Source organism: Lepus europaeus, chromosome 6, assembly GCF_033115175.1.
Source record: "Lepus europaeus isolate LE1 chromosome 6, mLepTim1.pri, whole genome shotgun sequence".
NCBI classification, from domain to species: Eukaryota; Metazoa; Chordata; class Mammalia; order Lagomorpha; family Leporidae; genus Lepus; species Lepus europaeus.
The window spans coordinates 93,250,302-93,480,686 of NC_084832.1; the positions used below are offsets into that span (position 1 = coordinate 93,250,302).

General features: G+C 41.6%; 2 protein-coding genes and 1 pseudogene across 8 annotated transcripts; 1 reads left to right on the forward strand and 2 right to left on the reverse strand.

Annotated features, from left to right (window-relative positions):
- Positions 1-47,935: 47,935 nt before the first annotated feature.
- Positions 47,936-187,241, reverse strand: CDK8 (cyclin dependent kinase 8). Of its 6 annotated transcripts, none has more exons than XM_062194579.1 (13): positions 186,988-187,241; positions 120,376-120,451; positions 103,287-103,397; positions 97,215-97,355; positions 69,687-69,744; positions 67,236-67,367; positions 59,844-59,957; positions 57,329-57,398; positions 56,508-56,580; positions 53,163-53,260; positions 51,687-51,765; positions 51,406-51,564; positions 47,936-49,188 (listed from the first exon to the last, which is right to left on the reverse strand). In XM_062194579.1, exons 1-13 carry the CDS (start codon positions 187,113-187,115, stop codon positions 49,063-49,065), a joined length of 1,365 nt encoding a protein of 454 aa, XP_062050563.1. In that variant the 5' UTR covers positions 187,116-187,241; the 3' UTR covers positions 47,936-49,062. The 6 variants fall into 6 exon arrangements, with proteins under 6 accessions (XP_062050563.1, XP_062050562.1, XP_062050561.1 ...); XM_062194578.1 differs by having other exon boundaries at positions 59,844-59,972; XM_062194577.1 differs by having other exon boundaries at positions 51,406-51,561; positions 59,844-59,987; positions 186,988-187,240.
- Positions 159,045-159,592, reverse strand: LOC133761782 (male-enhanced antigen 1-like; annotated as a pseudogene).
- Positions 187,242-213,639: 26,398 nt separating the features above from the next.
- Positions 213,640-224,690, forward strand: RNF6 (ring finger protein 6). Of its 2 annotated transcripts, none has more exons than XM_062194572.1 (5): positions 213,640-213,966; positions 214,608-214,690; positions 216,194-216,396; positions 217,843-217,938; positions 221,729-224,690. In XM_062194572.1, exons 3-5 carry the CDS (start codon positions 216,204-216,206, stop codon positions 223,489-223,491), a joined length of 2,052 nt encoding a protein of 683 aa, XP_062050556.1. In that variant the 5' UTR covers positions 213,640-213,966; positions 214,608-214,690; positions 216,194-216,203; the 3' UTR covers positions 223,492-224,690. The 2 variants fall into 2 exon arrangements, with proteins under 2 accessions (XP_062050556.1, XP_062050557.1); XM_062194573.1 differs by lacking the exon at positions 213,640-213,966 and adding an exon at positions 214,147-214,482.
- Positions 224,691-230,385: the final 5,695 nt, after the last annotated feature.

Genomic DNA, 230,385 nt, shown 5'->3' on the forward strand with positions numbered 1-230,385 from the left:
TTGAAAGAGTTACAGAGAGAGAGAGAGAAAGAGAAAGAGAGAGAGAGGTCAGTCTTCCATCCATTGGTTCACTCCCCAAATGACCACAACAACTAGAGATGAGCTGATCTGAAGCTAGGAGCCAGGACCTTCTTCCAGGTCTCCCACGTGGGGGCAGGGGCCCAAGCACTTGAGCCATCCTCCACTGCCTTCCCAGGCACATTATCAGGGAGCTGGATCAGAAGTGCAGCAGCCGGGACTTGAACTGGTACCCATATGGGATGCTGGCACTGCAGGCTGGGGCTTTACCTGCTGCACCATAGTGCCAGCACCATAGCTTTTTCATAATATGTATATTTCATGAACATTTTGAAGACCCCCTTCCTGTGTATGGATTTAAATTGTTTTGCACCAAAACAAGCATATCTTTCAATTCTATTTTCTATGAACTTTTTGAAGAGCCCTTTTTAAATTGCACATACAAAATTATACATAACATGTACGTATATCATCTGCCTGTCTACTTGTCCACCTGTAGCGCCTGACAGTGCTGTGGCAATTCTTAACCCTTCCGTCGGAGGCCTGTGCTTGCTTCTCCAGTATGTCACCTTGACAAAAATAACGTTTCCCCATCCAAAAAGAGGCCACAACAATCATTATCCAGGCAACTAGAGCCATTTTTCTTCCCAGTGTTACCTTTCATCTCCTCACGCCTTGATGAGGCACAGATAAATACATGCAAATAGACTAGAATGCATTTCATTAATGCTGGATTAACAGGGACAGCCTTTTGCTGAACAAGCCCAGGGCAGTTGTGGCAATAGCTGCCATAACCTACATGCTGGAACAGAAAGAGATCAGGCAGAGGAGGAAGCGTCCAAGAGCTTAGATGTCCCTGGAGCATGACATGGGAATGAACGTGCATTTAGGACTCCAAAATCCCACAACAGCTGCTCAGAAACACTGGTGCCCGTGAAAATCCACCCAGTGTAATCCAGGGTCTTGGTGGAATTCATGCATGAATTGTGCAGGCCAAACAAGGACTTGCTGATATCAAAGCGGCACACCCAGGGAGGCAGGGGCTCTGCTGTGCTCTTGGAAAAGCAAAAACAGGTGCAGGGGCCTGCAGCCCGCCACCATGCCGTCCGCAGGACACTGTGAGTGTGCCTCCCTTACGCACCGGGGAGCTCTGTGGGCCCAAGGGGCTGTCCTTGCCCACACAGTGCTGTGTCCTCTTCCCTCCCCTGCTTCCACCGAAGGAGCAGCAGTGTCATGCGGCCCTATCAGTAGGACATTCTGTCAAAGGCATCGCTGATAAACAGGGAGCAGGAAGAAGAGAAACCCTGTCCCAACCTGTCTTTGAGTCTCCCTGGCTGGTCTTCACAACCACTCCCTCAGCTCCCAGGAGCGCCCAGCCCCCGGGGGGCATCTCACCTCTTCAGGGGGAGTCACCTTGCTGTTTATCACTGGTTTCACAAGCCTCGCCTGTCAGTTGTACTGTGTGTCAGATAGTTAAGGAGAGCTTGGCACTTCCTGTCTGCAAATCAAGTTGGGAGACTTGGAGGAGGTTGGTGCGGGGACTGGGTCAGCCACACTGGGTGCAAGTGAAGGCCACCCACGTGGTCCAATGGCAGGAGTCTCAGAAAAGCCTCCCTTTCCTGAGATATCTTTCTCCACAGTCTGAGTTCCCACCATTGTGGTTATTTTTCCAACCAAATTTCTTCAGAAAGCTACTCTGTACTGGAAAGAGTAAGTAATTAGCCCAGTAACTCCATGAAGAGCTGTGTTGTTCCAGTTCTCCTGTCAGATTGGGGGCCAGCTCTGTAGTGAAGTGGGTAAAGCCAATGCCTGCAGTGCTGATATCTCATTATGGATGCCAGTTCTAGTCCCATCTGCTCCACTTCCAATCCAGATCTCTGCTTTGGCCTGGGAAAGCAGTGGAAGAGGGCCCAAGCCCTTGGGCCCCTGCACCCACGTGGGAATACCCAGAGGAAGCTCCTGGTTCCTGGCTTCAGATCGGTGCAGCTCCGGCTATTGCAGCCATCTGGGGAGTGAACCAGTGGATGGAAGACCTTTCTCTCTTCCTGCCTCTCCTTCTCTGTGTAACTCTGACTTTCAAATAAATAAAATAAATCTTTAAAAAAAAAGATTTCATCAGTAGATCCAACAGAGACCTAAGATAGGTAATTTTTGATGAGCGGGGGGTAGCCCTGCACCTGTACAGAACGAGGAGCCTGAGCAGGTAGCTGTGGGGAGCAGGGGGAGGGCGCGTAGTAGAATCCATGACAGTGGGCTGAGGGTCTCTGGAAGAAGCAATGCTTGCAGCAAGTGATGTCACAGAGGAAATGCAGGAAATCAGGCAAAAAAGCAGCACAAATCCTCTTTGAAAACCAAGTTGTTTGCATCACCAGAAATCATCTGTCAGTTGCTATGCTCAGGATCCACCCACAAGAGTACAGCGGATCCAACCTCTGGCTCCCCTGAAGCTGGCCATCTCAGAAAGACACGGGAGCAGGAGCGGAGAGCAGGGAAAACGTGGAAACACAAACGAGGGATAAACACGCAGCGTGGGCAGCTGTGAAACGTTCGGCAGGGAAATGACCCACAGGCGAACCCCTCTGTCAATCCATCCTTCATCCAGGGGCTGGGAGAGCTGTCATCAGACAGACAGGAGGAGGGAAGCCTACAGCACCGGGAAGCCAAAAACGAGGCGCTCCTGGCACAAAGGGGAGGTGACCGGTGACCAACGGTGCCGAGAGGGCACAGCCACAGAGGAAATGTCGTTTTGCAAGGCAACGCTCCTGGAGGTCTCCCTTGTACACTCATTCAGTTTTGTCATCGGGTGTTGCTTTTTTTTTTTATTATTTTACTTTTGGATTTTGCATGGATTCCTTTTGTAACAACAAGAGTACTAATGATCTTACAGCGGCAAAAACCTCTAAGAGGCAAACCTCTAAGAGGAGGGTACAAGGTTAGGAAGTCTAAGCAATGGCTGAAGATCGCTGCTAGACTAGACGTTCCAACACGGAGAGTGGCAGCTCAACTGAGTGTGCAGCCAGGGAAGGCTTTGGGCAGTGATGGCTCAAGTAGTTGGATCCTAACCATCCACCTGAGAAACCCAGATTCAGTTCCTGGCTCCTGGCTCCAGCTCTTACAGACATTTGGGAAGTAAACCAGCAGATGGGAGATTCTCTCCCCCCTCCACACACACGTTGCATATAGATGATTTTTTTTAAGATTTATTTATTTATTTATTTATTTGAAAGTCAGAGTTATACAGAGAGAGAAGGAGAGGCAGAGAGAGAGAGAGAGAGAGAGGTCTTCCATCTGCTGGTTCACTTCCCAGTTGGCTGCAATGTCTGGAGCTGTGCTGATCAGAAGCCAGGAGCCAGGAGCTTCTTCCAGGTCTCCCGTGTGGGTGCAGGGGCCCAAGGACTTGGGCCATCTTCTACTGCTTTCCCAGGCCATAGCAGAGAACTGGATCAGAAGTGGAGCAGCTAGGACCCAAACTGGCGCCCATATGCGCCGACAAGGCACTAACCCGCTGTGCCACAGCGCCGGCCCCGAAAATAGATAATTTAAAGATAACAAAAGGTTAGTTGTGTGAATGTACAGTGGTGGAGGCCAGGGTGTCTAATCGGATAAAACACCCAACAAGAAGGGCTGGGGCACAGTTGTTACATGAAGTATGTCTCAATAGAAAAGTGTTAAGAAATAAGGACTCTCCCCCTACAGACACAAAACACCGCTAAATTGCAGGTTGTGCCAAGTAGTGCAACCTCACTGTTGGGGTGGGGGTGGTGTGTGGCAGGTGCTGAGCATACCGGAACCTCCTCCTAAGCCTTCCCTCCCACTGTCCATCCTGGTCCAGAAACCAAGGAATTGGTGGGGGAGAGAGCGCGTGCTGCGGAAATGGTTCAAATTAGAAGCATCTTAGGGAGGTGCCGCTGTGTGAATTCTCAGCAGTAAGGCTGCGGTAGTGCCTTACTGCGCACAAACTCCTCTTCTCACAGCTGGGGAGGCAGGCGGTCCTAAAGCAGCAAGGTGTTCCTTCAGCAGGCCTCGCGGGAGGGTCACGGACGCACCTGCTCCGGGATCTCTGGGCTGCCTGCAACCACGTGCTTTGCCCCGTCCTCCACCTTCAAAGCCAGCAGCGCAGCATCGCCAAGTCGCTCCTCGTCTGGCCTCTACCCACTCTTGCATCTCCTTGCCTGGTTCCCCCGCCTCCTTCTCGCCTCAGTAAGGATCTCTTGAGATGTCCCTGGGCCTGCCTGGTTCCTCTAAGATGAGCTTCCCGTCTCAAGGTCTTTCATCCTTCCTGTCACGGGTTCAAGGGGAACCAGCATTTTGGGGGGAACCAGCAATGGAAGAGATCTCTGCCTTGCTCTGCCTTCTGAATAAATAAGTAAATAAATTTTCTTAAAAAAAAAAAAGATGAAGAAAGAGCTAACAAACTTCTCAAATCAGTTAAATGCCAATTCCATATGCCAGCATTGGAAAGAAATTAAATCAAAACTAAAAAAATACACTTGGGGAAAAAAATCTTAACCACTGTAGTGAGGTGTAATGAACACATAAAAAGCCACAGATATGTAGTGTCTACAACTTGCTGTGTCAGGAGACAAGCATAAACCTGTGAAGCCATCAAACCAACATCACTGTTAATGCCACAAACCTGTCACCTCCGAAACGTTCCTCCTGTCCTCTCCTCTCCCCCTTTTCTCTCCACTTGTGAATACAAGACCTATCCTTTCAGAAAATGCCAAAGGTAGAGCATCATCCAGTGTTGCCAGAAATAAGGCTAGGCTTGCTTGTGGCTGAAACTTTGTACCCTTTGATCAACACCTCTCTGCTTCTCCCTTCCCCCGGGCCCGGCAGCCCCCACTCCTTCCGTGTCCACTTCCACTTCCCTGTGTTTAACTGTGCTACAGTCCACCTGCAAGTGAGATCATACAGCATTTGTCTCTTGGGCCTGCAGTATGTCCCTCTAGGTCTTTCCATGTTTTCCCAGATGGCAGGATTTCCTTCTTTTTAAAGGCTGAATACTATTCCACTGTACGCAGATAGCATCTGTTCATCCGCTCATCTCTAAGTGGACGTCTAGGTGGAGTCTGCTCTTGGCTACTGTGAACAGTGCTGTGATAAACATGGGAGTACAGACAGCTCTTCGACATACTGACTTAAATTCCTCTGGATACGTGCCCAGAAGTGGGACTGCCGGATCAAAGGGTAATTCTGTTTTGGATTTTTTTGAGGATCTTCCATGTCGATTTCCACAGCGGCGGCGTCCATTTACCAGCTGTGGACAAGAGCTCCCTGTCCTCCACACCCTCATCAACCTTTGCTGTCCTCTTCTTTTTTCTTTCTTTAAAAATAGCCACCCTGACATATGGGAGGTGTTATTTCCTCGTGGCTTTGATTTGCATTTTCCTGATAACTTGTAATATTGAGCACTTCTTTTCCCTGAAAAACCATGGACAACAAAAGATCTCTCTCCTTTTGCTTAAAGGCAAAGCTTCCTAGGGGAGGGGCTGGGCTGCTTAGCGCACTAACAGCCTGTAGTAGTTCTCTGCTTCTTTGCATACCTGTTGCACAATTAACTTGTAACGTCCTAATAGCTACTTTTGAAAAAAAAAATCTCCTAAGCATTTCCAGGGTCCCTGGTAAAACTGGACAGAACCAGCTCACAGACCAACTCAGACCCACCAGAGAGCACCTTCTGATTGGCCATCAGGTTCAAGGCCACACTTCCACTCTACGTGCTGCCTGTAGAGAAGTGAGCTGTCAGGGCACAAGCTCAAAGGATTTTCCCCCTCCCCTTCCTCTGCACCTCTTCCATTCTGTTGCTTTGCTTCACCCAGTTCCTTCCTAATTACCCTAACTCCATAATTTCCCAAACCTCTCCCTGTACACAGAGACTGACTGGGGCCTTGACGTGGCTTGCGCCTTTCTCCTACAGGTCTGTGGCACAGATGTTCCCTTTCTGAGAAGGTGAATCCAGTGTCTTTATAACTAGTAGGGTTCATGTGAGCAGGGAGCCCTATCCTATAACAGCTGTTGGCCGTTCGTATGTCTTATTTGGAGAAATGCCTATTCAGGTCCCTTGTCCATTTTTAAATTACGTCACTTGTTTACTTGCTATTGAGTTGCAGGAGTTCCTTATATTGTATATGTTAGATATGCATCCCTTGTCAGATCTATGCTGTGTAAATATTTTCTACCATTCCAAGGTTGCCTTTTCACTTTGTTGATTGTTTCCTTTGTTGGGAAAAAGCTTTCTGGTTCGATACAGTCTGACTTGTCTCGCTTTGCTTTTGGTTGTCTTTGCTCTTGATGTCATACCCCAGAAATCACTGCTTAGTTCAATGTCTAGAAGCTTCCCCTGTGTTTTCTCATTTTTATATACAAATATAGCATGTTTATAACTATGTAAATTTTATGATGATAAATATATTTTATATGATATTTAGAAGTATGATCTATTTATACATCAATAAGAGGAAGACAATATAATTTATATGCAACTAGAAAGTCACACCTTCATTAACACATGGCATTTCTTTGGGTTGTAGGTCATGCCTTAGGACTTTTATCACTGCCTGTGTTAAGGCTTAGGGGGTTAGCCCATGAGTTTTACAAATCCTCCCAAACATAATTCCCAAAAGAGCAGCTCAGCCATCTGCAGTGAAAAGAATGGAACAAAAGGGTGCATTAGGGATCTGAGTGACTTCCTGCTATTGCAGACCCTGGGAGATAGCAGAGATGGCTCAAGTAATCGGGTCCCTGCTACTGCTCTGGGAGACAGGGACTGAGTTCTCAGTTCCCAGCTCTAGCCATCACAGACATTGGTGTGGATGGGGAGGTGGAAGGGGGGGAGGGTGGAAGGAAGAGGATCCGTAGTGGAACTTCAATCCTCACCACCCCAACCTCTACCTCTTACATTAAAAAAAAAAGAGTTTGAGCAAACACAACCCCAAAATATAACATCCTCTTTGTTTTCCTGCACTGGAGAAAATGAACCGTCCACCAATCACAGAGAATCACTGGAGTGGGAAGCTATGATTTGAAACTTGGTGCTGGGGAGACTATAACCCTAAGATCATATTTGAAGATTACTTTCTCCGGTGAGATATTTGCAATTTGCTCTTCCCTGATCCTCCTATGATACATCCCTGGGCCTTTCAGAATATTTCTTGAATGGCAAACGGTGTTCCAATAGAAGCACCTGCTATTCCCAGTGCACGTTACCTTCATCACAGGTTTTATTAGAGAGTTCTGGTCAGGTTCACGCCCACAGGAGAAAAGAAAGTACAAGAAATGGTGGGAGGGAAAGAAAAAAGAGAAACGGACAGAGAGGGCGGATGTCTGGCCAGCTCTGGGGCCAGGAAGCAGGCTGGATGTAAAAAGCCTCTCTCTGTGATCCCTACTCTCACATCTCTGACCGGGTTGCTGCAAACAAAGGAATTTCACAGCCTTTCAGGGCTGATTGCAGGAGAGAGCTACCAGCTGGTTGCTATGCTTCAGGCAGAAGTCCCACAGGCTCCTTTGCAAATGTCAGGAATGTAGGACCTACTCCCAGACAAACATCCCAGGAAAGACATTCAAAGGGCAGCTGAGGACACTTGGTTCTATTCCCTTTGCATCAATAGCGTCTTTGACTAACACACTTAGCCCTCTGCTGCTGAGAGTGCCAGCGGGGGATTCTTTGCAACTCTATATGATACAGCCTTGGTCCCTAAAGAAAAACCTGCTTTTCTTTCCTTGGAGGATAAACAGTGTGGTCAGTGGACAAGGGAGGGATCCCAGTTCCCAAAGCTCTTGGATTCAAAGGTCGAGGAAGGGTGATCTTTTTTTTTTTTTTTTTGATTGACGGCTTCAGTTAAGGAGATTTTCCCTGCCTAGCTCAAGATCAACTTGGAAATAGGACATGCTATGAAAATCAGCTAAAATGACATGGCATAGACAGGAATAATAGTCGTACCAGAATCTAAAAGGTAAGGTGGGCAATGAGACTTTCTGAGCATGCCCCTGGCACTGTCCCCAGGAAGGAGGTGGGGTAACACAGTGTCTGATCTGCTTGGCAGTCTTATTGAGAGTTAGTAACTTGGCATTCTGGTGAAGTGGCATGAACCAGCGGACCAGGAGTGAATAGATCTGGGTGGTAAGAAAATTCCTGAAGCTATTTTTTAAAGCCAACCCAGCATTAAAAGTAATGGTCAGATACACTGAGCTGTCACACGGTGCCAGGGACTGTGCGAAGAGCTTCATGCGTGATCTCATTATTTGTACAGCACTGATATTTACACCACCACCACCATCATCCCCATTCTGTAGATAATGAACTTGAGGTATATGGAAGTTAAGCAACATGCCCAGAGACATTCATTGTCTCTCAAAGCTCTGTGTGTTAGCAGCCTGGTACTCAAAGTCTTATGCTAATAGTTAATGGATTACTGTTGATGGATTAAGGGTGGAGGCTTAATCCAATTGTGGTGTCTGAAGGTGGGGCCTTCAGGAAGTGATTGGGATGGATTATGGGATTAAGTTGCTGCTGAATCACAGTGGCCTTGTTAGGAGGGACACACGCACATTGTGGACAAGCATGCTCCCTGTCTCTTTCTGCTGCCTGGCACAACAGGTGCTCCTGCCCCTGTGCTCATTCCACCATGCTGTGCCCTCATCAGATGCCACACCGTGGGCAGCCCGGTCTTGAGCTGCTAACTCTGCGCCAGAATAAACCTTGTTCTTTCTGGTATTGGTTATAATGATGAAAATCTGACTAATGCAGACAGCAGCCATTGAGTGGTAGAGTAGGAATTCGAGCTCATTGTTTCCTTGGCTGCAAATCCCACTTATTCCATCACTGATTGAGAGAGTCCAAGTGATGTGGCCCTGGGGCTCAAAAGAGCAGGGTCTAAAAAAGAGCTCCATGGACCAGAGTTCAAAGCTCCATTCTGCCAATGAGTTTCTGTGAAACCTGGGATGAGCTCTTGCTTTTTCTGAGGATGGTTCCCTTGCCTGGCAAATGAGGGTAGCTAATAGTATTTGCCCCGTGGGTTACGGCGAAGATCGAGCAGAGCAGCCCGGGGAGCTGCCTCTTCCTGCAGCGTCACGTCTGCAGAGCTCCTTGCTGAGATGGGAGGGGGAGGCTCGACCGCGACTTTGGTGGATCTGAGCACAGCAGGCTCTCCTAAACTCTTTCATGAGAGTCTACAATTTCCCTCTACTCTTGCACTCTTCTGTGGGTAACTTACCCCACACCACTATTTCTCTGATTTAGTCTTTTATTAAGACGGATATGATGATTCGCTTAGTTTCCTGCGGCTGATACAGCAGACTTGGTGTCCTTGAATAGTACAAACTTATTTTCTGCTGGGTCTAGAGCCCAAAATCAGTTCCCCTGGGCCACAGTCAAGGTGTTGGCGAGGCCAAGCTCCCTCTGCAGGCACCAGTGGATAGCTGTGCCTCAGGCAGAATGCTGCCAGCAAGGCTTGGCTTGGGGCCCCATCCCTCCAGCTTCTGCCTGTGTGGTCATGCTGTTTCCCTCTTGTATGTGCATCAAAACTCCCTGTACTCTTCTCTTACAGAGATACTTGTGATGCCATTTAGGGGCCACACAGATAATCCAAGATAATCTCCCCATCTCAAGAGCCTTAACTTTATCATAGCTGAGATGACCCTCTTTCTAATAAGGTAGCATTTACAGGTTCCAGAGGGTAGGGTTTGAGATCAAGGGCCATTATTCAGCCTGCTACGTTGAGGTCACCTACATGCTGCTTTTGCTGGGATGGGAAAGAAGAGGGAAGGCCTGAAATATGAGGATATTTCAAAAAGTCCATGGCAAAATGGAATTAAAAGATTAGTTTATTTTGGTGCAAAAACAAAAAACCTTGAAATCCATGCATAGATTTTTTCATAATAAACTGAAGCAACACCTTGACAGTAGGGACTCCATTTTGGAGCACCTGAGACTCCGCCTTGAGAAAGCACCCTCCCCACACCATGCCTCCCAACCCCACCATGAGATTCTGGTCTGAAACTGAGATCTAAAGCACTCAGACAATAGCAGTCCACTACATCACACTTGGCAACCTGCATTGCACTTGGCAAAGCATAGAAACCCCCTAGCATAATTGCTTAAGCTTGGAAGCGGATAGGCTGCACCTGGGTTAATGATAAAAATGCAATTTGTCTATGTCCTACATATTATTTAAGTCAATACCTGTATTAATGTCAAGATTATAATTGCAATTGTTACGACTGCAACTAGTATTGTTAAGATTATAATTGATATTAGTTTCGCATAGGTTTTAGGTCAGCTTGACCCCGGTAATCATGTATTCCCCCTGATCCTAGCAGCCATATATTCCCCTCCCGATTTCGTGGTTTCTGCTTGTATAAACCCTGTTGTTTTGGGCTTCAGGGTCAAGAGTTCTTCAGGGCATGAGCTGCTCTCCACTGTTGGCGATAAAGGACTGTCAAATTGGATCAACGTGTGGTGTTTCTCTGTTTGCACTTGCTCAGGCACAACAACATGGTTTTCATGAACCTTTTGAAGATCCCACATATATATGGGTTTCAAAATTTTTGCATCCAAAAAACTTACTTTGTAATTCCGCTTTGCTACAGATGTTTTGAAGTGCCCCTGTAAGCAGCTAACAATATACCAGATGTTTGGGGTTACACAACCAAAACAGCGGATTCCACTTTTAAATCTGAGAAGTTTGAAGGCAAATTAAAGAGAAAAGATAGCTCCAGGAAGATTCTGCCATAATCTGCAAACAAGGTGGGAGGAACTGAAGACCACACTGAATTCACAAATACTGAGGGAAATCGTGCAAGAAGGAAAAGAGCAATGACTCTCACCGGGAACAAGGAAAGTGTAAGGGAAAGCACGAAGCTAAACTTGGAGAGGTCAGATGTCATCTGTTCTGGAGGAGTGGAAATTAGAGTAATTTTCGCGGATACAAGTTGGGCACGAACTAGAAATAAAGGTTCCGCAGCAGGACAGTGAGCAGTGTGAGGCTAGATCCACTAGCGGGCATGGATCTCCGCGGTAGAAAGCCTTGATCATGAGATCAGATCATTCAGATTTGACTCAAAAAGCAACAGGGATCCCTGGCAAGTTCTTGAGAGAGGAGGACTGGCATAACCCTGCGCAGGGTGGTCTGAGAGATGGGACTCTAGAGGGTCATCGGGGGGCTTCAGACACAATTCGAAGTCAGGTCGTGGGGTAGAGATGGAAACCATGGGCAGTAGAGATGCTCAGAGACAACGTCACAATAAAGGATAATCAGGCCTGGAAGGGTGACGGTGCATGTAGGGAGGGGAGGCAAGACACAAAGCCAAGTTCTCCAGGAAGGGCGTATTCCCCCTCCAGATGCCCCCTTCGCCTTCCTAGCCTCTGGGAACTGCAGAAGCAATACGATGGCTGCACTGTACCCTGTAACAACCCCAAGGCAGGCCAGCTTGCTACACTTTTTTTTTTCCCCAATAAAAGAATATATTATGGTAGTCTTTTTACAGACTTTGTTTAATGGCTAGCTGTTCAAACAATAAAGAGTAGAAACAGATAGGAGTCTCAAGCTGTTTGACTCTAGAGTGCCTTTTTAAATTATTATTTTCTAAAAGATTTTATTTTTTTTATTTGAGAGGTTGAGTTACAGAGAGAGAGGCAGAGACAGAGAGAGAGGTCTTCCATCTGCTGGTTCACTCCCCAGATGTCCCCAATGGCTGGAGCTGTGCCGATTCGAAGCCAGGAGCCAGGAGCTTCCTCCAGGGCTCCCACGTGGGTGCAGGGGTCTAAGGACTTGGGCCATCTTCTACTGCTTTCCCAGGCCATAGCAGAGAGCTGGATTGGAAGAGGAGCAGCTGGGACATGAACCAGTGCCCATATGGAATGCCGGCACTGCAGGTCAAGGCTCAGCCTACTATGCCACAGTGCTGGCCCCTAGAGTGTCTTTTTTCTTTTTTTAAATTTATTTGAAAGGTAGAGTTATGGGGGAAAAGGGGAGAGAGAGAGATCTTCTATCTGCTGGTACATTCCCTAGATGGCAGTAACAGTGAGGGCTGGGCCAGGCTAGGCTGAAGCCAGGAACCAAGCGCTTGTGCCATCTTCCACTGCTTTCCCAGGTGCATTAGCAAGAAGCTGGATCAGCAGTGAAGCAGTTGAGACTTGAACTGGTGCCCACAGGGGATGCCCGCACTGCAGACAGAGGCTTAACCCACTCCGCCACAGCACTGGCCCCTCTAGAGTGTCTTTGCACTTTATTCTCTTATTCAATCATCCATCCATCCATTCAACTAGTAATTGAGAACTGCAGTGTTCTGTCACTGTTGTAAGGGCTAGGGATATCATGGGAAAAGATACAGTCTTTAACCTCAAGGAGTTTGCAGTTTGGTTAACAGACAGGCAAGCAACTCTTATTCAAGCTCACTGCTTTCTGGAAAGTGGGAGAGAGTATCACAGGAATGCAGCAAAAGGACCCCCAACGTGTGCTGTGAGAGCCAGGAAGAGCTCACAAGAAGGAAGGGCTTGGTGGTGCCTGAGACTGGAGGGACCAGGAGGAGTTGGCCAGGCACAAGTAGGGTGGAGTCCATCCAGGAGACAGCCCAAGCGGCAGGTGGGAAGAGCTGGGTGAGTTCAGAAGGGAGACTACTGAAAGGCAACCCCCAGGGGGCCAGGCATGGGGGGAGGGGCAAGGGCCAGAGCCTGGGGTCACTGAGACAGGAGGAGCCAGGAGCCGGCCAGCTCTGTCCTTCATGTCACCCCACTATGGAGGTCCTATTCGGACAGCAACGGATGTGCTCAACTCTTGATGTCAATCCGGTTAAACATGTCTACTGGGGGACTTTTGGGGGTCATCTATGTCCTTGGAAGAAAGCCTGCAAGTAAGCTGTTTGTCTTCCAAGGAACCACAAACAAGTGCTAATTCCACCAAGTGGTAAATGTCCTAGGAAACTGCTCTGCAGCCTCCCAGGCAGGACTTGTTTCCAGGCCCGTCCCTCAGTGGAGGTTCCTGTTCTTTCTCTCGGCATCGGCGAGACTACACTCCATGTGTAGCAAAGATCCCCGAGCTGCCACGCTGAGTCGCCTCAAACCCCGAGATGGGCCCACACCACCAGAGCCTCTCATCTCTGTCATCCTAAGTCACCGGCCACGCTGTGGGCTTTGGGGTATCCTGGCACTCCCACACCACGCACCATGCTGTGCTTCCTTCTCCCCCATTTCTTGGTATTGCTCTCTCCCTCAGGCCCTGTCGTCATTCAGACCAATTACGCCATCATCTTCCACCTCTCCACCTCCTACCCTTATCAGAAATCTGGCCAACACCACAAACATCCCCTATCCTCTTGATCAAGCAAAGAGCCCATTTCCCTTTTTTTGAAAAAAAAAAATTATTTATTTATTTGAAAGAGATACACAGAGAGAGGAGAGGCAGAGAGAGGCAGAGAGAGAGAGAAAGAGAGGTCTTCCATCCGATGGTTCATTCCCCAGTTGGCTGCAACGGCCGGAGCTGAGTGGATCTGAAGCCAGGAGCCAGGAGCTTTTTCTGGGTCTCCCACAAGGGTGTAAGGGCCCAAGGACTTGGGCCATCTTCTACTGCTTTCCCAGGCCATAGCAGAGAGCTGGATCAGAAGAGGAGCAGCCGGGTCTTGAACCGGCGCCCATATGGGATGCCAGCGCTTCAGACCAGGGTGTTAACCCACTGCGCCACAGCGCCAGCACCCCCATTTCCCTGGACACCCAGGCATCTTTGTTCCTGCAGCAGGCAGGTTCCCGTGCTCCCTCGTCCTTGTTTCGGAGCACCGTGTGTACAGGCTCCTCCGCGTTAGTCTGGTCTAGCTTTGCTGAACATCCGGCTGACTCCTCAGACCTTTTCTCCCTGCTCTCCTCCACTCCCTGAAGCCTTCGAGGCCTCCCTCGCAGTTCTCCTCTCTACCCACACCATCCTCATGGAAAGACCCACGGCAACATGGGCACCGCGACCATCTCTCTCCTTCACTTGGGTCTCCTGTCTCCATGGCCATAGTCTGGATCTTGGCAGCACCGGAAACTCCCTTCCCTCTGAACTCCTACTGAAGCATCCTACTCTCAACCCTAACCGCCTGTCATCCTGCTCCTGTACCAAGGCGTCTGCTCCCATGCCCCTGGGGGCTACCTACACCTCTGATCTCTGTTCTCCAACATTCATTTTACCACCGCAGCTCAGCTTTTTTTCATCCAGCCTAGTGCCCGAATCCCGTACTCCCTCCACCCTGTCGATAAATCTCTCTGTATCGCCATCACCTTGCCTCTCCACCACATCCTTCTATTAAGTTCACATCTTGAATGGACCCAACAACCTGTTCTCCTGTTGCCACACACAGACAACACAAGAGACGTATGCCATTCAACCTCTGGTGCCCTTGTCAATTCCCTATTAGTTCTGTTCTGGATACCAGGCAATGGCCATTCCAACTTCTAGGTCTTCCCTCAAACCAACAGAAAAGTTAGTCTTCAGCTATGAGCCTCCTCAGCTTCTTGGCCTCCTCCCAAGCATCAAAATTATTTGTATCTGAACTGGCCTCTCTCTGCTTCCCACGTTCCCAGAACACACAAGGTGTCCTCTTCCTGTTTCCACTCTTCCTTTCTTCTTTGGGAATAAGACTTCTATTCATTGGGCCATTCTTCTGTAGTTTCAGCCTTTTGTACTCTACAAGCTTTTCCTCAACAGCCTATAAAATTCACTCTCTCTCCAACGTTAAAAAACAAAGCATGTTTTGATCCTACATTTCTCCCTGCCTTCCTATCTCTCCCTTCTGCTTTGCAGCCAAACTGCCTGTCCGCTGTCTCCACTTCCTTCCACCTCACTCATCTGTTTGTTCTCCGACTTCAAGTTCTGCTGTCACAACCTCACAGCACCCACTCTGTTACATAACATCAACAGCCTCCCATCTGAGGATTTCAATAGACTCTGGTCTTCACTCTGACCTTGATGTGGCATTGAACAGCACCGACCACCTCTTTGTCCAAAAGCTCCCTGTTCCCTGGCTGCTCTGATCAGACTACTCTCTCCCGGCTCACTTCCCCCTCGTTGGCCCTCCAGTCTCAGCTTCTGTTGGAGCTTCCCATCATCTGCTCACCCCTTTCATGATGGCATGCCTTCCTTGCCCATCTGGTGGGTGCCCTGGGAAATCCCATCCATTTCCCACCTTCACTGCCACCTCAGGGTGGATCCCTTTGAACTGAGCATCCAGTCTAGATCTCTCTTCTGAATTTTGTCTCAGGTACTGAATTTTCTTTTACATGCTCCACTAGAATGAGTCATACACAACTCAGTATGTCCCAAATGGAACTCACCTCTCCTTCTCAAACTTGCTCTTCCTTTGACAACTGTCACCACCATCCACCCGGTCACCCAGGCAGAATCCAAGGAGCCTCCATGGACTCCTTCATCTTCCTATGTAGCAGCCTCACCCACGTTCTGTTGACTCTATTCCTTCCCCAGTGCTCACAAACCTCCCACTATAGCACTGAATTCCACTGAGCAAAATCGGATTTTTTATCTGAATGTCCAATGTAGCTTTATAATTGGTCTCTCAGCTTTCGATCAAGCTGTCACCGCCTTTGAATCTGCCTTCCTCCCTGCTTCCAGATATTTAGAAGACATGAAAATGAGTCCTGAACATTTTAGTATGTGGTCTGCAACCCTTCAAGCTTTGCCATCATCTGCATTTGCATCCTCCCAAACTCTACATTTCAACCAACCACTTGGGTTTGCTGGAGTAAGTCTACTTCCAGCTCCTGCGGTTTTGTGCTTCTCTTGCTGCTTAGAATTGTTTTTCTCGCTTTTACCACTTGGCAAATAACTACCTCTCTTTCAGGACTTGGCCTGCATCCCATGTAACCTGTTCTCCTGCCTGGCTGGAAGCACCCTCCCTGGCCTGGGTACAGATCTCCGTCAGAGCACTTGCAATACTTCCTTGCACTTGTTTTCTTATCACAAGCACTCATGGGCAGGAACTATGGCTGATTTCTCTTGATATTCCCAAAATACTGCCAGGCATGCAGAAGCTTTCAATAATGTTTTGTGGGGTCAGCGTTATGGTACAGCAGATTAAGCTGCAGTCTGCGATGCCGGCATCCCATATGGGTGCTGGTTTGAGTCCCGGCTGCTCCACTTCAGATCCAGCTTACTATTAATGCACCTAGGAAAGCCATGGAAGATACATCAAGTATCTGGGCCCCTGACACCCATGTGGGAGACCTGGATGAAGTTCCTGGCTCCAGTTTTTGCCTGGCCCAGCCCTGACAGTTGGGGCCATTTGGTGAGTGAACCAGTGGATGGAAGATCTCTTTTTCTCTCTGTCTCTCCCTCTCTCTGTAACTTTGCCTTTCAAATAAATAAAACTTTATGGGGCTGGTGCTGTGGCATAGTGGGTAAAGTTACTGTCTGCAATGTCAGCATCCCATACGGGCACCGATTCGAGTCTCAGCTGCTCTGCTTCAAATCCAGCTCTCTGCCATGGCCTGGGAAAGCAGTGGAAGATGTGGAAGATGGCCCAACTCCTAGGGCCCCTGCACCAGCGTGGGAGACCCAGAGGAAGCTCCTGGCTCCTGGGTTCGGATTCGTGCAGTTCTGGCTGTTGTGGCCAACTGGGAAGTGTACCAGTTGTTGGAAGACCTCTCTCTCTCTCCCTGCCTCTGCCTCTTTGTAACCCACCCTTTCAAATAAATAAATCTTTATTAAAAAATTTTTTAAAAAATTTAGCTTTCTTGACATACAATTTTTTTTTCATTTTTGACTAAATAATGCAGTGTGTTTATTTATTTATTTATTTATTTTTTTGACAGGCAGAGTTAGACAGTGAAGGAGAGAAAGGTCTTCCTTCTGCTGGTTCACCCCACAAATGGCTGCTGCGCTGCACCCATCTGAAGCCAGGAGCCAGGTACTTCCTCCTGGTCTCCCATGCGGGTGCAGGGCCCAAGCACTTGGGCCATCCTCCACTGCCTTCCCGGGCCACAGCAGAGAGCTGGCCTGGAAGAGGGGTGACCGGGACAGAACCGGCACCCCAACCGGGACTAGAACCCGGGGTGCCGGCGCCACAGGCACAGTCTTTTTAATTTTAACTATTCTAGTACATGTGCAGTGGTATCTCATTAATGTATGATGATGAGCAACTGTTTGTTTTTAAAGATTTGTTTATTTATTTGAAGGTCAGAGTTACGCAGAGAGAGGAGAGGCAGAGAGAGAAAGAGAGAGAGATAGGTCTTCCATCTGCTGGTTCACTCCCCAGTTGGCCGCAGTGGCCGGAGCTGAGCCAATCCGAAGCCAGGAGCCAGGAGCTTCTTATGGGTCTCCCATGTGAGTGCAGGGGCCTAAGGACTTGGACCATCCTCTACTGCTTTCCTAGGCCACAGCAGAGAGCTGGATCGGAAGTGGAGCAGCTGGGACTCGAACCAGCACCCATATGGGATGCCGGCACTGCAGGCGGTGGCTTTACCTGCTGTTTTTAAAAAAAGATTTATTTGGGGCCAGCGCTGTGGCATAGCAGGTAGAGCTGCTGAATGCAGTGCTGGCATCCCATATGGGCACCGGTTGAGTCCTGGCTACTCCACTTCCGATCCAGCTCTCTGCTATGGCCTGGGAAAGCAGTGGAAGATGGTCCAGGTCCTTGGGCCCCTGCACCCTCGTGGGAGACCCAGAAGAAGCTCCTGGCTCCTGGTTTTGGATCGGTTCAGCTCTGGATATTGCAGCCAACTGGGGAGTGAACCAACTGATAGAAAACCTTTCTCTCTCTCCTTCTGTGTAACTCTGACTTTCAAATAAGTAAGTTAAAAAAAAAAAGACTTGTTTTATTTATTTAAAAGGCACAGTAACAGAAGACAGGGAGAGATAGAGAGAAAAAGAGATCTTCCATCCACTGGTTCACCCCCCTAAATGCCTGCAGCAGACAAGGTTGGACAAGACTGAAGCTGGGAACCTGGAACTCCATTCAGATCTCCTACATGGGTGGCAGAGTCCCAAACCTTGCCTTCCTAGGATAGAAGCTGGGTGGGAAACGGAGTAGCCAGGACTGGAATCAGTACTCCAAAGTGGCATGCTGGTGTTCTAATTGGTGGCTTGACTTGCTGTACCACAATGCCTGCCTCTTCATCCTTCCATGTTGTAGACGCAAGCTGTTTGTCAAATGCATGTTTTGGAAATATTTTCTTCCAGTCTGTGGCTTACTTTTCAATATTTTAGCATTGTCTTTGGAGGAACAAATGCTTTAAATTTTGATGAAATCTTCTTGATCAATTTTTGGTTTTTGTGTCCTATTTAATAAATAACTGCCTACTCCAAGGTCATTAAGATTTTTCTCCTATGTTTTCTTCTGGTAGTTTTATAGTTTCCACTTTTTATTTACCTCTTTGTTCTGTTTGTTGAAAAGATTAACCTTTCCCTATTTTTTTTTTTTTTTACAGGCAGAGTGGACAGTGAGAGAGAGAGAGAGACAGAGAGAAAGATCTTCCTTTACCGTTGGTTCACCCTCCAATGGCCGCCGCGATAGGCGCGCTGCGGCCGGTGCACTGCGCTGATCTGAAGCCAGGAGCCAGGTGCTTCTCCTGGTCTCCCATGCGGGTGCAGGGCCCAAGCACTTGGGCCGTCCTCCACTGCACTCCTGGGCCACAGCAGAGAGCTGGCCTGGAAGAGGGGCAACCGGGACAGAATCTGGTGCCCCAACCGGGACTAGAACCCGGGGTGCCGGCACTGCAGGTGGAGGATTAGCCTATTTAGCTGTGGCGCCATAAGCTTTCCCTATTAAATTACCTTGGCAACTTTGTCAAAAATCAATGGCTATAAAAATATGTGTCTGTGAGCTTACCACTCTATTTCCTGGAACAGTAGATCAGTCGTTACACTGATGCCACATTATCTTGAGCACCGTTGCTTCAGAATCAGGTAATGTGAGTCTTCCAAGTTTGCACAGATCTTCTAGTACTTATTTTTTTTTTTCCAGGCAGAGTTAGACAGTGAGAGAGAGAGACAGAGAGAGAGTTATAGACAGTGAGAGAGAGACAGAGAGAAAGGTCTTCCTTCCGTTGGTCCACTCCCTAATGGCCACCAATCCGAAGCCAGGAGCTGGGTACTTCCTCCCGGTCTCCCATGCAGGTGCAGGGACCCAAGCTCTAGTACTGTTTTTATTATTCAAAGTTCGTTGCATTCCCATGCAAATTTTAGAATCCCCTTTTTGATTTCTATACAAAACAGCTTGCTGATATTTTGATCAATATTTGTGCTGCATTGCATCTGCGCAGAACTTGGGAAGAGCTGATGATATTTTTAACTATGTGAACTCCTATATACAATGTATTTAAACCCACTCATTTGAAAGCACTTTATAGTTTACAAAGCAAATTCATATGCTCTAGCCTATTTGATCCACCTAGTCACCCTGTTGGGTTGAAGGGAAATGCCAGCCTCACTTTGTGAATGAGAAAATAGACTTTCCGGAGACTTGACTTTGGTCAACTAGTGGGGTCGTGGTGGCGCCACTTGGATTGGCTTTTTCTCTTCCTTTCCACAGTGTCTCTGACACTGAATCCTGCAATTATTGATCTGCTGTAGCTGAAATGCTGGCAGGAAGGCTGAGACAGAGAACACTTGGCAAGGCAGCAAAGTCAACCCTACCCTCTTCCTCCTTTAACTTCGGTGAAGAGGCATTGAGAGCTACAGGCTCCTCAGCTCTAAGAAATCCCAACTCAGAGGCTCTAATCTTCTTGCAGGGCATCATCTGGCCAAGATGCAGATGCTTCAGTCTCACGCCCTCTGTCCCCCCAAGGTTTTGACCCAATGGCTTGGGGCATCAGTATTTTATAAAAGCTTCCCAGGCGAGCCTGACATCTAGTTTGGTTTGCAATTGTGACTCTGGGGCCTCCAGGGACAGGAAGAACAGGCAGTCAGAGCAGAGATTTGCGAGAGGTGGGCAAGGAGGGAGCAGCCCTGGGCCCGGCATCCCTGGCAGGAAGCAGGGGAGGAAGATGAGAGAACTGGGTGCAGGGTCTTGCCAGCGCCTCGGCAGAATCAGAAGGAGATGCTAAAAATATCACAACCCCTCTCCCCGGGGCTGATCCTGCTTCCTTTATACACGTCCTTACCCTTGTGAGCTGTAAGAAATCCAACTGTCACGGAAGCCAGAGGCATTCCTAACTGGAAGAGATGAGAGATTATGTTCAATTTTCTTATTTCAGATGCAAAACTTAGGCTATGGGACTGAAGACAATGCTTTCCACCCGGTTACCTGGGTCAGGACTGGAACCTGGTGCTCCCGGATCCCTGGGGCTCTGCCCGCGGGGCCTCAGCCATCACTCACTGTCTTTCTTTAACCAGCGCTCCCTGGGCCACAGGGGCTGACTCTGCACTGTGGGCCATGAGGCCCGGGCTCCCAGACCTTGCTGCTGCTGAGAAAAAACCCAGAATATAAAGAGATTCCTGGGGTTTCCAAGAATCCCCGTCTTTGGAGTGGAGATAGGACGGATTCCCGCCCATGCATTTATTTCTCTTCCTTACTCCCTCTGCTCCCTTCTCGGGCCTGTTTAGTTTTTTCTTTTGTGTTTGTGAACTGCAGGCTCTGGACAGGCTTGCCACTGGGGTCTTCGGGAATTCCCAGGCTAATGATTATCATCTGCGAATTGTGCTTCTGGAGAGACCCAGAATTCCTCATGCAGAATTAGGAGTAAACAATACAAAGTTTTAGAATTATGCAACCAAGGTTTGTTTCTCATTACCACGAGAGAAGATACAGACTTCAAACACCAGTCATCTGAAGATCACGGAGAAGCAGAGAGCAAGACAGGTATTGTGGGCCGCACGAACACGAAAAGGGCAGAAGCGGCCACAGCTCCAGTGGAGCCATCCCCGCAGGCAGCCAGGCGCCGGGTGGGCGCTGCCCAGACCGGCCCAAGTTCAGGGTGGCCCCCAGCAGACTCCGTGAGCCACTGGGAGCCTGCTGCTAGAGGCCCTCGGCTCGAGGCACCCTTGACCCCTCAGTCCACACCTTCTTCTCTGCTTTCTTTCCTGTTCAGCGCTTGCGCCAGGTTTCTCCAGTCCCATGGCCCAAGAACGTTCTCATGGCCCGCTCTCTGTGTCCAGCTCCCCTAGTGCCAGCTGCCCTGGTTTCCACCCCTCTCAGTACCTCCTCTCCTCTCACTGCCTGGACCAGGGGTCCTGAGCTCTTGTGGGTTCCGGAATAGTGAGGGGTGAGCATCGCAGACATGAGGGCACTGGACTTTAAATTCCCTCCTGCCTGGTACTGATGCGTTGCTGGAATGAGAAGCCCTGGAGGCAGAACCACTGGCTTCTGGGAATTCCTGAGGGCTGGAAGCCCTCCGGCCTCTGGACTCTGGCCTTTTACATCCATGCACAGAAATGAAACTTCTCCACCTTCCCACACAGTGTACACACACGAACACACACACACACAGAAACCAGAAAACAGATCACATCCGTACAGCTACAACATTCAGGCTTATATAGAAACCAATACTCAGCCATAAGAAGAATGAAATTCTGACATTTGCAACAAAATGGGTGCCACCGGAGATCATTATAGAGAGCATAAAAGTCCGGCACTGGCGCTGTGGTATAGTGGGATAAGCCTCTGCCGGAGGCGCCGGCATCCTATGTGGGGGATGGTTAGCATCCTGGCTGCTCCTCTTCTGATCCAGCTCTCTGCTATGGCCTGGGAAAGCAGTGGGAGATGGCCCAGGTGTTTGGACTCCTGTATTCATGTGGGAGACCTGGAAGAAGCTCCTCCTGGCTCCTGGCTTTGGATTGGCCCAGCTCTGGCCATTGTGGCCATTTGGGGAATGAACCAGAGGATGGAAGATCTCTCTCTCTCTCTCTGTCTGTAACTCTACCTCTCAAATAAATAAATAAAATCTTTAAAAATTTGTATGATGTCACATCATTTGATATTTAGTTGTAAATAGTGCTTCACCAAATCATACCATGTAAATGGCCATATACTCTTCATTCCTCACGTTAAGACAAAACACACACACACACACACACACAAAGAACTGAAGTTCAGGTTGAGGTCTGCACTGCCCCTTGCCTCCTCCCTACACGCTCACTCAGCTCCCTCCCAGCCTGCTGACACCTGTCTTCCCAGTCTGCCCCACCCAGATCCCTGCAGTCACGATGTGCCAGGGAGGCTACAGACTCCTCCCCACCGCAGCCTCCCCTTCCACCCAAGTGCCTTCTTGGCACCACCTTCCCAAAGGCAGCCCCCACAGCCTGTATGCCATGGTAAACACCCACCCACATTCCCTTCTTCCAAGTCCAAGGTCCCTCTTGCATGCCCAGCCTGGAGCCCCCGGTTCCCTCTGCTGCCCTGAGTGACCCTTGCAGCTCTGGCTGTCTGGCTGGGCTGAGCTGAGCTGTGAGGCTCTGGGCAGACAGGTGGGCCAGCCCCAGCCTCATGTGTTCAAGTCTGCCCTTGGAAACTCTCGGCTAGGGGCCTCAGGGTTTGCATGTCATAGAAGGAAGAAATGTAGGAGCCCTGCACAGTGGCCTCAGGTGGTGGGGACAGGCGGGTGCACACATGATGATATCCTGGTGTTGGTGATGTAGCTCACAGGCTGCCAGCCTGCAGGGCTGCGGTGGGGCAGGGGGACCGCTCTAGGAAGAAGAGCAGCTGAAAGCTCGAGCGGAAGTTTTCAAGATGAGGAGGACGGATTGCGGGCGTGGCATGGCAGGCAGAGGGGTTGTGTGCATGAAAGGCCCGCCCTGAGAGAGCCTGGTGTGCTGTGCTGTGCTGTGCTGTGCTGGGGGAACCGCGGTCGTAGCTTTGGCTGGACCTGATGTGCGGGGGCCATTGTCCTGCCCGGCCCGGAGGCAGCCCCGGGGGCCTGCCAGGCTCCAGGCCATCACAAGGCCGCCCTCCAGCGTGGTGCACTCGGGAACACAGGGACCTCTGGCTTCACAGATAAGCAAGCACACACATTGTTTACAACCAAGGGCTCACACAGGGAAGGAAAGCTGACATCTCTGGGGACAGCGGAGGCTGCAGAGCTGAGACAGGGCTCTGTGTGTCCCTTCCTTAATCTTGTCCTTAGGGCTCTAAGAGTTACAAGGATCGCTCCAGGCACCTTAGCGGATGGAAAAGGAGACCAGGCCCTGCTTGCTCCTTGGTGACAATGTTGGCACAGAACTCAGGCTCAGAAGGATGAGGCCTGGGGTCATGGAAGTGGCCCAGCTGGCCACGGGCCTCCTGGTAGTTTCTCCCTGGTCTGCTTGCTGCCCCAGTGCCAAGCATGTGCTTAGTGAGGGGAGATGAGGAGTGGGGGTATCCTGCAGCCCGAGTCCCCATGACCTTCACCTTTTGGGGGTGGGGCAGCTCGGTGCACGGTCACAGAGGGTGCTCACGCCTTACCCCAAACACAGCAAAATGGGTTGAGTGCGCAAGAGCTCACAGCACTCAGCACGGCTGCAGAACAGGCATTGCCCTTAGCTTCTCCTGCAGCCGACTCAGCTCCTCCTATTTTTTTTTTTTTTAAGAATTATTTATTTATTTGAAAGTCAGAGTTAGAGAGAAAGAGGGAGAGAGAGCACACTTCCATCTGTTGATTCATGCCACAAATGACTGCAATGGCCAGGGCTGGGCCAGGCGGAAGTCAGGAGCTTGGAACTCCATCCAAGTCTCCCACGTGGGTACAGGGGCTCAAGCACTTGGCCATCTTCCACTGCCTTCCCAGGCACATTAGCAGGGAGCTGGATTGGAAGTGGAGCCTCTGGCAGAGGTGAGTATTACAGGCACAGCTTAACACACTGAGCCACAGCGCCGGCCCCCTCCTCTCTTCCTTCTGTCCCTGATCCACAGTGCTCAGAAATCACTGGAAGAACTGGTTGGAAAGCAGATCGCGAGGTGGGCTGGAGAGTCTCTGCTTTGAACAAGCTTCAGGAGATGTGGATGCCCTGACCCAGAAGCAACGCCCTGTCCGCCGGGACACCCCAACAGCCAGGCCAGGCAGGACCTCTCGGAGACTGCAAAAGACTAAGGCCATACTTTTACACTTTACACTTTCATCATCCAATATATTTAAAAATGAAGAAATGCCAAAAAAAAAAAAAAAAAAAAAGAAGCAGTTCAAAAACCATTGGCAAGCTTTAAATGTTCAGTTTAACAAATTAACGTATTTGTCATGCCTGCACAGATGTAATGGAAAATAATTGTGCCTGTCAAAAAGTAATTACTGCACTGAGAAAAAACATTAATTCCTGGAGCACTGTGAGAGGGTGGTCTGGGAACAGGACACAGTTTTCAGGCTGAATGGTGAACATGGCTCTCTCTCATTAGAGACTGAATGCATAACTTCATTTATTTTTTAAAAAAGATTTATTCCATTTATTTGAAGGGCAGGATTATGGAGAGGGAGAGATGGAGAAAGAGGTCTTTCATCTGCTAGTCCACTCCCCAAATGTTCACAAGGGCCGGGGCTGGGCCAGGCCAAAGCCAGGAGCCAGGAGCTTCTTCCAGGTCTCCAACATGGTTGGCGGGGCCCAAGCACTTGGGCCTTCTTCTACTCCTTTTCCTGGAGCATTAGGAAGGAGCTGGATCAGAAGTGGAGCAGCTGGGACTTGAATCGGCGCTCACATGGGATGTTGGCATTGCAGGCGGCAGCTTAACCCATTCTAACACAATGTCAGCCCCGTGTCACTTTATTTCTTAAGTAATGCAGAAAAGACTGAAATGGAGGCTCCTCCAGCACGGGACAGCTGGGCGGCTGTGCTGGGTCTAGCATATACCCAAGGGGCTGGTGCTCAGAGACCCGGAGGCCAGCCTTGCCACCAGGGCCTGCCATCGTCACCCTGGTTTAGAGACAGCTTCTTTCCTGATGTCTAATTGCTGCAGGAATCCCTATCCTGTTTCATGCACAGGGGTGTGGTTAGACCCCGTGGCCTCACCTGGGTGTCGCAAGACATATCACAGTGCATGGCAGAGATTCCTGTGGAGCAAACTGGGATGTGGGTCTGGAGCTGAGGGGAGCGGAGGCTGCCTCTGGGTGCCCGGCCACCCTTGGGGACAGCGTTGGCCTTGATCCCACATGTGGAGGACTCTTTTCAAGGAATCCCAGAAGTATTACAGAAAGGGATGACTTTGAATTGTGAGAGTTTTCCTTTCAGGAAAGGGATGATGATAACATGTCTTTGAGTATGAAGCTAGTTCAGCACGTGCTATGGTTTGTCCCCCCATGCACGCGTGCTGAAGCTCCGTCCCCTGTGTAGTGGAGCTGAAGTGGTGGAACCTTCTAGAGGTGGGGTTTGGTACCACACACTGGATCAGGGGGGTGCCAGCATCACAGTGGATTAACACTGTCTCTGCCAGGAGTGGGGCGATTCTGCTAGGAGCGGACTGGTTCCCGGGACAGTGGGTTATGAAAGGAACAGACCTTTCCCCTCCCAGGCCTCCTGCTTCCTTGCTCACACACAAGTGCCCCTCTGTGCATGGCGGGTTCCCTTTCTGCTTCTCTGCCATGTGGTGATGCAGCCATGGGGCCTCGTGCTGGCCTCGTGCTCTCAGGACTCCCGAATCATGAGCCAAAGAAACCTCTTTTCTCTATAAAGGGCCCCCCGTCCAAGGTATTTTGTTATAGCAACCAGAATGGACCAAGTCAACATATAGCATACTTGCATATTAGACTTGCAACCTAATCCACCCTGCTCTCTCTCTCTCTCTCTCTCTCTCTCTCGCTCTCTCTCTCTCTCTCTCTCTCTCTCTCGTTGTATCCCTGGAAGCTAACATGATGTGTGGCTCATAGCAGGTATCAATGAATGAGTAGAGTTCTAAGAGCAGTCCTATTAGACTTTAATCTCGCAGCTGTGCCTGGAATTTCCTTTTGAGAGCTCCAGCTGCCGCATTGGGACAAAGCCGCCTTAATCAGCTCAGCTCCGTGTCCCTACTGGCAGGGCAGGCAGCTTGGGCCCTGATGGGCTGGGGTCATCTTTTCTGATGCACACTCCATCAAGACATCTATCCCCCCGATACATGCAGGCTGCCACCCTGTCCACTGACTGTGCTTGTCCCTGAAGCAAATCGTCTAAGCTTCTACTTAGGCAGACCATGCTCTGCACAAGCCCCAGCCCCAGGCTCTCCACCCCTAAGGGCCAGGGTTGCCATGAACACCTGCTCTCTCCTGGGTCTTTCTGCCCCAGGTTGCACATGCCATGAGTATTGTCCCCCTGTGACTGTCTCTGATGGCCAAGACAACAACATCTGCCTCGGATGTCACCTTCTGGAAGTTTCTGAACGCTTCTTGTGCCTTGCCCGTCCCATTTCCCGGGCAGGGCTGAGCGGGTTCTTCAGTGCGTAGGCTGTCATGACAGCAAGCCCTTGCAGCATCTAAAAACCATTTTCCCTCAAGCCGCAGCTTGCTGGCGGCTCCCACCCTCCTGTGACTGCTCTCCCTGCTGCTTCCTCCCGGCCCCGGGGGCTGGTAAATAAATCAAGTGCTTCCTGGTGGCCTGAGAAAGCAGGTTCTGTGTAAGGATAAGAGCATCATTTAGCCATAATCTAAGATGCAGCAGAGGCTTTGGCTTGGCCTGAGACAAACCATTTCTAAACCAGGCACTGCTATCTGAATGTCCTCGAATCTCTTTCCAGCACAGGGACAAGGCTGGGATTGTGCAGCTCTTGAGTAAATAAATGAGCTCAGAAATGAGTGTGAGAGGGCTCGGCCAGCGCAGAGCATGCTTGGAATGCACCACCAGGAAGTAAATGTTACCTCTGTCTCGGTGCAGAGTGGGAGGCTTTCATAAACTCTCAGGGGCATGAAATAAACACAGAAGTTAAAAGATGGGAAAAAATGAAAACAAAGGCGTGTGCGTGCATTCGCAATCATCAGAAGGCCAAGCTACCCAGGCAGTTTTCGTCTCCTACTGCAACCTGATAGATACCAGTTCACATTTCATCAGATATTTTTCTGCAGGAAAGATGCACATTTGTAAGTCATCAGCACGCAGAAACAGCAGCAGTGGGTGAAGGACCCCAGACCTGGCTTGCCCAGTGCTTTCTGTTGCAAACAGCCACAGGTCGATCAGAAGAGCTTAGACAGGAAGGACACTGATTTGCTTGTGCAGCTTGAAACTCCAGAGGAGGACAGGCTTTCCATGTCCACATCCAACCCTTGGCTTCTAGTCGTCCCTTTGCTCCTCTACCCTTGACATCAGCTCCGTCCCAAGACTGCTGCTCCTGTTCCCTCCTTCCGGCACTGCTGTAACGGACCGTGCAGCTTCAGTAGCTCACTGCAGAGGTGAGGATGCCTGCTCCAGGGGCTCATGGGCCTAATGTGAGTCCTGGTTCTGCAAAGGGCTCTCATCTCAAGACCATGGAAGCTTCTTTAGATACCATGTCCCTTACCCGGAAAATGGAAAGAATCCCAGTTGTCCCTGTCCCAGGACCGTCATGAACATGAGATGAGATGGGGAGATTGGCTGGCATAGGACAGGCATTTACTGAATGCAACAACTCATGCTTTAATAAAAAAGTTTATTTAGGAAAAAGAGAGAGGGGGAAGAAAGGGAGCGGGGTCGGGGAGAGACAGCCCTCCTTCATCCACTGATTCACTCCCCAAATGTCCCCAGCCCTGGTGGGGGGCTGAAGTGGGAACTTCAATTCAGGTCTCACATGTGGGTGGCAGGGACTAATCACTGAGCTCCCAGGGTCTGCATTAGCAGACAGGGTGAGTCAGAGGCCAGAGCCAGGTATCAAGCCCGGGTACTCCCATGTAGGGCATGGGCATCTTAACTGCTAGGCTAGACATGCACCCTAAGAGCCCATCCCTGGTCTTGGGACTTGGTGAATGTGCACCAGTGTCACGCACTGTACTAGCTTAAGGTCCCAGGGTTACTGGAATACAGACAAGTAGGCTTATCCTCACCCCTACAGTGGGGCAGAACCAGGGCATTGTCAGACTGGTACCTGGGAGATGAGAAAGAGAGAGAGAGAAGCAGGAGAAATCAGGGGAAAGGTGACACCGGCCTCAGGTACAACGAGGGGCTCTTAGGTTCCTTTCTGTAAAGCACAGATGTGGCATCACGTTTAATTTTTTATTTTTTTGACAGGCAGAGTTAGACAGTGAGAGAGAGAGACAGAGACAGAGAGAAAGGTCTTCCTTCTGTTGGTTCACCCCCAAAATGGCTGCTATGGCCAGCGTGCTGCGCCAATCCGAAGGCAGCAGCCAGGTGCTTCCTCCTGGTCTCCCATGCGGGTGCAGGGCCCAAGCACTTGGGCCATCCTCCACTGCCTTCCCGGGCCACAGCAGAGAGCTGGACTGGAAGGAGAGCAATTGGGACAGAATCCAGCACCCTGACTGGGACTAGAACCTGGGTGCCGGCGCCGCAGGTGGAGGATTAGTCAAGTGAGCTGCGGCGCTGGCCAACGTCACATTTAATTTCAAGTCACCCCAAGTTCTCTAAGATTACAGTGGGGGGCGGACAAAGGGTGCTGCTGCCTCCCTTCGAGAACTTGTCTGGTGCAGAGCCATGCAAAGGGACAGGAGTAGGGGAGCTTATTTTCCTGGTTACTTATTTCTGGGCAATCTGGGGGCAGGTCTGTCACTCACTGTGCTTAGACACGGTCAACACTTTGAGTAGATCTCAAAAACTGGAACGGCTAGGTAGTTTCTCCTAGGAGGAGAAAAAGAAGTGCAGGGATCTAAGCTGTGTCCCATTCCCCCCTTCACCCTCCTTCCTGTCAGTACTCTCCCTGCGTCCTTCCTAGGGGCGGGGTGTGTGTGTGGGGGGAGCCAATGAGAAACTAGCCTTAAACATCATCTTCTCGGGTTAATTTGCCTAACCAACATTTAACCATCAATGCCCCCCTCTGCCAGTCCCAGTGCCAACAGTGCCATTGGGCACCTCCCTTGTAAGACTGAGTCCCTGCCCCTGAGAAGCTCTGGGTGGTGGGCAGGTCACGGCAGCAGACAAAGGGGTGTTGTGGGCTCCTGTGGGTCCCCACAGGCTGTCTTGGGGGCTTAGCTCATCCACACCAACGGGCAGAGGGACTGTGTCCAGGCAGCAGCCTCAGCTCTGGGAGTGCCCTCCGCGCCTACCCTGCCCGTTTCGGTCCGCTCTCCTCCCGACTCCAGGGGCTTCACAGGGAAAGCCAGAGACACGGGGAGCAGGACTGCTTTGCCAGGCTCTGCCGCAAGAGACCCAGCTCAGGGCAGAACATGGTTCACTGCTCCCTTCTGGATCCTGTTGTTCTCCCCGACAGGAGCTAATGCCTGCGTGCAGTCTGGGAATCACACGTCATCGTCCTCACTGAGTGTGAAACACCCAGGAAGAAGCCCCACTCTACAGGAAGACCACTAGGCAGCCCCTCAAGTCACGCTGGCTGAGACAGACCACGGCGGCGCCAGCACACCTGCCCTGAGGAAAGCGGCGAGGAGCCCTAAGGCAAGGCCGTGGGTTCCATTAATCTTTTAAAAATCCTGTCTTTCAAAGTGCTCACCTTGACACACAGGCGATCTTCTTTCCTTACAGAGGGACCCAGAGGTGGGAGGGGGACTGGGCGCAGCGCTGATGCGGCGCTGGGCCGTGGGGGGCCGGGCTCCTTGGGAAAGGCCTGCACGCACTGGGAAAGGACGCGGGGGTTCTCCGGGGATAGGAATGCGTTGGGAGAAACGCCTTTTCCACCAGGGCCTAAAGGACGGCTGGGCCTCCCCAGGGCAGCGCCTCAAAGGCAGAAGCTCTGTAATCTTCCCCAGAGCCAGGGGTGTCAGCTGCCAACAGCAGCTGCTTCTCCGTCAAAGAAGAAGAAGAAAATCACTGGATTTAAAAAGGCGGCGAATATTTTTACTGCGTGGAAAGGGCATCTCCAGCACATCTGGGCGAGATCTTAACCTCACCAACTGCTTAATCTCAGATTCTCATGCTTCCGAGGGATGTTTTATTGCGTTACCTCCAAGTTTTATCACTTTATTTCCAATTTGTATCCTTAGGGATAGAACAAAAATGATTTTCTGAATCATGGGAAATGATTCAAGCTGGGTACAATTTGATATTAACTGAGGACATGCAGGAGCCACAATGGAACAGGATGCTTTTTCATAGATTTGAAAATGGGATCCAAAGTGGCAAATGGTTATTTTTTTTCCCTTAATTTAATAAAATGACAGGATAAGTTAAGTTATTAAAGATCTGACACCCCACCAGGATTCTGAGGTATTGGCTAAATTGAATTACTCGCCCTCAATAAAACAGAAGGGGAAAAAGAAAGCATTGAGGTTATGATGACTAAGAATAAATGAAGAAAACATGTTTAGTTTTATGAAGAAATTCAGTCCTTCGGCTTTCTTCTTCTTTTTTTAAACAGTCAACTGGATTCCAGGGAAAGGAATATTTCTCCCAAGATACTACAGTTTGCCATTTAAACGGCCTCCTAGGCATTTGTGGCTTAGAAAACACCTGTAATTCGTGCAGTACGGATGGTCATGATAAGGATGACTTTTGCTTTTGAAAAATGTTGGATCAGAGACATACACCTAAAACCAGGAAGAGAAAAGTGAAAACTCACCAGTCCAAAGCTGTGTTAATGAAGACCACAACTTAATTAGTTACGTGCCTCCCAGCCTAAGAATGGAACTGGCAAATCCAGGCACCTAGTAAGGTCACCCCTCTGTATCCAGGGGGCCTTGGTTCCAGGGCCCACTCAACGGTACCAAAGCTTGCATGTGCTCGTGTCCCTTAGATAAAGAACAGTGTAGTACTTGCACAGAACCTATGCATCCACTCACAGACTTTAATCGTTTCTAGATGATTTCACACCTATTACAATGTAAATTCTGTGGAAGTAGTTGCTATGCTGTAGTACCATGTCCAGTACAGAAGCCATTTTTTTCCCCAGAGATGTTAGGTCCACAGTTGGTTGAAGGCGCTGATGCAGAACGCAGGGCTACATAGGGACTGCTGAGCTTTGTTCTGAATTAATTTTACCTCCAGCCAAGAAAAAATACTTGGAAATATATTCAGGACTGCTTCTGGTTTTACATTCTTAGGAAGAAAGTAAAGGTGGAGATGACTACTAATGTCTATGTACTCATTTAAATGAGATTCTTTCAATATCATTCATTACTCAAAATGCTGCCGATAATGCTGATAGTTGAGGATGACACAGTGGTTCAAAATAGAAAAACAGGATAGATGAATTTAAGATAAACAATATTTTTTTTAAGTGTAATGTGTTCTGTGAAATGTTTAGGGGGAATTATTGTGCTAAATTTTTTCCTTTTACCTAAATTTAACTAGACACCTGTATTTTATCTTGCAATCCTAGTCTAAAATGACCTTGAAATGTTAGTTTTGGATGATTATAGAGGTCATCTAATGGGAACGGATGTTTTTAAAAATAGACAAAGCAAAAGAACAGGCTTAGTGTCTAGCCAGTATTCTTGGCAGTGTACTGTACTCAATTGTTGGGTACATTGTAAACAAGGCTTATAAAAACCACTTCAAGTGCTTTATATATGGCAATTGCCAAGCAAAAAAACAAAAACAAACAAACAAAACAAGACACAATGACCAGACAATGACTGGTTTCCTATAATGTGAAGGAATACTTGTGACCTGGGTAGAATTTCCAGTGATAGCAACATACACAAGAAGCCAAACAGTGCTGCATCTTGGACAACTTTGATGGCACAAACTCAGAAAGAGAATTGACAAATTTGCTAAAAACAAAGATGCATGTCAGCGCTGGAAAAGAATCATTCTATCTCCACTCCTTCCCCACCCCCTCCTTCTTTCTTTTTTTTTTGTTTCTTCTCTCTCTCTCTCTTTTATATTCTGAATCTTCTTACTGAGAAACTAGAAGATCACATTATATATCAGATTGTCTTATGTTTGGAGGGAAAAACATCAGACAATTGTGGACTTATATCTATACATTTCAGGAAAATGTATTTTCTTATCAGAATCACACTTAGGTATACTTCAGTGCTAACAAATCTGTGAGTCAACTTACAATTTTATCCATCTAACAAATCGGGACCAGTTCTACCCCTTTCTCTTAGACAATCAGAAAATCTGAAAAAATACATCGAAACACAATTTTTCAGACGTCAGACAAGAGGTAGCACAGCACTGTCATCCTTGAGAAACAAACAAGGTGAAGTTTGCTATTGCATGAACTTATTGCTCGATTTGTAGGCTGCAGGGCCTGGGGTGCATTCTCCAACCTCCTGCTACCACACTGACAGTGAAATCAACTGCAATTCACCAACCACATTGTTCCCTGGAAGCTGCAAGTGTTCAAATAAACTCCAGGGCTCCAAAATAGTCACTTTAGACTGCTGTCAGTACAACTCTTGCCCAGGTGAAGAGATGGATTTTGGGCAACTTCTAATTCCGTCATATCTCCCGAGATCACTAACCTGGAGACTGTTCATAACAAGGAGGAGAAGAGTTAGTGTAGCCTTGGGGCAAGAGAGAGTGTAACACTGTTCTTCTATAAACACGAAGTGGTTTTGATCATCCTTATTGATGGAGCTTGAAAATAATGCATTTGCCACATCAAAAGCCACAAAGTGCTAGAGGCTTTGTTGATCTGATTTAGTAAGGGCATCACATCTGGCACAGTAGCTGCAAGTGGAGCTACTACTTGGTTCTGTTCACCTCAAATTTGCATTAATCCACTGCATACTCTAACCCTCTGACTTTTACATCATGCCTTGGGTTAATAATTGGCTGACTTCAGAATGTCATTTCATTTTTTCAAGCCTTCCAAAGCAATTAACAAAAACCAGCCAATTCTATAATCTTTTTAATACCATCATTCCCATACTGTGCAAGGGCTCCAGCGGCTGCACAATGCAACGTGTCACCTTTCACCTCTGTCTCATCCCAAACCAACAGGGAAAACCTTAGTACTGTGATGAGTTCTTTATTGCTGACTACTTTTTTTTTTTTTAAAGATTTATTTCTTCATTTGAAAGGCTCAGTGGTAAGAGAAACAGAGAAAGAGATCTTCCAGGGGCCGGCACTGTGGCACAGTGGGTTAACACCCTGGCCTGAAGCGCCGGCATCTCATATGGGCACCGGTCCCAGACTCGCCTGCTCTACTTCCAATCCAGCTCTCTGCTATGGCCTGGGAAAGCAGAAGATGGCCCAAGTCCTTGGGCCCTTGCACCTGCGTGGGAGACTTGGAAGAAGCAACAGCTGCTGTTCTCTCTGGACCTTCTGCAAAGCCTTAGAAAGTGCATTGCCAAGCTGTTCTGCTCTGGGAGTCAAAGGGGGAAGGATTTTGCCACTGACTCCTTTAATTGATTGGTTAAGAGTAACTCCATGGGCATTTGCTCTCCACCCTATCCTGATTGTTTATTTCAGAGTTCAGAGTAGACACTATACCCTGAAATATCCGAGATGTAGGAGAGGACACAAACTTGACATAGGCCCAAGGCAAAGCACCTGTCTTCACTTGCTCTAAGGACAGGTAGAACACATCACCCTAACAGTGGCTACAGCAAGAAGGGAGCAGGTTTGAAGAGACGCACAAGAGAAGCCCAGTATAACTCAGCATAGTGCTATGGTTTTGAATACAGTTTATCCCTCAAATCCATGCATTGGCGATCTGGTCCCCAATATAATGTTTTTGAGAGACTCTGGGACCTCTGATAGACATTTGGGTGGTGGACACCAAGGTCAATTATCCTGAAAGTGGGCTGTTAAAAGCAAGCCTGGTTTCTCCCCTCACCCTCTTGCACACAGGCTCCTTTCGCACATGTCAGTTTGTCCTTCCACTTTCTGCCACGACTTAACGCTGCGCTAAGCTCTCACAGACGCGGCCACCCAGATCTTGAACTTCCCAGCCTCCAAAACTGTGAACCCAGATGAAGATGCCTTTTCTTTATAGGTTACCCAGTCTCAGATATTCTGTCACAGAAAGCAGACTAAGCGAGAAAACTGGTGCCAAGAAAGAGGGGTGCTGCTATAATGATACTCGAAAATTTGGGAGTGGCTTTGGAACAGCGTAATACATAGGGGAAGAGTTAGGAGGAACAGGCTAGGAAAAAGCCTGTCATGCCAGAAGCAGAGCACTAAGGAGATTCTGATGAGGGCTTAGAAGACCAGAAGGAGGAAGCAAAGTCTGGCCCTTCTTAGAGATTATTTATGTGGTCGTGAACAGAATGCCGTTAGAAATGCGGCCAATCGAGGCCATCCTTCTGAAGTCTCAGATGGACACGAGGACTGTGTTACTGCGAGCTGGAGTACAAGCCATCCTGGATCTGCGGCTGTACTGCCTGTCTACCCCTTAGGGGTGTATGGGAGGCAGAACTTAAGAGTGGTGAACTAGGATATGCGGCAGAAGAAATTTCTAAGCAACAGATGGAAGGGGCTGCATAAGTACTGTAAACCATCTATCTGGAGTTCAGGGAACAAATGAATGATTACAGACAGAATTTTAAGTAAAAGGGAAAGCAGAGCAGAAGCATTTGGGAAATCTATAGAACAAAAAAATGGCAAATGTGTGGCCAAGTGACCATTTATTAAAGAGGTCAGAAAGAACACATAGGAGGGAGCCAGGTGCTGTCAAGACAATGGGAAAATGGCTCTGAAGGCCTCTGCAGGTCCCGAGCTCTGGGAGGGATGAATGGTTTTGGACGACTAGCTTGGCCCAGGGGTCTCTCCATGAGCTCACCGCCTAGGGCCACCTCATGCCTCTGCTCCCCACACCAGGGACAGTCAAGGCTGCTCCAGCTAGGGCTCAAGCAGCCCGGGAGCAGGAAGTCCTGGAGGCATTCATGAGTATGTGGTGGTAACTATCCTGGTGTGAGCCCCCAGCTAGCGTTCAAAGGATGTTATCATGGGAATGGAGCCTCTGTCAGGAGCCCAGAATGTCAGTGAGCAATGGAAGCCTAAGAAACCCACAGGCACCAGCAGGCCAACTTCAACCTGAGGGAGCAGTAACATGGGCTGAGCCCAGAAATGCCATGGGCAAGGGGCTCCCGAAAGCCACCCCAGCGGATCAAGGAGGCAGCATCAGGAATGAACAAGGACTCCGAAGCTTTAAGGCCTGAGGGCTGCACGCCTGGGTTCTGGACTTCCTTTGGCCTGGTTACTCCTTTCCTTCCACCTAGCTCTTGCACACTTGCTCCTTGTGTACATGCTTGCTTGTCCACTGGTTTCCACCATGCAGGGAAGACACCTAGGCCTTCAGTGGAAGCTGAGCCGTGTGGCCACCTAATCTTGAACTTCCCAGCATCTGGAACCACAGGCCAAAATAAGTCTCGTCCCTTTAGAAGTTACTCAGTCTCAAAAATTCAGTCATAGCACAGAAGATACACTAAGACACACAGGGAAAACCTTTGATTAACACTAAATCAGAGAAAATTGCTAGCTGACTATTTTAGCATATGTTCTGCTAATGAAGAAAGCTGACTGCAAAAATAAAAAACATACTGCATATTAATCAAGCTGATTTTAGGGTCTATTAAACCAGCATCAGCTTTTAAATCCATTACAACGGTTGCATGTGCTTTTAAGAAATTATAGATAACAAATAAAACTCAAATTCTTCTGTGCTTTGCAATCTAAATAGGAAAGCATGGTTTAAAAACTTTACTGTATTATTTTTTAAAATTTTTAAATATTTGTTTGAAAAGTGGAGTTACAGAGAGGGAGAGAGACAGAGTGACACAGAAAGATTTTTCATTTGCTTGGCCGGCGCCATGGCTCACTAGGCTAATCCTCCGCCTGCAGTGCCAGCACCCTGGGTTCTAGTCCCGGTTGGGGCGTCGGATTCTGTCCCGGTTGCTCCTCTTCCAGTCCAGCTCTCTGCTGTGGCCTAGGAGGGCAGTGAATGACCCAAGTGCTTGGGCCCTGCACCCACATGGGAGACCAGGAGAAGCACCTGGCTCTTGGCTTCAGATCGGCGTGGTGCGTCGGCCACAGAGAGCCAACTGTGGCGGCCATTTGGGGGTTGAACCAATGGAAAAAGGAAGACCTTTCTCTCTGTCTCTCTCTCTCTCTCTAACTCTGCCTGTCAAAAAAAATAAAAAATAAAATAAAAAAAAAGATTTTCCATTTGCTGGTTCAGTCCTCAAATGGCCACAACAGCTGGGGCTGGGCCAGGCTGAAAGCCTGGAACTCCATCTGGGTCTCCTACATGGGTGGCAGGAGCTCAAGGACTTGGCCATCTTCCACTGCCTTCCCAGGCACATTAGCAGGGAGCTAGATCGGAAGTGAAACAGTGGCAGTCCCCATGCTTACCAATGTCATCTCTGGCCCTTCTGCCCAGGACACGTTTTTTGTTTGGTTTTGCTTTCTTCTGCCTTGCTTTGCTTCCCCCCCCCCCAAAAAAAATATCTCTTTTAAAAAATATTTATGTATTTGAAAGGCAGAGTTACAAAGACAGGAGAGGGAGAGGGAGAGGGAGAGGGAGAGGGAGAGGGAGAGGGAACTATCTTTCCATCCACTGGTTCACTCCCCAAATGGTTGCAATGGGGCTGGGCCAGGCTGAAGCTTTTCCAGGAGCAATAGTAGGGAGCTGGATAGGAAGTGGAGCTGGAACTAGAACTGGCACTGATTTAGGATGCTGAAGATGCAGCAGGCGCTCAACCTGATATACCACAACACTGGTGTCCTTGCTTGCTTTTTAAATTTTTATTTATTTGAAAGGCAAAGAGACAGAGGGAGAGAGTGGACCTTCCTATCTGTTAACTCACTCTTCAAGTGCCTGCAACAGCCAGGACTGGGCCAGACTGAAGCCAGGAACCAGGAACTCAATCCAGGACTCCCACTTGGGTGGGAGAGATCCAACTACTTTGTGATAGCACCTGCTGCCTCCCAAGGGACGCATTACCAGGAAACTGGAATGGAGGGAGGGACTGGAACTAGAACCGTGGCACTCGGATATGGGATGTGAGTCTCAAGCAGTGGCTTAACTGCTGTGTCGAATGCCCACTCTCGTGTTTTGTTTTATTTCCGGGGGATGAGGAGGGGAGAGAGAGAGATGGAGAGACGTGGTGCAAGTTACCACCCACTGGTTCACTTCCCAAACACACAATGGCCGGGGCTGAGCCAGGCTCAAGCTCAGAGTTGAAAACTCAATCCAGGTCTTACGGCAGGAATGGAATTACTTGAGCCATCATTGCTTCCTCCAGAGACTACGTTAGCAGGAAGCCAGAATCAGGAGCTGAGCAGGAATTCAGGCACACTGATATGGAATGCGGGCATCCCAGTGGCATCTGAACCACCAGGCCAAACATGTGCCTCTATCCAGGGAACTTTTTTGCACTCAGGACACAGTGGCCACTTTCCTGAGTATAACCATCCATGCTTATTGCTTTCTCAGAGGCCTGGAAGCTGAGGGCCTTGGTTGCTGATTGAATATGATCAGGCTCCACCCTCTCCAAACATCATTTTCCTCATCTGTAAAAAGGGGGAAAAAGAGGGTTTCGCTGTGGCTCAATGGGTAAAGCCACCACCTGTAGCACTGGCATCCCATATGGGTGCCAGTTCAAGTCCCGGCTGTTCCACTTCTGATCCAGCTCTCCACTATGGCCTGGGAAAGCAGTAGAAGATGGCCCAAGTCTTTGGGCCCCTGCACCCATGTGGGAGACCTGGAAGAAGCTCCTGGCTCCTGGCTTCAGCCTGGCCCAGCCTCATCCTTTGTGGTCATTTGGGGGAGTGAACCAATGGATGGAAGATTCTCTGTGTCTCCCTCCCTCTCTCTGCTGAGAAACAAGTTAATAGTTCTTAGTCTTCCTGTAAATGTTTGAGCCATTAATGGCCTCTAATGTTATGTGTTAATTATGTGTGTATCCTGACCGTGCAAATAACTGACATTCCTGGAGTGCTGGAGTTGAGGGACTGTGGTGGGCTTCAGTTTTCTTTGGTCATAAGTCCCAACAGGCTAACAGAACACCAAGCACTGGGTAAATAGCTAACTGATTTAATTCTATTGCTTGCTCTGTGAACACTCATGTTAGGAGAATATTTAGAGCTGCCGCTGGGTGAGATGGCTACTGTGAGTTTAATAATATCTTGGAAAGGCAGGAGTCCCTAACCTTTGTAGAACTTAAAACATAAGTTAACAAAGACTACCATATTCAGAGGTACTTTTAAGTATTTTAGCCCTGGGGTTATCTCAGCTCTAGCACCCACTTCTGCTCATACAAAACGTGTTGTTTATTCATGAAAGGCTGGCAATCACCTGGTCAGGAAATGACCTAGCGAGTTGAACTTACAAGCTGGAACCCAGTCTTTCTGTAGTTTTTAATGATGTGTGGGCCCAGTGTGGTGGTGTAGCGGGTAAAGCAGCCATCTGTGATGCCGGCATGCCATATTTATTTATCCCATATAAACATATAAAGCATATGGTTTGGTGGCCGGCACCGTGGCTCAATAGGATAATCCTCCGCCTGTGGCGCCGGCACACCGGGTTCTAGTCCCTGCACTCCCATGGGAGACCAGGAGAAGCACCTGGCTCCTGGCTTCGGCGCAGCGCCAGCCGTAGCAGCCATTTTGGGGGTGAACCAACGGAAGGAAGATCTTTCTCTCTGTCTCTCTCTCTCTCACTGTCTAACTCTGTCAAAAAAAAAAAAAAAAAAGTGCCATGTGACTACCATACGATACGATCAAGATTCTACCGAAAAGCCATTTTTACTGCTGAGTAGTACATTCCAGCATCACTGTTGAAAAGACTATTCTCTCTCCGTTAAAATGCTTTTATGCTTTTGGTGAAAATCCAGTGCCTATATATGTGTTGCTCTCTTTCTGGACTTTAATTTTGTTTCACTAACAAACGCCCATTTTTTTCTCCAATACAACACTGTCTTTTGATGACTACAGATTAAGTCTTAACATCAAGTTATCCTCTCATTCCTTACTCTAGTTCCTTTGATTCACAATGTAATTTTTTTTTAAACAGTTTAAGTGATTTCTACCATGGGCTGGTGCTGCGGCGTAGTAGGCTAATCCTCTGCCTGAAGTACCAGCATCCCATATGGGTGCCAGTTCGAGTCCCGGTTGCTCTTCTTCCAATCCAGCTCTCTGCTTATGGCCTGGGAAAGCAGTGAAACACGGCCCAAGTGCTTGGGCCCCTGCACCCACATGGGAGACCTGGAAGATGCTCTTGGCTCCTGGCTTCAGATCAGACCAGCGCTGGCCCTGTAGCCATTTGAGGGGGTGAACCAGCAGATGGAAGACTTCTCTGTCTGTAGACAGCTCATAGCAAGAGTCTCAGGTGATTGCTGACGTCATAAATAAGAATGCCAATTGTTAAATCAACAACGGGAGTCACTGGGTACATGCTCCCCTCATAGGATCTCTGTCCTTAATGTGTTTTACTATGAAACTTAAAAACACTACTAGTCGAACAGTACCCTATACCTTGTGCGGTTGTGTGAATGCAGCCTGTTGAAATCCTTGCTTAGTATATACTAAGTTGATCTTCAGTATATGAAGGTAATTGAAAATGAAACTCGATAAAGGGCGGGATGGGAGAGGGAGAGGAAGAGGGGAGGGCCACAGGAGGGAGGGAGGTTGGGGGAGGAAGCCACAACAATACAAAAGTTGCACTTTGCAAATTCACATTTATGAAATAAAAAAAAAAGAAAAGTTAAGTGACACTTCTCAAATTTACAAACTCCTTCTCAGCTATTTAACTTTAAAGGATAGGGCTGTGTAATCTTATGAAAAAGAGTCTTAAATTTGCCTCACTTGTATAAAAGTGTAATCATATATCTTCCAAATACATGAGATACATTTTCAAAGTTTTTAATTATAATAGTAATTCTAAAATGAATTAGATCACATAATTTTCATGAATGTTGCATGCAAATACCCCAGTAAAGAATCCATTGGATTTTATTTACTTAAGCTTTACATTGATACTATTCTAAAGACCCTTTAATAAAGTTTATAGGAAATCCCAAGACAAAATGGAGCATTAACTTGGTATAAGCCTTTGTTATTCTTTATGGGATGATATTCCAACTTATACCTAGTAACATACTTAAAACATACAACTAACTTTGTTTGAAGGGCTGTGAAATACAGTAAGTAGTGGGAATTTGCATGGATATTCCAAAATAAGGTTTTAGCTAATGAGTAGCTGAGTGCTTGGCCTTTAAATATAACACAAGGCAGAGGGGTTGGTCTAGAGAGACCTAAAGGGTGGCATGGAAATATTTTAAAAAATGTGAAGTAGAATTAAGAGAGAGAAAAGAAATTAAGAAAAGAGAAAAAAAAAATCCCGGAAAATGCATAAGACAGATATAAGTACACAAATATGTGTCATACTCAAGTCGAACAGTAGATCTTGATAACCCAAAAGGCAAGCAATGCAGCATATAACAGTGCATCTGAAAATGAATCTTGATGTGAATGGAAGGGGAGAGGGAGCGGGAGAGGGGAGGGTTGTGGGTGGGAGGGAAGTTATGGGAGGGGGAAGCCATTGTAATCCATAAGCTGTACACTGGAAATTTATATTCATTAAATAAAAGTTAAAAAAAAAAAAGACTTCTCTGTCTGTAACTTTGCCTGTCAAATAAATAAATAAATAAATAAAATCTTAAAAAAAATTTCTACCAGGCATCCCCTGGGATTTTGAATGGCATGTGTTGAATTTATACGTAATTTTAAGAAGAAATGATAATTTAACAATATTAAAAATTAAGTTAAATTTAAAAATATACAATCTTTCCTTTAGATATGCTTTTATTTCTTTCATCAGTGTTTTGTGGTTTTCAGGTGTGTATCTTATCCACATTTCAGAAGATTTGTGCTTAAGTATTTCTTGGCTTTTGTGGCTACTGTACATGGTATTTTAAGAAATTTTCAACTTCTAATTATTCATGGCTAATACATACCAATGTCATGATTCTTGCATCTCTACCATGTATCCTGCAACCTTGCTAAAGTCACTGGTTCTTACAGCTTCCTTATAAATCCTTTGGAATTTTTTTTACAGGGACAAAATATTCCTTCCTAAGTCTGAATGCCTTTTACTTGATTCAATTCACTGTGAATTGATGGAAAAATCTCATGTGTCTCAAGAAGCTGAAAACTGAACAAAGTCTGCAGCACGATTTTCAGAAATGACTATAACAGAGAGAACTAGAAAAATATAGACAGAGATGATTTCTGTTCAGTTTTTCCCTAAGTTCAGATACAGCAACAGGTGATGAATGCACAGTGTGTGCCAAGAGTAGGCGACTGGGGATGAGTCACAGGAACACAAAGTCCCTGTCCCTGGGGAGATAAACAATGAAAAGATACACAAACAACAAAGCACGCATGTATGCTAGGTAGTGATCACGGCTCCAAAGAAAGATACAGTAATAGCAGCAGAGCCACTGTGGTTGAGAGGAAAGGCCTCTCCGAAGGGGTGATATTTGTGCAGAACTCAATGAATTGAGAGTCAGACAAAATCCAGGGAAAGGGAATTCCAGGCAGAAGGTTCTGTGAATCAAAGCCCAGAGGCAGGAACAAGCTTGATGGTTTCAAGACACAGCAGGGAGGGTAAGTAATGGGAGGCTAGCCATCCCAGGGAGAAGTGGTAGACAACGAGAAGGGGGACATTTTAGGCAGTGTTGAGACATGTGCCTCACATTGAGGGATGATTTAATCTTTAAGAGATCAGCAACACAGTTTGGAAGACTCCAGAATGGTGTGAGTAGAAGGCAGCAGAGAGGCCAATTAGGAAGCTGCATGATGTTGAGATGATGATGGCCAGGGAGGGAAGATGGAAGATTCTTTTACTTGGCAGTCATTTGGAGCAGCTGGTGAGGACAGTTGCACAGCTAATGAAGATGTGCTGGCTCTCGTTTATCCATCAAGCAGTCTTCTACGGCAACAGCTGAGTATCAGAGGCATTTCCCATGTTCTCTGCCACTGGGGAGTATGGCCACAGACCCAATGTGCATCAGTACACTCACCTATGCTTTCTTCCCAGGGTGTCCAGGTTATCCACAACCTATAATGCTCTTTCTGCCTATTTCTCTAAACTTACCTCTCAACTCAGCACAAGAGTTTAATTAACTTCCAACAATACACTAAGCTCACTTGGGCAGCAAGATCTTTATAACTCGGCTCTTCCTTTGGGCAAAGCTCTGGTCACATTTCACATATTTCAATTTTCTGTCCTTATTTCTCAAGTCTAAACTTAAATGTCACTTACTTGTAACTTTTCAACTATCCTACTTAAAAGTGGTCCTCAAAGACATTCTCATTCATTTCACCTCATTTCATAGATTTTATCATAATGTAATATTGTATTCTTTTCTTTACTATAGTGAAATGCCTGAGGCAAGCTACTGAGGAAGAGGCTGACTTGGCTTTATGGTTTGGCAGCTCAAAGTACAAGATTGGATGGTCCCACTGGTTTGCCTCAGGTGAGGGCCTATCAGTGAATGGCATCATGGCTAAGCCTGTGTGAGAGTGAGAGATAACACTGCCAGACGGGAAGCCAGAGCAGGGGGTGGCTTGGGTCAGGCTTGATTTTATAAGAACTCAGTCCTGCATATGCCCTAAATAGCACTCTGGCCCCACAATCAGCCCTTAAGGCATTCAGATCTGTCTAAAAAGCTCATGAGAACATTTCAGGCATGGAAAGCCAAGACATTGTGGCAAAAAATGACCTACATGAAAGATCTTTGTGAGTTTGAGTGAGATCCCAGTGGAAAAAAGGGGCCATCAAAGAAGGAGGTACCTTTCTCTGAAGGGAGGAGAGAACTTCCACTTTGATTATGGCCCTGTCTAAATACTGATGGAGTTTGTGGACTCAAAGGCTTCCATAGCCTTGGCAGCCCATGACAAGAGCCTTGGGTGATCACTGATGTCATCAATAAGAGTGTCAATTGTTAAATCAACAACAGGAGTCACTATGCACTTGCTCCCCATGTAGGACTTCTGTCCTTAATGTGTTGTACTATGTGAATTAACGGTATACTAGTATTCAAACAGTACTTTATACTTTGTGTATCTGTGTGGGTGCAAACTGTTGAAATCTTTAGTATATAGAGTTGAACTTCTGTATATAAAGACAATTAAAAATGAATCAATGAAGAATGGGGTAGGAGGTGGGATGGGAGTAGGGGTGAGAGGGCGGGTTTGGGGGGAAGATCCACTATATTACAAAAGCTATGAAATTTATATTTATTAAATAAAAGCTTTCTAAAAAAGAAACAAAAAAAGAACTCAGTCCTGTGAGAATTAACTTGGATACAAAGGAACTACTTGACACCTTTCTGCAGATGTCCCCCACTAGGCCCTACCTCCCAACCTCACTCACCACATTGCAACCCAAGCCTCCAACACATGAAATCTTGGGGGACCAACTCAACCACGCTGATATTATCATCACTTTCTGTGGCTTAACTATTTTTCATTGATCATTAAAATATATTCTACTGGAGGATAGGAAACCAGCATTTATTGTTCTTTGCTGCAGCCACAACACACAAGGTGGCACCTGACATATTGTAGGTAATGCAACAATGGAATGAAGGAATAACTCACATTCTTTCTAAGATTTGGGAGCTTCCCTAAAACCTCTTATACCTACCTTGGGTGGTGTTTGCTCCCTGAAACCTCAACTTCTGGGGAATATTAAGGCCCAAAGAATAAAAACAGAGATCTCTCACCTTCACTTGATTTCCAGGGACCACTTGCATTTTCATGGCATGACTGCCCATTAGAACGACCCTTTCTTTATTGATGATGGCATAAAAATTAATTCACAAATGGAATTCAATACAGTGATCAAGTCTGAGCATATTCTATCTTTTAGGAATTAATTAGGCCTTGAGGCATGACATGGTCCTTACTTTGTTCAGTCTTAAACGTTTGTTGCCCCGCTCTTTTGACAATTAGGTTTTGACATGACCACAGCACTTACTTATCCTTTCATACTGCCAAGCTGTTGGTATGCCTTGTGTTTGCTTCCAGTTTTACCAATGAGAACCCCATTTTTTCATGCAATGTTTAAAGTAATTATTTTTATGATCTTTCAAAAAACCAAGTACATATTACAGTGCATGGCATGTACTGATGTCTTTTTAGCAAGCTAAAAAAAATTCTATGTGTAGCTATTTTTAAGAGTGGTATCTAGGTTTGGTAAAGAAAACAAGAATTCAGTTATCTCATTTTACTGTCACAAAGATCAAGTAACATTCGAGGTTCATTACTCAGGTAACTAAATGAAGAGTAATTTTGTGTTTTTCAAGGCTACCAAGAAAGATAAATTTGTTTTTTTAAGTAACATACTTGGATTATGGTTAGCATCATTTTTAATATTTCTGGCATTTTAGGAAAGAACAATGAATATAGGTTGGGTTCCATACTGGGGGATTTTTTCAAAACTAAAAGACAAAAAAAGAAGAAAGCATAAAAGATGTACATAGAGAAACAGTAGCACTGATAAATGTGAATAAAGTATAAAGTAGGGGCTATTGCTAGATTGTGTGTATTTTAGAAAATGTGGACATCACTCATTTCCATATTTTAAAAAATATTCTATCATCAGTTATCTGAGAACTTACATGTGGTGTGAGATACTTGGGAGCTTCACAATGTTTCTAGAATATGCAATTAAAGGATAAATTTATTTTATTCCAAGTTTTTGAAATCCATGCATATTTTTCATAACACACATTAACTATGAACTTTTTGAAGAAGATACCTCATAAAACTTATTTTCCAGAAAAATAAAGTCTTTTTTTTTTTTGGTTATGCTTAGTTTGAGATCCTATTGCCACCCAAACATAAAGTTGCATATTCACTCATTCTTTCATTCAGCAGATTTTTCCGAGGATTATTGTAAGCTGCTCCTCTAGTTGCTGGGGCTACGGTGATAAAGAAAGAATGCCCTCCTAGAAGGAGGAAAAACAATTAACAATTAACAAGGAAAAACAATTAAAAACAGGTTACTGACGGCGAGTGCTGAGTAGGCAAACAGCAAGCCAAGCAGAAGAGAGACGGCTGGTGTGCAAACATTGTGGAATGGCTGCAACTTGATAAGAACGGAAAGAGAGAGTCTAGAACGAGACGATGTGAGCAGACCTGGGGTGAGGGATTTAGGCAAGAGCATTACTGGAGAGAGCACATGAGGCAGACAGAACTGGCTGTACAGGTGTTGAGACAACAGCATGCTTGGCAAGACAGTGGAACAGCAAGGAGCATGGGATGTGGAATGAGGCAGATGGAGGAGATGGCAGCAAAAACGAAGAGGGAGGCCAGAACACCCCAGGACTTGTTGGGCACAGCAAGGATCTGGCTTTTCCTGAGACAAGATGCACTGCAGTGATGCAGGCAGTGTTGTCACTGTGCTGTTAAAAGGCTCACTTAGGCTGCTGTGTCGTGCAGCTGCAGTGGAGGGGAAGAGGGGGGTGCAAATGGGAGCAGGAGATTACTGGATCAGTAGGAAAAGAGATGTCTGTGGCTTGGCACAGGGTGGTACAGTAAAGGTGGTGTGAACATTTGAGGTAAAGTTGCTCTTCGACTTATAAGGAGGTTACATCCCACCCCCTTAAATCTATCATAAACTAAACAAACAAAACAAACAAAAAACTATAACTATAAGATATACTGAACCCCCTAACATCCTGCCATTCTAGCTTAACCACACTGTATGCTGTACAGTACTGGTTGTGCTCCCTTGTGACCATGGGATCAAGTGGGGCCCAGCACCCAAGAGAGGATCTGATTGCACCCCACTCACTGGGAAAAACCCAAATTCAAAACTCAAAGCATTGTTTCTACTGAATGTATATGACTCTTGTAGCATTTTAAGTTCAAAAAATTTTAAGTGGAGCCATTGTAAGTCAGAGACCAGTTTTATATTGTAGAGGGAGAGCTGGTAGGTTTTGCAACTGAAATAGATGGAAAGTACATGTGAGATGACAGCACCAAGGCTGCTGCCTGGCCTGGGCCACTGGGAAGGGTGGGCATCCACTCAAGATGGTACAGAATGGAAGAGGAGGCTGGAAGGTGGAGGCGCTGGTCTGAGTGGGTGTGGACACATTTAGTCTAGACAATGAGCAGTAATGAATCAGATAGGACAGGTAGGTCTGGAATGAAAATCTGGAAATCATCAGGCTTTCAAATTCACAAGCCAATTATGATACTATCTAGAGAATAAGTGTGAATGCAGAGGTGAGGTCTGAGACAGCCCTGCTTTCTGGGAGCTTCCATTTTACTGGGAAGAAACAAAGTCTTAGAAAACTTAGATAGGGGCCAGCGCTGTGGTGTAGTAGGTAAAGCCTCAGCCTGTAGCACTGGCATTCCATATGGGAACCAGTTCAAGTCCTGGCTGCTCCACTTCCGATCCAGCTCTCTGCTATGGCCTGGGAAAGCAATGGAAGATGGCCCAAGACTTTGGGCCCCTCTACCCACGTGAGAGACCCAGAAGAAGCTCCTGGCTCCTGGCTTTGGATCGGCACAGCTCTGGCTGTTGCAGCCATCTGGGGAGTGATCTAGTGGATGGAAGACCTCTTCCTCTCTCTCTCTCTGCCTCTGCCTCTCTGTAACTCTGCCTTTCAAATAAAATAAATACATTAAAAAAAAAAAAAAAAAAAAGGAAAGAAAACAGATGTCACTGATGACAGATGCCTGATAATGAGCACAATGTAGAAAATAAAGCCAGGGAATGGGATTGAGCAGGCTAGCAAGAATGTGGAAGTAATTGTCATTTGTCACAGATATAATTAAAATACAAGAACCTGGAGGTCAGGGAGAAAGCAGGCTAGACAGTTCAATTTGGTGGTCACCAATGTCTAAAACCATGAAACTGCATGGGATCACTCACTAGGGAATAAAGCGAGAACCGAGACCTTGGGTACTCTTTGTTAAAAATCATTTTGCCTTTGGAAATTCATCTAGGAAGAGGAGGTGGTATATCCATATGGCAGTCCTCTTTTAAAGCCTCTTAACTGCACTTTTGGCACAATCTTTAGGCCAGCTTGGAAGGGAGTGACCCAAGAGCTGTTTTTCTTAACATATATTCTTCAGACTGCTGCCTCAGTGAAGACTCCATGTTCCGTCCTAATTCTACGGCATCAACGTCTGGGACTCAATTCTGAGTGGGAGATACTCCAGACAAGTACCACACTCACTGAAGCTTGAAAACCTTTGCAGTGAAGGCAGGGAGGAATCTCAGAAGACAACTGGAGTAGAAGTGAAGTAAAAGGGCACGGTGAGGGGGTAAGAGTGACAGAAGCCAAACTGTGGAAGGTTCTGGCTCAATGTGGTGGTCACGGGAGAGCTCCTGCGTTCTCAGTTCTCAGAACTGGGCCAGAGAGAGAGAGAGGGGAAGAGAGAGAGAGAGAGAGAGATCCTCTATTCACTGGCCACAACAGCTGAATCCAGGACCAGAGGCTCCCTCGGGGTCTCCCAGGTGAGAGCAGGGGCCCAAGCGTGTGGGCCATCTTCTGCTGCTTTCCCAGGTGCATTAGCAGGGAGCTGGATGGGAAGTGGAGCAGCCAGGATTTGAACTGGTGCCCATGAGATGCTGGTGCTGCAGGTGGCAGCTTTACCCACTCCGCCACAGTGCCAGCCTCATGAATTAAGTTTGTAAGAGTTTTTATGGTGTTGTTGTTTCTTTTGTATTTTGTGCTAAAGGAGGAGGAAAAAGAATTACTTGAGAGAATACTGTGGGTCCAAGCCTTCTGAGAGTAACCCAGACTAGGTCAGGCATGACTCCAGAGGTTGAAGGCTCATCTTCGTATCTTTCAAATCAAAGGCATCTCTTTGTCTTATCTTACATTACAGTACCAAGTATGCCAGAGAAGCAACCCATGCCCAAGACCCCAGAAACTACTCCGCTGGGGATGCAGAACACAAATACTGCTATGAAAGCCACTAACCAGACTGATTCAAAGGCCATTTGTCATGGGACATTTCAAAATTAAAACAAAAACCTCTGTTCACATAAAAAATACAGCTGACTCCAAATTTTGATTTATGAAAAATAAATTTATTACATAACACCTTGTTTTTTTTAACAATGTTCAATTTTTTTATTCAGAATACTTGTGTCATTCATGTAAAATAGTTTGATACAGTACATTGTATGTTATAGGTTTTTTTTTTTCCTCAAAAATTCTAAGGCTCGCCTACTCCTTCTCCTTTGCTGAAGTAAGGGCACCCTAAACAACGTGCGGACAAGTTTTAAAAAAGAAAATTAACTGAACAAAATTTTAACAGCACTACACCAACCAGCTTTAAAATCAGGACAAAATATCTGAATTGGATGCCGCACCTTTTTAAGGGAATTATCATTCATGCTTTTTTCATCTTAAAGCATGCTCACAAATCAGCAACACCAACAGGAAAAATAAAACACTGTCTATGACAATCATTTTAGTTTGTTTGCTGAACCAAACAGGTTTATATCAATGACAACATATTTAATTACTATCAAATAGCAGCTTTAATACCAGTCAAGTCATAGATTGAAAATAAAAACAAACTTATAAATTGGAAATTAATCTTTGGGAGTCTTGAAACCTTTCTGGAAAACTGTGGCTTTTTGTACTTTCAAAAAAATCCAAGCAATATTCTTGGTCAAAAACACTGATTACAATGTAGAAAATGAATCAACTCGCTGATAAGACACTAAAAAGAAAGGTGTACCAAAATAATCTCACTTTGAGCTTGGTTATTTTGTTGAGTTAACGTATACTGCATGTTTCAAGTACCAGTTAAACTTTGTGTCTGCGTGTGTACTATTGGTCAGATAATGTTGTTACACTGAAAGAATTCACCACATACAACAACAAATGCTTGCCCCTAGCACATTTCACAGCTTCAACTGCTACAGACTGTCACTGAAAAAAATGCATTGGTCAGTCTGAACCATGTCAAGTAAACTATGGAAGTAGCAAATCCACAACACAAACTGTGCTAGCACTTTCTCTTCAAGTCTAACTCCAAAATAGGTACAACTTGGAAGCCACTACTCCAATCTGTGAAAAGTGGTGGAACTTGGCTACTGGACATTTTGAAGATGTGGTTGTACAGTACATTCTCACGGCCCATACCAGGTTCCCGCGGAGAGCTGCACAGTCAGCCCTGCAGCATTAGCAACAGTGCATGGACAAGATTCCGACGCAGCTCAGTACCGATGTGTCTGATGTGAGTACTGTGGAGGCTGCTGGGAGGTAGCTGAGTACCCCATGCTGCTTTGGGGCTGTGATGTGCTTGGTCCAGGGTTGGGATAGGCAGCATGTGGATTGGAACGCTGCAAAGGAGATGAGGGAGAAATGTGACTCATGTAATTCTAGGAGTAGCTGGACCCCCAAGCCAGCAGCAAAGCTGAGGTGGGGTTGAAGGGCTGTCATGTTTTAAGGAAGTCAGGATTTAAAAGTCATGTGCTAAGGACTAGCTTCGGAATTCACATGACAAATATCTCATATCTTTTCACAACAGCTTTTCTTTAGGAAGGCCAGAAACACTGCATAAATAATACCAAGCAGACCCTTATCACTAAGCTGAAGAAATAGAATTATTTTGTAAAGCAGGAACCCCTTTCAGGCTGCTTTGTATCTACTGGATAAATAATAACTAATTTTTTTGAGATGTTCACACAAGAACTTAACGATGTACACATTAGGAAATCCAAAAGCAGTTTATATGCTCCTTTCTTCAACAGAAAACCCTGCCCCAACATCCATGTGGGACTAAAGAATCACAATGAATATGACAAGGAAAGGAACCAGAGGATCAATTCCTTTAGTACTGACATATTTTTAAGCCTGTTAAAAGCTACCTTACCTTGTTACCTGAATCTTACCTTCTGCTACATTTTTATAAACAGAAGTAAAAACACAATCAATGAAATGTAAGAGCAGTGGTATTCCCAATTCTCAAAAAGGCACAAAGGAAGAGTGATAGAGTCTCTAGTTCCCTCATTTTTATCTATCAGATTACCATTTCCATACCCATACCTCTCTATTATTATCTTCTAAGACAAACACCATAAAAGAGTAACCATAATGTATTACTTCTTTCAAAGCATATTTAATAAATTATATAATTTTAGCAAAGATAGCATTTTGCACATAAAATGCTATTTTTAAAACCACTCAGAAAATCATCCCCAACAGTAACACCAACAAATCAGCACGACATGGTCCTCTCAGTTTCAGAAATCAAGGTCAGGGCATTGCTCTGCTTCATTCTAAGGAAGTCATCATCTTAGAGCACAAAAAGAGATGCAGCCTTCCCTCCCAGACTGGGGGAAAATAAATCAGTGCTGGAGCCAACACCAACCCCTCAGCTGCCCTGGTTCCCTGGGCAGCTAACTGGAAGAGAATCACTACTCAGACAGACAAGGACTTCCATGCTGTGCTGTGATCCTCTCCCGTAAGCTTCTCAAACAAACACCTTATTCTTGAAGTGCAGTGGGAGGCACAGGGAAACTTATCAGATCTCCTTGGCTCTTTCTATAGATAACTGGTGACATTTTCAGTGTTCTTCCCACACGGAAACCCAGTTTAGTTGGAAAATGGGGAGAATAAGCAGAAGAGAGAGGGAGGAAGTATACAATTTTCAAAACAGGTCTTTCCACAAAGGAACTGACACTTGGTGGTTAGGTCTAAGTCTGAATGCTGGGCCAACCACTGCTGGCTGGGTGACACTGTGCAAGTTATTTGACCCCTGGGAGCCTCTGTTTCCTGATGTGGCAAAGATAACATTTAACTCCCAGAGTGCTAACCATGGAAGGAACCAACGTATAAGAACTGGCACACAGGAAGCACTCGGTCGTTACAGAGCATTGCCTGCACCACCATCACCCCTTAAGAAGTGTTTTTGTAAGCTATGAATACTACTAAGAATGTTAATGATAAAACTAATAAGTATCATTACTAAGTGCCTATGTAAGGTCACTGTGCCTTAGCCTACATATTTCATTTAACCCTTAATATAACCTCACATTTATCATTACCCATATTTTCACAAATGAGGTCACTGCATATCTGAATCATTCACTCAAGGTTACAGACATGACTGACAGGGCTGGGATCTGAAAGCCTGTGCATTTAAACACTATGCTGTATTGTTTCAAAACAACAGATAGCATTTATCAAGCTTCTACTATAAGCTAGGAGTTAGATAACAGCAAGTCCAGTTCCACAACACCTGCAACTTGGATTTTACTAGCCTCATTTTACACACGAAAATACAGAAGCCAGGAGATACTCTATTACTTATCCAAGGTCATACAGTTAATAAATGGCTTAATTTGAATTTGATCATTCCCAGTCCGTCCGGTTCAGAAGTCTAGTCCCTCCCTACTATATCACTGTTGGTACTTTTCCATGCCAGTAATATTTCTTACCAATGTGTTTCCCCAACAATACATACATCAGGATTTCTCAATTACATCCCATTTTCCAAAGGTCATGAACCCAAAGGCAAACACCAATAAGGGAGGTCAATAATAAATCTGAAGTACCTGATAGTCTGAGGTCATGATTAGTCCACCTGAGGTAGTGGTAGGAGGAACAACTCTCACTTTTTTCAAAGGGGGTCCCTGTGTGTGACTGCTGTCTTGGTTCCCTGGGTGGCCAGTTCCATTGGTGTGGTTATTGCCCTGCTGCTGCTGCTGGTTCTTCTCAATTGGTTCAACAGAAAAACAAAGTTCAACTCAGAAAGAGAACAAAATACATCCATGCCAGAAAATATTATGGAAGCACCCATGAAACAAGAAGCTGCTAACTGTACTTTAATACTTACTTTGTCTCCTTTGTCATCAGGTTCTTCTTCTGTTAAAAATTCACGTTTTGGGTAAGGGATTTGACAACCGGCAAAAACACTAATCACAAGAAAAAAAAGAAAAAAGATTTCTGGTATGCTAACCAATACATCAAATGGTTCATTAAACTTCAGTTTAATCTTCTAAGATGGTCTGTCTCCATATTTGCAAAAATAGCACTTTTCATGCAACTGTGACCAAAAAATGCATCTTTTCTTCTAACCAAGTGATATGACAGCAGGTCATCTGAGGACTTTTCATTGTATTAAAATAATCAATAATCATTCAATATAACTCAACTTCCTTCTTTTATCCCAGCATTACTCTCAGCATAGCCAAGACACAGATTTCAGCTAAGAGGTGTTTTACACATTTCAATTTTTGTTTTTCCTGCACCAACTAGAGAAAACAAAAGATGGTACAGGAAATACAAATGTATCTGTACATGATACTTGAAATTTTGGAATGCAAAACTCTAACTGCAAACAGTCAACAATCCAGTGAGTCTGAAGAAACTATAACATGCATGATTAATCTGTCAATGAATAACTGTATTACTGCTGAAACTAATGTGATCAACAATTCATAAAGCAAGAGTTGAGCAGGAATTCCTCTTAATGATTGTCTTTAAATGACACCTCCATAGGCAGAGTTCAATTTTTGCTTATCCTAAGAATTCCCTTGGGTCATCATCTAAAAGCAGTGACTACAGTTGATAACTAAAATAAAAAAAGCTCGGCCAGCGCTGTGGTGTAGTAGGCTAGGCCTCTGCTTGTGGCGCTGGCATCCCAAGTGGGTGTTGGTTTGTGTCTGACTTCTCTTCTGATCTGGCTCTCGGCTTATGGCCCAGGAAAGCAGTGGAAAGTGGTCCAGGTGCTTGGGCCTCTGCTTCCGCAAGGGGAGACTGGGAGGAAGCTCCTGGCTCCTGGCTTTGGATCAGCCCAGCTCTGGCCATTGCAGCCATTTGGGGCGTGAACCAGCAGAGGGAAGATCTTTTTCTCTGTCTCTCCCTCTCTTTGTGACTCTGCCTCTCAAATAAATAAATAAAATCTTAAAAAAAAAAAGAAAGAAAGAAAGAAAGAAAGAAAGAAAGAAAAAGCGTGCTCCAACAGCTCCATCATACTGGTAAGTTAATACATGGATCACGACAGCCACTTGGCCTAGAGTTAAGATATCAGTTAATATCCCTGCATCACATATTAGAGTGCTTGGGTTTGAGTCCTAGTTCTGCCTCAGATTCCAGTCCTGCTAATCCCATCCTTGTATGCAGCATTGATGGCTTAAGTGGTTGAATTCCTGCCACTCATACAGGAGACCTGGACAGAGATACTGGCTCCCAGCTCTGGCCTGGCCCAAGCACAGCCGTTGCAGGCATTTGGGATGTGGCTTCTCTCTAATTTTTTGTTGATAAATAATTTTCAAAATTTTTAGAACATAAAAAAATATAGATCACTTACTCTGATGTAGGCAGTGGGTCTTCCAGAAAATAGGGATCCTGCATAGCCTGTTCTGAGGTAATTCGCTTTATTGGGTCCATGGTAAGCAACTTTTGAAGCTGAAATCACAAATCATAGAAGCATTACTGCATTCTTTCTCATAATTACCTTTTAGCACCTATGTGTGAGAATGTGTTTTTTTGATGAATATCACTACAATTTACACACCCAAATTAAGAACAAAAATCCTAATGATTAAATGTAATGAATTAATTCACATTATAGTCATTCCTATTATCTCACTTGGTTCTCACATAAGTGGTAAATAAATTTATGTCTTCTGACTTTTAATCAGTGATATTTTTCACCCATGTTATCTAAACTGCTTTCAGCAATTTAGAACAAGACAAACGTTCTTGTAATTTCTATTAAAGGGGAAACTATCATAATACAAGTAATATACTATCTATAAGCAACTATTTAGATAAAAATTAATTAAAACCAAATTAAATTTTAAAAATCCATTTCCTAGTCATACCAGTTACATTTCAAGAGTTCCAGAGCTGCACCTGGTTAGTGGCTACGGTATAGGGTTCTGCAGACCATCACAGAAGGTTCTATTGCACAGCACTGTACTAAACTAATAAGTATGGTGATATACAATTTGGGAAGTACAGAGTGGTGGTTTTAAGTAGAAGACTCTGGAAGGAGATTGTGTAGTTCAAATCCTGAATCAACATTTGCAAGCCAAAAGATGTTGGACAAGTTATTTAACATCTCTGTAACCCCATTTGTCAAATGTAGATTAAACTTAATCACAGGTTTGCCTTCAGGATTAAATGAATTAATATACAGAAAGCAATTCCAGTGTTGCACGGCACAAAGAAAGCACTATGTAAGTATCAACTATTACTATTGTTGCTACAATAGAAATGTCACTCTAATATGAACATTCAGTACTTTTAAACAAAACATAGTTCACAGAAGACTCTATGACCTAGAATATTTAATTCTAATGTATGACAGAAGAGATTAAATTGTAATCTCTTAGTTTACCCTCTTTGATCTAATGCAGTAGTTTTCAGATTTGAACATCCATCAGAATCACCTGAAAGGCTTTCCTAAAACAAACTGGAGTTTTTGATTTAAGTCTGGGCAGTTGCCCAAGACCTACACTTCCAAGTTCCCAAGTGATGTTAATGCTACTGGACAGGGCATTTATTGGTTTATTCGAAAACCAATACACTAGCAGATACATCTGGACTTAAAAATGCAGATAAGGGGCTGTTGTGGGTAAAGCAGCCACCTGTGATGTTGGCATCCCCATAGGTGTGGGTTCATTTCCCAGCTGCTCCACTTCCAATCCAGCTTCCCACTAAAGGCTTAGGAAAAGCAGAGGAAGATGGCCCAATTGTTTGGACCCCTGCCACCCACATGGGAAACCTGGATGAAGCTCCTAGCTCCTGGCTTCAGCCTGGTCCAGCCCCACATGCTGTGGCTTTTTGAGGAGTGAAGGAGCGATGGAAGATCTCTGTCTCCCTGCCTCTCTCTCTAACTCTACCTTTCAAATAAATACATCCTTTTTTAAAAAAATACAGATAAAATGCTGAGATGGTGAGATTCAAATTTAAATGATCTTTCAATGGAAGCACAATTTTATTTTTAGGATTGAAAGGGGAAAAAAAAATCTGGACTTCTATTTAAAGTACCCAATAATTTTAATGGATTGTAATAGAGTCTCAGATGGGACCATTCAAGGTTATCAACAGTTAAGATAGGTCATGCCAGGATTAATAAACAAAACAGTTAAAACAAGACAGGTATACCTCTAGATTTTCAGTGGTGATGGTTTTGAGTCATTTCAGACTTTAATGAGAAGTAGGGAATTAGGGAAAAGTCAGAGAAATTCCTCTACATCATGACTTTTAGTCTATCACCACTATCATTATTTTGTTAAAATAAAAAAGTCTAATTTTGAAGGATCTAACTTAACCTTCCAATTGTCCTGTCTTAAGTACATCAGAATAAATCATTTGAATAGTCAGTGTGTGGTAATGTGACAGCTTAAGCATTGCTTTTTAAATTACTAATAAAATATGAAATATATGATATAAAATATGACATGATAAAATAAGTAGAAGTTGTAAAAGCAGAAGTAGAGGGAGACAATAAAACAGAAGCCGAAGCAGAAATACAAGAAATGCTTGCCAAGTGACCTGGTTGCAATAAAGGAAACATTTCATGTTTTCAAGGTAAAGGAATTTCCATTTAAAAATACTTGAGGGGCAGGCATTTTGCCTAGCATTCAGGTTCCCACACCCCATATCAGAACACCTAGGTTCCATGCCTGCCTCCAGACCCTGACCTCAGTTGCCAGCTAATGCAGGCCCTAGGAGGCAGCAGCGAGGGTTCCAGTAACGGGGCCTCTGCCACTCACATGGGAGAGACCAGGTTGAGTTTCCAGCTCCTGGCTCCAGCCCAGCCCAGTCCCTGGCTGTTGCAGGCATTTGGGGAGTGAATTAATAGATGGGAGCTCTCTCTTGAAATCTCTACACTGTCTGCCCCCTCCCACCTGCCCCCACCAAAAAAAAAAAAAACTTGGGAAAAAGGATTAAAAAAATTTCAAGCCAAGCAAAATATAACTTGTTTCTACAAATTCCCCTCTATATGTTATAAAAGTTTTTTAAAAACATAAAAGTGAAAAACATCTTGGTGACAACAAAATTTTACTGCAAACAAATTGAATTTGTCAATCACTGAATATCTCATCACAAATTACCTTGCTAATGTTCAGATTCATACAGATTCTAGGTCAAACCACCTTTCCATTACACATAGAGAAATACTGCATCTCTCACACTCTTCCAGAAAAAGCATGTAATACATACCATCCCTGAAGCATATCTAATGCACAAGTTTATAAAAGTATTATGGGAATTAAAAATTTTGTAAACATTCTTTCAAGAGTTGAAATACCAAAAAGTCTGCAGAAATTATTTCAGAAGGTGGAACTGGTTTGTTTGTTTTTTTTTGTTTTTTTTTTTTTTATACACCCCTGAGATTTTTGAAATTTAAAAATAACAGATGAAAAACACTGAATACAACTTTCAGTGCTCTTCACAGAATTGTCATAATTACTATCTTTAGAAAATCTAATATGACAAAACATTAGTCTGTCAGGTCATAATACAGGTTTGGAAAAGCAAATTTTTTTTTATGTCTTTACTAACACAAGATCTTTGCATTTATGATTAAAGTACTCCAGGAGTACTAATCAACCATATAAACTAACCCAAAAAAGTCTCAGGTGGTGCTAGTCAATTGGGGGAAAAATGAATTTCATTAGTATTGTTATTTAAAGCTTACCAAGTGGAATGCTTTACTATCTGGTTTAACTTTATGCTTTTCCATATACTTGATAAGGCTGCAGTTGGTATACCTGAAAGAGAAATACTATGAAATATCTGTATTAGATGTGAGGTTAATTTTACATTGGCTCAAGTCCTTCCAAAGAGAAGTACTCTGATCATAACTGATCAGCATACAAAAAGCATTAAATCAATTTTATAACTCATTCAATATGCATACTAGTCACTTTTTGAATGGATGCCAATGATTAAATGCAAGATAATTCCATGAATAATATATACTGCGTAGCTGTTTTTCACATGAATCACATCTTAATTATTTTAGACAACATCTGGGTCAAAAGTTTAACTCAGCCTTACCAGTAACTTTAAAATACCTTTGCTGTAGGTTTATTAACCAAGCTGTCCCAACCATTGGCCTTGCTTTGTAAATAACTGAAATAATAATTCTCCTGTATTAAAACTTGCTTCAAATGACTATACAACCTCGGTGCGAGGTGAGTAACTGCTAAGGTTTATTTTAGTTCCTTACTTCTTTAGCTGTGATATTTTTCACTCATATCTAGCTTCCAGAAAGCAGTAAATAACAGAAAGAAAAGAACTGACTTTCCCCTCTGTATCTAAATTGGCTCTATTAGTCATTTCTTCGTATAATATTTAAGCATCTTATGAAGACTGCTATGAAAAATATTTACCAGAGTAAATAAATCAAGTTACTTATTGAAGTAATGTTATGTTGATTATGTTGAGTGTTCTATCTTAAACTGAGTATTCTGGAGAAGCAAAAACCAACAAATGTCTATTTTCTTTCCAACTTACGTATTTCTTCTGAAATCTTTCATTAATGTTGAATGTTCGGGCATCTTTTTTATATCTTCCCAATCTTTATCTGTGAAACACATTGATAAATTTTTATGTTGCCTAGGTTCCTATTCTTCAGAATTTCAATATAAATTACCTCCATTTTCACTATATTTCCTGTTCTTTTAGCCTCTCTGTAAGCTCAGAGTTCAAATAAATGTTCAGCTACAATAAACATCTTGAACTGTAAATACAATTCCTCATCCCCTCAAATAGCTTTTATATCTGTTCATCTTTTAAATTTTTAAATTATTTGCTTTCTATATGGTTTATTGTAAGTTGCCTCAATTACTATAACTAAGAAGGAATGTTATAAGTATTTCTATTTATTATTAAAAGTCCTATTTCTATTAGTACAATAATTTATTTTTTCCTTTTCCACCACATTTCTTGGCAAATCAGCAATCTTTTCAATGAGAAAACTAAGCTCTTTTCCCTCAGTGGCTTTCAGACATACTTTATGATAGCATACTACCTTCACCTTCTTAAACACATTTCCTTATTTACATCAGCAATCAATGTAGCCAGTAATAACTGTTTGCAGTAGAACTGGATAGGACGGAACTAGTAATATTAATAATCGGCTGGTATCTTGGCTTTTTTTAAAATTAACATTACCTAACACTAAATAAAAACTCCTAGTTACTAAATAATTTTTTTTTGGTTGTTAAGTAAAACAAATGTTGTTAAATAAACTTTAAGAACAAGATGTTTCAGCCAGGTTTGCTGGCCTTAAGAGTTGCTCCAACAACTCATGCCAGATCACCTGCTTTCTCCATCAATACCAAAGGCTTTTAATGAAAGCCCACTAGGCAAGCAGCACTGTGACAAGCACCTTGAAAGCACCTTTCACTTTTAATTGGCCTTTCATGGTTTGCTTTTCTTTGAAGTCACTGGTAAAAATATTTGCTAACTGTCCTCCATAGACATCACATAATGTAAACTAAATGTCTACTTAAATTCCTAGATGGAATTTCCTCCTTACTTTTTCCTTGCCCCGATTTCTCTATTTTGTCAATTCCTCAAAGTAGAAATCTTGAGATTATCCTTCCCAGTGACACAAAGCTGTGTCCTCCATTTTCCTTCCGTGCTCTTGCTGCCTGCAGTATTGCTACAGCATTGCTACAGCAAGAGGCCTGTTTCCCTGACTGCAGTCACCTCTCTGATTTTTACACACCACTGCCATACTGATCTTTCTAAAACATGAATCACATTCCTTGTACTCAAAAACTCATCGTAGATTCTCAAATTTCAGCTTATCAAGTCTAAACTGAGCCACCTTCTTCAAGGACCCTTATATAAACAGCCCACCCTAACTGTCGAGCCCATTAAGGATCCTCTCCACTATGGGCCCTCACCACTCCCACCCTCTCCTAAGCTACATTCCTGTGGGCCTCAGAAATAGTGGACAAATTCAGAAGCAGGAAGTAAAGGCCATTCTTCTCTATCTGCTCAGAACATAGCTATTCTTTAAACATTCTACTTATAGCAGTACAATGTAAACCACACCAGGGCAAGAATCATGTCTGTTATATCAATGTTTTACTTAAGACAGTGTTGACACATGGCAGTTACTCATAAATATTTAGCGAATAAAAGAAATTCCATCACGACAAAGTCATCTTTCTAAAACTGTTGATAAATTGTGGAGAGAGGTAACCCTCAGATATTTTGGAGAAACCCTCAGGTATTTCTGTATTTGTCTTGGGTTACAGTGATTTGAGAAATATTCCTAATGAGAAAAAATTTCTATTAAGTACTAAATGATTCAAAATTATTGGTGTCTTTTAAACAATTTGCCATTTTACTGAACCTCTGGGGAGTTTCTGGTGAATGAAGAATCACCACTCTGTGGTATACCTAGAGACTGGGCTGTAGCTGGAGAGCTGCCATGCCAGGAACTGGACACCTGAGGACTGTTTCCCTGCTGTGAAGCTCAGGGCTGCAGCTGGTGGAGTGCAATGCCTTAGCCCACATTGTGACTGTTCCAACACAACACTTTTAGTGATGAGGGTTAGCGAGCAAAAATGTCCAATATACTGTCCATAGTGCCCTAAATAATGTTCAAAATTTGTAGTCAAATGTCAAGAAGTAGCAGTATTAAATGTGCTGCAATAAAAAAAAATTCTACTACTGAATTTGACTTATAGTTTCTACTGGTAAGAACTAAAAACACCCTTCTAATATAGATATTGCAAATATTGTACCATATTAAATATCAAACAACAAAACAAAAGCAAAACAAAACAAAAAATACTCAAATTCAGAAAATCCATAAATATTTTGCATGTTAATACTCTTGTGAATTCTACAAATTTTGCTATTTCTGTCAATCTTTGATAAATACAAGTAATAAAAACAAAGCATCAAGTACAAATAGCTTTCATCAACTAAAAATATACATCTTTCCAATGAAGATATCTAAGTTCAAACAACAGTGATTTAAAAACAAAAACAAAAACATAATGTGTACCTGCAGGAAATCCCATTACATTGAATATTCTGTCCAGCTGGTCATGGTGATAAGGATTACTAGTTTTGATGTCCTCTTGTCGACAGTGAAATATTGGTTCTGACGTTAGTAGTTCTGCAAATATACACCCTATAGCCCAAATATCTTTAAAATAAAAAGAAAAAAAAAAAGAAAAGAAAAAAAAAAGGAAAGGAAAAAAGAAAAAGAAAGGAGGAAAATAAAGTGGTTCTTTCCAAAAGAAAATGCATTTTTATTTTGGTGGGGAGTCTTTTTCTTTTCTTCCCTAATAGTCATATTAGTTCCTAAGCAATTATAATTACTAAATATCAGGGAACATTGTTTGTAAATAGCCCCCACACTCCCATTCCCAATTCTTCATTCCCTACTATACCTCCATCCCACCCAGTGTTTCCACTATAAAACTAATAAAACTGATTAGCTGGATTTTGATGAGTTTTAAATGCCCCAAACATTACCTTATCTACAAAATAAATACAAAGCTGCACACAAAGCATGGGAACCACAAACAAACAAAACTAAACAAAAACTAAACAGAAAATCCAAACAGCCTTTCAAATTGGGCCCTTGCCAAAAACAATAAGCACAATTTTTTGTGATAAAATACTTGTCTTTATCTTGTTTATTTAGTTACTAATTTGTAAAGTCTAATAATTACCCTCCTGTTAACACTCTTAGCAAGGTGCAATTCCAACAAGAAAAAAGACAATGCCTGACCTAAAATATTCTAATGAAATACATTTCCCTGTGAACAGTTTATCTTTCAAAGTATTTTTTATGCCACAGCAGTGTCAGATTTTTTAAGTATTTACAAAGAAACATAAGAAAATGGGGAGCAAAATACTACCTTTAGGCCGGCGCCGTGGCTCAACAGGCTAATCCTCCGCCTTGCGGCGCCGGCACACCGGGTTCTAGTCCCGGTCGGGGTGCCGGTTCTGTCCCGGCTGCCCCTCTTCCAGGCCAGCTCTCTGCTGTGGCCAGGGAGTGCAGAGGAGGATGGCCCAAGTGCTTGGGTCCTGCACCCCATGGGAGACCAGGATAGGCACCTGGCTCCTGCCATCGGATCAGCGCGGTGCGCCGGCCGTAGCGCGCCTACTGCGGCGGCCATTGGAGGGTGAACCAACGGCAAAGGAAGACCTTTCTCTCTGTCTCTCTCTCTCTCTCACTGTCCACTCTGCCTGTCAAAAAAAAAAAAAAAAAAAAAAAAAAAAAAAAAAAAGAAAAAAAAAAAAAAACTACCTTTAGATTAAGTATGAGACTAAAAATTCATAGGAATTATTTACATAGGCCAAATGTATTTCTTTGTATACAAAAAAGGCAACTTTCTTTCATTCACAAGATATAGGTTTACTTTCATTCACATTAAATTTGAAATCAACATAACTATTAAATTGGTATATTAACAAAATCAATATACCAATTTAGAATTTAAAGTTGAAAATATCCCACTTCTACTCTTAGCAAAACCCTAAACTATGTTAACTTCTCTATGCTAAGTCTAATGTGCAAACAGTCATCCTATTCAGAAGTGGTTTTGGAATGATCTACAATACTGATCATCAATATAAATAAGCATTGGGACAAATTAAAATTTTTTCCATGAAATTTTTGAAGGCCCCTCATATATATGGATTTCAAAATTTTTGCTGTCAAAATAAACTTGTCTTTGAATGCCATTTTCCAAACTTTTTCAAGCCCCTTTATAGGCCAAGCTCTTGTTTTTAGTAAAAGAAAGTAAATGGAGGGGAGAAGCAGTGCTGGGTTGTAGCGGGTTTAGCAAAGCAAGCATCCCATATACAAGTGTCAGTTCCAGTCCCAGCTGCTCTGCTTCCAATCCAGCTTCCTGCTAAGACACCAAGGAGGGCAGCAGAAGATGGCCCAAGTACTTGGGCTCCTGCCACCATGTGGGAGACCAGGATGGAGTTCCTGGCTCCTGGCTTTAGCCTGGCCCACACGTGGTCATTTGGAGGAGTAACCAGCTGATGGAAGATCCATTTCTCTCTCTCAAATAAATAACTGGGAAAATTAGTTTTTTAATTATTATTCTTATATGAGTAACCCATATAAATTTGATCTTTGATAATCCCAGTGGCCAGGTAGACAAGCGAAGCAGGATCACCAAAGGGATGATAGATCATTTTGTATGTTTAAAGCTCTACTCATCCTATACCCTAAAGACATTATAAGCATTTATCTGGTTAGCTATCAAAAATTCCAATGACAAAAATAAAATATGAAGGAAGATGAGAGGTAAACAGTTTAGCTATCATTAATAAATACTATCCTGTTTTTCTAATAAAAAGTCAGGTAAAAGTAGGAAAACAGTTTACTGAATCTTGCTTGATCTCACCCTAGCAACCTCTTTCTTAGTATTTCCTATTTTCTCTCACCTTTATCAGGTTTACCATCCTTTCCTTCTTCAAAATCCTGACCCAGACATTAATCATGAACTTTGAGTCAGCTAATCAGGCTGTTACTTCAAATTTCTAATTCTTTGCAAATAAGTCTCCCCTTCCTAATTTGCCCCCCACCCTGAGACTGTGCCAAATTCACAGAAAAGTCTCTCTTCTGCTCACTTACCTGCCTAACTCCTGACAAAAAGACCTTCCAGATTAGAAACAAATAAATATCTATTTCTCAAAATCTATGCTGCTTATGTATAGCCACTGAGCTAAGCAGACAAAGGAGATGGGCACTGGCAAGCTTCATGTACTCAAACTGGGAGAGGGGAATTATCAAAGTTATTGTAAACAACAGGTGTACTAACACCAAGTTTCTATCTTAATGAGAGAGAGTAAGTTTTCATTTTCCCTGTTTTACTGTATATTTCCCACACTGCAGAATGCCATATGTTCTGTGGGCATCCAGCTATTTGAGGACAAACACCTGAGTTTCTCCAAATTACCATGTGATTAGTAAAGTTTTTTAGACTGCTTTAGTGACAATGACTTAGAGATTGATACTCTTTCAGTCTCTGCCCAAAGTCCACCAAGCAAACATAAAAATAAAATACTGAAAATGGAATTTAAAGTCTGTCCCTGAAATTACAATACTTACTAGACTATTATTTCTACTCTTTGGTGTAATGATTCAGGCAGGTTGTAGTTCTGTACACTGAATAAATGACCACAGCACTGTAATCTTTCTGTACTAGAGGGTAAGCAGATGTAAGTTTGAACTGTTCAGACCAGATTATTTTCCCCAGGTTTTGCTTCTTGTAGCCTTCAGCTTAATTTTATCCACTGAAGCCCAGTAACAGATTTAACTTTTCTCTATGATGTTGCTAAAGTGAATATATGGATTGTATTCAGCAAATTATACGTATGTTCAACCATAAAGGTTCTTCCACTGACTGCTCCTACTACAACTATGAGATAGTTAAGTTCCTGCCAAGTGCCTTTAATGGTGGTGTGGGGGATTTGCTGAGCACTTTCTTGGGCCTTTAGGATATCTGTGTGGGTAGCAGTGGGGAATGGGACTGTGTGGTGAAGACTGGAAGAGAGAAAGAAGTTCATTTTATACTTCCCGATTCTTACTTTTAAAAACTTGTATTAAAAATGGTGTATGAATTCTCTTACTTTCAAACAAAGAAATAAAAAAAACAATCATAGTAAGATACCTACATTATAACTTTCTGAATCAATGTTTTGATAGAAGGAAAGTATTTTCCAAGACTGGTATTGGCCAAGTAAGGTGTACACTGGCTGGTGGGGATGAGTGGAGATCAGCACTATTGAGGAAATGGCCCTGACTATGGTTTCAATCAGTTGCAGCCAAGTCTGTTGCCCCTGTGACCGTCCTGGCTCCGAAGGCAGTTGTTTTTCTATAAAGCCATGGACCTTTCAGGGTCGAAGGACACCTAAGACAGGACTCAGGCTATATTCTCATTTTCAGAAAATGAGGCAAAAGGACAAAATGCCTTGCCAAACAACAGCACCCTACTGCCCCATCTTCCATGACAGATAACAGTTCAATTCAGACTGGCAGTCCTTTTGACTTTCATAGTTCAAATATAAAAAAATGATTTTATGCATTTATTCATACCGTTTTCTCAACTGAGTTGTAAACCTTTTAGGAATGAGGTCTATAATTTGCATTCAAATAGGTTTCTCCTAAGTTTTAAAGGACTTTCTCCCAAATTACACAGCCACTGGAATGCGGGAATCTACCTTTCTAACAACTAGTGGTTTGGCTTTGTGACACACATCCTGTATTAAAAGTGCTGGACAGTAGGACATCCTAGTGAATAACAGGTTATACAAATCTTCGTAATGTTCTCAGTATCAGTTTCTTCAGAGAAACAAAAAAATAACTAAACAATAAGCTATGGTCACAAGCTTCTGTGATTATATTTTTTATTCAATTTACTCAATTTAAACGAATTCATAGTTTTAGGTGTTTAGTAAACGGAAGCAAAGACTTTATTTGTATGGTCTGTTACTATATCTTACCAAAAGTAACACAGCTTTTAACTATTCATTTCGTAGGTCAGAAAAATAGTGGTGTACTGTGTTAGTTTACACTGGCATCTTCAATGCATTTAGAGCACACTTGCAAAAAAAGATATCCAAATGTATGTTGAGGTACTAACATGTATTCAAAAATAAAATTAGCTTAAATGATTTGTATATTTCCTTCTGACATTTAAAAAAGTAAAAATTGCATTTTGGAATAAGTTTATATTTACAAAAAGTTGAAAAGATAGTACAGAGAATTTCCACATCTTAATGACTTATCTATAAAGTAAAATGTGATCTCAAAGCAGGTGTGAAGATTAGTGAACATAAAGATTTTTGGAAAAGATGCTGGATTCAAAACAGGAGGGAATGATCACAACTATTTCTCCTTTTCTGTTCTTGAGTATACATTAAATAACAACAAAGCAGTAAGAATGCAAATCCACACAGTAAGAAAAAAGAAGATTCTCAGGGACAAGATTCATTCATTTGTTCAACAAAGACAACTACATACCAAGGCACTGGTTGATAATGGTGAACAGCTAAGAGAAGGCTATCTGTTTTAGTGGCTTAGAGATAGCATTTGGGTGATGAAGACAACAAAGTGGTAGTAAGTAGAGGAAGAGGGAAGGCAAGGAACTATTTCAGATTGTGATCAGGAAGTTCTGTCTGAAGAGGTAGTTATTTTGATCAAAGCCTGAATGAAAAGAGAAAAACTGGATATGTGAAGACCTGTTTTAGGCAGAAATGTATAACAACTTTCCTGAAGATGGAAGGCAGACAAAACAGCACAAAGGCAGCCTTAGTCCACAGGATTCATGCTGAGTGAAGATCAGATTTGTTTTCTACAACTCTAGAATGATTTTGTACTTGGAAATACCAACTACAAGGTGTGCATTTTGTTTGTTTGTTTGCTTTGTTTGTTTGTAAAGATTTATATATTTATTTGAAAGGCAGAGTTACAGAGAGGCAGAGAGAAAGGGGGAGAGAGGGGGAGGAAGGGGAAGAAAGAAAGAGAGAGAGAGAGAGAGAGAGTCTTCCATCTACCATTTCACTCCCCAGATGGCCACAATGGCTAGAGGTGCACCAAATCAAAGGCAGGAGCCAGGAGCTTCTTCTGGTCTCCGACACGGGCGCAGGGGCCCAGGGACTTTCCAAGGGGCCACTGCTTTCCCAGGCCACAGCAGAGAGCTAGATCGGAAGAGAAGCAGCCAGAACTCCAACTGGCACCCATATGGGAGCCCAGCACTGCAGGCAGCAATTTTACCCGCTATGCCACGGTGCTAGCTCCAAGGTACACATTTTGAAAAGGTGATCTTCCTGTCCCACTCTCTATCATCAATCTAGGATGGTCAAAGTTGGAGGATTCTTGAAGATTTTGGACATCCTCAGAGGAAGGATCTGTAGTCCTGGCATTTAGGGTTTCCCCAGGTAACGGTGGTTCTCTGTTGGATCCCCAGTCTACATGCCTCATGATCTCTGTACACAACATCCTCAGGAGGGTTTTTGTAACCTGACTCTTAAATACAGAGAGACAGTCAAAGGATATGAAACAGTAGAAGTGAGAAAGCAAGATACACAAATGAAAAGAGGACCTATAAAGAAAACAGATAATAATTCTGACAATACTACAAATTGCAAAAAGCACCATTAGTCACTGTGCTAACAGATATTTGAGAAGCTTTCCATAAAACAATACCACATACTATGAAAAAGTCATCATCAGGGAACAAGAAGGGGTTTATAGAAATAGAAAAGACAGAAAAATATGAGAAGAAAAATGGTACAAAAGGTCAGTCCAAGAAGTCCAACACCTGGCTACCCCAAGTTTATGAAAGAGAAATAGAAAGCCCTGGGGAGGAAACCAAAGGACTACACAGAGAATGCTGCACAAATATGTGACATGAACTTCAGACTAAATGTGCCCATCAAGTAGCCAAATTACATCCAAATAGAGGATCCAAATATATATCCAAATATAGGATGAGAAGTCCTATCTGTTTTTCAAAAAGAAAAGAATCCCTAGGTAATCTACCAATAATTGAGAACAAGATTGGCATGAGCTTCAATAGCAGCTTTGATGCCAAAAGACAATGGAGGAGTACTTGATCAAACTGGAGAACACACAGCAAGCTAAGGAGGCAATAAAGACACACAACTAAGGAAAAAAAAGAAAGGTGAAGCACAGAAGAAAAAATAATTTGATAAAACTTGACCAAACACAATGAAACAGAGTAAAGATGTCAGTAATGGAGAGGTGGTGCAAGGACCGTGGCAGCTGAGCACTTCATTATAGTCTATAACTTACAGAATACACACCAGGGACCACTATTAGCAAACAGAGAAGAAAATATAAACACTGACAAACTGAAGATGATGATATTATTAATGGAGCTCAAAAATGGAAATGGTAGAGAAAGTATAAGAGCACCAATTTCCTAATTCTTTGTAATGGAGAGGTACTATAAAATATGCAGAAGTAGATTAAAGTATCCTAAATGTCTAAATTTCTTTTACATAATCCTTTTCCTTTAATTTAAGGGAGATCTTTTAGAAGCTGGTATTTCTTCTGGTAAAAGAAGCATTTGTCTGAAGTTCAAAGATTTCAAAATTTTACTGTTTTATTTCTCTTTCCAAGTAAAATTAAATGTAAGACTTTTACATAAAATAAACATTTAATAAAACAGAATGCATAGTATGATCCCATTTATTAAAAAAAGCCCAAGTATCTATATTTTAATACAGAAAGAGATGTGTACAAAGATATATGCCTAAGGCTAACTATAGTATTTCCAAGTAGTAGAATTTTGGGTTAGTTTTTGCTCTTACTTTTATAATTTGCTACATTACTTTATTTTAAAATATAGAGCAATATATAACTTTCAGAAAGTCATGAATTTTAATTAGTTTTACTCACCAATAGCTTTGGTATAATGTCTTGCTCCAAGAAGTAGTTCTGGGGCTCGATACCAGAATGTTACGACCACTGGATCCAAATCTGCTAAAGGCTTCAAAGGTGAATTAAATAATCGGGCAAAGCCCATATCAGCTGTAAAATAAAAAACAACAGTGCTGGTAAGTAAATAGATTTCTACAAGTCTAATTTTAGCACTGTTATTAAGATACATAAGATGTGATAAATTCTGGAGAACAAAAGGCCACAAAAACATTTTACCCTTTTTAGAAGTCTAAATATAAAATGAGTTTGAGGTCTTCATTCTTTTCAAACTATTGTCACCTGGCTCTTTAACTAGGTTATAGACACACCCTGCTGCCAGAGGTCTAGGGTTACTCTATTCCTTGGGGCAGGTTTCTTGCCCTCTGTCACAGCACCACTGGGGACAGGGTTGTTGAGCTACACTGCCATTCTTTGTACTGGTCACGTGCACAGTGAGAGTAAGGCTTCCCATTATTTGCATCAACAAGCTTGTTCACTGGTGTAGCTCATCAGAAATTGATAAACTACAGCTAAACAGTATTTAACACTACTATCTCCCCCATTTATTCGGGTTGAACTGCACTTTCAAAGAATCATAGTATTTTGTTTTAAGCTGGCAGACTTTAAAGGTCACCTAAATTCAGCCACATCTTTTTTCTGATGAGGAAACTGAAGTTAAAGAAGCTAAGTAACCTGACAACAGTACAAACTCATACCTCAGAGGTGGACCACAGCTTACATATAACTGATGGCATTTAATATAGCTTAACATATAAGGTAGTTACTTGGGCATGGCTGTTCATCCTGCTAACGTATAATCTTCTTACAGGCAAAAACTGTGTCTTTTTCATATCTCTATTCCCTAACAGTATCATCTGTACTGTTCATTACACACAGCTTTAGCCTGACATAGGATGAATGGTCATTATTCATACATACCACTTATGCAAAAATTTCAAACTTCATCTACCACTTGATAAGTTTAGTTTTACTCTCCTTATAATACATTTTCTAATGAACTTAATCATGTGCTAATCAACTTTATCATGAAACTAGAATAAAAATCTAAAATGTGGCAAAGAATTAAAACCATGAGTCAGAATATGAAATACTGGTTTACAGAAGAATTTTCTTCTTTAATGTGAATGCTTTAAGAAGTAGCATCACCCAAACCTGCTGACATCATATATATTATACAGAACTGTAATTCCAAATAAGACTATTTTAAGTGTTAGGTAAATTTCCCCCAAATCATAAAGAACACACATGGAGCTACTGTTTGGCTGGTACTTTTCTATTTTGTATCTTTGAATATGTGTTTGAATTTGATGCCACCAAGCTGAACTGGACCAATTCCTTTAGAAGCAAGTGTAAGGATTTACTAGGCATTAGCTAGCACTAACATAAGGACTGACAGAGCCTGGTTCTCAAAGAAAGCCATTGGCATGGAATATGTTGAGGTCCATCAAGTGTTCTCACAACTAGAAAATTGAAAAGTTTGTATCATAAAAATATTCCAAGAGTCTAATTAGAAGTAGAGGGTGAAACTGGGGGAATTTACAAGGGAGGATAGGGAAGAGGGGTTAAGAATATTAAATATTTTTTTTGTTGGTGAAGTGGCATACATAGTTGACACTTCTAATTCACATTAAAACTTGCAATCCGAAATTACTATTAATTTTGTTATGTACTCCTATGATCCTACTGCCTTTAAATTGCTATAATGTAGTTATAACATTTCCTTTACCCACACACAAAACTAAATATATGGGACAAACACAATTTGGAAATGACAATGGAAAAAAAATAGTTGTATAAATCAATTTAGTTCTATCCTTACAGAATATCAGACTAGAAATGGGTAAAATTTTATTTGACATGTAAGAAAACAGAGCTCTCAGCACACCTGTCAAGGTACAGAATGCCAGTCCATTTCTTCCCTGACAGGCAAAGGATACTAGAAGACAGTCTTGTGAGCACGAACTTCTACTCCTACTAGGCCTTGTGATCTCTAGAGTGGGTCAGTACTAACCTAGCTGAGGTCAACAAGGCCTGTGTTCTCATCTAGTCTGGCTCGGGTGAGTAGGACTGATGGCAGAATTATTAACATGCTGTATGCCCTTGTGACTAAGGTGAGGCTGGCCTCTAACAGAAATAGAAACCACTCCCCTACAGGCTCTGTTTAATCAAGGCAGAGGTTTCTAGGAAACTTGCACAGCTTCTGTCATAACTGGAACACTTCAGTCTCTAAAGATTATCTGATACCTTAACATTTTTCACTTTTATGTATATTCTTTAGAAAAGCTTTTGAATATATGGAACTACATGAATATATGCATATTATTACAGCAAGTGTTAGAAGTGATATATAGCTGCCTGCAAAAGTTTTACAAGAGTGCTACACTGTGACTTATCAAAGATATAACATACCAATTTTTACTCTTCCTCGCTCAGGACCTTCACCCATAACTAAAATATTAGCAGGTTTCTGTGGAAACAAAATAGTGTTTTTTTTCAGTAGACAGTAGTGGTTTCTTTTAAATAGACAATATGCCAATATAACATAAATCCACCTTTTAAAAAACCCTCATTTACTCAAAAATTAAAATCAAATACAGGAATTCACCAAAGAAAATGTATAGGTATATATGCAAAGTGGTGTACAAGTTTCATGGTAGCCCAAATGTGGCAGTGCTTTCTCCAGGGAGAGTTAAGGTGCTTCTTGGCACTTTTATCAGTCTGTTTTCACTACTGTAGAGCATCTGACAGAAGTTCTATGTTGTGGTTCCTTCTCTTTCATTTATAAAATATTTTAGGACATTAAGGAAAAACAAATCTGCAAAGATAATTTAATATATAGTATCAAATTAATGATAGGCAAGGAGTAACTTGATAGCCTTTTTTGGAATTGGAAAGGTATGCTTCTAAGTTCAAATAATTATAGAGAAATTTAAAGGTCTTTCCTAAACAAGTTAGTATAGTAATAGGAACTTTTCATGACAGTAACAGGGTTTTCTTTTCTTTTCTTTTTGATTTCTACTTTCAATTAAAAAAGGAAGCTAAAATTTAAGGTCAAATTATATAAAAGTACTATTTTAGATCGTTTTAAAACCTCTAAAAGTATACTGGATTAACTGTCATCTACACTCAGTTATTTTGAATCTACTACTCTAACATAAAGGTTGCCCTCTTTTCAAGGAGGCAGAGAAGAGAAGAAGAGGGGAGGTTAGAGAGGAAGAGGGGAAGAAAGAAGCAACCGGTTTGCTCCCCAAACCTTACTCATCCTGCCGTTTACTGCATATGACTTTAATTCTACCAGTCTGTTGAATAACAGTGGAACTACATCAGAATGCCTCTTCAAATACTGATCAAAGAAACCTTAAAATCAAATTAAGCATTTTAATAAAGACTGTTTACAGCGATAACCATTTCACAGGCTTCCCTAACCTTGTTTAGTGACAGCATGCAATCTGTAGAGTATTATTCCATCAACTAACAGATCAAAATTATTTTTTACTCCCAGTAAAAATAATTAAAAAGCTATTGTTGAAATAGTAGCTTATGCACTTTAGATGTTCAAAATCCCTATAATTTTTAAACTGAGGAAACTGGGCACCAGACAGATTAAACCACTTGCCGTAAGTATAAATTAGCAAAATTGGGGCAGAGGAGAATCTATCCTTTCTTTGAATAGTCTGGTACACCCTTCCTAATGCCATTCTGAAAGTAATTTTATGTGGAAACTTAAAATTAATGCATATTGCTAAAATAATAAAAATGCTTTATTCAAGAAAAAATGTCAGAATCTTTATCATATATATACACACACACACACACACACACTCCTGTCACTGGGGTAATAGGCTAAGGATCAAACGATAAGTACAGCACTAACAATAGTCCCTGTGAGCTACATACAGGTGCTGCCCAGGACATACAAAATTGCTTTTCTGTCCCGTGTTAATCCATCAATACTGGGTTGCTCCCTGAGGTCTGTTCCAGCTCAGCCAACACAAAGGCAGGTTTCTGAGCCAGTGTGAAGGTGGAGGAAAGCTTTCCAAGCAGAATCAGGCAGCAGTTCTGTTTGGCTGATCGGGAGAGGGCTTGTTCTCAATCCGGAAGGAACATCCATGTTTACCCCAGAACTCTCTCATGGTTCTTTCAGACAGGATTCCCTAAACACCACTTGGATACATTTCTTACTCTTCATCCCTTTTTGAATCTCTTGCCATCAAATACATTATTCTGTGCTGCTGCCAGAGTTATCTTTCTAAGACAAACATGATTAGGATACTCCCTTGCTTAGAATTTTTCATAGAAATATGGAAAATTATAATGAGATAATTAGGTAAAAACAGCAGAGCACAAAATTATATAGGCTGTGATTAGTTGGGTTAAAAAAAAAATAGCTCCCACGCATAAGGGTTAGAAAAGTGTTAGAATTTTAAAGGTATGAATGAACTTCCTCAACAATTTATTTAAATGCTTTTACTATGTTTTATTTTTATTACCATTCAAACATCATTTCCATCTTGACTGGCCCCACACCATCCCTGAATAAGAGTCAGTCCTTGCAGTGGGAAGCAAAGCCCCTGCAAGCTGGTTCCTAACATCTCCAACTCTGTCCTCCTCGGCTCCAGTGACTCCTGCCACAGGTAGCTTTTATGTGTTATTTCATGGGACCATAACGCTTCACAACAACGTCCATGCTATTATTTCTACTCCAAAAGACCTTTGCTCCATGCTACATGGCAAAATCTGACAACTTAACACCCCCCACCCAGCCATGACACATGTAAGAATTCTTGTAAGAATTCATGTAAGAGGTAACACATGAAAGAATTCTGAATATAAACAGTTCAGACTATGAAGCTGCACTCAGTTAAAATTAGAATCCCTTCCACCATTCTTCCCTCTTCCACCCCAACCCAGATCCCGCTACCTTCTCCCGCGGCACAAGATGATGAAGTGATTTACTGTGATTTTCCCAGCACTGGAATTGCCCATCCTAAAAGATTATCTCTAATACCTGGCAAACACTCATTGTACACATAAACATCTCTCTCCTTTTTTGGATGAGGAACAGAGCTCGCTCTCTCCTTTTTGAAAACATAGGTTCCCACTCATTCAAGTAGCTGGGCCAGATCTCAGAAGCACTGGGATGGGTGATACTGGCCTATATGGCACTAGCAAAGGGAGAAAACTCTCCTGCTTTTTATTTCAGATTTCTTTATTCTATACCCACTGGTCTGGTCAAGTTCCAAACCTGGATTTGAGTACTGATGGGAAATAGATTTCTCAGTCAAAGCCTGGTCTAGTATTGAGACTTGAGGCCAAAGCACTGGTTAATAATTAAAAATTACTTTGCTAGGCAATTCACTCCCTAATGCATGAATTGAAGCAGGTCTTGGGGCTGAATGCTACTTTACTGACATCACACTTTTATCCCACATTATTTCTATTTCTAGGTGAATTCAGATTGAGTTTGGGCATGCTAGATACTCATAATCAAAACAGAATGGTTTTAGGTGTTGTTTTAACACTGTATAAACAAGGATCCCTCCTCAGGTTATTTTCCTTGGCAACACCCATATGCCCAAGGGCATGACAGGCTGATTCAGATCCAAGTTAAAATTTCTTCTTTTCTAAATCTGATATAATGGAAATCTCAAAAGAAAAATGCAGGAAAGGCCCTTATGATCACTACTCTCATCACTGTTTCTGTTGCTTATTTTTAAAAAGATTTTATTTTACTTATTTGAAAGAGTTACAGAGAGAGGTAGAGACTGACAGAGAGAGGTCTTCTATCCACTGGTTTATTTCCCAAACAGCCAAAATGGCTGGAGCTGAGCCTATCCAAAGCCAGAAGCCAGGAGCTTCTTCCATTTCTCCCACTTGGGTGCAGGGGCCCAAGGACTTGGGCCATCCTCCCCTGCTTTCCCAGGCACATTAGCAGGAAGCTGGATCGGAAGTGGGATGCCAGCACTGCATGCTGGGGCTTTTACCTGATGCACCACAGCGCTGGCCCCTTTGTTGCTTATTATTAAGGAAGGCTTTAAAATATTTGATGAATAATATTTGTCTTACTATATTAAGTACTAAAACATGTTGAAACAATACTCTCTCCAATAAAACTAATTTTTTAAAAGAATTGCTTTAAAATTTATTTATTTATATTCATTTTATATGAAAGTCAGAAAAAGGGGAGGGGAGTCTATCTTCCATTCATTGGTTAATTCCCCAAATACTTGTAACAGCTGGGCCTCGGCTAGGCTGAAATCAGGAGACCCATGTGGATAGCAGGGATTCTTGTTCTTGAGCTATCATCTCCTGCATCCCAGGGTGAGCATTAATAAGAAGCTGAAATATAAAATGGGGTTGGAACTAGAACCCAGGTACTCTGATATGAGACATGGCTGTGCCAAGTGGTGTCCTAACAGCTGTGCCAAATGCAAGCCCAGAAAACTATCTTCCTGATATAGATTTCCTTTTCTTTGTGAATTTGGTAGATGCTTTCAAATATACGACCAAAACTTCCAAGCAGTTGGTGGTAATACATGAAGCTAATGGTCATAGCCATAACCTTGGTAACTAATCTTATTTTTATAAGCAACTAACATAATCACCATGAAGGAACATGGGGAACTTTGCTGGTGACATTCTGATGAGTTATATACTCCATTAAACTCTATTTGTGGTCATTTAGAGCAGAAATCCAACATGACTAAGAAGTATCATAACATCATGGCAGTAAGCATAATGATGCTATGCACAGAAATGATTATAAAAAACATGCTGTACTACTAATGAACAATGATATAATTCAATGAGATAGCATTGTTTGAAGCAATGGGATCTTTTTATTGTTTTATTTTTCCCAGGAAATAAGCTATGGTTGTAACAAAAAAAAAAAAAAAAAAAAAAAGAGCATGCCCTTATTTCACAGTCTTAATGTTTTGCTTCTATGCCCCCCAAACTCACTTAAGTTCCCTAAAGCAGTTGTCCTGTATTGGAGATAACCATTCTTATCATTTTCTGTTGTGCAGAATTTGTCAAGCTGGAGAGGATTCATTGATGATTTGGGCCTGCAGCAGGGATAGCAAATTAGTTCCATTACAGGGGCCAACACTGATGGAAAACGACCACAGGGAGTTCTATCTTGAGAAAGACAAGGGCTTGGTTGATCAAATATCACAGAAACCTAACACCTGTATGGAAGCATGTCTGTCAAGGGAACAGCAAGACCTTTATTCCAGGGATGAAATCAGGTCTTCCTATGGTCACTAATGTACCAAAACAAAATGGAGATTTTGACTCAATAGAAAAAGTTGATTCTTGATGCATCCATGAAAAAAACGGTGATACATAAGGAACTACTTTCAGTGCTTTTCTCTGAGATTTGTCCAGAATTAAGCTTTCATAACCACTGTAAAGAACAGCTTAGTGGTAAAATTTCTAGATACTCAATGATGATTTTTTTCAGATTTTGTGCAAAGGGAAAAAAAAACTGAAAGAACTGACACATGAAGCTCTGACACATGAAGACTGGTCAGGAACTAGAACTTCTCTGAGATTCAAAAGCAGGTAGTAAAGTCTTAGGAGGACACGTATTTGATAAAAACAAACAAACAAAAAAAAAAACCCAAAACTGTTTTCATGAAATCTTTTAAGGAACCAAGTTACAGATAGAAATTTGAAAATCTGGCTGGCGCCGTGGTTTAACAGGCTAATCCTCTGCCTTGCGGTGCCGGCACACCGGGTTCTAATCCCGGTTGGGACGCCGGATTCTATCCTGGTTGCCCCTCTTCCAGGCCAGCTCTCTGCTATGGCCCGGGAAGGCAGTGGAGGATGGCCCAAGTCCTTGGGCCCTGCACCCGCATGGGAGACCAGGAGAAGCACCTGGCTCCTGGCTTCGGATCAGCGAGATGCACTGGCCGCAGTGGCCATTGGAGGGTGAACCAACGGCAAAAAGGAAGACCTTTCTCTCTCTCACACTATCCACTCTGCCTGTCAAAAAAAAAAAAAAAAGAAAATCTAGTAAATGTGGTCTAGAAGATACTTTAACAAAAGATTTATTTATTTATTTGCAAGGCAGAGTTACAGAGACAGAGATCTTCCATCCATTGGTTCACTCCCCAAATGACCTCAATGGCCAGGGCTGGGCTAGGCCAAAGTCAGGAGCCTGGAATTCCGCAGGGACCCACCTATTGGGGCCATCTTCTGCTGCTTTGCCAGACACATTGGCACAGAGCTAGATTGAAAGTGGAGTAGCTAGGACTCCAAGTGGCACTCACATGGTATGCTAGGATTGTAGGCAGCAGCTTAACCCACTGTGCCAGAATACCAATCCCTAGAAGACACTTTTATAATACAGTTTTTCATTTTTTCTTGAAGATTGTGAATGTTTCAAAGTTTACTCCAGTATTACTGCTAATACCTTTAGGCTAAAGGATTAATCATTACCTTCTAGTGCAGTTTTTCTTGCCTGCCTTTTCTTTAAATTTGGAAAAAATATAAAAGAATTTTTAACAAATTCTGCTTCCTGATAAAAAAGAACATGAGTAAGTATTAACTTCATCTGCTACAGAAAACTGCTCAAGTACTACGTATGCGTTCACATGTTTACTGCATTAAGAGGCACTGAGGAATTAAGAGATCAACAAAGAAATAAACTGAACACTAACAGTTCCTGCCTTTCAAGGCAAGTGAGAGTTCCACAGATCTGACTGTCTGAATGTGAATGATGGGAACAGGTGCTTCCAGGACTCTTGGAGGTCCTGGAAGGAAACAGTAACAGAGTCGGGGATTTTCTTCCAATCCATTCTAATAACTCTTTTTGTTATCATCTATTTCCAATTACTACTAAGTAATTCAAAGTTAACTAAAATGGCCTATGACCAAATTGTAAATAACATAATTAAATGCATTTAAAATAAACATGGGGGTCAGCAATGTGGCACAGTAGGCTAAGGCTCTGCCCCCAGCCCCGGCATCCCATATGGGCGCAGGTTCAAGTCCTGGCTGCTTCTCTTCCAATCCAGCTCTCTGCTGAAGCCTAGGAAAGCAGCAGAAGATGGCCCAAATGCTTGGGCCCCTGCATCCACATGGGAGATCCAGATTCCTGGTTCAGACTGGCCCAGCTCTGGCTGTTGCAGCCATTTGGGGAGTAAACCAGTGGATAGAAGACCTTTCTCTCTGTTTGTAACTCACCTCTCAAATAAATAAAATCTTTTAAAAAGTAAAATAAACATGGTGCAGATAGCAGTTTAAAATTAATGTCTTTAAATCCATGGGTTTTGAATTTTTAGATTACAAAACTCTTAAATTGCCCTTTTTTGGCAATTAAGGCAGAACACATTAGTTTAAGTGCTAAAAAAAAAATGTGACATGGGGCTGGCACTGTGGCGTAGCAGGTAAAGCCGCTGCCTTCAGTGCTGGCATCCCATATGGAAGTTCTAGTTTCCTATCCAGCTCTCTGCTATGGCCTGGAAAAGCAGTAGAAGATGGCCCAAGTCCTTGGGCTCCTGCACCTGCATGGGAGACCTGGCAGAAGCTCCTGGCTTCGGATCAGCGCAGCTCTGGCCGTTGCAGCCAACTGGAGAGTGAACTAGTGGAAGGAAGACCTCTCTCTCTCTGCCTCTCCTTCTCTCTCTGTGTAACTCTTTCAAGTAAAATAAATAAATCTTTAAAAAAATGTGAAATTTAACCTCCTTTTCTCACTGACACCAAGATTATTTAATACTGTTGCAGAGAATAGCAGAGGTAGTATTTATTTCAATAACAACATAACATGGGCATACAGAATAGGAACTGCATGGCAATAAAAATATACTTTAAAATTTCCAGGCACAGATAAAACTTACTTTTTCCCAGTAAAGAATGTGGCTGTGAGCATTTATTAATAAACATATGCATGTTTTCTAGAGAATTAAAATATACCTTTTAAAAATCTGATTACTTAATTGCATTTTTGTAAAGCTATAAAATTTTATAGCAAAGTCTAACAAAAGTCAAATAAGAAAAAAGAAATAATCATTGTTGAAGAAAAGAAAACTTAATAAAGAGAATAAAAGCAACCTAAAGGAAAGTATGAAGGGGCAGGAACAGAACATAAAAAACTTTTAGTTTTCAAAATAGTTTTTGCTTTTTGCATAATGAATTTAACACAATTTTGTAAAAAGTGATCAGTTTATATATTCAAATTTGAAAATCACTCTAACTCCAAACATTATTCTAACCAATGTTAATACATATATTCGATAGTAAACAGTTGTGTAATACTGTTTTGTGTTGTCTTCCTGTCACTTTCTTAACCAATCATGTTTACCTTTGCAATTATACTGTATTCTTTATATGCTTTGGGTAAAACCTTAATGATGCTCTATCAACACTGTATGAATTACATACTCTCCCATTTCAGAAATCCCTGCCAAACACAGCAGGTAATTTCCCTATGACAAAATCTCAAATGTAGATTTATTAGATCAAAATATATCAATAGCTTTCCTGTTCTTAAACTAGATCTTTACGGCTGGTGCTGTGGAATAGTGGGCTACGCCTCTGCCTGAGGGGCCAGAATCCCATATGGGCACCGGTTTGTATCCCAGCTGCTCGTCTTCCTATCCAGCTCTCTGCTGTGGCCTGGGAAAGCAGTGGAGGATGGTCCAAGTCCTTGGGCCCCTGCACCTGTGTGGGAGACCCAGAAGAAGCTCCTGGCTCCTGACTTCGGATCAACTTAGCTCCAACCATTGAGGCCATCTGGAGAGTGAACCAGTGAATGGAAGACCTCCCTCCCTCTCTCTGTCTCTCTCTCTCTCTCTGCATCTGTCTCTCTACCTCTCAAATAAATAAATAAAATCGTTAAAACAAACAAACAAACACACACTAGGGGGCCGGCGATGTGGCACAGCAGGTAAACGCCCTAGCCCAAAGCACCGGCATCCCATATGGGCGCCAGTTCGAGACCCGGGTGCTCCACTTCTGATCCAGCTCTCTGCTATGGCCTGGGATAGCAGTAGAAAATGACCAAGTCCTTAGGCCCTTGCACCCGAGTAAGAGACCCGGAAGAAGCTCTTGGCTCCTGGCTTCAGACTGGCACAGCTCCGGCTGTTGCAGTCATCTGGGGAGCGAACCAGCAGATGGAAGACCTCTCTCTCTGTCTCTACTTTTCTCTCTAACTCTTTCAAGTAAATAAAAAAAAAAAAAAAAAAAAAACCCTAGATCTTTTTTGTGTTTTGCTTTCTAAGCTTCAAAGGTTACACATGTTCAATAAATAAAACTTATGAAACAAAGAAGCAAAATGAAAAAATTATGTAACTTCTAAGTTAATTTTTTCAAATAAAATTAAGAAAATGGAACTAGCTACTTAGCTTTAATATTTTGGGAGTACCTTTTCTTTCCTTTATGAATATATCTTATTATACAGAATTTATTTCTATTAAAATATTTTGTGGCCTATTTTTTCCCTTAACATTTTAAGAGTATTATTTAAACTTACACTAAAAATAATTTTAAATGGCTATATAATTGTTCATCTTTTCTATGTGTCGTGATTTGCCCAATTGTTCCCTGGTTGTTACACATATAATTTGCTATTTACCATTAACTTTGTAATGATCTTCACATCATTTAAAAAAAAAAAATCTTATGACAGTTCGCTAAAGTGAACAGTACCAGATCAAATTTTTTTTAAAGTTCTTAATTTTTACTTTCTAGAAAGTTTATAATTAATATCACTGTAGTTAGTGTTCATTCATTCAACATAGGGCATATTATGTCTCTAGTATGTAACAGTGGGTAACAAAATAGACATGGTTTCTCTCACAGAGGGAAGCCAGGCATCAAAAAGAGTAGACAAATAATGGGAAAAACTACAAATTGTGATAAATGCTATGAAAGAAAAGAAGAATTGCAGTAGAGAGGATAATATTTAGGACAGGGTGGAGAAGGGAACTCAGCAAAGGAAAGGATTACCTAGATATGTGGTATATAAGGGTCATGGGCAGAAGAATTTTTCAGGCAGAAGGGAAAAGATAACTCTGAAGTGGGAAATAGCTTGGTTTACTCAAAAAGGCATTTGTGGATATAGCATAATCCACAGGAGTACACTGGCAGGACATGTGAATGCAAAGACAGATGAAGGTCAGATAACACAGGGATAGTCTACAGATAAAATAGCCTTTTTCTCTATAAAATGAAATTTCACTGAAGAGATTTAAGTAGGCAAATGATGCTCATCAACAACAGATAGTTTATATACCAAGTCCTCTACAAAGATTACTGTAATCCTCACAACTCTCTAAGAAATTGTTATTATTTCAACTTACAAATGAGATAACCAAAGCCAGCAAGGTCTCAGCTGAACTGAGTTAGTATGTCAGCCATTTCATCCCAGGTCACCTGCAGTAGAGCTGTAATCTAAAAGTAGGCAGTTCCAGAATCCATCCTCTTAACTAATGGATTATACTGGCAGAGTACAATTAACAACCGAGTACCACCACGTGACAGGAGAAAATGGCTTCTTCTAAATATCACTCCACTACTTTGGTAGCGAAATTGGTGTCTAAAAATCTATGTTTACATAGAAACTATGCATGCATAGTTAATTCATTGCTTTCATCACTGTGGTTTAACTTTGGTCAGTCTTCACATTTTTCCTAACAACTATATGATGATTATCTTTTTTCTAGTATGTTCCGAAAGCTTAATGTTCTTTTCAAACAACTGGTTTAAAACTGTGTATTCCTGCCCAGTTGTAGCCTTTAAAAGAATTCTAATATTGGTATGTATGTCTACTTATAATAGATATACACGTTTAACTTAAGAATGCCTTTTGTATTTTCAAACTCTGCATTCAATGGCACATTGAAAATTTTTATTTACTTATTTGAAAGGCAGAAGTAGAGACAGAGATAGAGACAGCAGATCTGCTGGTTCATTCCCCAAACTAGCTGCAACAGCTGGGGCTGGATAAGTCCAAAGCCAGCACTAAGAACTCCATGCCAGTCTCTCACGTGAGTGGTAGGGATTTAACTACTTAAGCCATCACCTTCTGTCTCCCAGGGTGTGCATAAGCAGAAAACTAGAATCAGGAGTGGAGCTGGGATTAGAACTCGGGCATTCCCATATGGGATGCAGGTATTTCAAACGATAGGCCAAAGGCCACTCCAATGGCACACTTTTCAACTAATGACATTTAACAGTTAAGAAAATATAACTCTGCTTCTATTTTTAGTTTTATTTTGTGTTCTGAGATTATCATGTGGAATGTGTGCCTCTGCCAATATTTACTATGTAAATTTCTATATTCTAGTCAAAATGAACTTTTCTAGACATGTATATTTTTAGAATGTTTACTTGAAAAATATATTCTTCTGTGTCCCTAAGTGCCAGCTGTGTTACATCACACTGCTTTACTCTATACTTTCAGTTACAAAAATTTTTTTGTCAAACTCTGATAGAAAATTGTCAAGGCATATAATTACATATTTTATTTCTTTTTGTACAGTTGACAAACTGAACAGATAATAAGTTATTTTAATCCTCCCACTGTAAAATGTGCTTCAATATTTTGAAATGAAATATTACTTTTTCTGATGTGACAATAACTTCTTTTTCTATATTCCAACAGACAGGAGACTTCAGACAAATAATTCTCCAATTTTCTTATTATCGTTTTGAAGAATATGATGGACTTGAGTGGTTAAGAACAAGGCTATGGGGCTGGTATTGTGATATAGAAGATAAAGCCACTGCCTGCAGCATCCCATATCGACATTAGTTTGTGTCCCAGCTGCTTCACTTCCAATCCAGCTCCCTGCTATTGGCTTGAAAAAAAGCAATGGAAGATGGAAGATGGAAGATGCTTGGGCCCTGCACCCATGTGGGAGACCCAGACGAAACTCCTGGCTTCTGCTTGGCCCAGCTCTGACCACTGTAGCCATCCACTGAACCAGTGGAAGGAAGATTCTCTCTCTTTCAAATGAATAAATAAATCTTAAAAAAAAAAAAAAAAGGTAAGGGCTGTCATCAGCTATTAACTGTGTAACCTTGATCTTCATTTCTTCATCTAGAAAATAATGATAACCTGGTGTTATTGCACAGATCAAATATAATGCACACAAAAAGCTTAACATGATGCCCAATGTATAAAAGTACTAAATATATCATAATAATAATTAAAGCTAACACTATAATCTGTTTAACAGTGATTCACTACTGCATTGAATCTTCAGTAGAAACTTACAGGGGCAGTGGGTAAGGGTGGTGGAACATATACATGACTGAATAATGTTCCCAAGATGAATTTTCTTAAGATTTATTTATTTATTTGAAAGGCAGAATTATTGAGAGACAGAGAGATCTTCCATGTGATAGTTCACTCCCCAAATGGCTGCAACAGCTGGGGCTTGGGCCAAGCCAAAGCCAGGAGTCAGGAGCCTGGAACTCCATCTGTGTCTCCCCTGGATGGCAGAGCCACAAGTACTTGGTCCATGATCCACCGTCTTTCTAGGTACATTAGCAGGAAGCTGGATCAGAAGTCGAACAGCTATGATTTGAACCAGAACTTTGATATGGAATATGGGCATCATATCACAACAAGGACAAAACAAGCGACCCAGTTATTGTAATTCATAATTTTATTTTAAAATGCTTACCTAATCCATGATTTTGTAGAATACTTAAACATTTTAAAAACCACTAAGAACTGAAAATCAAAATCTACCCATCCCCCATTTAACTGTACCAGAGTAAGTCTTACAAGTGATTTCACCAACCTTTTAAGGAACAATTAATGCATATATTATACAAACTATTTCAGAAATTAAAACCATTTCTCCTGAGGCTAATAAAATCATAACAACAAAACAAAGTAAGGCAACATAAACACAGATTACTAACCAATATTTGTGAATATAGATGAAAGAGAACCTAACAGTGACTGAAAAAATTAAGTAGTTTTTCCTCACACTAATGCAAAGATAGTTCAACATCAAAAACAAAACAAAACTTTTTAAATGTAATTTAATGCATTAACAGATTAAAGAGAATAACCATGTGATCATCTCAAGATGCAAAAAAATTCAATAAAATCCACTCTTAATTTAGAAATAAACTAGGCATAAGTATTTTTAACTTGCTCTTTAACACAATTCCCAGAGTACACATCCTATGCAACAGTGAAACTTAGAAATTCTTATTAAAGACATTATAACAGTAATCTTTATCATTTGCTACTGTATCAGTAAATAGGCCCCAGCCAATATTCTATGATAAGTAAAAAATACATTCCATGGATTCCAATTTTCAGCTTCCTTTGAAAATTGTAGTATTCTGAAAATAGGATAGGTCTTATACCTCTGTATTATGACAGGGAAACTGGTAGCATGTTTTGTTTCATACTGGTACATAACATAATGGTTTGGCTTTCCAGTCTGTGCAGTAAAAAGATATAATATGATGAAGGCACTAATCTCCCAAGTGGGAAAACACTGAAGAATTTTAGGCAAGAGATTGACATAACATGATTTATTTTTAAGAGGGATCGTTCTGATTAGAGATATTAACCCAAACAAACAAAACAAGTGGGAAGATCAGTGGGAGTTTTTGCAGTATTCCGGGTGGCCTGCACTAGGGTGATGAGGCTGATGACAGAAATTAAGAAGTGATACCACAAGGCAATCAGTGGAGTCCAAGAAATTGGACTGTGTACAATGTGAAGTCAGGCTATTTTAAGGTAAACAAACAGATATTAATGAATTGAATTGTGACACTATGCCACTATCAATCATGATGCTCTTGTGGAAAATCACAATCCATGTCCTGGGAGCAGAATTCCAGAATCTCCCTGTTAGCTGGCACCTGATCTACTGGATTGATTCATGGATACTACACTAGGAGAATTCCTGACAAACTTATTCTTTCATTTATAGTTCCCTCTCCCTGAAGCCTCTTCATGAAAATAAGCATTTCAGTTTATTATTCTTTGTGAAAGACACTGGGTAGTTGGTGGGACCAATTGCCAACTGTGCTACATTCAAATCTGAGCTACAAGGAAGTCTTCCTTCAGCTAGATTTGACATGTGTTTTTAATGTTCGTTTTCCTCTGAGAGACAGAGAGATGGATCTCCAGACACTGGTTCATTCCCCCAAATGCCCACAAAAGATGGGGCTGTTCCAGAATGAAGCCAGGAACCCAGAGAATTCAACCTGGGCCTCCCACATTGGGGGCAGGGGCCCAAGCACTTGAGCCATCTTCTGCTGCCTCCCAGGATGCATTACCAGGAAAGTGGATCAGAAGCAGAGTGGCAGGGACTCACAATTTGGCACTCCAATACTTGTGTTGCAAGTGGCAGCTTAACCAGCTGTATGGCAGAGTTGCCCCTGAAATGTTTTAAAGATAAAGCTGTCAAGAATCTGTTTATTCATCCAATGAGTTATTTATCATGTATCCAATATGCACTATGCGGTATTGCAGACAGTGATAGTGCAAAAAGCAAAACTGAAGAAAGTTCCCTGCACCTAAGGCATTTATATTCTCAGGGCAACTTGATGGAATTGAAATGTATTTAGTGCCATAGTTCTAACACTTCATATGAATTTCTAACCAAAAAAACAAACAAACAAACAAAAAAAAAACAGATCTGGCCCAGTTTTAAAGATAAGGCTACATCAAAGAAGTTAGCCCTTTGCCAGTTTGATCCCTGGTTGCTTCATTCTGATCCAGTTCTCTGCTATGGCCTGGGAAAGCAGTACAAGATGGCCCAAGTCCTTGAGCCCCTGCACCTACGTCGGAGATCCAGAAGCAGCTCCTGGCTCCTGGCTCCTGGCTTCAGCTCAGCTTCGGCCGTTGTGGCCATTTGGGGAGTGAACCAGCAGATGGAAGACTTCTTTCTCTGTCTCTACCTCTCTCTGTAACTCTTTCAAATAAATAAAAATAAATCTTTAAAAAAAAAAAAAAGAAGAAGAAATTAGCCCTTCTCAAGGTTACATAATCAAGTGGTAGAATCACGATTCAACAAATCTCAGGCACAAAAGCTTAATTTCTCTTCACCAGCCTATGATGACAAACTGTTCAAGGAGAGAGAACCTAAGATTCCCTATGGCTCCTTATTTTTCCTCATAGCTTCTCCTTTTGTTATTCTTTACTTCTCTATTTTTCACCTACTTTTTATTTTTAGATTACCTGCTCGCCTCACTGTAGCCTGAGGGCTCAGACCAACATTAACAACAGCTGGTTTTAAGCAGGGGGAAAAATATCAGAGAACATCAAAGAAAGGGTCCAAAGGCTGAGTGTTATGGATTTTAAGAACTGAGTCTACCTTCTAAGGGTTACAGCTGTGTAACAATAAGTCTACCCCAATAAGACAGAAAATTAGCCACACTGGAAATGTTCAAGCTGGTTATGTACTATGGATGTTACACTAACAAAGCATGGGAATGATAACTTCTAAGATACACTCCAACTTTAAGCCCTATTAGTCTATGAAATTAGGGAAAATAAAATATGGTCTTAATCTTAAATGTACAAATGTGTTCACATAAACAAATTTTTGGCTAATGAGTTAAGAGCAGTCTAATTGCCTTCAATAATTTTGTGAAATAGTCACTTTAAACTGCACTGACCTGAATTACAAGCCTATTTGTGATTTGGAAAGACTGGAAATTCAAAGTTGAAACTAACGCTAGAAATTCAGATAACCCAGGTTAGAAAAGAGCTCGCATTCCTCATGCACACTTAGAGTATTACTCCTATGGTAAGGTAAAAATATGGATGCAAATTACATATGAATTAAAAATAAAAAATGGACATAGGGAATTATAACAAATGTATAAAGGGCAAAAAATTCAGTTTTACTGGTTGAGGGTAGAAGTTAAACTTTTTTCAATAGTGAACTCAAAAACTATCACTGATTCCACATGTAATTATATATGAGGAAAGTTTGAGTTTTTATTATCTCAAAATTCCTATGTGTTGATACATTTACATAAATTTATACAAGATCTTGAACTTTTGGGTTGAAATTATTTTGACACACGGTCAGCTGCTTGTGCTTGCTTTTGTAGGAGGATTTACTCTTGCCCTCCTCCTTGATCATTTCTCATTTGCTTATATCCAGTAAAGAGATAAGGTTGTCAAATCAAAGATTCATGTGGCCATGGGCACCAATGACTTAAAATAGGTTTAGATAATAATTTTAGTAAAGATAAGAGAAAACCTAATCTAATATATTCTGTCTTTAAAGATTAAATAGCTTGCCAATCTTCAGAAATCTGGAAAACAATATAATACACTTAGAGCCTAATTCTATTACTAGAAAGTTAGACTGGAATATTAATTTTTATGTACTTTCTCACAGTGTGATTCAGAGACTTCTGCAACCCTCCTTGGAAAACCATCTCTTGGTATCCTGACAACAGACAGTGTATTTTTCTTATGCTACAGTGAAAGTCTAAAGGACAAAAGGGAAAAAAATCAGGTGTTTACCATTATATCATAAGAAATACAGCAAAAGCTTCTACAGATGCAGGTGAATTCTTGTCTCCAATAACATGATTCAAAAGTCTGCTAAGCAAAGCCCTTCCAAATCTGTTTATTGGAAAGACACAATTATTAATCAGAATAAATTCCGGGGGCCCCCCACTGTGGCATAGCCGGTCAAGTCACCGCCTGTAGTGCCAGTAACAAATATGAGCAATAGTTTGAGTCCCAGCTGCTCCACTTCCAATCCAGCTCTCTGCTACGGCCTGAGAAAGCAGTAGAAGATGGCCCAAGTCCTTGGGTCCCTGCACCCGTGTGGGAGACTCAGAAGAAGCTTTTGGCTCCTGGCTTCGGATCAGCACAGCTCTGGCCTTTGTGGCCATTTGGGGAGTGAACCGGCAAATGAAAAGACCTCTATATCTCTCTGCCTCAGCCTCTCTGTAAATCTGCCTTTCAAATAAATAAATGAATCTTTAAAAAAAAAAAAAGTAAATTCTGTATATAAAAATAGAAGTTATGCACATTACATAAATTACATACATACATAAAATATATTAAAAAAGGAAAAAAGATATCTGACTCAAAACTCAGGAAATCATCTACCTCTAGGTAATTTCCAGGATCATTCAAAAATATCATCTTAAAGGAACTATTTTAAAAGAAATCACTTTAAAAAATATTTTACTTATTTATTTGAAAGGCAGAGTTACAGAGAGAGGAGGAAGAGGAGGGGAAGAGAGAGAGAGAGATCTTCCATTCCCTGGTGCACTCCCCAAATGGCCAAAATGGCCAGGATGGGGCCATGCTGAAGCGAGGAGCCTGGAGCTTGAGCCAGCACCCATATGGATGCCAATAGGTGGAGGGCTAGCGTGCTAAGCCACAAGGCCAGTGCTCTAAAAGAAATCTTGATGAGATCATTAGAAGAACCATTCTTTTTTTTTTTTTAAGATTTATTCATCCATTTGAAAGTCAGATTTACAGAGAGAGAGAATGAGAGGCAAAGAGAGAGAGAGAGAGAGAAAGAGAGTCTTTCATCTGCTGGTTCACTTCCCAACTGGCCGCAACAGCCGGAGCTGCACCGATCCAAAGCCTGGAGCCAGGAGCTTCTTCGGGGTCTCCTACGTGGATGCAGGGGCCGAAAGACTTGGGCCATCTTTTACTGCTTTCCCAGGCCATAACAGAGAGCTGGATTAGAAGAGGAGCAGCTGGGCCTCTAACCAGCACTCATATGAGATGCTGGTGCTTCAGGCTGGGGCTTTAATCCACGATGCCAATGGATGCAGTCTTTTTTTTTTTAATTTATTTTTATTTTTATTTTTTTTTTATTTTTGACAGGCAGAGTGGACAGTGAGAGAGAGAGAGACAGAGAGAAAGGTCTTCCTTTTGCCGTTGGTTCACCCTCCAATGGCCGCCGCAGTAGCGCGCTGCGGCCAGCGCACCGCGCTGTTCCGATGGCAGGAGCCAGGTGCTTATCCTGGTCTCCCATGGGGTGCAGAGCCCAAACACTTGGGCTATCCTCCACTGCACTCCCTGGCCACAGCAGAGAGCTGGCCTGGAAGAGGGGCAACCGGGACAGGATCGGTGCCCTGACCGGGACTAGAACCCGGTGTGCCGGCGCCGCAAGGCGGAGGATTAGCCTGTTGAGCCACGGCGCCGGCCTGGATGCAGTCTTATGAGTTTTGTTCGATATACAGTTAAATAAACTAATTTAAATAATCTTTAAAGTTCCCAATTAATAAAGTAAACCTGAAAATTACAAAGTATTTTTCTTCTAGAAAGCTATGTAAAGAATCAAATTTACGGGGCCAGCGTTGTGGAAGATTAGTTTAAGCCACTGCCTGCAAGGCTGGTATCCTTTATGGGTGCTGGTTCAAGTACTGGCTAATCCACTTCCAATCCAGCTCCCTGGGAAAGAAGTTAAAGTGGGCAGCCCAGCCAGTACAGCTATTTAGGGAGTAAACCAGTGGATGAAAGATCTCTCTCTCTCTCTCTCTCTCTCTCTCTGTAACTCTGCCTCTTAAAAAAAAAAAGAATCCAATTTCTCTGTTCCTAACACTCATTTCAAGGAAGCTACTACACAGAGGGGCATGAAAGTGTAGGAACAGGGGTCTAGACAGACTGCAGGCTCCTTTCTTCCCACTGTTCCACCTTTCTTTGCTTTGCCTCTTTCAGCAAATGGATAAGCTCAGGCTTCTTTCCTTTTCTGATCCAGCTCTCTGCTGTGGCCTGGGAAAGCAGTAGATGATGGCCCAAGTCCTTGGGCCCCTGCACCCGCTTGGGAGACCCAAAAGAAGCTCCTGGCTCCTGGCTTTGGATCTGCTCAGCTCTGGCCGTTGTGGCCAATTGGAGAGTGAACCAGCAGATGGAAGACCTCTCTCTCTCTCTCTCTCTCTCTCTCTCTGCCTCTGCCTTTCTGTAACTCTGACTTTCAGATAAATAAATAAATCTTAAAAGAAAAAAAAAAAAGGGATTTACTGGCACCTGTTTTTAGATAGAAAGTTCCTGTATTTTATTTTTAAATAACAATCATCTGTTAACTTGCACTTAAACCACACTGAATATTATGGGTGAACTTAATAATAGACTAAATAAACATTTTCCTCAGTTTGCATGTCCAGAAGAAAACAGTTTTTTTCCATGAGTATAACAATAATTTACATTAACTACAAACTATTCAGATAATTGGAAGGATATTAAAGGAAAAAAGCAAAACTTCTGAAATTCTACCATCCAAATGGAATCCCTACTTTGAAAATACATTCTCTAAGAGCTACTGCTATTCAAAACAATTTTATTATCAGTGTCAAGTTCGCATAAAATATTAAAGTATTTACATAAATGTGGAACTAAATCTTTTCTAAGGACTTGACAGTTTCTTCCTTGATTTTCTTTTTTCCCTAACTATATCAAATATCATGTAGGAAAAACTAAGTGTAGTGCACTGGCTTTCAAATCTTTTTGAAACACAACCTGTCAGGGGGAAAACATTTAATATTACATTAAAATATCCACATATAAACATGTATAACTGAACAAAAGTGCCATAAAACAATAACTGCCCTCAATACATTTGATACACTCTCATATTTCCTGTATTCTGCAAGTATTTATTAAAAAACAAAAAACAACATTGGTTGTTTTATGTGACTTCCTGACTCCCTTACGGCTTATAACCTGCAATTTAAGAATCACTGGCCTAGAGAAAAATGCAGTAGTCCAGTTAAGTATATAATAACAAAATGTCCAACAAAAACAAAACACCACATAACCATAAGCAAACATCAGTATCTATAAACAAAAGTAATAAACCAGATGATTTTTCACTTTCCCAAACACTCACGACAAAAGGACTCAGGTTCAGGGGCAGGCATTTGGCTCAGTGTTTAAGAGGTCACTTGGGACAACTATATTCCATTTAGGAGTGCCTGAGTTCAAGTCCCTGCTCCCTTTCTGATTCCAGCTTCCTGCTGACACACCCTGGGAGGCAGGAGATTACGATTCAAGTAGTTGGGTTCCTCTTGTCCATGTGAGAGACCTGGATTAAATTCCTGGCTCCTAGCTTTGGCCTGGCCCAACTCTGGCTGTTGCAGGCACTTGGAGAGTGAATCAGTGGATGAAAGATCTTTGTCTTTGTTTCTCTCTGCCTTTGCCAAACAGTCAAACAAACAAATAAAAACTTAAAAAAAAAAATAAATAAAGGAATTGGGGTTAGTCACTATGGTACAGTGGGTTAAGTAGTCACTGCTTGAGATGCCAGCATCCCATACTGGAGTGCTGGTTTGAGTCCTGGTTACTTTGCTTATGATTCAGTTTCCTGGTAATATGCCTGGGAAAGCAATGGAAGGTGGCTCTAGCACCTGTACCCGACACCCATGTGGGACACCAGGATGGAGTTCCTGATTCTTGGCTTCAGCCTAGCCCAAACCTAGCTCTTGCAGCTAACTGAGGAGTAGATGGAAAATCTATCTTACCCTTCTCTCTGGATGCTCTTTCAGATAAGTACTTTTTTTTTTTTTTAAAAAAAAGGAATAGGATTAAAAATGCCCCAATAACTCATCATGCCACCCTTAATACATCATTAGAGTGCTTCATAAAGTCAGTTCTACGAAATTCACTCTAAAAATTTGATCTTATTTAGCAGCTGTTAGGAAATTAACACATTCTTCACCATTGGCAAATAAAGCCCCACCAAGTGGTTCCAAGTTACCCAGTACAATTAAAATAAACTGCAAGGCAAAAGCAATATCATATGTTTTTAAAAATTCAAGATTAAACTTTGAAATAGCTCTAGCATCTTTTAGATAAGCTTATGCAGTGGCCTACCGGGCTATTTCATGTCATATACTACTCACAATAATACATCCCAACTGGAATACCCCCAAAAGAATTCTCTTTAGAGACTAATTTTTTCAGAAATTTTTACTATGACATAAAAATCTATTTGTAATTGGCTTTGGTCATGATGACCAGTAGATAGTTGCAATAGTTGCCAAAGCTCTCCGATTTTCATATAAAACCCTGTAATCCAGCTTAAAGAAAAAAACGATGAAATATAGTATAACATTATTTAGTACAACACAACTAAAAGATACAACATTATTTGCCTTCCAGTCTCAAAGTAACTGCCATTGTAATAAACCGATTAAGATAACCATTAAGATGAAATTTTGGATAGCAAATATTTTAAAAAGTAGAACATATTAATGACCATACAAGAACTTGATATGATACTAATTTTAGATGTCAACTTGATTAGATTAAGGAATGCCCAGAGAGTGGGTACAGTGTTATTTCAGAACACATCTGTGCGGGTGTTTTCCAGAAGTGATGGCATGTCACTTGATTCAGTGGACTGAATAAGAAAGAGATGGCCTCAGCTAACGCAGGTGGGTGCATTATTATTAATGAGGGCCCAAAAAGAACAAAAAGATAAAGAAAAGGTAAATTTTTTTCCCTCTCTTCTGTCTTCAGACATCAGAACTCCAAGTTCTCCGGCCATTGGACTTAAGGACTTAGACCAGTACCCATTCAGGTTATCAGGCCCATGGCCTTAGAATGAGAGTTACACCATCAGTTCCCTTTTCTCAGGCTTTTAGACCTGAACTGAGCCATGATACTGGTTTCTCTGATTCTCCAGCTTACAAAAGGCATAGTGTAGAACTTCCCAGGCTTTACAATCGTGTAAGCCAATTCCTCTAAATTCAGTGTGTGTGTGTGTGTGTCTATCATCTTATAGGTTGTCTCTGGGGAACTCTAATAAAATAGTCAACAAGTATTAATGTCTAATACACCAGTCATATAACAACTACTCTACTTTCAATTAGTTTTCTCAGAAAATATATCAAAATCCCAATTCTTTAATAATTAACACTCTGATTTAAACATAATCCATTCCTATGGCCTGATACATCTACATTAGTATTTTCAACAAAAAGTATAAAATACAGCCAATGATAAATGTATCAAAAATTAAAAATCAAAAGCACCCAGAAAGATGAGCAGCTGTAAGAGATTAAAAGATTCATATTGTGCCCAGTAAAGGACTGGATAGTTAAATGTAGTGTAAAAGTTAAAAAGAGCAAGCTCAAAACAGCATACATTTAGGTATTGCCACCTTACCTGCAATCACATAATAATTTATAGAGAAGGAACATAAAGATGTTTTTGGATAAAATGAGGGATGTATATGAACTATGGTGGTGATGTCTCAATCCTAACATTAAGGGGAAAAACTGAGAAAATAAGTGACATAAAAATATCAGAAGAGGCAAAATTAACCAAACAGAGTTAATTGAGTAAAAATACTGGGTGGGAAGGGGTGATGAAAGAGATCACTAGATCAGTACCATTTGTCAGACAGTCTCTGAATTGACAGGCAAGAACTGAAACTTGTTAGGTAGTAAGATGAAGGCAACTGAAAGATTTAAAATGTAATGTGAATGGACAAGAAGCTTTTATATACCATTTCTCTGCAGTAAATCATAGCAGAGATAAGAAGATAATAAAGGAGAAATGCAACAGGGTGTGTATGTGTCTATAGATAATGGAAAAGCATGAGGAAATAACAGAAATAACCTATGAAAAATAACTTTGGGAACCACTTCTGTTGTAAGTAAGCTAGTTCATTCAGCAAACATAAGCAAATATTCTATATACTCACTGGCTATTTTGTTAGGTATTCTGCTAGGCACTGGGAGGGATACAAATGCATATTAAATCACAGTCTTTGCCCTCAACAGCTTATAATCAAATAAAGAACATATTATCAAAACTAGTAAGTGCCCATGAGTAGTTCAGCGTGACCACCATAGAATTTTAGATGTAAACATTCTCACTTCAAGATAGCATGACTAGGGAGGGCTTCGTGGATGAAACAGCATAAGGAAAACTTACTTAAAAGACAAATAGAATTGAAGGGAGGCTGCCTCTGGTTGACAGGAAAGTAAGTTTACGAAGTGAGACAGGGAAAGAAAGGGAGCTTAGAGCCAGATTTTACAGCTTCATGCTTCACTTGGATTTACAAATACTAGCATATCTGACAGCGTGTTTCAAATTTTAATTGACCACATAACTATTTCTAGCAAAAGAAAAACTGACTTTGAAATTTACTTAAAAAATTTTATAAGAAAAATAATTCCCAGAATTTTAAAGTTGTATAAAAAATCATCAGTTCTTCTGAAAGGTCAGATAGCCAGTAGCAGGGAGTGAACTGGTATGTTTGGGCATTTACAGGCATTGGTACTGAAAGCCCTCACATGCCCTGTGGCCAGTGTGTTTTAACTCTATCCCAGTGGACTAAGTTTTCACATGAAGAGTTCAGGTATCATTTACAAATCAAATCAGGCCTTCTACACAAAAAAAGAATCAAATAGGACCTTATTGCTTCATGTACCTTATTTGACGGGGCTCCGGAAAACCATTAAACTAAATCCAGTCAGGTAAATGGACTTCAACTTCTTCCTTATTAATGAATCACTTATTTTCCCCTAGATAATTTTTTTATTGTGATAAAACTCACATTCCAGTGCCTAACAGAAAAATTTAGCATCTTAACAATTTTAAGCATACAGCTCAGTGGTATTAAATACATTCAGAATGTTATACAACCATTACCACCATCCATCTCCACAACTCTTTTCATATTGTAAAACCGAAACTCTGAACACATTAAACCAGGGGTGAGGAATGTCCAGCCCATGGGCCCAAAAGGCCTGGCCTGCAAAATCATTTGGTTTAGCCCTGCCAAGGCAACTGCAGGTGAGACTTGAAATTCAATAAATCTATAGAGGCTAATTTTTAAGTTGATAATTTTGTATGGCCCATGAATGGTGTTATAAATATCCAAATGGCCCTTGGTAGAAAAAAGGCTCCCCACCCCTGCAATAAACCATAACAATCCACACCTCTCCCTTGCCTCAGCTCTAGCACCATTCTAGTTCCTTCATGATTTTGACTACTCCAAATATCTCACATAAATGCGATTATACAGCATAATGTCCTCAAGGTTCATCCATATTGTAGCATGTTGTCAGGATTTTCTTACTTTTTAATGGCTTAATATTTCATTGTGTTTGTGTATGCACATACACATACATACACCACTGCTTTGCTTATCTATTCATTCATGAATAGACATTTAGGTTGTTTCCATTTCTTTGCTATGGTAAACAATGCTTCCATGAACAAGGGTGTACAAATATCTCATTGAGACCCTGCTTTGACTTCTTTGGGGAGTATAGCCAGAAGTGGAATTGCTGAATTATGCAGTAATTATACCTTTAATTTTCAGAGAAAGTGCCATATTGTTTTCCATAACAGCTGTACTGTTTTACATTCTCATCAACAGCACACAAGAGCTGAAATATCTTTATTTGATACTTTCATGAATATTTCCCATATAGTTTCTCTGCATAGTAGGTAAAAAATTCTTAGTAGGCCTTAACCTAATATTCCTACTTTATATAAGCAGGTAACTGAGGGGAAAAAATACAAAAACAGCTGATACAGGCTATCCCACATTATTTCAACTTGTGCCTCTGCTTATTCAATTGTATAGGATGATTAATTTTATGTGTCAGCTTGGCTGGGCCACAGTGCTCAGATGTTTGGGTAAACATTCTGAATGTTTCCATGAAAGTATTTTTGGATGAGATAAACATAAATTGATGGCCTTTGAGTAAAATAGATTGTGTTCTTTAATGTGGGTGGGCCTTAACCACTCAGTTGAAGGCTCTAATAGAACAAAGACTGATTTCCCATGACCAAGAAGGAATCCTGCCAGAAAGCTCTCTTTGAACTTGAACTGTAACTCTTTCCTAAGTCTACAACCTGTGGCCTACCCTACAGATTTTATCAAGTTTCCACAACAGCATGAGCCAATTCTTTAAAACAAATCACTCTCCATATATACTGTAAATACACAAACTACTGATCCTATTTTTCTGGAGTACTTTGACTAATATGCATAGGCAATGCCAGAATCAGGATGGGCAATGCCGGAACCAGGACCATACACTGTTAGTCAAACTATTTTCACTTCTCAAAGAAGAGTAAGTGAAGAAAGTAGAAGAGAATAGATATGGGAAAAAGTTAATTTCACATATATTTTTTGTTTTTACCTCTACTTAATAGCAAATAGATTAACATATAAGAAACAAGTTTTATATATACATATTTTAATGTTCTAAAACTTATTGTTTAGATTCATAAATTACCTCACAAAAATAAATATGGGATCTATTCCTTCTTGGTTCACTTTTCTTAAAACACCTCTAATGAGTGCATAGTCCAAAAAAGGATTTCAAAACTAATAAATCTCTATTTCCCACTAGGGATATCAGACTTCACTTATTGATCTGCTCACACATCTGATCTGATCTGATGTGATGATTAATAGTAACAAAATAAATCTTTACTTATTATACAATATTACTAATTGCAAAATAATAACAAATACTTTATAAAATGGGATTGAAAAAGTTATGTTACATAGCTTCTAAGAATGTTCTTGAGAGCAAATATTACTGCATGTATTAGTATCACATGTAAAATTAGAGTTGAAAAAGTAAAAACATAATGCTCCAAAGTTTAATGATCAGTTGGCAGGAAGGTGTTCCTATTAAAAATATATATATTCCTTCAGAACCCAAAGAATATGGGAAGTAGAAACCTGAACCAGTACCTAGATTAGAGGCAGAGGGTCTAATTTTAACAAACAGTGGTTCAATGAACCTCTGTGTGTCTGAGATACACAGAAGGGTTAAATGCTTAAAAGAAGTCATGCACTGAAAACACCAGAAATTTTACTTCAAACAGGAAAATCAAAGAGGTGGCAGTAGAAATTATATTGCCATTTGGAAAACCTTTTAGATAAACTAACAAATAGCAGCAGCACATCAAGATCCAGAGGAAGGGGAGTGGTCTGCCACATTAACAGAAGTATTGTACTAATGACACTCTTCAGGACTGCCAACATATGGTGACAATAAGAAGCAGCAACTTCTAATATGATTTATTATTTTTAAAGCATGTACTGATGCTGCATTCCTTTGCCTAAGCTTAGGATACATTGATCCCCAAGTACTCTTTTCTTAATACATATACAACAGAGATTTCTAAATTGATCTCTTCCATATTGTCTTTCCCTGTGTGAAAGACAATCTGTTTAATCTATATCGATATAAAGACCTTTACCAAAAGAGATAAAAGAAATCAACTTCATAAGTATTTTCACTACCGTAGTTAATACTAATGTAAGTGGTTCAAATTACATAAAATTAACTGGTCTAAAAATCAGTCTATATTTACCTTAAGAATATATACAATTTTTTTTAATTTTGAAAGAAAAAGAAAATGTAGAGCTATCTGGCATAAATGACTCTATGAGGACAAATAATCTTTAGCAAAGTTTTATTCTTCTAGAAATAAAAAAAAAAAATCAGTAGCTAAAAAGTGTAAATGTTTTTCCATAATGTAACTCTACCCCTAAAGGCCAAAATTTTTTTCAGCTTCATTAAAAGCCAAAGGATTTGTCTTATTTGTTTTCTGTTTTCTGTAAATCCATTGTTGGTGCAGTCTAATTCTACCAAAAACACAGCTTTGGCAAGGAAAATATTTCAACCATTTTCCTGCTGTGTTATTAGTCCCAGTAAAAACGCTCTGTAGGTATGAGGATTGGACACAGAATAACTACTATTAAATATACATTAAAGCAAATTCTTGAAGCAAGATCAAAGGAGCAGGGGCCAGCCTTGTGGCTCAGTGGACTACACTGCTGCCTGTGATGTTGGCATCCCATAAGGGTGCTAGTTTGAGTCCAGGCTGCTCCACTTCTGATCCAGCTCCCTGTAATGCACCTGAGAAAGCAGCAGACATGGCCCAAGTAATTGGGCCTCTGCTACCCACTTGGGAGATTCAGATGAAGCTCCTGGCTTCAGCCTGGCCCAGCCTCACCTGTTGTGGCCATTGGGGGAATGAACCAGTGGATGAAAGATATGTCTTTCTCTCTCTGTAATTCTTTCAAATGAACAAACAAATCTTAAAAGAAAAAAAAGAAAGAAAGAAGTAGAAACTGCCACTGAAATAGCTTCTTTAAAGGCCAGAGACTGAATGCATCAAATACATAGCAGCTTGGAAAAGACATCTTGTGTAAGGGCCCAGATCAGCTCCACCTCAGAGTCTACAGGGTTTTTCCAAGGTACACACATGATTACAGATAGAAATCATCATTTCTGGCACCATGTTTATAATTGTTAAATGAACATGCTATTAAAAACCTTACTTTAGTTACTACACTTATTAGGAACAGAACTACAACAGCACAATGTAATTATGCAAAAGAAAGAATAATTTTATGTTTAAGTAATTTAAATTTATTAAGATTTAATAAATAGTAACATGCTAGATGGATGAAAAAAGCGTATCTTGTCAGATAAAATGAGAGCCAATTTCTGGCATTTCTAAATTCCTAAAAATTTAATGCACTTGAATACAGCGAGGCTTCTAATAATATACTTCAGTATGATTATAAAGGCTTATGGGCCAACAGACTGCTGCAAATGTAGTGGATAACTATAGAATCAACATTTTTCACTTATTGTATGTAACTAGTATGTAGTAGGCTCTAAAAGTTTTATTTCAAGTTATTATAAACATACTCATTTCCAGAGTTTGCCTATCATCTAAGAATCAATGTAAAACAAGCCAATGCTTACTTATGGACTAAAAAGGGAAACCAAAGCTCAGGAAAACAAATGTGTCTTCTATCCCCCTGAAAGAAACACCAGCTAGTACATGTCAGAGAATCAGGATGTGTTATCCAAGCTCACAAAGTTAGGACATGTTTTGAGACTACTGCACTTTTATTCCCTCTTTAAGGTCAACAGGTCTACAAGAAGCACTGAAATCTAACACAACTAAGAAAGCACCCAATCATAAATGCATCTTTCTGGTTTAAACTCAACTACAGCTTGACTTACCAAATCCCTGTGCAACACCCAGTTAGCATGCAGGTAATGAATCCCATCTAGGATCTGATATAACAGTGACTTCACCATTCCCCGAGGTAATTGAACTGGCTTCTTGTTTGCTTTTGAAGCTCTGTGAAACTTGATTATATGCTGAAAGAAAGAATCACCCAAAGCTTAAAAAAGGAAAGAGGAAAGAAGATATGAATATTTTCCTAACAGAAAAAGAAACACTCGGGGATTTCTACAGATACTGAAAACATAATTTTTCACATTCTGCTGAATAACATAAATAACTTTAAAACTTCCTAATAACTGAAGCTAAAACTCCATTTCCTAAGTACTTGATAGCATCTCAGAAAATAAATGTTCAAAATAGAAACATTGTGTTTTTATTTTTTAAAGTATAATTAGAATTTACTGACTTTAGAAGAATATTTGACCTCCATTTATTTGGTTAACATTTTCAAGAACAGAATCTTTAGGGCCAGCATGTGTGACACTGGGTTAAATAAGCCACTGCCTGTGATGCCATCATTCCACACAGGCACCAGTTCAAATCCTGACTACTCCACTTTTGATCCAGCTCCCTGCTAATGCACCTGGGAAGCAGCAGCAGATGTCCCAAGTACTTGGGCCCCTGCACCCATATGAGTGACCCAGATGAAGCTCCTGGCTTCGGCCTGTCCAAGCTCTGGCTGTTGTGGCCATCTTGGGGATGAACCAGAGATGGAAGATCTCTCTGTGTGTGCATCTCTCTCTCTCTCCCTGTAACTTTGAATTTCAAATGAACAAATACATCTTTGGAAAAAGAAAGATTCAAGTGAGGGGGGAAAGACCCATTAAAATGTTCCATGCATAGTTCTATAGGAAATCCAGTAAAACAAAGTACAGCTTTATAAATGAATGTACCTTACCCTCTCAAGAGGCTCCTTCCTTTTAATTAAAACACACAAATTGCAGGGACATTTCTAAGTCAGTTGCAGTCAACTCTGCCTTACATACCACCATGCATAATTGCTGGCACTAAGTATTGAAAAAAGCAGACTATAGACCAATATTTCTAAGTGAATTTTAAGCAGATTCTTGAAATCAGCAGATATAATGAAAATATAAGTGAATTTTTTTTAACGTTTTAGGTTAGTCCTTTTACTTTCTATTTTCTTTTGATACAAAGAACACAACGTGGATAAAAGGGATAATTAATGATTAACAAGTAAGGAGTTTTACTTTCCAAGGAAAAAGTATATAGCAAAGAATACCTAGGGGCTGGCACTGTGGCACTGAGTGTAAAGCTGCTGCCTACAGTGCCGGCATCCCATATGGGCGCTGGTTCGAGTCCTGGCTGCTCCTCTTCCCATTCAATTCTCTGCTATGGCCTGGGAAAGCAGTAAAAGATGGCCCAAGTCCTTGGGTCCCTATACCTGCATGGGAGATCCAGAAGCAGCTTCAGGCTCCTGGCCTCGGATCGGCCCAGCTCTGGCTGTTGAGACCATTTGAATAGTGAACCAGGGGATGGAAGACCTCTCTCACTCTCTCTGCCTCTGCCTCTGCCTCTGCCTCTCTGTAACTGCCTTTCAAATAAATAAATAAATCTTTAAAAAATAAATAAAATAATACATAGTAAGAAGGTAAAGTATATCAGTCAGCATATTTGTAGTATGATCATCTATACTGTAATAGCAGCATTATGCTATTTTACTTTCTTCTCAGTTATCAAACAAAAAAATATAGCTGCGATAATCTAAATGTTTTGTCACTTGTCTTAAGATATGACAATTAAGTCTGTTGTCCTAAAGAAGATGGATTGGCTCTCCAAGTTTAGTAAAAATGAGTCAAAATAGCATACTTTTCTTTACATTTCATTTATCTATTTGAGAGGCAGAGTTACAGAGAGAGGGAGAGGCAGAGAGAAAGGTCTTTCATCCACTGATTCACTCGCCAAATGGCCACAATGGCAAGAGCTGAGCTGATCAAAAGCTCAGCAAAGCCAGGAGCCAGGAGCTTCTTCCAGGTCTCCCATGCAGGTGCAGGGCTCAAGCACTTGAACTATCTTCCACTTTTTTCCCAGGCCATAAGCAGAGAGCTGGATGGTAAGAGGAGCAGTTGGGACATGAACCAGTGCCCATAAGCAATGCTGGTGCCACAGGAGGAGGCTTATTCTACAACAACACAGCTCCAGACCCCTTAAAAAATTAAAAGTCTGCCACAATAACAATGAAAAGAACAAAAATATGTAGAGGAAGATAACTAATTCCACATACAGTTCTGAAGTTAATACTTTCATCAGCATATTACAAGTGACTTTGTCAACATTTTTAAAACTATAAAAACTTATGGTGAGTGAATTTCTTATCTTCATTTTCTTTATATTCCAAGATGATTATTATTATTATTATTTTTTACAGGCAGAGTGGACAGTGAGAGAGAGAGAGAGAAAGGTCTTCCTTTGCCGTTGGTTCACCCTCCAATGGCCGCTGTGGCTGGCATGCTGAGGCCGGTGCACTGTGCTGATCTGAAGCCAGGAGCCAGGTGCTTCTCCTGGTCTCCCATGTGGGTACAGGGCCCAAGCACTTGGGCCGTCCTCCACTGCACTCCCGGGCCACAGCAGAGAGCTGGCCTGGAAGAGGAGCAACCGGGACAGAATCCGGCGCCCCAACCGGGACTAGAACTCGGTGTGCCGGCGCTGCAGGTGGAGGATTAGCCTACTGAGCTGCGGCACTGGCCTGATATTCCAAGATTATAAAACAAATACATAGTATACATACCATGAAATCTCACCAACACCTAAGTGATTTTTTTTTAAGATTTATTTATTTATTGAAAGTCAGAGTAATGCAGAGAGAGAGAGGTCTTCAATCTGCTGGCTCAATCCCTAGATGGCCGCAATGGCTGGAGCTGCGCTGATCCAAAGCCAGGAGCCAGGAGCTTCTTCCGGGTCTTCCACAAGGGTACAGGGTCCCAAGCACTTGGGTCATCTTCCACTGCTTTCCCTGGCCATGGCACAGAGCTGGATCAGAAGTAGAGCAGCCAAGACTTGAACTGGCACCCAGATGGGATACTGGCACCTGAGGTGGCTTTACTCACTACACCACAGCATCAGCCCCCACCTAGGTGATCTTTAAAAGTAACTCTTTTCATTGCCAAATGCTTTTGTTAGCCTTTGCTGCCTTATTCCAACCAATCAACTTCAACATTCCCATTTAAATAAGAAGATAAAGTGGATAAGGGGGTGTGTTTTAATAAACGGGATTATCATATTTTAATGAAAGTGAACTAAAACCACTTTTTGGCTTAAATGAATATTGATATGATAAGAAAGTTAATGATGAACTATCTATATACACTACAGAATATTATATGTAATATAGTTTGTTAAAGTACAATCATTATACCTAATGTAAAATTAAATATCATACACCAGTTGCTAGAAATCATATTGAATGCAATTCTATCTCCTGTGCTTTACCATAGCTAATAACAGATTATTCTTAAAAATCAGCCTATAAAATTTATTCATCAAGTTAAAGTATATTATTTGATTGTATGTTAGGCTTCAGAGTATTTAAGTATTTACTTTAATTCAATATTGGTCACCCTGATTTAACAGAATTAATTATAGAATCCCAATTTGATTTGATTATGCTTCTTTATAAATAGCAGAAAGTAATACTCAAAGAATAAGTTATAGTTACTATTAGATTTGGGTAACACTTTCATAAAACAGAAAATTTAATGTGTTTACTTTCTTTTCTGAAATAATACTTTCTAGATAAATTATTTCACTTTGTTAAAATAAATTCTTTCAAAAGTTTCAATCAAATCATTCTGAGTCATGAAAACAGTAATCTATAAATATTTACTCTATAAATACAAAAGTATATGAAATCCAGGTAAGTTTGAATTTCTGGAATATGGTAAAGGTAAAATTATGCAGATGAGGCTAATTTTGGATATTAGTAAATAGTTTGAATCTATTTTTACTATTTTCAGAAGTGAATTTACATTTCAAAATAGTTTCACTAGTATTTGCATCACTTTTACTTCAGAATTTTGTGTTTGCATTTACAAACTACAACTGAACAAAAATAGAAATTATTTTGAAGATTTCTGACAATGAGCCTTGACAGACCTTACTAACTATCAGAAAAAAATAGATATCCTAAGAGTAAAGCAGTTGTTAAAGAATTGAGATAACACTGGGGATTTTGTTTACTTGTTTTAAACTGTATTCTGTATTAAAAGATGTTCTTGGGAACAGCTTTGTGTCACAATGGGTGAAGCTGCCATCTGTGACACAGATTTCCCTTATCAGATATCAGGTTCAAGTCCCAGCTGCTCTACTTCTGATCCAGCTCATGTGCCTGGGAAAGCAGTGGAAAACGGCCCAGGAACTTGAGTCCCTGTCCTACAATGTGCGTGTATAATCATTACACTTACTGCAAAATTAAATATTATACACCAAAATTAAACAGTATCCATACACAATGTGGATGGAGTTCTAGGTTCCTGGCTTTGGCCTGGCCCAGGATGGACCATTGTGGCCATTTGGGGAATAAACAAAGTGGAAGATCTCGTTCTGTCTCTCCCTCTCTGTTGTTTTGCCTTTCAAAGAAATAAATCTTAAAAAAAAAAAAAAAGATGCTCTTTATATATGATTGATGAGGACATAAGTTTTGACAATATGTTTCAAAATTACTTTGGCTATCTTGTCACACATTTTCATTATATCTATCAGAAAATCTTTCAGATGTTTTAAGAAATAAAATTACTGAATAAAGCAATGAATTTTATAGTTACTTAACATTTTTTCAAATACCATGTTTAAAAATAATCTGCTTAGTAAAGTTCAAAATACTGAGGCAGATGTTTGTATTTCAGCTATTTAGACAAATTATAATAATTTTGTTAAATATTACAAATATTATCAAATTTCAGCTAAACTAATAAATTGTAATTGCTTAATTTTGAAATGTCTTCTAGTAGTCAACTGCATCTAAGTTTCTAAAAATATTCTCATCATAGGCCAAATAAAAATAACTAAAAACCACAAGAGAGGCCGGGTTCTAGTCCCGGTTGCTCCTCTTCCAGTCCAGCTCTCTGCTGTGGCCTGGGAAGGCAGTGGAGGATGGCCCGAGTGCTTGGGCCCCTGCACCCACAAAGGAGACCAGGAGGAAGCTCCTGGCTCCTGGCTCCTGGCTTCAGGTAGGCAAAGCGCCGGCCATGGCAGCCATTTGGAGTGTGAACCAGTGGAGGGAAGACCTTTCTCTTCTCTCTCACTGTCTATAACTCTACCTGACAAATAAATTAAAAAAACAAAACAAAACAAAACAAAAAACCCACAAGAGATAATGGAATCTATTTTTACAGCAAACTCATTTTGCAGCAAACCTCGTGTTCACAAAGAATTGTTCCTATGCAAAAGTATGCCCAATTTAATTAAGCACAATATTGAATTACTACAGATGAAAAAAAAATGCACTAGAATACTGAATATTAGTTGTGAATTACATCTAATAAATGATTAATAATATTTTCCTACATTTATAGAGTACATTTAGTTTATAAAACTTCAAATCCAAAAATTGCTCCTCAGGAAATTCCTATAAAAAGGCAAGAAAAGTATTTACATGTTACACAAGCCTTGACTTGCCTTATGTTATCTGACAAATAACAGATAAGACCAATATATCTCAGTCCAGTCTCAAATATAACAGATTCATCCTCCTAAAGGAGTATACTATGTTCTCATTTTAAATTACTTTAGAAGAAAAAGAAATATCTTGCTCTTAAATTTCACAGCAAAATTTCACACTTTTAACAAAAGTATGGCTGAAACACTATTGAATAGTTGTTTACACTCTTTGTTAGTTTTCTTTAGTATCTATTAAAAAATCAAGCTTACAAGATCAAAAAGTAGTAACAAAGTGAAAAACTCTAGCCATGGTAATATAACCACATTCTATAATGTCGTTTTTATTTTTAAAATGTATATGCTATAGTAGGATAAGTTAACTGTTGCTAGTTACTCTAAACAATACCTGACTGAAACCAATAGCTCATGTCCACAGTAATCTACCTTACCCAGAGATCATGTTCAGCGTAGTCAAACAGAAGCCATACTTTCCTATCAGCATGAGACAGAAACACCTTTTGAAGAGAGATGACATTCGGATGTTTAAGCTCACGAAGTAACTGTAAAACAATGGAGATAAATTTAAAATTTTTGCCACAAAGGTAATGTTTAAAAACCACATTCTTTGTGATTCAAAGCAACAGAAACTCAGTGGTAAGCAATCTTAAAATCTAATCAGCACCAATTTTGAGGCATCTATACAGATGCTTTAGTTAACATATGAGGGGGGAAAATCTGTGCAGAAAAGATAGTGAAAATGCATAACTGAGTGAATCTATTTTGTTACTGTTTGGTTGGTGATTGTTTTCTTACTGCAATAAAATATACGTAAGAATGACCATTTTAACCATTCTTAAGTACATAATTCAATGGCACTGAATATATTCCTAATGTTGAGCAACCTTCACCAACATCCATTTTAGAAACTCTTCATCATCCCAAACAGAAACTCTATACTTGACAATAACCATACTCTCCTCTTCCCCAAACCATTAGTAACCTCTACTCTATTCTGTGTCTCAAAGAATTTGCCTATTCCAAATACCTCACACAAGTGGAATCATACAACACTTATTCTTTTGTATCTGGCTTTTTCACTTATCCTACTGTCTTCGAGTTCCATCCATGTTGTAGCATGTGTAAAGAATTTTATCCCTTTTTATGGATGTCTGGTATACATACAGATGCCCTGCAGCTTACCATGGGGTCACATTCTGATAACCCCACGGTAAGTTAAAAATCTGCTACTGCCTCCCAGTTTAATCACAGAACACAATGCAAAGCACCAGTTGTGTCGCTGGTGATCATGGGACTGACTGGGAGCCGCAGCTACTGCTGCGGCCCAACATTTGAAAGAAGATCAGACCACACAGTGCTAGCCAGGAACAGAACCAAATTCACAATTCACTGAGTACTGCTTCCGCTGAATGTGTACACATTCCTATATACTTTAAAACATCCTCCAGACTGCTACTTATAATACTTAATACAATATAAATGCTATATAGACAGCTGTATTATTTAGAGAATTATGATAAGGAAAAATGTCTAAATTTGGTACATAATTTTTTTCCCAAATATTTTCAATCCATGTTTGGCTGAACCAGATGCAGAAACCATGGATGCAGAGGGTTGAATACACACAGGAAGATGTGCATACATTATAAGCAACTACTACACAGTTTTAAGTAAGAGACTTGCGCATCCATGAATTTTGGGATCCATGGAGGGTCCTGCACAAATTCACTTATAATTACCAAGAGATTACTATGTCATTTTCTAAAATGAGACTTCAGAGACTACCTAACAATCCTCAAAAATCTAAGGGCCAGTATCTAAAATCACCTATCTCCTAATTAACAAGTAAGGCCAAAATTCTGATTGGGAAAATCTATACTCTGGAGTGTATACTGGAAAGTCTTTGAGTGCACTAACACAGAAGGAATAGTCTTCTCTTATGGTAACAATGCTTTCATCTGGATACCTCCTGAAGGAGCTGCCTTGGGCTCTCGTCAAGGAGGTCATTTTTTGCAAAAACACGTCTGTGTTTGTTTTTTTTTTTAATCACAGATTTGTTTGTAAGCAGATAACACACCATGAGAAATTTTTCAATGCTGGGGTCCACGTTTGCAAGCTTTTTAAGGAGCTTTTTGAGGCCTGCAAAAGCCAAAGCCTTTGCTAAATGCTTCACTGTGAATTTTCTTTGGTGGTCCCTTTTCTTCCCCTGTTGTTTCCTTTTCTCTTGCCTCTTCTTCAGCTATGAGTTCTGTTCCAGTTCTAGTGACTCCAGTTTCTGAGGACCACCTCCGGGAGTTTCAGTGACATCCGATCCATACTAAGGTTCAGTTTGCTTCCATCTCAACCAGAGTCTCGCTGATTTTTTCAACCTCCTCATCCTTGGCAAATTCTATGGTAGCATGGAAGAGCTCTTGATTATCTTTTTCCAAGAGCTACTCATACACTCCCTGGTGATATTTGCTCTTGCAATAGCCTGACACAGTCATAGATGTTATAACCCTTCAAGAATCACATCACTGTCATCTGGATGTTGTCCTCAGTTGCAGCAATAGCATGTGCAAAGGCCCTCCTGAGGTAGAGGGCCTTAAAATCAGCAATAAGATCTTGATCCACTGGTTGGATCAAAGAGTGATGTTTGGAAGGAGAACTCCTCTTTGATACTGGCATGAAGATCACCAAATAAAGAGGAAGATTTGGGCCGACACTGTGGTGTAGCGGGTAAAGCCACTGCCTGTAGTGCCAGCAACCCATATGGGTGCCGGTTCGAGTCCCGGCTGCTGCACTTCCAATCCAGCTCTTTGCTATGGCCTAGGAAGGCAGTAGAAGATGGCCCAAGTCCTTGGGCCACTGCACCTGCATGGGAGACTCAGAGAATGCTCCTGGCTCCTGGCTTCAGATCAGTGCAGCTCTGGCCGTTGCGGTCACCTGGGGAGTGAATCAGCAGATGGAAGACTTTCTCTGCCTCTGCCTCTCTGTAACTCTGCATTTCAAATAAGTAAATAAATCTTAAAAAAAAAAAAAAAAAAAGAGGAGGATGTGTGGGAACATTATCAGCAACAGGCAAAATCTTGACAGGGATACTCTCCAAACAGTACTTCTCCATTTTTCAGGGACAGCAATTCAGGAGGGCACATTGAAAGAGGAGCTGGGTCATCCATAACTTCTTTCTGCTCCCATTGCACACTGGTCACCCTTGCTTACCGATATGCTTGAAGGCCCTGGGGTTCTCACTGTGTCTGATCACAGTGTTTCAATTCGTAGCCTGCAACACTGCCCCAAGGCAAGATTATTATCCTGTCCTTAAAAGCCCTGAAACCTGGCACTGACTTGACCTCCTTAAGGATGAAAGTTCTTTCAGTAGCCATTTCCAGAAGAGGAAGTTTTCATACATATTGCAGATTTCCTCTGGCAAGTGAAGTTCCTCCACGGTTTATCTAGAGTTTACAAACTGTTTTTTTTTTTTTTTTTTTAAGATTTATTTTATTTAAAAGTCAGAGATAGGGACAGGGACAGGGAGATAGAGAGAGAGAGAGAGAGGGAGAGAGAGAGGGAGAGAGGGAGAGAGGGAGAGAGAGAATCTTCCATCCACTAGTTCACTCCCAAGATAGCCACCTCGGTCAGGGCCCAGCCAGGCCAAAGCCAGGAGCTACTACCGGGTCTCCTACATGGGTGGCAGGGGCCCAAATGCTTGGGCTTTTTCTTCCACTGCTTTTCCTAGGCCATCAGTGGGGAACTAGATCAGAAGAGAAACGGTGAACCCAACCTTCATAAGGGATGCCGGCATCACAGGTGGTGGCTTTACCCACTATGCTATAACGCCAACCCCTCAAACATTCTTTGGCTGCCTTCACAAGGAGCACTCTCAAGCTCAGCACTCACTTTCACATTATGCAATGCACAATGACTCTTGTATTGTTTAAACAACCCAGAGCTAGCAGAAATTCTCATTACTGCAGTCCACTTGTGCCTTTCTTTCAACATTACAAACAAACTCTTTGCTTTGGCCTTCACTGTCATGTTGCTGACAGGGACGTGCTTATGTTGGGTCTTCATTCCAGATCATTACACATTTCTCCACATCTGATATAGCCCATTCTCAATTTTGTGTTACATCTTATCACCTTCAAAGAAGCAGATCCTTTAATAATTTTTGTCACTTGCTCTTCAAGATTGTAGTTATGATGGAATGAGATATTCCTGGCTGGTGAGCAATAACCATCAGTAATTTTTCACCTTAGATGTCTTTAGTCACTTTCAATATCGTTTCCAGGTCAATCTTTTCACGTGGTCTCTTACCAGCAATATAAGCAGTGGATTTTGTTTACTTAGGGGCCACAATGAGCAAAAACATGAAATTATATCATGCTTAAGAGGAAATGATACAATTAAGAACTCTGATAAATATGAGATGTAAGAGGCTGCTGTCAGAGTAACAGCAGTATCACTATTTTATAGTAAACTTATCTTTTTTTTTTTTTTTTTTTTTTTTTTTTGACAGGCAGAGTAGATAGTGAGAGAGAGAGAGACAGAGAGAAAGGTCTTCCTTTGCCGTTGGTTCACCCTCCAATGGCCGCCGCAGTTGGCGCACTGCACTGATCTGAAGGCAGGAGCCAGGTGCTTCTCCTGGTCTCCCATGGGGTACAGGGCCCAAGCACTTGGGCCATCCTCCACTGCACTCCCAGGCCACAGCGGAGAGCTGGCCTGGAAGAGGGGCAACCGGGACAGAATCCGGCACCCCAACCGGGACTAGAACCAGGCGGAGGATTAGCCTGTTGAGCCACGGCACTGGCTGTAAACTTATTTTTTGTAAGTAGGAATAACACTAGGATAATGAGAACATACATAAATAGAAACATATTCATTATCAAGTATTATGTAGTGTACATAATTGTATGGGCTATGCTTTTACATGAATAGCAGTAAAGCAGATGTGTTTACACCAACATCACCACAAACATATGGGTAATGAGTGGTGATGTTACGTCCTGAAGGCTATATCACTAGGTGAGAATTTTTTAGGGGCTGGCACTGTGGAGCAGTGGTTAAACTCTGACTTACAATGCTGCTATCCTAAATCTGGCATTCCAAATGGAGTGCCCCTTCAAGTCCTTCCTGCTTCACTTCTGATCCAGCTTACCTGGGAAGGGAGCAGATGACGGCCCAAGGCTCTGCCACCCACATGGGAGGCCCAGATTGTTGTGGCCATTAGGGAAGTGAAACAGCAGATGGAAGATCTCTCTGGCACTCTGCCTTTCAAATAAATAATTTTTAAAAAATTAATTTTATGGCCGGCCCCACGGCTCAATAGGCTAATCCTCCGCCTAGCGGCGCCGGCACACCGGGTTCTAGTCCCAGTCGGGGCGCTGGATTCTGTCCTGGTTACCCCTCTTCCAGGCCAGCTCTCCGCTGTGGCCTGGGAGTGCAGTGGAGGATGGCCCAAGTGCTTGGGCCCTGCACCCGCATGGGAGACCAGGAGAAGCACCTGGCTCCTGCCTTCGGATCGGCACGGTGCACCAGCTGCAGCATGCCAGCCGCGGCGGCCATTAGAGGGTGAACCAACAGCAAAGGAAGACCTTTCTCTCTGTCTCTCTCTCTCTCTCACTGTCCACTCTGCCTGTCAAAAAAAAAAATTAATTTTCTGTTCCATTGCAATCTTGTGGGACCACTGTTGTGTATATGTCGTCTGTTGCTGACTGAAATGTTGTTATACAGTGTGTGACTGTATTTATAACTACCATGGTCTGAAACCAGTACTTGCTGAGAGCTAATACTTTGGAAGAATTACAATCTATAGACATAGATGTTTTAAATATATACTGGGCAGTGTACTTGACGATGACAGGTACTGAGTACTCATTCTCACCCTTACACAGCTAGGTCTCAGCATGCCACCTGGCACCTTAAGAGTTCCTCATTAAGTATTTGGTGACTATATGAATAAATGAATGACTATATGAATAAATGAATGTATACATTTTGTAGGTGAAAACTAAACTGAATGTCATGCAACATAACTCTTTGGATTCTGGTCTATGGTCAGTGTTTTAGGTCTATGTTTAGTCTATGGACTAAGATCACAAAACCATTTGACTTTTTAAAGGTTTCTTTAAAAATCCATTAATTAGCCAAATAACAAATCTCTGTAGGTAATGATCTTACTACTGAATTAGTGACTATTACTACAATAGCAAATAACAGTGTTATGGACTAACACTACTTGTGTGTTCCCACAAAACTGACATACTGAAGCCCTATACCCTAGTACCTTAGAATGTGCCTGTATTTGGAGACAAGAATTAAGTGAAAATGAATATATTGTAAGGAGCTGTGATGCAAAACAACTGGTATTTGTCTAAGAAAAAGAGATTAAGACACTCAGACACTGATGGTGTCCTGGAGTGACCAACTGATGAAACAGCAAGGGAGAGGCCAACTGCAAGCCAAGAAGAGAGGCTTCAGAGAAAACGAACCCTACTTGTACCTTGATTGTGGACTTCTAGCCTCTACAACTGTGAGAAAATAAATTTCTGCTGTTAAAGTTACTCAATCTGTAGTATTTTGTGATGGTAGCCCTAGTAAGCTAATATAGTAAGTAACTATCACCACCAAGTATGTGAAACATCCTCAGTTAGGGGTTTTCTTTAGAGAGTGATATTAGGAGAAAGGTCATTTTGGCCTTGCAGATGGAACCGTCTCAGTGGAAAACTGCCTCTAAATAAAGACTTACATTAAAGAATTTCCAAATGAACAGGGAGCTGTGCTGCACTTAGGAGGGTAACATTTACAAAATGCCTACTACGTGTCAGGCACTGTGGAGAAGCTTTGCCAGGTCTAGGACTATCAAATGTCCTAAGATCTTCCACTGAAGTTCTCCAGTAGGAAGTAAATATGTGGAAGAGGACGATTCTAAAACTGTGACTGCAATAGCTAACACTGAGTAAGTAACATTTATTGAGCCAAGCTAACATTTACTGAGTTGTTATACATCTTCAGAGGGGTTCTAAACTCCACACAATAAACTCTGTAAAACAGTAATATTCCAATTTTACAAATGAGAAAACTGAAACACATTTTTGAGTGTAACAAGCTAGTGAAATGGCAGAGCCAGGACAAAAGACCTGGGAGTTGAGCAAAGGTCTTACTGACTTCAAGCATCACCAAGTGGCTGATGCTCCAAAACTGTGGGAGTGTTCCAGATGTCTGTTCTGATGAACCACAAATTCCACACTATACAGAGCACACAGCATATGAGCACACAGCATATGATGACAAGTTCTAACATTTTAGAAGATATTTTTTGCCTTTTAAGATTTTACGTAAAAATATTTTGAAAACAAAAGGTATTAGATATTCATACCATGTTTTCCATCACGGAAACCACATTTGTTTTTTCAATCCTACAAAAGGGGAAAAATCTTTTTGTGTGAATACTGAGATCACTACTTTTATTTATTTATTCATTCATTCATTCATTTTTCAAGATTTATTTATTTATTTGAAAGGCAGAGTTATAGAGCGGCAGAGGCAGAGAGAGAGAGAGAGAGAGAGAGAGAGAAACTTCCAACCACTGATTCACTCCTGAGCTGCACTAATCTGATGCCAGGAGCCAGGAGCTTCTTCCAGATCTCTCACACAGGTGCAGGGGCCCAAGGACTTGGGCCATCTTCTACTGCCCACCCAGATCATAGCAGAGAGCTGGATCAGAAGTGGAGCAGCCAGGACTCAAACTGGCACCAATATGGGATGCTAGCACTACAGCACTGGACCTAGATTACTACCTTTAATACATAATTCATCATAAACTTGATTTAGTCCAATTGTTACATATAACATCACACTTAATTTCGATACATGTGATACAAATAAAAAAACATATTTAAAACTATATTCTGTCAATAAATACCACTTACATACTAAAGAAAACCTCTAATATTTCCAAAACTACACTGTTTTCTAATATTAAAATTTCACAAAACAGAAAAAATACTAAAATAAATTTTAAATATATGTCTTACATGTACTGATAGTTGGAGCTGAAACCACTGTAAAAGTAAAGAAACATTATTCTATCAAACTGGTAAAGCCACTATGGAAGACAGTTTGGAGATTCCTCAGAAACCTGAAGAAAGCCCTACCACACAACCCAGCCATCCCACTCCTTGGAGTTTACCCAAAGGAAATTAAATTGGCAAATAAAAGAGTTATCTGCACCTCAATGTTTACTGCAGCTCCATTCACAATAGCTAAGACATGGAATCAACCTAAATGCCCATCAACAGTAGACTGGGATATATACGCTATAGAATACTACACAGTGGTTAAAAAAAATGAAATCTGGTCATCTGCAACAAAATGGAGGAATCTGGAAACCTCATGTTGAGTGAAATAAGCCAGTCCCAAAGGGAAAAATATCATATGTTCTCCCTGATCAGTGACAACTAAGTGAGCACCGAAAAGGAAACCTGTAGAAGTGAAACTCACACTATGAGAAACAATGACTTGATCAGCTCTTGTCCTGACTGTTGAGGAACAGCTTACTATTTTATTCTTTTTAGTATTTTCTTCTTCTACTTAACACCACTGGTTGAACTTTTTTTAAAAAGAGTTTATTTTTATTTATTTGAAAATTAGAGTTACACATAGTGAGGAGAGACAGAGAGAAAGGTCTTCCTTCCATTGGTTCACTCCCCAAATGGCCACTGTGGCCAGCGCTGCGCTGATGCAAAGCGAGGAGCCAGGTGCTTCCTCCTGATCTCCCATGCAGGTGCAGGGGCACAAGCACTTGGGTCATCCTCCACTGCCATCCTGGGCAACAACAGAGAGCTAGACTGGAAGAGGAGCAACCGGAACTAGAACCCAGTGCCCATATGAGATGCCGGCGCTGCAGGTGGAGGATTAACCAAGTGAGCCACGGCGCCGGCCTGGTTGAACTCTTTAATTAACACACAATTATTCTTAGGTGTTTAAATTGAACTGAAAAATGATCCCTGTTAAAAATAAGAGTGGGAATAAGAGAGGGAGGAGATGTACAGTTCAGCACATGATCACTTGGACTTACCCTAATGGTAGAGGTAGAAACATGCCATGGAACTCCAAATTCCACTGAGCTGGCATGTACCAATGCCATCTTACTAGTTAAAGTGATCAGTTTAAGTTCATAGTTGATCATAATGATAGGACTAAGAATCAAAGGGATCACATAAACAAGACTAGTGTCTGCTAATACTAACTGATAGAATAAAAAAGGAGAGAACAATCCAACATGGGAGGTGAGATACACAGCAGACTCATAGAATGGCAGATGCCCTAAATAGCACTCTGGCCTCAGACTCAGCCCTTAAGGCATTCGGATCCAGCTAAAAAGCCCATGAGAGTTTCTCAGGCATGGAAAGCCAAGACACTTTGGCAAAAAAATGATCTGAATGAAAGATCTCTGTGAGTGAGATCCCAGCAGAAAGAACAGGTCAGCAAAGAAGGAGGTACCTTTCTCTGAAGGGAGGAGAGAACTTCCACTTTGACTATGGCCTTGTCTAAATAAGATTGGAGTTGGCAAACTCAAGAGGCTTCCATAGCCTTGGCAGCTCATGAGAAGAGCCTCGGTGATTACTGATGCCATAAACAAGAGTGTGTCAATTGTTAAATCAATAGGAGTCACTGTGCACTTACTCCCCGTGTAGGATCTCTGTCCTTAATGTGTTGTACTATGTGAATTAACGGTAAAACTAATATTCAAATAGAACTTTATACTCTGTGTTTCTGTGTGGGTGCAAACTGTTGAAATCTTAGTATATACTAAGTTGATCTTCTGTATATAAAGATAATTAAAAATGAATCTTGATGAAGAATGGGATGGGAGAGGGAGTGGAAGATGGGATGGTTGCGGGTGGGAGGGAGATAATGTGGGCAAAAGCCGCTTTAATCCAAAAGTTGTACTTTGGAAATTTATATTTATTAAATAAAAAACAAAGTAGAGCCTGAAGCTTTGTGTCTGCCCTCCCTTCCCGCCTCAAGTAGACCTCTTAGAACTGATGGTCCACTCTTGTAGTACATTTGGAATAAACTATGCCAAAGGGATTCCAGTTCACAGGAAATTCTGGAAATGTACAAGACAAACCACTTTAAATAAAACAAGGCTGAGGATGCAGAATATTCTGCTTTTACAAGAAATTCTTAATGAATTCTCTCTTCTCTCCCCTCTTCTATTTTACAATGACTTACTGAGCAAGGGCTGTGTGCTGGACCTAGGACACACTGTTAAAGAAATGGGTAACAGTCTAGGAGGAGTGGGGAACATGTAAAAACAAAACAACCTCCTTATAACTACAACTTGTTGCAAGTGCTATTAAAGAAACAAACAGGCTATGAATCATAGAGAATAATGGAGATGAGCAGTGGAACACAGGAATTCTCTGAGGAAGATTTAACAAATGGAAGGACGGTCTCAAAACTTGCCATAAAAGATCAGTCTGTTTTTTCCCTTTACTTTTTTACTATATGAAATTTAGAAGTAAATAAAATAGCAAATCTCTATGTACTATTATTCAGTCACAGCCAATCTTATTTTATCTATATTCATATCCACTTTTTCCACCTCCCCTAAAATAAAGTCTCTTTTCTCTGATCACAATATAAATAAATTAGCAATCAGTAACAAAAGGCTATCTAGAAAAGGCTCACATATTTAATATTACATATTTCTAATTAACTCATAAATGGAAAAATATAAAAAAATTTAAAAATACTCTATACTATATGATAGTGAAAGTTGAATATAACAAAATTTATGGAATGTAGGTAAAACACCTTGAAAGTAAATTTGTATTTTTAAATGTTTACATTGGAATAGTTTAAAATCAATGACCTAGAGTTCCCACTTTAAGGAAATAATACCGGTTCATGAATTTGGTCAAATATTTAACAGAATAATTACTTATACTGAATTTTCAAACTGTTAGAAAACAGAAGATGAAAATATATCACTTGTTTCATGAATACACTGTAACTCTAATAATAAAATCTGGAAAAAAACATTACACAAAAATTACAGACCAACATCCATCAAGGTCACAGATGTAAAATTCTTAATGTGCTAGCATATCAAATATAGCAATATATAATAAAGTGGGGATTATTTTAGAACTCTAAAAAATGCATAAATATTAGAAAATCAAAGTAATTCACCAATAGAATAGAATAAAAGAGGCAAACTATATGATCACTTCAATATATATAGAAAAAAACACTTGATAAAATGCAATATCATTTATGAAAAACATTCTCCAGATGGGGCCGGTGCTATAGCACAGCAGGATAATGCCCTGGCCTGAAGCGCAGGCATTCCATATGGATGCTGGTTCGAGACCCAGCTGCTCCAATTCCAATCCAGCTCTCTGCTATGGCCTAGGAGAGCAGTGGAGGATGGCCCAAGTCCTTGGACTCCTGTGCCAGTGTGGGAGACCAAGAGGAAGCTCCCGGTTCCTGGCTTCGGACTGGTGCAGCTCCAGCCACTGCTGCCAATTGGGGAGTGAAACATCAGATGGAAGACCTCTTTCTCTCACAGCCTCTCCTCTCTCTGTGTAACTCTGACTTTCAAATGAATAAATAAATCTTTTAAAAAAAATTCTCTAGAAACTAGGAAGAACCTAAACCAGATTGATGGAATCCATTAAAAATCTGTAACTAATATTATTGAAGAGTGATACTGAAAACACTTCTCCAAGATTGGAAACTAGTCAAAGATGTCTGCTCTTGGGGCCAACGTTGTGGCACAGCAGATTAAGCGTGGCCTGCAATGTCTCCAGCATTCATATGAATGCTAGTTCAAGTACTGGGCATGCCACTTCCAGTCAAGCCCCCTGCTAATGTGCCTGGGGCCCCTGCCACCTACATGCGAGACCTGGATGGAATTCTAGGCTCCTGGTTTCAGCCAGGCCTGGCCCCAGTCATTGTGGCAATTCAGGGAGCGAACCAGCGGACAGAAGGTCTCTGTATCTTTCCCTTTTAACTCTGCCTTTCAAATAAACAAATAAATCTTTAAAACAAATAAACAAACAAAAGTAATCTCTTAAAAGTATTCAACATTATGTGAAAAACCAATGTAGTAAAGGAAGAAAAACTAACAAAAAGCACAAAGATGGAAGGAAGTAAAACTATCCATAAACACAAACATATAACTATTTCTGTAGAAATTCCAAAGAATCACCAAAAACTTGAGAATGAATTTAGAAATGCCTCAGGATAAACAATACATAATTTTTTAAAAGGTATATTTTTGAGTACAGAAACAAATTTTAAAATTTACTCCATTTATAACAGTGTCAGAAAAGATGAATGAATTTAACAAAAGGCATGCAAAACCATCACGCTAAAAACTATAAAACATTATTGACAGAAGTTAAAGAGAATCTTTTATTTTTAAAGATTTATTTATTTATTTGAAAGACAGAGTTACAGAGAGAGGTACGGACAGAGAGGTCTTCCATCCACTGGTTCACTACCCAGATGGCTGCAACAGCCAGAGCTGAGCCGATCCAAAGTCAGGAGCCAGGAGCTTCTGCTAGGTCTCCCAGGTGGGTGCAGCAGCCCAAGGACTTGGGCCATCCTCTACTGCTTTCCCAGGCCATAGCAGAGAGCTGGATTGGAAGCGGTGCAACTGGGTCTTGAACCAGCGTCCATATGGGATGCCGGTGCTTCAGGCCAGGACTTTAACCTGCTGCACCACAGTGCCGGCCCCAGCGAATCTTAAAATATAGAAATATCTTTCCATTGGCTTAAAAGTCTCATCATTACTAAGATGGTAATTCTTGGGGCTAGCATTTTGGTACAGGGGTTAAGCTATCACTTGGAATGCCCATATCTCAATGCCAGTTTTAGTTTTAGCTACACTGCTTCCACTCCAGCTTCCTATTAATGTAACTGGGAAGGCAACAGAAGATGATCCAAGTATCTGAGCTCCTGCCACCAACGAAGGAAACCTAGATGAAGTTCCTGGCTCCTGGATTCAGTCTGGCCCAGTCCTGACTATTGTAGCCATTGGGGAATGAACCAGTATGTGGAGGTGGAAGATTTCTCTCTGTCACTTTGCCTTTCTAACAGGACAGGACAGGACAGGACAGGGAAAGGAAAGGGAAAGGGAAAGGAAAAGGAAAAGGAAAAGGAAAGGAAAGGAAGGAAAGGAAAAGGAAAAGGAAAAGGAAAAGGAAAAGGAAAAGAAAAGGAAAAGGAAAGGAAAGAAAGAAAAGGAAGCAGCAGCAGCAGCAGAAGACACCATTTGCAACAGTAGAATCCCATATTGGAGTGCCTGAGATCAAGTTCCAACTCTGCTCTCAATTCCAGCTTCCTACTAATGCTACCCTAGGAGGGAGCAGGCAATGACTCAAAGTACTTAGATCTCTGCTACCCAGGTAGAAAAACTAGACTGAGTTCTAGTATCCTGGCTTCAGCCTGGCCCAGCCTCAGCTATTGCAAGCATTTAGGGAGTGAACCAGGAGATATAAGATCTCTGTCCTTAACTCACTACCTTTCAAGTAAAAATAAGATAATTTTAAAAAATAAGTAAATAAAATGCTACCTCCTGCAAAACCATCTTACTAAAAACAAAAAAGAAAGATTTCTTCAGCCAAACACAATAGCAAAAGCAAAAATTAGTAAATTAGACTTCATCAAAATTAAAAAATTTCTGCTCATCTTAGATTGAAAAATCACGATCAAGTATATTAAAAGTAGACATTCCAATTTCTTTCTGTGTTTAACTGCATTTAAAGTTATCAATATATATGATAAGAATGGCTCTTCTTGGCCAGCGCTACGGCTCAATAGGCTAATCTTCCACCTGCGGAACCGGCACACCAGGTTCTAGTCCCGGTTGGGGTGCCGGATTCTGTCCCGGTTGCCCCTCTTCCAGGCCAGCTCTCTGCTGTGGCCCAGGAGTGCAGTGGAGGATGGCCTAAGTGCTTGGGCCCTGCACCCCATGGGAAACCAGGAGAAGCACCTGGCTCCTGGCTTTGGAGCAGCGCAGTGCGCCGGTCGCAGCGCACCAGCCGCGGCGGCCTTTAGAGGGTGAACCAACGGCAAAGGAAGACCTTTCTCTCTGTCTCTCTCTCTCTCACTGTCCACTCTGCCTGTCAAAAAAAAAAAAAAAAAAAAAGAATGGCTCTTCTTGAACTAGATGAAACTGCTTAATAAAAAAGTATTTTGTTAAATAACAAATACAAAGAAAAGCACATGAACCACAATGAATTTTCACATATTAAACCCCTATTCACTGGCCCAGAGAAAGATCAATACACAGAATGTTCCAGGCTCCTTGAAAGTCCCCTATCTCCCTGATAGTCACACCCTGTTCCTTCCAAAGGTAATCACATTCTGACTTCTAATACCACTGACCATACGTCAGTGGATTTTAACTCTTTAAAACTGACTAGTAGGAGCAGACATTTAGCCTAGTAGTTAAGATGCCTGTTTCCCACATTGGACTACCCGGGTTCGACTGACAATTTTGGTGACTCTGGCTTCCCACCAAAGCATTCTAGGAGGCAGCAGTGATAGCTCACATAATTGGATTCCAGCTACCCACATGGGAGACTCGGATTAAGTCTTCTCCCCTGGCTTTGGCCCTGGCCATCCATTGTGGGCATTTGGAGAGTGAACCAGCAAAGCAAAACTCTCTGTCTCTCAGCTTCTCAAATAAATAACATATTTACCACCAGCAATAAGGGAAATGCAAATCAAAACCACAATGCAACATATTACTTTACCCCTATTAGAATGGCTATATCCAAAAGGCAGAGAACAACAAATGCTGGCAAGGATGTAGAGAACATGGAATTCCTACATATGGTTGGTTGGAATGTAAATCAGAGTAGCCACTATGGAAAACAGCATGAAGATTTTTTTACAAACTAGAAATAAACTTTCCATATGATCCAGCAATCCTACTACTGGGTATACACTCAAAGACATGAACACACTGTATCAGATATCTGCACCACCATGTTTATGGCAGCACAGTTCACAACAGCCAAAATATAGAATCAAGCAAGATGTCCATCATCAAATGAATGGATAAAGGAAATGTGGTAACTATATGCAACAGAATATTATTCAGCTACAAAAAAAGAATGAAATTCTATTATTTGCATCAATAGAAAGGCATCATGTTGAATGAAGTAAGTCAGACTCAGAAAGACAAATATCATATGTTCCCTGTGTGTGGGAACTAAAATTTAAAAAAAAAAAAAAAAGAAAGAAGAAAATGTATGTATGTATTAGTTTTGCTACAAATACAGTAGTTAATCAAACTTTGTTTTAAATATTTGTCAAATAAATTGTTAAGAATTATATGCTACTATAGTTTTTTTAAAGGTTTATTTATTTATTTGAAAGGTGGAATTACAGAGGTAAGAAGCAGAGAGAGAGAAAAAGAGAAGGCTTCCATCTGCTGGTTCACTCCCCAGTTGGCCACAATGGCTGGAGCTGGGCTGATCCAAAAGCCAGGAGACAGGAGCTTCTTCCAGGTCTACCATAAAGGGCAGAGGCCCAAGCAGCCAGGACTCAAACCTCCACCCATATAGGATGTGGGCACTGCAGGTGGCAGGTTTACCCACTTCACCACAGCGCCGGTCTCTACTATAGTTTTACTGAGCTGTGACTATTTTAAACTTTACTCTATATAAATGAAGTTGAATATCTTTTCCTCTGATTATTGTTTATGTGCCTGGCCTATATTCCTGATGAACTGTTGTCCTTTTTATTTGTTGAACTCCTTATTTAGTGGAACATTAAGCCTTTGACTATAATGTAAATGCAAATTAAAAATATTATATCAAGAAAAAAAGCTGCGAATCTTATTACTAAAACATAAAGGATACTCTGGTTTCTCTTCAAATCATTTAACTTTTTCGCCTTTTTAAAATGTAAAGAGGAGCCAGCACTGTGGCGTATCGAGTGAAGGCACCGCCTGTAGTCCTGGCATCCCATATGGGCACCAGTTCATTCCTGGCTGCTCCACTTCTGATCCAGCTCTCTGCTATGGCCTGGGAAAGCAGTAGAAGATGGCCCAAGTCCTTGGGCCCCTGTTTCCATACTGGAGACCCAGAGGAAGCTCCTGGCTCCTGATTGGTACAGTTCTGGCTGTTATAGCCATCTGTGGAGTGAACCAGTGATGGAAGACCTCTCTCTCTCTCTGCCTCTGCCTCTCTGTAACTCTGCCTTTCAAACAAATAAATAAATCTTATAAAAAAATGTAAAGGAAAAAAACTAATCTGGTTATTACCTCAAAAAATAATAAACTGACTAGTACATACAGAACAGTAGATGTTGAAGAACTGTACAGGTATTCCTGTCTCAGCTTCAAAATGTTTGGGGAATAATGGAACTAAAAGATGTTTATTTTAGTGTAGAAAAAATTTGGGTACCCATGCCTAGTGTTTTCTACAGTATGTATTTTTTTAGAATTTTCTGAAAAATGCTTGCATTTCTGATTAGGAAAGTCCTCCATCTCACCTCAACCTCACCTACTCTTCCCTTCATGTAACTCTTATACATCTTCCCAAACCTGGAACTTCCTTTGATTTTCCACTCTAGGTGTACATCCTTTCCCCATTGCCATACACTGCTATCACGGTACTGACACATAGTTCCTACTATAAAATTTCTAAGTTTCTTTCCTCAGCTGAGTTTAAATATACTTGAGTCAGGGACCCTGAATTGGTCTATATTTCTCTGCTTTTAGAGAAACTCTAGTCACTGTCCTTGTTAATATGATACACAATAAATGACTGCTGGTTGACTCGTTGATACAGAATCTGATAAATAAGATAATTATTTAAATTAAAATTTCCAGGTTACAGTAGACTATGTATCCATGAGTAAACAGAAGAACTGAGGATAACAAAAGCAAAGAGTATAATACATATCTTAGAATATTCTATTAAAGTCAGAAAAGACCTATACTTTTATAACAGTAAAAACTGAAGTAAATCTCAAAGAAGTAGAGTTCAGTTTAAATGTATGCCTAATAAGCAATGTATTAACATAAAGAACCCTTCCCTTTGGATTCAAAATGAGACTCTAATTGCCACATGGAAAGTTATGCTTCCAAAAGAAAAAGGTTTAAATTTTTACATACTAAAATGAAAAGATATAATAAAAATCATATGTAATCTCATTTTAATGACATAAATACTAACACTAATCCCATCCTATTAAAATAGAAATGTTAATTTTACATGGACTAACAACCTTTATTGCATGCAAATGAAATTAAAAATTGGACCTTTAGCAATTAGCAACATTGTTAGTAAAAATATTTGCTAATATAAAACATTAACTTTACCATAAATTTATACAGAAATTTTTGCTAGAACTGTTGCCTTTACTTCATCTTAAAAAACAAGTATATTTTTCCAGATGACTGATATGAAAATATTCACCAACTATCAATTAATGTGATAAATATAATACAAAGGCCTACACAGTTGACATTTATAAGTTAGTTATGATAAAAAGAACTTCACTTACTGCTATTTCTCTACATGCCGACATAGAGATCCCAGTTCCTTCTATTTGTTTTAAAGCATAGTCTTTATCATCTTTCCTGTGAAAACAAAGTTGTATCAATACAGAGATAAATCTAAATTTATGTGCATTTTTAATAAAAATAAATCACTTTTAATACACATTTGACATCTTTCACATATAATCAGAACTTTTTGGAACTATGCGAATTTTATTATTTGGCAATGGAAGACTGCTTCACAGGAATCAAAAGACTTGCCCACGGCTCCACAGTTATTCATGAAGACATAGATTCAGATATAGCATTCCTGATTCCCACTAATATATTCTTTCTGTTCTAACATACATAGACTTCCTGTGTGTGTGTATGTACGTATGTATGTATGTATGTATGTGAGGGACTGTGTGTTTGTAGGTACCCAACATATATGCATAAAACTTGTTTATAAAACCTATTCAAGTACCATTGTGTCAAAAAAGTTAAATGAATGCATCACAAAAGCACAAACTGGTTATAATTTAAAACATGTTGTCATTATAATCTGATAATTAATAATAAGTCACCCCCAAACATATACAACAGGTATTTATCAGGCACTTCCTACATATCCTGAACACTATTAAGTACTAGGGATACACAAGGGTTCTTTCTTTTACAGAACTTCCTGAATCCATTGGCCTACATAGATAAATACCTAATACAAGTGCTATGATAACGTAAGTACAGGCCACAGAGGTTATCTAAAAGCTACTTTGATGTTGGGACCCAAGCAAAGACTTCTTAAAAGAAATATCATCTAACTAAGGTCTAAATAACTGTTTATAATTTTTTTAGACACAGGACACCTTTATTCTCTTAGAAATTAATGAAGTCCCTGGAAAGCTTTTATAATTTAAAAATCAAAACAATTAAAAATACAAGAATGTTGAATGGACGTTATAAAATGTACACATGTAAAGAAAAAAATCACATAATACCTCAATAAATATATACAATTTTTATGTCTGTTAAAGCATTTTCTTAATCTAAAATCCAAGAATTCAAAAGCACATATCCATCAGCCACCAACACAATGGTATCATCACATCTATGTCATCTCTGAAAAAAATCCATTGTACACTCATAAGAAAATGAAAAAAGCAAATAATATCATAGCATTATTATAAACATGTTAATCTTGCAAACTCTCTGGAAGGATTTCAGGGACACCCAAACAAGGCTGCAGGTATACGAGGTAAAAGAAAATGAAGAATTTGGCGGAGAACAGACGTAACACACAGGTAGAAATGAGGCTGAGGATAAAATTAGGAGCCAGAACATGGAAGTCTGCTCACATAAAAAAACAACAGGAAGAATTCTTTAAAGTCTTTTAAATAAGAGAATGTCAACTATATTTTACTTTGGAAATCCATCTTTGGAGGCAAAGATATATATTTATATATATAAGGTGTATACACACACAAACTAACTTGCACTAAAATTATTTAGTGAGAGAAGATGATGGATACAGCAGAATGGTGGTTAGTACAGAGAACAGACAGAGTGGAGAGATATAAAGTATACCCAACAGCACTTGGTGATTCATTACTGGCAGTAAGAAAGAGAAGTCAAAGATAATGATTTCTACCTTGGCCAATAGGTTAATGACATCACTATTCATTGAAATAAGAAACATATCAAGAGGAAATGACTGGGGGAACAGGAAGATAATAGCTCTGTTTTGTATAGATTGAGGTTTTAGGGCCTGTGAGACATCTAAGTGGGCATGGTTGACGGTTTGCTGAATAAATATGCCGGAAGCTCAAGAGAACTGAAGGCAAATTTGCTGACATCAGCATATACACAGTAATCAAAACCATCAGAGTAGATGCATTGAAATCAAAGAGAAAGACTGTCACAAGAAAAAACATTGTCAAGAAGAGCAGAACAGTAAATTGTGTCAAAAACTGTAGAGAAGTCTAATACTGTAAGAACTGAGAAGTACTTAGTGAATTTAGCAATGATGAAGTCACCACTGGATAGAGTACTAGGTAAAAATACAGTATCTGTAGTGATGTAATAGCAGGATCCACATTACAAAAAGCTGAATGAACAGAATATACATAAACTGACACATGGTGTACACGTAATTGTTTGGAGGGCAGAAAACAAGGTAATAGCTAGAATAATTGTAGGCTGAAGTTTTTTTAAGGATAGAAAAGACTTGAATATTTTAGGTGCTGTTAGGAAGAACTTAAAGCTTAAAAAGACAAACAGCTCTTCCATTTTTTTTTTTTTTTTTTAAAAAGGTTTTATTTGTTTGAGAGGTAGAGTCACAGAGAGAGAGAGACAGTAAGAAAGGTCTTCCATTTACTGCTTCACTCCACAAATGGCTTCAATGGCCAGGGCTGAGCTGATCGGCAGCCACGAGCTTCTTCTGGGTCTCCTAATCAGGTACAGGGGCCCAAGCATTTGGGCCATCTTCCGAAACTGCTTTCCCAGGCCATTACCAGAGAACTGGATCAGAAGAGGAGCGGCCAAGACATGAACCAGCGCCTATATGGGATGCCAGCGCCTCAGGCAGAGGCTTGGCCTACTATGCCACAGCACTGACCCCACACCTCTTCCATTTTAATAGAAGGAAAGAAGACAGAGATGAGGCCATACTCTAAAAGGAAAGTTGGGCTGGACATGATTGGAAATTTGAGTAGAGTGAAGATTTTACTCAATAACCTCTTGTAAAATCAAATAATTTAAGTTCATTTTATACGCTATCATTTCTAAAAAGATTTTTAAAAATTTGAGAGATGGACAGAACTGGTTCACTCCCGAAATGTCTAAAGATAGGAGCCAGGAACACAAATCAGTTCTCCCACATAGGTGGCAGGAATCCCATTACTATAGCCATTACTGCTGCCTTCCAGACTTTGTATCAGCAGGAAGTTGGAAGTAGGAGTTGAACCCGGAAACTGAACCCAGGTACTCTGACGTGGGCCACAGGAGTCTGAATTGCTAGGCTAAATAGATGCCTGCTCTCAGCATTTCTTTATACTTTTAAAAATTTTTATTTATTTACTGTCATCCACTTGAAAGGCAGGATGATAGAGAGACAGACAGACAGAAACAGACTGAGCTTCCACACACTGGTTCATCTCCAAATGCCCACAACAGCCAGGGCGTCACCAGGAGGAAGATAGGAACCCAGAACTCCATCTGGCTCTCCCACGTGGGTGACAGGAGCCCAAGCACATGAGCTATCATCGCTGCCTCCAAGATGCATCAGCAGGAAGCTGGATTGGAAATGGAGTGGCAAAGACTTAAATGGGTAGTCTGACTTGGATCACATACATCCAGGCAGCAACTTAAGTCACTGCACCACAATGCCTGCCTCAATATTACTTCCAGTTCTTAAACTTATATAGCTTTATCTTTGTTCTTGCACCATATTTTATTCCAAATCCTTAGCCAAGAAAATGAATCCCAATTACAACATTATTTCTCTGGAAAAACATTTGTTTTATGACAATCAGCTTTACAAACATAACTTTCTATAAAGTACCATGGGCACTAATACAAACAAGGCCTTAAGAATGTCTGCACTTAGTGCTAAGTTTGAACAACTTCTCAGAGACTTAAAGATATTAAGAACACAAAGCCAAAATGAAATAGGGATCAGAGCAAGTCCACTGTACTTTCATGTTCAAAACATAGATTTAACCAAATGGTAACTGGGGAGTATGACACATTCTATTACACACAGTATTGGAGATAACATCTTAGATTTGATCTTATAAAAAGGTTGTAGAAAAAGAAATACTACATTAAACCGAAGGCTTACCCATTCATGTGGTCAACATCCACCATCATCTCTTATTTTAACATGGTCAAGTTGCCATATGACAATTTCTGAATAAGCTAAAAAAATTCTAGTCTTTAATCAGTTTTCTCTCCCACCCTAAGTAATTACATGTCTCTTCATAAAAGTAAATTATTGAAAATGAGTGGGCAACAGAGAGAATATCAAATTACTTGAAGATATCTGACTACAAAGACAGCTTCCTCTTGAGAATCACCTAACATAATTACCACCACAACAGTGCTTCGTGGCTGATACAGCACATGTATATTTTTTAATCCATCCACACACTTTTTAGTAGAAGACACAAAGGAAATAAAAATTATTTCCTCCCTAGATTCACTAATGACCCAGTAGAAGCAGATTATATAACTGAATAATTTCTATGTAGTGTTCCAAATACTAGAAATAGAGGGGACCTACCTATATCTTGAAGTGTTAAATGAACAGATGAGAGAAAGCTTCAGAAATTCTACTTAAACCTGGACTATCAAGGCTTAAGAAGTTTTTCAGGAAGAGAGGGAGAGGTGTTGGGGAGAGAAGTCAAGTTATGGGAGACACAGCAGGAAGTAGAAACAACATAAACAAAACTACAGAAGCATGGAAACTGGCTAGCATGATGAGGAAATAGCAGAGTAGCAGCAAGCAGTTAAATACCATGGAAATATGCCACAAAGAAAGGGCTACTGAGGACAGATGATATTTTAGAAATAAGCAGAGGTTAGCTTGGAGGATGCCTTTTATATACTACTTGTCTTAAGAGGAGTGTAAACTGTGTGTACTTCACTTCACAAGGATATACAAAGCAAACCAGTATGATAGGTAAATGCTACTTCACAAAAAGCTCAGGGAAACTGTTGTATGAGAAGATTAAAAAGAGGATGGAACTGTGATGAACACTTCCCTCTAAGAGAAGGGACAAGTGGAGAAAAGTGTAAAATGGCTGCAAAAGTGGTTAAAAAACTGAGTAGTGTTTTTTTAAACTAGAGTACTAAGCACATGTCACAAACTTCACTTCCCTCTAAAACTCTACAACAGCCACAGTAAAACAAAGTTTTTAACACAGACACCCACAAGGATGAAAATTAGGAGAGAAGACAACACACAAAATTGCAAACTAGCAAATGGACAAGCAGTAGCTGATTAAGAGGATTGAAGAACAGGAACTCAGAAGCTGGCAGTGAAAGCCACAAAGCAGTTAAGATTTACACAGTGGAATCTTCCAAAGGGAAGGATTTGAGCATGACACACCTCTGGAAGTAGAATTGGCTGAATGTAAGACAAAGTGTTAGAGATAGTCTAGAAAACAGGACTGTAAAACAAAGTGAGAGAAATGTAAAAGAAAAATAGAGTAGCAGTGAGATGCAATACATGAATAATTAGGAGTTCCTGAAAGAGAAAAAAAAGGAGCAAATCAATAGAATAATTTAAGGAAACTTTCCAACTGAAGAACATGATTTGCAAAACTGAGTCTGCTGCATTCTCACTACAAATGGAATAGGCCTACACAAAGAAAGAATATCTGGACATGTCAGTAAGTGAAGATATGCAGTACACTTCCAGGGGGAGTTGATGAGGAAGTACATAGAAAGGATCAGGAATCAGGAGACTTGGTCTTCTCAGTACCAATTTTGGAAGCTAAAAGTTCTGGACTAGCTTAACATTGTATAACAGCATTAAATATTGAGTATAATGTCAAGACACATGGTTTGAAATTTAAGTTCTGTGTGGAAATCTGATCTGGAGATTCACACTGCCAGCTGCAATAATAGGAAAACATTCTGCAGTAGTCAGCCAGATCATGGAGTTTATACTAGAAGGTCTATGAGCACAGTTCTTCCTTCATGGAAAAATCATGCTTTGGGAAAAACAAAACAAAAACAGTTGTACTGTGCTGTCGTGAAAACTGAATTATATGAAGGCTACTATGTTAAATTTAAAATTTATTGTCTTTTTAAAACACTTTTAATTTTAATTAGTTTTTAACAGATTCAATCTGCTTACAATTCTTTTTTACTTTTTTTTTTTTTTTTTTTTTTTTTTTTGGACAGGCAGAGTGGATAGTGAGAGAGAGAGAGAGACAGAGAGAAAGGTCTTCCTTTGCCGTTGGTTCACCCTCCAGTGGCGGGCGCATCGCGCTGATCCGAAGCCAGGAGCCAGGTGCTTCTCCTGGTCTCCCATGTGAGTACAGGGCCCAAGGACTTGGGCCATCCTCCACTGCACTCCCGGGCCATAGCAGAGAGCAGGCCTGGAAGAGGGGCAACCGGGACAGAATCCGGCGCCCGAACTGGGACTAGAACCCGGTGTGCCGGTGCTGCAAGGCGGAGGATTAGCCTATTGAGCCACGGCGCCGGTCCAATCTGCTTACAGTTCTAAGAATATGATATTCCCTTCCTCCCACCCACCCTTCTTTCCTCTCTCTTTATTTTTTAGCTTTTTATAATATATTTTAAATTTACATTACAGTAAAAAGGCTTAATACATCACTGAATAAGTAGTTTAACAAGTAAAAAGCAAAAAGACCCTAGTTTAGGGAATATAGACAACCACTATAAACAGTAACTGAGGGGCCGCTGCCTGCAGTACCAGCATCCCCTGTGGGTGCCGGTTTGAGTCCCAGCTGCTCCACTTCTGATCCAGCTCTCTGCTGTGGCCTGGAAAAGCAGCAGAGGATGGCCTGAGTCCTTGGGCCCCTGAACCCACGTGGGAAATCAGAAGAAGCTCCTGGGTCCTGGCTTCAGATCGGCGCAGCTCCGGCCGTTGCAGCCACTTGGGGAGTGAATCAGTGGATGGAAGACCTCTCTCTCTCTTCTCTCTCTCTCTGTAAACTCTTTCAAATAAATAAATTTTTAAAAAAACAAATAGAAAAATGACCATTTTACCCGTATATAATAAATTTTAAAGTAGTCACAGATCATTAAAACTACAGTAGTATTACATTCTTAAGCACTGGTTTCACAAAGGTATAAAAAAAGTTTTACAAAACTATATTTGCAGTAATACTGATGCACATATTTTTTCTTTCCTCTTTTTTTTTTTTTTTTTTTTTTAAATTTTAGCTCCCACATATAAGGGAGAATATGGCCTGCAATACTTGTCTTTCAGGGGCCAGCTTATTTCACTCAACACAGTGTCCTCCAGTTGCATCCATTTTGCTGCAAATGGTAGAACATTATAACTATGTGATCATAAAGAACTGTCAACACATGCGGAGGTATGAGGATTAAAGGGGGAAAGTCTATCAGGATGCTGGATCATGAAACAAAATCTAAGCAGTTGGGTAAGATTATAAACCAGTTTAGTTCTAATGCTTCCGCCATGTAAACTGAACAATCTGACTTGCTTTAATGTAATATCTTTAGCACATTTAATGGTTGCAATGTTTCTAACTTGGGAAAGAATGCAAAAATTCATAAAACAGTGGCTATTAGATACATCCTCTTGGGCTGTAGCCATATTTTAAATAGTTTTTTAATAATAGTCCTTAATCTAAAACAATTAAAGGTCCTAACAATTAATATTATTATTGCTATATTTTCATATGCTATTTAATTCTAAACGTTGTGAAAACCATTTTGTTTCCAAATTGACTTATTCAACAAATCAAAAGGGAAGTCTGGGTTCTATAAAATAATTATATGCAAAGAAAATATATTAATAAATGTATGAACAATTATTTTATAGTTTTTAGAGCAGGTATACTCATGCTCATATATCAACTGTTTCAAACTGATTTTAGTTTCTAGCTTTTATTATCCTTTTTTTTTTTTAAGATTTATTTATTTATTTATTTGAGAGGTAGAGTTACAGACAGTGAGAGGGACAGAGAGAGAGGTCTTCCCTCCGTTGGTTCACTCCACAGCTGGCCGCAAAAACAGCTGGAGCTGCAACGATCTGAAGCCAGGAGCCAGGTGCTTCTTCCTGGTTTCCCATGCGGGCACAGGGGCTCAAGGACCTGGGCCATCTTCTACTGCTTTCTCAGGCCACAGCAGAAAGCTGGATTGGAAGAGGAGCAGCCAGGACTAGAACCGGCGCCCATACAGGATGCCGGTGCCGCAGGTGGAGGATTAACATACTGTGCCATGGCGCTGGCCCCAACTTTCATTATCCTTGACAACCAGCATACTTGATGGCCGAACTCTAAAAGTTGTGCAGGTTTGTCAAAGTTCTCACTGTTCGTAATACTTTGAAAGTCCCTGAGTAATCAATGACTGAATATTTATAATTGTGTATTTTATGTCAACAGATGGCCCCTTCTCTTTCATTCTAATAATATTGGCTAATATCATAATTTTCCAGAGCTGTTTATTCTTCTCCCTGATGGAAACAACTTTCTTCCCTTACTAGATACATATCAGCTCCATACGCTCTCATTAGGTGACTGGCTATTTGTGAAGCAGCGTTATAGAGACTGCACTTGAGTACTCCATGGAAATGACTTTCCGATACTATGTTAACAACTGATTCAACAGTAAAACTCCTGGACTCCATGGCTCTCAAATTACAGCAGCACAACACATCCTTGAATTACTGAAAGACTACCCCAGCCAGAGCCCTCAATCTGAGGATTCTTAAGAATCTTCAGGGAGATGATCTTAGCAAAAGATACAGTCTTTGTACAAGACCCGTGACCAAGAAGCATGGGAGAGCTTCTACCCAGGACTCAGGGAACATTTAAGTAGACAGAACCAAAGATTAATCATGCTTTAATCAGCACACTCTACCAAATAACTTGAACTATAAAAACTCGGCTAGTTCAAATTTCTAAATTGAGGGCATTAGTTACTTCTAACAATGAGACCCATGAGACTCTTATTTGTAATAATGCTCTGGAAGTCCCTAGTCATTCTGTATGATTCTAATGCCAGGATAGTTTGCTTATGATTTCACTATAATAAATAGTCAAACCAATGGTTGATAGTATAGCCACTTTTGGGGAGATGCAAAAATTACAATTACATTCAACTACTAAGAAAACCTTCAAAGAATAAACTAAAAATGAAAATGATAAACAGGACAGCTTCCATGATGTCATATTTAGGAAAGTTTCTGTCTATACCAAAACCACACTTTGGGACGTTGGCCCTTGGCTTAGAAGTAGATGAAAAACTCTGTCAATAATATCTCAGAATTTATCAGTGTCAATTCAGATGTAATCTCCAGAGTCTTTAATAGTCATTTCTGTTTTCATATGAAGAGGAAACGGTTAACCTTACAACAGCAACAAAAAGTATACATAAAGAACTGGCTTTAGTACAATAATAGAAAAGCCTCTCTAAATAATCCCCCAAGCAATGAAATTCTAGCAATGGTAACATGGATTTCACAGAATAGCTACCTGAATGGCTCTTCTGACCAAAAAAAAGGCCTAAAAAAAGTAAAAATAAGCCCTGCTAATAATCAGATTGTGACAGTCCTAACGAATCACTGGCAAAGGCAATAGCACAGCCAACAGGAACAAAATTTTGCTCAAGGCTACACTACAGCTCTGCTTCCTTCCTCCTCCCCCTAAACAGAAGGCTGAGATCCTGATTACCAGACTGACCTCAGTTCATGACAATATCCAATCCAGAGCAGTGTACTTCCCCTAGTCATTCCTTAGAATCACCTAACCCAAACCCTCTTTATAGGGTTTATAGTTCTTTATACATGCTTTCTTCTTCCTGATTTACCTCACAGTTCATCTTCTCCCTTGCTACACAGCAGGCTAACAAGATTTGACTATAGATACATTCCTTGTGGCCTTTATTATTTATCATGCCAAATAATCTTACAATATGTTAGCATGAATTATTAGAATAGTTGAAACAATAGCTCCTTTCATTTAACCTGGAATAAAATCTGAAACAGCAAATTCTAGGAAGCCACAGGTAGCTTTTTAAGCCCTTCCCATAACAACATATTCTGCTCTTTGGATGATGCTGATAAATGACATCCACACATTCGTTTTCTGCTCAATGATACAAACGTATTCAAAACATGATCAGAAGTACGGATTCTAGATTTAAGGGAATTTCCTGGCAATTTGGGTGGAGTTTCTGTGCTTGGCACTGAGTGAAGAAAACAGGTTCAAGAGGAATTTAAATCTTTCAAGTTTCTTGGCAATTTCAGAAGTTAAGCTCCAAAAAGTTACAAAGATTCTTGTAAACCTAGCAGTGAGTATCTGATCTGCATTATTTCACAAATAAATTTATTACCTTTCATACATCAAACTCATTTTTACCTTGCTTACAGAAACAGCCAGGCAGAGCTGTTTGTTATTTTTATTCTTCCCTTGGAAGGTTGAAAGAAAACTCTTGGTCTTTTCCCATCTGTTCATTTATAAAATTACAGTGCATTTTCAGAGATAATCAGAATAAAGGGACTTCCCATCAAACTTACCAGTCTTTCTTAAATCCTCTTCCCAAACTGTCATTTTTCTTAACAATGCTACTAAGAATAAAATTATACTCACTGCCATCTTCGCTTCAAGAACTATATTTTGACATTCGTCATCTATAATCATTCCTTTCTCTTTAACATTCATGCTAGAGGATACAGCTAACCCTAAAAAGAGAAATTACTGTTGAATATTTTTCTCTCAAATAGTTGATCTCTCCTGCTATTTCACTTATCTAATTTACTTTCACTTGGCCTGAAACATGTTTTTCTTAAAAGTAGTACTACAGAAGACACCAAGATGGCGGAATAGGGAGGGAGCTTACTACTCTAGTACAGGGGAAGATAGTGTTTTTTTTTTTTTTTTTTTTTTGGGGGGTGGGGGTGACAGGCAGAGTTAGACAGTGAGAGAGAGAGAGACAAAAGTCTTCCTTTTCCATTGGTTTACCCCCCAAATGGCTGCCACAGCCGGCGCGCTGTGCTGATCCGAAGCCAGGAGCCAGGCTTTCTCCTTGTCTCCCATGTGGGTGCAGGGCCCAAGCATTTGGGCCATCCTCCACTGCCTTCCTGGGCCACAGCAGAGAGTTGAACCGGAAGAGGAGCAACTGGGACAGAATCCGGTGCCCCAACCGGGACTAGAACCTGGAGTGCCAGCACTGCAGGCGGAGGATTAGCCTAGTGAGCCGCGGCACCAGCCAGGAAGATAGTTTTTTAAAACATGGACAGAGTCCAATCTCAGGGAAGAGTTAGGCAGAAAACAGCAGAGAAAATTCCACGCAAATCTGAGGGCACTGTGGATCTATGTGGAGGGTGTGGAAGAGAGGAGGTGAGGGCGAGACTTCACCAAAAGAGCTCTACAAACCTCCCCTCTGATTAAAAAAAAAAAAAAGACATTTACCAGGACCAATTTGGGTTCACCTTGAATACTCTCCTCACCCTGGAGCACTAAACTTTCAGACGATTACTTTCAGGCGTTCCCCAATTAGACTCACAGCTGACTTCTCATTGGAAACCCTATAGGCTAGGAGAGAATGGCAAGATATATTCTAAGTCTAAAAAAAAAATAAAAATAAAAAAATAAACCTGTCAGTCCATAATACTGTACCCTGCAAAGCTCTCATTTATGAATGAAGGTGAAATAAGGACTTTCCATAACAAACAGAAATTTAAAGAATTTGTCAGTACTCATGCAGCCTTACAAAAAATGCTTAAGGATGTGCTACACATAGAAACATGGTCATCACTATAAAAGAAAGTGAAGGCAGAAAATCTCCCAGTAAAAGTACAAAGGAAATCAAAAGTAAAGAATAGGAACATTTATGGAAAAACAGCAGGGAAACTGAACTTACTCTGTTTTTCTTCTGTAGTTTCTTAATTTTAGAATATCCTGTTACTGGGAATCTAGCCACATATTAAGGCAATCTGTTATTGAATATTTTTAAAAAGACATTGATAATATTGGACCATCTTTTTTCCCCCTTCTCTTACTACATACCATTAGTGTGATTACAGTGTTAAGTCTTAGTTCTTATGTCTTTGAGTAGAAGAGTGTATCAGTTATTTTAAATGAATTTTCCCTGTCTTTAGGGCTCAGTCCATAAGTGTATTGTTACCACAGAAGAAAATACTTGGGAGGCCAGCGCTGTGGCACACTGGGCTAAGCCCACTGAATTATCCATTAAACTAGCTCCTGTGACGTGGAAAGGAACCCTGGAAGCAGTGGAAGACATGTGAGGGCACTTATTTGCCATGGCTGTGGTTGTGGTGTGCCCATAGTTAAATATACAGGTAGTGACATTTTTGTTACCCAATAATTTTGAGTAGTATCCTGCATTTATCTGTACTAAAATAACTATAAATTAGTGGAATCTACAAAGAAGAAACTTTCTGACTGTACTGTATTTGGGAGCCTTTGTACAGCTAGGTAAACTTTCCACAATACAAAGTATTTGGATTTTAAAATTTACTATTATAAGGAAGAAGACATGGCATTATTCCATGTGCTTAAATGATAACTTGCTTACTGAATTTCAGAAGAAAAAAATATGAAATGAGTGATTGTCACTGCAATAGCTGTAATATTGAATTGGCAAGTTGTAAGATAAAGCTTAAATCTATATTTCTCAATTGTGAACCACAGTAGTCCAGTGTTGCTTTGTATATGTTGTAAGTGCTATAAATAGTCTCAGCACTGAACATGCATTTCAAATGAATGCAACCTTTAGGGCAGGTGTTTTGATATGTCTCAGAAAGTATCTGACTGTGAAGTTTTTAATCTGTTTGGTAATGAAGATACTTCCTGTTCTTTTGTTGTTGTTGTTCCATATTTTCATGCTTAAATTTGAATTTTTTACTACTGTTATTTTAAGCACAATTTGTTCAATGGTTAAAATGGGGTTGTCAGTGAAGAAACTTAAAAGCAGCCTCTTTCATGTAACTGCTTAAGTGAAAATTACATTTTGTGTTCTATGTTCATACACTTTTAATGATCTGTATCTGTTTAAATATAAGTGATGATGTTCAGGCTTTGTTTCTATGAGTAACTACTCAGGAGGGATGAGCTATTAAGATACATTCAAAATGTGTTTTTCACCGTAACTCACTTTGAAAACTCCATCTTTGTAGCAATACTGCCACCTAAGTAAAGTTACTTTCTACCCTGTTAACACCCAGTAATTGCAGAGGATGTATAAATGCTCACTGCTGAAAAATAAATAGGAAAGCAGAAATCACTGCATTACAACTTGGCCTCTCACATAGAGAGGCTTTACTGTATCTTTAGTAACACAATGTTAACCCTAAATTCCTAAGCAGAAATCTGGCCATAAAAGTTTTTCTATTTAAAAAAAAATTCAATACACCTTTTCACTCTTGAATTCTACAGTAATTTCTATCATCTTTAAGGCTAACATTTAACATCATTAAAACATTCTCATTTAAACTGATGGACTGGTTAAAAATGGTAACCCTCAATGCCAGCTATTAAAGATATATGCAATCTGGCATAGTGATACATGTATCTCCTATGCCTGCAATGCCTTAATCAGTTATATACTGTAAAAAAAGTTTTCATTAAATTGTAAACACTGAAATATTTGTAGAAGCAAAAAAGAGGTATACTAGGTATGAATAATGGGCAAAAAGTAACATGTAGTACATACATATTAGGAGAATAAGTAGTCAAAACAATAAACAGGATCCATATGTATTTAAGAAGGCTATGATTTGAATACAATTTGGATCCTGAACTCATATAGCGAGCCCCAAAATCTTAAATCGATGGGACTAACACAGTGTAAACTTAATAAAATAATGATGATTACAGGTGTATTGTTAAATAATTAGATTGAATTAGGTCTTAGGATAGAGCTGTGTGATTAAATTCTGTTGACTTTGTTAAGGAGAGGGAAAAAGACCCCCACTCACCCACACACACACACTCCCTATTTCCTGTGAAGTGATGCGATGCCTTATGACACTGTGGGACTCTGTCAACAAGAATGCATTCATCAGAGATTGAATTGACGAGGCTTGCCCAATCTAGAATTTAGAACTTCCAAAACTATGAGCCAAAACAAATGTCTTTATAAAGTGAGACAGCTTTTGGGTTGTTTTTTTTACAGTAGCAAAAACCTAACTAACAAAATAGAAAAAGATTTAAAAAGGGTAAGATTTGCACCACAGAGTTCTCTACACAAAAATTTTAAGCCACATGCAAAAACTTATTTCACAGATACTAGTATGTAAATAAAGACATCTAGACTGGAAAATGGGATAGAGACATATACACTGAATAAATGAGAATAGGACCTATTACAATGGAAGAGAACAGCAAGCCAGTGTTATGGACTGAATTTTGTGTCCCAAAAACCCTGATCCACAACGTGATGGTAAAGTGTTTGGTGACAGGGCCTCTTGGGAGATAATTAGATTTTATATATTTATGTAAGAGCATAAAGTCGTGGCCCTCAGGTGGTATTAGTGCAATTATAAGAAGAGAACTCATTTGGTCTCTCTACCACGTGACAATACAGTGAGAAGGTAGGCACCTGCAGGCCAGGAAAATAACACTTATCATGAACTGAACTGGTCAACACCTTGATCTTAGGCTTTCCAGTCTCCAGAGTCATGAGAAATAAATGTCTGTTGTTTAAGCCATGTAGTTGGAAAAGACTAAGACACCTAGAAGTGAAGGAATGAAAAATAAGGAATAGGAGGGTACTTAAAAAAGTTCATGGAAAATGGAATTAAAACATGAGTTTGTCTTACTGCAAAAAGTTTTATAATCAATTTATAGTTTTTTTCCATAATATGTAGTTTTCCAAGAATTTTCTGAAGATCTCACATAATATAGGGCCTTGTAAAAATGGACAATGATAATATGCCATGTATTGAGCAGTATTTTCAACTCAATTCTATTTACCAATCCAAAAACAACCAAGAAGCAACCAAGCAGTTTAATGGAACTACCATTACCCATATAAAAGTAGACTTCAAAATTCTGGAAAAAAAATTATAGGAGGAGAGGAGCTAAATTTTGCAAATGCAAATAATGTAGAATTTATCAAAGATTCCACTTCAATTGAACAGATATTTGATGACGGCTAAATAATAAAGCTCTGATTAGACTTTCCAAAGCATTATACAACAGCAGCACACAGTAGACAGCAGCACACTGTGGAAAGGGACAAAACTAGAGCCAAGACTTCCTAGGAAGCTACTGTTGATGACTAAAGAACCAAGTAAAAAGTCCCAAAACTAAAAATTGACCTATTTTTATATATAAACAAACAGGCAGAAACAGGGAATAACAAACTCATGCCTGCTGCCTAATAACAGTTTCAGATACAGGTGCAGTGCTTCATCTTTCTTAAAAACTGACCAGAAGAAACCTGCCTTGCTTTCCCCTCTCTCCATCCATCTTCACTCCCAAAACAATTACACATAAGGTAAAACTGGATTAATGCCTCTCTGTAATCAGACCTGTACATAACATCTCAACAGAAGAGAAGTGATCACACAGAGGAAGAAAAGTCACAGAATATCTCACAGTGGGTGGGGGCTGAGTGGGTGCATCAACAGCCAGTGAGTTTTTCCTCATAAGACAGGGTAATCCAGACTAAAAATGCTTAACTTTTACAGAAATGTTAATATTAACCTTTTATTAAAAATTTATTTATTTGAAAGTCAGAGTTACAAAAACAAAGAGAGACACAGACACAGACACAGACACAGACACACACACACACACACAGAGTATCTTCCATCCATTGGTTCACTCCCTAGATGGCTGCAACAGCTGGGGCAGGCCAGGACAAAGCCAGGAGCTTCATCGAGGTCTCCCACTTGGGTAGCAGAAATCCAAACACTTGGGCCATCTTCTAATGCCTTTCCCAGGCCATTCGCAGGGAGCTGGATCAGAAGTGGAGCAGTCGGGACACAAATTGGCAACCATATGGGATGCCAGTGTTAAGGAAGCAGCTCTACCCACTATGCAACAATGCCACCCCAACCTTTTATATTTGAGAATTCCATGTCTTTCTATAAAAACAAAAAAGCAAAAACAAACAAAATCCTACTCAAATAGATTAAAGAAGGGGAAGAGTCCTAGGTTTTTACCAATTCAGTGTCACCTGAGGGGAGGAAAAAAGAATCTTTTCAAAAAGCTGGAAGTACCCATTTGACTCCAATTTTCTAGATTACCAAAAGGCTAATTTCTTCACAAATAAAGATTCAGTCAGTGGGATTTCACAGCAGAAAGACTAAAAACGATTAAAAAAAAAAGTATCCGGGACTTTCCATATGTCAAGACACAGAGCACTTCAACACATGTTAAAGTCACACAGTGGGGCTAGTGCTGCGCTGTAGCAGGAAAAGCAGCTGCCTGCAGTGCCAGCATCCCATATGGGCACTGGTTCAAGTCCTTGGGCCCCTGCACCCAAGTGGGAGACGCGGAAGAAGCTCCTGGCTTCGGATCAGCGCAGTTCCGGCCATTGCAGCCAATTGGGGAGTGAACCAGTGGATGGAAGACCTCTCTCTCTGCCTCTCCTCTCTCTGTGTAACTCTAACTTTCAAATAAATAATAAAAATAAATCTTTTTTTTTAAAAAAGTCAGTGTGCTGTGAAAATATTCATGTAAAACTATGTATCTTACTTGTCTGCAGTTATGTATATGGAGCAAGCATATACACTTTTTCTACACATATATTGACAGAAATATACACATAAATGTATAGACTGACATTTATATTTGGAAGAGGTGATAATTTCTGAATATATTAGGTAAATGAACATAGCAGAGTTCTCAACTCAGTGCCTTTAGGACAGTTTCTTTTTTTTCTTTTTTTAAGATTTATTTATTTACTTGAAAGTCAGAGTTACACAGAGAGGAGAGGCAGAGAAAGAGAGAGAGAGAGAGAGAGAGAGAGAGAGAGAGAGAGAGAGAGAGAGGTCTTCCATTTGATGGTTCACTCCCCAAGTGGCCACAACAGCCGGAGCTGCGCAGATCCAAAGCCAGGAGTTGGAGCTTCTTTCATGTCTCCCACATGGGTGCAGGGGCCCAAGGACTTGGGCCATCCTCTACTGCTTTCCCAGGCCATAGCAGAGAGCTGGATCGGACAAAGAGCAGCTGGGAATAGAACTGGTGTCCATATGGGATGCCAGTGCTTCAGGCCAGGGCATTAACCTGCTGCACCACAGTGCCGGCCCCTGGAAAGTTTCACAAATGTTTTATAAAGAAAAAAAGGTGTCTTAGTTACATAGTTTATGTAACTGACGATATACAATTTTTCATTTTTATTGTGGTAAAATATAAAATATACTAAACATAAAATTTAGCATCATGATCATTTTTAAGTGCACATTACAGTGGCATATAAGTACATACACCTTGCTGTAAAATCACCATCCATCTCCACAACTCTTTTCAACTGTGAAATGGAAAGTGTATTCACTAAACAGTAACTCCCCATTCTTCTATATCTCCAAGTCCCTAGGAAACACCATTCTACTTCCTGTTTCTACTAGTTTGACTACCTTACCTCCTGTAAGTGGAATTATACAGCATGTTTCTTTTTCTAATTGGCTTATTTCACATCAAAGAAAATGTCCTCAAGTCATCCATGTTGCATCATACAAGAATTTTTTTAAAGACTTAATATCCCATTGTATGTATATACCACATGTTGCTTACCCATTAATCCTCTGATGGAAAATTGACTTGTTCCATGTTTCAGCTACTGTCATTATTAATAACTAAGCATGATCCTGGGTGTACAAATATCTTTTCAAGACCCTGCTTTGGGACTGGTGTTGTGATACAACACAAAATACTGCCACCTGCAAAGTTGGCATCCCAAAGGAGCCAGAGTCCCAGCTGCTTCACTTCTGAACCACCTCCTTGTTAATGACCTGGGAAAAGCAGCAGAGAATGGCCCAGATGAAGCTCAAGGTTCCTGGGTTTGGCCTGGCTCAGCACTAGCCCTTGAGGCTATCTGGGGAGTGAATCAGCAGATGGAAGATCTCTTTCTCTTTTAAAATAAATAAACAAACAAACAAAAAGACCCTGCTTTCATATCTTTTGTGTATAGACACACATGTAGAATCACTAAATCATATGGTAACTCTGCTTTAAATTTTTTTTTTTTTTTTTTTTTTTGACAGGCAGAGTTAGACAGTGAGAGAGAGAGACAGAGAGAAAGGTCTTCCTTTTTGCCATTGGTTCACCCTCCAATGGCCGCTGCAAACGGCGCATCTCGCTGATCCGAAGCCAGGAGCCAGGTGCTTCTCCTGGTCTCCCTTGCGGGTGCAGGGCCCAAACACTTGGGCCATCCTCCACTGCACTCCCGGGCCATAGCAGAGAGCTGGCCTGGAAGAGGGCAACCAGGATAGAATCCTGTGCCCCAACTGGGACTAGAACCCGGTGTGCTGGCGCCGGAAGGCGGAGGATTAGCCTGTTAAGCCACGGCGCCGGCCTCTGCTTTAAATTTTTAAAGGAGTCACCATACTGTTTTCCACAGCGGCTTTATCATTTAACATTGCCACCAACAGTACACGTGGGTTCCAATTTTACCATATCCTTGATAACATGTCAAATTTCAGAAATTTTTTTTCATGTGTTTATTATTACTTTAATTGTACATATTTAGCGGAATGCAGGATGATGTTTCAATAAATGGACAAAGTGTATACTTATCAAATGTGAATAAGTAATGTTTTAATCTCCTTATTACTTTATGTTGGGAGACTTCAAGCTCCTCTTTGTCTTACTGATAAAATTTAAGATAGGTTATAATGAACTATAATGACCCTACTATGCTGTAGAACACCAGAACTTATTCCTTTTATCTGACTGAGTACCCTTCTATTCCCCTTTCCCCCACCTATCATAGCCTCTAGTACTCACTGTTCTACAGTCAGATTAAGATTTTTTTAATGCAGGTGCTTATTACTATGAACTTCACTATTTTATTATACCCCATAAGTCTGGGTATATTCTGTTGCCATTTAATTTGTTTCAAAAAAATATTTCCCTGTTTTTTTTTTTTAATGACCCAATTTTCAGTCTCCATGTATTTATATAACTCCCAAGGTTTCTACTGTTGTTGATTTCTAGTTTTGTTCCACTGTGTTAAAAAATACATGAAAGTAATTTTTTTTTGTATTTCAGAGTCAGAAAGAGAAACAGAGCTCTCATCCTCTGGTTCACTCCCCAAATGTCTTCACCAGCTGGGACTAGGTCTGGCCGAAGCTGTTAGCTTGGAATCCAATTGAAGTCTCCGAAATCCAATTACTTGAGCCATCACCTTGGTGGCTCCCAGGGTGTGCGTTAGTAGGAAGCTAGAATTTGAACTGAGGCCAGGACTTGAACCCAGGCATTCCAATATGACATCTCAACCTGAAATCTTAACCTCTAGGCCAATCACCCACATCCTGTTTCTGGTGTTTTTTTTTAAATTTATTTGTTGAAACTTGTTTTGTGATGTATTCCTACAGAATGCTGAATGATGACAAAAAGAATATTTGTTGTGCAGCGGTTGTATGAACCTTGCTATTAATGTCTGCTAGTTCCATTTGTTCTATAGTATAATTTAATTTTGATGGTTATTTTTTGATTGATCTGTCAATTCATGGAAGTGGGGTATTCAGCGCTCAACACTATTATTGCATTGCAGCTTATGCCACTATTTAAACATGATCATGTTTGTTTTATAAAATTGAGTTATCCAGCATTAGGTGCATATACATTCACATTTGCTATATTTCATGTGAATATTTCCCTTGATCAGTACATAGTAACCTTGTCTTTTTAAACTTTTTGTCCTAAAGCCTTTTTTTTTTTTTTTTTTTTTTTCTGATACAAGTATAGTTATTCCTGGTTGCTACTGGTTTCCATTTGTGTGGGATACTTTTCTCTATCTGTTCCCTTTCTGTGTGTTTCCACTGGAAATTATAGGCAGCATATCGTAGGGCCTCACTTTTTAAGATTTATTTATTTATTTGAAAGTCAGACTTACAGAGAGGAGAGGCAGAGAGAGAGAGAGAGAGAGAGAGAAAGTGAGGTCTTCCATCTGCTGGTTCACTCTCCAAATGGCCGCAACGACTGGAGCTGCACCGATCCGAAGCCAGGAGCCAGGAGCTTCTTCCAAGTCTCCCACATGGGTGCAGGGGCCCAAGGAGTTGGGCCATCCTCTACTGCTTTCCCAGGCCATGGCAGAGAGCTGGATTGGAAGTGGAGCAGCCAGGACTAGAGCCGGCGTCCATATGGGATGCCAGCGCTTCAGGCCAGGGCATTAACTTGCTGCGCCACAGCGCCAGTCCCTAGGGCCTCACTTTTTTATCTATTCAGTTATTCTGTATTTTTAATTGAGAAATGTAGGCCATTTATATCCAAGGTTATTACTGATAAGTAAAGACCTTGCCCTGCTAATGTAAAAAAGTCTCTGTGTATTTTAAATATATTTTGTTCTTCCTCTCTTGTTCATCTTTGTGGTTTTGTGGTTTACTGCACTGGTAAGATTTGAGTCTTTCTCATCTCTCATTTTTCTACTCTTCTAGTATACTTTCATATTTTCATTTTTGTGGTTATCTTTCATTTGCTTCTAAGTGTGGAACTTGAAAAACATCTTTTTTTAAGGCCCATTTGGTAGTAATGAATTCCCTCAGTTTTTGCTTGAGTAGGCAAGTTTTTTTTCCCTTCATTTATGAAGGACAGCTTTGCTGGGTATTATGTTCTTGGTTCATTGGTTTTCCCCTCAGAACTTGGAATACATTATTCCATTGCTTCCTGGCTTTTATAGTTTCTGCTAAGAAATCGGCTATTAATCAAATCGAAGAGCTAATGATTTTGATATGATACTTTTACAGTTTTTAGAATTCTCTCTTTTGGGGCCGGTGCTGTGGCACAGTGGCTTAATGCTCTAGCCTGAAGCGCCAGCATCCCATATGGACACCAGTTCTAGTCCCGGCTGCTCTACTTCCAGTTCAGCTCTCTGCCATGGCCTGGGAAAGCAGTAGAGGATGGCCCAACTCCTTGGGCCCCTGCACCCATGTGGGAGACTTGGAAGAAGCTCCTGGCTCCTGGCTTCGGATCGGTGCAGCTCCAGTCGTTGCGGCCATTTGGAGAGTGAACCAGCAGATGGAAGACCTCACTTTCTCTCTCTCTCTTCCTCTCTTTCTCTGTGTCTTTCAAATAAATAAAAGAAGGAAAGAAAGAAAGAATTCTCTCTTTATGCTGGAGTTTTTACAGTTTGACCATAATGTCATACTAAGGCTCTTTTCTAGATATTTCTATCTGGGGTCTTATGGGCCTCCAGTACCTATAGGTCCATATTATTTCCAAGATTTGGGAAATTTTTGGCTATTATTTCAATGAATAGGTTTTTCCATGACTTTCCCCTTCTGGGATCTCGCAAAGCCATGTATTTGTTTATTTAATGGCATCCCAGAGATCTAACAGGTTATCTTCATTCTGTCTTCTTCCTTTTGTTTGCCTGAAATATTTCATAAGACCTGTAAAGATTATTCTTTCTTCTGCTTGATCTACGCTGTCACTGAGGCTTTTTTTTTGTGACTGACTTCTTCCTTTCCAGGATTTCTGTTTGGCTCTTTTCAAGACCTCTATCTCTTTGCTAAATTTCTCATTCATATCATGCATTATTTTCTTAAGTTCACTAAACTGTCTGTATTCTCCTGTACCTCATTGATTTGATCAATATATTTTTTATTGGAGTTTGATACTAAAATGTGGTTGTGTTCCTTAGAAACAGTCACACTGTCTTGCTTTTTCACACTTTTTGTGTCCCTATGTTGGCATTCCTGAATATGGCAGGTCTGTTGTTTCTATCACTTCTAAAGGATAGTTTTCATGGCAAAAGGCTTTTTTTTTTTTTTCCCTGAATATGTGTCTTCAAGTGTCAGCTTCCTAGGCTGCTTTGGAGTTAGCTTCACTTGGACACTGTACTGTGGTCTTTCTACATCTTCTTCCACCATATTTAATGGCAGTGGTGGTGGAGACCTAGGGTGTTCATTCCTGGTCCAGCAGGGTTGCATGAGTCCCAGTGGCTGCCCATGGTGGCGGCTGGGGGGCTGGTATAACATGAGGATAAGCCTGCTTTCCTGCGAAAGAACACAATTCTGGCAGAAGTCTGCAGTGGCAAGGGTAAGGTCAGTGTCACAGAAGTGCCTGTCCTCATTCCTGGTAGAGCAGATGAGTCTCAGGGGCAGCCTGAGGTGGCAAGGGATGAGGTGGAGTTCTGGAAGCACTGGTCCTGCAAGCCCCCGGTAGCAGAGGCAGGGGAGGATGTGAAAAAAAAGGAGGACAGGTACGAAGTCAGAGGTGGCAAGTGTCGTTATTTCTAGGGTCCTGAGGGCAGGATCACCCCTGTTGTGCTGAATTACCTGGGAGACTAGGATATTGGGTCTAGTTGGGTTTGTGAGGCCATGGTCCTTTTTGCTAGTATGGCAGAACCAAAATTGGGGATATGCTGGTACTTCTGGCTGGTAGGGCATATAATTCTGACACTGACTGCTTACCCTTTCTCAGGGTGGTACCACACAGTCACACACTGATCTCTGAGGGGTAGAGAAAACGTTTCTCCAGATAGCGCACCTTAACAGGCTCCAAGTCTGTGACAACTATGGATTCCTCATGTAGCCAGGACTGTGAAGTGCATGGAAATGAATTCTAGTGGGGCACTTCTGTTCACTCTTTGACCTGCAATGGGCATTCCCCCAGCCCCACACACAGGCTGGAGGCAGCTGGTTCACTTTGCTCTTCTATTTATACTGCCATTCCAGATCTCTGTGTCCTAAAGTGTTCTTGTCGAATTTGCTGACTTCCTACACTCTTCCTCAGGCAATCACCTTGAAATGCAGTTATTTATTGGTTGTTTTGGTTCTTCTCTGCGAAGGAAGAGGCAAATGCAGGGCTATTCTATTTGGTAATCTTGCTGTTGTTTTTATTTTTTAAATCAGTTATAATGAGTGAGGTGCTACCTCACTGTAGTTCTGACTTATATTTTCCTAGTGATTAGTGATGTTAACCATCTTTTTATGTGCTCATTTGGCCATTTATACACCTTTTTTGGAAAAATGACTATTCACATCCTTTGCTCACATTTGAATAGGATTTTTATTACTTAAAACTATTATTTATTTGAGGAGAGAGAGTATGTGTGCACTCTAAATCAAGCATAAAGCCAAGATCTTGCCACATGGGTGGCAAGAACCCAATTACTTGAGCCATCACCACTGCCTCCCAGAGTCTGCATTAGCAGGAAGCTAGAATCAGAAACTAGAGCTGGGAATCAAACCCAGGCACTTCAGTGTGGAATGTGGGCATCTTAACTGGTGTCTTAATCCCTAGGCTAAACAGTGCTAGCTGGAAATACCCAATATGGCTGCAGGTTGTATCCCTGGGATAACCTTTAGGTCATTATAAAAAAAATTACTATGGTCAACACTCCCACTCCCATCATGCACCTGACACCATGACACTTCTGAGATTTACAAAAAGAGGCACAGAAATGAGCTGTACACAAGCCCCTTCCTAAACTGACATCCTTTGAATACTCAATTGAGTCTCATCCCAGATACTTCCCAATAGTATAAAAGGACAACCTGAACCTTGTTGGGGGTGTGTTTTGGGTTTTTCTTGACCACACTTATTTGACTATATACTTTTCCTTTCTTTTAAATAAAATCCTGCTTTCTTATACACATTTACAACTCCTCCTTGAATTCTTTCACCAGCAGAGACAAGCACCTGGACCAGTTCCATCCAGGATCACCCTGACAACAGAATCACCCTTACATTGCAGGAAAAAATGATAATAAACTTGACTGATAAATCGCAAAATAACTTTGTCATATAATCCCATTAATATGCTGCTGAATTTTATTTGCTAGTGGGGAGCTTTGCACAGTAACCTGTAGTTTTCTTAGAATAAATGTACAGCTTTCATATCAAAGGTAATGCTAGCCTCAAAGAATGGGTTTGGAAGTATTTCCTGTTTTAGTTTTTTGGCAAAGTTTTAATAGGGCTGATATCAGTTTCTAAGTTGTCTGGCTGAATTTTCATCAACAAAGGCATCAGGTCCAGGGTTTTTCTTTCAAGATATTTTTGATTAATGATTTTACTCTTTTTACTATAAGCCTATTTTTATTTTCTATTTCTCTATGATTTAGTCACTATAGGTTTTATTTCTAAAAATTTATCCATTTCATCTAGGTTATTCGACTTATTGATATATAATTTTATTCATAGTATTCTCTTATAATTCTTTTTACTTCTTAGAAAAATCGGCAGTAATGCCCTTCACTTTCTAATTTTAACAATTTGAGTCTTCTCTCTTTTCTTCTTAACCCACATAGCTATTGGTTTGTCATTTTTTTTTTTAAGATTTTATTTATTTGAGAGGTAGAGTTACAGACAGTGAGAGGGAGAGACAGAGAGAAAGGTCTTCCCTCCATTGGTTTACTCCCCAAATGGCCGCAACAGCCGGAGCGGCGCAGATCTGAAACCAGGAGCCAGGAGCCTCCTTCAGGCTTCCCATGCAGGTGCAGTGGCCCAAGCACTTTGGACATCTTCCACTGCTTTCCCAGGCCATAGCAGAGAGCTGGATTAGAAAGAGGAGCAGCCAGCGCCGGCGCCACGGCTCACTAGGCTAATCCTCCGCCTTGCGCCTTGCACACTGGGTTCTAGTCCCGGTCGGGGTGCTGGATTCTGTCCCGGTTGCCCCTCTTCCAGGCCAGCTCTCTGCTGTGGCCAGGGAGTGCAGTGGAGGATAGCCCAAGTGCTTGGGCCCTGCACCCGCAAGGGAGACCAGGAGAAGCACCTGGCTCCTGGCATCAGATCCTGGCTTCGGATCAGCACAATGCGCTAGCCGCAGCGCACCGGCCGCGGCGGCCATTGGAGGGTGAACCAATGGCAAAAGGAAGACCTTTCTCTCTGTCTCTCTCTCTCTCTCTCTCTCTCTCTCTCTCTCTCACTGTCCACTTTGCCTGTCAAAAAAAAAGAAGAGGAGGAGCAGCCAGGAGTAAAACTGGCATCCATATGGGATGCCTGCACCGCAGGGGGAAGATTAACGTACTGCCCCATGGTGGTGCAGGCCTTGCAGGCCCCTGTCAATTTTGTTAATCTTTGCAAAGAACCAACTTTTGACTGATTGCTTTTATTCTCCATTGTGTTTATCTCTGCTCTAATCTCTTCCTTCTTTCCTTCCTTCCTTCTGCTGGTTTTGAGTTTTGTTTTTTTTTTTTCCTAGTTCCTTAAAGTTAGGTGGTTGACTTAAGATATTTGTTATTTTTAAGGTAAGCATTTATAGCTATAAAAGTTTCCCCCTTGTTACTTCATTTGCTGTGCCTGTGAGTTTTAACATGTTGTTTTCATTTTCATTTGTCTCTACATATTTTCTAGTTTCCTTTGTGATTTCTTCTTTGATCAACTGGAAGTTTAAAGAATGTATTGTTTAATTTCAAGTTTTCTGAGTATTTCAACTGTAATTCTGTTACTGACTTCCAACTTCATCCCGTTGTGGTTGGAGAGTATAATCTGTGTATTTATCCTTTTCAATCCATTGAGATTTCATTTATGAACTTCCATAGGGTCTGTCCTAGAAAGTGTTTCATGTATACTTGAGAAGAATGAGTGTGCTGTTATTAGGCAGAACATTTCTGGATGTCTGTTACATCTAAGTTGGTTTATTGTGCTAAGTTTATTGTTGCCTCAACTTCATTATGTATCTTTTGTGAGGCTGTTCTATTATTTAGAGGGAGTATTAAAGTCTCCAACTATTATAGACCTGTTTATCTCTCCTTGTCAGTTCTTTCCCTTTATATACAAGGGTTTGGATGGTCTGTCATTAGGTGTATAAAGATTTACAATTGTTTTATTTTCTGGTTGCAATGAACCTTTTACTGACACAAAATGTCCTTTACCTCATTAACTTTTTTGATTTGAAGTCTATTTTGTCTCATATTATAAAGCCACACCTGCTCTCTTTTGGTTACTATTTGCATAGAGTATCTTTTCCCATCCTTTGATTTTCAATCTGTGTGTCTTTGGATGTAAAGTGAGCCTCCTAAGCAAAGAAAGGGAGAAGGAGGGAGGGTGAGGAGAAAGGGACAAGAAGGGAGAAAGGAAGGGAATATCCTTATATTCTTAAAATTTTATCCATAAACTAGATTGAATCTGATAAAAAACTAACTTAAAAACAAATAAGTAAAATGAGTCTTACAAGCAGCAGTTTTTAACCCATTCTTCCAATTTTTGTCTTAACTATGCACTATGCAACCAACGTAGGATTTAGGCAAGGGCTGGGAGTGGGGGTGGAGCATGGAACACAGGCAGAAAATCTGAAACAGTGTAATTTCTTCAGCATTGTTTTTTCAGATGTGCCAGGTAAGTTTATCTTTTCACACTGTACAGAGGGGGCCAGACCACCACAAACAAGGAAAGGTGAAAGCTGTAAGCAAACAGCTTGAGCCAGATTTTAAACCTGCAGTGTATAAAGATGTATATTAGAAGCAAGAAGGGCGCTCCCACTTGCCTTTTATTCATACTCTGAACATCCCCCTACCATGTGCTATAAAAGCTAGAGCAAACTGCTTTTCAGGGAAACAGTTTCTTGAGGAAACTGTACCTTCGCACTGTCTGCTTTACTTATCAAAAGCATAGAAAGCTTTCCTGCAAGCAACTCCCACTTGAAGCTAATTATGTGCCCAACCCCAAATGAACAGACCTCTGTGTCTTCCAACAACTGCATAGTTTAATCTATTAACATTCAAAGTAACTACTGATAAGGACTTAATCCTACTGTTTTGTAATGTGTTTTCTATATACCTCATAGGTTTTGGCCCATCATTTCCTACATTAGAGCTTTTCTTTTGTGGCTAGCTAAATATTTGCAGTGAAATACTTACATTTCTCATTTCCTTTTCTGTATATTCTACAATATTCTACAGCTATTTTCTTTGTGGTTACTATGGGGATTACATTTAACATCTTAAAGTTATAATACTCTAATTTAAGCTTATATTATCTTAACTAAACATACAAAAACTCTGCTTGTTTACAACTCCGTTCTCATCCTTTTCAAAAGTGGCTGCTACATAATTACATCTTTACATATTGTGCCCCAAACCATAAACTAATAATTCCTTTAATCTCTTGATTTATGTACAGAACAAAATATAGAGTTACAAATCAAAGTTATAGTAACACTAGCTCTTAGATCAATACATCTTTTAAATGTATTGGTCTTTTAAGTCATGTAGAGAACAAAAAGTCAGTTATAAATTGTTAGAGGCCGACACTGTGGCGCAGCAGTTTGGAGCCCTGGCCTGAAGCACCGGCATTCCATAAGGGCACTGATTCTAGTCCTGGCTGCTCCTCTATGGATCCAGCTCTCTGCTATAGCCTAGAAGAGCAGTTCTTGGGCCCCTGTACCCACATGGGAGACCAGGAGGAAGCTCCTGGCTCCTGACTTCAGATCGGCTCAGCTCAGCTCAGCTCCGGCCATTGCAGCCATTTGGGGAGTGAACCAGGAGATGGAAGACCTCTCTTTCTAGCTATCTCCACCCCTCTCTGTAACTCTGTCTTTCAAATACATAAAGATAAATTTTTAAATAAATAAATAAAATTGTTGTTATAATAATACCTGCTTATATAGTTGCCTATATCTTTACCTTTATTGAGATTCTATTTCTTCATTTGGCATAGAGTTACCTTGATTTGACCTTTAGGACCCGTATGCATTTTTTTTGAAGGGCAAATCTAGTGGTAATATCTTTCCTCACCTTTTGTTGATCTGGGAATGTCTTGATTTCCCCTCCTCACTTCTGAAGGACGGTTTCACCAGATAAAGGAGTCTTGGTAGATTTTTTCTTTTGCTGCTCTAAATATTTTGGCCTCCAATAGTTCTGATGAAAAAATTGGCTAATGGGGCCAGCACCATGGCTCTCTTGGTTAATCCTCCGCCTGTGGCACCGGCATCCCACGTGGGCAACAGGTTCTGGTCCTGGTTGCTTCTCTTCTAGTCCAGCTCTCTGCTGTGGCCTGGGAGGGCAGTGGAGGATGGCCCAAGTGCTTGGGCTCCTGCACCCGCATGGGAGACCAGGAAGAAGCACCTGGCTCCTGGCTTCAGATCGACACAGCGCCGGCTGTGGCGGCCATTTGGGGAGTGAACTAGAGGAAGAAAAACCTTTCTCTCTGTCTCTCACTGTCTATAACTCTAGCTGTCAATTAAAAAAAATTTAAAAAAAAAGAAAAAATTGGCTAATGATCTTATTTTTAAAAACAGAATTGTTTATTTACTTTGAAAGTTAAAAGTTACAGAGAGGGAGAGGGGAGACAGATCTTCCATCCACTAGTTCACTCCCCAGATGGCCACGACAGTGAGGTCTGGGCCAGGCAGAAGCCAGGAGCTTCATCTGGGTCTCCCACATGGGTGGCAGAGGCCCAAACACTTGGGCCATCTTTAGCTGCTTTCCCAGACCATAAGCAGGGAGCTGGATCAGAAGCAGATCAGCCAGGACAGGAGAGGCACCCATATGGGATGTCAGCATCATAGGCAGTGGCTTTACCCGCTACACAAGTTGCTTTTCTTCTGCAGATTTAAATATTCTCTGGGAGCAGGTACTGTGGCATAGTGGATTAAGTCGCTATTTGGGACACCTACATCCCACATTGGAGTACTGGTTCGAGTCTCAACTACTTTGCTTTCAGTCAACTTTCTGCTAATGCATCCTGGGAGCCAGAGATGATGGTTCAAGCACTTGGGTCCCTGCCACTCAAATGGGAAAGCTGGATGGAGTTCTGGGCTCCTAGCTTCAGCCTGGCCCAGTTGTGGCTGTTGTGGGCATTTGGGGAGTAAACTAGTGGATGGAAGATCAATTCTTGTGTGTGTGCAAGCACTTGCCTTTCAAGAGAAAAAAAAAAAAAAAAAACACAAAAAAAACCACAACAGACTATACCATGAGAAGGGGAGAAACACCCTTAATTACCAGAACTAGACATCCCAGAATGTAAACTAGTGGAGAAAAAATTTTTGAATGGTGCAAATTTATTTTCTCTACCAAAAACACATTTTTCCCCTTCACATTTGATGGTGTTTGCTAGTAAATTGGTCCCTATGCCTTTAAAAAGCTAAATATTCCTAAAGAACAGTTGTTCTATAAAAGCTCATATCACTTTATGACATAATTTATACCATGTAACATATCTGCTGATACAATCTGGGTAATAAAACATCTATAAAATTGTTCTTGGGACAGGTCCTTGACATAGGGGTTAAGATGCTACTTGGGACCCGTGTCACGGCTCACTTGGCTAATCCTCCGCCTGCGGCGCCAGCACCCCAGGTTCTAGTCCCGGCTGGGGCGCCAGATTCTGTCCCGGTTGCTCTTCTTCCAGGCCAGCTCTCTGCTGTGGTCTGATAAGGCAGTGGAGGATAGCCTAAGTGCTTGGGTCCTGCATCCGCATGGGAGACCAGGAGGAAGTGCCTGGTTCCTGGCTTCAGATCAATCAGCGCAGCGTGCCAGCTATAACAGCCATTTGGGGGATGAACCAACGGAAGGAAGACCTTTCTCTCTGTCTCGCTCTCTCACTGTCTAACTCTGCCTGTCAAAAAAAAAAAAAAAAGATGCTACTTGGGATGCCCACATCCTATATCAGAGTGCCCAGGTTCAAGTCTCAGCTCCACTTCAGATCCAACTTTCTGCTGACGTGCACACTGGTAAGTAACAGGCAATGGCTCAAGTAATTGGGTCCGTGTCACCCAAATGGAAAATCCAAACTTATGCCTGGCCCAGCCCCAGCTGTTGCAGGCATTTGGGAAGTGAATCAGCAGGTTGCAGATCTGCCTTCCTACCTTTCAAATAAATAATTTTTAAAAACTTACTGAGAATTGACATATGGACAAAAGCTCAGTTTTGAGAAGATATCTGATTATAATAAAAATTGAGTACATCTTTACGACTACAAAGTAGGTATAGTATCGGTACTACAATGCCAAATTTTCCCATATTATACATCACTGCACACACAAAACTAGCCTAGGAACTCTACAGATAACTTTGTCTTCAATTCTATTATAAATTATCTCACAACAAAAACACACATATACTTATACATCTGATTCTAAGAATGCTTACATAAATGCCAAATACTCATATATCTGCTTCTAACAATGCTTACGTGAATGCCAACTCTGCAATTATATACTGATTTTGAATTTTTGCAGTGATCGAGATATCAAGCAGAGCTATACAGAACTACAAACATCTAAGCTATTTCAAACTACTAATCCAATTCTCCAAAATATATTAGTCATAGCTATAGCTAGCTTGTATTCTGATGTTTGACTTCCTGTATTATTTAACTGTATTACTTGGTTGTACTGCTTAATCGTACTTCCTAGAACAGACTTAGTTTCAAATGAAGTAAGTTCTAGCACTGATTCCATTTTTTCCAACTCAGATATAAACATAAGATTCCCAAAGAGAAGTTACAAGTTATTAAAGTATATTACACAGCACATGGTTTATCTAAGGAGGCAAATCCCTTACTTTAGAAAGATTACAAGCTGTTCAAATCTTTCTAAGGCAATGTCACTAAAGAAAGATTCTAGATCTCATTGACTACTACAGGCAGTAAGTTGTCATTTTTCTGTTATTGTGTGATTACTAAAAGAGTTAATCAAATTCTCAATAAGTAAACCACTTCTCTGGGAACCTAAACATGAAAAGACCTTTTGTAATTTAAAGTGAACACTCTGACCTACCTAATTATCATGAAGATTTCTAGTTATTCATACATAAGAGATCTGAACAAGCCCAACAAGTCCATGGTGTTCTGACTTAAATTCACAGAGACCTGAGATCAAGAGATTACTCCAGCTTCTCCTGATGCAGTGGCAAAAAACTACCCCTCTTTTCTAAAGAGAGCCACTGTAGCTAAACTAATGGAGCCTTCTGTTTACTTGGTTTAAAGGCCTTCTTTTAACCCAAAGTCACTCAGGATGTATTCATTGTTGCTCACTGAAAACACAAAATAAGTCTCATCAAAGAGACTTAATTCATATAAATTCTATTACTTTATCCCTTACACATCTCTAAGCATTGTTGTAACATTTCCACAGGTCAGCAAACTATGGCTATAGGCAAAATTCAGCCTCTGATCATTTTTGCACTGCCTATAAGAAATTTTTTTGATATTTTAAAGGATTGTCTAAAAAACACACAACATAGGCTACACATGGCCCACCAAGCCTAAACTACTTATTATCTGGCATCCCTGCTAATCCTCTATTCTCTGAAAGGGGGAAACTTGTATTGGTAAGCTATGCCCTAAAACAAGACTCCTCTATAACATTCATATTCAATCCTGGTTGTTGATAGGTCACATTTTTAAAGATGAAACAAGAAAATATGAGGCAGGATATGCTAGAACAGACCTCAATTCACTCTTAGAGTGAGACCCTGCCAGAGGCAAGATATGCCCAAATAAGTCAATGCATTCATCAGAATCAGGTTAGCTGGAGATTAAGGGGTTAATAAATTTAAACTGAAAATGGATCTACATCTAGGTAGCCTATGATTTTGGGATGCTTTAAAAACAATGATAGTTTTTGACATCAGTATTAATGCTTCTTACGGAGATAACTATTCTAAACAGATCCAGCAATAAAAAAAGAGAAATAACATGAATAAATAAAACATCTTGGCTCATTATTATGGCACACAGGCATCTTCTAGGAAGATTCTAACCTTCATAATAGTCAAAGAATCAAACCTCTAAAGGGGTTCTAAGAGGCCTCCAGAGAAGGTCACTGATTAGCACTACAGTTAGAAAAGAGTTATTGGGAGAAACCTGGGTGTAATTTAGCCCAGTTAACCTCTCATGTTTTCAGAACAGCTTCTCTGTGGCACCACAAGTTCTCAAATGGAACTTGAAAAATTTTTTTGCATAAAATTACATACTCTGGCAAGAACCTTGGTGGGTAAAGTCTATCAACACTAAAGGGAAATTTACCAAAATTGCGAAGGGTATGCTGGTTTATGTGTCAACGCTCACCTCCACAAATCCGTGATTAAGACAGCAAAGGTACAGAGAGAACTCGAGGTCTCTCTGAACATCACTAAACAGTTTTCATACAACTACTCCCCTGCTGTGGGCTTTGAATATGTATTGGTCATCTTCTGCTTAGTCTTAAGTTAGACTTAAGCTTTTGGAAATCTACAGCTCTAACAGTAATAAATATTTTACTTTATTTTCTGTTTATAACCTGAGGAATTCCAACACCTCTCTGAAGAGCAAACATTTTTCTAGAGCTATTATTAAAGAATTTGAAAAGTCTTTCTGCTTATTCAGAAATGTCACTGTCATTATGAACTATAATCTTCAAGAAACAGAACAAAGAGAATTCTGAAACCAAGTATCAAGAATGTCTTGAACTTCTATGCCCTAAGTTATCACCACCAGCTTTCATGACAATGACATCAACCCTGGAGTTCAACCATTCCCCAATTATGAGTTAGTACAAACCAGCACACACACCTAGGAACATTATCTTCAATTTTAGGCTCTCCAGTACTGGAAAAAACATATATCCAAATCCTGTCTGCCGGGGATGAATACTATTATATACTGAATATTTGTATCCTTCCAAAATCCATGTTGAAATCCTAACTTCCAAACTGATGGAATGAGGTTGTGGCACTTTGGAGGAAATAATTTAGGTCACGAAACAGAGCCCTCATGAATGGGATTAATGCCCCCATGAAAGAAGTCCCAGAGCTCTCTCTGGCCCTCTTCCTGCCATGGAAGGAAGCAGGGAAAAGTCAGCAGTCCCAAGGAGGACTATGACTAGAGAGCTATGGTGGAACCCTGTCCTTGGACTTCTAGCAATCAAAACTGTAAGTAAATCTATGTTGCTTATAAGCCACCCAGTCTATATTTTGTTATAGTGACCCAAACTAAGGCACATGCAGTACACTCAATCTTATCAAAAGGTCTAAGTAGAGGCCAGTGCTGTGGTGTAGCAGGTAAAAGCCACTGCCTGCAGTGCCAGCATCCCATATGGGAGCTGATTCACATCCCGCTTCCGATCCAGCTCTCTGCTATGGCCTGGGAAAGCAGTACAAGATGGCCCAAGTCCTTGGGCTCCTGCACCCACGAGGGAGACCCAGAAGAAGCTCCTGGCTCCTGGCTCCGGATCGGCGCAGCTCTAGCCATTGCAGCCACCTGGGAAGTGAACCAGTGGATGGAAGACTCCCCCCACCATCTCTCACTCTGCCTCTCCTTCTCCTCTCTGTGTAACTCTTTCAAGTAAATAAATAAATCTTATTTTTAAAAAAAAATGTAAGAAATGTTTCCTCAACATCCTCCTATAAACAACCCTTATATATGACTTAAAACCTAGAGATATGGTCTTTTGGAAAGCGTATGCAAAGTCCTTGAACCTAACAGAAGGAACTTATGAGTTTCTGTTAACAACTGATGTGGCAATCAAAAACACCTTAAACTCATATGTCTCTCAACAAAGAAAGTTTGAAACACTGGAATACTATCCCAAAGACTTCAAGCTGAAAATTTTTAGGAAATCTTTGAAGAAGGCAGCCTTTGGAAAAAGGCAGCTAAGCAACCAGAGACCTCCAAAACAAGATATATGAAATAAGATTAGTCATGTTTTAATCTATTATCTGTTCTCTATTTCCCTAGCCATCTTCATTCCTCTTTTGCTATTAAGGTTATCTCTTTAGCTATGTTACCTATAAGGCCCCTACTATTTTTTTTTAAAGATTTATTTTTATTTATTTGAAAGAGTTACAGAGAGAAGTAGAGACAGAGAAGTCTTCCATCTGTTGGTTCACTCCCCAGATGGCCACAATGGCTGAAGCTGTGCCAATCTGAAGCCAGGAGCCAGGAGCTTTTTCCAGGTCCTACACTTGGGTGCAGGGGCCCAGGGATCAGCACAGCTCCAGCTGTTGCAGCCATCTGGGGAGTAAACCAGTGGATGGATGCCTTCTCTCTTTCGCTCTGCCTCTGCCTCTCTGTAATTCTGCTTTTCAAGTAAATTAAAAAAAAAAAAAAAAAACTTAAAAAAAAAAAAAGCTAACACTGAGTCACAAACATGAACACCTGTGTATTTAAAAAAAAAAAAAAAAGTAGTGGAGCATCCAGGACTCAAACACGCACGCACTCATATGGGATATGCTGGTGTCATGAGCTTAACTCGTTGCACCACAATGCTGGCCCCATTGGCCTCTTTTCTTAATATTGGAATTTCTATTTTTATTTACTTCCTGGTATGATCCCAATACTTAAATTACCCATGATCTGACTAACGTGTACGCTCAAAACAACTGTTATGTTTATATACACTTTTCTTTAAAAGTCACCCAGCTTCCCTTCATACTGTTTTATAGTTCCATGTAATAAATCAATTTGTTTTCTGGGTAACTGTACTCAACTGTTGATTAACTTTTTAAATGGCAAAACTCACATATGGTAAGCTATCATGCCATTCATAGAGAGTTTCCTATCTCTGCCAAAATAGTACTATGGATCTTTCTGTGTGATAGCTTTTGTAAACAAATACTAATAGAAACAGCCCCTAGGAAAGGACTTCCAAATAGACAAGAGTGTATTTGGAGGCTGTTTCTAACTTTTACAGACCTCACAATGAAAAAAAGACTAAATTAATCCCATCCTCTTTTGCTTTACCTGGCACTGGATCACTCTTGAAAAGTGATGCCATGTCAAAAAACAAACTAAATGAAAGACCCTAGTGAACAAGACCCCAGCAGAAGGAACAGGCCATCAAGGAGAGAGGAGCCTTTCTCTGAAGGGAGGAAAGAACCTCCACTGTGACATGGCCTTGACTAAACAAGTTCAGAGTCGGTGAACTCAAGGGACTTCCATAGCCTAGACAGCTCATAGCAAGAGTCTCGGGTGATTGCTGACGTCATAAACAAGAGTGCCAATTGTTAAATCAACAACGGGAGTCACTGGGTACATGCTCCCCACGTAGGATCTCTGTCCTTAATGTGTTTTACTATGAAACGTAAAAACACTACTAGTCGAACAATACCCTATACCTTGTGCGGTTGTGTGAGTGCAGCCTGTTGAAATCCTTGCTTAGTATATACTAAGTTGATCTTCAGTATATGAAGGTAATTGAAAATGAAACTCGATAAAGGGCGGGATGGGAGAGGGAGAGGGGAGGGCCACGGGAGGGAGGGAGGTTGGGCGGGGGGAAGCCACAAAAGTTGCACTTTGTAAATTCACATTTATGAAATAAAAAAATAAAAAAAAATCTGTATACATAAAATACGTGAAACTTGTATAACTTAAATAAAATTTAAAGAAAAAAAAAGTGATGCCATGTTACAAAACTCCAGGAGACTATTTTGCCTTAATAGATTATCAAGTGGCTCCTAAAGAGTAATGTTAAATTTGTGGCATAAAAATCTAGTACGCACTACTAGTAGGTACCACTTGCAAATTAATCAGGGACTTGTTGTTCTCTTGGTAAACTGATGCCTCCTTTTAGGACAGTTCTGATACCACTCAGAACCCATTTTGATCCATCAGTTTCCCATCATGGGAACAGTTTGAAAATTGAATTTCCTAACCACTCAAGGGCACTATGAATTTCTTTCTTCTTTCATCTTTTCACTTCAAGAAAGTACCAAGAATTTTACATACTAAGATTTAGAAAATACAAAGGTACTAGACAATGTAAATAAAAACAACTTTTCATCCAAGAGGTTCAGGTGGTAGTCCAGAAACAGTCACTTTACAAAGCAGTGAAGATACCACTTCGGATGCCTGCATCCCATATTGAGTGCCTAAGTTTGAGTCCCAGCCCTGCTTCCAGTTTCCTGCTAATGAGCGCTCTGGGGGCAGCAGGTGATGGCTCAAGTACATAGGTCCCTGCCACCCATAGGGGAGGTCTGGATTGAATTCCTAGTTCCTGGGCATTTGGGTTGCATAAGCAGCCAGGATACCCCATCCTGCACTCCCTGTGTCCCTCAAATTAAAAAGAAGGTGGGGGTGCACTTTAGATATTAGATAGAAGGGGGGGGAGGATATTGTACTTACAACCTTTAGTTCCTGTCTGGTATCTCTACTGTTACTAAAAAGATTGATGAAGTAAGCAAAATAATCACAGAATCAAGTAATTTGACCAATAACCCTAACATCTGGTTTTTATGGGCTCTTCAAATGAAGTGGTATCTAATTTCTTGGACTGATTTTGGCATTCTTGGCTCCTGGAGTGAAGACTCTAATCATACTCCTTTTCTTGCTATCTGTCTGTATTGTAGTGTTCAGGTGTGTATTCTGAATACTCAATGTTTCTGCGCAGTCACTATTCAATAAGATGCAGATGGTCCAACAAAGGACTGTGCCACAAAAGGAGAGGAAACACTGATACAAAGGTTGAAATGATAATCTCCCTATTGTCTCCACAGCTTTTTATCAGATCACAGAACTTCATACAGTAATGAACGACTGACTGGACTGATCATATTCCTAGATATTAATGTTAGGGGGTGGGGTGGGGTGGAGGCTGAGAACCCAAACCATTTATACTAACATACTATCTATATTTAACAAGATCCTGCTGTTCCACTTATCATGACTTCACTATTCCGAGAAGTCTTCCACAAGAGGATGAAGTTGCAAATAATCTTGTCTGATTCAGGAATATCTCCAAAAAACATCTGTCTGAAAAACACAACCCAAGATAATAAGTCATTTCACAAAGTTCATCAGACCCTTTACTCTTGTAAGATTCATGAAATCCTTGCCTACTGTCATGATTCCACCTTATCCTAATTAGGTCTCAGCAGTGGAAGGATCTATGTTAAACCAAACCCCTAAAAGCCTCACAAGTATTCCTCATTTGCCTTCCCCATGTCTGATACACTACAAAGATTTTGTGAAGGCAGAAAACTCTTCCTACAGTAAGCAATACACCAGGCTTTGCTTTATTAAGATATTTTGGTCATCTTTCTGTGAAGTCCAGAAGCAAAGAGCCACAGATATCAGTCTATGAGATCCCTAAGAAAGGATGTTTCCCTACCTTATCTTGCTAAAAGCAAAGACCCACTAAGGTAGCTCATTCAGTGAATGTATTGTCATGTTTTATTCCTATGCACTAACAGATTGCCTTGTTTGCTTATTATTCTCTAAGCTATAGTATAACAACTGTTTTCATAGCATTTACACTGCATTAGATATTACAAGTAATCTAGAAATGACTTAAAGTATATGACAGGATGTGCATAGGTTATACAAAGGAACTTCAAAAAGCCTGTAGGAAATGGAATTAGAGGCAAATCTACTTTGGTGTAAAAAATGTTTGAAATCCATGCCTTTTTATATAATACTCATTTTTTTCCATAATAAATTGTTTGAAGACTCCTTCTATGCAAACCCTAGGCCACTCAGTAAAGAAAATTTGAGCATTTGCAGATGTTGGTATCTGTGGGGAATTCTGGAATCAGCCCCCCCTAGGGACTAGAAGAACTGTATTTAGTTACATGCTCTGCTTTATTTGTATTGACTGTTGCTAAAAGGAAGAAGGAGAGTATAGATGCAGAGGGTGGGGAGTAGCAGTGATACTTTGGTTGGATGTGGAACTCTAGGTTGGAAATCCTTTTTAAAATTCCAGAATTCTGTATATATTATTATTTTTAAAGATTTATTTATTTATTTGAAAGGCAGGGATGGAGTGGAGCAGAGAGGCAGAGAGAGTAATTATCCATCCTCTACTTGACTCCTCACCTGGCTACAGGTCTAGGACAGACAGAAGCCAGGAACCAGGAACTTCATCCTGGTCTCCCACATGGGTCTAAGGTTAGGGGCCTAAGTATGTGAACCATCTTCCACTGCCTTCCCAGGGCACACTGGAGGAAGCTGAATCAGAGAGACTCAAACCTGCACTTTGACATGGGATGCTAGTGCCACAAGCACATGGCTTAACCTGCTGAACCACATGCTGGCTCTTGCATATTCTACTATGCTGTCTGCTAACTTCAGTGTTGTTGGAAACATTGCCATTAAATCTCCTAAATGCTGTATATAACTTTTCTTACTGAAAGCTTTTAAGATGCTTCAATTTTCAAGTTTCATTTTTCTGAACTTTTGTAATTGTAGACATTTGTAATCTTACTTCATTTATTGTTCTGAGTCCTGAGAAGTAGGAAAGGAGATTTCCAGTAGAAAACACTGCCTTTCAGTTCTAGGAAATATTCTTATTATTTGATAATTTATTTTTTGCATTTACTTTGCCATCTGTCTCTAGACTTTTGTTTTTCAACTTTCTCTTTAAACTCTTTTTTTATTTGTTTGTTGGTTTCCAGGTATATTTATTTGCCATATGAATTTTCTTTTATCTCCACACAGACATACACGCCAATGTCTGCTAGGCTTGGGCCAATGCCACCATAAGTATAAAACTGAGTAAAGGGCCGGTGCTGCGGCTCAATAGGCTAATCCTCCACCTGCGGCACCAGCACACCGGGTTCTAGTCCCAGTCGGGGCGCCAGATTCTGTCCCGGTTGCTCCTCTTCCAGTCCAGCTCTCTGCTGTGGCCTGGGAGTGCAGTGGAGGATGGCCCAAGTCCTTGGGCCCTGCACCCACATGGGAGACCAGGAGAAGCACCTGGCTCCTGACTTCGGATCAGCGCAGTGTGCCGGCCACAGTGGCCATTGAGGGGTGAACCAACGGAAAAGGAAGAACTTTCTCTCTCTCTCTCTCTCTCTCTCTCTCACTGTCCACTCTGCCTGTCCAAAAAAAAGAACTGAGTAAAGTCGGTCTCTGAGAAGTCTGGTTTGCCTTGATGTGCAAAGGGAGATAGGCAGGACGGACGTTATCACCAGCGATGTGCTCAGTCCTGTGCTGCTTCTGGCCTGGACTGTAGGAAGATAAGGTAGCTCTCACTGAGTTCACTTCCAGGCAGAGGATGCCTGCCCGGTTTGGAGGGCTTTCTGTACCACATCTTCCCACCGGGCATCTGACATCTCCTGAGCCCATTCAGGAACCTGGGGTGCACATGGGCTTACTCAGCCATCATCCTTTTCACCAGCTCTACATGTTCTGGGTCCATGGAATACAGTTATGGTTGCCCAATGCTGTGGCTCCCTCCTCATCTTCACCCTCACTATCTAACAGGGGGTCTGGCAAATGAACCCCAGAGCCTGGATCCTATCCTGGATGTCAGCAACTCTATCTTCTCTGTCCCCCACTGGTGCCAGCTCCACCTCTTCTTGTTCAGGATCTTGGTTCAGGGGGATGGTAGGAGTAGGCAGCTGGGCCTGCCCCACTTACTCCTGCTCTTGCTCAGGGTCCTCACTGCTCCAATCCCCAGTGCCTTCTATAGGACTCTAATGAGGCCCCAGTTTCTCAGTTTGAGGAAAATATGCTCAGGGCCCATGGTGTCTATCCCTTGAACTACTGCTGCCATTCAGGCAGGGGCGCTTGGCAAAAGCCTTTTGGGACCCTGTCACTTCCCTCGAATTGCCCCAGCCATGGCGTCCCCCACTAACTTTCACACACCTCACTCTCTCCATATATCATTGTTTGAAACCACTCAAACTAATTTGTAGATATCATGCCACTTCACTCCTATTTCAGCATGCATCTTCTGAGAATAAGGACAGTCTCAGACTCAGTCAAAATATCATCTACCTATCCCTCAAATAACAGTTTCATAAGCTCATTTAATATATAACCCATACTCAAGTTTATCCAATTGTTCGAAAAATGTCTTTTATACAAAAATGTCTTTTATATATATTTTATTAAATCCAGGATCCATGCACTAAATTTGTTTATGTATCTCTTTAGTCTTCTTTTTGAAATTGGACTCCAGCACCACCACCAAGCTTTTCATGAGGGTTGCTTTCTTCAAGAGCCTACGCCAGTGGCCTTGGAGTGCAGAGGAGGATGGCCCAAGTCCTTGGGCCCTGCACCCCATGGGAGACCAGGAGAAGCACCTGGCTCCTGGCTTCGGATCAGCGCGGTGCGCCGGCCGCAGCGGCCATTGAAGGGTGAACCAACGGCAAAGGAAGACCTTTCTCTCTGTCTCTCTCTCTCACTGTCCACTCTGCCTGTCAAAAAAAAGAAAGAAAGAAAGAAAGAAAGAAATCCCCTCTACCTCAGCTTTTTTATTGTTTTACAGTATCAGTATGGACACATAGATTCTCTTTTTGACGTAACATAACTTTTCTGACATAATATAATTACTGATGCTCTAATGGTTCCAAACCTAGTCAATATAACTCTTTAAGGCAGCTCTTAACTCCTTTTGAAATAATGTAACATCTTTGAACATATACTAGAGGACAAACAGAAGTCAAGACCTAAGTAATTCAATCAGACAAGTAATACAGGACCATTCAGTGAGACCATTCCACACAGCTTCCTATTCTTCCAAATCTTATACCTTCTCTTAGGCAGGGACACTACCAATATGAACTTAATTATTCAAGCCTCAGAATAATTCTTAACAGCCTTCTTTCACTCACTTCCACTTGGAGAGGGAAACAGGGTGGACAGAGGACTGGAACTCTATTACTTTCTAGTTCATGTTCTGTACTTTCTAAACTTCCATCACTTTTTTTTTTTTTTTTTTGGACAGGCAGAGTTAGACAGTGAGAGAGAGAGACAGAGAGAAAGGTCTTCCTTTTTGCCGTTGGTTCACCCCACAATGGCCGCTACCATCAGCACACTACTGCCGGCGCACTGCGCCAATCCGAAGCCAGGAGCCAGGTGCTTCTTCCTGGTCTCCCATGAGGGTGCAGGGCCCAAGAACTTGGGCCATTCTCCACTGTCTTCCCAGGCCACAGCAGAGAGCTAGACTGGAAGAGGAACAACCGGGACAGAATCCGGCACCCCAACTGGGTGCCGGCGCCGCAGGCAGAGGATTAGCCAAGTGAGCCATAGCGCCGGCCAGAACATTTCACTTTTGAAAATTTTAAGTATTGTTTAAAAACGTAAACTAAGTTTGTAGTTCATGAACTTTTAAAAGCAATACAACCATCTCTAGATTTGGGCATAACTTCTTATAATTTTTCCAATTACAAAGCCATTCAGGCTGATAATCTCTAGCTACTAATGGTTCCTATTATTTTACTATAAAAACTCAGAGCTGGTAGGCCCGTACAAGTCATCAGTCCACCCATCCATCTAATTCTTCAATTTCTTCTACAACAACTCCACCAATCTGTCATTTAGGGAATGCTGAAATCACATATAGAAAGAGTCAATTCTCTGCTTCCTGCCCCATGTTCACACAGCTTTGTTTCCAAGTTCCTCTTCACGTTCTAGTGTTACCGTGTATCCTCTTTTGCTTTCAGTCATTGGTCACAGATCTACATTGGTCAGAGTTCTACCCTGGGTCACAGGAGTTTTGTCCCCCTCCACATAACAGCAAAGCAAATATCTGAAATGATATCCACATGGGAAAATATGCTTATGCCCCTTGACTTAAACTCCAAAAGACTGTGGATACAAATTTAAGGTAGCTTAATTCCCTTTACTCGCTATTTATGAATCTATCACTCATGAGTATACCCAAACTTTCATGGAAGCTAATTACATTTTCATCTGCTAAAAAAATTATTATAGGGCTTCTACCCAACTATCCTATTTCAAGATTAGAAAAAGAAGAGTTAGTTCATGGGGCCGACGCCATGGTGCACTAGGTTAATCCTCCGCCTGTGGCACCAGCATCCCATATGGGTGCCAGTTCTAGTCCCAGTTGCTCCTCTTCCAGTACAGCTCTCTGCTGTGGCCTAGAAAAGCAGTGGAGGATGGCCCAAGTGCTTGGGCCCCCGCACTCGCATGGGAGACTGGGAGGAAGTACCTGGCTCCTGGCTTCAGATTGGCGCAGCTCAGGCCGTTGCGGCCACATGGGGAGTGAATCAACGGAAGGAAGATATTTCTCTCTGTCTCTCTCTCTCACTGTCTGTAATTCTGCCTGTCAAATAAATAAAATAAAATCTTAAAAAAAAAAAAAAGAAGAGCTAGTTCATTAGACTGAGATTTAAAATCAAGTTCAACTTAATCTATATGATCACAATTTTCTATACTTCAAATCCATCCCTTTAATTTCTGCGCTGAAAAACACAAATCCTTTTAGTTTATATGCTAAGGTATCTTTCCTCTAATCATTGTTTGCCTTTTCCAAATTTGTCCTAGTTCTTATCACCGTATCATACAACCATACTTGTCCAAAGCAAAAAGGTACTATGACTTTGTACAATAGCAGGATTACACTTTCTACTTTGTTTTCTTACTAAAATCCAACAAGCTCTGTTTATTTTTTTTAATTAATTAATTAATTAATTTGAAAGTCAGAGTTCCACAGATAGAGGAGAGGCAGAGAGAAAGAGAGAGAGAGAGAGAGAGAGAGAGAGAGAGAGAGAGAGGTCTTCCATCCACTGGTTCACTCCCCAATTGGCCATAACAGCTGGAGCTGTGCCAACCCGGAGCCAGGAGTTTCTTCTGGGCCTCCTACATGCGTGGAGGGGCCCAAGGACTTGGGCTTTCCTCCACTGCTTTCCCAGGCACATTATCAGGAAACTGGATCAGAAGTGGAGCAGCCGCCGGCGCCGTGGCTCAACAGGCTAATCCTCCGCCTTGCGGCGCCGGCACACCGGGTTCTAGTCCCGGTCGGGGCACCGATCCTGTCCCGGTTGCCCCTCTTCCAGGCCAGCTCTCTGCTGTGGCCAGGGAGTGCAGTGGAGGATAGCCCAAGTGTTTGGGCTCTGCACCCCATGGGAGACCAGGAGAAGCACCTGGCTCCTGCCATCGGAACAGCGCGGTGCGCCGGCCGCAGCGCGCTACCGCGGCGGCCATTGGAGGGTGAACCAACGGCAAAAGGAAGACCTTTCTCTCTGTCTCTCTCTCTCTCACTGTCCACTCTGCCTGTCAAAAATAAAAATAAAAAATAAAAAAAAAAAAGAAGTGGAGCAGCCGACTTGAACCAGCACCCATATGGGATGCCAGCGCTGCAGGCTGGGGCTTTAACCCACTGCGCCACAGCACTGGCCCCAAACCAAGTATTTCCTCTCATACATTAAGCCACACACTCAGAAAGTTCTTGGCTTTCCCTATCACCTTTTTTCTTAATCATGCAGTTTTACTTTAACATGTACACAACTACCAATGGTAAACAAAAGAATAACAGAATGCTTGAGGAAACAAAATAGTTCTATTTCAGAGGAACACCAAGACGTTTTAGACAATGCAGCTAAGTTTGCTTGTTCTTTGCATGCAACTATTATTTTTCCTATTTATGCTGTGCTGATTCCAGTTGGCATTGTAATAATAATGCTTCCATGTGTTGGTTTTTTTCTACCTAATTAACAAATGATGTTGTAGGAGATTTGCCTATATTTGCTACAATACAGGATAAGTAGTACTGTAGTATATTCTGTAAATACTTCCTGATTGCAAATGGCCAAGTGGCCTGTGAAACTCATATTGCTGCCATAGCTTCACGTGGGTATTCAGGCTTGGCTCAATAAACAGAAAGTGGGGCTGGTGCTGTGGTGTAGCAGATAAAGCCACCGCCTGCAGTGCTGGCATCCCATATGGGCACCAGTTCAAGTCCTGGCTGCTCCACTTCCAATCCAGCTCTCTGCTATGACCTGGGAAAGTAGTAGAAGATGGCTAGTATGGGGGACAATTCATGTCAGGCTGCTCCACTTCTGACCCATCTCCCTACTAATGAGCCTGGGAAAGCAGTGCAAGATATGCTTGGGTCTCTGCCAATCATGTGAGCCCAGATGAAGCTCCTGACTCCACTTGGCCCAGTCCTAGCTACCGTGGCCATGGAGAGTGACTAGAAAATCCATCTCTCCCTTCTCTCTGTAATTCTGCCTTTCAAATATGTAATTTTTTAAAACTTTTTTAAAAACAGAAGTTTTTAATAATAAGAGATTTCTGGTCGGCGCCGCCTCTCAATAGGCTAATCCTCCACCTGAGGAGCAAGCACACCGGGTTCTAGTCCCGGTCGGGGTGCCGGATTCTGTCCTGGTTGCTCCTCTTCCAGTCCAGCTCTCTGCTGTGGCCCGGGAGTGCAGTGGAGGATGGCCCAAGTCCTTGGGCCCTGCACCTGCATGGGAGACCAGGAGAAGCACCTGGCTCCTAGCTTCGCATCAGCGCGGTGCACCGACCTCAGCACACCGGCCACAGCGGCCATTGGAGGATGAACCAACGGCAAAGGAAGACCTTTCTCTGTCTCTCTCTCATTGTCCACTCTGCCTGTCAAAAAAATAAATAAATAATAAGAGATTTCTTATAGCCATGACATTGTAGCAAAAACAACTACTGATTGCTACAGACATATTAAAGATAATTATCTACTAATAAGCATCTTAAATTTTTCTTAAAAATATGAATTAGGCCAGTTGGAGACTGGAGAAATAGATCAGCACAAATGACTAAACAAAGTTAACATAAAAAATACAGTAAAGTATATGTAGCTTATATGGCCTTATGAGAGTTTAAAAACTTGTTTTACAAGCACTTTCTTATGATGTTATATGAAAAAATGCTGTAGGATGAATTCATTTTACAGATGAGAAATCTGAAACACTCAGAGATAAAGTGGATAACTAGAGGTCATAAAGCTTGTACATCAACTATGTCAATCCCAAATCAAATAATATTAGGAGAATGCAAGTTTAGAAACATCAGAAACACTCCCATTTAAAAATCAAAATGAAGGCAAAAATATTCCCTACACTTCTGATAAAAAGTTATTATAAAGAATTTATTAAAGTTACAGTCAAGGGAATCACAACATATTTTAAGGCTTAAGTAACAGAAAGCAATTATTAACAAAACCATTAATATTTGCAGATGATATAATTTCTACCTAGAAAAATCCAAGACAGAAAACTAAAAATAAAAAAAAGTTAAAAAATTTAAATTACTTAGGAACTGCAGAAAGTTTATAACTATTTGAGACAAATGGTAGGTTATCAAGGGTTGATTGAATCGTTTCCATTTTTGGGAATATTTTTTAAAGTCAGTAACAAATTATTTTAGAAATGCAAAGAGGTTTGCCAGATTTAGCAAATGAAATACAAATACAGGTCAGGTATTTCAAACAACCACAAAGGTATAGACATATCAGTGGATTACCAGAGAAAGTCCAGAAATAAACACCAAGTATATGTGTGAACTAAGGGTAATGATAAAAAGATGACATTTCAAATGAATTTTGAAAGTAATATCATTTAAAAAGATGAGAAAAATTAAGCTACAAACCTACTTAAGAAGTTATACCAAATTAAGATTAAATAAATGTAAGTATGAATATTTTTAGAACCCATAAAAAGTCACAAGGAAATGTAAGTACAAAATATATAAAGGAGAAATGTCAGAAGCAAAAAAGTTTTTTGATTACACATTTAAAAAGCCATTAAATATAGATAAATGAAAAACTGAAAAAGGTTTTAACAAGAATAAAAGGAATATACCAACAAAGAAAGCACTTCACAAAAAAATCTTTAAGAGGAATATTACAGAATGGGCAAAATATGATTGGAAAAGTCATTAAAGATATTAAATGACGAATAAACACAAAAATATAAATATAAAATTAGTGAAACATATAAATAAAACCATAATTTCATAGCTTTCTTGTTTTTACAAAAAGATTTACTTATTTATTTGAAAGACAGACATAAAGCGATGAAAGACAGACATAAAACGAGAAAGAGAGAGATCTTCCATCCACTCACTACCCAAATGGCTGCAACAGCCGGAGCTGGGCCAGGATGAAGCCAGAAGCTTGGCATTTCTTACAGGGCTCCCACTTGGGTGCTGGGGCCCAAGTACTTGGGCTATCTTCCACTGCTTTCCCAGGTGCATTAGCAGGGAGCTGGATCAGAAGTTATAGCAGCCGGGACTCAAATTGGCACCCATGTGGGAATGCCAGCATTACAGGCAGAGGCTTAACTTTCTACACCACAGCACCAGCCCCGTAGCTTTCCTATTAAATTTGCAATGATTACAGAAAACAATAACAAAAATACTGATTCATGATTAAGGTAAATATTACTCCTGTTCATTATGAATGAAATCACAGATCAGTTCAAAATTTCCAGAGATAATCTAATCTTACCTATCAAATAATAGGTACAATACATTCTGAAATAAAAATATGCCTAGAAAAAGGTTGTTGACCAGATTAAAGTAAATCTGCGCTTATTTAAATACACACCCTGAGAAGCAGCAAATGATTACTTAGAGGTTAGGTTCCTGCCAACATGGGAGCGCTGGACTGAGTTTAGATCCCTGGCTTTGGCCTGGTACAACCCCAGTTGTTGTGAGTTTTTGGACAGTGAACCAGTGGGTGGAGGATCTCTGTTGCTGTGTCTCTCTTTCTGCCTTTCAAATAAATATAAACAGTAATTAATTTTAAAATGTAAAAAATTTAAAGCCATAGTTTAGCTATGTGGTACAGATGTATAGTTATTTAGTACAGAAACCAATAGCCCAAAATACAAAAAGCATATCAAAGTGGCACTACATGATGGATAACTTCTTACAATAATGATTTTGAACTGCACAAAGACTAAATTATGTCATAAGTACAGTAAAAATGTGCATGAGTGTAATTTTAGATTGATTTTTATCCACAATGATTAAAAGTTTGGTGAATAAAATGTTAGTTACCCAGAAAAATGTGGTTATCTAGAATTATATCCACATCTATAATTCTAAGACATTCTAAGTTATAGTTTATTATAAAAATAAGAGATAATACAGATATAGTTAAAGTCTAAACTTTATGAACTACAGAAAAGTTAAAACTATGAAAAGAACAAAGTTGAATGATTCAAACTTTCTGATTTCAAGACTAATTGCAAAGCTTCATTAATCAAGACAGTGCTGTATTAGCTTAGGGACAAGCATACTCTCAGAATTAAGAGGAAAAAACTCTACATTTACAGCTAACTGATTTTTAACAAGGGTGACCAGAAAATTCAAAGGTGCTAGGACAACTGCATATCCATCAGTAAAAGAATGAAACTGGATATTCTAACTCAGAGAATAACATGGATCACAGACTGAAATCAAACAATTATAAAAACTCGGGGAAAAAAAACTAAAAGTATGGTTTTCTGAACCAGGGTCTAAGTGATATTTTTTAAGACTTGACAACAAAAACAACAACAACAAAAATAGTGATACATTGGATGACATTAAAATCAAAAACTGTTGCAGAATATGTAAAGAATCCTACAACACAATAAAAAAAAAAAGGATGCAATTTAAAAATGAGTAGGTGACTTGAATATTTTCCTAAGAAGATACACATATGGTCATAAGCACATAAAAAGATGCTCAACATCATTAGCTTTTAGAGAAATGCCATTGAATATTCAAGGATGTCCATTAGCAAAAATTCCCCAGAAAACAGATGTTGACAAGGAGGTCGAGAAATTGCAACCCTTGTACTCTGCTAGAAGGAATGTGAAATGGTACAGCAGCAATGGAAAACAGTTAGGTGGTTACTCAAAAAGCTAAACATAGAGTTACCATGACCCAGCAATTCTAACTCCTAGGTATAATGAATATGGGGGAACTAAAAGCAGAGATTCAAATATTTGTATAGCAATGAATGAATAAACAATATGATACATGCTACAACATGGTGTGACTCAAGCACATTATATTAAGTGAAAGACAGGTCTTATACTATAGGATTTCATTTATATGAAATGTCCAGAATAGGCAAATCCAGAAACAGAAAGTAGTTAGTGATTGACTAGGGAGGAATTAGAGATTAGAGGAAACGGGGAGTAATTATTAATGGGTAGAGGCTTTCTTTTGGGGGGAAACAAAAATATTCTAAAATTAAGTTGTGATAATAGCTGCACAATCCTGCGACTATGCTAAAAGGTACTAAAGTGTATACTTTAGGTAAACTGTATGGTATATATCCAAATAAAGCTATGAAACAAACTTTATGAATTATAAAATTTAAAACTTCTGGGAAAGCATCACTAAAATATTCTCCATGAAGACAACTGGGACTTAGTTTTTCCACCTTTTACACTGCAACTAAATTGAAACTACTTTTTAAACACTTAAAAATATACAACTAGTAGCAAATGTTATCTGACATCCCAAAATGTTTCAAGGATAATTATAGCACAGAATGTCACTAAGGGAAAATGTAACTGTACTGCATTCTGATTTGAAAACAGCAATCACACTTAAATTCAGAAGGGTCTAGTTACACAAAGTGCAATGGAAATACAGCAAAGACATTTATGATCAAAGTAAAAAGAAAAGTGGAACATTTTGTGTTTTAATAGATGAACTATGAGAAACATGTGCAACCTTGATAGATTTCTGTACATTTTCACTTAGCACTTCTGAGTGCAGTTCATGTCATAAGCTTAAAGATCTGCAGAGGTCAACCAGTCTTGGCCAAAACTAGACAATAGTGACTCTCAGCTCCAGGATATCTGGTTTAAATTCTCAAACAAAGTTGGTATCATTTATACTAACATAGGTAAAATATCTGTGTACTCCCTCAGCTTTCTGAGCGTTTTCTACATCAGAGCTGTCTTACAGACAAACACCTGCCTCCTTACCTAAGAATGACAACTTCTGCCGAGCACGCAAAGCAACTGCATCAGCAGTACCAGGGGCTGCAGCTGCCTGCTCTATGGAGGCAAGCCCAGAGGTGAACGCAATTGAGAAAGGTAACAAGGAACATGACCAAACCAAAGTCAGTATGAAAAGAAAAGGCAAGCCAAAAAGGGAGAGAAAGGAAAAAAATCAGGACTAAGAAGCCAGTGTTGCTGGCGCCATGGCTCAACAGGCTAATCCTCCGCCTAGCGGCGCCGGCACACAGGGTTCTAGTCCCGGTCGGAGCGCCGGATTCTGTCCCGGTTACCCTCTTCCAGGCCAGCTCTCTGCTGTGGCCTAGAAAAGCAGTGGAGGATGGCCCAAGTGCTTGGGCCCTGCACCTGCATGGGAGACCGGGAGAAGCACCTGGCTCCTGCCTTCGGATCAGCGTGGTGCGCCACCGGCCGCAGCGCACCAGCCGTGGCAGCCATTGGAGGGTGAACCAACGGCAAAGGAAGACCTTTCTCTCTCTCTCTCACTGTCCACTCTGCCTGTCAAAAAAAAAAAAAAAAATTTAAAAATAAAAAAAAAAGAAGCCAGTGTTAGGCAAAGAATGAAAGGATGACCAAAGCCAGCATCAATGTGGGGAAGAAATGATCCATAAGCAAGAGTAGGGTGCTAAGAGTCGGTGTTACATAAAAGTGTATGAAGGCAGAACCATCAAGAACATCAATCATTTATGATAAAAGCAAACTGTAGGAACAGTATTTGGTTGGAATAGAGATATCTGATAAAAATAAACACAGAATAATATCTAAAAATCAAGAAATGTCTAATTTGAAACACTCACACATATCTTAAATTTGTGTTATCTCAATCAGTAATCTAAAATACAAAGGACCATGTGAAGGGAAAAGCCAATGTAAAACTTCATACAGAATAATCTAAACAATTTTGACTTTACAATGCATTTAACCTCAGGACTCAAACATGTCATTACTACATCTATTCCCATTTCTTCTTTCCAAAAATGTTTTGTTTTTGGAGTTTGGATATGAGTGTTAACTTGGTACAACCTTGTTACAGTCACAGATGGGACCTCAAGGAATCTGAAGCCCTGGCCTATTAAGAGTATTCCCAGGAAATTAACCTTCAGTTTACCAGTTTTACAGTGCTGTGATGGGATTGTTACCAGAACTTGTAATTGGGTGTGGTAATCAGTTTTCAGAACTGTTGAGAAACCAGGTGGGATAAAACTCCCTGCAGAAAAAGCAAAGGGCGCTTCACTTGATTAATGGAAACTTCACTCCTTGCCAGAGGTACCATCTACACTACATGTCTTCATAGGGAACTTTAGAGTCTTGGAATGTTCTGCTTCCATTTTGGAGGATGCTGTAAAAAAGACAGATGAAAAAGACTGAAGAACTGTTTCGATAGTATAAAAAAGTGAAAATAATCTAAATGTCCTTTGATTAGACCAGTATATATTATAATCCATAAAACAGGATGATGAGATGAAATGAATTACATGTGTTGATAGAGCTCCAAAATTTATGAACTGAAAAAAGCAAGGAACAGAATTATATTTAAAATGTTTTCCATATATATATGTATTATCTGATCAAAAATAAGCATTAAAGTAAATTTTTTAAAGATTTATTTATTTATTTGAAAAGCAGAGTTACAGAGAGGTAGAGGTAGAGAGAGAGGTCTTCTATCCAATGGTTCACTCCCCAAATGCCCACGATGGCCAAAGCTGGGCCAATTCGAAGCCAGGAGCTTCTTCCAGGTCTCCCATGTGGGTGCAGGGACCCAAGGACTTGGGCCATCTTCTACTACTTTCCCAGGCCATAGCAGAGGGCTGTACCAGAAGTGAAGAAGCTGGGACTCGAACTGGCGTCCATATGGGATGCCGGCACTGTAGACGGCAGCTTTACCCGCTATGCCACAGTGCCAGCCCCTAAAGTATATTTTAAAGTCTGTTCATCCATATATATTATTCTATATTCAAATATACAAGGAGCCACTGATTATTCCGTAAGAGAATGAAGTCTGAAGTAGAAGCAGACTAAACATTTTCCTGGGTATCCTTATGTGCTATTTGAATATTTTAATCATGAGAAAACATTACTTGTATGATCCAACATTACTTTATAAAAAATTAATTAAATCTTATTTTATAATAAAAATATAATTGTCCCTAAAACTCTACATAAAGAGCTTGATACTACCTTGAAGAACTGCTAACTGGGACCTCAAAAATTTGAAGTCTACTTAATGCTTAAAATTTGGAGTCTACTTAATGACTAGCAATAGAGAATTGATTAAATGAGGATTTGCATGCATACATGTCATGTGGTTATTTGCAGTAACTAAAAAGGTGAGAATTAGGCATAATGGTTAAGATGCCACTTGGGACACCCACAATCTCATACTGGAATGCCTGTGTTCAAGTCCCATCTCTGTTTCCAATTCCAGCCTTCTGCTAATATGCACCTTGGAAAGTAGCAGTGATGCTGAAGTACCTGAATCCCTGATGCCATGGGGGAGATCCAGATGTGAGTTCCAGGTTCCAGGTTCTGCACCCTGCCCAGCCCTGGCCATTGCAGGCACTGGGATGATGAACCAACAATGAACATCTCTCTGTGTCCTTGCTTCTGTCTCTGTCTCTGTGTCTTTCAAAAATATTTTTGAAAAAAAGTAAAGCCATATTTACTAACATGGAAAGATCTGTATTTTTTAATGAAAAAATAAAAAACCAGGGATTTCACTCATTTAGGTCTATATTCAAAGATTTATCTGGAAAGATGATAAAATATTAATTGCATCATAACAGAATTATAGGTTTTAGTTTATATATATATTTCTGAACTACTTACCATGTTTTACAATGCACATGTATCCTTTTTTATAAGTAGGAAAAATTATTTTTAATAAGAACTATCTTGAAGAGCACGTAAAAATAAATAAATAAATGCCATCCCCTGATTTAGCTTTAGTAATATACCTATGCAAAACCAAAGATGGAAGTGAAGTTATTCACTGCTTGGGTCTGAATGATAAGGCTAACTATCAAGTATCAAAACATTTTAGATAAAATCTACAAAGAGGGTTATGACTCAAGGTTTGGCATCCAAGAATCTTCAGATGAATTGTTATATTTTATTTAAAATATTTCACTTAATGCAGACACTTCATCAGCTCCCTTGCCCTGTGAGCAGCATATGGCACTGTCACTCCTGGAAACACTCTCCCTGGCTGTTACACTTCTACCAATAAGGTCCTGTCTCACAACGGGACAACCCTTGCTTATCTCCTCCTCCTCAAGACTCAACTTTTCAGCCTCTGAGTAGATACTTCGTTCTCTACATTCCATCCTAGGCCCCCTTCTCATTTAATAAAGCCTTCACAGGCAATTGCACTGCCACTCAAAGCCACTACAAGCACATGGTAGCTCCAAAGACCCTCTCTATCCAGATCCCTTTAATGAGCACAAGATTCATATATCAGCCTCATGGAGATTTCTTCTCTGACATTTAAAAAGTACAGAAAATTAAATATATCAAAACTCAATTCATCATTTTACCCCTCAAACTTACTCCTCTGCCTGTTTTGGCAATCTGTGAATGCAACATCCAGCAGCCCATGCCAGAAACCTAAGCGTTACCCTTGGCTCTTCTCAATCTTTCATCTTTCACACCCAATAAAATAATTAGTCCCAACGATTCTCCCTGCTCATCCTCTTCTTATTTCCCTAATTCAAGCCACCCGCCACCTCCTACCTAAAAAACTATTACAACTGCATCTGTGTTTCTGTCAATCTTTTAAAGTTAAAAATCTGAACCTAATACTACCTGCTTAACATCCTAGGAATGGTGCCCACTGCCTTCAGGAAAAAGCACAAAGTCCACGGCAGGATTTATAATAGGCCACTTGGTACTCCAAATTTGCTTTTAATGCCTCTCACCTGGGACCATCGCTGTGGCATAGAAGCTTAAGCCTCTGCCTGCAGTGCCAGCCTCCCATGTGGGTACCAGTTTGAGTCCCGGCTGCTCCACTTCCAAACCAGCTCCCTACTAATGCACCTTAGAAAAGCAGCAAAAGATGGCCCAAGAACATGGGCCCCTGCAACCACCTGGCACATCCAGAAAAAGCTCCTGGTTTCTGGCTTCAGCCTGGCCCAGCCCCAACCATTGCAGCTACTCTCTCTCTCTCTTTCTTTGTTCCTCTGCCTTTAAAATATTTTTTTTAAGATTTATTTTATTTATTTGAAAGAGTTAGAGAGAGAGGTAAAGCCAGAGAGAGAAGTCATTCATCCACTGGTTCACTACCCAAATGACTGTAAAGGCCAGAGCTGAGCTCATCAGAAGCCAAGAGCCAGGAGCCAGGAGCTCTTCTTCCAGGTCTCCCATGCAGGTGCAGGGTCCCAAGGACTCGGGCCATACTCTACTGCTTTCCCAGGCCATTGCAGAGAGCTGGATTAGAAGTGGAGCAGCCGGGTCGGTGCCATGGCTTAACAGGCTAATCCTCCGCCTTGCGGCGCCAGCACACCGGGTTCTAGTCCCGGTTGGGGCGCCGGATTCTATCCCGGTTGCCCCTCTTCCAGGCCAGCTCTCTGCTATGGCCCAGGAAGGCAGTGGAGGATGGCCCAAGTCCTTGGGCCCTGCACCCGCATGGGAGACCAGGAGAAGCACCTGGCTCCTGCCTTCGGATCAGCGCAATGCGCTGGCCGCAGCAGCCATTTGAGGGTGAACCAACGGCAAAAAGGAAGACCTTTCTCTCTGTCTCTCTCTCTCACTATCCACTCTGCCTGTCCAAAAAAAAAAAAAAGAAGTGGAGCAGCCGGGACTCAAACTGGCACCCATATGGGATGTTGGCACTGCAGACTGGGGCTTTAACCCACTGCACAACAGTGCCGGCCCCAAATAAATAAATCTTTTTTTAAAAAATGCCTCTCACTCTACTCCTTACTCTTCTCTAAGACCTGAAATTCTATCAGTTTCTCACCATACCTAATCTTTTCTTTAAATCTCTGTATGAGCTGTTTGTTTAGCACTCTAAAGGGTAGCTAGAGAAGCGTTTATAGCCTTTCTCCCGTAACATTTCCCAAAATTACCTCAAATAAACAACTTAAGTTACAACTTGCTTACTACAAATTACTGCACTCTCTTTTCAACTAGATTGCAACTCTCTCCTATATTAAGAAATTATGGGGCCACTATTGATGCTACTTCTCTAATCTGGAACTCCCCAACTCCCACTCACACTTATTTACTGCCCATTCACTTGTGTAACTTTTAATTACCTTTCAAGTCACAAGTGAAATATTATCCTTGAGCCCCCAAGAGCAGATTAGACACTCCCACAGTACCTTATAATTTCCCCTATTTCAGCCCTTATATAATTGCCTGTTTACCTATATGTGCTCCTCAAAAGTCTGTTAAGTTCCCTAAAGACTAGACCATTAGCTTTTCACCACTGAATCACCTTTCCTGATACAGAGACTGGCATATAATAGACATTCACTAAATAGCTACTAAATAAATCATAAGCACACAAATTTACAAAAAGAACTACAGCTAAAAAGAAACTACAATGAAATTTCAAATATTCAAATAATTTAATTTTACATTGAAAAGAATCTTCAAAGTTAGTATTGGAAAACAAATTACAAGGCTGACATTTTCTTGTAAATTGTGTATAAACAACTTTTTGCAAATTGAGTCAATGATAAAGCACTCAAGTATTTGTATATTTAAAGGAACGCTTATATAAAACAAACTAAAACAAAAAAAAATCCAAATTTATGTATTCTGAATAAGGCTAAATTTTCACCCAATGTATTGGTATTCCTTAAAACAGAAGCCTTATAAAAGTAAGTTTTCAATACCTTCCCCTTTCCCAAAAACTGACTTATTTCATATATTATTTAATAACAACATCTTTATTAAATTCCTTTAGTTCTCTAGTCAATCTATAAATTTAGATGTATAAAAATAACTAGCCATTCTGTCCCGGTTGCTCCTCTTCCCAACCAGCTCTCTGCTGTGGCCCGGGAGTGCAGTGGAGGATGGCCCAAGTGCTTGGGCCCTGTACCCATATGGGAGACCAGAAGAAGCACCTGGCTCCTGGCTTCGGATCAGCGTGGTGTGCCAGCCGCAGCGGCCATTGGGGGGTGAACCAATGGCAAAAAGGAAGACCTTTCTCTCTGTCTCTCTCTCTCACTGTCCACTCTGTCAAAATAAATAAATAAATAACTAGCTAAGCTCTGCATCATAATATACTGAATTTTGTTAGAATTCATGGGCTATAATAAAGTTAAGATTTTTTTTAAAAAGATTTATTTATTTATTTGAAAGTCAGAGTTACACAGACAGAGAAGGAGAGGCAGAGAGAGAGAGAGAAAGGTCTTTCATCCACTGGTTCACTCCCCCAATTGGCTGCAACAGCCAGAGCTGTGCCAATCTGAAGCCAGGAGCTTCTTCCAAGTCTGCCATTCAGGTGCAGGGGCCCAAGGACTTGGGCCATCCTCCACTGCTTTCCCAGGCCATAGCAGAGAGCTGGATCAGAAGCAGAGCAACCGGGTCTCGAACCGGCACCCATATGGGATGCCAGCACTGCAGGCAGCAGCTTACCAGCTATGAAACAGCGCTGTCTCCAAAGTCACAGATTTTAAAGATTACTTGGCTAAAGAGATGAGTAACTGAATTCACAGTAAACTTTAAATATGAGAAAATATTGCAGTCTATACCAAGGAATTTAAACAAAATTAAATACCAAATAATTCAAAGGCTAATTATATTTTCTTTAACTTTAGAAATAAAGGTTTGGGGGCTGGTGCTGTGGCGCAGCGGGTTAAAGCTCTGGCCTGAAGTGTCAGCATCCCATATGGGTGCCGGTTCTAGTCCCAGCTGCTCCTCTTCTGATCCAGCTCTCTGGTATGGCCTAGGAAAGCAGTACAAGATGGCCCAAGTGCTTGGGCCCCTGCACCCATGTTGTGGGAGACCTGGAAGAAGCTCCTGGCTCCTGGCTTCAGATCAGCGCAGCTCCAGCAGTTGCAGCCAACTGGGGAGTGAACAAGCGCATGGAAGACCTCTCTCTCTGTCTCTAGCTCTCTCTGTAACTCTGTCTTTCAAATAAATAAATCTTAAAAAAAAAAAAAAAGAAAGAAAGAAAGAAATAACAGGTTTGAGGGACCAGCATTGTAGCACAGCAGGTAAAGGCGCCTGCAGTGATGCTAGCATCCCACATTGGAGTCCCAGTTTCCCCACTTCAGATCCAGTCCCCTGCAAATGGCCTGAGAAAAGTCACAGAAGATGGCCCATGTATTTGTACCCTTGCTACCCACATGGGAGACCAGAATAAAGCTGCTGGCTCCTGGCTTAGGCCTAGCCCAGCCCCAGCCTTTGCTGCCATCTGGGAAGTGAACCAGTGGATAGAAGATCTCTCTTTTGTTTCTCCCTCTCTCTCTCTAACTCTTTCAAATTTATAAACAAATCTTTAAAAAAGTAGTACAGGCTTGAGCCCCTTAACCCTCATTTAAACAGATTCATTTCATTTCAAGGTTTATTTTTTAAAAAAAGCCTTATGACTCTTAGTGTCTCTATTTTCAAACACCTGGACACTCCACTTGGATTCAGCCAGTTAATAAAGTTTTCCTTGGCCTTGGCTTTGGGTGTTGTTCAAGTCTATTCAGGGTATCAACACAGCCAGCCCATCAAACTTGCCTTCTCTTGCTATTTAATCTTTACAAGGTATTGCTTTTCTTCTGTCTTATAATATTCCTCAAGTTCTTAATTTTAACAAGTTTAGATGAAAATTTTTCAAATATAAATTTCCGGCACACCAAAAAAAAAAGTATTAAATACCTGTTACCATTTGGCAATGTGCCAAGAGCACACACTCACTGCCTGGAAGAAATCTATAATCTCTAACTCATAAGCATTCACCAGAAAGCCCCAAAGGACATATAAACATTAGCCACATATACACTGAGGTAGTTACATAATATATCAATGAAGGACAAACAACTTTGGTGGGGTCATGAGGGAAGAGAGAATTACCGGAGCTAGATATTGAGACAGGATTTCTGAGGCTGAATGTTATACCTTTTTCAACCGACGGAAAGAAATTCCAGTACAAAGCTCTGCCTCAGAAAAGGGTCACAGTGGTCTGATTTAATGCAGAAGAACGGTTGTGTGACTCTGTATTTCAGAATCACCTGAAGAGATTATAATATGAGCTTTGTCCTGGAATAAGGTAGGTTAGTCAGATCTGACAAGACAAAGGACAAAGAGTGTGGTCCTAATCCACAGTCCATGGAAAGTCTCTCAAAATCACGTTTTTTCTGCTTTGGGGGTGATCCAGAAAATCGATTACCAGATATATATCTAACAGAACTGAAAGCTGGGGCCAGCGCTGTGCTACAGCAGGTAAAGCTGCCGCCTGCAGTGCTGGCATCCAATATGGGCGCTGGTTTGAGTCCTGCTGATCCACTTCCGATCCAGCTCTCTGCTATGGCCTAGGAAAACAGTAGAAGATGGCCCAATTCCTTGGGTCCCTGCACCCACGTGGGAGACTTGGAAGAAGCTCCTGGCTCCTGGCTTCAGATCGGCACAGCTCCAGCCATCACGGCCAATTGGGGAGTGAACCAGTGGATGGAAGGCCTCTTTCTCTCTCTCTGCCTATACCTCTCTATAAATCTGCCTTTCAAATAAATAAATCTTAAAAAAAAAAAAAACAACTGATAGCTCACACAGAAATGTTCGTAGCAGCATTGTTCATTAATACCCAAAAAAGTGGAAACCCAAATGTCTAACTGATGAATGGATAAAATGTGGTATATGCATACGAGGCAACATTACTGAGCCAGTAAAAGGTGTGAAGTACTGATATACATACTACATGTATAAACCTTCAGAGCATAATGCCAAGTAAAAGACATACACAAAAGGCCATTTATATGAAATGTCCAGAAAAGGCAAAACCATAGAGGCACAAAGTAGATTCATCAGTGGCTGAGAAGTACAAATATAGACTATAATTGTTACAGGGTTTCTCTTTGGGATAATAAAAATGTTCTGAAATTACATAGTGGTGATGGTTGAATATACTAAAACACACTTGTAAACATATTAACAGCCAGTGAATCAACCACACACTTCAAGAGGGTGAATTTGATGGTACATTTTGAAAGGGGATCTTCAGCATTTTTTCTGCTGCAACACATCTGAAGGACATGACATAGCTCCACAGTAAGGCCAGCTGACTACAGCAAGGACTTGCTTGGGGACTTTGACAACAACTGTATTAAAGAATAGAGGCCGGCGCGGCGGCCCAATAGACTAATCATCTGCCTGCGGCGCCGGCACACTGGGTTCTAGTCCCGGTCGGGGCACCAGATTCTGTCCCAGTTGCTCCTCTTCCCGTCCAGCTCTCTGCTGTGGCCCGGGAGTGCAGTGGAGGATGGCCCAAGTGCTTGGGCCCTGCACCCGTATGGGAGACCAGAAGAAGCACCTGGCTCCTAGCTTCGGATCAGCGTGGTGCACCGGCCACAGCGGCCATTGGGGGTGAACCAACAGAAAAAGGAAGATCTTTCTCTCTGTCTTTCCCTCACTGTCCACTCTGCCTGTCAAAAAAAAAAAAAGAGAGAATCATGATACCAAAGAGTCTTCAAGTATTAAGACCAAAACAACAGGTGAAGGCTCCTTTTAGTGATAACATCAAGAATTGCCTTGAGGTAACAAAAGAAATCATACAGTAACTTTTAACAAGGTGATGACTAAGGCCTACTACCTAAACTACTAAAAAGGAAAAGATTTACAAATTGTTCTGAAGGAGGAAAGGAGAATAGGATTTTTATTCTTTAACAACAGCTAAGAACAGGAAAACAGTAAAGACATAATGAGGATTGGAGTCAATAACAAAGGCATTGTAAGAAAGACAATAGCCAAAGGGAACATTTATCAATACCGATTTGGCATATATAAGTTCCCAACTAACAAATGTATCACATCTTAAATGTTTATAAATCAGAATACTGAATACAATTGTAGGAAAATGTTTTGAAAGAGTTAAGTTCACAAATGGCCTATAATAATTTGTTAAAATTTTTCATTATTTCTATTTCCCAGAAGAAATCCAAGATGCTATTAGCCCTATCCCTACCTCCCATTTCACCACACTTCAGTGCCCCATCAAGAGAAATGTCATTACTTCCTAAACTCTAACTGGGAGAAAAATCTCTCCACCACCACCCGCAACTCCTGCCCCATCTGTTGCCACCACCACCTCAGCAACACAGAAAATTCTGGCTTCCTTCCCCTCACAGAGGTGAGGCCAAAACAGAATCATTTGCCTTCCAGCACCACAAGCGAAATGGAAGTCTGCCATGGCAGTTTAACAAATGAGAGAGATTCTTAAGTCTCACTTACTTGGCTTGCAAAGGCTGCTTGTATTGAATGGCCAACATTCTTAGGACATAAAACTGCCACACACACAATTAAGGCGTTCCACACATGCTGATAAATGTATTCCCACTGCTGTCCTGTGGGCGCACTGGAAAATTTGTAGTATCTGTACATACTTCTACTCATACAGCAAGAGCCCCAAAAAATGCCAGCAGGGGAAAATGAGTGGGGAGGAAAGGCAAGAGAAGAAATATTCAAACCTATAACAATTTACTGGGTCCTGCAAGAAATACAATAAAGAGCATCCCTTTCCATTCTAGTCCCCTATATACCCTTTTAATGAGACTTCTGTCTTCAGAGATTCCAATCAATACTATACAATGTGCACAGGTATCAAAATATCACATGGCAGAATTTTTATGTATCTGTTAAAACATATTATATTTTTAAAAGTTCAAACCAAATGTTGCCATCTTTGAAGGGTTTTTATTAAAAATTGTAAGTAATTGGGGCCTTCCTTTTCTGAGTTCCAGTAACACCTTGTATTATTATTATAGTACTTCTTAAATTGCTACAGTTTGCTCACATGTTTCTTTCTCCAGCAGTTATCTCCCTAAATAATGAAACATTTTATTCATTTTTGCATTCTCAATACCTTGGACAGTGCTTGGCACATAGAAGGGTCCAATAAGTGTTTCTTTAATGAATGAGTCAATGAATTTCTTCAAAATTTTACCGTTGGAAAATGGTAAAAATGATAACTCACATGAACAAATGCCAAATGAATTAATTTAATTTGCCAGTTTAAAAAAAAATCCAGCCGGCACCATGGCTCACTTGGCTAATCCTCCACCTGCGGTGCCAGCACCCTGGGTTCTAGTCCCAGTTGGGGTGTCGGATTCTATCCCGGCTGCTCCTCTTCCAGTCCAGCTCTCTGCTATGGCCCGGGAAGGCAGTGGAGGATGGCCCAAGTGCTTGGACCCTGCACCCACATGGAAGACCAGGAGAAAGCACCTGGTTCCTGGCTTCGGATCAGCGCAGCGCGCCAGCCACAGTGGCCATTTGGAGGGTGAACCAACGGAAAAAGGAAGACCTTTCTCTCTCTCACAGTCTAACTCTGCCTGTCCAAAAAAAAAAAAAAATCCAAGTCTTAAACAGTGGATCTGAATGCACTGAATATCGCTGTGGCGCAGCAGGTTAATGCCCTGGCCTGAGGTGCTGGCATCCCATACGGGTGCCGGTTCGAGACGCGGCTGCTCCACCTCTGATCCAGCTCTCTGCTATGGCCTGGGAAAGCAGTAGATGATGGCCCAACTCCCTGGGCCCCTGCACTCACAGGAGAGACCCAGAATAAGCTCTTGGCTCCTGGCTTTGGACTGGCGCAGCTCCAGCCATTGTGCTCAACTGGGGAGTGAACCATCGGATGGAAGACCTCTCTCTCTCTTCCCCTCTCCTCTCTCTCTGTGTAACTCTGACTTTCAAATAAATAAATAAACCTAAAAAAAGAAAAAATTCAACTACAAGTAGGTAAGAGCACAGAGTAAATATTCTGCTTGTCCCTTCCATCACATTTTTAGAAAGCTATAAGAATATTTCTTATTGCACATACACAATCTTCACAGATAGAGATTAATTTATAACATGGTGTATTTGGCATTTTTGACAGCTACAGAAATATTTAAATAAAAATGTACTTCAATATAGGATCCAACAATATTTCGAGGGGAAAAGAGTAAGAGGACACTGACTTGTTCCTAATAGATTCCTTTGGAAATAAGGATTCTAACCAAGTTCTGATCATAGTTAAAATATTAACACTGAATTAAAGCTCCACAGCAGATTCAATCAAAAAAGTTTCTTGGGCTGGACACCAGACAAATCCTTCACAGTTATGGGAGCAGGCACTAGCTCATAAATCCTCAAGATCATAAGAAATCCATATGGAGGAATGCAAAGGTCATACAAAACAAATTAGCTTAAGTAGCTGAGAGGTGGTTGGAAGTTACCTAACTTCCTATCAGCCACTGCTGGGAACTAATGTTAAAAAGCATGAGACGGGGCCGGCACTGTGGCGGCACTGTGGCGTAGAGGATAAAGCCACTGCCTGCAGTGCCGGCATCCCATATGAGCGTCGGTTCTACTCCCAGCTGCTCTGCTTCGACCCAGCTCTCTATTATGGCCTGGGAAAGCAGTACAAGATGGCCCAAGTGCTTGGACCCCTGCACCCATGTGGAAAACCCGGAAGAAGCTCCTGGCTTCAGACACAGCTCCAGCCATTGCAGCCAGTTGGGGAGTGAACCAGCAGATGGAAGACCTCTCTCTCTCTCTGCCTCTCCTTCTCTCTGTGTGTAACTCTGTCAAATAAATAAATAAATCTTAAAAAAAAAAAAAAAAGGCATGAGACTTAAATATACTGAAGGGTACCACTATATAAAGTAGAGTCTGTATTTTAGTGGTGGCTGGTAGTCTCACCTTGAAAAAGTGTAATATTTTATGTTCATAATTTTTAATTCCTCAAAAATTATCTACTGAAGCCTCCTACCCTTACGAATAAGGAAGCCGATGTCTGAAAGGACAAATGACTTATCCAAGGTCATACTGCTGATAACAGGCAAAGTCTGAATTCAAACTCAGGTCTCCAAGAGTCCCTAATTTAGAGGTGTTTTCCTTGGATACAAAGTTTTCTTATCTTTACATGTCTTTTTTTAGAGCTTGGTCCTACATACACAAAACACACACACACACACACACACGTGCAAAGCATATGTATCTAATCTACAGATACACAAATACATGTATATTCATATATACCCATTTATATACATATTCTCATAGCACTTGGAAAGCTAGGGCCATTCAGAAAATATACCCCCAAAATACAGTTTATTGAAAAGAACAACTCTATGATAAAGCATTCATGCTTTCTAAGCAACTTACTGGAAACCAATATTTACACTTACTAGAAACCAATATTTACACTTAAAAGGTATATTATTTATGATGAAGCATAATGGTTAAGAGCATGGACTCTGGAGTAAGAGGTCTGCATCTAATCCTTGCTAACACTTAATTAGCCATGTACCCACTTTCTAAGTCTCAGTTTCTTCACCTGTAATAGGGAAAAATAACAACTGGACATAGTTACAAGGATTAAACAGATGATTAACACTCAGGACTTAACAGTAATTAATTACTCAATAATTTAGCTATTCTTATCATTATCACCGTGCACTTATGTCTGTTTTCTACAAATATACCTCAAAGAACGTTTTCTGTGTACCTAACACACACAACAGTCCTAAGTATATACTATCCATTCTTTTGAAGACAGATTAGAAACACTATTTAAGAAAATTCTTTTTTTCTTTCTTTTCTGTGGATAAAACTCTTACTCCAAATTGACTGTTTTAAAGATTTATTGATGTTTATTTGAAGGGCAGAGTGACATGGCGGGGCCGGGGGGCAGGAGGGACACGCACAAAAAGGTCTTGCATCATCTGCTGGTTCATTTCCAAAATGGCTGCAACAGCCAGGTCTGAGTCAGACCAAACCCAGGAGCCAGGAATTCCAGTTGGGTCTCCCCCATGGATGCCAGTGGCCAAAGAACGTGGGTCATCCTCCACAACCTCCCCAGGTACACTAGCAGGGAGCTGAGTCAGAAGCAGAGCAGCCAGAACTCAAACTGGCACTCTGGTGTAGGATGCTGCCACAAGTGGTGGCACCCCTGGGCCACAATGCTGGCCCCCAATTTGATTTTTTAACTCTACATACGTTCGGTGACTAAATTAAGAGTCTAGAATTTTTTTTTTTTTTAATTTTTGACAGGCAGAGTGGACAGTGAGAGAGAGACAGAGAGAAAGGTCTTCCTTTTGCCGTTGGTTCACCCTCCAATGGCCGCCGCGGTAGGTGCGCTGCGGCCGGCGCACCGCGCTGATCCGATGGCAGGAGCCAGGTACTTATCCTGGTCTCCCATGGGGTGCAGGGCCCAAGGACTTGGGCTATCCTCCACTGAACTCCCTGGCCACAGCAGAGAGCTGGCCTGGAAGAGGGGCAACCGGGACAGGATCGGTGCCCCGACCGGGACTAGAACCCGGTGTGCTGGAGCCGCAAGGCGGAGGATTAGCCTAGTGAGCCGCGGCGCCGGCAGAGAGTCTAGAATTTTAAAAGACAAATTATTTTCTGTCTTCTTATACTTTTGCATTCTTTCAAAGAAAATGAGTTTGGTTGCCTGAAGTCTGCAAAGAAGAGATAAAATGGACTCAGAAGAATGAACCCCCTGCCTCCCACTGAGTATCCTTCTAGTGATCAGACACAAAGGACACGCTCTCATTCATGATACTGAGAACAAATGAATTTTAATTCTACTATCTTTACATATTTTAACTATTATAATCTGAAATTAACACAATTATGAAAGGCCCATTTTCCCCTTGTACTGTAATCATGATTCAAATACAATATTCCCCCTTCCCTACATTCCTTAAAAGATTGACTTTATCATAAGTGTATACTAGCATAGAGCTGTAACAAATTCATTCATTAAATCAAAGAAATGGAGATTCAAGCAATTTTGTTTCCTAAAATGTAATAATTTTAGAAGCTAACTCCTTTGGTCTAAATTCTGTTTTATTTATTTATTTTTTTTGACAGGCAGAGTGGACAGTGAGAGAGAGAGACAGGGAGAAAGGTCTTCCTTTGCCGTTGGTTCACCCCTCAATGGCCACTGCAGCCGGCGCACCACGCTGATCCAAAGCCAGGAGCCAGGTGCTTCTCCTGGTCTCCCATGCGGGTGCAAGGCCCAAGGACTTGGACCATCCTCCACTACACTCCCCGGCCATAGCAGAGAGCTGGCCTGGAAGAGGGGCAACCAGGACAGAATCCAGCGCCCTGACTGGGACTAGAACCTGGTGTGCCAGTGCCACAGGCAGAGGATTAGCCTATTGAGCTGGCGGTCTAAATTCTTTTACCACTCATTCATGTTCTATGCCCACTGGACAACTGAAAGAAAGTAACATTTACATACACTCATTTTAATAGGCAAATAAGTCTAAACAAAAGTTTATTTACATTATTTCATTTTATGATAAATTCAGGATTCTCCTTGAAGGAACTACCATTTGATTTCCTGGAGGACTCTGAAATTTCGGTTGGAGAATACATAATTTAATTTGAAAGTAAATCAATACTAGAAACAAATTGTTTGATCATCTTATTATAAAAGATTAAACTGCCAGAAACTTTATTTTAACAGGACTAAAATGTATTAAATTACATTTTACTGACATAAGCTCAAAAGAGCCTCATAACTACAATCTGGTATTTTACCAGAGTCAGGTTATAAAAAAGAAGCCAAACCAAAAACTATTCCCCCTGGAAAACAAACTGTTTTAAGCAATTTTTGTAATATATTTTTTTTATTTGACAGGCAGAGTTAGACAGTGAGAGAGAGACAGAAAGGTCTTCCTTCCATTGGTTCACCCTCCAAATAGCCACCATGGCAGGAGCTACGCTGATCCAAAGCCAGGAGCCAGGTGCTTCCTCCTGGTCTCCCAAGTAGGTGCAGGGCCCAAGCACTTGGGCCATCCTCCACTGCCATCCTGGGCCACAGCAGAGAACTGGACTAGAAGAGGAGCAACCGGGATTAGAACCCGGCGCCCATATGGGATGCCGGCACTGCAGGCAGAGAATTAACCAAGTGAGCCATGGCGCCAGCCCCTGTTTTAAGCAATTTTAAAACTCTCTTGACATTTGATCCATTAAAAAAAAAAAAGTTCATCATATAAACAGAATCATTAAAGGATGCTGAAAAACAAACCCAAAGGATTACAAATAAAAACTTTTCTCCCAAATGCAATGTTACTGGTTCAACTATCACAAACAACTGAAAAATGTTTCTATACAATACACCAGCTTTTTAAAAATTAATTTACTATTTCTAAATTCTTTTCAAATTGTTCTTAACAGGCTAAAATAAAATGACCATTAAGACATAAAATAACAAAATAACAGTCCTTCCTACCAACACACAATATTAGTTTTTTAAATAAAATCTGAATTACAAAAATTTGCATATTTTATTAGTTTAAAATGGGAAATTATGAAAATAGAGCTGGCTTCTCAAAGGTATTAAAACTAATTTAAAGTCACTAGAATTTTATAAAACAGAAGACAAATTGGCCAAATGTACTACCATGTCTAATCTTCTGGGATTGGAGATTGTATGAATATGCCCAAAGTTACATAATATTGGGGGATGGGGAGATGGTTGAAGGCCTTTCAAAAATGTATGGTAAATAAGGATAATTTCTAAAATATATGTCATAACAGAGTAAAACTTCAATGAGAAATCTAATTAGACAACACCAGAGTCAGCAGTACCTCCAGACACTAATTTCTCAAATGTTACCAGACTATCCTTACGTTAAAAAGTACCTTTAAATACATGTAGCACCCAGAGCAGCAAGTTTTCAAATCCTTACCTTTTGTGGACATCTGTGCTACTTTATTACTGCATCAAAGCACTGAAATACATGCTCCAACTTAATTAGAACTACTATCTTTCTCCTGGGCTCCATTTTAATATTTTTTCGAAAGACACTTCATTCAATAAACCGAAGAAATAGACTGAGTACATACACATTTCCTTTTCCAACATCCAGTATATTAAAGTATTCCTAAATACGGCCTCCCCCGACTCTCCCAGAGAACTTGCTTCAGCTTCATGAATGGTTTCACTTTTTTTTAGCGTTAATGTATGTCTGAACATCTGAACATCCCCTCCTACCTAATTTGAAAAAATAAAATTACTTTCAACATCCAACAGCAGCCATGCAAGTAAAGCTACTTTGTTTCCAATAAAACCCAAAGATTATATAATAAGCTATGACATTACCTTCCCAACAATGTTTCCCAATATCTCCTACAGAGACAACATCCATTTTCACAAGAGGAAAACAAATAGTGAATAAAATACATTTCCTCCCCAACTAAGAACTGCCTTCTCTTTTGTCAATATTACAACACATTCATCTACTGACAAAGGAAAAAGGAACACTTCACCAGCCTATTAGGAAACTAAACTGGGAGCATTACCAGCCAGAGATTTAATTGAGTTATTTCTAGGGAAGAATATTTAAAGCAGAGATTATTTAAAGCACACAGTCAGGTGCTAAATGTTGGGGAAACAGCCGGCACAAGGCAGCCCCTATTTGTCACTTGTCTTTTTCCCCACTACCCACCCTGCACCAAACCCCCATTGTTCTAGGTAAAAACTCACAGCTAATGATACCCAAATAGCAACTGCTACATCTGTGTGGCCGATGGTCACGAGGAACGCTCCAGAACCACACCGACTTGCTGCCTTCTTCCCCACAAATAAAACCCTAATTTGATCATAAATTGGTCACAAACTGGTGGGGGAAAGGCTCGCAGCTTGCCTTGCAGACGCACGGATGTCATTCCAGAGGCGGCTGAGCCAAGCCCCAGAACGGTACCATCATCACCCGACCGACCGGAGGAAAAGAAAGCATTGCAAGTGGCGCTTTATAAGCGCATTTACAAGAGGGCGAAGAAAAATCCAGGACCGCAACCCTCGGAAAGTATCCAGTCCACTGGGCACTGGCTCCTCTCGCCGCCGAGCACCCCAGCACAGCGCGGATGCAGCACGCAGGCTTTCCGGTGGGCTCGCAGCCCTGGTCCAGCACTGCCTCCCCCAAACCGGCTGGTGGGGACACCTGCGGGCGTCCAGGGAGCCGGCGCCCCGCACCCCGGCGGCCGACTCTCCCTCGGGGCTACCTGCCTCGGCCTGCGGGAGCGCCGCCCGGCACGCGCCCGCGCGCACACACACACACACGCACGCACTCACACTCACACTCACCCATCTTTCCTCTTGGCTTTGTAGACGTGACCATAAGTGCCTCGGCCAACTTTGCAGCCCTCGTATTCAAACAGGTCCTCGACCCGCTCCCGCTCGCTGCTCAGCTTCACTTTAAAGTCATAGTCCATTGTCACAGCCTCCGAGGCCGGAGAGCTGGGTCGGCGGGCCGGGGGCCGGGGTGGGGACCGGGGAAGCACGGGCAGCCGCAAGCCCCCGGGAACCCGCCCGCTCTACGCCCGCCGGCCGCAGCACCAGCGCGACGGATGCGGCAGCCGCAGGAGGAGGCCGCGCGCGAGCGCCGGGGACATCCAGGAGGGCAGCGGGGCAGAGGCCGGCCGGGGCGGGGAGGTTCCCCCCGGGCGAAGGAGAGCCGAGGGACGGCGGCGGGGGGCGGGGAGCGGCTGTCTCTGCCCTTGTCCCCGCGGGCTCCGCGGCCGCCGGCGCCGCTGCGCTCTCCGGCCGCGCGTGTCCTGCTCCCGCGGCGGTGGGAGCGGCGGGGCGGCCGCGGTTGGCGCTCCTTCTCTCACACGCGCACTCACGCCTCACCCTCTCTCGCTCTCTCACACACACACACACACGCTCACACTCACTCACTCACTCACTCTCCCATACACTCCAACAGAAAGGCAGCGCCGCACAACAGCCGGTACCTCCTCAGAGAGAGGAGGAGGGAGGGCACCCGCGGAACACGGCCGCGGCTGTCGCAAAAGCGTCGCGAAGCCTGGGGCAGCCTCGGGCCCTGACTGCAGCCGGCTCCCGCGGCGGCTGGCAGTCCCTGCTGGCGCCCGCACCCCGAGGGCACTGTGCAAGGGAGCCGGGGAGCCACTGCCCAAAGCTGCCGCCAAACGTACCACGTGGATGGGCGCCCGCGGTGGCGCGGCCCCAGACTACAACGCCCAGAATGCTTGGGCCGCCGCTGTTGCCGCCCCTTTACGGCTCCACCCCGCACGGTGGGAATATGGAGTGTTGCGTGATGGGATTAGTAGTCCGAGGCGAGATTAGTTTCATTCACTTAAAGGGATAAAAAAAAAAATAAAAATTTTTTTTCTTTTTCTTTTTCTTACAGCGGTATTATTAGAGTCTGAATTGGACCAAAACTGGACTCAAGAGACTCACGTGCGAGGGGAGCTAAAGAACGTTACACTTATATTCTGTGTCTCTTCTGAACTCCGGATATTAAAGAACATCATCTTTATCGGACGAATGCTATTTGTAAACAGCGCCCTGGCAGCCACTGGAGACACGCGTGGCGGTACCAGTCCGATAAGGGGCCGCGCAGTGGTATCAACGTGCCGGCGGCATACACTGGAAACCCAGACTGCGCTGATGGCAAAGCGAACCGACAGCGAGCGTCCACACTGCTCCTGGACGCTGTTCCCTCGTCCCGGACGGCTCTCACGGTCCTTCCCGTCCACTCAGAGGCGACGCTATTTTGAGTATGGCCTTTTGTACTGCTGCCCTTAAAGCACCAGTTTTGGGGTATAATTACTAGGTCTAAATCCACAGACGTTCGTTTGCTGATCATTTTAAGGTAGGCAAGTTGTCTGCTGGAGGAGTCCTGATACCTTGGTAATAATCCCTCCTTGTCTCTTGTCCCTCGTCTTTGCGCCTCTGTTTTTGATTTTTGGCTTCCAATTTTTGTCATTTCCACTAAAATTCCCCACTCCCCAGAGGGAAGAAGATCTTTCCCATTTTTAAAACACCCCCCCCCCATTCCTGTGATACTTATCAAATTCTGTTTTTTATTTTCTCTCCCTTGCTAGTTTATAAATTTCTATTGGTTGTCATGTTTGCATCTTCCACAAACTCCTAGTACAATGCCTTGATGTTGCTACACAGCAAATATTTGTTAATGAATCAATGAATGAATGGACATGTTTATGTTGGAAATAACCATGTACAGCTGATGATCACGATGATGGTGATGACAAAACCGTTTTGTGAAAAACCCACAAAAAGACTTTCTCTTGCATAAGTTTCCATGGAGGAAATTAGGGACTTCTACTGCTGGTTTAGATTAAGTTGTTTTTACCTAGTATATTAAATATTTAGCATTTAAGTATACTGGATCGGATTAAATGGAACCCGGGATTTTTGCTTTGCAAAATGAAGCTATAAAAGGCCCTAGCAAAGAGCAAGTATGCAAAAAATGAGAGCTTTTATTAAAGGGATATGGAGATTTTTATTTCCATTCAGTGCAGTGAAATGGGTGTTTCTCCAGAAGGACTGCTTCATTAACGAATGACATTAATAAACATGGACTTCAATAGACTCTTCCTGGAAAAGTATGGTTTGTTTGTTTTGAGTAATGTGTCTCTCTATCCACATATTTACTCATAGGTCTTAAGAAATCAAACCTGGCTGGCGCCACGGCTCAAAAGGCTAATCCTCCGCCTACAGTGCTGGCACACCAGGTTCTAGTCCCGGTCAGGGCACCAGTTCTAGTCCCGCTTACTCCTCTTCCAGTCCAGCTCTCTGCTGTGGCCTGGGAAGGCAGTGGAGGATGGCCCAAGTGCTTGGGCCCTGCACCCGCATGGGAGACCAGGAGAAGCACCTGGCTCCTGGCTTCGGATCAGCGCGGTGCGCTGGCCACAGCACACTGGCTGCAGCGGCCATTGGGGGGTGAAACAACAGAAAAGGAAGACCTTTCTCTCTCTCTCTCTCTCTCTCTCTCTCTCTCTCTCACTGTCCACTCTGCCTGTCAAAAAAAAAAAAAAAAAGAAAGAAAGAAATCAAACCACTACACTGTACTGAGGGTAGCTCCACTTCCACCACCTCCTGTACCACCTGAGCAGGACATTCCAGAAGGTCTCAGACTTTTTAGAAATATATTTTGACTACTGTTTTGGCTTGCTCTGCACCGTGAGAAATAGCCTCACCAGTCTACCGCAAAGAACAGACTCAGACTCAGGAGTGCAGCAGGCTGGTGCTGCGGCTCAATAGGCTAATCCTCCGCCTGTGGCGCCGGCACACTGGGTTCTAGTCCCGGTCGGGGTGCCGGATTCTATCCCGGTTGCTCCTCTTCCAGGCCAGCTCTCTGCTGTGGCCCAGGAAGGCAGTGGAGGATGGCCCAAGTGCTTGGGCCCTGCACCCGCATGGGAGACCAGGAGAAGCACCTGGCTCCTGCCTTTGGATCAGCACGGTGCACTGGCCACAGCGGCCATTGGGGGGTGAACCAACAGAAAAAGGAAGACCTTTGTCTCTCTCTCTCTCACTGTCCGCTCTGCCTGTCAAAAAAAAAAAAAAAAAAAAAGATGAAGAAGAAGTGCAGCAAAAGCAAAATTTATTAATGAGCTTGCAAGATCCAGTACCTGGTGAGCCCGCACACCCAGGTGGTTTACAGTGGGCTGTTTATTTCCTAGAATGCAGGTCCCTCCCCCACTTCCTCATTGGCTGAGTACTATGGGCATTTGCTTCATCTGTTTTGACCACCAACATCCTGTTTGCTTAAGAACTTTCTAGAGGAGCCGGTGCTGTGGCATAGTGGGTAAAGGCGCCACCTGTAGTGCCAGTATCCCATATAGGCACCGGTTTGAGTCCTGGCTGCTCCACTTCCAATCCAGCTCTCTGCTGTGGCCTCGGAAAGCAGTAGAAGATGGCCCAGCTCCTTGGGCCCCTGTACCCATGTGGGAGACTCAGAAGAAGCTCCTGGCTTTTGCGGCCAATTGGGGAGTGAACCAACAGATGAAAGACCTCTTTCTCTCTCTCTCTTTTAAAGATTTTTTAAAATTTTAAAAAGATTTTATTTATTTATTAGAGAGGTAGATTTACAGACAGTGAGAGAGAGAGAGAGACAGAGAGAAAGGTCTTCTTTCCGTTGGCTCACTCCCCAAATGGCTGCCACGGCCAGAGCTGAGCGGATCTGAAGCCAGGAGCCAGGAGCTTCTTCCGGGTCTCCCACGTGGGTGCAGGGGCCCAAGCACTTGGGCCATCCTCCATTTCTATCCCAGGCCACAGCAGAGAGTGAGATCGGAAGAGCAGCAGCTGGGACTTGAACCAGCATCCATATGAGATGCCAGCACCAAAGGCGGAGGATTAACCCACTGCGCCTCAGCGCCAGCCCCTCTCTCTCTCTCTGCCTCTCCTTCTCTCTCTGTATAACTCTGAATTTCAAGTAAAATACATAAATCTTAAAAAAAAAAAAAAAACTTTCTGGTGCATGTAACCTAGCTGTTAATACTAGCTAGCTACTTGTCTTCAAGCTGTTAAGCTAGTTAGATGTCTACTTAGAGCTAAACACCTTTGAACATGAACCCAGGAGCCAGCACTGTGGCCTAGCTGGGGAAGCTGCCACCTGCGATGCTGATTCAAATCCTGGCTGCTCCACTTCTGATCAAGCTCCCTACTAATAACCTGGAAAACAGTGGAATATGGCACATGTACTTGGGCCCCTGTCACCCAATGTGGGAGACCTGGAAGAAGCTCCTGGCTCCAGGCTTTGGATCAGTCCAGATCTGGCCGTTGCAGCCATTTAGGGAGTGAACCAGCATATAGAAGAGCCCTCTCTAACTCTGCCTTTCAAATAAATAAATACATCTTTTTTTAAAAAAAAAAAAAGAAAGAAAGGGAAGGAAAGGAACCCAATGTTTACTTCTCACAGGTACTGTGGGTGAAGATATGAATTCTCCCTGAAGTAACTGAGGTAAGCTGGCCTGTAAACATGGTATCAGGGTGGAAATCAGAGAAACAGACAGTCGCTAGGAACCCTTTACAAAGGAGCATGGCCAATGTGTCAGGAGAAGTTACATCCCACACCAGTTTTACATGTTATTTTTCATGTGATAATGCCCTGCTATTATCCCTGGGACACCAGCCTGGTCTTAGCTGGGGGCCTGTGTCTGCGCTTGTAGGAAAGAGAAAAGCAGTGGCTGTAAACTCAGTTGTGCAAGATAAGAAATGGCCTGCAGAGCCAAAGCAATGAAGCAAGAAGGGCTTATGGCACATAGAACTATTCCAAAAACTTGAGAAACCTGTGTTAGAATGTACTCCCTGTAGATCAAAGATGAAAGAGCAAACTTAATTGTTGCTTTAATTAATTGAGCATATCAGAGACATTGTGCTATCCTTTCAGCTTGATCTTGCCTCTGATCATATTGATGTCCCATATCTCTTTGCTCCATAAGAACCTCCAATGATATTGCAAAGTCTGTGACCCTCACTGGTCCATATTTCAAGCAATGCCCCCAACTTCTTTGCTTAAAGTGTAGTTCTATCTACATCCTAAATGTAACATCAGCAGTGTTAACATGCCTCCCCCAAGCCAGTCCTACATTTCAACTTTCTCCTGAACCATCAAAGGGAACATTCTGCTATCATCTCTAACAAAATCTCTAAAACTGAACTGCCCGCCCTGAACCTCCCAATGCCTGTTATTAGCAATGCCGTAGACACTCATGCGCTTGTTTCACTGCCAGTGACATTCACACAATCCTTTATACTTGTGCCAAATACTCTGTTCTCTATCCTGTTTTTGAAGGCTGAGATGCTTCCTCAGCCCATCTCTGAACTTTGCAGTCCTATCCATCTCTCAACATACAGCTCAAATGCCTACCTTGGCCCTGAAGTCTTTCCTGATTCTTGCAACTGGATATGACCCTTCTTGACCCCAGTCTTGGCAGTGCCAAGCTCACAGTTTGCATAATTATATTTAATAGAATATGTTTCATTGGATCAATTTCTATAAAGTAGAAATTGATGGTAGGTGACTGTCATTTTAAAGTATTTTGCATCTTGCCTCAGCTCTGCCTTTGAACACGTACTTTTTTGCTCTACCATTTTGGATTCAGTTTTTTCAGGGTCAAAGCATGTTTTCAATGTATGCAACCTCCCATTCCACAAATGGCATGTTCATCAACTTCATCGCCAAAAGGTATGGATGAGGTATCTACGGGTGATTATAGTGTAAGACACAGAAAGAGCAAGTTAGCTCAATCACCCTACCACCCTTTATTAAATTTTTAAAGAAAATATTGATGCAGTCGTGGGTGTTTAGCCTAGCAGTTAAGATGCCCACATCCCATACTGGAGTACCTGGGTTCCATTCCTGGCTCCGCCATCTGATTCCAAGTTCTTCCTAATACAGACCCTGGGTGGGTGGCGATGTTGATGGCTCAAATAGCTGAGCTCCTTTCATCCACATGGAGACCAAGATTGAGTTGCAAACTCCTGGCTTCAGTTTTGGTTTAAGCCCTGGCCCAGACCTGGCCATTTTAAGCATCTTGGGATTGAACAGAGAGATGGAAGCTTTCTCCCTCTGTCTGTCTCTCAAATACATTAAGATTTAAAAAAAGAAAAGGAAAATAATGACACCAAAAATAAATAACTCCATAAACATCCAGACTGTAATTTAGACTTTAAAAACAACCAAAAACACTTTCAATGTTGACTGGCTTTTCTCCCCTTCATCATATGGGCATTTGGACTCATTTTCTCCACCCAACTGGAAACATGCCCAATAACAGTTGCTGAATTTTACTCACTTTCTGCCATTACCAAGGAATTAACCGTGTTTCTCAATTCCAGCTCTGAAAACCCCAGGAAGTGCTCTGCTCCAGCTGAGATAGGCCTTTCTCATGCCAATTAAGTGTAGTCTTAAGAGACAGGATCAGGCAAGAAAATGAGAGCTCCTTAAATAGGAGGGGCGAGGGAAATGGAGGTAGGGAACTCACAGGAAATGGGAGACAGTACAAGTATCAGAAAGGAAATAGAGCAGGGCAGTGTGGTAGAACGTGGGACTTGGAGGGAATTCCTTTAGACTGGTGAGTGAGTGGTCATGGGCTCTCTGAGCTGAGACCTGAAGGTTGAGAAGCAAAACCTGCTACGATGGGGGAGAACGGTGGTCCAAGCAGATCAGACGGGCAGCAAGTGCAAAGGCCTTCAGCTAGGAATGAAGAACAGAAGTAGACTTTGTATGACAAGATTGCAGCAATAGGGGGGAACCTCTGGGGGTGAGGACAGAGAGGCACATGGGGACCAAGTGATGTTAAGATCTTCTAGTCTACAGTGGGAAGGCCAGATTTCATATGTATGGAAACGGGAAGGCTTTGCAAGGTTGAGAGTTGGGGAGTGACCAGATGTGATTTATCCTGCCTGCCATGTGAAGAACGGATTGTAGGGAGCAATACTGAGAGAGAGAGAGAGAGAGAGAGAGAGAGGGAGAGATGGAGAGATACATGGGACTTGCTGATTAGTTGGATGGGAAGTAAAGAACAGGAAGGAATTAAGATGACTCCTTTGATGTTGTTGCTTACTGAATGAGGAATTTTAAGAGGAACAAGTATAGGAGAAAATGTAAGTGTTCCATATTAGACATGTCAAAAATGAGATGAGGGGCCGACGTCATGGCTCACTTGGTTAATCCTCCGCCTGCGGTGCAGGCATCCCCTATGGGCACCAGTTCTAGTCCCAGTTGCTCCTCTTCCAGTCCAGCTCTCTGCTGTGGCCCAGGATGGCAGTGGAGGATGGCCCAAGTGCTTGGGCCCTGCACCCGCATGGGAAACCAGGAGGAAGCACCTGGCTCCTGGCTTCGGATCGGCGCAGCGCTGGCAGTAGTGGCCATATAGGGAGTGAATCAATGGAAGGAAGACCTTTCTCTCTCTCTCTCTCTCTCTCTCTCTCTCTCTCTCTCTCACTGTCTATAATTCTACCTGTCAAATAAAAAAAAAAAAGAAAAGAAAAAAGAAAAAAATGAGATTAATACATCTAGTGGGCAGGTGGATATATGAGTCTCCAGCTCAAAGGAAAGGCTGGAGATAAAAATGTGGAAATCATGGCCAGTGTTGTGGTGAAACAGGTAAAGCCACCTACATACTGGCATCCCACATGAGCTCCGGTTCGAGTCCTGGCTACTCCATTCCAACCCAGCTCCCTGCTAATGCACCTGGGGAAGCAGTGGAAGATGGCCACGTGCTTGAGACCCTGCATCCACGTGGGAGACCCGGAAGAAGCTCCTGGCTCCTGGCTTCAGTCTGATCCAGCCCTGGCCGATGTGGCCATTTGAGGAGTGAACCAGTGAATGGAAGATTCTCATTCTCTCTCTCCCTCCCTCTCTCCTTTCTCTTTCTCTCTCTGTAACTCTACCTTTCAAATAAATTAAATAAATCTTTTAAAAAATGTGGAAATTAGCAGCCAAGAGTTAATTGGATAACCTGTGAAACATGTTACAGTGAGAAAAGAACAGGTCCTGGGGACCTTCAGCATTCAAGGGCTGAGTAGAGGAGAAGCAAAAAAGGAAGAGTGAGGAGGAGGCCAAATCTCCATGGGACTCAGGGATATTATCTCACAAAAGCCAAAGTGCTGTGGCTTAACGGGTAAAGCTGCACTTGCAGTGCTGGCATCCCATATGGGTGCCAGTTCGAGTCCCAGCTGCTCTACTTCCGATCCAGCTCCCTGCTAATGTGCCTGGGATAACAGCAGAAGATGACCCAAATGTATCAGCGTGGGTAGACCCAGAAGACGCTCCAGGTTCATAACTTCGGATTGGCCAGATTGGCTAGATTGGCTATTTGGGAAGTGAACTAGTGGATGGAAGACCCTCCTTTCTCTCTCTCTCTGCCTCAGCCTCTCACATAAATAAATAAATCTTTTTAAAAAATAGAAAGGCAAGAGGGGAAGGGTTGAAAAGAAGATATGGTTGATAATGTTGAATTCGGCCAAGAAGTTAAATGAGATAAAGCCACTGTAGGTTGAGCATCCCTAATCTGAAAATTTGAAATAAAATTTGAAATCTGAAATGGTTTGAGATCCAAAACTTTTTAAGTACTGACGTGATGCCCCAAAAAGTATCCAATGGGATTTTAGATTTTTGGATTAGGGATACTCCACAGGTAAATCTATGCAAATATTCTACAATCCCCATATCTCCAAAATCTGAAATATTTTGTTTCCAAGCAGTTCTGAAAAGGAGAACACTAAATTTGTGGTGTTAAATATATCCCAGTGTTTCTTAACTTCTTTTACAACTGTTTCCCACTGTGGGGCATTTTTAGGTTCCTCCTACCCCCTACTTGTCTATCCCTATGAAATGTTAATACCACACATATACCGTGTATCTGTTTATGATAGAACTTTTGGAGGGATACAAACCACTGTAAAATCTTAAGGTTTTTTTTGACGCCTTGAGAGCCAAATTTTACTTCCTTGTGAGTGATATTGCCTGACTAATACTGCATGACTTACCAATAATACAGATAATTTTTAACACTAACAAGAGTAGTTGTGAGGCCGGCGCTGTGGTGTGGCAAGTAAAGCCACCACCTGCATCCCATATGGGCACCAGTTTGAGTCCCAGCTGTTCCACTTCCAGTCCGGCTCTCTGTTACAGCCTGGGAAAGCAGTAGACGATGGCCCAAGTCCTTGGGCCCTTGCACCCACTTGGGATACCTGGAAGAAGCTCCTGGCTCCTGGCTTCGAATCAGCACAGCTCCAGCCGTTGTGGCCAACTGGGGAGTGAGCCAGCGGATGGAAGACCTTTCTCTCTCTCTCTCTCTCTCTCTGCGCCTCTCCTTCTTGCTCTGTATAACTCTGACTTTCAAATAGATAAATAATTTAAAAAAAAAAGAGTAGTGGTGGTGGTGAAGCAGGGATTGAAGCCTGGGGCAGGTATTGTGGCATAGTGAGTTAAACTGCTACCTATGACAATGGCATCCCACTAGTTCAAGTCCCTGCTGCTCTGCTTCTGATCCAGCTTCCTGCTAATGCCCTGGGAAAGCAGCAGATTATGGCCGAGTATTTGTGCCTCTGCTACCCATGTGGGAGAAATGGATGAAGTTCCTGGCTCTTGGCTACCTTTCAAATAAATAATTAAAAATATAAATAATTTTTAAAAGCCAGTCTCTATTCACCTGAAGAATGCATTCAAAGTGAGGAATTGGAACAAAAAGTATAGATAAGTTAATAGTATGTTGGTTAACAGAATTGCCTCTATAGCTGTGCAAGCTACCTCTGTTCTTGAACCTCCCCCTAATTAACAAGGTAAACTACATTATTTCCTCAGCTCTAAAAGTGGAATAATAGTGACAACTACCTCATGAGGCTGTTGTGAGAGTTAAGGAAGTTAATGATATATGTCAAGTTTTTTTTTTTTTTTTGTGACAGGCAGAGTGGACAGTGAGGGAGAGAGAGTCAGAGAGAAAGGTCTTCCTTTTTGCCGTTGGTTCACCCTCCAGTGGCCACCGCGGCTGGCGCGCTGCGGCCGGCGCACCGCGCTGATCTGATGGCAGGAGCCAGGTGCTTATCCTGGTCTCCCATGGGGTGCAGGGCCCAAGGACTTGGGCCATCCTCCACTGCATTCCCTGGCCACAGCAGAGAGCTGGCCTGGAAGAGGGGCAACTGGGACAGAATCTGGCGCCCCGACTGGGACTAGAACCCGGTGTGCTGGAGCCGCAAGGCGGAGGATTAGCCTAGTGAGCCGCGGCGCCAGCCGATATATGTAAAGTTTTTATAATTGTGCCTAGCACAAGTGTTCTGTACATAAGTGCTATTCTCATTCGTAAGATTAGCTGTGAAGGGGATGTGAAAATTAGGGCCTACAGCATATAGTTCAATATCCCAGGAGGTGAACTCGGAGTTAAAGGAGCATTAGTCAAGAAAGGCTAGAGATGTTTTATTGCTGATTAAATGGGACCAGTTGTAAGGGAGATACTGAGGGTAGCAGTTCTCTGTCTCTAAAGCAGCAAGAGGTCACGCCCCAGAGCATAGAGGAAGGACAGCACTTGAGCAGAAGGGGACACTTCTCTTTGGGGTAGGAAGAAGAGCATAGCGATTATCATGTATCTGTTGCTGCCCTATAAACACCCCCTGAGTGGAGCGGTGTAAAACAACAATCTCTCACGATTATACAAGTTGGCTGGGCACAGTCAAGTGGCTCTGCTGGTCTCACCCAGCATTCCTGACCTGACTGAAGGAGGTTGCTACACTGGGGCCGGAGGGTCTAACACGACCTCATTTGAGTGCCTGTGGCCTCCATGCTGGCTCTCGACTAGGTCTGTCTTTCTACATGGTCTTTCCTCATTCAACTGTCAAGCTCAGACCACCTTACACCATGTGTATGGCCTCAAAAACATTCTAGGCGAAAGCTGTAAGCTCTGAGGAGCCCTGTTCCAGCACATCCTGTTGTTTAAAGCAAATCACAAGATCAGATTCAAGGAATGGGAAGATAGACTCCACTTCTTGATAACGGCAGGTGCAAAATGCTGCAGCCATGTTTTCCAGTCTCCCCTTCAGTTTCTCTGGGGTCACATAGACAGCTATAGGTCTGGTGAAAGCTGAAGCAGTTCCTTTACCGATAGCTTCGGTTTCCTCTATAAAGAAGAAGAAACGTTCACCTGCTGTGAATGAGAGAAAGGAGTGGAAAGGGAAAGCAATGACTGTGTGTCTGAAAAGATTGCAGGTTTCAAATAATCCTGGGGCAGGATTAGAGAGATTGCTGGCAGGATAGAATCGCAAGACTTCTTGCCAATGGGTAGGGCTCACTTGCAGGTGCAGCCGTGTATTTCTATCAATGCCCATCTGCCCTGTTGTGTGATTTTCATCACCAGCACTCAACAGCCCAGGTGGATGCTGGGCAAAGACAGATGTTGGATTCATCCAGGGTTGGGGCCTTGCCAGCTAGGTATGATGAAAAGAAAATGGAGCGAGAAAGTCAAGATTATTGGCTGGAGAGTGGTTAAAAATGACAGGCACTGACATTAAGCTAGGTAGGTAGAAATAAGGCCAATATTTATCCTTTGATAGTATAACACTAACCTAAATTTTCATGCACATTTTGGGAAGATAATTAAAGAACTCCTTTTTTCCTTAGTATTCATAGCAAGATACTTTCATGAAATACACATTAAAGAAAATACAGCTGGAAGAATAAAATAAACAATAGGTTTTAAGCGATTTCTCCTTTTCTTAGTAAGAGGTTCCCTTTTCTGTGATTATCAAGGGCATTCTGAAAATCTTTGATTTACTGTTGATTAGTTCTGCTCCCACAATCTGTAATAGTAAGGAGATATTGCCTTTCTTAAAGTTTTATCTATTTATTTATTTATTTGCAAGGCAGAATATCAGAGAGGAAGAAACATAGACAAAGGGGCCAGAGCTGTGGTGTAGCAGGTAAAGCATGCTGCCTGTAGTGCCAGCATCCCATATGGGAGCCAGTCCAAGTCCTGGCTGCTCCACTTCCCACCCAGTTCCCTGATAATGTGCCTGGGAAAACAGCAGAGGATGGGCCAAGTGCTTGAGTCCCTGCACCCATGTGGGAGACCCAGAAGAAGCTCCTGGCTCTTGGCTTGGGACCAATCCAGTTCCAGTCATTGCAGCCATTCAGAGAGAGAACCAGTGGATAGAAGATATCTCTCTCTCCTCTCTTTCTCTCTCCCTCTCTCTCTCTCTCTCTGTCTCTCCCTGTCTCTGTAACTCTGCCTTTCAAATAACATTTAAAAATTTTTTTCTAAAAATTAAAGAAACGGAGAAAAAGAGAGAGGTAGCTTAATCCATTGATCAATGGATCTTTCATCCACTGGTTCACTCCCCAAAAGGCTGCCACAACCAGAGCTTGGCCAGGCTGAAACCAGGAGCCAGGAATTCTATTTCAGGTCTCCCACATAGGTGAAGGAACCCAAGCACATGGCCATCCTCTGCTGCTTTCCCAGGCACATTAGCAGAGAGCTGGAGTGGAAGAGGAGCAGCCGGCTCTCAAACCAGTTCCCCACTGTCACAACTGCAGATTTGACCTGCAGTATCACAGTGCCCACCCTGAGAATTTACCTTCTTATATTGATATTCAGTACTGTAATCTTGTTCTTTTTTTCCCTTCGGTGGATACCTTTTTGTATAGATGCATTGGCTTTCTATTTTTTAGTTCAAAACGTATTTTCCTACATGAGAGTATAAAAGTCATTGATAGGAACACAGTTCAGGTTCAGGTTCAGTTTCTAATGGCTTCTCTGACCTCCTGTTCTAATAAGTTTCACCTACTGTTTAGCTGGACTATATTACTCAGGCCCAAATACCAGGAAAGCCACGTCTTTTCTGGCTGGTTCCAGCACAAATGTGGATGGCTCCCATGAGCCACGTAGCTCCCTTTCTATTGCACACAAACACTTCAGGTCACCCCTGCAACCATCTGATACTTGACACCTGGGGCTATTTCTTTCCATGTAATCCCATGCTCAGAACCTCTTGAACCCTTTCTCTCCTAGTAGTCCTCCCTCTACCCCCACACACCAAGGTCAAGTTCCATCAGATATTGTCCTTCTTGCTTTGAAAGCCTACATCCTGTTTAATTATTAAAATGCTGTTTTGTTTCCATTATTCCTCTGCTCAGAAACATTCAACGACTCTACATGATCGTCTATTGCCTACAGCATAAAGCTCAAACTCCTGCATTTAATATTCTCCGTCCTGGATTTACTTCAGTCTGAGGTATGAAAATACTTTGAGGGCAGCTTGCAATAGAAATTTTAGAATTAGATTAAAATAATTACTTCCACATGACTAAGTTTTCCACAATCAGAGCTCTTCTGTTATCTCCAACGTGGTGTCTAGCCAGTTTCACATAAACTGCCTCCTGTCCAAGGAAATGGTTATCAACTTTGGCTGTCCGTTTGAATCATCTGAGGAATCAACCCAGCCATTCTTTTGCCTCCTACTTAATTTTAAAAAGATTTAATTGACAAAGATTGTGGACATTCATGGGTCTCCCATGAAGGTTCTGGTCCCAAGCAGTTGGGCCATCTTCCACTGCTTTCCCACGCCCTAAGCACAGAGCTGGATTGGAAGAGGAGCAACTGGGACATGAACCAGTGCCCATACAGGATGCCAGCACCTTGGTGGAGGCTTAGCCTACTATTCCATGGTGCTGGGCCCATGAATTCCATTTTTTTTTGCAATAGAATAGTTATCTTTAAAAAAAAACCCAAGATTTATTTATTTGAGGGGCAGAGTTACAGAGAGAGGGAGAGACAAAGAGAGAGGTCTTTTGTCCCCTAGTTCACTCCCCAGATGGCTGCAATGGCTGGGGCTAGGCCAGACAGACCGAAGTCAGGAGCCAGGAGCTTCTTCCAGGTATCCCATATGGATGCAGGGGCCCAAGCCATCTTCCACTGCTCTCCCAGGCCATTAGCAGGGAGCTGGATTGGAAGTGAAGCAGCCTGGTCTTGAACCAGCACCCATAGGGGATGCCAGTGTTGCAGTTGGTGGCTTAACCTACTATGCCACACTGCTGGTCCAATAAAATTGTCTTTTAATTCCACTTTCCACAGACTTTTTAAAATGTCCTCCAGCTTCATCTGTGTTGTCACAAAGGGTGAGACTTCCTTTTAATGACTGAATAATATTCCAATGTGTGAGTGTGTGTGTGTGTGTGTACTTCAAAATGTTCATGGAAATGTATATTCTGCAAAAACTATGCATGGATTTAAAAAATGTTTTGCACTGAAATGAACTTAATCTTTTGATTTCATTTTTTCCACAAACTTTTTTTCAGTCTGTTCATCCATCAAGCTCTTTCCATATTGTGGCTTTTGTGAACAGTGTTGCCATGAACATGGGAAGTAGATATTTTTGAGACACTGATACATACTGGCTCATATGGTAGTTCTATTTTTACTTTTTGAGGAATCTCTATATTATTTTTCCATAATAGATGTACCAATTTACATTCATACCAACAGTGTTCAAGTGTTCCTTTTTCACCACACCTTCACCAACATTTGTTATCTTTTGTCTTTTTGATAATAGGTACCCTAACAGGTGTGAGGTGATAGCTCATTGTGATTTTCATTCCATTTCTCTGAGGATTGATGATGTTGAGCATGTTTTTATATATCTTCTTTGGAAAAATGCCTGTTGACTTGTAATTTCTCTATTTTTCCTTTCATTGGCTATGCTTTTGGCCCACATCTGAAAAATTATTGCCAAGACCATTATCAAGGAGGTTTCTCCCTATTTTTTCTTCTAGGAGTTCTACAGTTTCAGACCTTACAAAATCAACATGCAAATATTAGCTGCATTTTTACATGCTAACAATGGCCTATCCAAAAAAGAAGTTAGGAAAGTAATCCCTTTTACAGTTATATCTAAAAGAATAAAACAATTAGAAATAAATTTAATCAAGGAGGTAAAAGATTTGTACACTGAAAACTATAAAACACTGATGAAAGAAATTGAAGAAAACACAAATAGAAAGCTATCCCATGTTCATGGGTTAGAATTAATATTGTTAAAATGTCCATACTACTCAAAGCAATATTCAGGTTTGATACAATCTCTACCAAAATTCCAATGATATTTTTCACAAATAATAAACAATCTTGGGCTGGCATTTGTGGCACAGTGGATTGAGCTGCCACTTGTGATGCCAGCATCCTATACCAGAGCACCAGTTCAAATCCTAGCTACTCTGCTTCTGATCCAGCTTCCTTATAATGTGCCTAGGAAGGCAGCAGATGATGGCCCAAGTACATGGGTGCCTGCCACCCATGTTTCTAGCTCCTGGCTTCAACCTGGCCTAGCCTGGGGCCATTTGGAGAGTGAACCATAGATGCAAGACCTCTGTCCCTGTCTCTGTCAATGTCTCACTCTCTCTGTCACTCTGCCTTTCAAATAAATAAATAAATAAATAAATAAATAATTCTTTTATGAAAGCCTAAAATTCATATGGAATCACAAAAGATCCCAAATAGCCACAGAAACCTTAATAAAAAACCCCAAAATGATAGTGTCAAACTCCCCAATTTCCATCCATTTTACAAAGCTATGATAATCAAAACAGTATGGTGCTAGCATAAAAACAGACAGATAAACTAATGCAACAGAATAGAGAGCTCAGAAATAAAGCCACACATATTTGGTCAAATAATCTTTGACAGAGCACAAAGAATAGAGTGAGGAAAAGAAAGTCTTCAATAAGTAGTGTTGAGGAAACTGCATAATCACATGCAAAAGAATGAAATTGGATTCTTTTATCATGCACAGAAATTGACTAGAAGTGGATTAAAGACTTAACAGTAAGGTCTGAAACCAGCAATCCCGATTTAATTGAACTGGTTCAGTTACAACCGGTTCAATTCCAACTGACATTGGGATTTCTAAAGTCCTTAAGTGATTCTAATGTGCATATTTAAAGAGCTTTATTTTTTAAACCATTTCATCCAGAAAACAAACATTCAGCAATGCAGCAGCTTTTCCACTTGAAATTTGTGGGATTCTGTGCAAGCTACAAAAACTTACTTGGCTTTATTTTCTTGTTAAGTAGGCATAGTGCCCAGATGGCAGGGTTGCTGGGAAGGCTAGAGAAATCCTATTTACAGAGTTCAGTGGAGGTTTTGGCATACAGTAGATATTCAGCAAGTTGGACATAATAATAATAGTAATAATAATAATAATAGTACTTCCCTGGAAGAGTTTTAACTAGTCCAGCTTAGTGCCTTTAAAGCTTATGTCTCTGGATATAAGCAATAAGCGTTCATAAAAAATGATGCCAATGAAAGCCACGTATTTACAGACCTGGTTTTCATATAATTTCATGCCTTAAGGTTTTTTCTTTTTCCCTCTTGATTCTCCCAGGTTTGTATTCCTAGCATTATGTTCTTATCTCCAATTTTCCCATTCTCATCCCAGTTCATTGTGATCGCTTTCAGGTATGAAGTCTTTCATATTTAAAGAGATCGTTTCAACAAGGCACATGTAGGTTTCTTACCCAGAAGTCATTTGCCCTCCCACTCACCCTCTGCTCCATGCCTATTCCATTCATCTTCTTGTGTTGCATTCTATGCCCCATTGGCTGCTCTGAAACAGCCCGCATAGTGTCTGGAACATAGTGGAACCTCATAAATGTTTACTCCCTTTTCCATCGACATTGAGTTTCACATGAAGTTGTTCATCCCTGTCGATTCTCTTAATAGAATGAATATGCTTTCATTGTAAACTCTTAAGATAGTTGGTACCTAGATATCTACAGATATGTAGATCTACAGATATGTAGGGTGGGTCATCCACTAGACAACTGGCCATAAGGACTCAGTGGAATATGGAAGCAGCCCTTCATCTGTGGTGAGTTGGAGTCTGTGACTGGTGTTCGAGAGACATTGGGGAGTTATCATCGAGGGGACTGTAGACTTAGATGAGTGCTGGATATCACTGATATACTGAAGAGAGATAATGACAGGTTCAGGTCAGTTAATAAAAAATGGAAAGTGGATTGTGTCTGTGGGCACATTTGTCAGCACCTCACCTGCAGTTGGAGGACAGACCAAGCTGAAGAGCAGGCACAAGTGAAACTTGAACTACAGCAAAGAACCACAGTAATGGCTTGTATGCTCAGTCAAGGCAGATCTCCCAGGCTAATGGCCAAACCCTGTAGGGAAATAGAGGGACCCTGAGCTATGAAATGAGAACATATACCATTTCTGGGTAAATACAGCATTTGGATCCTATATTGCTCTGACCAATACACCTGCAGAAGCGATCCACTCTTTTTTTTTAAGATTTGTTTTACTTATTTGAAAGACAGAGTTACAGAGAGAGGTAGAGACAGAGAGAAGTCTTCCATCTGCCAATTCACTCCCCAAATGGCTGCAATGGCTGGAGCTGCGCTGATCCGAAGCCAGGAGCCAGGAGCTTCTTCCGGGTCCCCCATGTGCGTGCAGGGACCCAAGGACTTGGGCCATCCTCCACTGCTATCCCAGGCCACACCAGAAAGCTGGATTGGAAGAGGAGCAGCTGGGACTAGAACCAGTGCCCATATGGGATGCCGGTGCCTCGGGCCAGGGCTTTAACCTGCTGCACCACAGCGCTGGCCACTCCCCCTTCTTGTTAGAAGAAAATGCCCTCCTTCCTGTCCCAAGCAGAAATCACCAATAAAGAAGACCTTTATAAGACTGTTTTCTCTCCTCCCATCTCCTTCTTTTGACAGTAGACCAAAACTGGGATTCCATTTCCCCTTGTTTCAGTTGAGGTAGCGCTTGCTTTGCTAAGACTGGAAAGGGATTACAAGCCAAAATGTTACTGTACCTGGATAATTTGTACCAGCAAAGCCAAATAGAATGTCTGGGAGGCAATCAAGAAGGTATTGGACTAAAGCTGGTAGAACATAAAGCTGAGTAAGGGAGAACTCATTGGTATGAGACTATGCTCCCATGGTGTAGTATTTAATGCCACAGAGAGTATCTCGGGGATATTTCTAATGTGCTGCCAGCCAGCTTTCAGAACCTTGGAAAAATCAACGGCATGCATTAAATGAAGTAGAGAGGCCAGAATTGCCATGGCAGAATGTGAAGGAAGGGATCAAAAGACTCATGCATGTGAGACATGTGAGAATGGCTCTGCCATGTTAGACCAGACAGTCCACCAAGGGTTACTTACTTTCCTCAAGAGGTTCCAAGGAAACTGAGGAAGTGAGAAAAGCCAGGTGAAAGGGGTATCAGCATCACTGAGAAGTTGTTTTCTGTAATGGAGGCTGATAATAAGAGATGCTGCTAGAGAACTAGGCTTGCTGGTAGCAAAAGGGATTGGAGTACACGAGAATAGCAGAGACCAGGTGACAGCACCTGGTCCATCAGAAGGATTTAACACTTAATTACTGTAATGGCCAACCAAATCAGAATATCAGCCAAGGGAACCAAACTTTGGGGACCTATGGGGAGGAGTAACAAAATAGGGTACTCCTAGGAACAAGACAGATGAGCAGCCAAAAGAGTGGTGCTAAATGTATATAAATAGAAGAGAATTCATAATGAATCATGAATTAGCAGAAGGCTGAGGTCAGGCACCCCAATGGAAAGACAAAATCTCCTTCCAGTTTTCAGACCTGAGTCATTTCCCAGACTCAAAACCAACTGACTGATAGAGAAATTGCATTCTTCTGATGAAGAACCAAATGAGAGTCAGGTAATAACTGATGTTCTGGCCCAACAGGTCCACCTAAGCAAAGCAGATTCACTGAGTCCATGAACCCAACCAGTAGTTATCTTTATGGAGAATAGAAATATTGAGTAGTTGACAGGATCCTCGTGTTGGTTCCTTGAACTATGGAGCAAGAGCTTTGTAGGAAACTCAAAATAGAAGTCTTTGCCACGTCCCTTCTTGGGGCCAGCATTGTAGCACCACTGCCTGCAATGCTAGCAACCCATATAAATGCCAAACTCACTCGGAAGGAAGTTTTGGCTCTTTGCTTTGGCCTTGTTTAGCCCTATGTTGTGGCCATTTGAGGAGTGAACCAGCAGATGGAAGATCTAAATCAATATTTTCCTCCCTCTCTCTCTCTCTCTCTCCCTCACCCTGTAACTGCCTTTCAAATGAATAAGCAAGTCTTAAAAAAAAAAGAAATTGCACCTCTCCCACCAAGATAGACAATAAAAAACATTATAATAGTCCAGGAGAATGGCAGAGATTAGCACCATAATCAAAGACACAGAATGCAGGTCTGGAATTCCTACATAACCCTACTTAATTCACCAGTCTGACTTCTGCAAAAACTGGGTAGATCATGCTGATGACAGCAGAAGATTACCATGAACTTAACCAAATATTGGCCTCATTAAAGCTGCTGTGTTACATTTGGTGTCTTTACTAGAACATAATAGAACAGTCATGGTACATGTATGATGCTATTGGTTTTCTATATTCACCAGGAAGGAATATCAGAGCTATTTGCATACACAAGGCATGGACATGGTATACCCTAACCCCAGGGCAATTTTAACTATTCTGCTCTGCATCACAATATAGTCCAAAGGATCTTGGGTAACCTGGACATGCAGCTGAACAGTGCGCTCTTCTGCCATGTTAATTAGATCTTACAATCAAGAAGTGGTAAGTACTCTGCATGCCTTGGTAAGATAAATCTTACCAAGGTAGGAGATAAAGCTTATGAAGGTTCAGGGGGCTGACATATATCAGAATTTCTTAGGAGTTTGGTGGCCTGGTGTGTGTTGAAACATCCCCTCCGAAGTATAAGACAAGTTCTTGCACTATACATCCCTATCGCTAAGAAAAAAATCAGACTGTTGGGTATGCCTCTTGGGTTTTAGGGGCAGCATATTCAGTGTCGTTGGCAATACATTTATCAGGTGACTTGGAAAGCTGCAGGCTTTAAATGAGGGCCAGGGAAATAGAGGACTCTATAGTCATTAGATCCTGTGGTACAAGTAGCCCTGTCACTTAAGCCATGTGAGTCTGCAGATCTCATGGTACCAGAGAAAGATGCCACATCGTGCTTCTGGCAAGCTCCAATAGGCAAGTCATAGCTGAAGTCTCAGGGTTCTGGAGTAAGGCCATTCCATCTGCTGAAGGAAACTATACACCATTTGAAAAAGAGTTCCTGTCATGATACTCAGCCCTGGTAGAAACTGAGTATCAAGCCATGTGTAATAGACACCAGGTGATCATAAGTTGGGTTCCACTGCCTTACTGTGTCATAAGATCAGGCAGGTGCAGCAACAGTCCACTATGAGGAACAATATGCCAAAACTTAGGCTCCAGCAGGTCCAGAGAGCATAGGAAGGCTGAAGGAACAGGTGGCTGAGACCCTCATGTCACCTACCACTGTTGTACCAATGCATCTCCCTCAACTTCAAGTATGACCACAGGGACATTATTCATTACCAGTTGAAAAAGAAGAAAAAATGGGGCTGGCGCTGTGGCTCAGCAGGTTAACACCCTGGCCTGAAGCGCCGGCATCCTATATGGGCGCCGGTTCTAGTCCCGGATGCTTCTCTTTGATCTAGCTCTCTGCTATGGCCTGGGATAGCAGTGGAAGATGGCCCAAGTCCTTGGGCCCCTGCACCCACGTGGGAGACCCAGAAGAAGCTCCTGGCTCCTGGCTTCGGATTGGTGCAGCTCTGGCCATTGCGGCCATCTATCTCTCTCTGTAACTCTTTCAAATAAATAAAATAAATCTTAAAAAAAAAAAAAGAAGAAGAAATAATCCAAGTTTAGTTAATAGATGGATCACTGTGTTATGGCTGTGAACTGAAAATGTCTGTAGCCACACTTTTGAACTCAATCCCAGGGGTGATGGCAGTGATGAGATTGGAGAAAGGAAATTTTCCTAGTAGGCAGAGCTTCAGGGAGTCCTTTAGTCATCGATTTTGAAGAAAGAAATGGCTAGGGTGAGGGTATACTCATGGGAAGTGACAAATGCTAGCCTTCTTTGTTGGTCAGGGATCTGGATCAAGAAATATAGGAGGGCTGGCATTGTGACATAGTAGATTAAGCCTCCACCTGTGGAGTTGGCATCCCATATGGGTGCCTGCTTGAGCCCCGGCTGACCTGCTTCTGATCTAGCTCCATGCTAATCGTCTGGGAAAGCAGCAGAAGATGGCCCAAATCCTTGGACCCTTGGACCCATGTAGGACACCAGTAAGAAGCTCTTGGCTCCTGGCTTTGGATCGACCCAGTTCCGGCCATGCAGCCATTTGTGGAGTGAAATAGCAGATAGAAGACCTCTCTCTCTCTCTCTCCCTCTCTCCCTTTCCTCTGTCTGTAACTCTCTCAAATAATTAAATATATCTTTTAAAAAAATGTAGAAAAAGGCTGTAAAATGGGCCGATGGATAGACCTCTAGGGGAAGTGCACATATTGGAATCATTTTTCATAACACATATTGCTCATCAGAGTTTCCACAGCAGAAGAGTCATTAACCAACCAAGTAGATAGGATGACTAGGCCAGCAAACATCAGGCTGCTTATGTCTATGGCACCAAAGTTCTTTCACAATGGACTCATGCATGGGATAGCTGTGGTGGCAGAAATGGAGACTATGAATGGGCCTAACTTTTTGGACTCTCTCCAAAGCTGATCTAGCTACAGCTGCTATTGAATGTCTGACCTGTCAGCAGCAGAGACACACTGAGTTCTCAGGGAGGTCAAACAGTTACTGGATTGCACTGGGCCCTTTCCAACTTGAAAAGAATAACATTTTATCATGACTTTTCTTTTGTTTGATTTATTTATTTGAAAGGAGACAGACATACAGACAGACAGACAGAGAGAAATCTTACACCTGCTAGTTCATACCTCAAAAGCCCACAACAGCCATGGCTGAAGCCAGAAGCCAGGAACTCAATCTGGGTCTTCCATGTGGGTGGTAGGGACCGAAGTTCTTGGGCCATTATCTACTGCCTCTCAGGCACATTAGCAGGAAGCTGGATTGGAAGCTCAGGGTCTCGTGACTGGTTTTGGTATGTATATGTTCTGAGTATGAGCTTGCCTTCCTGCCTCATGTGCTTCAGCCATCACTAACATGCAATGACTCAGAGAACAACTAATATTCTGACACCACTTTCACATAACACTGCTTCAGACCAAGGAACTCACTTTACAGCAAGATGTGGGGGTGGCACTTGTCCAGAGGACCCATTGGTCACACTAGGTACCACACCATTTGGAAGTTATCAACTTGATGGAGCGGAGCAATGGCTTGTTGAAGGCACAGCTGAGACTCCACATTGGAATAATGTGTTTGGAACATTATCCTTTAGGATAGCCTTTAGGATCCAATATACTCCCTAAACCAGTGGCTGTTAGATAAGGATGTATGAAGTTATATGAGGAAAATGAGATTAAAAGATGAATTTATTTTGGTGCACTAACATTGACTCCATGCATAGCTTTTCCATAATAAACATTTTCCATAAACTTATTAAAGTACCTTTTTATGGTACTGTGTCTCCAGTAGATAGATGACATGAATCCACAGATGAGGCAAAAGTGAGTGGCCCACTCAGCATTACTCCCAGAGACACATTTGAAAAATTTGTGTTTCTTGTCCCTGTAACAGGAGGCTCTACTAGGCTAGAGGTTCTGCTACTCAGAGGTGGGATCTTTCCATCAGAGGACACAGTAAGAGCTCCCTAAACTTAACACAAGGGCTGCTCTAAGATCACTGAGGCTCCTAATGCCAGAAGACCAGCAAGCAACCATCAGGAGGTGGACACAGCTGATACAGAAGAGAACAGACAAGACTATAGTGGTTACTCAGGAGATCCACTAGGGACATTTCTTGGTATTTCCAAGCCCAGTCATAATTGCAAATGGCCAAGTACTGTAACCACAGCCTGATAAGAGCATGATAACTGGGGTCTTAAACCTCTTACAGATGAGTGTCTGGTTCAATCCATCAACCAGGCTACCTACACCAGCAGGAGAACTCGCTGAGGTGGTGGGGATTCTAAAAGGGGGGTGGATGAGGGAGACAATGAACATAAGTTATGGCCTTGGAGTCAGCTACAGAAGCAGAGATTGTAGTTGGTTCCATTGTCCTCCTCTTGCAAAAATGTACCCACAATTGTGACCAATAAGAATTCTGGGCCCAGCACTGTGGCCTGGATTACACCTCTGCCTAAAGTACCAGCATCCTTTATGGGCGCTAGTTCAGGTCCTGGCTGCTCCACTTCCTATTCAGATCCCCAGAAAAGCAGTGGAAGATGGTCCAAGTGCTTGGGCCCCTGAACCCACATGGGAGACCCAGAAAAAGTTTCTGGCTCCTGGCTTTGATCTGGCCCAGCCTTGGCTGTTGCAGCCATTTGGGGAGTGAACCAGCGGATAGAAGATCCTTCTCTCTCTCTGCCTTTCAAATGAATGAGTAAATAAATAAATCTTTTAAAAAGAATTCTGGACACAATTAATGTATTATATGCCATATGAAGAACTACAGAGAGGAATTAATAGGCTTCAAACCTAAAAAAAAAAAAAAGAGGAAATAGTATGCTAATTACCCAATTTGATCTGTTTAAACTGTAGACATCTGTTGAAATATTGCAATGTATTCAATAAAAAGATATGGGGCTGGCACTGTGGCGCAGCGGGTTATGCCCTGGCCTGAAGTGTTGGCATCCCATATGGGCACCGGTTCTAGTCCCAGCTGCTCCTCTTCCAATCCAGCTCTCTGCTATGGGCTGGGAAAGCAGCAGAAGATGGCCCAAGTCCTTGGGCCCCTGCACCCTCATGGGAGACCTAGAAGAAGCTCCTGAGTCCTGGCTTCGGATCTGCGTAGCTCTGGCCATTGCAGCCATCTGGGGAGTGAACCAGAGGATGGAAGACCTCTCTCTCTGTCTCTACCTCTCTCTGTAACTCTTTCAAATAAATAAAATAAATATTTTTTTAAAAAGATACAAGTACTACATGTCAATCAAACTTTAAAAAAAAAAAGATTTATTTATTAGAAAGGCAATAGTAGAAAGAGGGAGCTGGCGCCGTGGCTCACTAGGCTAATCCTCTGCCTGTGGTGCTGGCACCCCGGGTTCTAGTCCCGGTCGGGGTGCCGGAGTCTGTCCCGGTTGCTCCTCTTCCCGTCCAGCTCTCTGCTGTGGCCCAGGAGTGCAGTGGAGGATGGCCCAAGTCCTTGGGCCCTGCACCCCATGGGAGACCAGGAGAAGCACCTGGCTCCTGGCTTCGGATCAGCGCGGTGCGCCGGCCGCAGCACGCCGGTCATAGCGGCCACTGGGGGGTGAACCAACAGAAAAAGGAAGACTTTTCTCTCTGTCTCTCTCACTGTCCACTCTGCCTGTCAAAAAAAAAAAAAAAAAGTTAACCCTCTTTAGAGGAGCAGTGAGGACTGGAACTGGCACCTGTGTAGGATGCCGGTGCTGCAGGTGGAGAGTTAACCTACTGTGCCACAGTGCCAGCCACAGAGCATCATTTTAATGTTAGGTTTCAATTCTCTTACACTTTTCCCCCTCCAGTTGTAAAAGTGTCCTGGAGTCCAAAAACGCATGCTAGTGCACACTGAAAAAGCCAGGTATCAATACAATCAATCAGGGTTCATTAGACCAGAAATTTCACCTGCTGCATAGAACCTGAAAGGCCTAAAATGATTCATTCATTTCTCGGTTCCAACTACCACATCTAGTTCTCTCGAGTCATTCTGTCTTCGACTACAAGACTGAAGCAAGGTGTAGAGTTACATACATTTTCTGTCCCCTTATTCACAAAAGCTTTCGCACTGCGTAAATTACTTGATTGGATTTTATGTTTTTTGAGTCTTAGGGTTTTTGTCTTTCCCAGTTAACGTTAACTAGCACTTGATGGGAGGGACTATTTCCTTCTTTAAAACTCTGTATAGACATGTAAAATAGTTTCTACCTGAATTTTTGGATAGCTCACGTGCAGTTTTCTCAGAGTTGTGCTTAGAATAGCTGAGGTCGTTATAATAACATGTATCAACCCTGTTTGCAAAAAAGATTCCATTTTTCTCTGCTAATCCATGCAGTCAGCTGAGAAGAACATTCTGCCAGGTACAGTGCTAAATTCTGGGATGTAAGAAGGAATAAAACCATTTGTTTGCACTTAAGGAGTTCAGACTCCAGGTGGGGAGACCTATAACAGAACAGAAAATCATTGTTAAGTACTTGCTCAATGGCTGTCCTTTTCCATGGAAAAACAGGGCAATGTCCTTGTCTCATGAGGACATTACTGTTTGTGTGATTCAATGCCATTACCACCAGCATCTAATACATAGTCACATACAGTTATGCGGTAAACTAACTGGCTACTGAGTGTAACTCAACCATCTTGATCTCTCTTTACTGTCCGGAAGTAACAGTACTAACCCTACTTTCTCACAGAGACCTGGAAATTAGAAATGCTCATAAATTATAAAGTGCTTCTATTCGTGTGTGTTTTCCACCTTCTCAATAGGAAAGCAGCTTGAAAAGTCAACCTTCCTCTCTGGGAGCCATCAAACTAGGCTATCTGCCTAGTTTTATGCGTGAGTATTTTGCAGGAAGGTGAGGTAACAGTGTCATTTCAGAGGGATCAGGAAAGAATCCTAAAAGCTGAGGTCTGCGTCCTGGGAGATAGAGCAAACTAGGAAAAAGTGGGGCGGGGGTTGCGTAGGAGTTGCCTTATCTTGTAGAGGAGCTTCAGGTAGCTAGCTCAGCAGTGCCAGGCCATCAGTCCGTACAGGTGTCCTGCGGACAGATCTGGGAGGCCCTTGTACAGGCTGCTTTATTTACTTACATTTTAGTATCTATATTAACACAAGTATGCTGATTTTTAAAAACCTGTCCATATAACCCTGCTCCACTGGTGGCTCAAGCGCCCAGCATAATGGTGGGGATATATAGTAACTCCTCAAAAATTGGTGCAGTCGTGAAAGAACCCACGGAGGAATGACGAAGCCCAGCAGGGCAAGCTCTGTCCAGGGATTAAGCCACCTGGATGGTGGTGATGGCAGGAAAAGGGGCGGACCTCAGATTGGCCAGCAACCTAGCCAAGATGCTAACCAACGGTGAGGTGAGACACGGCTCAGACACAAAAGCAGAGAGAGGGATGTTGGCGTTTTAGACTGCTTTCTCAGTGGTAAAGTGAAAAGGCAACGCACTTCATGATTTGCTGTAGTTTATCATCTCCAGAAAGACAGTGGGCCTGCCCGGTTAGCACCTTACCCCGCTCCCGGCAGTGGAGGGATCAAGGCGGCGGGGTTGCCCTCGCTAGCCAGCCTCGGCAAAGAGGCGACCCCCAAGCGCAGAGCAGGCAGATGCGGCGCTTGCCGACGCGGAGAGCTGGCCGAGCTCTGGCAACCACGCAGCTGTCACGAGCGCCCAGCCGCCCGGTATTTGGACCGCGGGGAGCAGGCTCTGTGACGGCGGCGTCCAGAGGGCGGAACGCAGGAACGCAGGAACGCAGCACGCCGGCCCCCGCCGGACGCACTTTGCAGTCGCACCCGCGAGTCCCCGGCCGGCAGCGGAGCCTCTCTCCGCCGCGGAGGCGGCCTGGCCGTGAGAGGTTGAAAAGGACCGTCCAGCAGGAAGGGCCGGGGCTTGCCGTTCCTCCTCCACAACCGCCCCACCAGCGGGACCACCCCAAACTGCAGCACACGAACATCCGGCTTCTGTGCTCAGAGGACGATTACGGGGCGCAGTGGGCCCCGGAGCAACGGCTACAAGAACCCTTCCGCCTCCCAGTGCCGGCCTCTGGCACCCGAGACAGGAGACAACCTGCCGCAGTGTGTTCTCCGGCTGGAAGGCGGACTACCCAACTTCTAACGAGGTGGGTACGGGGGACAGCTCGGAGTCCTACCACTACTTCCTGGAGACGCGGAGGGAAGCAGGCCTTTTTTCGGCGCCACCCACCAGCTCTCTGATTGGTTGACTGCTCTGTTAATGAGCTCGCCGAGCTGGTGATTGGTTCAGGTGCACCGTCTGTCACCTGCTGCCCTGTGGGAATTTAGGTCGCTAAGGGAAGCGTTACTTGAGGCTCGGTTGGAGAGAGGTTGGTTGGGCCGCCGAGCCTAGTGTGTTTACTGTGCCGAGGGCTGTTCCCCTGCGCCAGTTCCCGTCGCCACGGCCAGGGAGAGGGACCAGTTGCCGGATGGAGGGCGGGGGTGGCGAAGAAGTGCAGGTTTAGAAGTGAACTCGAGACACCCCACCCTGGCGACATCCGAGTGGGGAACGGGCTGGGAAGGAGGCCCGAGCGAGGAGGCCTGATCCCGAGTGGCGACAGTTTGAGGGGAGGGCCTTGCGGGAGCTTCTCGGGGCTGAGTGTGTGCGGAGCTCTTTTGTCTAGGTGAGTGTTTAGCAAGAGTCCGCTGGAGGCCGGGCTGTGGTTTCGCAGCGGACTTGGGAGACTAGCAGCCGTGTCTGGCCTACAGACAACGTACTGAGTAATGGAACTCTCTCTTATTGCTTCAGATGGGCAGCTCTCAAAAAAGGCACACGCAATTGACGGATGGATGCCAGTGCAAATGTTAAAAGCATGTTGAAAGAAAACTGAGGTATCACTGTGATTTAACTGTGGGTAATTGTACAAGAAAACTATTTTTGAGGTTGAAACTCAAATTTTGAGTAATAACTAGGTAGCTTGAATCTATATTAGATTTAAGTTTTTTAAATTGCTCACTGCTTTACCTGCCAGATATGCTCTTTGGCTAATTCTGGTCCTGATTATTCTGGAAATGGAAAGGAATCTTGAGTTTTTAGTAGTGGCAATGAGAATTTGAGTGGATCTCTCTTTCAAAATGACATACCCACTGTTTTAAAAAAAAAAAAAAAGCCTTGAATTTGTAATTTGTTAGAATCCAGGTGAAATTTGCTTACTCCTACAGCAGTTTAGACTACTTTACATTGAAAGCAGCTTGCTTATTACACACCTGGTATACTTTGAGAGGCAGACTTGCAACAGTTGCTTCACTGGTAGCATAGGCCATTTGAGCCTCCAGCCTTTATTGAGTCCGATTTCACACACTCGCCCCTTGGTGGCATACCCAAAATTGTCAAGGATAGTTCATGTCACCCATGGAATAACCAGATTTGTTCTTAACCATAGATCTTGGCCCTACTGTGGTAAATTCTAACCAAGAATTAGGGTAAGATCTGGGCATCTGGGGTTTTAAAAATTTGTTCCAGCAAGTTTGATAACTGTTGTGTCAGTGACTCACTACACAGAGGTGTTTTGGAAATTCTAAAATATTTCTGAAGCCATTTTCTTCCTTGATTTCTTTACAGTTTAAAAGTAAGCCTCTTGGGAATGACATTTAAATATAATGCAAAAATACCGTTTGCTTAGACAGCACCAGGATGTTTCACTGGCCCTCAGAAGCCCCCGATACTTTCCTTTCCTGGTGAGGGCTGAGGCTTGGTACAGAGAAACACAAAGCATTCCCGGCACTTCCACCGATGACAGCCACGTGTGCTGTATCACCTCCTGTTGGTTTTCAGAGTCTTCCTGTTAGGCTTTCAGGAGAGATCAACTCCAAGTTTCTTTGGTAGTTATAGTTGGCTGAATCATTTTCACCTCACAAAGTGCAGTGAGGAGGGTGGGGTGGTAGTATTTCATTAATGAGCCTCATCTGGGGAAGAATACCTTGCTGGAAATAAATGCAAGTCATGGCCTCTGATTTGTTTATTAAGTAAAGAACATGCATCATCCAGCCTCAAATGTTAATGTTGAACATGAATGAGGACTTTTAGATCAGCCTTACCACTGAGTCAAAGAAGTGCAAAATGAATCCCTTTGGTATTCAGGCTTGAGAAATATGTGGTGAACCCAAATCCAGTTTAACTTAAATGATGGCTTTAGGTAAAGAAGTAGGCCCAATTGTGTTTTTATCTCCTAGAGGGTGTTTTTTTTTATCTTGCATGTCAGTTTCTCACTGCAAGATTTGGCAAGTGAAGTGTTTGAGTAAGGGACAAAATGTAAAATAAAATATAGGTTAAAAATATGAAGCTCTATGCATTTCATGACTAACATCATGATTTTGTATATGTTGTTTGAGCAGGCAGCTCAGTATGAATCAGTCTAGATCTAGATCAGATGGTGGTGGTGAAGCAGCTTCATCTCAAGACCAGGATCATCATGAGAATGAGAGAAGGTGGCAGCAAGAGCGTCTCCACAGAGAAGAAGCCTATTACCAGTTTATTAATGAACTCAATGATGAAGATTATCGGCTAATGAGAGATCATAATCTTTTAGGCACCCCTGGTAAGAGATGAGTAAAGTGGCAGACACCTTTTTTCATCATTAGAAAGAGGGATTTCAAAATAAGGAGTTTTCTTTTCCCTTGTTTCGCTCTCCCAAATATAGTTTACTGTAATTGTGAGTTGATCAACTTTTTAGGGCTGGGGCTGGGCACAGCAGGTTAAGCTGCCACCTGGGGTTCCAGATCCCAGATTAGAGTGCTGGTTTGAGTCCCAGCAGCTTCGCTTCTCATCCAGCTCCCTGCTGATGGCTGGGAATACAGCTGATGATAGCCCAAGTACCTGGACTCCTGCTACCCATCTGAGAGACCTAGATGGAGTTCTGGGCCAGGCTCAGCTGGTGCAGCCATTTAGGCAGTGAACCAGTAGTTGGATCTCTTTACTTCTCTGTTTCTCCCTCTCTGCCTCCCCGATGCTCTGCCTTTCAAAGAAGTATATGAATTTAAAAAAAACCAAAAACTTTTTAATATAACAAAGAAAATCACTGACTTCTGTATTTTAAAAATAGGTGAGAATATAGGATGTATTATACCAATGGCAAACTAACAAACTGAGGAATACATATGTAATGTTAAATTTTCACATATATGGTTTATTTTTCTTAAATAATATTTGAACAATTAAAATATAGTTCAGAATTCAATTCTAACTCAAGATGTTATAATTTGTTTATTCAGAAGAATGAGTCCCCTAAAACCCAATGTGTACTATCAATTTTTAGATTCACTTTACAAATGAACTAATTGAAATTTGTATGTTTATCTGTTGTGTATTGATGACCATCTAGTGAAATATTGAGGTAAAATTCAAGTAAATATAGATTTGAAGTTTTCCCTAGAAATTCTCCATTTCTAATTTCTTTTTAAAGATTTATTTATTTGAAAGGCAGAGTTACAGAGAGGGGAGAGAGAGAGAGCAAGAGATCTTCCACCCTCTGGCTCACTCCCCAATGGCCACAGCAGCCAGATCTGGGCCAGGCCGAAGCCGGGAGCTTCATCCAGGTCCTCCACATGAGTGGCAAGGGCCTTAGCATTGGGCCATCTTCTGCTGCTTTCCCAGGTGCAGCAGAAGCTGGATTGGAAGTGAAGTAGCTGGAACTGGAACTGGTGCCCATATGGGATGCTGGCATGGCAAATGGCAGCTTAACCTGCTGCATCACATTGTTAGCTCCCTGCTTTTTTAACTTTGACAAAAATCTACAGAATTACAGCTTATAAGTTCTTAAGTACATCAGCTGAGAACACTTTGACAGTTATTCAAATTAAATCTTAATAAATTCTAATAAACCAAACTGATGTATATTTCTATCAGTTGAATATTTTTAACTATCTTCAATTTACAGACTAAATGAAAATAAGAGATTCTGTAAGTTGTTAAAAATGAGTCTAATCCTTTGAGATTTCATAAAAGTTGATAATTTCAAATTCTTTGCAATTTTTTATCATCTTAGGAGAAATAACATCAGAAGAGCTGCAGCAGCGGTTAGATGGAGTTAAGGAACAATTAGCATCTCAGCCTGACCTGAGAAATGGGACAAGCAACAGAGGTACTGTGGAACCTTCTCCGTAAGGGACAGGCTTGAGTGGAGCAGTTGCAGAAATGAAAATGCTGGATCTTGTACACTGTGTTTAATTTAACTTTTCATGTTTAATATATTCAGATAATATTTATGTTTGAGTATTATATGCAAAATGGTATGGTTAGGCAATATAGAATGGAATAACTAGTAAGATGTGTTAAATAGATTGCCTTCAGGAAGCTTATTTGTATAGAATAATATGTGATTAAGTTATAATTCTTTTTAATCTTAGAATGTACTCACTCCTTTTTTAAAACAATGCAAATAAGGTTAGTTTCTGAATTTTTAAAATTTAATTTAATTTATTTGAAAGGCAGAGTTACAGAGAGGCAGAAGCAGAGAGAGAGAGAGACAGTCTTTCATTCACTGGTTCACTCCCCAGATGGCCACAACGGCTGGAGCTGCGCTGGCCTGAGCTGCTTACCTTATATACAGAATACAGAAAGAGTCAGGAGACCTCTGTCTGTTTGTTTTGTTTGTTGGTTGGTTTGTCATTTTTTTGAGGAAACACTAAGCCATAACATAAAGAGCTCTTAGGAAAAACGAAGCCTCTGTTAAAAAAATAAAAATAAAAAATCTTTAAACTAAATATAAGTAGATAGAGTTAAAAGTAAAAGCCAAGTCTCATGTCCTTCCTAATCTTCTCTCCTGAGAGGTATTCATTATTAAAAGTGTCATATCAGAATCATTATATTAGATACAATGAAGTCTGTATAAAAACCCCAAAATATCCTGGCTCAATAAGATAGACATTAATTTCTCTCTCATGTTAACAATCCAGGGAACAGATTGTTCCACAGATCCTCCTGGGACCCACCTAACTAGCAGAGAGGTTCTGCAGCTGTGCTGTCCTGTGCAATAGCTGCTAGCTACATGTGGCTCTGTAAATTAATGGAAATTAAATAAAACTTCAGTTTCTCAGTCCCACCACACTCAGGTGCTCAGTAGTCACAGGTTACTAGTGGCTTCTTTATTGGACAGCACAAATTCAGAACATCTCTGGTATCATCCTAAATTTTACACTGATGCTGCTGTTCCCAGGAATCATTTGCAAGATTGAGCTAAGTCAAAACCATTGAGTCTGGGTTCTAGCCCTGAAGAAGGAAGTCCAGGCACCAACCTGATAGTAGCTCATATCACTTCTGCTCTCATTCCATTGATGATGACTTAATGTAAGACCTTACCTAATTAGCAGGCTGTCCACTTGCCTGTTGACCATGCTTTTACAGTGGAAGAATAGGACAGAGTTGAATAGATATGAACAAAGCCTCACACATATCATACTATATTCTAGCTAATCAAAGAGGGCAGTAGCATTTAGAATGATTAATATTTAACTGCCTTTTCACCATATGTTTTTCCAAATTGAAACTGGATTGTAAGCCATTTTCTTTGTTAGATATGTGATTTATACCATATCACTGTAACTGGTAATTCTGGGCTTTGCACACATTGTAATACAAATTGTATTCATCACATGTAAAGGAGGTCATCATCTTTAGAATATATTGTTTTGTTGGCACCAGCAGCTGATTAATAATAGCTTTAACTTCAACACTTAAAAAAGTTTTTTTTTTTTTTAAAGGAGAGAGACTGCAGTAATGAAATAAACCAAAATAGTCTCCTTTAATAGCTATTTTGGAATAGAACAAACTTCAAAGTCTAATGAGCATCAGAATGTTTTCAATTGAGCTTTGTGCTTTATGTATCCACTGTTTGCGAATGGAAAATTTAAGCTTGGTGGCAGTATCATAGTCAAAGACATTTAGGAGACTTTTATTTCTAAATTGATTCATTTGACAATACTAATTGATTTATGCTGGATATTGTTATAGTGACTGGAGATACAACAGTGATCAAAGCAAGTGTTCTAATGGATGTAAAATATATTTTACTGTATTATGTATAATAGCTGACATTGGTGTAGTGCTCCCTGTGTGCCAGATACTGTATTGATTATTTTATATATATGTCTTACTTTATGCTCATGGTAACCCTTCGAGATTGATACTGTTATTTCCAATTTACACACAAGAATACAACCATAGAGAACTTAAATAACTTGCTTGTAGTCTCTCAGTTTCACACAAATATATGTAATCTGATTTTAGCATTATATTCAGAAAGCCAGATTTCTTGAGGTGTATATTTTTGGCAGTTTCTGAGAGATATTATAAAATTCCTAAGGTGATACAAAACCTAATTATGAAAATGTTGAATGAATTGGCTTTGCCAGAAAGATTCCACAGATATAAGATGAATTTTACATAAAAATTTGCCATTGTATTTTATTAATATTGCTGTTATCAATGAAGCAATTTAAATGTACACTTTTGGTATTGGATTTATTTCTTTGTTTACGTTCATATTTTGTTAATATGTGAGCAAACAGAAAACAGGAATAAGGATTTCTTTTTTTTTTTTAAAGATTTTATTTATTTTATTTGAGAGGTAGATTTACAGACAGTGAGAGGGAGAGACAGAGAGAGAGGTCTTCCTTCCGTTGGTTCACTCTCCAAATGACCTCAACGGCCGGAATTGTGCCAATCTGAAGCCTGGAGCCAGGTGCTTCTTCCCGGTCTCCCACATGGGTGCAGGGGCCCAAGGACTTGGGCCATCTTCTACTGCTTTCCCAGGCCAGAGCAGAGAGCTGGATTGGAAGTGGAGCAACCAGGACTAGAACCGGTGCCCATATGGGATGCCGATGCCGCAGGTGGAGGATTTAACCTACTGCACCACGGCGCCAGCCCCAGGAATGAGGATTTCACCACAGCTTTTTCAAACGTGGTGTTTAGATTTTTATAACTACATACATGATATTTTAATTTTTACAATGTTCTTATAGTACATACTTTTAGAAAGTTCATGTTTTGGGGTCAGCATGTGGTACAGCAGATTAAGCCACTGTTTATGGTACTGGCATTCCATATTGGAGTGCTGGTTTGAGTCCTACCTTCTCTGGTTTCTTTTTTTCTTGAGATTTATTTATGTGAAAGTGAGTGAGAGAGAGAGAGAGAGAGAGATCTTCCATCTGCTGAGAGAGAGAGAGAGAGAGCGCGCGCTTCCATCTGTTGGTTCACTCCCTAAATGGTCACAATGGCTGTGCTGGACCAGGCTGAAGCCAAGAGCCAGGAGATTTTTCTAGGTTTCCCACGTGGGTGCAGGAAACCATGCTCTTGAGCCATCCACTACTGCTTTCCCAGGCGTTTTAGCAGGGAGCTGGATCAGAAGTAGAGCAGCTGGAACTCAAACTGGCACCCATATGGGATACAGGCATCACAGGTGGTGGCTTAACCTGCTACGCCATAATGCAGGTCCCTCTAGTTTCTATCTAGCTACCTGCTGATATTCCAGGGAAAGCAGTGGAAGATGGCCCAAGTATTTGGGTCCCTGCCACCTGTATAGGAGACCAAAATAGAGTTCCTGGCTCCTGGCTTTGACCTGGCTGTTGTGATTTTTGGGGAATGAAACAGTAGATGGAAGATTTCTCTCTTTGTTTCTTTTTCTTTGTGTGTCTGTATTTCTGTATCTCCCTCCCTCTCAGTCACTCTGCCTTTCCAAAAAATAACTTTGTTTTTTAAAATCAGGGAAGTTCAAGGTGGGTTTTTTTTTTTTTTTTTTGGCATTTTTTTCATTTACTAAAATACACAGATGTCCTTTAATTTACTGCAGACTTTATTTTTCTTACAAGTGGTCGATAAAGATCTAAAGATAGCTTTTAGGAATTGATCTCAGACTGATTTGATTTGCTTTCCAGACCCGACAGTCCCGAGAGAAAGTTCAAATGAAGATTCTCTGCTTGAATGGCTGAACACCTTTCGTCGCACGGGAAATGCAACTCGAAGTGGACAAAACGGGAACCAAACTTGGAGAGCTGTGAGTCGAACAAACCCAAACAGTGGAGAGTTTCGGTTTAGTCTGGAAATCCATATCAATCATGAAAATAGAGGACTTGAAATTGATGGAGAAGATTATATGCACATTCCACTTTCAGATATTAACAGAGATCACACTAGAAGTAGGCAACAAAGATCAAGTAGTCCTGTGGCTAGGCGAACAAGAAGCCAAACCTCAATGAATTTTAATGGTGGTGGTTCCAACACTCCAAGGACTAGGCTTGGTTCAAGGGGGCAGAATTCAGTCGAAGGATCATCATCACCATTGGGAAGGTTGAGAAATAGAATTGGGGGCACAGCTGGCATCCCTAGAACAAATGCTTCACACCCTAATTTCAGTAGTCATGCAAACCAGTCAGGTGGCAGTGAACTCAGGCAAAGGGAAGGGCAACGATTTGGGGCAGCACATGTTTGGGAAAATGGGGCTAGAACTAATGTTACAGTGAGGAATACAAACCAAAGATTAGAGCCAATTAGATTACGATCTACCTTCAGTAGTCGAAGCCGTTCACCAATTCAGAGACAGAGCGGCACTGTTCATAATTCCCAAAGGGAAAGTAGACCTGTACAGCAAACTACTAGAAGGTCTGTTAGGAGAAGAAGAGGTCTAACTCATGTCTTTGTAGAGCAAGATAGAGGACGCAGAGGTACTGCATATACCCCATTCTCGAATTCAAGACTTGTGTCAAGAATCACAGTAGAAGAAGGTGAAGAATCCAGCAGATCCTCAACTGCTGTACGACGGCATCCAACAATCACCCTGGACCTTCAAGTGAGAAGGATTCGTCCTGGGGAAAATAGAGATCGGGATAGTATTGCAAACAGAACTCGATCGAGAGTAGGGCTAGCAGAAAATACAGTCACTATTGAAAGCAATAGTGGGGGCTTTCGCCGAACTATTTCTCGTTTAGAGAGGTCAGGGATTCGAACCTATGTGAGTACTATTACAGTTCCTCTTCGGAGGATTTCTGAGAATGAACTTGTTGAGCCATCATCAGTTGCTCTGAGGTCAATTTTAAGGCAGATCATGACTGGGTTTGGAGAATTGAGTTCTCTAATGGAGGCTGAATCTGAGTCAGAGATTCAAAGACATGATCAGCACTTGCCAGAGATGCACTCAGAACTGAATAACTTAGCTACAGCTAACGACAGCAGCCAGCACAGTGAAGGTTCCTCTCAAGACATGAGGGCCCAAGATGACAGCATTGAAATGCATGAGGAAAATGAGAGCACCCAGCCTCATAGCCAAAACCATGACAGTAGAGGTGGCAGGCAGTTGCGAAATTCAAACAATTTAGTTGAAACTGGGACCCTACCTATTCTTCGCCTTGCTCACTTCTTTTTACTAAATGAAGGTGATGATGATGACCGAATCCGTGGTTTAACCAAAGAGCAGATTGACAATCTTTCCACTAGGAACTATGAGCATAACAACCTTGATAGTGAGCTAAGTAAAATCTGTAGTGTTTGCATCAGTGACTACGTAACTGGAAACAAGCTCAGGCAGTTACCTTGCATGCATGAGTTTCACATTCATTGTATTGACCGGTGGCTTTCTGAGAATTGCACTTGTCCCATCTGTCGGCAGCCTGTTTTAGGGTCCAGTATAGTAAACAATGGGTGAAATAATGGGATCTAGACAGATATTGTATTTTAATAGGGTTGAGTATTCAGGAATTCTTTTGTTTAGTTACTTGCGATGAGCTAAATCCAGGATGAAAAATAATAGATTATAGTTTGGACTATTTTTTGTGTGCTTTTTTAACTTGTTAAAAAGAGAAAATTTATATAAAATTTAAAATGCAAATGTTAAATTATCCAAAAGTACATAATAGTTACTATTGCTAGAACCAAATAACCTTTAAAATGTTTTTATTTTGGTAATTTTGTCATGCTAAGCACTTTTGTATTGCACAATTCAGTAGGTTAAAAGTCATTCTTCTTTTTCTTAATACTACAGCAGACTTGACTTGGATTTTCAAGTTTCATAGGCATAGTACTATGTCTAGACATCGATGTCTAAATAAGCCTTTGAAAGAGTGTTTGGCTGAATGTTTGCTAAATACATTTAAGTTACTTGAAATGATTTAATATGTAGCCTACCATATGTGTATATATAGTTATATAATTTTAAGGTTAAAATATTCAGTCTAAAAACTTAAAGTTTGATTCTTATTTAAGCTTTTGGGACAATACTGCATAAGGCATAATGTTGAATGTTGATGAGATTATCTCGAAGTGGATTAAGATGTAATTTTAAAATAGAGATAATATACTAAAGCGTCTCTGACAATCTTAGACAACAAGCAATATATAACACTGAACAAATATTTCTTTATTCAGAAATGGAATGTGGAAAATTTAGAACACATAGGTTATTTAACTTGATTTCAGCCTTTTTGTGATTTTTCTTTTGAATGTGCAAATAATTCTTTGTACTATTAAGTGAGGTATATAATATGCATGGTTTCTCATACTTAGTTTTAAAACGTAAAAAATGTCAATGTAGAATTACATGCATAGATATGTTAAGTTCACTTGGAGGCCAGAAAACTCCAAATAAAGCAAAAGATCATTAAGAGAATGTAAGGTTTATAAAACACAAAATATGCATTGATGATCTCTTTCTACCAATAAATATTAAACCAAAGGCTGTATGTGAACTATTTTTTTTCTATTGCTTATTCTGGTTTATTCATCTCCAAGTAGTTGTATCATACTGGGTGCCAGGTAGAGGTTCCCTAGGACGACAGACAAAAGTCTCTGTCTTCATGAAAAAGATGTGTTTACTTTTACAAATTAAAAATCAGTTGATAAAATGAATTGATTGTTTGCTTATGAATATATGACATGATTTTCTTGTGGTGGCTGCTTGGGCAAAATCGTTAGAACAATACTTCAAGGACAGAATCTGAAGTTTAGAAGTATGTCCACATTCTGTTTTTGTCCATGTTTAGTAATTACTCATTAGGTTAGGTGCATGCCCACGAATATTAGGGGTACATTTAACACCTGGAGTGAGAAGTTTTCATAAAAAGTTGTGACTTTGGAGTAAATTTATTTAGGTCAATTATAGGATATAAGACTGGAAGCTTAATTTGGGTCAGATTTGAAGACTTTACGTATCAGCCTAAGGAATTTTTATTTTACCTTACAAATGTAGATAATTGAAATCATCCTTTGATTTTAGTAGCAAATGATTAGGTCATTTTTCAAGTTTCAGGAAAATTGGTCTAGTACAGTATGCAGAGCACAACGGGACAGGGAGAGATGGGAAGCAAAGAAACCAAAAAGCAACTATTGTGACAAAACATCATGATGGTGTTTATTGTCAGTGGTCATCATCATCATTAATTGCTGTTATCTAACTTGATGATGGTAGTGATACTGGAAGGAGAGAAGGGTAGAAAAACATTAAGAAGAGATTATTTGATCCCCAGTTCAGTATGAAGAGGTAAGAGTCAACTCAGTGGAGGAAAGCAAGCTACCAAATTGCAGTTACAATGTATGACAATTTAAACACTGTAAACCTGGCTTAACCATACACCTCACACATTCTTCAACATTACCATGTGATTAGCCAGGTTTTTGTTACTATAACTAACTGGACGAGAGAAGCATCTTAATTTTATTTTGACTTACAGATTTTGGAGGTTCACAGGCTATGATCAGTTAGCCCCATTAGTCTGGTGTCTGATGAGGGCAGAACAGGTTTCAAGGGAGATGGCAAGGTGAGCCAGTAAGCAGAAAAATACAGGAGTACAACTCTTCATCTGCCCTCTGTGTGGTCTCTCCTTGCAGTGTCATGGTGATTCCTTCGTGTGGCTCCACCTTTGCAACCTAATCCAATCTGATCACTTCCCAAAGGTCCCACCTTCAGACACTATAACTGGATCAAGGCTCTATCCTATTCCATCAATAACTAACCATTTATTGTTGACATAAGACTTTTGGGTTTAAACATGTACATTAGTTTGGGGAGACAAGTCCTGTATAGAGCATAACATCATGCTTCTTCAATGTGATGGGAAGCTAAATCCAACATTCTGTTTTTAAATTATTACTATTTTGGGGCCGGCGCTGTGGTGCAGTGGGTTAAATCCCCAGCCTGCAGTGCCGACATCCCATATGGGCGCTGGTTTGAATCCCAGCTGCTCCTCTTCCGATCCAGTTCTCTGCTGTGGCCTGGCAAGGTAGTAGAGGATGGCCCGGGTCCTTGGGTTTCTGCACCCATGTGGGAGGCCTGGAGGAAGCTCCTGGCTCCTGACTTTGGATCAGCTCAGCTCTAGCCATTGCAGTCATTTGGGAAGTGAACCAGTGGATGAAAGACCTCTCTTTCTGGCTCTACCTCTCTGTCTTTCAAAGAAATAAAATAATTCTTTTAAAAAATAAAAATAAATTGTTACGATTTTAAGATTACATATTGGGAAGGTAGAATTAGGGAGAGACAAAGAGATCGTTCATCCGCTGGTTTGCTCCCCAGAGCCAGGAACCTAGAATTCCATCTGGGTCTCCCACAAGGGTGTCAGGAGCTCAGGGACTGGGGCCATCCTCTAGGGCTTTCCCATGTGCATTAGCGCAGGGAGCTGGATCAGAAGTGGAGCAGCTGGGACTCAAACCTGCATTCATGGGATGCCAGTGTCATAGGTGGTGGCCTCTGTGTCACAATGCTGTCTCCCAGCATTATTATATGGAATATTCCTCAGAAAGTCTTAGCTCTACTGGCTTAGCTCTACTAGCTTGATTAGTTAGGAAAGTTAGGATTACAAAAAGGGTAATGAAAAGAGGATTTTTTAAAAAAGTACACTGGTTCTTTGTTTGACTTAGTCATTTGTAAGACATGATGGTGTTAGTGGCATGTGAAAAGATCCCAAATAAGTGTTGGAAACAGACGTAGACTGTATGGAAAATTTTCTGTAAACAGCAGTACAGCTTAATATATTTTGTAAATTGGTATCCCAACTAAGAACAAAGAATGGTGTTCTTTAGTATTTTCATTAATTTCTCAGTAAACAAAGCTGATAAACACAACAATTCATTAATCTATTTATAGTTTCCATTTGGCAATGAATTGTACTCTTGTGGTTCCATAATAGAAAGGGATAAATAGTTTGAAATTCTTCATTTGAATATTATATTCTGTATGAGGTCCATACAACTTGCTCCTTATAGTGTGACTATCTCGCAAACATTTATTTCCACATTGCTAGCTTCCCAGCTGCCCTCCCATGTATTTACATCTTTTTATCCTATTTTTTTCATTTTCCTGATTTTTCTGGTGTCAGCTAGCATTGTAATGATTCTTATTAGATTATCACTCTTACAGGGTTTTTTTTCCTTTCAATGTTTAACAAGAATTCATAGTTTAAACCTCTTAAGGCAACCTTGGAAGTATTACTGCCACTTAAAAGTAGTTGGTAAGATCTTAGGCTGGTGCTGTGGCTTACTTGGCTAATCCTCCACCTGCAGCGCCAGCATCCCGGGTTCTAGTCCCAGTTGGGGCGCCGGATTCTGTCCCGGTTGCTCCTCTTCCAGTCCAGCTCTCTGCTGTAGCCCAGGAGTGCAGTGGAGGATGGCCCAAGTCCTTGGGCCCTGCACCCGTGTGGGAAACCAGGAGGAAGCACCTGGCTCCTGGCTTTGGATTGGTGCAGTGCGCCAGCTGTAGCGGCCATTTAGGGGGTGAACCAATAGAAAAAGGAAGATCTTTGTCTCTGTCTCTGTCTCTCTTACTAACTGTGCCTGTAAAAAAAAAAAAAAAAAAAAAAAAAAAAAAAAAAAAAAAAAGCTCTTAGAGAATGATTTTGCATAACCATTTGCCTCCAAAGCTTGTGCTTTCCTTACCACCCTACATTCTAGACAAACAGAAATGCCTTGGAAAGTTTTTAGTCTAATTTATTTCTTCCTAAAGTTATTTTCCTAACTTTATCTTTGGTACATCATGTGTTTGTAATTACTATTTCCATATCATATCATTTTTATCTCATGAATGGGGAAGAGAGAAGGCCTGCCCTGAAAGTTATAAAACAGAATCTGTGTTATGAAGATAAATCCAGAAGAGAGGTGAATGAGACATCTGGAGATGCTGTGTTAAGGATCAGCTAAAAAGCTGAGCCCGAGGCACTTTCATGTAGATTACTTCCAGACAGAAGGATCTAATGAATTTTTAATCTCTCTACATGCCTCTCTCTGCATAATGTCTGGTCAGGGGAGGAGTGAGCTGGGAAGAAGTAGCATGTCACATGCAGGCAGTAGTAGTTCCTCACTTTGCAGGCTGACATGGGGGCTTTCCCTCAGTCTTGTGTAACACTGCAAATCAGAGAGCTGGGGTGTCTGTGTTAGGAAGTGGTTTTTCGGGGGCCAGATCCGTGTATCATTGAGTACATCATTCCGTGTTCAAAGGAACGTGATGTGGGAGTCAGCGGTGATGGTGTCCTCTCTGTAGGGACAGATTGTGAGTACTTCTCAACCAGTGTGTTAGTCCTTGAATCTGTTTGCCCTTGGCATAATGCTGGGGATCTATAATTAACTTTTAGCACATGTTGCTTTAAATATCAAATCACTGAAGACTGAGTTGCCTTCATTTTTTTTTTCTAATAACATATTTCTTTTGAAAAACACTTTCTGATGTATTTTTTTTCTGTTAATGACTCATTTGAAGATGTGATAACCTCTTGAGTGATCAGTACATACACACAGCTGCATTGCATTAAATTGTAAAAATGCTCCTACTAAACCCTATACCAGCTCTCTTATATACAATGCCAAAGATGTTCACACTTTTCACTGGTGAGAAAGAATCCAAAATCACACACATACTGTTTTGTGAAGTGACATGACTGAGCCACTCTGACTTCAGTTATCTGTATGATATCCATTCCTCAATTAGAGTGGTTCAATCAGGGTTTTTTGTTTGTTTGTTTTTTTTTTTTTTTTTTGACAGGCAGAGTGGACAGTGAGAGAGAGAGACAGAGAGAAAGGTCTTCCTTTGCCGTTGGTTCACCCTCTAATGGCCGCCGCGGTAGCGCGCTGCGGCCGGCGCACCGCGCTGTTCCGATGGCAGGAGCCAGGTGCTTCTCCTGGTCTCCCATGGGGTGCAGAGCCCAAACACTTGGGCCATCCTCCACTGCACTCCCTGGCCACAGCAGAGAGCTGGCCTGGAAGAGGGGCAACCGGGACAGGATCGGTGCCCCGACCGGGACTAGAACCCGGTGTGCCGGCGCCGCAAGGCGGAGGATTAGCCTGTTGAGCCACGGCGCCGGCTTGTTTGTTTTTTAATTTGACAGAGTAAGACAGAGAGACAGAAAGGTCTTCCTTCTGTTGGTTCACCCCCCAAATGGCCGTAGCAGCCGGAACTGCGCCGATCCAAAGCCAGGAACCAGGTGCTTCCTCCTGGTCTCCCATGCGGGTGCACGGGCCCAAGCACTTGGGCCATCCTCCACTGCCATCCCGGGCCACAGCAGAGAGCTGGACTGGAAGAGGAGCAGCCAGGACTAGAACTGGTGCCCATATGGGATGCTGGCGCCTCAGGCAGAGGATTAGCCAAGTGAGCCACGGTGCCAGCCCCTCAATCAGGTTTTATTGCAGCTCTTCACCATCCTGTAATTTAGAGGATAAAGATAAAAGAAGCTTCTACCTACCTGATCCAGTCAAATGGAATAAAAAAAATCAGACTAGAAAGGGGTTTCAAAGAAGTATCAAACGCTGATGACTGATATGGAATATACACCATATGTTGCTGAACAAGCTTAGCAGGATGAATAATGGAAATAGGAGTCTCATAAGCATTCTGATTGTTGACTCACTTATCTGGAAGTAGAATAAATTGCTCATCCAGTCCGGCTGACTCAGATCCTCATTCAGGGCTGCTTTCAGAGAAGCATAGAGATTTCCCTCCTGGTGCTGGGGTGGAGAATGTGGGGCTTGAGGACGTGCTAGTGAATGGCTTTGATCTTAGCACTTTGATGTGAGTGCTCAATTCAGAGACTGCCATAATTTTTGAAGAGTCTTGTAGGTCTCTGAACAACATGCTAGGGGCTTTTTTTTTTTTTTTTTTGAACAATACAACATCCTTAAAATTTTAATTAGCTTTCTAACAGTTTCATTTGAGGATCTTGTATCCAATACCAGAAATCTGGTGTTTTTATTAGTTTGCTAAAGGGTAGTGTTTTTGTTGTTGTTGTTTTAGCATTTTATTAGGAGGCCCATTCTGTAACTCTCAGCTCTGGCTTTTGGCATAGTTTGGAGGCTTTCTTTAATCTTTTGAGTGTCACTGTTGTCTCTTTGCCATGAGTTTTTGTATCATAATTTTTATCCCAGCTCCTTGCCCCCAAAGTGGTAAGAATTCAAAGTAGAATCACCTCTCTCTCTCTCTCTCTCTCTCTCCCTCCCTCCCTCCCCATCCTGCATTGGTGAGAACATAATTTAATTAAAAGTGTAAGAATAAATATTCATGCATGAGTATGCCCCCCTCCCCATAAGGAGAAATGCCCATCAAGAGTGGGTCAAGGGGCCGGCGCTG

What these genes read in the sequence shown, in the direction of transcription:
- CDK8 (XM_062194576.1), bottom strand. Translation starts at nt 187,115, where the DNA reads ATGGACTATGACTTTAAAGTGAAGCTGAGCAGCGAGCGGGAGCGGGTC. An exon ending in GCGAGGAAGAGTAAAAATTG is followed by an intron (nt 67,368 to 69,686) that starts GTATGTTATATC and finishes TTTATTTTACAG; the next exon opens with CTGATATGGGCTTTGCCCGA. An exon ending in ATAGTAAAGCATTCCACTTG is followed by an intron (nt 53,261 to 56,507) that starts GTAAGCTTTAAA and finishes TTGTGATTTCAG; the next exon opens with CTTCAAAAGTTGCTTACCAT.
- RNF6 (XM_062194572.1), top strand. Translation starts at nt 216,204, where the DNA reads ATGAATCAGTCTAGATCTAGATCAGATGGTGGTGGTGAAGCAGCTTCA. An exon ending in TAATCTTTTAGGCACCCCTG is followed by an intron (nt 216,397 to 217,842) that starts GTAAGAGATGAG and finishes TTATCATCTTAG; the next exon opens with GAGAAATAACATCAGAAGAG. An exon ending in AAATGGGACAAGCAACAGAG is followed by an intron (nt 217,939 to 221,728) that starts GTACTGTGGAAC and finishes TTTGCTTTCCAG; the next exon opens with ACCCGACAGTCCCGAGAGAA.